At 42.4% G+C, this 288,358-nt stretch overlaps 2 protein-coding genes across 8 annotated transcripts; one reads left to right on the top strand and one right to left on the bottom strand.

Annotated features, from left to right (window-relative positions):
- Positions 1–15,132: 15,132 nt before the first annotated feature.
- PDK4 (pyruvate dehydrogenase kinase 4) lies at positions 15,133–27,570 on the bottom strand. The gene is made up of 11 exons (XM_048511204.1): positions 27,236–27,570; positions 23,915–24,056; positions 22,454–22,525; positions 21,737–21,921; positions 20,858–20,947; positions 20,434–20,511; positions 19,788–19,864; positions 19,263–19,361; positions 18,740–18,850; positions 17,816–17,929; positions 15,133–17,500 (listed from the first exon to the last, which is right to left on the bottom strand). The coding sequence occupies exons 1-11, from the start codon at positions 27,381–27,383 to the stop codon at positions 17,357–17,359; spliced, it is 1,260 nt and encodes a 419-aa protein (XP_048367161.1). The 5' UTR covers positions 27,384–27,570; the 3' UTR covers positions 15,133–17,356.
- Positions 27,571–80,870: 53,300 nt separating this feature from the next.
- Positions 80,871–283,848, top strand: DYNC1I1 (dynein cytoplasmic 1 intermediate chain 1). Of its 7 annotated transcripts, none has more exons than XM_048510898.1 (17): positions 80,871–81,164; positions 98,709–98,828; positions 103,831–103,945; positions 105,072–105,213; positions 114,788–114,847; positions 116,207–116,322; positions 175,168–175,257; positions 191,466–191,628; positions 193,303–193,402; positions 196,462–196,587; positions 224,882–225,028; positions 229,933–230,046; positions 232,228–232,361; positions 234,426–234,570; positions 254,320–254,460; positions 262,372–262,497; positions 283,006–283,848. In XM_048510898.1, exons 2-17 carry the CDS (start codon positions 98,721–98,723, stop codon positions 283,114–283,116), a joined length of 1,938 nt encoding a protein of 645 aa, XP_048366855.1. In that variant the 5' UTR covers positions 80,871–81,164; positions 98,709–98,720; the 3' UTR covers positions 283,117–283,848. The 7 variants fall into 7 exon arrangements, with proteins under 7 accessions (XP_048366855.1, XP_048366858.1, XP_048366859.1 ...); XM_048510902.1 differs by having other exon boundaries at positions 80,873–81,164; positions 105,156–105,213; XM_048510900.1 differs by having other exon boundaries at positions 80,878–81,164; positions 105,123–105,213.
- Positions 283,849–288,358: the final 4,510 nt, after the last annotated feature.

Raw genomic sequence — 288,358 nt, 5'->3', positions numbered from 1 at the left:
ACGCGCGGCAGGGATGGCCGCCGACCCATCACCTGGGAGCTCCTGCAGCGCCTAGCTGAAGTTATCCCTAGGATCTGCACTAGTACTTATGAAGCCCTATTGTTTAAGGCCACGTTTTCGTTAGCATTTTTTGGGGCTTTTCGCAGCAGTGAGCTCGTGTCTGCCTCACGCATTGATCACAAGGGCAAGGCCATCGCCTTCCACGATGTCAGCATCGTCAATGGGTTCATTCGCATCCTATTGCGTTGCTCCAAAACTGATCAGGGAGCCCGGGGTACCCCCATTTTCATGGGGACCATGCCGGCTGGTGGCCCCTGCCCGGTCGCTGACGCAGCCGCTTTTCTTGCCACCCGCCCTCGCCAGCAGGGCCCATTCCTGATTCACAAGGATGGGACCTGTCTTTCCCGTTACCAATGGGCCAGTGTTTTTCGTTTATGCTTAAAGGCTTTGCACCTCCCATACTGGGAATACGGTCTGCATTCCTTCCGCATAGGCGCAGCCACCGCTGCTGCCTCCCTGGGCCTCCCTCCAGGGAGGATTCAATCCTTGGGAAGGTGGCGCTCGGGAGCATACAAGGCTTATGTGCGGCCTCACTTATGTCACTGACTTGCATTGTTTTCAGTTTTTCCTTTAGGCTCTGTGTGCCACGTTTGGGTGATCGGGCACAGCATTGTCTATTGGGCATCGCGTTTTGCAACCTCTTCGGGATGGGGAAGACACCTGGGCCTTCCTTCGGGAGTCATCATTTCGTGGACTGGCATCAGAGGGATGCGTTGGAGTTCGTTACTGCCACTTGTAAAGGACATGGTTCAGCGCAGAGGACACCCACAGGCGCTTGTAATACATCTTGGAGAGAATGACTTGCCGGCAACCAGGAGTGTGGTTTTGCAACAAGCGATGCTGGAGGACCTGGGTACCATCTCGGCCTTATTACCCAACACCACCCTCTTCTGGTCAAAGATGCTCGAGCGGCGGTCATGGCGTGGGGCGGTTGATCCCAAGCAGGTGGATTTAGCCAAATTAAAGATCTGCCGCACGGTGTCCCGTTGGGTATCCTCATCCGGGGGCAGATGCATATGGCACACGGACATTTCTCACAAGCTGGAGGCTTTATACAGGAGGGATGGGGTGCACTTGTCGGACTGGGGCATGGACTTTTGGCTCCACAGCCTGAGGGGCGAATTGTGTGATTGGCTGGGAGAATAGGGCGTTGGCGGGAGCAGGGCTTAGCCTGGCTCTGTGGCGGTTTGCGCATGGGGGAATGATCTTGGTTAAGGTTAGCTGCCTGCTAACTATTTTGGAGCCTCCTAACGAGGTTTGGGATGGAGCAAGCCGTGGACAGTTTGGCCCAGGCATGGGTTGAATTGGCTTGCTCCCCCCCCCCCCACAGTAACAGGGAGAGTCTTCAGGCAGCGGCCCAGCGCCCATCTGATGCTCTCCCCTTCGTTGCTGCCAGGCAACGGTTTTGCCATTCTGTTTCCTCAAACAGGCGGGTTTGAGGAAAGTGGATGTTGGATGACAGCCTGCATGGCCTGCCCAACACTGGATCAATCCCCCATGCTGCGCCTGCGCTCTATTCTGTCAAGCCAATAAAACCTGGCTATGGCCAAATTTTATACCATAAATAAAGTGTATTGTTTTTATTTCACAGCTTTAGTCTTTTATACAGCGGTCTTTCTCTCCCTCCGGTGGCAATAGGTTCTTTCCTGCCCCCAACCCTGCCCTCCCCAGGCTGTACTCTGAACTCTCCAGGAATTTTTCAACCAGGAGTTGGCAACCATATTACTGGCTCTCTCATGGGTCATTTCAGTTTTAGTGATTGTAGTTAATTCTGGCACAAATGGATTTTAAATATAGTTTTACTGAGAATTATATTTTTTACTGTATGATCTTCTATGAGGCACTTTGAATACCTGTTGGGTATTTTTTTTGGAATAAACTAGCATATAATAAAGATGGTGTGTCTAAAATGGCAGAAAGACAAGTTGGGATATCCTATGGGATTCATTAAAATGATTCCTCTCCATGGGGCTTGTGAAGCAGCCAACCGCTTAAAGGAGTGCCTTTGAGTAAGTGAAAAGTGCTCTTGGTCTCACCACTGGATCATCACAGCCAGTCTTCAAACAGGAAGACTGAGAAGAAAAGTTTTTTAGAGCATAGCTTTCAGCTCCCGACACATCCCTTCCACTGATTTTGAAAATGGCTAGAATTATTAAATAGAGCCGATGTTATAAGAGCATAATTATATACATAGGAAACATCGTTTTTAATAAATTTAAAAATTCTGCCATTTTGAAGTAAACCGTGTAGCTACACAAACAGGACCATTCCTAGTTATACTGTTCCTCTTGATTTTTCAAAAATAATTTTAATATTTGACATGTTCCAGTTTGCAACAATATGGCCTAAAGGGGGCGGCATACAACCACATCTGAGTTCTCATCCCTCATCTCTGAGATTTGTTCTGCTTCGCTATTTTGAACTGTTACAGCTGTTTTATCCACATCACATAAAAATACATCATTAGCCAGTTTCGTGTAATTATAAAATACACATTTCTGCACTTTCAGAAATGTATGGGTCCACTGGCCATACAAAATAGCAGAAACTATTTGAATAGGACCATTTCCCAATAGAGATATGGTTAGCTTCAGGCCCAGGGCCAAGCGTAGGTCACACCTGGTCCAGTTTTCTTACCATTCTGTCCTCTTAATTTACTATACCCTTTTCCACCAAAAGATCTAAGTGAATTGTAACTTTATTTGCCATATGCTGGACCATCTTTGTTTTAGAATGCTCCGTTTTAGTCCTAGTTCTGTTAGGTAGGCACTAGGACCCAAGCAGAGCATTCTAGAACAAGGCAGATGAAGTGACAATTCTACTTAGATCTTTCAGTGGTAAAGAGTATAGTCATGAAAATTCATCACAAAAGGGAATGTTGAAGCAACATAGATTTAGACTGGTGGTAGCATCATCTCATAAAATAATAGTACTTCGTCTTGATGTATTGACAAGTATTCTGAGTGTTCCCACGTATAATCTCTTGTAATCCCTATAACAATCTAGGAAAGTAAGTATCGTTGTGCCCATTTTACAGATGGGGAATTGAGGCAAACATGTTTGCTTAAGGCTACCTGCTAATGTTATGACTGAAGCAAGATTTCCTGATTCATAGCTCAGCATCTTAGCCACTAGTTAATGCTAGTTCTCAGTTTGATCATCACTTATGTGTCGCCAACAGAAATAACAGAATGCATGCAATGTTTGCAAACAGTATACACTGGAGAAAACATAGTATCTTAGATTCTTTCAGGTTCCTCTGATAAAAAATGCAAGACAGCTAAGATCTCTATTAGCCTTTTTTCCAGGTAAACCCAGAATAATGAGCTGCATTTCCATAGGGAAAACATATTAGCTATGCTTAAGGGCAGTCTAGAGTTGGCATTCTGACAAATGCAAGAATTAGTTCTGGGTACAGAGGTCACTGTGTGATTTAATGTGTGATTTAATGTGTGATTTAATGTGTACAGAGGTCAATGTGTGATGTAATCATTGATCTGCCTGATTAACAAAGATGGAAGAAGATTTGCTAATGAGTAAGCAGGTATTCCCATCCAGACAGATTGTTGTTAGCTTCACTAAGGTTGCAATATTTACTCAATAGTAAGGGCTAATGAATTCAGTGATATTTAAACACGAGCAGAATTTTGGTAGGGGCCATGGTCCTATGACAGACCTCATGATTTACATTCAGGAGAACTTGAGTATAATCCCTGACATCTCCACTTAAAGGATTTTTCTCTTCCTGAAGAGCCTTTAAGAGTAGACAGGACTGAGCTAGATGAATCCACAGTTTAACTTAGTATAAGGTAGCTTCATATGATCAGGCTGCAAGATCAAGCAAGCTAGCTTCATTCTTTGTTACGGCTATCCAAGATCACGCAAGAGACCCAGGTTTTAAAATATATTTAATGTATATAATATATTCTTCTTGGTGAAAATGAAAGGCTCAGTTGATCCTTTCAAAGAACCTACTAAATTTTCTACTACCTTGTAATTACTGAAAGCATACAATCTCCCCCTCAAAAAGGTTTGCTACTTTTTCTTTTTTTCACAGTCAAGTTAACACAAACTGACTGCCAGGTAACTGTAACCATCCCCGAGGGAGCAGCTGCAACATCACCCAAATATTGCCTTTCCTAGGCACAGAGAACACACTGTAGACATGCTGTGGAAGAGTCACAAAAAGAGCGCCACATCCCAAAAGCACGTCACTGTGTAAAAAACAGGATCATGTTCTACATATGAGACAAATGGCAGATAAATATACATCTGTTTTCTTCTCTGAGGGGCCTACGGAAGAAATCCTTCTGACTGTCACCATCTAACAAGGGCAGCAGGTGCAACATGCTTCACACTTGAAGCGTCAGAGCCCAGAATAGTTACAATTACATGCTTAAAGATGTCCGTCGCTTAAATGACAAACTGAGTCACAGAAATGTAGTTCTACTCATGGTCCAACCCCCCTTTCTCCCCATGACAACCATCAGCCTATACAAAGCACTCTCCCTCCCCGGCTTTTATCGTTACCCTTTACATATTCTCCTTCCCTGATACTTATTTTGTACGTTATTATATCTGGCCCTTCCTTCAAGAAGCTCAAGGTGACATACAGAATACTGTATGTTTTATTTTTACAACCTTCCTGTTAGGTCGATTTAGGGTTGTGCCCCATTTTTGTCTGGTATTTTTTGAGTTTGAGTTTCAAAGACCCAGAAATTTTGGAAAAAAGCCGTGCCTCCCCCCCCCCCTCACTTCCCCACACCGGTGTGGGGTTTCCCCTGACTTTTTTCAGAATTTTTGAAAAATTTTGGATTTATTAAACCTGAACCCTAAAAATTTCAAACCTTCAAAGTCCACACGGGTTTGTGTTGAGCTCTGCCCCACCTGTGGCTTTCAAGGTGCGCATGCAGTTTGGAGGAGGCAGGGCAGACCCTAATGCTGGGTTCAAGGTCCCCTGTTCAGTTGAGATTTAGATGCAGGGTTGCTAACTCTGACCTGGGAATTTTCTTGAGATTTGGAGGGGTGGATTGTGGGGAGGGTAAGATTTGGGTATAATGCCATACAATCTGACCTTCAAAGCAGGCATTTTCTACAGGTGAACTGATTTCTGTAGTCTGGATGCCATTTGTAATTCCATGAGTTCGCCATGACTCACTTGGAGGATTCTCTTCAGACTGGAGTGTACATTAGGGGCAGTGGTGGGATTCAGCCTATTCACACCTATTTGGTAGAACCGGTAGCTAATTTTTTTGTCTAGTTCAGAGAATGGTTGCAATCCCACCACTGAGTCCTTTTGGAACCGGTTGTTAAATTATTTGAATCCTACCACTGATTAGGGGGATGCATTTGGCAAAGCCAAACAAAAAAAACCAACACTGAACAATTCCTTGCCATTATTTTGAGGTCGTTCCAAATGGCAGCAATATAAAGGAGCCTAAAAGAACAGTCATACACTGTAATTCTAAATATATCAAGCTCCTTCATGTACAAGTGTTTAAACTTCTATTTTCTATTAAAAGTGCTTTCTCTGGGAAGTCACAGGGTGGTTTGTTAAGCTTTTCTTAAACTTGAGAGTCTTTCCTTTACACAGTGGTTCTTTTCTTGAGAGAGTTAGGAGCATTAACACATTTCTGCAATTTCGCTGTTAAACTGGCCTGGGAGCATTTGTTTCACAAGAATTATATGTTAAATTCTCAGAATCACTTTGTGAACTTCAGAGCTATTTTCCTCATATAAGTGGTTATGGATCCTGGCCTGATCCAAAAACCCAAAATGTGTTCCTTTTGGCTCCTGAGAAGAAATCCTTCACCAGACAGCTTATAGCGCATACAGCTGTTTCCAAGTTCTGTCTGTTAACTCATCCCAATCAACTGTCCATTCTTAACTGTCCGAATTCTAACTGCTGCTCTCCCTGTCAAACATGGAGACTAGGACAACTCTTTAAAATGAAATTGTCTATCACAAAGTAATTTTTTCCCTTCGACCATCAGTGAAAATGCAGAAATGTCCAGATCAATATCAGACATCTGGCAATCTTATGAATTCACTGTTCTGAGATTCCCTGATCCCCACGGACAGCATTTTGAAAAGTAGCGCTGTGCAGCAGAAAGGGAAGGCAAGGTAGTCTTATTCAATTGATGGAAATACTTTACACTACTGTAGTAGAAATTTACCTCAGGATCCACATTACTGTTTTTACTACCCCTACTGTGAGTATACTCCATCAGCAACCAAAAGGGATACTGCAACCAAGAAACTGGAAGGAGATTGAGACTAGGAAAGACAGCCAAGAAGAAGTTATAAAAGTCAATGCAATTCATACTATAGTACTGTATCTCCATTACTATGCATGGGTGTCAAAGTTGGATAATGAAGAAAGCTGAAAGGAAGAAAGGTGATTAATTTGAAATGTAGTGTTGGAGGAGAGTTTTACATATACCATAGACTGCCAAAAAGACATATTAGTGGGTTCCAGATCAAATCAGGCCAAAACTCTCACTAGAAACTAAAATGACCAAACTGAAGACAATATTGCTAGAAAAAATTGAAGGCAGCAGGAAAAGAACAAGACCCAACATGAGATGGATTGACTCAATCAAGGAACTCACGGTCCTCAATTTCAGGACCTGAGCCAGGCTGTAAACCAAGGGTGAACTGCCCCAAAAAGGTGCCCAGGGCAAGCACAACAGCTGGCCCACCCCCAGGCTCCACTTGAGCAGGTCACATGGGGCACTCTGGGTGGGCTATCCCTCTCCTTCGCAACTGCCCAGGCACACAGGTCAGTGTTTATCTGGGACTGTCCCACCCTGAACTCCATAGAGTTCTGGAGCAGAGTAGGCCCACTGGATGAGTTTTAAGCCTGCAGTTTAAAGGTCAGCTCAGCCATGCTGCGCTCATCATCAAACTGAGCAGATGGGTTGACCGGCTTCAGCATTATGCTGTTGGCCCTGCCCCCTCTGGCTCCACCTCCCAGCTCCACTAATTGTTTTCAGTGCTCTGGTATGCCTAGGCTAGAAATAGCTGGATGCAACCTCCTTTCATGCATACCGATATATATTGCAAAAAGGAATGTGTCTCTATATAACACTCTTCAGAAAGCACTCGTATTGAAGCACACCCTTAATCCTACCCAAATGTAACATTTAATATCTATCTGCATGATTATTCTGCAAAAAAACCACACATGACATTGTTCTCTTTAAAAAGATGCTTCTTACTCCTTATGTAACAACAATTTGAATGCATTAATATTAACATACAAAGGAAGAGAATAGAAGACACTGGAGGCAAAATCTGGATCGAAAGTGCCAGGGCTTTGACTTTCTAGGAGTTCCTCCACACACTGGCAGAGGGGTGGGGCATCCAACTCAGTGACTAATCCTTTTGCCACTGCCTCACATAAACATGTTTTTAAACTTTTGGTGCAATCAGTAGGGAACATGTTGTTCTCTTTGTCTCGAGCCTGATATAGTTGTGAGAACAGAGGAACAATGCCAAGAAAAGCCAGAGCTTATTCAGTTGAGTGTGCAGTGAAGCAGTGTATGTTTACCGAGACTTACTAACTGTCCTACACACGCCCCTTCCCCCCATCCCTCCCGAGTAAGACACAGGAACCTCTCGGCTAAAACCAGAACAAGACCCAAACAGAGCGGCAGCTACTGGCAGAGAGACAAATACTCTTTCCTCCTGAAGGTTATTCTTTTGTTAGCATTTTGGTAACCTCTAGTTACATCATCACATTGTGTGTGTGTGCGGGGGGGGGGGGGGGCGGGGGGGGGTTTCCACTCATGAATCAGACCTGCTGTTGCCCTTTATTTAAACCACTCAAGCCATTTCCAAGTGTATACAGCTAACTGGCGCCAATGGGAGGGCAGGCTTAACTCTCGTTTATTTTAGATTTGCAGCCTCAAAAACAGTTGGAATAATCTTCTGGTTTTATTGAAACCGGCTCCCATCTTGTCAAACATTAATCCTTCCTTTTCTTAAAAAGTCCTCGCTGTGCGGCATAAACAGAAGCTGCCCACCTCTCGTCTATTGTTTTGAGGCCCCCTCCTCCTCCTGTTGACACAAGATTCCTACAGCTACCACACTTCATTGGGAATTAGTGATGAGACACAGAAAAGGAAAAGCTTAAGGAGGACAAACGTCTTGCAGATGTGTCCTTCCCGTAGCCCTATCTTTAATGAAGCTAGCCCTTCTCTTTTGTGCCAGGTTCAAACTACATTGGTTTAAACAAGGACATTGTCCTGTTTGGCTAGGTTGGACTTTTAGGTTATTGGAATTAAGCTGGAATTAGTGTTGCCAACTCCAAATGGGGAAGCTCCTGCAGATTTGGAGGTAGAGCCTGGATAGAATGGAGTTTAGACAGGGGAGGGACCGCAGCAGGTTATAATGTACATCCTCCGAAGCAAGAATTTTCTCCAGGGGGATTGATCTCCATAACCTGAAGAGTAATTCCAGGAGATTTCCTAGCTTAACATGGAAATGGCAACCCTATCTGGAAGGTGTGGAATTTTAATGGCATTTTAATGTGATTAATACTGTTTAGTAGGCTTTTTTGAACTTTCAAACTTTTCCCACCCCCAAGCCTTCGAGATGGAGAAACAGGGTTTCCAACTCTGGAGACTGGCAAATGAGTACAGCCTATAATGGCAGAATTTGGGTGGAAGAAAGCACTGCAGGGATTTGATACCATAGAGTCCCCCCTCTGAAGCTGCCATCTGGAGAGCAATTGTAATTCCAGGAGAACTCCAGCCCCTCCTGGATTTGGGCAATCCTCGTTCCCTCTAAACTAGTGGGACATATTGGAGTGAATTCACACTGAGGAGAAAACCTGGTCATTGATAATTGTGTCTCAAGAGAATCCACGATAAACAATTATTATCATAAGCATCTGAAAATTACAATTGGTACAGGGTGGCCAGGGTGATGACTGGAGTGAGTCAGAGGGACCATATTATTCCACTCTTGTTTTATCTACACTGGATTCCAATTTACTCCTTGCCTCAATCCTAGGTGCTGATATTGACATCAATTAAGGACTGCCTTCTCCTATATGAACCTATCAGTACACTCTAGTCATCTTTGGAGGCCCTGCTTTGGTTGCCTCTGCCATCTGAGGCTAGACAGGTGGCAGCTCAAGAAATGACTTTCTGGGTCATGGTACCAAAACTTTGGAACTCCCTCCCCAGGGAGATTTGTCTGCCTCCCTCTATCAATGCCCTGCCAGAGGGTGAAGTTTTTTTATTTTGTTTTGCATGCTTCAAATCATGGCTATTGGCCCTCTTCCCTGGTTCTGATTAATGCATAGTGGAAGAGTATCTCACAGATGCCATGGCAGACAAAATGTTGGCCACAACTTGTGTCACTGCAGGGCTAAGATTGGCTAACAGAAACGAAACTGCCTGTGGTTCAACAGCAGATAAAAGATAACACCAGGTTAAAGATAAATATGGGGTCATTACTGATGTTCATTAGGCAGACTTTGTTTACAGGGTGGCTTGTCATTTCTTTCCCCAGCCACCCACACTTTACCTCTAGCAAGCTGGGTATTCATTTTACCAACCTTGGAATAATGGAAAGCTGAGTGAACCTTGAGCTGGCTACCTGGAACTGACTTCCGTCGGGGTCGAACTCAGATAACGAGCAGAGCTTTGACTGCAGTAGTGCAGCTTGCCACTCTGTAGCACAGGTGGTATTTATTCAAAATAGAATAAATCCAGAAGTTCTTGTAGTAAAGGGGCACATGTTCTACATCACAGTATCCAGTTCATGTTTTAAAATAGCTATCCATCTTGTACTTCCTGGCAAGTAGAGCAAATGGTTATCATTCCGTGGAAAATGCATCTGTGCTCTCTGACATCTTAGTACATTTTATGGTTCTTTTCCCTGAGGACGCAAGTGGCTGTCAGGATTCCTGAGATCCCTGGTTAGTTTCAAAACCTTACATCTTCAGATTCACTACATGGTTTATCAGAACATGCTCTTGTCTAAGATTCAGTCACTTAAACCAGCACCCTGATGCCCTGAAATTGGGACATAGCCTAGTGAGCTAGTTAGTGCGATGCATGCTCAGGCCTCAGACAGTATGAATCTTTTTTATTGGCTAGGTCATGTACAAATAAAAGGAGCTTGACCTAGCTGTACGTAACTGAGGTGCACCTTCTTTCTGCTGTTCTTCAGAAATCAACTGCTCCTTGAGAAATTAAGCTAGAGACAGTACCTTTCAGATCTGAATAGATGCCATCAAATTGAGCTTGTCCTTCTCAACGCCATTGTTCCTGCCCTATAATTCCTCCCTCATTAGAAGGTACTTGACAGACCTAAATCACTGCTTGCTCAGAACTCAGTTGTTAGGTCTAGATGTTAAACACTGTCTGAAATAAAAACGTCTTCACCTGATGACAGAAGGGTACCAAGGAAGGAGCAAAGTGGACTTACATAGGAAGAGTGTTCCAAAGGCCGATCACCACCACTGAAAATATTTTCTCCAAATGTTCTGATGGGATGGAGCGATAGCCCTCCCCAGATTATTTTAGTCAACAGAGAGGTTTATATGGGAGTAGGCAGTCCTTCAGGTAACTTGCCTCAGGGCTGTGAAGAGCTTTGTTGGTAATAACCAGCATTTTGAGTTGGACTTGGAATTGTACTGGTAGCCAGTGTAGTTGTTATAGTAAAGGGGACACATGGTCCCTGTACCTTGCTTCAGTCAGCAATCTACCTGCTGTGTTATGTAACAGCTGAAGCTTCCAAACACTTTTCAGAGGCAGCCCCATGTAGACTGCTTTACAACAATCCACACAAGATGAGACTAAGGTGTGTTACAGTAGGTAAACCTGATAATTCCAGGAACGGGTATAGTTGGCATACTAGCCAAAGACAGGCAACTGTCCACTGGGACCTGACACTCCAGGCTTAGCAATGGATTCAGGAACTCTCCCAAACTATGGACCTGAGCCTTTGAGGGGTGACCCCGTTCACCATTCTCTGGTTTGTCCTATGGCCGACCAGTAACACCTCTATCTTGTATGGACTAAACTCTGTTTGTTGGCTCTCATCCAGTCCGTTGATGATTCCTGGCACTGGATTCCACAACTTCCTGAGCTTACAATGAAAATGAAAGGTAGAGCTGGGTGTCATCTGCATATAGGTGACACCACACCCTATGCCTCTGGATAAGCTCTCCCAGCAATCTCATATAGATGTTAAATAGCATGGGGAATGGAATGGCACCTGGAGGGACGCAACACATTAATGGCCAAGGTGTCGAACAGCATCCCCCAGTACAACCCTCCAAAAATGGGCTGCCAGAAAGGACTAGATCTGCTGCAATACAGTGCCCCCAAGATCTAATTTAGCTAGGCAGCTCAGAAACATACCATGGTCAATGGTATCAAAACCTGCTGAGACTTTGAGCAGAACCAACAGCGATATTCTCTCGCTGTGAGGCAACCGGCAAAGGTCATCCACTAGGGCACCCAAGGCTGTTTCTGTCCCTCCCATATCTGGACCTGAAACAAGACTGAAATGAATTGAGACCATCTGCATGATCCCAAAATCCCTGGAATTGAGTTGCCACCATACTGTCAAGTAACTTGCCTAAATATGAAATATTGGTGACTGTCAAAATTTTTCATTCTTCTGCAAACCAGTGGCCCTTTTCAGGTTTGTAGAAAGATCTTGCTTGTTCACAGCTCCAGTTTCCAGTATTTAAAGATTTGGCTGACTTTGCTAATAGAATATAATGTGATAATGGCATATGATGATGCAGCAGAATTATGCTGTAACCCTGCTTCCAGCCGTTGTGTGGTAGAATGCCCCAAATTCATTTTCTGAGTCTCATAAGACTAGCATGGGATCACTTTTTTTGCAGCTCTAGTCTTGTTTCTGGCTGTGTTTTTGTGTTACACTCCCTTATTGACTGAACTAAGAAAAAGTTTTGCGTTTCAGCAATATTTGTATAGCACACCCCGGTGTTATATCAGTAGTTACTAGGGCAGTAACTGATAAGATAAAAAATATATAGGTTTGCATCGATCTGCAGATTAACAAAGAACCATATGAACTGCTTTATTGCAGGAGGATGTTTTGAAGACACTGACTTCCATGCAGAATTAAGGGATCTATGTCAGGAGTATTTAGGCTTCAATGGCTGTTGGGAAAGTTTGCAGGCGTTGATCTATTTTACCCTGAGAAAGGGATCAACCGAAGGACCAACAGTGAACTCTAATAAATTAAATTCACCAGTCTCTCAGGCTCTGGTACCACAACAGCCCATCCTTTCTTTTCCCCCTCACAGTTAGGAAGGATTGGATCCCTGCTGCACATATAGAGTTGCTATCTTAGAGATTTCCAGATTCTTTTTGACAGTCAGATTCTTTTTGACAGTGTCATGAATGGGGATTGTGCTCGGGTTAAATTGGCGCCTGTCCCCCCGGTGGTGCCCCCCGAGCCTTGCAAGGTCTCCTGGGAAGTGTGGTTCCCACCAGGCTACTTTTTCAGCCAGCTGCTTTTTGCAACCGGCTGAACTCAGGTAAGTGGGGGAGGGGTGTGTGGGGCGCGCAGGGGCATGTGGGGGGAATGGGCATGGGGGGAACTGCAGGGGAGCCCCAAGGTCCAGCCACTTCTGGGAAGGAGGAGGGACATGGCTGAGGCAGCTACGTCACTGTGGCAGCTACGCCACTGCTTTTTGACACCAATAAGGCTGTCCTGCTAGCCCATCTGCTATGCCTGTCAGATAACATGCTCTATCTAAGTAATCCTCACCTTTCTTTACATTCCCGGGCCATGCCATAATGCTGTATGTGAAGAAGTAAGAAAACCAGCAAAGTAAGATGTCACAACATTCTTGGTTTCTAGAGACTCAGTCCCTTAAAAACCTTTGCCTGTTCTCTAGATCAACATACAGCAGCTTGGCTGGCACAAATATCTTTCCCACCACTATTGTAAGAATACAGTATGAGCAAATTTTTATCCTGCCTTTTCTCCATGGAGCTTGGTGGGGAGGCATTTACAAGCATCCCCTCCTTCACTGTAGCCTCATAAGGTACATTAGCTGAGGGTGACTGTCCAAGGTTGTCCAGAAAGCTTCATGGCATTTGAACCTGGATCTCTCTGGTCACAGGCCAATACTCTGGAATTTAGATGGAATCCCAAGCTACAATCAGTAACATTGTTTCTTTGGGACAAAAGGAACCCTACAAAGGCAAATCATGAACCATGACACCACAGAAAAAGATACCTTTATCAGCTAAAGAGAAAAAAACATATATTAACACTAGCACAGTACCATTAGTGCTGTTTCTCATCCTGGTTGTTTCTAAACTCACCTGTTTGCTGGAGAAGTTTGATAATTTAAGAAACCACAATATATGTTCAAAAAGAGATTTGCTGTCTGGTTTTGGTCAAGTCACATATTTCTTCAGCCTCCTCTAAACTAGACACAGCAGCAAAGTAATGATTATCTCACAAGAAGTTGGCAAGAACACTTAAATACCTGCTCCATGGGTTCATCATCTTTACATAAGCAAGTATTTTACCCTCAGTCCCTATTTTAATCTGTGAAATATAAACAGTGACCTACCAGAAGTAGTTACCCTGTACATGTTGTACCTCAGAAAACATCTGCAAGTGGAACCCTTCCAGGATTAGCAAAAAATATGGAGAAGGACGACCATGCAAGTGACTCTCAGTGCTAATTATTATCATGACTTGGCTTTTGGAAAGTTCCCTTGCAGAAGCTGAGAATTACAGCAATAGCAATAAAACGTCTACCAACAGGAATGTTCCCATCTAATCTCACTGGCTCATCTGACATTTTCCCTTTATTAGAAAGATAACATACAGTAATATTTTTCAAAAAAGCAGGATTTCTTAAAACGATGGCAAAAGCACAACTGCAGGACAAAGGCAAAATTCTCCATTGCACAAAAAGGCAGCTGTGACTCCAATGGAATATGTCTAAGAAATTATTTTCAAGGCTTGCGTACACCCCACCCCACCTTTATTACTTTAAATATCTATTATTTTGGCATGTTTTGCTGATAAATACTGGAAGAACTGTCAAAGAAAAAGGAATGCAGTGTGGTGCATACAGTGGTGGGATTCAAATAATTTAACAACTGGTTGTTTACAAGCACCATTTTAACGACTGGTTTTGCTGAAGTGGTGCGAACCTGCTGAATCCCACCACTGGGTGCATGCTGCTTGATGTTTTAAAACTTTTTAGGCCAGAGTACAATAACTCCATCTGTGTTTGTCAAGATCCACCTTTTTCAAATACTTGGTGAATATTTATTTTGTTTATTCCCAAATTCTCTGCCTGTCGAACAGCATGCATCACCTACAAAAAGCTCAAACTACAGCAAGACAATTAAGCTTCTAATGCCCATCTTTCTCTTGTACCAAACCACAGAAAAGGGCAGGGCAAAACACTATTTGAGGTCCAGGGCAGAGCAAGATACTATTTAATGTTAAGTAAATATTAGAGTGCTTTCAGTACATCTTCTTAGAATGTCAGCAACAGTTAGTAATAATGGTTTGACCAAAAATTGAACAGGGGGGACACGAGGATAAACAACTATTTATATTTATCCTAGAGCAGCATTTTGTATTAATTATGTGACCTATTTTTTAAAAGTATTTCCAAAGCCAAATTATGAGAAACATTCTTTCAGAAAGCAATGCTCTACTCTATCAAACTCCTTTTCAGTATCTAAAAATATGAGTGCTGATTCTAACTTACCGTATATTTCTTAACTATGTCTAATACATTTGAAATTTTATGTATATTAGTTGTTATGTAGCGTTGTAGAATAAAGCCTATTTGTGCAGAAGGGGCCTCAGTTTCCCTTTGCTGAGGTAGTTTAGTTGGTGGTTTATAACCACTTGTTCTCATGGTGTGTGTACTTGCATTTGATTTTGATGTTTTTATGAATTTGCATGAAATTTGTATGAATTTGTATAAAGGAGCTAGCAATTTTTAAAAAATGGGGGACAGGTTATGCAGATACATAAAAATAAACAGATCCACACTGCAAGATCTGAAAGCTATAAATGAATCAAGCAGCATTATTTTAAAATGTTTAATTGAAAAACCATACAATACATTTCAAGTATATCTGAACTTAAAGGCACACAGTGGCTGAAACAAGGCAATCATCTGAAGTTCATTTGTGGTTGTATTACACTCTACATATACAACTTTGGCATTGTGCACACAGTGCAAAAGCAGACCAAAAGCTGATTTGCTCAGAAAATATTCATAACATGCAGTGTTTGAGTCCCAGCCTTATAATTCAGCAAGTATGCTTCCAATATCCCCTTTATGTGTTAATGTTAACAGTTTGCAACAAACATATGTGAAGACAATGGCAATTTTGTTGTGTCTTAGAAACAGTGCAGAGATTGACAACACAGACTACTTTAACATGATTAAAATAGCTTTTTACAGATTTTGTGTGCTATACAAGATCAAAGTGCATGCAATTTATCAGTTACCGGACCATGTTCTGGTAACATTGAATGGAAAAAAGAGTCTGATTTTACAAAGTTGATTTGAATGACAAATACCTTAAATTTAATACCTCATGCAGTGCATTATGTCCTCAATATTACCTCTGCTGTACAGGTGGTAACTCAAGAATGTATTGGCAATTAGCACAATAGCTATAAATTCATTTACACAAAATAGCCATTTTACAAAACAAAATCTTAGCAGAATGTCCATATCTGAACTAAGTTTGCAATGGGAACAAACATACAATACTCCAATAACGTTCGCTAAGCTTATGCTGTACCAACAGCACTCAATGGCCTCACATAGCTGGGATTACCTATTCAACTGAACCTGATATTCACAGAAAGAGTGAACATCAGCCATAGAGTTGCTACAACTTGGCACAAACACTAAATCTTTATATATTTACTTGTATATGAAGCAATCTTTTCAAAGTACGCTAGGATTAGTTGTTTAGCATATTAGTGCCTTTTTACAAAAACAATGGATGACCTATATTGTCACAAACTGGGCCCTTGGCAAACTCCTTTATGGAGGTGCTAATTATTTGGAATGGATCTCCCCAATAACTGTTTTTCAACAAGGAAGCATTGTTTCTGCCGTGCGCTACACAGAAATAGTATACCAACACTTCCCATTTTTCATTTACATATTTTCGTTCTAAGGCAGGTACAACATCCTCCAAGACTGGTTATCATCACATACTTATGATACAAATTACTCCCAAGTTACATTTTTACATAGCTTTGCATTCAAAACTTGAAGCTCCTAAACATACAAAAATATTCCATATCTACTGAAGCGAAGACTTCACAATTTGATTGTGGTATGTATACTTGATACTACTACCATTATCAGAAGTAACCTGCCTCCCAACATATACTTGCTTTTCTTTTTACTTCATATGTTTCTTTTGGGGAAGCCAAAATATCAAATTGAATGGCCTGCATTTTAAGTTTATTTTGATTTTTTAAAAGCTTCTTATATTGCTGTGTGCTTTAAATCAAAAAATGGGTGCCAAGCTTGTTTTCACAAAACATCCAACCAAGTTCCTTGATTCTATTTTACAAGGCTTTTCTACAACAAAAGCTTATCACTCAGAATGAAAAGTAGCTATACACATGAGTATAGTTACTCTGCAAGTTAAAAATTCAAGTAATGTTTACCATATGGCTTATGGAAGAAAAAAATGGCACTATGTTATTGTCTCCATTTTGCATTAAAAAAATCTACTGAAGCTTACACAGTATGCTGTCACAGACCTTCCGACTTCAACAGAATGTCAAGTATATACACTCAAGTATGGATATGTGTACAACCCCCACCCCCACCCGGCAGAGATTTGGTAGCACCTACTAAAACCAAGGGAAAAAGTTAATTCTCTGTGCTGGAGTTCAACCTCATTATATAGTTTTTGAATGTATCAAGTCCTAATTCAAGTTGTTATACTTTGGAGTGTTGGAAGTGTTACATTGGTTTCAATATATTCATCTCCAAATAGCTATGGAACTGTGCCCACCCCTTCCTATGCCCTTTCCTTTTCTAGACACACCAGTCATCATTAGGCATACAGTACTACAAATCTAGTACATGCACAGTCTACAGGACACATGTTAACATGTCCAGCTCTGCGTGGGGGATTTCTTGTCTCTGGCTTAAATCCTGCTGTAGGACACAAGTGGTCCAAACGTTTGTTTGGTTTGTCTTGGACTGCAACGCTGGCTTGACCTCCTTTCATGTTCTTCGCCTGAAGCATGTCCCAGGCACTCGCTACTCTCACGCAGCTGCGCTCTGTTTTGACAAGTTTCTCGGCTCTTTACTTGGAACACACCAGTCATCTGCTTCTACAGCTATTTGGTAATGTTTACAAGCAGACTTGTTGAAGACAGGGAGTTTCTCTACAGACTCAGTGGAAAGGGCCTAGAAAGGAACAGAAAATTAACAGTTAGATATTGTCTAACGCAATAATAATTTAACAAACCTTCATTTCAGTCCAGTTGTTAGCAATTACCTGAACTGAAAAGGTTTGAAAACACAAGTCAGCCTTGATAAGGCATGACACCATTTTTTATTTGAAAGGCACATTGGCGAAGAGGGAATTTGTTTTCTCATATGTTGTTCGACAATAATTTGCAAATGGTCAAAACTGCAAGGCTAACGTTGCCATTGAACCAACTGAACTCAAATGACAAAAAAAAAAAAGAATTGGGTGGAGCAGAACATGTAACAATTTACCTTTAGGTAGATCAGAGCATCCGTTCCGTAGCCCGAGATGGAACACAGATTGAGGTCTCCTTGGAAGTATTTAGCATACAACCGAGAAATTGGCAGGCCATAACCAAAGCCAGCCTAGAACGAAAATGAGAGCTCCCATTAACTGGAACAATAGCGTGCTTCATTCTGGGCTGTGTTAAATACAGTCAGAAACCTTACTGTTTTAGTGTCCAAAGGGCAAGGGTAGAGAGAATTATTTACACATAATTTCAACACTGTTTTATTACAGTTGCCATATACCATCCCTGCACTTGCTCCTTCACCTGCTCTAATTAGACCTTTCCAGAATGATCTGTAATATACTATAGATCTGTAATATACTATACACCTTTCCAGAATGATCTGTAATATACTATCTGTAATATACTAAGTTTCAGGCTGCTCCTACATGTTTATTTCTTCTCATTGCCACTGCTCAACAGGAAGTACGGATAAAGTGCAAGAAGAGGGTGACACTTTTGCCTGCTATTTGCTAGTTCACTGCTAGGTCTAGTTCTCAAAGTAAGAAACACCTGTCTAGTGATGGCAGTGACTAAACACTTCGTGTTCCTCTGTACACAACTAGGTTAGCCTTCTCCCCAGTTCTAGAGGCGTAGCCATGCTATTCTGCTATTTTAGTATGAGTCCCTGAAAACACAACCTGCAGCCTGAAGAGAAACAGCCTAAACACAGGCTTACAGTGCACAGAAACAACTAAACGTTAGTCTCTTTAGGCTATCAAACGATGTATAGAGACAGGCACAATCAAGCCTACCAATTTAGCTTGAAATCACAATTTTAAAAAATGTGAAACAATCTTTCATTTAATAGGTAGAAGAGAGACTATTGGTTAAGGCGGGTCACCTCAGTGCCTTACACAGAAAGACGAAGAACTTCATATCTTACCAGAGGAGTGGAATTGTTGCTGTCCATAACAGGCTTTGGAGCTGTAGAATATGTGTAGCTGAAGAGTCTTTCTATTTTTCTCATAGGAACGCCACCACCTCTATCAGATATCTATTTAAGAAGACAATCAGCCATTAATTGCAACTAGAACTATAAATCTGACATATTAGTGACACTACTAACAAATGTATTCGTTTCCAAAAGCAAAAGTACAACATTTGCTGGTTAAAGAAGGCACATATTGGAGTGCAAACAGCTGTAATCTCTGAAAGGCGCTGGTATATTTCTTAAGTGGCTGCAATCTATAACACAGTTATTCCAGCAATCCAGTTTAAGTTAACTGCTCTCTAATAGTAATAGTTCTAGAGGCGTAGCCATGCTATTCTGTTATGGCCACAATACACAGGAATCTAAAAGACCAAGAGATTGCCTGTTTATTAATAGTTAAACTATTAAAACTGTTAAATCATGTTTCCGGTCTGCTCCAGTAGCGGCATTAAAAGTCTGTTAATGAAAGAATTACCTTGATTGAGAGGTCTTCTTTTCCAAGGACAACAGTCACTTCAATTGGATCAAGAGAAGGTTTCTTTTCTTGATGTTCCACTGTGGCTCTCATTGCGTTCTATGAGAAACAACGAACCAGAAGACTTTCAGTAACTAATACTATTTAGAAGTTTAGATTTTAAAAATTAAATTTTAAAAAAGACGGAAAGGGCCCTCAGTGACACTCTTCAAGGCAGAAGTTCTTAGCAATTTAGCATCATCTCTGGGAAACCTCACTCTATTCTTTTAATTTCCATATGTCACACTTCACTGCGCAGTCATCCTATTAGCCTGGAGCTTTATTGAACAGAATACACATTGGAGAGTGGCTACAGCCTGTGAGCTTCCACTTTAGTTTCCTCTCAATCTTATTTTGCCATTTCCAGAACTACATTTTAAATGGTTGGAAAAAAGTCACTAGAGCCCCGCTCAATTCATTTCTAATTAAGTGCATGCCTAAAACAAGGGTACTGAAGATGAATTCGTCACACCCACACATACAAACCTTGAAGAGTTCAAACAGCATGTGGAAGAGGTGGGAAGGTACGTATACTATCTGAACAGGCTGCCCAGCTGCTTTTCCTGCAGAAAGAATAAAAGCAATCGATTAGCTCTCTGGTTTTATTATCCAAGTGCAAATGGTTTTCATCATTAGTGAACCCATAGCAGTTTTTAGAGAGCTACAGCTGTAAGACAACCAGCATGGTGTAGTGGCGAAGAAGAAGAGTTTTCCTGTAAGGAGACTCAAGGTGGCTTACAAGCACCTTTCCCTTCCTCTCCCCACAACAGACACCTTGTGAGGTAGGTGGGACTGAGAGAGTCTCGAAGAACTGTAACTGGCCCAAGGTCACCCAACAGGAATGTAGGAGTGCGGAAACACATCTGGTTCACCAGAGAAGAATCTGCCGCTCAGGTGAAGGAGCAGGGACTCAAACCCGGTTCTCCAGACTAGAATCCACCTGCTCTTAACCACTACACCACGCTGGCTCTCAGCAGACTCTGATCTAAAGAACTGGGTTTGATTCCTTGGGTCAGTGATGTATACCGTAATTCACCTTGCAGACGTGAGGGCTATAACAATAAAGAGAGGGAAGATTTGCATAGCTATAGCAATATAGTTGGGATGAGGAAAAAAAAAGGGAAAATCTCACCATTCACTTGAGTAAGCTTCAGGTCTGGAGAAGCAAAATAATATTGGTCGCAAAGCATTTGGGCGCTCTGGAAAGCATCTGTAATTCAATTCAAAGAGGGGAAGTTTCAAATAAACTCTCATTTGGAATTGAATATTATCCAGACATTAGATACCACGGGTTGGAAGTAATCTAGTATTTAAATGTGAGAACAAAAAACTCTTGCTTTCAGCTCTTACACCTTAGGACACACGCTAGCTCAAAGGTGCACAATTTCTTTTAATAACTGCAGCAGAACTACTCTTTTGCAAAAAAACACTAGGGAGACATGTAGCTAAACTAAAACCATGACATTGCCTTTAGCAACTAAGAACTGTTCACTCTGTCTGCAGGTTAACCTGCATGAAAGTAAAAAATGAAGGTTCAACCTGAACTTAGTACATACCGTGCACCAGATCCACAACATCACAGCAAGGGTCGATGCATCCAATATGTTTTGGGTTGCCCAAACTGTTACAGTCATCAAAAATAAGCGCTGTGGAAAAGAAAGACATTTCAAACTAAACAAAGTAATCTACTAGGCCTATCCAACATATACTTTTCAGCTTTAACATCTTGTATCAATTTCTTCCAAGACACTTAGGGTAGGCATACATTTGATTTTCTTTCTCACAACAATCCTATGTTGTAGGTTAGGCTGATGTCGTGTTCAAGCCAGAGCTAGAATTTCATCTGAGGACTCCTTATGATAGGGATGGCAAACCTATGGTGCTCCAGATGTTCATGGACTACAATTCCCATCAGCCCCTGCCAGCATGGCCAATTGAAACTGTAGTCCATGAACATCTGGAGCACCATAGATAGGCCACTCCTGCCTTATGGTGTCTACTACAGCCTACCAACGCCACATGAGGCTGCCTTATATCAAATTAGACCACTAGTCCATCAGGACCAGTGTTGTCTGCTCAAAAGGCTCTCCAGAGACTTAGCCAGAGGTCTTTCACAACACCTATTATCCGATCCTTTAAGCTAGAATGTTGGGGGCTGAACTAGAAACCTTCTGAATGCCAAATGCGAAGGAAATACTCCACCATTACTCCGCTGAAAAACATAAAACATCATGGTTTGATTTTTTCCCCCTTGCCTCTGCATTTACTGAGCAAATATTTCCTGCACTACACAGCCAAGTTTTAAAAAAATGTTTTTGCAGAGCAAAAATCCCACAAACCATCACTTTAGAGCTGTTCAATAAATAATGTTTTTATCACATGACACTTTATTTATTCGTTCTCTCTTTCATATAAAACATGGAATCTCAACTTACTGTGCTGGTTTATTAACATCCGGATAGATATGCGGTTCATATAAAGCCTATCCAAGAAGTACTGAATGTTTTGATTGGTGAATGGGTCCATTTTAGAAGAGTCTCTGTATTCCAGAACACCTTGTGCCATTTTAGGGACAACATCATGGTGCCGGTTCCGGACTTTGACAATGGCCTCTATGAAACTTAAAAGACAAGAGCACAGATAGCTTCAGATGTGCCCGCATAAAGAAGCCAAGAAAGCAAAAATGGCAAGAGTGGCTGACAATGACACAGAAACAACTATTTAACTTTACACTGAAGCAATAACAGGCTACACAAGAAAACGCTACACAGTCACATTAGTCCTAATTAGTAAACTAGGATCCCTCCTGTTTTTCTTTTTCCAAGAAACTTCAAAAGAACTACTGTAAAACTAAGGGACAGAGATTGCTTACTTTTCCTCACTATTCATTCTGCCAAGGCAAATGAAGCATCCTAATGTTGTCTTGACAGTTCATAATTTGCTGCTGACTTGTTTTATTTCAATGTGTCACATTTTACAATATCAGGTGCCAGTTACAATTATACTATTGTAAACTATCTCTCATTACTACATAAAACAACAATCTCTATGTCCAGAATCAAATAACGGTGAAGTTTTAGAGTGATTTAACAGTTTGCAATTAGCTTGAACAGAGCAAAATACTGAGAATACACGGAGACAGAACAACTTACTCGGTTAGAACTTTGTGGTCATCTGGTTTTTTCTCACGGAACTCAACTAGCTCCATCAGACTTTGGACATACCTATTAAGAGTTCAAGCAAAACAGGTTATCAGCATAGAGCAAGAGAGGTTTCTTGTACAGATAAGATTCCAAAATTAGGCTCAATCTTTTCACTCAATACCATCTCAAACAGCAGATAACTGACCAAACAGGCTACTGTGGCATGTTGTGTTAGGAAAACATTTCAAATTCCTAGCTGGAAACACAGAAGTACACCTGGGATTTTGAGGACCAACACTGAGTGCAGGCTACATTTACTTTTGTAATCGGTGTACTGACCAAACTACATGTAGGATGCATGTAGTATCATTTGGGGTGGTAGCATTCCATATGTCAAAGCGATAGAACAATTGCTCTTCATCTGTGCACAGAGGGGATTGCAGTCTGGGTTTTTTAAAAATCTAGATGCTCCTAAAGGCATCGTCTAATACAGCGATTCCCAACCAGGGTTCCGTGGTACCCTGGGGTTTCGTGAACATGTCCCAGGGGTACCACAGCAACATTACTGGCCCCCCTCACTTTTGTGGTGTCTCCCACCAGTCCCAGCAAGGACATGGAGCTGGCCCAGGGGGGAGGGCCTGTCGCAAGGTCAGCAGCCACTTCCTGCCCGCCCCCCCGTGCTTCCCTTCACCCTGGGAGGGGAAGGTGGGGGGTGGCAAGCAGGGGCACTGGGACGGGAAGGGGGATGGCAGGGGTACCGTGAGATATGAAGAGTGAGGTCAAGGGTACCGTGACGTTGAAAAGGTTGGGAAACACTGGTCTAATACAATCTCTTCCCACAGTCTGATTGACATGAGTCATTGTTCAAGGTCACAATAAAGTTTACATTCCTTGACGTTTAAAATACAATAGATCAGTGGTAGCGAACCTTTTCGAGACCAAGTGCCAAAATTGCAACCCAAAACCCACTTATTTATCACAAAGTGCCAACATGGCAATTTAACCTGAATACTGAGGTCTTAGTTTAGAAAAACGGTTGGCACCGAGGCGTGCGTTACTCGGGAGTAAGGTTGGTGGTAGTCAGTGGCTTTGCTTTGAAGCAACTGTGCAACTCTTCCAATGGGTGACAACAACTCTAGGAGGGTTTACTCAGAAGCAAGCCCCACTGCCAACAACTGAGCTCACTCCCAGATCACGCTTTAGTTCTTCCCATGAAAATCAGTGGGGTTTAACAGTGCTTAATAGGGCTACCTACACTGCTTCCCCAAAACTAGGTTTTAGGTTTAATGCTAATAATTGAACCCAGCGGTCCAGGCCAGCCTAGATGTGTGGGGCGGGCACTCTGCGCGTGCCCACAGGGAGGGCTCTGAGTGCCACCTCTGGCACCCGTGCCATAGGTTCGCCACCACTGCAATAGGTGGTGTTCTCCTTCTAAGAAACAAACTGTGTTGCAGAAGTTTTGCAACTTACCAGCTTTTTACCAACTGCACTGAAGGAGTGCTCAGCAGTGGACTAGGGAGGAGGTCAATTTCTTTCAGAATATTCGCTAGCCGCACAGGAAGCTCATGCCGCAAAAAGGAAAAAGAGGTTCTTTCACATGCATTAGTTGACCCTAAAAACAAAAAAAAGTACACTCCTTTAAGATGTTTTCAACAGAGGTATGTTAGCATTAGGTTTAATAAGACTTAATATATCACCATTCTATAAAAGTAGTTCAGATATTAAAGACAAGTAATTATTCAAAAGGAAAACAATCCTGTAGCAATCAATGCAAAATAATCACAGAAGTTCTCAAACCTGCCTGTCACATTTTAAGCTTGCACATAATTGCTGCGTACTTCTGCATCACAGATGAGATCTTATAGAAAAGTGCAGGTTTATCACAGAACGAGCACTAAAAACACACGAAAATTGTAGTTAAAGGGACTTTTTAGTGGAAATTCAGAATAACCTCAAGTAAAGTGCACTCTATGCCCTATCTAAGATTGTTTTAGCAGATGGTCCAAACTACAATACACATTCCCTTCATTTCAGAATTTAAAAATGAATCAAAATTGCTTTTGTAGCTTAAAATAACCTGGCTTCTTTACATTTTAAAATGACAGGCCTGGTTAGAAAACAGATACTTGTGAACAAGAAACAGCTGTTCCCAAGGGCTAGCATTGCATAGATTTAATACCACTAACAAAATATAGTAGCAACTTAAAACAACATAAAGCCACTGCACTTTCAGGTTTTCTGATAGCATCCTGTTATTCTAATAGCAACAAATCAATCATATGTTAAATGCTGAATGTCTGAAACTTTTATGACACAAAAAGAATATTTAGAATTATAGAGTTGGAAGGGGTCATAAAGGCCATCTAGACAAACACCCTGCTCAATGGAGGATCAACCAAAACCTTTCCTGACAAGCATCCGACCCCTGCTTGAAGACTGCCAGAAAGGAGGAGTTCACTCTAGGAAGCCAATTACACTGCTTAACTACTCTTACTGTAAATTGTTTTTTCCTAACACCTAGCTGGTACCTTTGTGCCCTTAAGTGAAACCAATTATTGTAAGTCCTATGCTCCCAGAATTGCATAGAGTCCTCCAGGTACAGCCTGACCAATGTGATCTGTACAATGGGACTATGACACCTTGTGATTTGGATGTTATGTCTCTGTTGATACATCCCAAGACCACACTAGTCTTTTTTGCTGCTGCATCACACTGGTTGCTCATGTTTAGCTTACAGTCCTCCTGTATCCCAAGATTTCTACCAACGGGAAAAGTAGTCAATTGGCAGTAAGCCTATATTAACAAAACATCAACAGTGATGCTTTACAGGCTATATTATGGCTATGATATAGTGCTGGCAATAATGAAATACTCTCAAATATTACTGATATGAATGAAATGTCACAAACTAAGTAATGCTGAAAATGAATAGGAAAGTTGCCGTAGCCGAGAAACAGATGGTCTTATTTTTATCTTACATTTGATAAACGCTTGGGGTCTGAAATATTTTACAGCTTTTCCTATCAACTGTAATATGAGAATACAGTAGGCAACCACAGCCAATGGGATGAGAGTGACTCTGATGATTCTGAGAAAGATCCTGTCACTAAAGAATTTCTTTTTTAAGTTACATTCATTCTTCGGAGAGCTTTTTAAAAAAATAAAAAGTTGACTCAATTTTAGTAACAAAGACAGAGAAGAGCTCCAGACATTTGCTTAACTACACTGTTTCCAGATGCTTTCACATTTAACTACACAGCAATTTAACAACAGCTACACTGCATGGGGGAAAGAGTGCTAGGAAAAGAATCCAGAACTAATGTTCTCCTTTTATTTCAGTTGACAAATCAAATGCAAAATAAACCAGGAGTATCCATGAACTAGGACTGTGTTCTCCAGGTTTTCCACATTCTGTCTGGTTAAAAAAACCAGGTTGCATAACAAAGTTATATTGGATGAGCTCCAATTGTGAAAAAAAAATCCCTGTGCTCAGCAGGTTAAAGGTGCCATTGATGGCTTGTTTCCATGTACCAGGCAATTTTACATGTCTGAAATCTGTTACAAAAAGACAATGAACTGTCTCTACCCTGAAAACTATTACCAGTAAGTCTATTTTGAAGCTGAATACACTTGGAACGGAGAAAGGCCACATATAAAACTGCATGTGTTCATGCAACAGGTGTGAACTTTTTTGCTTTTTAAACCCTTGTAAATCACACCATACTCCTGCATTACAAAGCACCTGATCATTGCTTTTACTGACAGCCTCTCTATCAGCTAGAAAGAGATGAAGCTGAAAACCACATGGGAAGTTTGGAAAACTTTTTAGCTACATTATCAGAGTACATCAAGGTTGGATGTGAATAATAAATGGGTCAGAGCAAAAAAAAGGGAATAATCACCTACTCTCCCATGGTACTTTGGTCCAGTTCCAGCCGAGATTCCCCTATCACCAACTACCATTGTGAGGATAGTGGGAAGAAGGGAAGTAGGCAGGCTGGATTTCAGCAAGACATCCTTATTTTTCAGCTATCTTTGTTTAGTAAGTGGCATCAGGACCCAGTTTTCAAGTGAAAAGCTGCACAAATATTTACTCAAGGGACTTTCTCTGCCCCTGGCTCAAGACTATCCTACTTTAATTATTACTCTCCCAAGCTACAAACATTTATACTGGAGGACAACCTGGTTAAGTGCTACAAGACTCCCAATTTATTTCTCCAAGCTAATGTTCTTTCTCCACAATCACCTCCTGAGGAAGTGCACAATTTTGAGAACTACAGAGGTTTGGATCAAGAACTTTTCTCTCACCCAAGTTCCACAGAGCTCATTCCCTCCCACCGACTCTAAAGCAGCTTCAGAAGGTTTCCAGCCCTCCCAACACACACGCCCCATGGATCTTGCATCATCTGCGAAGGGGAACCTCTGATCTAATACATGCAGCATATTAAGGAGACAATGGAACAAACTGCACCATTTCACTCTGCAACGAAAGAAGTGGCATTCATTGCTAGAAGTTTCCCATGTAAATACACAACTTGCAAAGCACCGAGTAGGAAAACCTCATTATGTTTTTCATTCGTCGGGGAGAAGGATCTTTTTTTTTTTTTGCATTTTCACTACTTGATCTGCCCCATCCACAGTTTAAATCGATACATCCCATTATACCATCTCAAATCCGCCACGGGTCCACAGAAAGCGTCAACCACTCCGAGAGCACAGCCAAAAAGAGAGAGGCTGCCATTAATGCATGATTTAAACATTACAGATTAAAAGCGAGCTCTTGGCCCTCACCGAAATCCAGGAACTGCTTCATGGAAAGCGGCGACGGAGAGTAGCGAGCAAAATATTCCACCTCACGAGTAACCCGACCTCCGCCGCCACCTGTTGTCGCAGCAGCCAAAGGAGCCGCGCTGCGCAAGGCGACCCGTGCAGCTTTCATGGCTGCGCAGATGTTCAGGATCACGAAAAGTTAGACTAAAAGTTCGCACAAGTTTCTCCGGCCGTCTGACGAAAAGCGCGGCACGTGCGGCCCCTATTTACCAGCCCCAGACCACCTTCGGGGCGGGGTCACGGACAAAACCACGCCCCCTGGCGATAACCTTCGGCGAGAGAGGGAAACCCGCCTCGGACTTCGCACCCTCCCTCCCTCCCCCACTCGAGGAATCGCCCACTACCCTCATTAAGGGGGTTGTGTTCCTCAGGTTGAAAAAAGGGGCGTGTCGGAAGCTGGGAAGGGGGCGTGCCTGCCAGTTTCACACCGAGCCCCTCCCTCCCAACTCAGTGCCCTTGTTTACATGTTGTGGGATGTAGGGCAAAATGTCACCAGTTTCCGTCCCGACCCGACCCCCCCCCCGCAGGGCATTTACCCCGCCCGATGCGTGACAGGCACGGGGCAATAGCGAGGGAACAAACATTGCGAGTTCCTCATTGGCTGTTCAGCTTTGAATAGCTCTGCCGGCGCGCCCAATCAGAAGGCTGTATCCACCCGGGATTCGTGGGCTTCGGTTGGGCGCAAGGAGGGTAAACAACTGGGCGGCGGAGGGGGCTGTGTCGGTTTTTCCAAGAATTGGGAGAACACGAGGGGGCGGGGACAGTGGGGGAGGGGCGAGGGCGCCACGCCGGACCTTTCGGGAGTCCGGGCTTAGGCGGGGTGGGTGGGATCGCTCTAGGAAAGCAGCAACGGCTTCCAAGCAAACGGAATATCTTCGGAAATAGCCCGCAAACGTCCTAAGCCTAGTTAAACACACAACCACCCCATTGCGTACACAAATAAATTCAACTGAAGGTCAAGGAGTCACTCCCGCTTTCTGGTTATTTTTATTTTATTTATTTTTTATTTATTAAACTTTTATACCGCCCCATCCTCTAGGGGCTCTGGGCGGTGTACAGCATAAAACATGGTAAAACATGCACTTAACGTGGCCAAGGGTCTATGGTTGTGATGTTTGACCTGGTGTTGAAAAGGGGAGAGCAAATGTTTTCTGGGCTTGATGGAGGAGTCCTGGGGCTTGCATTGTTTAGTCTCGGGTACAGGATGTGGTGGGGGAAGACCAGTTGAATTTCATGCTGAAAAAAACACCGATGCCTTAGTGCAAAGAGGGAGCTGGGAAAAAGTTTTTTTCCTTGAAGAATATAAAAGCTAGCAGTTAATCAGCCGTTTCTCCGGCGCCAAACGAAACGCACGCATCTTCTGTAAAACAAAAGCATGTAAATGTAATATGCGAACACAAGAGGTGAAGTAAGAACTGAGGTTTCTGTAAGGTGTTTTTATCCAAAAGAATAGGACTGTCAGCCAGTTAAAGAGATCTTGCTTGATTTAGTATAATAGTTATTAAACCTGCATCGATTTACATATGAATAAAAGAATACTTTGAAGAGAAGTCAGCTGCATCACAGCAGGCATCTTAAGCATCCCCCTGAAGTGTGAGAGCAACACTTTTTTTGGATTATGCTGCTTCCTGCTTTTTTGTCATTTACTTAAAAAAATAACAGTTTTAAAAAATGGGGAAACGGTTTGCTCAGTCAAGAGGGTTTAGTTGGTTAATCCAGCCAATGAATTAAAAGTTACTGCTATACTTTGGGTATTTGAAGATTTGCCCCTTTTCTCACAGGTAGTAGGGCAACAATTGAAATGACAGTTCAGATTGCAGATCTGATTTGGAAAGCACTTTACAGGCTTTACTCCATAACAGTGTTCTGAGGTAGATCATGTGCTATCATTTGTATTTAGTCATAAGAGGCCAGGAGGTACCTTGATGTTTATGGGGACCTTTACCCCAGTAAGTGTGCATATATGATGTTAGATTTATTCTCATTTAACAGGGACCAGAGTGAATTATTTTACTCAAGGTCATATAATGAGTCCACAGTGGAGATCTATGTCTCACATGTTCCAGACCTGTAAGCTCAATTATTAGGGTAGCTGTTTTGTTCACATTAGGAGAAGTGAGTTTGATAAAAGGTTAAAGTTCCCCCTTTGCTTTTTGGTGTCAGATGGGTAGTACTGTCAAGATGGGTAGTTTGTAGCTAAGTGATTCTTGCATTTTATGTTAACACGTTTCAGCAAACAGAATCTAACAAAATATGAGAAGCCCCATTGATTTCTATATTGGAAGCATAGAGAAATTAAAAGCAATCTGCCTTATTAGGGCAAGAGACCCAGATAAAGGGAAGGAAATTGCTAACATGAGCTGGAGGTCTGTAAAGTTCGGTTGCATTTGGGAACAAGGGGTGGAAGAAATCTAGCCTTTCCCCAACTCTAGACAATGGTCCCTTCTGCACATGCAGAATAATGCATTTTCAATTCACTTTCACAATTGTTTGCAAGTGGATTTTACTATTCCGCACAGTAAAATCCAGTTGCAAAGTGCATTGAAAGTGTATTGAAAGTGTATTATTATTCTGCATGTGTGGAAGGGGCCAATTGTTCCCTCATTAAAAAACCTCAGAAGCAATTGGCTCAGTATTATCGCAGACCAAATGAAAGATTCAATCACATAAATAAAGCAATTATTTCTCGGGGTAAAGTTATTAAATGAAAGATTGTTTTAATTGACTCTGAAGAAGCAACACTTTGAACTGATAGTTCTAATGCATTATTTTAAGCCTACCTTTGTTCTTGCATTGGTACCTTCTTTTTTGTGGGACCAGACTATGCTAGCTGTCTTACGTCATCTTCTGGAGGGGTGGGTGGGTGGGAGAATGGTACCCTATGGTGGCCTGGTGAAAGCGTGTGACCCTTTCTAAATCCCATTACCAAGTCCCAAGGCCACTCCTATTGTGACCCCTACTTCTCTAATTCCACAGGAGATACCAAATCACTCCAAGGTCTCTTTAATACCTACTGGTAGCTTTGGACAGATCCTTGGGACTTAGGTTGGACATAGTGGACTAGGGTAGAATGTGGAGGAAGTAAAAGAATGTGGAGGAAGTGGAGAAACCAGATCTGGACCTTGGTGGGCTAAAGCCTTCAAGGAGCTCCAGTGCAGTTAACTGGAAGTATCGTTTGTATGGATTGTGAAACAAATGAAGGGGAGAAGATTTGCTGTCCCCTCCCCCCCAACCCCGAGCCACCATACTCTTTGAGGGTGAGGACATAGAAAGAACCATGTAGATTAGACCCAGGGCCCCTCTGGTCCAGCATTCTGTTCCAACAATGGCCAGCCAGATCATTCTAGGAAATGCACAAACAGGACAACTGAGAAATTTCAGTTTGCTATCATAAGTAACAGGCATAGAAAGACCTATTGTATATGAATTTCTCCCGTTCGCTTTCAAAGCTGTCTAAGTGAGGGTCTGTCACATGTTATGGCAGTTAATTCCTGGAGTAAAATATGAATGAACAAGTTCTTTGCCTTAGTACCCTCCTACATGCTGTGATTTTAAATTTGAGGGAAAGTATTTCCCAAAAGTACAGAGCTCTGGTTTGGATCAGGGCCCCAGATTGGGAAAAAGAAGGCTGCAGTCTTCCCACTGCACTCATTTCCCAACCAGAAACAACTCCAGTGGTGCCATTTGCGCCACTGGGAGCTACAAATATACTGATGAGCTATATGCCCTGGATTGGTTCTGTCCTGCTCCCAAACTGATTACAACCTCTAGTCCCTAAAAAGTTGTACTTGGAACTGAGTGATGGGGAGGGGGAACTATAATTTGCATTGCCTACTTTGTTCCTGGACATGGCTCCCAGAATGGGTTCTTCCCTCACCTGCAACTATTTAAGAAGATATATTCTGCATTCATAATCACCAACATGGGTTGGAATTTAAAATAGGTAATTAGAGCAAAATCAAATGACCTAGCAGTAGAGAAGCGGGATTAGTGCACAAATTAATTCGCTTCCTGAGGGAAGTCTGCACCCAGTATAACTGCTGGATAAAAAACTAATCAATTCAACAAAGAGTTCTCCTGTGAATTTCTATTGAATTCGTAAGTAAGAAAAGCAGACACTGCCATACTGAGCATGCTTACTTGAGAGTTCAGTTCCCCTGGACCCCCTGGAGGAGTTTCTAAGTAAACATGCTTGCTAAATCTGCATATTTACTTAGATAGATAAGCGAGATTTTGCTTAATGGCATTTTCTCTTGAGGTCTTCACTTTATCTGTAACAATCCTCATCTTGCTGGGTCTTATTTCTTTTGCTCTGCTTTCCCACTCTCTCCTGACATTTTCTAAATTTACTCTGTTCCTTTTGGACCCTGAAGACGACTTGGAAGATCTGTCATCCTGGCAGCAAAACTGTAACAAAATGCATCTCTCAAACAAGAGACTTAACCTTGGCACATATTGTAACATTAAAAACAAATTAATATCAACCTCTTTTGTGAGACAGTACCATTGATGGCGAGCACTGTTTGGATTAACATGGCTAAATGCTATTTAATTTGCCTGCTATTCTGTAAATGGTTATACACAATGGCAGCAGGGAGGAAGTCGTTTACACACAAATGTCCTAACTTGCAATGGTCAGCTAAAACTTGGAAGAATTCAGGAAGAAAGGATTATCCAGATCTATCCTGCAAAATCTGCTGAGGTTTTAAATGTTTTTCACAGCCAGTTGGCCCTGCTCAAAATATTCCAAGAGGATTTTCGCATTTTATTTTATTTTCAGATCTTGAAAAACAAACCTTGCTCAGACAAAAAAACGCTGTCTTTATATATCCTTTACAATCTTAGCGAGAGATGTAGGCATGTTGCCCAAGTTTCCCTACTATGCAGAAATAATGATGAATTAGAAAAATCTATGTCAGCTTGCTGCTGATCTGGCGCACTTATGATTGGAGTAAAGTATAGTAGGGGAAAGTTCACTGCTCTGGGAACAAAGACTTTCTTTTGGTCTGTGGCAGCCTGGAGAGATTTTACAGTGTCTCTGCATCTGAGGTTTAGTAGGGGAAAGGTCACAGCTGGCTGCAAAGGCGTTACACAACGTCCCCTTCATATTTAGCAGAAGTCGGAGTGTGCAGTACTCGGATGGTTTCCCCTTTGCATTAATTCCTTGGCAGGCTAGATGGAAAAAAGTGGTTCACAAATAATAATATCTTGGTAACGCAGCGTGTTGCAAACAAGAGAGGCCCTTTGCATTTTTCCAACTTGTAAAACAGTTGTTTATATCTCCTGTTTGAAATACAATTAAAATACATCTGTTTTAAAAAATACACCAGTCTTCATCACAAAGACCCAAAGGGAGGGGAAAAAAAGTTCTCATGCTCATGTAAATCCAAATTAACTTGTGTTAAGTACAGGTAGACCATGCTTGTGTTTACATGGCAGAAGGAGCTTCTGATCCGTATTTGAAAGCATACCTCCAAGAAACAGTAGGATTGCCAACTGTGGTCTTGGAATTTCCTGGAGATTTTTGGTTGGAGCTTGAGGAGGGCAGGATTTAAGGGCAGGAGGCCGAGGCGTATCTCCAAGGGGATGGGGGTATGTGCAGTGCACTGGGTTCACACCCCTGTGGGGGCGTGGCATGGTGGGGGCATTCTGGGGCAAGATGGAGGCAGAGGCACTGGGCATTTTTCCCCCTTGCTACGCCTCTGGCAGGAGGGACTTCGGTGGGTTATAATGCCATGCAATTCACTCTCCGAAGTGGCCATTTTCTCCAGGGTAATTGATCTCAGTAATCTGGAGATGAGTTGTAATTCTGGGAGATCTCAAGGCCTCCCCTGAGAGTTGGCAACCCTCAGCCTAACTCGGGGGTCGGGAACCCGCGGCTCACAAGCCGCAAACGGCTCTCGCGAGCTTGTGGTGCGGCTCCCGGCCCCTTCCTGGGGAGTGTGGGGAATCCCCCCCCTTTGCAAAGAGGGGGAGAAAAAAGAGGCGGCCGGCGGGTGTCCATCCGCCGTTTGGGAGAAAGGGAGGGGGTGGCCTGGGCGCCGGTCTCCCTGCCCTGTCCCCGGCTGCTGTGGGAGACGTTTGGCCCGCATGAGGGGCAGCGGCGGCTTCTGCAGCCTCTTTCCCGCCAGGGCAGAGCTGGGGAATTCTCAGCTCTGCCATGGAGGGAAGGAGGTCTGCAGAAGCCGCAGCCGCCGCCCGTCGAGCAGGCCAAACGCCCCCAGAGCAGCCGGGGGCAGGGCAGGTGCAAGGCAGCCTTCATGGCTGCGATCATTCGCGCGGGGGTGTGTGTCCTGGGAGGGAGGGGGTGGCCTGGGCGCCGGTCTCTTTGCCCTGTCCCCGGCTGCTGTGGGAGGCGTTTGGCCCGCACGAGGGGCAGCGGCGGCTTCTGCAGCCTCTTTCCCGTCAGGGCAGAGCTGGGGAACTCTCAGCTCTGCCATGGAGGGAAGGAGGTCTGCAGAAGCCGCCGCCGCCGCCGCCACCGCCCGTCGAGCAGGCCAAACTCCCCCAGAGCAGCCGGGGACAGGGCAGGTGCAAGGCAGCCTTCTTGGCTGGGATCCGTGTGTGTGTGTGTGGGGGGGGGGTGTCCGTCCGCCGTTTGGGAGGGGACGGGGTGGTGTATTTTTTGTTAATTTTTAGTTATTTTCTTTTAAAAGTTAAAAATGTTAATAATGTGTTCTTTACATAAATAAAAATATTTTTCTCTGTAGCACTTCATGGATTTCATAAACAACACACTATAATTGTTTTATACAAAGCGTAAAGGTAAAAAACCAAAATACACAGTGTTATCTTCATTTTAAATGTCAAAAAGTATTTGCGGCTCTATGTGTTTTCTTTTCCGTGGAAAATGGGTCCAAACGGCTCTTTGAGCATAAAAGGTTGCAGACCCCTGGCCTAACTCATAGCAGTGATATTAAAAACAGTTGGCTTTCATATGGTTCAAAAGGTACATGTCAATGTATCCCAAACATGCTTTGGAAGACGGGGGAAGATGTTCTAGTTGTTGTTTACGTGTCTTTTTTTGTGTAATCATTTTAATTAATAATCCAAGGACATTCCTATATTTGTGTTTGAGTCCAATGCACTATTTATTAATTCCAAGAACCCAGTTCTAGCCTGTAACCCATTTCTATATATGACCACCAACAATTCTCTGCCTATCCATCTGATAGATGTGGGAATTCATGAGCTGTGATTGGGGGTTGATTTGGACATGAAGAACTTTTTACTATCTGATGTGTTTTATTTGGTGGTACTGTTTCCTGTGATGGAACAGACCATGCAATGTTAGCGCACAAGGCTCTGAGAATGTTCTTGATTTCCATAAGTGGCAAGTGATTGAGGCAGGATTTAACCTTTTTTTTTTAAGCATGGAAAGTTTAGTTCTCTGTTCCAGTTAGGCACAAGGATGGAAGAGAAAGTTTACTCTAGTACAAATCCATAGCATCTGTACAACCCCCTTATATCTTTTCTTTTTTAACTGTGTAGTCCTGGAAGGGGGGTTGTTTCACTGTGGCTGGTGATGGGGCAGCCATGGAGCAATAGTGCCACCTTCAGAGAGACTTGCTGAGCCATGGTGACACCATCCCTTTCCCCACAAAAGGGGCCTGTGCAGCTCAATAGGCTGGACCAATGATTTTGATGGCCCCCCAACTTTCATATTTTTTAAAGTAAGTCTCTATACCCTTTTGTTTCAGAGACGTGCTCCTTACATCTCTGTAGTGAAAATGGTTAGAGATCTACGTAAAAAAAGAGAGGAGAATTCAGAGAACCTGATACACAGGTTGTTATAACAATAATCATTGGCAGGGGTAGGCATACCAATTCATTTGCTAGAGTATGTGGTTTCCCAGCCCTTGCCAGCCCTTGCTGCTACTTTAATGTGTGGAGATGGCATCAGACTTGAGTAACTCTACATAGGATTGCATTATAATAAATACAGCCAGAGCAGAGGCATAGCTACAAGGGGAAGGGGGTTGCCCGTCCCTGTGGGGGCGTTCCGGGGTGGGGGTGTTCCGGGGCAGGGGCGGAGGATGCACCAGTGCACCGGGCGCTTTTCCCACTTGCTACACCTCTGAGCCAGAGGAACTAATTTAGAGAGCTGATCATCATGGTGGTGCTAAGATGTACAGATCTATCTTCTTTTGAGTGATGGAGTTTTCTTTAAATCCCTCAATGCTCAAAACATGAAAGCTCTCCATATTGCTGAAACAGGACCCATTTTCTGAGCCTTTCAGAATGGGGGTTTGAAGTAGAAATGGGGGGATTGGCGGAAATTGCCAATTTAGTCTGGATTCAACCTTAGTATGTGGGTTTTCTTACCACTTCTAAAAATGAAGTCCTAATGAAATGTTCAGGCCAAATACAATATAGAAAATAGCATCCTAGCATTATATATAGATAGATAAGGGAATACAGAATTCAAGATGGGATGTGTGTGTGTAATTAGCTAACACAGTCCTCAGGTGTGCTTGACCATTTCTAAATAAGTATAATATATTGGTAGGAAAAGAAAGAGAGCAACCAAATAATTTTAGTCCTTTGCCACTTTTCAAATGATGTGCCAGGCACCTAACGACCTTAAAGTACAGGAGATTCACTGGGAACATACAAAATTATATAGAAAAAGCATCAATTCACTCTTGCTGAGTAGTAGTTTGGTTGAGTTTAGTGACCTGTGAAGTGGTATGTTAAAATAATGAACTTCAAGGAAACCTGTGAAGAGTGTGATTATCCAAACCTGCTGAAGCGACCTTATCTGTTGACTATATTGTAAGGAAGATAAGACCCATAATTCCCCCCTTTCCCTTTCCCTGTGTAAATGGACTTAAATTGAGGGAAAAAATGGATTTGTTAGGGCTGCTGGACAAAATAAAGGTTCCACTTGCGTATTAGTGTTCCTCAAGACTGTTATTTGTATACAGTGTCTTCACAGCTAAGCACTTTTACTGACAGGGAAACACAACTTCATGACCTTAGCCAAACATGTGTCATTGCTGTTTCCGTTGATTTCATGAATCTCTCCCTTGTAATAAAACTTTGTCTGCAAATTTTAAAGTTATTCTACAGAAATGCTGAGTGCAGTCTGCCTCACAAGTACTGGTGCTGAGAAGTCTTGCATGGAAACTGCAGGCCCTCGTGTAAAAACCTGTTCCTTAATCCTATGTGTTTGCAAGCCTGTGATTGCTCAGTGTTAATTATATCGTCCCTATTGTCTTATATATATTAGGTAAAGGTAGTCCCCTGTGCAAGCACCAGGTCATGGGGTGATGATACATCACAAAGTGATGTATCAGGGAGGCAGATTATGCTACAAGGTGGTTTGCCATTGCCTTCCCCAGTTGTCTACACTTTGTCTTCAGTAAAATGGGTATTCATTTAACCAACCTCGAAAGGATGGAAGGCTGAGTCAAATATGAGCTGGCTGCCTGAAACTGACTTCTGTTGGGATCTTCATAGTCTGGGAATGAGCTGTCATATCAGGGGATCCTCAGGTCCAAGCTAGAGGCAGGCATCCTTAGGGGAGCCTTAAGAGAGAGGGTATTCCAAAGGGGAGGTGCCACCACAGAAAATTCCCTAGCCCTAGTCATCACCTGCACCACTTCTGAAGGCAGGGGCTCAGGCAGCATGTCTTGGGGGCAGATCTAAACTGATGGGAGGAAAAGGTTCTTCAGGTGCCCTTTCCCCAATCCATTTAGGGTCTTATAGGTAAGAACTAGCAATTTGAATTGTGTCTGAAAACAGAAGAGGTAACTATGATAGGGAAAGGAAGAGAGGCAAACCTAGTAATTTGCAGGGGCTCTTGGCTTGGTGCAGTATAACACTAGAGGCAGAGAAACACTGCACACCCCTCACATATCAATGCAGACAGGGTTTCCAGTGGCAGTGTCAGGGAGGAGACAGAAATGGGATCACCAAATGTGCTTTTTCTTTATACCCTGTTTCCCTGAAAATAAGACCTACCCCAAAAATAACCCCTAGCATGATTTTTCAGGATTTTTGGAGGATGCTTGAAATATAAGTCCAACTCCAAAAATAAGCCCTAGTTACAGATTCCTCGGCACAGCTGATCTGGTCACATGGGGTGTGTGTGTGTGCAAAATCATGGAAAAAAATAAGACATCCCCTGAAAATAAGCCCTAACACATCTTTTGGAGCAAAAATTAATATAAGATCCTGTATTATTTTTGGGGAAACATGGGGGTATTTAATGCCATTTGCTTATTTATAATGTTTACCCTGTTGGTAATTCAAAGAAGGTACCTGTTTCTTCCGTATCTTCAAAACAATATTGTGAGGTGAGGAAGGTTACATTGAGGGACAGCGTGAATGTCCCAAGGACAATCAGAGGGATTCATAAATGAGATGGCAATGTGGGTCTGGAAGCCCATTCACATGTTAAAAGTCTACATGGCCATCTGGGAGTTCTTTATTCCTAACTCCCAATTCATATTTTGGCTTCTGCGTACAGGAAAAGGGTGCTTAAGCTCCATCACACGCATCATTTTCCCAGACTGAAATATCCTAAGTGGTTGTTTACAGCACTGAGAAAACTTACATGTAAGCCTTTAATACATGTACATTTCCTCAGTTGGGCAAACAGTGACTACCAGAGACCATTTACAGTTGCACGGATGACATGCAGGGAATAGGAGGCACAATCATCCTTTCTCTGCATGACACAGTCCTGATTCAAATCAGCCCCCCCCCCCCCCTGTGTACCTGGGAACAGAGTTCTCATCCCAGTGGAACATGTAAATAGCCCCACTATAGTGGCTGCGATATTATATTGGCTTATAAGGAAAAAGAAACTGAGAACTTTTTCATGTGACATTATCATGGTGATCTCCATGACATCTGGACAAGTGAGGAGGTTTCTCCTTCAATGATGTTCCAGATTGCAGCTTATTTGCAATATTCCATAGAATTCAGTGAGAGCCACTATTGTGAGAGTGGAAGGTGTGACAGGCCTTTTCTACCCACTGAAGGGAACCACACAGCCTTTTGGGGAAACAAGATTTGCTTTAAACTGTAAACCTTAAATGTTTTTAGGGTACAAAGTGTCATGGCTTTGGGTTTGCTGCTGTGAGGCAGGTTTTGGGGCAAGGAAATCAACACAGAGATCACTGAGAAGGTGTAAAGGTCAAAGAAGATGTCTTTATTTACAGACTGGTTGTAAAGAATAGATCAACAGCACAGATCTCCAAATGGTCAAAGGAGAAACCTAAGGCACATAAGTTTAAACTATTTATGGCTTCAGAGTGTGGTTTGAATTCTCTTTAATTCTTTCACAGAGACTTTCACAGAGTAGCCATTAGTTTGGAAACCCCCCCCCCTCTCTCTGTCACTCACTCACTCACTCACTCACTCACTCACTCACTCACTCACTCACTCACTCACTCACTCACTCACTCACTCACACAGAGTACCATCCATATCAGCCTGTCCTTTCCCAAGAATCAAACTAAATGGTACAATGTGAAATGGTAGAAGAAGAAGAAGAAGAGTTTGGATTTATATCCCCCCTTTCTCTCCTGCAGGAGACTCAAAGGGGCTTACAATCTCCTTGCCCTTCCCCCCTCACAACAAACACCCTGTGAGGTAGGTGGGGCTGAGAGAGCTCCAAGAAGCTGTGACTAGCCCAAGGTCACCCAGCTGGCGTGTGTGGGAGTGTACAGGCTAATCTGAATTCCCCAGATAAGCCTCCACAGCTCAGGCGGCAGAGCTGGGAATCAAACCTGGTTCCTCCAGATTAGATACATGAGCTCTTAACCTCCTACGCCACTGCTGCTCCTACAGTGTGAAACAGGCTTTTCTCTGTGAGACACCTCTGAAGATGCCAGCCACAGATGTAGGTGAAACTTTAGGAACAAGATCTACCAGACCACGGCCCACAGCTCGGAAAACCCACCACAAACAGTTGAATCTAGTTGTGAAAGCCTTCAACAATAAATGGTACAATGTCTGCTCATCTGTTCCTGGTAAATTAGTAGAATCTATCATTAAAGATGAAATTATAAAACACGTAGAAAAGCAAGACCTGCTGGGAGATCTCCAGTCCATTTGGAGGTTGGCAAACTTCAGCAGGCCACCCAGGTTTTGTCCTTACCACTATAATATCTCCTGGTGTCATGCACAGTATTGTTTAGTGTCTGCATGAGTGCATGGGAACTGTCCACTTATACTGGAGGCATACGTGGTAACACCAGGGGGTTGGGGGTTACATACACTACTGAAGATCAATCTTATCTTTGATAGATCCACTTCTTCATCCACATAATCCTGAGCTGTTCCTTTCATCTCACTGAAGTGTGATGAAATCCTTGATTACAAATAGAGACTTTTTAATGCTTCTGTTAGTTACCTTTAAAAGGGAGGATAGAGCAACATCATATATAATAGTTGAATGACCAGCAAAAAGTCAAAGATGTAGCTTTTCCTAAATGTTTGTCTGTCAGAGGGCTGTTGAAGTGGGTAGAACTTCTACCTTCAGTGAGTAGAAAAGGCCTGTCACACCTTCCACTCTCACAATAATCTGCCAAATCACAAAAAGAGATTCTGTCATAGAATCTAGCAATTCTACATTGATATAATTTGCAATTACTGTACGCTCCATTTACTTTCAGTTTGGGATATGTTGTACATCTGGTGGATAGCGTTGCCAATAACCCAGAGGAAAAATATATCTTGCCCTTTTAACGGAGTCTTTGATATGTCTACAGTGACACCATAGCTTTATGTGTGGAAATGGGCAATTGAAAGTTTTCATGGCAGAGAGGTAAATAACATCCAATTAAGTTTCTCTTTAAAGGGGAAGGACTTTTCCCCACATTGTTGGCAGCTGTACTGGTGGATGAAATCTCTGTTGGATCCAACCAGTTTTTCTGCTGGTGAAAAAAGAAGGCAGTATCCTTTTTGACCACTCACTCAAAAAGGCAATAGTTAGAATAATGAGATCTGCATGTAGAAAAGCCATATGGGAGAGGGGCTTTAATATTGACAGGAATTGGGTGAGATTGCCTGAAAAACCTCGCTAGAATCAATTTTTGTTTCTACTTTTCCAGCGTTGTTTTTCTATTTTGCTTTTCGCTTCCTCCCTCTTCGTTTGGTGTGATTTCTACCATCAACATACTGACTGGGGCAAATGTTTATCTTTTTACCTTCTCAAGTGTCTGTGTACATTGCTGGCACAGTATAAATTCATCACTCTCAACCTCAATGGGGCCTGGTGCTCTTCCCAGAATTTTAACAGATCTCTAGGTCGGAATGCCAGTTTCCCGGTAGGATCTGAGGAACCACTAGAATTACATCTCATCTACAGACTACAGAAACCAGTTCTGCTGAAGAAAATGGAGGGTGTAGTATTGGATGACTGTTCTCCACTGAGGTCCCTGTCTTCCACTCCGAAATCTGCAGAAATTTGTCAATGGGGAGCTGGCAACCCTACCCTCACCCCTACCCCTCTGGAATCGGGGAGGAGCTAACATTTTTAGTAAGTGTGGTAAAACCTGCTGATGAATGTGTTTGCAGTTGGGAAAGAGACCTGTTTAGCAAGAGTAACAGTAGCGTATCTTAAAAAGTGACTACTCAGGTTTCTGGCTTCTGATCTCTAGACAAACAACCTGAGAATGCTGAGGCTTGGAGGAAAGTGCTGCTGTGTTATTCAGCCTGACCAAAGGTTGCAAATTTAATAGCGTAGGCCGTAAAAAATAATTTCCGGGATTTTTCTGTCTCCAGTTAAGTTAAAGCAGCTGTGTAATTTTGCTCTTGGGAAGTACTGTTGAGGTCACTTTGTCTTTCCATCTCTGCTGACGCTACCGGTCTGGATGCTAAATGGGTTCTGTAGTGATGCACTGCTGACCCAGCAGCAACTGGGTAGAAGCCCACGCCAATGGACCTAATGGCCTGCTATCGCGACCGCATTCCCCCCACCTCATCCCCCCCTAAGGAGTCACTGGTCAGCGAACTGTCTGGCTCAGTCAATCGGGCGCATAGGGACAATGGTCTTGCCCCCCAGGTAGATTAGGCCTAGACGCCACGCTTCCTCCGCATCGTAGGTTGTGGTGAGATCATGTATCACATGATGATCCCAGGTCCCGTCTCCGCCTATCTCCTACCACCCCTTTACACGCCTACAATGAAACTCCTAATAAAGGTGCGACCAGCATAGGCAGAGTTGTCAGGGATCATAAAACCCGCTGCCTGTTGCTGACGCCTCGGCCAGATGAAACCCTCCGCTCTCAGCCTATTCCTTATAGCTAATGAATTCTATGGGTTGGACTACAAGTTGGTGTCAAAACCCGGAATCCTCAACCTCCACCCTGCTCACCGTCAGCTTGGGAAGGGCTGCTACACGTAAGTCCGCTGGATCGCGCATCCAGGGACCACTGCTTCGTATCGCCTGGTCCCTCTGATCGGGCGATCCAGAGACATCGCCATTCCAGGGACACTTCTCTCGTCCGACGGAACACCGGTGAGTATGTAGAGCTTGCAAAGCAGGCTTATGACAAGCACGCTGGACGAACTGAAAGCGCAACGGTAAATGCTGCAGGGTCCCCGTGAAGAGAAGGAGCTGCGCAAATTATTGAGGAGATTGAAGCTCAGTGTCCATGGTGTTCCAGAGGGGGGGGGACATTGAATCTTTAAGGACTGGGAAAACATCGGGCGACTTCTTCGCGATAGAGCCTCGCTACCGATGTCGCCATACTGACGGAGATTACTGTTTTGTCGCCATCAGCTCCAGACCCATGGTTCTAAGCTGTAATGGCCTCCTTCGACCTTTCAATCTTCACTCTAACCCCGAATTTCTATCCACCAAATTGGATCGCCTTGTCCTCCTTCTGCCCCCCCCGGGCCCTTCACCTAATTCAAATCCTCTCCAAGGCTCAGGCCGCTTCCTCCCCTTGCTCCTCGCTTTCATTCTCAAGCCACGACCACAGCCATCGCATCGGCGCTGGTTCCCAAACTCGTAGAACGTATTAGCCACGATCTGCAGAAGAAAGAAACCCTGGACGGAAGACGATGCCGAAGATTCTTGCATTGTGCCCCGCCCACTGCAGATACTGAGGGGAGGTGGCGCTATTCGCTGGTTGTCGAAAATCGCCTTTAAGCTATATTCCTCACCGAGTTCGCAGCGTGCGGACGTAGGGAGTCACCAGCCCCCATGTGGAGAGGTGCAATGCTAGAGGCGGTCAGCGAGGAATCACCTAATGGTTCCGGACGACTGAAGACCACCTCCGGTGATGCTCCTGGAGCCCTGCACAATTTGTAGATCTGGGAGAGCGAAGTTCCTACTGCAATGCTTTAGGCGTCACCGGCGCACAGCCGCTTCAGTTTTAATGGCCGAATATGCCTTCAGTAACCCCAACAATCAGGATCGCTCCGCCGCGGCCACCCCACGGTCGCCTTCTCTGAATGCTCTTGCTACATGCTTTTGAAAGTCCCCAATGCCGGACAGCCAACCCAAAGTTTTTCTAGTGAAGCACTGCAGAAGCCCAGAGCCCTATGCTGAGTTTGTGAACAGGCTCCAGGGAGGCCCCTCAAGAGGCAGGTTGGACAACTAGGGAGGCTCCAGGGCTAACTCTTGCCGCCTTTGGCTAAGGAGAACGCCTGGCTGAGGCCGCAGTTATCACAGGCCTAGGGAAGGAACTCCCGAAGCTGGCCGACATGCTCAAAAGCTTGCCAGGATATCGGGTCTTTCGCCTACTGCCAGCTCCTCTAGTCGCCGCCTTCCGCTGCCATGAGGCAGCCCCGACGAAGTGTTTCACCTGCCAGGGACATTCCCGAGGAATTGTAGGCTGTCTCATGGGGGCCTACAACTCCTGACGGAGGAGGGTCTCCCAGAGGGCTAAGACCGGAAAGCCCTAGGGCCGGGCGCTTCCTAATGCCCTGGGGAGGGGGTTCGCTACTGGCATCTCCCAGCCCGGAACCAAGAGATCCTGCACTCCCAACCCTTCCCCGAGCTCCCCATGAGATCTTCACCCAGCTCAGTATAGTGATCCTATCCCCACGGAGACCATTAGGCTGGTCTTGCTAAAAAAAGCTTCCGGCTGAACAGGTAGTTGTTCATCATCCTAGGGGTCATCGACCCCATGCACCAGGGGAGCCATCCACATCCAAGTATGGACAAAACATCCTGCAGAACTGCTAAGTTCACCGGAACACCTCCTGCCTCCTATGCCTCAATTTGAGTCTAAACGAAGTTCAAATAATCTAAATCTCGCTCTCCCCCCTATACCGCCTATACCTCTGCCTGCTAGCCCCTTCTACTTCCAAAGTCACCATGCTCCGCCTAGTGCTCCCAGAATGGCACGTGATTTCAAAATCTCTGTAGAGTCCACAGTCACTGAATTGCAGCAGAAAGGAATGCTGACGGAAGAGGACTGCCGTTTTGAGCCTCCCTCAGAATGCCCCATAGCCAACTTACAGGGACAATGAGGTGCTGGAAAGGGGAAGATGCTCAGACAAATGGCCTTAAGTTGCAAAGTCCTCAGAAGAAGAAGCCCTCCCCTTGGCCCTCCAGCTGGGTTCAAACCAGGATCTCATAGCCTCTGAGTCTGTGTGTAAAGCCCTTGGCCTGGGAAGTCTCTAGTGGCAGCAAAATCGCTTGGCACCTCAGAGAGAGCAAAATCTCAAATCAGAGTTGTAACCTCCCTCAAGTATTTTATATATGTGCCTGTATGCCCATGTATGTTCTGTATGTCTCTGTCTCCTTTCAAGAGACCCTGCCTTCCCTGTACTTTTTCCATTGTTTCTAAGTTAAGGCTCTTGTGTTTCCAATTAAAGTTTTCTCCTTCTGATTATGTGCCATCGTCTTGAAAGGTTTCACCATTACAGTGATCCTAGCCTTTAAACGGGACACATGCCTCGTATGTTCTCTTAGGATACCGGATGGGACTCCGTCGTCAGCCTATCTTAGTTTAAACCTTCAAACTTTCTTCAAACCTCCTTGAGAACTTTTCCTTCATTCATCTGAGCCTACACTGCTACATTGGCGCATAAAGTTTACATATGGAAGCCAAAATCATTTTCATGTTCTACATTCTCTGCTGAGGGCTCCTGGCTAGTCACAGTGCTGGGTGGGGTCTCTAGCCACATCTATCTTACACAGCTCCCTGTGAAGGTAGGGAAGCGAAATTAAACCAAATGTCCTCACGGGAGGGGGAAGTTGTGAGCTGACTTCCAAACCTTCCCCGCCTCCTCTGCACACCTCCTCTTTCTAATAAATAATTTTAACCCCACCCTCAGATCTAGATCTCGATAAAGGTTTTTTGTAAACCCTTCAATTTGCTCCTGTGATCAAACCCTCGAAGCCCAGGAACTGTTTTCTTTGCATCTCTCTATATCTTCCCATAGACTTCTATATTACCATATGACTATAATTGTGAATTGTTCAAGTTGCTTTGTAAAACCCACACCTTAGACGGTAGATTGGGATTGTTTTGCTACAAACAAACATCCCACCTGATATGACCTCTCCCTCCTGCTCCTCCTCGGCAATTCTCTCTGCCTTGCATTCCCCTTAACGCCTTTGGATGTTGCAAGTGATCATATCGGAATGGGGCCAACTGCTTCAACGTAAAGTTTCAAATAAAACAACTAAAAAAAGGGGAGTAGTCTCCCTCTATTGACCCAATCAAGGTCTCATCCAGCAGACCATATCCAAAGTAATTTCCTTTCTCTATTCTCTATCAAAATGGTTCACTTCCACCTAGGGTCTGGCTTTCCATTGTCATCTATAAGAACGACTAACCTAGCCAGCACGCAAAACCCCTGGGGAAAAGCGTCATTGTTTTTTCTCTCTATACAGGAGTCCAGCCTGCCATGCCAGGCTGCCAGCCCCATCCCTCGAGAGATGGGAGCTGGCCTCCTGGAGGATCCACCCTCGGCCACTTGTTGAGAGAGCCCCATCACCCAGCCTCTGCTTTCAAGATGGGAGGGACCTCTCTGGAACCAGTACACCCATTCTTCCACGGAGATCGCAACCCAGGCTGCCATTCGCCAGCTATGGTTCGGGCAATACGCCAGGTGTCATGTTCTCATCTACAGTCAGCCTATCTCTCCTCTCTGCCTGGTTGAAACTGGGAATTGCAGCCAGGAACATTCCTGATAGATTTCTCAACCCTTGGTTCCGTTTTCAGCCGCTTGACAATTGTTGAACACTCTCACACAACCTTGCTCGTGAGGAACAAATGGAACTGCAAATGCTAAAGACTATCAGTAGCTCTCCCACGCCTTTGAGAAATCCATGGACTCTAAAGTCATCGTTTGTAGCTTTAGGTCAAACGCAAGAGCTACATTGGACAATTATAAACTAATGGTTGCCTTCCTTCCGCCTATATCATCCAGCCTATGTATCGCTTAGCCATGTTTTGTTGTTTCAAACCACGCCCTAGTTTTTGAAGTTATGTTATTTACATGCTGCATTTCCGCCTCTGTCTGTTCAAGCTGGACTTCATACCTCTTGTGTTCTGCACTCCTAGTGGGAGTCTGGATGCCGGCCATTGCCTCCGCTTCTGCCTTCCATCCTCCTGCTCTAAACGTATCGCTGTCAGCTTCCATGTGGAGCCTGTCCCCTCACAGAACTTCCCCCCCTGTGGGAGCCTCCTGGACTTGTTTCCTGTAACACCAAGACCATTACCGGCTGGCCTGTGCCCATGGGTCTATCACTCACCTCCATTGCTCTGACTTGGCCTCCAGCAGCAGGAACTTCACTAAGCGACCCCTAGACACCGTGTCAGCTATTGATTACTGTATTGTTATCACATCACCAAGGTTGTGAGGAATGTACATAATAATACATGTGTTGTTTTAATCTTCTGATAATTCCCAATTGATTCATACTAGAAAGTAATTTGAGCTGCAAGAAGTTGTAATCTAATCTGAAGTATGATGTTTTGCCCCATTGGTGGGTCAGCCCCTCTGAGCTGGCTGCCGAGGATGGTTGAGTACATTAAAATAGCCTCTGGTAATTGGTTTAATTGTGTGCCTCAAGCATCGGATCTTGTTTCAGCCCAATGTGTGGCTCAATATTGCCTGTAACGGTGCAAGAAGCCCCCCTAATTTCCCACCTCAGCCAAGTTCTAATGTTACCAAGCAGTTTGGTCGCTTGACCTCAGATGGCGGAGGGAGTACAAGGCCCCTTTTAAATCGCCTCTCTGAGATTTCGGGTCCCCTTTTCTAAAATGTAAAAAAAAAAAGTGAGGAGATGTAGGTGATGTAACTGCTGACCCAGCAGCACTGGTAGAACGTTGGGACGCCAATGGACTCCACGTGGCCTTGTTGGTCGTGACCGCACTCCCCACTCCTCTCATCCTCTAAGGAGTCAATGGGTCATGAACTGTCTGAGCCTAGTCACCGGGCTAGGGACAATGGTCTTGCCTCTAGGTGAGGATTAGGTCTTTACGCCTCCTCCGTGACGTAGCTAGGTGAGATCATGTATCACATGATGATCGGTGTCTCCTGCCCCCCCGGGCCATCTCCCTACCCACCTCCTTACACGCCCCACAATGAAACCCCAATAAAAGGTGCGAGACCAGCACAGGGCAGAGTTGTTGTGATCATAAAACCCGCTGCCTCCTGTTGCTGACGCCTCCTCGGCCAGATGAAACCTCCGCCTCAGCCTATTCCTTAGCTGAACACCCCAAGTGGGCTGGACTACAGGTTCACTTATGTCACAATTATTACTATGGCTTTGGACAAATCTATTACTATGGATACCAGGGCTTCCTTTATATTTGAAAGATAAAAAGTGTGCTCTGACCAAATATGGGTAAGAATTGTCCCTGAGTTGGAGTGGCTACCAGAAAGCATATTTTCATTGATAATTTTACTGAACTATTTCTGATCTGCTTTTTACTCCCTTTTGAAATTTTTTAAAATAACTCATTTGTTTGCGGAAATTCATTTTGCAGCCAAATCAACCTCAGTTAAATATTAGTGATGGGAAAGGTTAATGCAACAGCAATCAGGCTGTGTAAATGGGGAAGCCACGTTGCTTCCTGTGCTAATAATGGTAAAGAAAAAAAAAAGCTGAACGCATATCTAATGTTGTTTAACCCTTCTAGAGCAGTGTCTCTTCTACTGAATTCCATGTGCATAATTCAGCTGTGAGGTAGTGCAGATTTTGCCTGGTTTTTCTTCAGTTTGCATTTATTGCTAAAAAAAATGTTATGGCTATCTATATTCTTTTGCAATGAGACAATAAGAACATAAGAACATAAGAACTAGCCTGCTGGATCAGACCAGAGTCCATCTAGTCCAGCATTCTGCTACTCGCAGTGGCCCACCAGGTGCCTTTGGGAGCTCACATGCAGGAGGTGAAATTGCTAATCAGTAGTGAAAATGCTCATCAGTAGTGAAATTCCAGGGTGTTCCCATGCAAGGGGGGGGGGGGGCTGGCCATTTTACATGGATACTGCCTGTATGACACCAAACCAATATTTATTCGATTATCCCGGTAGTTTTTTAAAAAATAAATACTGCTTTATTGAACATAGGGGTATTTTATTAATTATTTGTATTTACAACATTTCTGTGCTGCCTTTTCACCCCAAATAGGATCCCCAATCTGTTTCAGATTGTGCCTGCTGTTGCCACAATATATGTATTTAATTGCTTCATTTATAGGCTGCCTTCCTTGCTGACAATTAAGGTGGGTTACAGCTAAAAACAGGCTTACATATTGGAGAACAATGCAGCGACTTGCAAATGTACCTATATCAGCCTTCAAGCAAATTAATCTTACAGCGGAGATCCTCCTCCTCTTAATTTGGGCTGTTAACACAATCAGTTCCTTCATATGCTATTATATTTTTGACCTTTCACCTACACAGAGAAGACAGACTTGGATGCAGCTATCTCTCAGGCTGCTTGTCCTCAGTCAAGCAGGATGAATCTTTGCAGAGTAAACAGATAAATGGCGCCATTAGAGGAAAACCTAATGAATCCAAATGGCAGGCGATGGCAAGGATGAGCTCAAACAGACTAAAATAGGACTCCTTGGAGTGCCCTGTCAGCAACAACACCCCTCCCCCCACCCCACTCACGTCCAATTGGTCTTACCAAGTGAGTGCTCTTGGGAAACATGACTGGCCTTCCTGAAAAGGAGAACAAAGGAAAAACAACAATATCGACAAAACCCTGAAATGTAGGCCTGGAGATCACAAAAAGTACCAGCCACAAGTACATTCCTGGGAGTAAGAACCACTAAATAGACCTATGGTAAGTTGGATTCTAAGTAGAGTTGTTTCCCCAGTCTCCTTTATGGCTTTCACACATGTTGGATAATGCACTTTCAGTGTGCTTTAGCGATCATATGTGATTGGATTTTCCTGCTTCGTGATCCCTAAAGTGTAGGGAAAGAAGCCTGAGTGTAACGAACTAAGCTGGTTGCCAAAAATAGTGGCAGCCAGCTCTCACAGGGCTGGAAACTTCCTGGAAAAAAAGATGAAGGGCTAAAATCCATCTGAGAGCTATATTTAAGCCAGAGAACCCCAGGCACTGAGGAACTTCCTATGATCCCAGTATCAGGAGCTTTTAGGAGAAATGCCATAATTTGAAAGGGTGTAACTCTGCTCAGGATGGTGCTTTGAATTTAGTGCTTGCTTATGGACAGCATTTCTGACTGGAAGCCTTCACTCACTTGCAACAGCTGCCCACCCAGCAGAGGCATGGGTCAAGAAACTAGAGACGTCTGATCAATTGCAACTCAGTAAATCCTATCAGCCTTGTTCTTAGCAGTGTTGCACTGTTCTAAGCCCACTGATTTCAATGGAGTTAAAAGGATACAACTCTGCTTGGGATGGTACTCTTCAGTTCACATAATTTAGTGACAGAAAATCTTCCCTCTGTTGCAGTATGTCAGCATAACACATACCAAAGTGTTGATTAGATGTGGTAAAGTGCTACCAAAATTCATTCTGGACCCATGATGGATCTCTACTCACCTGTTGCTAAAATTAAAAACACTCTTACCTAAGGATCTGGCCAATATATTCCAATCCTTTTCAGATGCATGAGCATGCATATCTAGGGGAGGACAGGATTGCAGCACCAAGCTCTGGCCCCCGGCATAAGGCTTCTCAATGGCTGGAACCTAATTGTGGATGCAGCCAGAGAGATATATTTGTGCAGTCTCATTAGATACTGTAACAAACGTGCAGAGATTGTGGTAGAGCGTTTTGCTGCAACCTCACTCTCTTCTGTGTGAACCATGATTCTCCTAAATCAGAATGCCTGAAACGAATTTCTGCATCTCAAAAAATGATGTCACATTCAGGCACTTGTCTAGTTTGATGAATGTAGTAGTAATCATTTAAATATTACAGCACCCTCACAAAATCATGGCTAATCACATTACTTCATGTGTAATTTGTTTGTTAAGAATATAAGAGCCCTGCTAGCATAATGTTCCTTATAGTGGCTGGACAGTTGTTTCAGGGTATTCCATCAGCAGAACATCTGTACCCACAACTGGAATGCTGAAGCTTTAATCATTATGGGTAATAGACCTTGTTAGACTACCCCTCCATAAATTTGTCTATTAAAGGCATATTGTGGCAACAAATTACACAAGTTAGTGATTAACTGTGTGAAAAACACTTTTGTTTGTCATAAATCTCTTATTTTTTTTTATTTTTTAAACTTTTATACCGCCCCATCCCCGGAGGGCTCTGGGCGGTGTACAACAGAAATAAAACAATATAGGCAATTAAAACATTTAAAAGCAGCGATAACCATAACAACGTTCCTAATAAATATATAATAAATTACAGTAAATAAATAGCGTTCAGTGATCTACTGTTGTAGTTCCCTTCCCTTCCCCAAAGGGGGGAGAAAGGCGTCCGACATTCTAATCTAAAAATTCCCTCCCCTCTCTAAAAAGAGGGGGATGGCGAAGTCCAGATGACAATTCGTCTAGATACGTCGGTGTCGATGGGGCACTATCAACGGGTCGGCTCCTCCAAAGGCGTCTGCCGAACAACCTCGTCTTACAGGCCCTATGGAATCCCACCTAGGTCCCGCAGGGTCTCGACAGCTGGAGGAAGAGTAATTCCATCTGAGGCCGGGGCCTGAGCCGTAAAGGCTCTGGCCCATGTGGAGGCTAGCCGTGATTACCGAGGGGCCAGGGGACCACCAGGCAAATTGGCCTCAACCGATCGGAGAGGCCGTGGCAGGGGACGTATGGGGTGACAAAGCGATCTCGGCAAAGATACGATGGTCCCAGGGCCGCTGTGAGGGCCTTAAAGGTCAATACCAGCATCTTGAAGATGATCCGGAATTCCACCGGGAGCCTGTGCAGCTGGCACAGTATAGGTTGAATATGCTGCCAGGGTGGCACTACCTGCAAGCAGACGCTACCGCTGCATGCTGGACCAGTTTTAGTCTCCTCGGATCAAACGCAAGTGGGAAGGCCCGCGTAGAGTGAGTTACAATAGTTCAATCTGGAGAATAACGCTGCATGGATCACCGTATTAGGTCCGCTTGGGAGAGGAAGCGGCGCCAGCTGCCGGGTCTGACGAAGGTGGGAAAAGCAGTCTGGTTGTAAGGGGCCACCTGGGTCTCCATTGACAGAGACGAATCCAGGTGGGCCCCCAGGCTGGCGGACATTGTGAGGCCACGCCAAAGTGGCCCCCGCCCACACCGGGCGGCTGGAAAGACCCCCCCCCCCCACGTTGCCGAGCCAGAGGATCTCCGCCTTCGACGGATTCAGTTTTAACCTGCTCTCCATGCGAATCCAACCAGCTGCAATCGCTTCCAAACAGTGCTGTAGAGCCACAGGGGCGGTGAAGCGGCTACCCTCCATCAACAGAACGAAGCTGGCGTGTCATCTGCATACTCTGGATAGACAGTGACCAGCCCGAAAACTCCTCGCACTAGCTGGAGCAAGGGGTCGATGACAGATATTAAATAGCAGCGGGGATAATAGCTCTGGGTACAATCTACATTGAAGCGGGTAATCTCCAGGAGGCTTGGATCCCCTGACCTCACTTGCTTTAATTCGGCCCCTCGGAGAAACGAAGGGTAATCCATTGAAGCGACAGTGCCTCGCGACCCGGCGGCAGCCAGAAGCGGTAGTCAAAAGGTCGGTTGGTCCATCACATCAAACGCCAAGTGTGAGATCTAACAACACCAGTAGCCGAACCGCCTTGGTCAAGCTGAATATCGGAGTGCAATTCTGTGGACGGGCGACGGTGAACAAGTCTCCGCCCCATGCTCCAGCAACGGAAGCCGGACTCGAAGGGGTCCAAAGTCAAGGCTGCCATCTGTGAAACCCTTTGAAGCTGCTCCAACACCACTCATTTCAACCACCTTCCCCAGAAAACGAAAAGATTCGGAAACAAGCAGTAATTGGGCTGATCACCTCGGATCTAACGATGGTCTTTTTAAGAGTAGCTGACTAATTGCCTCCTTCAACCCATCCTGGAAGGTTCTCTGTTCAAGGGAACCGCTGATTATACTCAACAGGATGGTTTAGAGCTCCTCGGCCTCGCAGGTTTTACAAGCCAGGACGGGCAATCGGATCCAGAGGGACAGGTAGTAGGTCTAACAGGCAGCTAAGGCTCTGTCGAAGCCAGCGGCTCTAGAGAGCAGAAAAAAACTGGGCCTACCAAGGGCCCGAAGACCGGCAAGGGAGTTCCAGTTCACTACCAGGGTAGCTAATGTAATGGAAGGTCATATGGAGCTGACGCAATCTTATCTGCAAAAAAAAGCTCCTATAAATGCTCTCTACAGCTAATAATCAATTGAGAATTTGAGGACCCTCTCCGGATAAGGAGAGCTTTCTCACCGACCGAATTATGCGGAACAATTGTAGTTAGCTTAGAGCTTGCTGATGCGTAGGGAGGAAGAGAAGAAAGCCTCTTCACCCCTTCGCCGCCACCTCGTAGGCTTCTCATAAGCCGCCCTATAGGGTGTCTTCGCACAGCTTCACAATGAAGTTTTTCCTCCACACTCGCTTCTAGACGCCTGTGCTTCACGCTTCATGCCACGCAACCTCCTCTGTATACCATCGGAGCTGCCGCATCGCTGGGACGTAGAGGGCGCTTGGGGAGCAACACAGCATCGCATGGCATCGAGATTGGAATCTCCAGTCCTCCACCTTGCTCATCGTGAAAGCGTGCCGGGCGGGTTCAGGGTCCCGCAGATATTCACAGGAAACCAAGTGGATCCATAAGTCTCCGCTGGGCGGGTGATGATAACCGGGTCTCACGCCTAGATCGGGGTTGACGCTGCAAGTCCACCCGGACCTTCAGGGCATAGCGGTACGGACGCATGGCACTCTTTTCAGTAGAGGATAATGCACCAGATTTTATCCCCAAATCCCGAAGACCGGGTCCAGTTGCAGTGCTCCACTAGCCCTTCAAGGGTGGGGCCAGAATTTATTAGGGAGATGCCCAGCGTCACATGGATGACACTACTCTTAGGTCCAAGAAGTCGTTGTATTACGATGAGGCGGTATTCTACATGGTATGGAAGTCCCCCAAAACAATAAGCTTGGGAACCGCAACTTCAGTCCGGGACACCACCTCCAGCGCAGCTGTGGCAGGAGTCAAGCTCTCCCGGCAAGGCGCTAGGGCTTAATCCGGTACACTCAGGGGAGAACGGCCAACCCTCTCTCCAGGGCCAACCACTCCAGGCCTAATAATACATTCTGGCGCCGGTGGACTCTGGATCGGGACTGCCCTCTAAAGGGAATAGGGATTCCTAACGGATGAACAGTGCTAAGCACCGCCAAATCCCCGGCCCTGTGTTCAAGGACAGGACAAGACATCGCCAAACTCATGCTGACACTTTAAGGCGACGGGTCTCCACCTCTCACAAGCACCCAGGTCTCGGTGATACATGCCAGGTCCACCTGTTGGGCTCCGAGAAAGTCTTACCTATCAATTGTAATGAGTAATCCCCTTCCCAGTCCTCTAGTCCAAGGGATAAGGTTAAAAAGGTTTGTTTCCATTAATTAAACACATTTCTTTGGTCTATTAGGTTTGTGTGTAGTTGTAAATTACACTCAGTGGACTTGCTGAGAATTTTAAGGGTCAGTCAGTCACAGTTAATAATCTTGAATTACAGCCTTGTCCTGAAGATATTGGGATAGGAAAATTTAAAAGATGTTTAGTTGTTATCCTAGTCATATTCTCTCTGTTGTTAAATGGCAATTAAAACACACAAAAACACACGCGCGCACACACACACACACACACACACAAATTAAGAAAATCATTTAGATGGTTCTCAATCTGTGGGTCGCGACCCCTTTGGGGGTCGAACGACCCTTTCTCAGGGGTCGCCTAAGACTCTCTGCATCAGTGTTCTCCATCTATAAAATGGATAAATGTTAGGGTTGGGGGTCACCACAACATGAGGAACTGTATTAAAGAGTTGCAGCATTAGGAAGGTTGAGAATCACTGATTTAGATGGAATAACACTGAATCTGCACTTCACTGGTGATTTGGCCAGGGTGATTTGCTTTTCTAATGAAATAATTTTATGAAACACACATATTGTGGCTTTGCGTCTCAATTGTTTTGTTGGAACAGATTCCTAGTAGAAATTTGTAGAAATTTTGCTTGTCTGTTTCCTGTGAAAAATGAAGATAGCTTTGGAGAGCCCGTGGTGAAGTGGGATTGGATGAGGGGTTTTATTTTTCTCAAACAAGAGAGCCTCTAGTGGTCCCATCTGCACCTACTATTTTTATGTCTTCAGCTAGCAAAACGCCCAGGCAGCTAGCAGTAATATGACAATGGTTTCTGTTTCAAAAAGCAGTGGTTCAAAGTGAAACCTCATTAAGGAAGGAAATATGAAAAGGAAGTGAAGCCTAAATTACTGTTGGGTTCATGTACAGAACAACAGATTAGGGGAAATATTGAGTTTAGACAATGAGACATTGAAATTCAACGTCTCTTCGTATGATCATTTCAGTCTATGGCAGATGTAATTCTCAGCCAGCTCATATGGACTTCTGGTTGAGCCAATACGTTAATTCAGCATTCCTGTCTTTTAGTGCCACTGCAGACATCTGACTTCTTAAACCCATGTTAGTGAACAGCTGGAAGTCAGCTGACTGAAAACCTGACTGTCATAGGCTTCAGCAGTTGTATAAATGTGAGGTTCTCAGCTGTGACCCTTTCTGATTAGCCCTGACCAGAGCAAGAGCTCTTTCAATCACATGCACCTTGCTGAATTGTTATATAGATCATAAAGCACTGTGTATACCAAAAAAAGTGCTGCAAATATAACACACACAATTTTTCTTCCATTTCTCTCCATTCTGTATTTTCCCTCAGACATCTAGTCTGTCATCTGCCTCTTTTCTTTACAGTTCTCCCATTCTATTTTCCATTAAATTGCAAAGTATTGATTTCAGGTAAGGTTACAAACAAGCCAACCACCAGTTTTCATGATTTCTGCTTCTGCCCTCTTTTGTCATTGCAATTATATATTATGAGGAATGAATTCTGATCTAGGAAGACTATTGAAACTGTTCTACAGTGGCTCCTGGGCCATGCATGTTGAACGAGGGGACAGCGGAGGTGGGGAATCAGCCCCGGCAACAGAGCTACAGTGAAGTACCAGAACAGTTTCCTGGGAGTAAGTCTTGTTGAATGAAATTGGTTCGACTTCTGAGTAGACCTGAGTTAGGATTGCTCCCTGAGTCTGCCTTGAACCAAAAGGGAAGGCAGGGCATAAAAGTAAATAATAAAGTCAGGTAGATCAAATCATTATAATCAAGCTCTCCTTGCCATTTTCAGGTGGAATTTAAGAAAACTAAGTGGAGAATCTGCAATTTAACTAATGCAAAAGACCACTTATGAGTGATGAGAGTGATACTGCTGTTGAGCCCAGAGGAGTTATGTATGTGAAGAACCGGAAGGTCAAAGAGGTGGGTTTTGGAATATGTAACACTTTTAGGGGAAACCCTAGAAATTTGGATTTATTTGGGCATAAAATTATCTGTATGCCGAAACACAGTTTTGCTGATTTTGTTCTTCAACCAGAGTGATACCTGTTCCAAACTTTATAAGCACTTTAAGCACTTTATAAGCACTTTATAAGCACTTGTCAGGTGGCAAATGCTCATCCCCCCAGCTCTGTTTGTTCCAAGTGGGACAGTGCATTCACTTAACAGATGCTAGCTAGTTATCAGTTCATTGCATTTAAGGAGGAATCTGGGATAACTTTTTAAAGGAGGTGGTTTTGGCCTGTTGTTCTTTAGAAACCTTTTTTTTTTAAAAAAAGAGTTAGGGACTGACATGAGCCCTGGAGTTTCAGAGCTGAGAAAGCTGCCAAATGGGTGTGACATTTCCATCAGTAAAAAACACACAAATAAACAAAAGATCACCCACTTTTAATGATCTGGATTATCCTTCTTCTTACCATCTACCCCTCCTAACCACCGATAGCCCAGATACCCTGTTTGAATATGGTAGTATAGGCTGTTCAATTAAACATATGTTGCTGTTTTCCATATTCATATCATATCTAGTAACTTTATACTTTCCTTCTGCCCAGCTCTATACCATATAAGGGTATTCATGTGAAAGGTCCCAGTCAGTGAGGATGCCATAGATACTTGCCAGAACAGGACACTGAGTTGACGTAAGAAATGTCCCTTCTGTTGCTTTCAAATTACACCAGCTGCTGTCTTTACAAATCAAGGTAGCATCCTAGTGTGGCATAAATGACCTTGTATATGATTTGAAAGAAACAATGTTTGTAATAGAGTTCTCAACGGTATTTTTTAAAAAATTGGGTCTTGCTTCTAAGTAAGTAGGCTGAAAATTGGCATATCAAAGGATAAAAGTGCAATCCTACACAGAGTTACATCTTCTAAATCTCTTGAAGTCAGTTGGCAGAGTTTTGCCAACTGACTTCAAAAAAATCTGTGAGTTTCTACTGCATGCATTTCATATATCTCTTATGGGCAGCCCTTGTGTTAGTATTGAATCACTTCTAAACAGCATCACTTTCAATGGTGTTTACACCAGGGAGTCCAGATTCTCCTTTTAAATCCATCTTAAAGGGAGAATCTGCGGTCCCCAGTTAAAACAACATTGAAAGTGATGCTATTTGGGGGTGCATTCCAGCACCACAGCGGCTGCCCATTGGGAGTGTGTGTGTGCAAAACTCAGATTTTGCACCGGTCTCCATTTTCTCTAGCTATGCCTCTGGGAAGGAGCTAGGATTGCCAATTCCAAGTTAATTCCTGGAGAGGGTGGAGTTTGAAGAGGGGAACAACCTCAGAGACTCCATCTTCCAAAACAGCCATTCCCTGCATGAGAACTAGGACTGACAACCTCCAGGTTGGGCTGGAGATCATTCAGATTTACAACTGCTGTCCAGATGACAGAGATCAATTACCCTGGAGAAAATGGCTGCTTTGGATATTGTTTCCCTCCTCAAAACTCACTATCCCAAAACTCCAGTCCACCCCCAAATCTCTAGAAATTTTCAAAGATTAGCATTTGGTCTCATACCAGGAGTTTACATGTTTCCTAGAGGACTTACCACAATCTGTAGATTGCTTCTTGCATGAAATATTGAGAGAATATGTCAGTTTATCACATATCTGTAGGCCCTCATAAAGGTTCTCAGGACTTCAGAAATGATTTTTAGGTCATTGATAGGTCATTGATAGGTGCAAGCATTACTTCTGTGTTCCTGTCCATGGCAGTCTGGCCTCCTCCACCATGAGGTCATGACAGTGTTTCTCTCTTCTGGCATGATCTTTTCATGGCATTGTTCACCTACTGCCATCATCTACTTATAGTATTGAGAGTCACTCTGCTCCTCATGTTTGCACTGGCACAACATCTGATAAGCGACATCTGTCAGCAGAGCAACACACCCCTTTCTGTTCCGAGCACTGGCTAAACATCTAGCAAGTGAGAACTTCATCACTGGCCATTCTTGCTGTGCATCACAATGTTCACCTGAGCAGAGTGCATTCATTTTTAATTCCCCTTACAAAACACACATACACAACACCCTGGAGCCAGCCTGCCCAATGCAAGCCAGCACTGCATTGGCTGTGAAGTGATGCACAGAATGTGCCAAACTGATCCCTCTTTTGATGGCCACCACAGCTGTTCTGTGACCAGCACCATACGGCACCATATGCCACAGTACCAGGATACTACTTAAGTCCATCCATGTTCTATCTCATGAAAACCAGCATGATTCTCCCAAACCAGCCCACAGTCTGCTGACTGTGCAGACAGCACATTCAAAAGGTCAATATGCACAGCTGAACCAAAGACCCTTTTAAACTACTGAATTCGGAGTGTCACACATTTTATAGCACAGCAGGCAAACAGCAACACGTATGTACTAACTTGCAGTTCTGGACTGGGGGGTTGTAGATTGCAACTGATGTCCTTGGGGCAACTCTGCTCGAGCTGCATATGCAGCAGTGTCACCTGAACTGAAGAAAACATGCTGACTTGGAAAAATCAGCCTTGGAATAATTATGGTGCCCTACAGTGTTTCCCTTATCACACCATCATTAGTTCATTTATGGAAAATTTTTTCAACATTTAACAGAAAAAGAAGGTCAGAGGGATTTTAAGGGATGGAGAGGGCAGAGGGCAGGTTAGAGACCAGGTTAAACAGACACAGCTTTGCGAATCTGATAACTTGCTACACAAAAAAGCTTCCACCCAGCACCGTTTTTATAAAGGGTGAAAGAAATATCCATAAATCATAGTAGAGGATTCACGAGAGGAGGGGGGCGTGGATTCATTAAAACTACAAAAAATTGTCTTGAATGCTGACCCCCACCACTCCTTGTAGCATTCCATCACTAGTTTTGTAATTTTTGTTGGGGAATTGCTTCCCTGTTTGAGTAATAAGCAGAGTGAGAGGCAAGACCAGGAGACTTTTGCTGTGATTAACAAAAAGATGAAACTTTACTTAACTAAAATTAGGGTGGGTATACATGGAGTTTAAAACAATAAATCCTCACTATTCTAGCACAAACTTAGTTACAGAACTTAGGAGCATGCGAGCCCCCACGCGGCCTAGGCATTCACCTCTTAAGGTGAATCCATCTTACAGGTGCAAAAGAAAAACCTCATGTGTGGGTGTGCTGTGAGACAAAGAAACATAGTTAACTTTATAACCTCTGACCTACGTGCTCTGCCTCACATAAGCAATGTTGGATTAACTGCCCAATGACTAATCAATGAACTGGTTGCAAGACACTGACCTGACTAGCTAATTAATATGCACACAGTTAACCCCTTATTGTCAGGATTGTGACAGATACTTGCAAAACCTAACAATTTTTAAACCAAGAAAATAGCACAGAGAGGAAGGTGGTGAAAATGCAAGGAAAAAAGTGTGATTTGAGGAAGAATTGTTAAAACACTGTGGAAAAATAAAAGTTGCAGTCTCTACAGCCATCAGTTTACTGTCAAAAACTCTTTATTCTTGAGGGAGGTTCCCTTCAACACTCCCTCATAGTCATATTTGCCAGAAAATGATGTTGGGGGAGCACCAAGGGACAAAAGTGAGCACACAGGGGCTGCCTCCCTAGACAATCCACATCTACCATGCATAAGAACATAAGAACATAAGAACTAGCCTGCTCGATCAGACCAGAGTCCATCTAGTCCAGCACTCTGCTACTCGCAGTGGCCCACCAGGTGCCTTTGGGAGCTCACATGCAGGATGTGAAAGCAATGGCCTGCTGCTGCTGCTGCTGCCCCTGAACACCTGGTCTGCTAAGGCATTTGCAATCTGAGATCAAGGAGGATCAAGATTGGTAGCCATAGATCGACTTCTTCATAAATCTATCCAAGCCCCTTTTAAAGCTATCCAGGTTAGTGGCCATCACCACCTCCTGTGGCAGCATATTCCAAACACCAATCACACATTGACACCAATCACGCCAATCACCCTAATCACATGCTACGTGTTACATATGATCCTGGTCTCCACCAAAACATAATCTTTAGTGGTGCTGTTGTGTCCTGTCAGAACAGTGTCTGTAAGTGGGAGACAAGCAGAAAACGGATGCCCCTGAAAGCCCACTATATGGAACAAATGGGTTAGAAAATATAGATGTGTGGCACTACAACTCCATCTATCGGAGTAGAATAACACAAGTCTGCTGGGTTGACTGTCTGCAGATAATGAGTGAAGAGTTCCTCCAATCCAGCATCAGCCTCCATTCTTGGCCTTGGGTCTACTTGGCCTACTACTTGGAGAATCAGGCTTCTGACTATGTGCTTGGGCCTAATGCTGGCATCCCCTTTCAAGATTCAGTGGTGCTTTATATAGAACAGGCAGTTAGCCAGCAATTTGTCTGATCTGTTGTTATGTGTAGCCACCTTCTTGTATTCTTGGCACAAAGCTTTTGTTTTTGTGCATGGAGCACTCATGTCCCCTCACTGCCATCTGCTCAGAAATCCGCTAAAAATGTCTACATTTCAATGCGAAGTGCCAAGGCTTCCTGCCCCTTCTCTCCACATGGAGAGCAGATCCAGTTTCTTTCTGTCTTGCTGAGTGATTCCACGACTGCTATTTGCTTCATTGCTGCCATAGTGGTAAAAGCAAGCACTGAAGTAAAACAGAGAATCATAATAGAAAAATGGTGCTTGTCAGTGGTTTGTAAAGCTTGTAAAACATCCCTTCCCAGTTTTCAGAAATACCACAGTCAGCTGGTGTTGATTCTATTGGCTAGCTAGGTGAACTGCCAAAATCCAGAACTGGCCAAATGGTGGCCACAGGGCAATTATCTGTTGGCCAGTTGGCACTCTTGGGAAAGTGTTATCATTATCTTCTAATGGAGGAGAGAGGAAAACCACTCCAAAGGCTCCTGAATGTGCATTTACTTGCATGGTTATAAAGAACTGGAAGTACAAACAGATGGTCCTGTTGCCATTTACATTAAGCCATTAGTGAATTCTGTAATAAAAACATTCAGTGCAGCCGCATTACCGATATTCAAATACTAGCCCAACATTACTACAGTAATAGTGTCAGAATTATTAGGTTAAAAGCTGGAACAATCTAAGTTTACTATACTGTGTGATTCTGTTTTTCTTAGCACTCTCTTTCTAGTTCCACTAAGAATTTGGTTTTTAAAAGGTGGAAGGGGTAGGTGACACTGGAATTCATTTAGGGGAAGTATTGTGGAATAAAACTGACCTACAACATTACAAAATATTATAATGCTGATAAGGGAAATGCTGATAAGGGATGCTGATAAGGAAAAAAGATAGAGGACACGTTCCCATTAGCATTCTATCCCTACATTTATTTTCTAAAAATGAAAGATAGAAGGTAGGAAGGGGCAGAAGGTATCAGAAGAGGGAGAAGGGTGACAATGGAGGGAAAGTATAGAAACATGGTCCCATTAGTGTTCAAGTACTAGGCTCATGCCCTAAAAATTAGAAAGGAAGTTGTGCAAGGTGGAGGGGGTCTGCAAGGGGGAATATTGGAAAGTAGGCATCAAAAAGGTGGAAGTGGGTGTGGGTGTTGAGGGGTGACAAAGGATGGGGGGAACCAAAGGGAGCCTTACCCATGGGGAGTGAAGTCAACTCAAAATCAGCTTTAAAAAACATCTCCATTAAATCAAACTGACCCCTAAAGGGGGGCCTCTTCCGCACAGGTCATGTAAAGCAAATTGCAGTCGGAGTGAAGTAACCAGCTTTCCCATTTATGCTTTCGCATGCCTCTGTACAGGCAGTGATTGGAGCCCATGGAATCAATGCGGGTTGCTGTTGCACCTTCACACAGAGGTGCGTCTTTTAAAAAATGTATGTCCCACCAATGTGTAGCTATGCAGTCATGCACAAATGAACCCCCACAGCCATGCTGTCTCACATACGACCCTTTGCACCTGTGTGGTTACGCAGATGTCATCTGAGAAATAATTTTTTTTAAAGGAACATGCAGTCAAATAAAGCGCGCCCCCTGCCCGGCTGTTTGCTCACAAGCAGCTGCAACCCCGGGCTTTTGCAGACTCCATTAGACATTCCAAGACATCGCTAGGCCAATAATGCACTTTCAAGCTGCTTTCACAACTGTTTTTGCCATTCCGCACAGCTTCAAAGAGTCCTGAAAGCAGCTTCTGAGTGCAAAAAAATACTATGTGCGTAAAGTGAACGCCACAGATAGCGCAGATTCTTGGAATACGCAACCAGTTTGAGGGGGCGGGTTCATTAGTGATTCAATGGTTAGGGGAGGGGGATCCGTATGAAGTTTCCCCCCAAAACGGGTTTTATACCATTCTTAACCCACATTTATTGGCCTGTGCAGAAGGGACTGGGGAGAAATGTGTAGAAAAGAGGAAAAAAATATGCAACTGAAGGCATTGACAGAATGCATCGACAGAAACCACATGAATGGCAAATAGCTAGGGAGCCTAACCAGTGGATTTACCAAACCAGTGGATTTACCAAACACTGCAACTGTTCTTGCTATTCTCTGAAAGCATCTTTTTTTCATCAGTAGTCCTGAATGTGAACACCAAAGTGCCTTTTTTGGTACCTCAGATGTCTGCCTTTTAAAGTCCAGGTTTCTACCACAGCTTTTACCTTTCCTAGTTCATTTTACTCTTTCTTGACAGCGGGCTTGTCTTCCCCCCCCCCATCATTTACTCATGCGCTCTCTGATTCACATATAGAAAGGGATCAGATGGGAAAAGATCTATATTTGTTTAGTATGGATTTAATCCCATCCTCCCTGCAAGAAGCTCAGGATAGTCACAACCTTATCTTTCCTCCTCAGTTTTATTTTTGTAACAACCGTAGGAGCAGTGGTGGGATTCAAATAATTTAACAACTGATTGTTTTCAAGCACCATTGTAACAACTGGTTCTGCCGAAGTGGTGCGAACCTGCTGATTCCCACCACTGCCTGGGAGGTAGGCTAGACCCAGAGATGCTGACTGGCCAAAAGTCACAAGTAAGCTTCCATGCCAGGATTATTTAATTCCCATAAATTAGAAAAGGATCTGCCTTACAACTTCAGCCTTTAATTTGTTGATATACTGTAATAAATTGTTATGGCGCCATCTGGTGGCAGAAAATCCCAGGGTAGTTTGCTTGTACGTTTGCTTCTACTGATTTGTATTTACTGAGTCCATTTTAAAGAATCTCAAGGTAGCATACACGGTTCTTCATTTCTCCATTCTTCCCTCATGATAACCCTGTGAGGCAAAGCAGGCTAAGAGAGAAAATGGTCACTCAAGGTCACTCAATGTTTCAGAGATTTAGCCTTGTGTTTCAATCGAAAGATAGTTTGATGCTCTAATACCATCATGCTGTTGTTGAGTGTTAAGGTTAATAAAGGACAAATCCGTATAAGGACTCCATGACATTTCATGCTGGAGTGAGTTGGTATAGGGCAGTGGTTTAAAAAGTGGGCTGATGGTGAGAAAGTTTAGATTTAAAATCTCGCTTTTGCTAAGAACTGTGGCCATTTATGCTTGCGCTATTTACTTCACAGCTGTTTGCTTCGCAGTGGGTTTTTCTTGTGGTTGTTTGTTTACACAGAGATTCTGCTGCTACAAATTGTCCCTGGCCAAGCTTTCTGCCATCCCAACACCCACTTCCTTGTCCTTTCCATGCAACCTCCATCTGGGGAGATTGCCTGCTACTTTTTTGGGGTGTGTGTGTGCATTCTTTGGTCTAGTGTTCATTCTCTAGAGCAGTGGTGGCGAACCTATGGCACGGGTGCCAGAGGTGGCACTCAGAGCCCTCTCTGTGGACACGCGCAAACAGAGTGCCCCCCCTCCCACATCTAGGCTGGCCTGGGCTGCTGGGCTCGGTTATTAGCATTAAACTTAAGACCTAGTTTTGGGGAAGCAGTGTAGGCAACCCTGTTAAGCACTGTTAAACCCTACTGATTTTCATGCGAAGAACTAAAGCTCTATTCTTTACCTGGGAGTAAGCTCGGTTGCTGGCAATGGGGCTTGATTCTGAGTAAACCCTCCTGGGGTCGTGAGTCACCCGTTGGAAGAGTTACATGGTTGCTTCAAAGCAAAGCCACCAACTACCACCAAGTTTACTCCTAACGTGCGCCTCGGAGCCTCGGAGCCAACCGTTTTTTCTAAACTAAAACCTCAGTATTCAGGTTAAATTGCCGTGTTGGCACTTTACAATAAATAAGTGAGTTTTGGGTTGCAGTTGGGCACTCGGCCTCGAAAAGGTTTGCCATCACTGCTCTAGAGCATGTAAGTTTTATGTCAATTTCATGTGTGATTTTTAAAAAGCTTGCTCAATCTGTCTGAAGTGGGGGCTGGAATAATGGGATAAACTGTTGTGTGAGTGGGGGGGAGGCAGAGCAAAGTAAGACAGCCTGAAGAAAGTAAAATGCATGTTGGTTCCCTTCACTTTCCTGCAAAGGGAAAGAAAAAGTTGCATTTCACAAGCTTTCAGAAACCGTGGGGATTCTTGGGTCTGAGTGTGCAGTGAATTCCCAAGGAAGAAGAAATGTGTGCACAACCAAGAATCCAGTCCAAAGAGAATGTATGCTCAACATAAAGAATGCTTTCATTTTCTCAACTGCAGTCTACTATAGTGGAGGTAATAATACTGCCCTGATAATATTGTTGTGATGGTGCGGAGGTGTTTTAAATATTTGAAATACACCACATAAATATTACTAGCCTCGCTATTTTGTACATGGATTTTTTCATTCATACTTCCTAGAATCAAAGGTTCAGGGTCTTTTTTTAATATAAAGGTTGAGATGGTGTCATAACCTCTCTGTAATTATGCATCCAATACATTTTCTGGGGTGTGTGGGGTGGAAGTGAAAAACAGCAGGGGAAATCTTGAAATAGATGGAATTATGAAATAGCCACATTAGAACATAAGAACATACATTGTAGAGGACACAGATTTACCATGGAACCAATGAACAGGAGTATTGAAAAAGAAGAAGAGTTTGGATTTATACCCCACCTTTCTCTCCAGGAAGGAGACTCAAGGTGTCTTACAAGCTCCTTTCCCTTCTTCTCCTCACAACAGATACTTTGTGAGGTAGGTGGGGCTGAGAGAGTTCTGAAGAACTGTGACTAGCCCAAGGTCCCCCAGCAGGAATGTAGGAGTGTGGAAACACATCTGGTTCACCAGATAAGCCTCTGTCACTCAGGTGGAGGAGTTGGGAATCAAACCTGGTTCTCCAGATTATAATTCACCTGCTCTCTACCACTACACAGCGCTGGATCTAAGGCAAATATGTCCCTTCATCAAAAACATTTTATGGACTAGAGCCCACATTGTCACACACTTCTGATGCTGTGGGATCTTGTTCACAAAACCTAGAATAACTGTTTGTCAGTTCTTAGGATGCCAGAAGATTCCTGTTTGTTTAATTTCTTTTGCATGGAATCAGTGTTCACTTCTTCTCTAGCAACCTACATTCCACCAAGCCTAAATGTCTCATGAATCACCTTAACTAGGGTCCAAACTACATGTTATATTTTACATGGGTTGGCACAGGAACTTGCATATTGCAGCTGGGGGCATTATTTGCCTAATCCAGGGACTACCCATTTCTTGAATGCACAGCCTGCTTGTGGGGCAAATAACCCCTGTGCTCCCCCCTAACATTTCAACCCCAGAAAATGCTATAGAGGAGAAGGAAATAGCCTCTCCTCCCCTACACTATATTCCTGATTTGAAATGGGCCCCTGAAGTGCTTTTGCACAGAGTTTCAATTGGGGACTTACAGCTGCAGTATGGCTGCCATTTCCATTGGAAACTCATGTAAAATGTAGTGTGTAGTTTGGCCTTAATTTTCTCACTGAGCGATACTCTCTAGTTTTCTTGGTTTATTGACTTGCGTGCTCTGAAATTGGCGTTCTGCTGCCACGAATTCCAAATTAGAGGAAATTTCTGGAGGGCTGGGAGGCCTGTAGAGGCGTACCCAGGGTTTGAGGAGGTGTAGGACTCCCCCAGCAAGCAGCCCTTTAATCCAGAGGGACAGAACTCTGTCACTTGGAGACCAGTTATAATTCTGGGGCACAAGCAGGCCTCACTTAGATAGCAGCCCTATCTGGGACTCTTATGAAACTGGCCATATAATTCCTTCACACACCATTAGAACTGGAATGCTGAACTACAACAGCCAGATGAACTAAATCTCTTTGGAAAATGCATGTTGATTGGATGAGAATTAGCAAATGGTATGCCCTGCTGCAGGGGAATAAAACATCCTGTGAAGAATCTTCCTTACTTGCAAGTAAGCCCCCAACTTTTCGAGGTTATTTATTTGCCACATAGACAAGGCTGATAAATTTGTTGTGCAACTACTAATAATCATCAATTGTGTTGCTACCTTTTGCCTGACGCCGGTACGCAATTTTCCCCATATGTTAGCAACTTGACAGGAAGCTCCAAAGGGACTCCTGAGGCCTAGATTACACCCACAGAGTCTGCAGGTAGCTGACAGGCAATTATGTATAATAAGGTGTTATGAAAAACACAGCCCAGCACGTGTACCAGCGGAGGAAGAGACAGCCTCCTGCTGGGCTTGCATAGAGATCAGAATGAAAACTAGGGGCCAGGACTGAAAAGAACACTGAGTTTGGCGTATAAAACATGAAGCACCAAGGAAACAGATATAAAGCTGCTGCAGTCATTTGTAAAAAAAGAAAGACATCCAGGTTCAAACTCACTCGGAAGATGGGGAAGCTTCCAAGAGAATCAGCTTGGTTTGCAGAATATCCCAGGTTCAACCCACATCACCTCCAGCCAGAAAGGATCAGATAGTAGGTGGTGTGAAAGACCTCCTATGGAGACTTTGGAGAGCTGCTGCCAGTTTTAGCAGACAACATGAAAGACTCTGGCCCCTTCTGCACATGCAGAATGATATACTTTCAATCCACTTTCACAATTGTTTGCAAGCGGATTTTGCTACAAAGTGCATTGAAAGTGGATTGAAAGTGCATTATTCTGCACGTGCGGAAGTGGCCTTGGGTGGACCAGTGGTCTGATTCAATATAAAGCAGCTTTATGTATTAACGGATGATGTATTCAAGATGTATTATTGATTACCCCTAATTCCAGGGATATTAGGGGAGGGCTAGCAGGAATAGTGATGATTCTGCAGGGCCTTATGACTCTTTCAGCAGGTAGTCCTATCATGGATATGTCCAGGAAAACAGGAGAACAGTTGCCGGTCTTGTCTAAAAAATCATGGAGGATGTTCCTGTAGGCCGAAAGAATGGCTGTCATGTTTTGGGGTTAAATATGCCGAATAGGGAGTCCAGAGACCCTGAACAGAACAGTCTTGCAGAAGAGTAAGAACAAAGGAGTAACATAATGATATGACCTTTAGTAGATGAAAAATAAAAAATTAAGTCTGGGCCCATGTCAAGAAGTGTCTGACAGTGGCAAGAACACCAAGTTAAATAAAGAAATGAAGATATTCAAATATGGGCTTTATTGGTTGTACTCCAAAAGATAGTCATATCCATGAAAAGCTTGTAATCACTATTTTTGATGTTCTTTGTCGTGATAAAAAAGCAGCAAGAATAACTATATTTCAAGTGAATAACTATATTTTAAGAAGTTATTTGCCCATAGATAAATTTTTCGATCCTGGAAGTTGTAAAATAATTAGTTAGCCAAAAATGTGAGCCTCATCAGGTGGAGCACCTAGCTATTTGTTGGAAGATGGTTTTGAAAACTTTAAATATGGGGAAATGAATTGATCTGAAGCATATATCCTATTTACATGTATGCATGTACCCTATTTGAGAAAGCAATACTGAATGGGCTCAAGTAATTTCTCTCCTTTAGTCATCTATGTTGTTGTTAGGTTCAGTTCAAGGTACTGGCTGCCCCTTACAAAGCCTTACATGGCCTTGGACTCTCATACCTGTTAGGTCTCTCCTCCTCCTGATTCGCCATGACAGCTTTGCTCAGCTGTTCAGGGCCTTCTGCAGGTGCCACCCAGACAATGAGCAAGATCAACCACTGCCCATTCATGCACATGGTGTAGAGTGGCCCCCACCTTGCAGAATGGGGTGCCTCAGGAGGTCAGAAAGGCTCCATGCTTCTGTCATTCTGCAAACTATATAAAACAGAATTGCTCAGGAGGCCATTTCTGTAAAGGTAAAGGAGCTATACTATAACAGAATGGTTCAGGAAGGCATAGTATAAAAGGAAAAGGGGTATGGACCATATCATGACAGAATGTATGTGCACAGAATGTATCCATTTACTTAATCTGCTATCACCACAATATTTTCTGCTGATGTAATACCATTTTCTGCATTCTGCATCATGTCTAATATTCTATGCTTGATTCAGATGTCTATAATCCTAGTCCTAGCACTTTGCGTATTAGATCTCTCATCCTATTGATTGCATTGACTAAAGGAGATGCTGCAACAACACCGCTTGCCTCCCTTCTTCCTTTATTTGTTCATGAAGCGTGCTATTATTTTGTACATTGTGCACCCATTGAAAAAAGTACCCATGTCCTTTTGCACAAATTCTCACCCAGAGCCAGAAGTTAGCACGCAGAACTTTTGTGCACATATGTCTACAAAGAATCTGGCTGGGGGCAGGGCTCATTTACTGAATAGTGGCCATGTGTCTTTGAAGGGAAATGGCACTCAGCTTGTGATAAGCAATAAAGTCGAGCATTGAAAGTTCAGCAAATGTGTACACTCAACCATATAATTATGAACTTTAGTACCATCAATAATGATCACCTCAGTGTACAGTAGTGACATCTCAAAGTCATCATGGGATGAATGAAAACAACAACTGCTAGAAGCTGAAAGGAGTCTTGAGAACAATTCCCCCATGTGATCCAGAACATTTTCTACTTATTAACCAGGCAGCACTAGTATACTGTAACTATGCAGAAGTACTCACATTTACAACAGATGCATGAGACATCAGTGCTGGAGAACTTTGCCATTGACCATGTGTTTGCAGAAGCAGAGGTGATTCAGTTGGCAGCTAAAAGAATGAGTTTGGGGAGCACAATAGAAGAGGAAAGTAAATAAGCCCTTTTCAGTCATTATAATTTTGGTGATCCAGTTGTGATCCAGTTGTGAGGCATGGGAAATCGTGCTCTGTAGAATCCCCCAGAGGTGCATAGTTGGCATTTTCTGTGAATTTTTGTTGTTTATCATTTTCAGTACATGTGATCGGAAACCGAAAGTTTTGAAGGTATGTGTTTGTGCAAACAAAATATGCATGCTATCCTATTCAGACAAAATGGCAATGGTGGATTTTGAAGCACTGGAGTATCAAAATCATGGTGACTTCACAGGACTATAGAAGAAGTATTTAGAATTGCTGCAGTCAAGGGAAAAAAAATCAAGTGATGGCCATATATAGCAATTGGTTGTGATCACTTCCAAGTCCCTTACCTATAATTCCAAGCCAATATGATGATCTAAGAGCTGTATTATTGCTGTTATATTTTACAGCGCCATCTGGTGACTCCTCCTAATCACAACAGAATTGGGAAATAATTTTTTCCCCCATGCTTAGAATCCATATGCTGTTCCTTCCAAATTGCTACATTTAAGTGTTTTCCATTTTTCAGCGTGACACAATGACTTGATTGGTTAGCTTCCAATGCATTTTCAGAATTTTCCTTTCAGGTATGACTATGCCCAAGGGAGGGAATGTTGTAGTGCCCCAAATGTCACAGCTAGAAAAAAACATACAGAAAAGAGCATCCAAGATTATTAAGGAATTGGAGAAACTTTTTCGGTGAAGAAGTGCTAAAGAGTCTGGGGATTTTTAGGATTCGAGTCTAGTGGCACCTTAAAGACCAACATGATCTCCAGGATACAAGCTTTTGAGTCAAAGCTCCCATTGTTAGATAGGGTTTATCCAATGGTGTTGACAGGAGATCAGGGGCGTAGCTAGGAAAATGGAGCCCAGGGCAGACTCCGAGTTTTCTGCCCCCCATGGGCCCCCCTCTGCCCCCCGCCGGCCCCCGCCCCACTTACTTTTGTCCACGGCAGAGCCTGATGGAGTGGGACTGGGCAGGGGTGTGCGCAGTGGCCTCCATTGGCCCTGGCCCTTTAAGAAGCCCCTCTAGAGGCGACAGCTGCACAGTCTTCCTTATTACCCAGTACTGCACCTTTTTAGTTAGTTTTAGTCTAAGGTGCCAGTGGAATTGGAAGGCTGTAATATATCTTACGTCTAAGGTGTATGAAGTATAGAGTGTTAAGTTAAGGCGTTACAGAAAGTAGAGCCAAGATAGAGGACACTGAAGGAACCAAGAGAAAGCACAGACAAAGTGGACTTTCTTGGAAGAAGTCAAGAAAAAATCAAAGCCTCAAGCTTCAAGTTGTTCCAGTCAAGCAAGTACTTTGTTTTAGTCAGACCATAGGGTCTTAATTCTTCTGTGAAATAAAACCTCTTTTTTTTAACTGCTACACTTTGCTTGTGAGTCTCCCACTCTGTTCTGGCTGAGTACAGGGCACCTAAGATATTTTACTTGGGGAACAGAACAGGCTTGCTCTATTTTAACTTCCGAGATTAGCAAATGCTTAATTGACACTGAACAGGGTTAGCATTTCTGCAGAGTTAGCAGCTAATTGCTTTTCTGGGGTTGGTCATCTAGATTGTCTGGTAATTTATTGTGGTAAATCTGCTCTCCTATCAACTTCAGTGGGCTTGGTGGTCATTGAAGATGAAAGCCTGTTGCATTGGCTCCCAGTCTGTGGTTAGAGTTGCCAGTGGCTGGTGACTGGTGTAAGACAGAGGGTCAGGGACATGGGTTAACAGCTACCCTACAGTCCAGTTGGTTTGTTCCCAATTATCCCCCCATGCTTTCATCCAACTTTGTAGGCTGTCTTCACCTACTGAGGTTCTTTACCTGATCTTGGTAGCTCTTAGCTCTGGCCAGATCTTCTTGTTGTAGTGCTAATGATAGTTGTGAGGAAACCCAACCATGGCCAGCTGCAGCCTCTTGGCCCAGAATCATGCTTTCTCCATCCTGGGGAGTCTTGTTCCTCTACCCAGTCCAGTTCCTAGCAAGTCCCAGCCAGGCAGTGGCTCATTGCCAATGGGGGTCATTTGATCGTATGTGTGGGGGGTGCTGGGCACCAGCTGGGTCCTTGTGGGACCCAGCCAGTGCCCGGTGGCTTCCTTCATGCTGCTTAGGCTGGTGCCATGGCCACATGCCGGCTCCTGCACTCCCTGGCTTCTGTACTGACAGTCTGGCTGGGAGGTGGCGAGTGGCTCAGGTGGGCACCTGATGCTGGCTCCTGCACTTCCTGACCTCCATGCTGACAGGGATGGCAGGAGCCAGCCTGAAGCCATGGCGCCCACCCGAACCACCCAACTGAGCCTCCTCCCACCAGGCCCGGCCCCACTGGCTAAGGTAAGTAGGACGTGGGGGGGCATGGGGCTCCCGGAACAGGTGTTTGCCCCAAGTGCCATTTCCTTCCGGTATGCCTCTGCAGTCAGGTATCCTCCCACAACCTCCTTCAACTTTGCCCTTTTATATTCCTTCTCCTAAACCCACTCAGTTCCTGCTGCCATGTGACTACTCCTAAGTAGGTCTTTTCTCCCAAGAAGACATTTGCCTTCAGACAGGTTTTTTCTTCTTCAGAAATCACCCCTGGTTTTCCTTCCTCCTATTTGTTCATGCCATGACCTCACTGGCCTTCTGCTGGCCTGCTCAGGGCATTGCCCGTGTTCCACCTCTTCTCCCCTGAGAACTGAGGTGCGCTGGAATGTAGCACAGAATTAAAAAAAAACACATGCTTTGCACAGACTATTGTTTTCTTTTAGGAATGTGCTGTTAAAATAAAAGCTGCACAGTTTCTAATCAGGCTTACTAGGTGTTTTATGACCCAAATCAGCTGTAAACTAACTTAATGTGGGACTACTTCAGGGTCAACTTTACGTCTAAGCATTCACTAAATGGAAAATGTTTCAGAATGGTTATTAGGTGTTGAATGAATGTGCTGTGTTATGTTTAAAACATTAATCTGTACTGTGGGAATTGCTCCCACCTTTTTGACAAGTTTGCCATTTGGATTATGAACAAATAAAACATTAAAATTGGCCCTCTGAGCAGACTGTTGTTGACCATATAAAAGTTCTCTTCGGGCATAATCTACCAAGCACTGTTTTGACTCAAGGGTCATTAAGTTCATCAGGGTTTGCATCGCAGTGGACTTTCTGGACTGCCTGTTTGACACAGGGTCAACCTCTAGGGCTGAGCCCACAACTTATTTCCAACATTTGGTTCAGACCTGGTTCATTTAAATTAGGGATAAAAAAGAAAATTAATTGGAAAGGTAACCAAAGTTTCCCTCAGGCACTTGAAACCATAGCTCCACTTTTCAAATACTTTTATTTATTTATTTCTATGTACAGGCTGCCCTTTGCCTTGCAGGCTCGTGGCAGCTTCCAACATGAAATAACAATAAAATCCATAACAATAAACAATACAAACCAAAACAATCTGTAGCAAACTCATTCAAGACAGCGTTAAAACATTATCAAAGGCCATTTAAGCACTTGCGTTCTGCCACATGGCCAGCTTACCTTTCTTTGCCCTAGACGATTGTGTTTGCCGTTTTTGAAGCCACTGCATGATAGAGCAGGGAAGCTGTGCGGTTTCCAAATGCTGGCAAAATGTGACCTTTCCTGTTGCTTTGCTTTTCCCTATGAAGTAAGACAGCTAAACAGGAAGCATAATTCTTTAACTGGGTTCTGTTGCTGCTACCTTCCTTCTGCAGCTCAGCCAACAGCAGTTTTTCGCACTCTTCTGGCCACCATTACCAAACAGTTAGAAAGGCTTGGTATTTTATGTGTGTGTGTTTAACACTGCAGGTCTAATGCTGGAGCAAGGCACTGGTGTACTAAGCTATTGGACCTGGGGGGGGGGGGGGGGAGGGGGGGGGAAGGGGGAAAGGGGGGAGTTTGTAGGAAAACCACAAGGTCTGCAGGATTTAAACTTTTGCCCCTGTTGGACTTGCAGGAATATTTTAGAAATGAAGAAAATGACCCTTTTGAAATGGAAATAGTGTAGAGAAAAGAACTCTGCACTATGTTATATTTATTGTGTTTATATGTACATAATGGAACACTGCCATCCTCTCCTAGCATCTGTGTGATTTAGTTTGGTGCTACTGAGTGGATCTCTTTGGTTTCAATTTCTAGTTCTCCCTTAGCTAATGCTGAAGGTTGTAAGCATTCTTTTCTTGCAAATAAAAGCTGTTGTTTTGGAGCCACTTGTCTCTGCTGAATGGACCTGTCTGAGTGAGCACTCCAGCCCAATCTCTTGTGTAAACAGAAAATCATGGGAAAACCCCACTACGAAAGCAAACAGCCTCAAGCCAAGCAGTAAGTGCACAAAAGCCCAATGTTAAAACAGATATATGGCCCTGTGCTCATCATTCATCTGGTGTAAAGAGGAAAAGGAATAAACAAAACAGAATAAAAGAACGGGAAGAGGGAGGCCTGATACATAGAATACTGTTGCTGCCTCAACCATAAGCCTGGTGGAACAACTCCATTTTCAGGTCCTTTGAAATTGGGTCAAGTCCTGTAGGGGCTGGGTCTCATCCAGTGGTGGGATCCAAAAATTTTAGTAACAGGTTCCCATGGTGGTGGGATTCAAACAGTGGCGTAGCGCCAATGGGGCGGGGCATGGCAGGGGCGTGGCCGGGCATTCCGGGGGCAGGGCATTAATAATTTCTCTGTTACTGTAAAAACTCTTATTGTAAAAAAAAAAAAGGTCCTAATTTCCAGCTGGTATCTTTCTGTCCATAATTTAAACTCATTATAGCAAGTCCTATCGTCTACTGCCAACAGAAACAACTACTTCTCCTCTAATTGACTGCCTGTCGAATACTTAATACTTTCAAATACTTAATTTTGTTTCTAGAAATCAAAAGAAGGATACTTTCCTTAAACAAGGAACTTTACCATATTTCTAAAACATGTTTTTAAAACAGCCCAACAGGGAGAATTATCCCATTTTCTACCTTCGCTAACCAGCCACATAGGAAACAACAGGACTTTATTTATTTATTTATTTATTTATTTATTATTTATTTATTTATTTATTTATTTATTTATTTATTTTTCGAACTTATATACCGCCCAACCCCCGAAGGGCTCTGGGCGGTGAACAACATAAAATTCAAATACAAATAAACATAAAATCAATGTAAATTAATCACTAAATAACATATTTAAAGTGCAGCAAATTAATACATAATACAGCAATGCCCGCAAAATTTTTGGACCTAATGGAATTTTTAATGGAAAAGCAGACCCAATTAGTAACCCCCTCTCAGCACACACAAATAATTAGTAACCCACTCTCGGGAACTGGTGAGAACCTGCTGGATCCCACCTCTGGTCTCATCTGACAAAGCGTCCCACCAGACTGGAGCTAGGGCTGAAAAAGCCCTTGCCTTCGTTGAAGACAGCCAGACTGCTTTTGGGCCAGGGATCCCCAATAAATTATTAGCTGAGCACAACACTCTTTGGGGAATATCATGGTTTGAATTGGGAGGGAAAGTGACATGGCATATCCCCATTTCATCAGATCTTGGAAGCTGAACTGGAGCAGTACTTAGAAGGGAGATCACCAAGGAAGACTCTGCAAAGGAAGGCAATGGCAAACCACCTTTGCTTCTCACTTGCCTTGATAATCCCTTGCTGGGGTTCCCATAAGCCAGTTATGACTTGACAGCACTTCACACACACATACTTTAAACATGTTTGCAAGGAAAAAGGCATCCCAGTTGGAGCAAATACATACTACTGAAAGGACACAATGAGGAATTACCAAACGTTTTACAGTGCACACACCTGGGAGTTTTGATAAGCTGTATACCAAGGTAGTGTATTTGATTTCAGTTCTTGTTTGTAGGGTGGATTGAGAGAGAGAGAGAGAGAGAGAGAGAGAGAGAGAGAGAGAGAGAGAGAGAGAGAGAGAGAGAGAGTTGCTGTCATTTGGCTGTCAGTGGCCATTAAGAGTAACTGGTAAATTAGTTGTTCAGAAATAATTTCCCCATGTAATTCTTATGAAAAATTTATTTGCAAGTGGACAGGAAAAAAATACCAACTCTATTTGTTATGAACAACACCATTCCTTGAAACTACTAATAATTTAGCGTTACAGCTCTTGAAGCTAAAAGAAATAATTTAACGGAGAGTACACAGAACACAATTACTCACAACTGAGCCAGTAATTCAAAGCACCGACTAAAATATTAATCCCCCCAGTCAAGAGAATTATGTTATCTTCACTGTTTCTTCTACGATGATTAAGCTGTCACATTTCCTTGCTATGCTCTTTCATCTCTGCCTCACAAGCGCTATGCTAATAAGGGCAGAAATTCAGGAGCGGTACTGCATATGTAGTGTGCTGGCAGTAGAAAGGATGCCTTAAGCCATGAATATGTTATGCCCAATGCATATATGTACCAAATGCAAGTTCAGAGGTTAGGGATTACTTCTAATGTATCTTTATTAGGAAATCATATATTTGGAAATTGACATCCTCCACTTGAAGAGCCTCATCCCAGCAAACAATACTCATCAGTGTTGAAGGGAAAGCCCTTGTCTTCCAAGTAGACAATGAGAGGAAGACATATGGATTGGTTTCTTGCGCTGCTCTTTTGCCATGTGGGTAGGGTTGGGCTAGATAGTCCTTCCTCTCATCACCATCAGCAACAAGCAAGGATAGATGGCTATTTCTTGCCATCATGTCTTGCTTGTGAGCTTGACAGGAGCATGAGAAACAACCACTGATGTATTAAGGGTGGAGCAAGCCGGGGTATGCTTCAAGGACTCCATGTCCGGGAGTGCCCTGGCCACCTATTTGCAAGGCAGGAAACAGCTGTGTCTCCTCCTCAGGGGCATAATGCCCATTGGGCAAGGTGGGCAGCTGCCCAGGGCATCACCTTGTGGGGGGCATCAAAATGCAGGGTTCGTTTTTGGGCATTTTTAGTGGTTTTCCATTTTTGGCCTGCAGGGGGCGCAGTTTTTAGGCTAGTGGCACCAAATTTTCAGTGTATCATCAGGATACTGTCCTTATGCTACCCCCCAAATTTGGTGAACTTTGGTTCAAGGAGTCCAGAGTTATGGACTCCCAAAGGGGGTGCAAAGAAATTTGGTCGTGGTGGAGTGGCCACCCATGGGGGGGGGGGCATCCAACTCAGGTTTTGCCCAGGGCTACAGTTTGCCCAGGGCTGCCTCGTTACGCCCCTGCGTCCTCCTCCAGGCTACACCCCACTGCCACTTTGAGAGCTGGTCAATCCACGATTAAGAAGAACTGGTAGACCTGGCTGCCAGAAGCCAGGTCAACGCATTGTTTTCAACTGTAGCTGGACTAACTTTGGTTGAAAGCAATGGGTAGACCTGGCCACTGGAGAGCTGGTTACCAAGATTTGGTGGATTGGGGGTGGGGGAGCAATTTCAATCTTGCCCTGGGTGCCATTTCCTGTAGATACGCCTGAGAACAATCATATCATCCTTTGAGAAGAGGCTAGAATTTGGTGATAGTCACAAGTATTGCATTCAGAAGGCCCTATGCTCAATCTACGGTGCTCCCAGGCAAATGGATATTGTCACACCAATCTTTAAGAAAGGATCTAGGGGGGACCCGGGAAATTACAGGCCAGTCAGTTTGACATCTGTTCCTGGTAAACTAGTAGAATCTATCATTAAAGATAAAATTATAAAACATGTAGAAAAGCAAGACCTGCTGAGAAAGAGTCAGCATGGCTTTTGCAGAGGCAAATCCTGCCTTACAAACTTACTAGAGTTCTTTGAGGGTGTAAACAGGCATGTGGACAGGGGGGTGAACCCGATTGGACATTGGTTCACTACTTGGATTTCCAAAAGGCTTTTGACAAAGTTCCTCACAAGAGACTGTTGAGAAAACTCAGCAATGAAGGAATAAGAGGGGAAGTCCTCCTATGGATTAAAAACTGGTTGAGGAACAGGAAACAAAGAGTGGGTGTAAAATGGGAAGTTCTCACAAATGGAGAGATGTCGGGAGTGGTGTCCCCTAAGAGCTGATCCATTTCCGGGACCAGTGCTGAGTTTCAACCTATTCATCAAATGATGACCTGGAAGTAGGGTAAAGGTAGCGTGGTAGCCAAAGTTTTACCCATATGAATGATACCACCAAATTCATGTAGGGTGTGGTGAGAAACCAATAAAGTGATTCTTGGCGAAAGAGCTCCAAAGCTGACCTTGATAAATTAGGGTGAGTATAGGGCTCAGAAATGGCAAATGCAGTTCCAATGTAGCAAACATGTAAAGTGATGCACATAGGGGGGCAAAAAATCCAAACTTCACATTAACACAGCTTACACAGGGGTCAGTGCTATCAGTCTGAGCCAGACCAGGGGAAAAGGGATTTAGGCGTCTTAGTTGATAGTTCCATGGGAATGTCCAACTCAATGCATGCGCAGCTGTAAAAAAGGCAAACTCTATGCTGGGAGGGATCATTAGAAAGAGGAATTGATAATAAAACTGCAAAGATTGTCATGCCCTTATATAAAGCAGTGGTAGCGACGACTTGGAGTACTGTGTCCAGTTCTGGTTGCCGCATTCTCAAAAAAGCGATATTATTGAGGAGATAGAAAAAAGTGCAAGAGAAGGAGCAACTTAAGGATGATTGAGGGACTGGAGCACCTTCCCTATGAGGAGAGGCTGCAGCGTTTGGGACTCTTTAGTTTGGAGAGGAGGCGTCTGAGGGGGGATATGATTGAAGTCTACAAAATTATGCATGGGGTAGAAAATGTTGACAGAGAGAAATTTTTCTCTCTTTCTCACAATACTAGAACCAGGGGGCATTCATTGAGAAATGCTGGGGAAGCAATTAGGACTTAAATAAAAGGAAAGCGGCTTCTTCACTTAACGTGTGATTGGTGTTTGGAATATGCTGCCACAGGAGGTGGTGAAGGCCATTCACCTGGATAGCTTTAAAAGGGGCTTGGACAGATTTATGGAGGAGAAGTCGATTTATGGCTACCAATCTTGATCCTCTTTGATCTGAGATTGCAAATGCCTTAACAGACCAGGTGATCGGGAGCAACAGCCGCAGAAGGCCATTGCGTTCACATCCTACATGTGAGCTCCTAAAGGCACCTGGTGGGCCACTGCGAGTAGCAGAGAGCTGGACTAGATGGACTTTGGTCTGATCCAGCTGGCTTGTTCTTATGTTCTTATGTTCTTATGATATCAAGTTACAGGTCCGCAAAGCACAGCTTCAAGTACCAACTCTGCAGAGCTTCCGATATCTGATGAGATCAGGCTAGCTATACCAGGGGTAGGGAACCTGTGGCTCTCCAGATGTTCAGGAACTACAATTCCCATCAGCCTCTGTCAGCATGGCCAATTGGCCATGCTGGTAGGGGCTGATGGGAATTGTAGTTCCTGAACATCTGGAGAGCCGCAGGTTCCCTACCCCTGGGCTATACCATGCCACTGTCCCTCTCTTGCATGCCATATATTACCTTAAATAAATACATGCATTAGTTTTCTTTTTTTGAATTAGTTTCAGAAACTACTTACTTTAGAACTACAAAACTACAAAACTGCTTACTTTAGAATTAGTCCCCATTAGAACTACACAAATCTGATTTAGAACTGCACAGTATTTAGTATAGAACTGCATGATAGCAGCACTGGGAGCCCCTTCAGCAAGGTCTTAGAGTGCAGCATGTTTCTTCAGCTATGTTTGAACATCCTCAAATTGGAGGAGGGGGAACTGCATAAAAATCCTCAGCAGTTATTATAACCATTCCAAAACATTTTAAAAATTGGTATTCTAAATCTGCTCTCTGTACATTCATGCTAGTCTTGATTACTGGGCTACATGGTACCTTGATAGGTAGTGTTACTAACAGTGGAATGACTTAGAAGCAGGAGAGACCATATTGTTGTTGGGATAAGTGCTCCTGGTAGTTGGAGATTATCCCTATTCGTAGTTAGCCAGAGCCCGCACGCGGAAGTGGCTAGAATCACAGAGAAGCCTTTTACCCCTGCGTGAAGGTGCGGTGCATGCGCGTGATGGATCCTTCCACATGCAAGCTTTACACAAAAGTAAGTCGGAGTCAGTTGTAGTTTCTAATGTAATAAAAAGAGTATTTATTAGTGAACTTCATTCTGGATAGAAAGGTAGGTAGATAGAGTCACTATGCTATCCTAATCTAGCTGGATGGAGATGGATGCATGGAGCATCCATCCTCTCTCTAGGCATGGTAGGAATAAGAAAGGAGAAGGGGTCGAGGAAGAAGCCGGAAGGAAGGAAGTCCCTGAGAGTATCAGTCTAACATCAAAGGGAAAGAACCAGCATGATAAAGGTGTCAAATCCATAGGTCCCTATCTAGCCACTAGCTCTCTAGTAAAACCCCCTCTGTAGGTTGAGGCAGGAAACAGCGTAACAGTGTAAAGTCCTTCAATTGTGACATCTGAGACAATGGCTAATGAAGCTGATGAGCTCCATTTCATTTCATTTCCCTGCGTTCCATGCCATGGCAGATGGAGTTTTGTTCTGCAGCAGTTCTCATCATTGAATGTCCCTTGCTCTTCCTTGCCTTATCCCAGAGTAAAAGGCTTGGTGGTTCTGATCTGGAGGAAAGGCGGGATATATGTTGTAACTAACTAAACAAAATAACTGTCAACATCTAAATCAGGGGTCCCCAAACTTTTTAAACAGGGGGCCAGTTCACTGTCCCTCAGACTGTTGGAGAGCCGGACTAAAAAAAACTATGAACAAATTCCAATGCACAAATGATTGTAAAATGTTTGATTTCACCTTTCAGCCTTTCTGTCATGGTCTATTTTTAGAACAGTGACCAAAGTATGTCAAGTACAGGGTGGGCTCCAAATATTGTTGGGGAGGCTGTGGAATACCTTCCCCTGTAAAAAAAAAAAGCAGAACTTTCCCAATGAAGCATTCCATCTAATCCAGGATCAGGTATCTTCCTGGGTTCTTTCCTCCCTAGCAGCCAGCGAGCGATTCGCTACCTGGCTGATGCCAATGGGAGTGAGGCGGAACAGAAAGCCTGAGAGCAACACATGGAGTAGCTGGAGAGGGAAGGAAGCGGAGAGCAGAGCATTGCCACATGTAAGGTTTCCAACTCTGGGTCAGAAAATGTGGCATGGAGGATTTGGGGGGTGCCATCATCAGCAACTGCAATCAACGCTGTTGGGGCCAGTTCCTCCTCTCCTCGAGCCCCCCTACTGCACATGAATGGAGCTCTGGCTGGGCGGGGATAAAATGCTCTCTCATAAAGGGGGCTACATTTGGCCCCCGGGCCGTGAGGTTTGGGGACTCCCCTGGATCCTAAAATGAATTAAAGTGACAGCCTCTATACGCCTCTGAAACATCATAATGCCTTCCCCACCCAACTCACATTGGGGTTGGGTGGCAGTATTTGGCTTGCAATTTATTTATGAATTAAAGCATTTAATACTCCATTTTTCTCCCCAAGTCAAAGCATTTTACATCATTCTCCCCTTGTCTATCTTATACTCACAACTGACCTCTGAGGTAGATTAGGCTGAGAAAGCACAGCTATCCTAAGGTTACCCCGAGAGCTTCCATGGCAGAGTGGAGATTCAAACCTGGGTCTTCCAGTTGCTAGGCTGAAAATTGAACCTCTGCTCCACACTGGATTTCCAGTGCTGACACAAGGTGGCAGTTGAAAGCGATCACAAGTAGGTGCTGAGACCTGCTATGCAAAACGCATGGGATGAGGCCATCAATCTGTGAGATTGCTCTTGACCAGTGATATGGAATGACACATAAACATACCCTTCCTCCCTCTTTCTTCCTGGAAAATAGATGGCCATTAAAAAAAATGTATTTAGACAATCCTTCTCACGTACAGTGTGATGCACATCCACCAAGGAATTCAACTGTAATGACAGAATCATAACAGTAACAAGACTTGACCTCGTAACTCATTTCCATGAAACTGCAAATATGAACTTTGAAAACTCTAAAGGAGAGATGTCAAGCAAGCACAAAAAACTGACTATCTGAAATATGCGACGCGAGGGAACAGAAATTATGAACCCTCCATTTGCAGTGGTCATGTATCTTTCAATGTCAGTTGCTGGAGGACAATCACAGCAGGAAGTTTTCGTCTTTGTGCACCTAGAACAGGTGTCAAACTCGTGGCCCTCCAGATGTTATGGGCTACAGTTCCCATCATCCCCTGCCAGCATCATGCTGGCGGGGGATGATGGGAACTGTAGTCCATAGCTTCTGGAGGGCTGCGAGTTTGACACCTATTAATGCTATGCCTTTTGAGGCATCTGTTTGGCACTAGAAGACTAGATGTGGTTGCAGACACCTGCCCTGGGGGGCGGGGGGAGGCCTCTTTGGAGGATAGAATCGATGACATTCCACCTTGCTGAAGCCCCTCCCCAAAGCTCAACTTTCCCAGGCTTCATCCCCAAATCTCCAGAAATTTCCCAGCCCAAAGTTAGCCAGCCTGGATGATGCTCTCCCTTAATCGGTGGCCCCAATCCGGACCAGGATCCTCAGCAGAGCATCCTATCTTGGGCAGGCTCTGTAAACCCCTCCAATCTCCTTCAGCCCCCGCCCCCCCCCCCCCCCCCCCCCCCCCCCCCCCGACTGTGTAGTCCTGCGCCTGGCCGTGGGTTCGATCCCTCTGCAGGGGGATCGGGAGGGCACGAAGCGTTGCCAGGGCCAGGGCCGAGGCGGGAGGGAAGCAGCGGCCGCTGCTGGGAGGAGCCTGGCCAGCGTGAGCCAGCAGATTTCTCGCCGCCGCCGCCGCCTCGCCGGCAACCCTCGCGCCGCATCCCCAGCCACGAGCGCCGGAGCATCCTATCCCGAGCCGCGGAGGATCCGGCCGGCCTCTGCGCTTCTCCCGGGCCAGGGCTGAGAGCGCACGGAGCAGGGAGACGGCGAGGCTTCAGCCGCCAAGGTAACGGTGCCCGCTGGGTGTGCCCAGGGCTCTCGGTGGGGGGTGCCAGCCTCTCGCCCTCCTGCCCCTCCCCGGTGACTTCCAGCTTGTGCAATAGGGAAAGATGCTCAAGCCAGATCGCTGCTCTGGGCTTGGGCTGGCTCGATGCGGCTCCAGCAGCTTCCTTAACGTGGCTCAGCAGTTTTGCATTGGGGGCTTTGCTCGCAGAGGATCTGGTCCCTGCTGGGAAGGGCTGGCATGGGAGAAAATGAGGGGAGAGGGGAAATCGGAGGCGTGTGTGTGGATTTGAAACCGGCTATTAGTTTTGGGTGGGAGTAGGAGGCAGTTTTTATTTCCAGAACGGCATCGAAAGACTTCTTGGTTGCTAACCCCCACCCACCCCGAGCCGTTCAAGATAGGGGTATGTGGGTCATCCCTCCATTGGTCTCATTCTGATCTGTCCTGATGGTGGTACAAGATCCAAGAGGAAATTTGGCCAGGGCTCTCATTGGTGCTTTCCCACATCCATCAAATGCTTCCATATTAGCACATCACCAAGATAGATACCTGCTGAGTTGGGTAAAGCAAAAGACTGCAATTTTGGGAATGACTTGCCTTCTCTCAGTGCTGAAGAGGTTAAATCAAGCCAGGAAATTAAAGGGGCAGAGAACCTCTCTCTCCCCTTGAGGATGACTTGACCCTACCGATTAAGCAGCATAAATACAGCAATATCTTCCATAATTTGACTTATATGTTCAACTCAGTGTTGTAAGGCTATTTTTCTTTTGTACCACACGTAAAAATATATTTCGCAATGGTGTTCTTCCGTTTTTAGAAATCCAGAGGGTTATCTGGTCAAATAATATGTGTATTAATACTGGGAATGCTTTCAAAGGCACTTTTATATGGCTCTTGATTTTAACCATATGTTTTATTTGGATTTAAGTTTGTAAATCAATCCTAAACAAAGTGCATTGAAGTCAATGGACTTAGAAGGGTGTTTAAGGTTGAGCAGTTAATCACCCAGGAATACATTTTTAACATTATGGGGACATTTGTCTTTTATTTATGCTCGTGTGCCACTTTGATTTTAAATTTCATGCTATGATATTCTATAATATGGAAGGATTCTTTAATACTTCATTGGCAAAGATAATTTAATGACGTGTATCTTGTTCCATCTCTGTAGATGGAATCTCTCCTGCTGTCTTATCAGATATGAGCATGTGAAACAGCCTTACATCAAGCTTACATGTAGCTTTGCGTTATCAGCTTTGACTGGCTGAAGTTCTCCAGGATCCCAGGCAGAGGCGTAGCTGGGCCAAACTGCGCCCGGTGCACAGTCTATATTTTCCAGCCGCCCCCCATGGCCCCCCCCCGCAGCACCCCCCGCAGCGCCCCCCTCCCCCCCCTTACCTTAGTTCCTTTCCTTTTCCTAGAATTTTTTCAGGCTGAAAAAAAGGCCTATTCACAGTTCAGGCTTAAAAACGGCCTGATGGGAACTATACTTCCCAGGAGACCTTGTGAGCCCCAAGGCCTCCTGGGAACTGTAGTTCCTCAGGCCGTTTTTAGCCTGTACTGAGTTTTATCTGAAGAAAATAACATTTATCTATAGTGGTTGTAACACAGTGGTTGTAACACAGCATAGTGGTTGTAACACAGCAAGGCTTCTGCCTTATCACACAGATGCAGACCTTTGGAAATTATACAGTGAGATGTAATTCTTTAGATGAAAATTGTGGTCACACAAATGCATGAAGTTGCTTTATGCTGAAACAGACCATTGGTCCATCAAAATCATTATTGTCTATCAAGGCTGACAATATTCTCCCAGGTCTCAGGCAAGATCTTAAACATCATCCACTGCCTGATGCTTTTAACTGGAGATGCTAGAGATTGAACCGGGGGCCTTCTATATGACAGGCACTAAGTCGCGCAGTCATTTTGATGTTCCCCCTGTTACAACTAATGCAATAGCTGCTTAGGTGTCTGCAGGCAGATAACATTCAAGAGATAGATTGTTGTAGCTGATCAGATCAAGTCCTGAATTATGTTCTCAACAGCCAGCCACAATCAGGTCATGATTGTTATGGTCCTCCCTTGTTATTTTACAGTGCTAGGAGTCTTGAAGCCAGGGCCCAGCACCTTAATCCCTACCTCACCACAACCACAACCCAAAGGGAGCCCCAGCACCATTCCACAAGTGGCCATCCGAGAACTGCAGCTTAGGCCAGTCCAGCTGAGGTAGGTGATTAAGACAGCTGAGCAGTGTCAGGCTAGAGCAGGGGTGTCAAACTCACAGCCCTCCAGATGTTCATGAACTACAATTCCCATCAGTCCCTCCCAACATGGGCATTGGCTATACTGGCAAGGGCTGATGGTAATTATAGTTCATGAACATCTGGAGGACTGCGAGTGACACCTGTGGGCTAGAGCTATTTAAGTTCTGCCTCTGACTTGACTTCTCAATTCCAATAATTTGTTCAAAGTTAGATCAAACTATGTTCAGCCTGCTTCTGGAGTTTGTTCATCTGCTTGTCTCTGTCTGGAGAGTGGTTATGAGAAGACAACAGAGTAAAATAATGTTTAAGGATTTTGGAAAAGGCATGATATAAATCTGTGCAGTTATTAACTATGGCTATTTTATTGGCATCAGAGAAGTAGCAGGCTAGCCTAGCAACTATTTCAAAGTATGTCATCTTGTCCCTCTCAAAAGAGCTTGTTTAATATAGAAGGAAATAAAATTCCTACGTATGTCTAATGATCTAGTTTAGTAGCTTACCTATGTATAGCAGTGACTATATAGATGCTTTAGTCAAGTTCAGAAATGGCATATTGGTGCTTTCCTTTCTTGTTACATCTAAGGGTTCAAAAAGGTGCTTGCTTTGAAAGGCAGCATTCTTTGGGTATAAATCAATCTTTCAAGGACTACAGTAATCATTTTTTCAAAGACATTAAGACTTGTAACCATCCTATGGTGTCCCTATGGTCAAGTTCTGTTTAGAAAAGATGAGTTCTCAAAAGACATTTTGTACAACCATGTTTTCTCTTGACAGGGGATAAATATCTGTGTGAATCGACCCTAAGAGTGGCTACATTATGTTTGACTTAAGCCCTCTTCCCAGAAACTAAGTATTCTTAAACTGCATAATGTGCATAAAAAGGAAAGTGACTAGCAACATGCACAATTAGTAAACATAAATCCCAAGTGTGTCATTAAAACTATGGGCAAACTAGTCAGGGGGTTTGTTACTTAGAAGATTCATATTTCACAAAATAGCTGCAGAAGGAGCAAATGCTGAAGCATGTTGTTACTTGCCCCCTAGGAAACCAGTTTTACTTGGCATGTGGTGGGATTTATTACCTTCCATTTAAATCTTTGATTTCCACTATTTGATTCACTAAAGGAACTGATATTTGGTGAACCTGAATCTAATGGAAAAGGCTATCTTTTCCATATCACTGAGAAGACTGCAACCACAGTCACTGCACTTTCTGTGCATCTGGAGTACAATTTATGATCCAGTTCCCCTAAATACTACTGACCTTTGAGCAATATCCATTCATTTCAGTGGGCCTTGCACAGAAAAACTTTCCAGTGTGCCCCTTGTGGATTATTTGGGCCCCTGGGTTACATTCTCTCTCTCTCTCTTTTTGTTGCCATTGCTCATTTTCCAATATCTCTTCCTACATTTCAAGTTTGTTACATGTTTGCATCTTGAAAATAGGACACATGTTCTTCATTGTTGTGAGGCATATGACCAACATGCACACATTTATCAGGGTGCTGGGGGGAAGAATTAGGACTAATAAAAGGAAACACTTCTTCACGCAACTTGTGATTGGTGTTTGGAATATGTTGCCACAGGAGGTGGTGATGGCCACTAACCTGGATAGCTTAAAAGGGGCTTGGACAGATTTATGAAGGAGAAATCGATTTATGGCTACCAATCTTGATCCTCTTTGATCTGAGATTGCAAATGCCTTAACAGACCAGGTGCTCGGGAGCAACAGCCGCAGAAGGCCATTGCTTTCACATCCTGCATGTGAGCTCCCAAAGGCACCTGGTGGGCCACTGCGAGTAGCAGAGAGCTGGACTAGATGGACTCTGGTTGATCCAGCTGGCTTGTTCTTATGTTCTTATGTTCTTAGGGTTAAATTAAATGCTGTTTGCCTGGACCTCATTTACAAAATGATTGGTCTGTTTGACCAGTATAGTTTGTATCATGGGCAACTTTGGTGGTCTAAACTTTGCCAGTAGTTTTCCACCTTCAGTAAATACATTCCACACTGATTTGCAAGCTGAGGAACCCAAATCATATCACAGAGTATTATGGAGGATTCTCTGGTCTGTTCTACATATGAAGCACAATAAGGTGGCAGAATCCTGAGGAAATGGACTGCACCACTTCAGATTTCAGGGGTGGTACCAATTTTGAATATTCTCTAACATGAACTAGCCCAGGTACATTAAATAGTAGAACATTAGAAAGCCAGCGCCATCTTCGTTTTCTTCATGCAGGAACATTTTATGCCAAGAAATGTTCTCCACCTGCAGTCTGAAGTGGTACAGTCTGTTCCCTGCATTATTTCCTGCACAATCTGTTACATGTTTGGGCCTTAGTCCATATGTGTATAACTGATTAACCAATCAAACCTGCATTCATTTTGCATATGAATAAATCAGCAGTTTGAAGGAAAAGACAGTATTCTTAGATTTTTAAGATGACTCATACATATGTCTCAACTGGCAACATCTTAGAAGAGGAGGAATGTTTTTTTTTAAAGGGCAACTGCAACCAATGGATTTGTAGGTACTTAGATCAACAATTTAAAAAACAAATGGACACCTGAAAGGTCGTGGGGTAAATCTTATTTTATCTCTCCCACTATTTGCTCTTCCTTTTCTTTGAAAGCGTCTCCCCCTTGCCTGCTTCTTTTTCACCTTCCCATTTGCCAACCGATCTATTTTTATTTCTTACTCCTTTTCAGTTCTCCATCCCTTCAAACTCCTACCACCCTCCAATCAGGAAAACTATGGCCCTTGTATGGGGCTCAGCCAGACCAGACACCGCTAACTGCCTGCCCTGCACAAGGCCAGGGTGGGAGTCGTCATCTGCCTTTCCTCACCTTGAACAGGGCTCAGCCAAGCACTGTCTGCCAGACCTTGTGCAAGTATCAATTGGGCTGGGATGGGCTGAGCAACCTACCTTGCCTCATGGCCTCTGTTAGAGGGTTGGCTGGCCCAGATTGGGTGGGTGGCAGCCCACCAGGACTCATCCATGTGCTCTTAATGGTCAGTCTTGGCCCTGCCTGTGAGGTAAATTAGGCTGAGAATGGCACAAGGTCAGCCAATAAGTTAACACAGCAGAATGGAAATTTGAGTTCCTAGCCTGAAACCCTAACCAATACTCCACGTTGGCATTTGTAGCTGACAGCCTGGCCTACGTAACTCATGCAAGCTGGGTGATAGCAAGTTGCCCAGTGGTTGATGATGGGCCTAGCCCTGATGAGTCCTCTTTCGAAAATGAAAATATCCCTGGCAAATACCTTCTTCTTCCCCTCCCTTTTACTTGCAGAAACCAAACCTGCTGTGGTTGCCTTGCAACTGAGAAAATCTGTTTCTTAAAGCTACAGGCACTCACCATTTCCTATCATCTTTCCCCTCTCTATTCCCCCCTCTTCTCTGACAACCCCTTTCTTCCCCTGCACCCAGAGGTGTAGCTAGGGAAAATGAAGCCCAGTGCAAAATCTGAGTTTTGCACGCCCCCCCCCCCCCATGTTCGTTTGTGTTTTTTGTGTTTTTTAGTGTCTTTTCAGTTGTTGGCCTGCAGGGGGCACACTTTTTAGGCTAGCAGCACCAAAAATTAAGGGTATCTTTAGGATACTCTCCTGATGATACCACCCAGGTATGGTGAAGTTTGGTTCAGGGGGTCCAAAGTTATGGACCCTCAAAGGTGTATCCCCATCTCCTATTAGCTCCCATTGGAAACAATGGGGGATGGGGCACCCTCTTTGGGAGTCCATAACTTTGGACCCCCTGAACCAACCCTCAGATAACTTGAGTGGTATCATCCGGAGAGTCTCCCGAAAATCCCTGAAATATTGCGCCCCCTGTAGGCAAAAAACTGAAAAAAACACTAAAAATATTAAAAAACACAAGCCTGAATTTTTGTGCCCTCCCAGGCATGCGCCTGGTGCAAAGTGCACCCCCTGGCCCCCTTGTAGCTTTGCCTATGCCCTCACCCTATCTGACAATCTACCCCCTCATTCTTTTGACCCCCCCAGCCCTTCTCTGTCAATCTCCTCCTCCCCTTCTCTGTCAACCTACTCCTCTCTATCTCTCTCCTCTTCTCTGACAATCTTCGCTTTTTCTTCCCTTCCCCTTCTTATCAATAATCTCCTATCTCTCTTTCTCCCCCTCTCTTACCTTGATCTCCTATTGATGATGGGAGCCTGCAAGACTAATGGAGGGGGAAATCTCATCTCCCCCTACCCATCCCAACTACTCCCCTAGCTGGATGTGACACCAGGCCTTAGCAACTGCCTCAGTGATTGGCTGTGGCAACTGCAGAATCCTGAAGCCATTCTGTGCCAGAAGAAGGTCTTCTATTGCTTCAGGCCCAGCTTCAGGCCTGGCTGTGGTGTCAGTGTCTGGGAGCTGCTCTGTTCCCAGAACAGCTCCTGCATGCCACCTCTGCCAGCTCTGAAGAAGATAGGTAAATGAGCTGTCTGTGCATACACAGAGAATGCTCTCCTCCTCCTCCTCCTCCTCCTCCTCCTCTCCTCCTCCTCCTCCTCCTTCTTTTGGGAATTTATTCCCACAATGTATTTTTTTTTATTTCAGATCTTTCTTCAATGGGGGGGGGGGTTCCCCAGGTTTGCAGGAAAATTTGTTTAGTGTCACTGTGGGGCTGAAAGTATTTGCCATTACTTATATTGACATGAGGAGCTTCTGTGAAACTCAAGGTTTTCATGAAACACAGTTTGAAAACCTCTACTAGGTGAATGGATAATGGGATATAAACAAACAAATTTTGCAATACACTAGAAGGCTTTTTTACTTGGCAACAATTTTCTGTTATGAACTGCATGCTGAGATCTTATCATTTTGTCAGTTTTACAACATCACAGATATGAGAAGGATTATGGAGAGAGTGAGAGACATTGTTACCTGAGATTATTGTTGGAACAACATTTGAAATCCTTCAGATTGTAAGATTGTTCCTGTTAATGATAATACAACAATGAGCTCAATATGAGCACAGTTGAGTCTCATAACCAACCAGATATTTTGCCTGAAACTGTAACTCAGATCTGCTTTGTAAAAATATACATGCATAATTCATAATCAATGTTCATATTAAGCCCTGCAGTGTAATTGGAACAGAACTGTCAGTTTGCTTGTGTTACTCTTTTACCATCTTCCTTATCTAGTTCAGTGGAATCCTGCTTCAAATCTCTGACCTAGACAGTTCAGTTCCTCATTTTGTTAGTCTGCAACTGTAGGAATGGACCATCTTCAGAATTTGGGCCCTTTTTCAAGATTAGTTATATTAATATCCTGCATGTACATTTGTGAAGTTTCTTACAGTAAGATGGCACTACTGTAACATGAAACATGTAGCACTTAAGGATGTGGAATTTTTGTATTTGTGTTCATTAATTGCTAATACTGAGATGGTTGAATGCAGCGTGGAATGTTTAGTGTTTACAGTTTGAGATTCACTACATAGTTATAGTGATTGTAATGCCTGCATATTAAAATACTGTGAAAATACATACATCCAAAGAATACAGGATGATTGTTGCAGTAGCATTAAAACAGAGAAGACTCTCTTGATCAATTTAAATAGCTTTGATGAAAACACTACAGTTTGAAGGTCAGTATTAGAAATGACTGGGACAGTATTTAAGCTGGGTTTGGCTACTGTCAAATGTCATGATAAGTCTATGTGTATCTTATATGTAATTCTGAACCTGGTCCCAGAATGTGGATCAAAACAGCCATACAATGGGGCCAGTGATTGACGCGGGAGATATTTCTGCAGATCTAAGAGAAACTTCAGGTTTTCAGAAAAATCCCCAAATTTTTTTAAACAGGAGGGTTAACTCCCCCCCCCTCCACAAATGGAGAATGAGGTCCAAGATCCCACACAATTTCATGAAAGCATGTGTGACATTGTGCATAGCAACTGAACAGACTTAGCCTGGGGCAAAGCAAGTATACCAGCAACTTTTGGAGTGGATGTGTTAGAAGGAAGAGAGAGAGGTTATGGGGGTGGAAAGAGAAAATAGTAACTGGTGGGGAGGAGAGGGAGAAATGTTGGGACCTGGGAGATGGGAAAGGAGAGAAACAGGATGGAAACATAAAAAGTGAGGACTGAGGGAGGGACAGATAGTAGCAATGGCATTTGGCAATCAAGAGGTGAAACAGGGGCATAACAAATAAAATTTCTCTCATGCCTCTCCCCACACTAGTAAATTTTGTATATTTGAAAGAGAGAAAGCTGCATAATCTGAGATATGGTATGCCCATAGGCAAAAAACCTGACAGTTTGCTATATTTTCTATTTATTAAATGTCTGTAACTGGTTTTGGGGCTGTGAGAAGTTTGTTTCAATTCTTGTAATGCACATATCTATAATACTAAAGCACAGACATAAATTTCACTGAAATCAGTTTGATAAATATTTATGTCATCTGTTTAGAGTTAGAATGTATAACACTCTTTCTGTCATCTGTACTTCCTCAACCATTATAACTAATATTCTTTAGACCTTAACTAACAGAAATATTCCCAGAATAAAGTAAGAAGAAGATGGGTCTTCTTAACTGTCGCCTCAATAAGGGGTCCCATTAACAAAATATAGAAAGTCAACATGTGAAGGGAACATTTTACATATTTTTTTCCTTTTCTTTGAGCAGACTGCCAGTCCTGCCGAGACTAACTTTTTAGAGATGCTAATACAAGTATACTCTTTTTCACTGAAAGATCTGAGCAGAATTGTAACTTCACTGCCATATGCTGGACCATCTTTGTTTTAGAATGCTCTGCTTGGGGCTTAGTGCCTATCTAACAGAACTAGGGAGGCACTAGGAATGAAGCATTCTAAAACGAATCATTCCAGAACAAAGATGGTCTAGAATTTGGTGGGGGCGTGGCCGGGGCGTTCTGGGGCGGGTGCTGCTGCAGCAGAAGCACAGAGAGCGCGTGTGCCCCGGGCACAGCTCCCCCTCAATCTGCCCCTGCTGGGTGAAATAGGGCCTGCGGGTTGAACAGGCCTGTTCTGCCACACAGCACATGGAATCTTCCATTTTAAGAAAGCAAAAAGTCTGCATTTTACATTTGGCCACCTCTGCAGCTATTAATGAAGTTACCAGGTCAAGTGTTATTTGGAACAAAATAGGAAACATTGGTTTCCTAAACTGAAACATCTGCATCTTCTGCAGATAGTCTTATTTTAAAAATGTGTTGTTTTGTAAATTTGTGAAATATAACCGTCTAGAACTGTGCTATAAAACACACAGAATAATAGCAGAGTTCACAAAATAATAGAGCTGCTGAATTTCTGATAACATTAACAAAACAACACTGGCGGATTATTTTAAACAGCCTGACCTATTTTTTTTTTGTACATTTAATACATTTGTATGAGCTGCAGTTTTCAGAATAGCATGTTACAGGATTTTGTTACCCGTTTATTCTCTAGTGCAATTAGCTGATGTTGTTTCAGAAGCAGAAATTTGTATGCAACAAGTAAAATTAAAAGACAGTTCCTCTCGTGCATCTCAATAATATCCCTCTTTCAGTGATATTTCAGTGATATTTTCCCATTTTCATTAATGACAGATGTCTTTATTTGTTTCTTAAATACACAAAAGTTTGCCTCTTTTCTGAACACGTCAGGACCCAGTTGCTAGAGGATGAAAGTTTCTGGGAATGTATGGATTTATAACGAAGGAAATCCAATTCATTGTAAATAAATCATATTGCAGAGGTCCACATACTCTTTTTAATTTGGAAATATACTTTTAGTGGACCAATAAAAATGATGACTCTTAGCTCAATCCTAAACACGTGTTCAGTGGGACTTCTTTTCTGGTAGACAGGCTTATAAGTTACATATTTTAAGTAATGTTTACCTTGGGATTGTTTTTATCAGTGCTCAGAGTGTTCAGAGAAATAAAAATCTGGCTGAGTTGCCAGGACTCACACCTTGTGCACAAGAAATAGAGCAGCTGTTCTCACATATTACAACTTGAGGAATCCCATGTAGATTTTAATGCCTTTTTGATTCTATTCCCTTGCTCACATCTGCCATGCTCTGGACAACTCCTAAGACACAGTCCATGAAGGCTTCTAGTAGGGTGAGATTCTGATCAGCTGTACTTTAAAAGGAAGTTTAAGGAAAATGTCTTTATCATCTGTTCACGTTCTATAAGGTCAGGTCGCTTCTTAGAGTGCAACTCAAAAGACCATAATATAAGATCTAAACAATATCATTCTTGATTGGATGGCATCTTAAACAGCAAGAAACTTTCTTATTGGTTATTGACATCTAGCCAGATGTTGGCTGAGGTTGCCAACTCTATCTTTTGAAATTCCTGGAGATTTGGGAGAAGTTTCTGAGGAAGGCAGGGAGCTGAGTTATGTGGCATCAATCTTTCAGTCTTTAAAATTAACAGGACAAAAATAATTTCAAAAATTTTGCCAAAGAAGGAAGAGAAAGGTATTAGAAAGACATCAGAATGTGGTAGCAATATCAAATCTAGCTAAATATTTGGAAATAAATTTGACTTGGCAAAATGATACACTGTTTAAAGATAATTATAGATCAATGTGGGTGAAGATACAAGAGCATCTGTAGAGATGGTCTAAGTTAAAACAGCATTTTGCACCTGGTGCCGAGCGAACAGCACTGGGACTAAGGCACTGCTTTTAGGCACCTCTGTTTTGTTTGTAAACTTACCTTCTCTTTCCTGCTTCCGCAGCTCTGCAGTGATGAGGGGACATGCCTCCTGCCCTACAACCCCTGAGGCATATCCCCTTGTCCCTGCAGAGCTCCTCAGGGGAAGGAAAGTTTACAAACAAAATGGAGGCACCCCCGTGGGAAGGTGCCTCTGCGAGCTGTGTTGGTTCTGGGGCCGCCTGCATGGAAGTGTGCAAATGGTCCCAGGGCTCCACCGGTATAATTTATACCGGTGGGCTGCCGCTTCACAGACCCGTGCAGAATGGTCCTTTGACTTGATGACACTTTCCACCACAACTCCTGCACAACTCCAGCATAGACAAAACCCAGATCTGCTGTATTATGTACTTACAAAGCCTTGAAATGTTAAAGTTTTCTTTCATTGCTAGGGGAAAACTTTGTCATATGTTATAAGCTCCTGATCATCTTATAGATATTTTTATATTGACATACACTGCTGCTAAACTAATTTATTTTCCTAATTTGCTAGTTCTTTGCAATTCTGCACATTCCTTCTCACTCCATCCATGATCTCTAACATATTACATGACTGCAACTGTAACATATTACATGACTGCAAATCTTCATATGCCTCACTTTGAGTTCTGAGTTCCTAAATAAATGTTTCTTTTTTAGAGGTAGCTAGAGCTGAGTTAAGGACAGAAGAGATGCTTCTGATAGCTATTGTATAGGCTGGCATCTTCTGAGAGATCTCTTTCTCTGAAGATGCCAGCCACAGATGCATGGGTGCTGTGTGTGGTTTCCGGGCTGTATGGCCGTGTTCTAGCAGCATTCTCTCCTGACGTTTCGCCTGCATCTGTGGCTGGCATCTTCAGAGGAGATCTTCTTTCCTCTGAAGATGCCAGCCACAAACACAGGTCTAAATCAGGAAACCACTACTAGAATTAACTCATATTACAAGGGATCTCATCCGGCAGTAAAGAAAGCCTTCGACAATATGTTTCTTTTAATAATTTTAAATGCCCTTCGATTGTTTAGATTCCACCGAAACCATAATGCCCTGCTAGAATCTTGAACTGTATGATGCTTAGTATAATGAAGAAGATGGCCATGGTTCTATTTCTGCCACCCGCTTCATTGTTTATAGATTCTCAGAACGTCTACCGGTACCTTTAGATAGCAGAAGGGATGTGGTAGTACCAGGGTGAGACCCTAGTGTGTAATCTGGTTAATCTTGTCACCATAGAGCAGTTCTGAGAGTGGCCTAAAAACCTAACACAACCCTTAATAAAATGAGTATGAATTAGAGCTTACTGTGGTACATCAGAGTATGCATTAGAGCTTACTGTGGTACATAAAACTAGCTTAAAGGATTTAATTTTTTAAAAAACTGAATGGGGACAGTGACCTAAAACCATAATTCAAATATGGAATCATTTGTTTTTGTTCTTGGCTGATGTCCGTGAACATTGAGTTTCACCCTGTCATTGTCTTTTGAGCTGTAGTAATAGGAAAATTGTGCTGATTAGACAGAATGGTATTGTGTCTGGGACAAAACCAGTGATGTCATTTTGCATTTGTGCTGTGGGAAAACTGTTCCACTCTTTCCCATCCACTTCCTATATATAGAGGAAAGCAGATCATGTTACTAATGAGAAAACAGTGCAGCGCCTAGTTCATTCCACATCATAAGTCTATTTAAATGCTTTGAAACCACTGATGACGTTCCACTTCCAGACTCTTATGTTGACAATTTTATGTGACCATTTAAAATTACAACCTATTTAAGTTACATTATTCAAAGGGCAGCTTATCTGAAATGGGAACTATGGCAATGGTCTAGGAAAAGTTTGAAATAGCAGAAAGCTTGCTGTCCTCTGGCATATAGGTATAACGATCCATTCAGTGTTTTCTCCATACTATGCAGTGTTGTAAAAATTCTCTTTAATATCAAATCTCGTGGTCAACAGTCTATGCGTAGGAACATCTTCACCCAAATGCAAGGTTGGGCTTTATCATAGGGGACGCAAAACAGCATGCATTTGCAAGTTAAAAAAGAATTGAACTCTAATGACCAGTGGGGGACTGAGTCTGTTATTGGAGGCAGAGGATGCTGAGGATATTTCGTTGTCAATTACAATAGATATAAATAAACTGAAATAAATGAAACATTAAAATAAATTTTTTAAAAATTGTTTAAAGAAAGAAGTCTATAGTTCATTTCATCGTATTTGGTGAACATGTAGAAAAGCTTAAAATTTTGAAAAAAAATTCATGCAGAAATTCAGAAAATTAAAAAAATTAAATTTGGAACGGATGCCAAGACTGTTACTAACTAGGCTTATTGCCAAAAAAATATTCCAAAAATCTTAGAAGAACTGTTACAGTATCTGATATAAGCAGATGCAATAAAATGGAAGGCAGAAGAATATCCATGCTCAGAGAACTGGGAAAATAAACTACCATAGTCAAATGATGCAAGAATGGCAAAATGAATGGATTTTGTGAATAAGCAACCAATCAGAAAGTTTTAAGATAAACGGCAAATGTATTATTCATATTATTTTTTTAAAATGGTGAAATGTAAAGGATATTGTTGAAATGATATATATAAATTATAAATAGCATTATTAATAGCTATGGAACATCCATATTAAGAGATTGGAGACCTCTCAGTAATACTTGCTAAAGGGCAAACATTCAGAGAGTGGTTATTGTCTTCTGACTTTCCAAAAAAACTTCTGGGTGGTTGCTGGTAGGAACAGGATGCTGGAATAGATGTACCCTTGGTCTGATTAAGCAGACAAATAATAATCTTTCCTAAAGAGCAACACACAAGAATTGTAGGAAGGGAAGAACAAGTAAAGCTGTCTTATCTATAGGCACTTTACGCTGAAACCTGTGAGGCCCTGGCAGATAACAGGATACCTGCTGTTGCTGTATCCTCACAATGGAAAAACAAGTCTTTCAGCATTCTCTACTTAAGTGTTAAAATTCCCTCACGTGTGCATTTTCCTAGCCAAATCTGCAAACTGTGCTTGGATAGTTTAAAAGAAGCGTTTTCTCAGTGTGGAGGAACTCAGTGGAAATGTCTCTTTGGTTGGCACATATATGGCCTATCTGTCAATGCAGGCTTTATCTCACATTTACCTTGCTTTTGCACCCATTAGATAATAGCTCCTGGCAGCATGTCGGTAGCATTGGCACTGATTGATTCAAAGTTCTGTTGTGTATTTGAGCAGTGAGGCAGAAAACAAAACTAAAACAAGACTAGAAATGTCTCTGCTCCTGAGCTTTTACTATGTCTCTGCAAAAAAATATTTTTTTGCTCAACTGTATTTTATATAAATCACAATGATTGCGTACAGAAGTCTTCATGCTGATATGGCTATAGTTGCTATAGTTCCTCCCTGTCTTGTACCAAGTTTCACACTTCGATTTTGACCACTGTAAACTTTTAAGATGGCTATCCCTTCCACATCACGACTTTCCCCATAGCAATTTTGATATATTGCGTGTTGACATAAGAAATTAAATGGGAATTTTTGGGGAGTTCTGCAGAAGCTGCAGACAACACACAAAGGCCAACAGATGACACAAAAAAGTTTAGAAACTCAGAAATGCATAAAATATGTGTACAGTGTTATACAATATCAATATATTTTATAGATAGATAGATACAGGTGACCTTTAATGGCATAAATTACAAAGATTAAAATAAAATTAAAAATTAAAAGATAAAGAATAAAGCAAAACTAAGATCATTTGTTTATGGCCATGCATAAAAACCTGGCCGTTTGCTATAGAGCATTTCTGGATTTGTTGTTCAACAGATAAACAGTCTTCTGCTGATCTGTCCAGCACTCTAAGCCCATTAATAAGATTGAGAGAAACTTTGTTCTGGCCCTGTTATGAAGGGGGCAGTAATACAGAACACAATGCACAGATTCTGCATTTTTCAACATGCAAAATATATTTTATCAATTAATACCATAAATATACACAATTTCTTTGTTAAAGTTAAAAGAAAAGAGAAAGAAAAAAATCAGACTTATTCTCTGGCACCAAGGGAGAGCCAACATTTTTTTCCATGGATTTCTAGATCGTGGGGGGTGCTGCATCCCTAACTCCAGTGATGTGGAAGAGATAACTGTATTTGTTATTACTAACATATCCAAAAGCCACTTTCCCCTGCATAATAAGTCCAGGTTAGGAACCCTGCTGCCACTTAGTGTGTGGTGATTTCTAAAAAGCCTCCTTGAGGGGTTGTCTGACAGTGGGGGGGAAAGGTAGGAATGGAGATGACTGTTCACTCTTCTTGCAAGGAGGAGAGAGAGAAGAGAGATAGATAGATTGAAATGGAGCCTTTAGAGAAGAGTCTAAGGGAGAGAGACTGTGTGTTATCATTTCTCCGGTAGAAATAGAGTTGTTTCAGAGCAAAGGAAACCTGTGGAGAAGTTGAGAAGCTAACTGTTGGAAGATTGACTAGTAAGGTTCTGGTTTTTGGAATATGGCAGTGTTTTGTGAATAAAGAAGACAAAAGAAGATCCTGCATGGGGCAGCAGACTCTAGCTCTAGCTGTCTACAGGACAGCAGGGGGAAGTACTTTCCTTCTAAACCGGCTTCTCCTTGTCTATCTGCAGAATGGCTCTTAGGCATTTTTAATAGAACAGTCTAGACCTCTCTCTTAGCTAATAAGGCTTACTATTCTCTTTCCTATCTGGATCATTGGTCATAAATTAAACTGTCTTTACCTTTAAATTGTTCAGAAACCTGACTGCTGCACAGGCCCTTACAGATACAGATGAAATGAAGAAAGAATAAAGACAGACAGCAAGTATCCAAAATACAACGTTCTTAGGAGAACAGAGGCCCCTTCTGCACATGCAGGATAATGCACTTTCAATCCACTTTCAATGCACTTTGCAGCTGGATTTTACTGTGTGGAATAGCAAAATCCACTTGCAAACAATTGTGAAAGTGGATTCAAAGTGCATTATTCTGCATGTGCAGAAGGGGCCAGATCTTTCCAAGGGTGAGGGTGAATGAGTTATTGGCCAGAAGGAAAGGAGAAACTCAGGTTTCTTCAGGAGGATATAGTTACCTCAGTAACTCTACAGGAGGTATGCTGTGGCATGATGCTGTAGCTGAAGGATTGTGGAAGAGATTCAACCATCAGGAGAAAACCTGGATTTTGGGCTAAAAGTGATCAGCAAAGATAATTAACGCTGTTGGGCAAGATTTCTGAAGATTTCTGGCAACTTTGGAAAGATCTCCAGGGGATTCCTGGAGACTCCTGGAGATTCCAGGAGAACTGGACAAAGCATCTCGTGTTATCTCTTTGTTATATTTATTGCTGTAAGTGAGGTATTAATTGTATGAAAGCTTGTGGGTATGACTGTGGTGTGTGAATGTATGATATTTTCATATTTCCATATTTTGATGTAATATTTTTCACATTTTCACATCATTAGATGTTAGCACTTTGGTATATTGAGGCTTGCTAAGCAGGAAGTTGGGATACGCCAGTAGATAGGAAGCCCCTTACCCAAAGTGCTGCAATTTTACCACCTCATTCCACCACATGTGTAGACCACACCTTTTTTTGTTCTCTCTTGCTGACTATGGAATTACTCAGTATATTTGCATATTCCCAACAATGTTTCAGTCAAAGTTTCCAATTTTGATGCTTTTAAATAGAAGGGGTCTGTCTGTCTGTCTGTCTGTCTGTCTCTCTCTCTCTCTCTCTCTATCTATCTATCTATCTATCTTTCTCTCTCTCTCTCTCTCTCTCTCTCTCTCTATCTATCTATCTTATCCAATCTAATCCAATCTAATCCAATCTATCTATGACATTGTAACCTGGTCCTTTTGACTGACAAGGAGTTAAGTTAAAAGGGTTATTTACACTAATATGTTTACTTATTCAGTTTATTAATGATGATCACCCTTTCCAGTAAGCTTCTGAATCACAACAAACTTATAAAAACAGCTAAAACAATAATTTAAAATAATCAGTGGCAGCAAAAACAAACACAGAATTGTAAAGGACCCTCCTGAAAATCTGAAGTATAACTCAGCAGCAAAGAATACATAAATCTAAGATAAAGTCAAAATCCACCTAAAATCTGCAAAGTGGGGCCAACAAAATAAAACTTGAAATATAATGTGTAAATCTATAAAAGAGGTGGTAAAATAACCAGAGATGAGGAAAATATCTCTAGTAAAAACCCAGGCAAGTAAAATTGCCTTGAACTTGTGTCTGCAGTGGTCCAATTAACTTTCATGTGTATTTCATTCAAGTGGGGCTGGGAGAGCATTAGTGATAGAGAGATGATAACCAGGCTCAGAATCTAGGGGCTCAGGTCTGCAATCAGTGCAAAATCACATTTTATTTGGCAGGAACTTAGCAAAACACTGAGATCTCTGTCGTTCAATGATCATCACAATACCATTTTAAAAATCAGGAACTGAGCAGTTTGATTTCCAGATGTAACTGGATAAATTAGTTTTGTACAGTGCCAGAGTCTTTTTGCTGGACATCTACTAATCAGTATCATTTGAAAGGAAGGGGAATTATCTTTTTATTAGTTTCAGTCATTTTAATGTACTCTTTTTTTATTTCTAACAGAAAACCATTATCATGTCGGACAAGAGTGATTTAAAAGCAGAGCTTGAGCGTAAAAAGCAACGGTTGGCTCAAATACGAGAGGAGAAGAAACGGAAGGAAGAAGAAAGGAAAAAGAAAGAAGTAAGTGTGAGTTCCTTCCCCATGAGGCCTCAGGTAGTATAGACAGTTCTTCTCCCATTTTGCCCTTAGAACAACCCTGTGAATCTAGTTAGGATGAGAGACAAAGAGGCTAGCCCACAATAACTCAGGCCGTTTCCAAGCCCGCGACGTGGCAGATTGTGGCGATGCCTGAGGGATCTGGGGCAAAATGCCGTCCCCGAGGCCGCCATTCGCGACAGAGCTTAGCTGCATTGCAAGCCGTGCAGCTCTCGCGCTGCCCGACGCTGGCTGAAGACGGTGTTTCTCTGAGAGATGCACCTCGGGAAGCGCACTTCTTCCTGGGAACGCCGTTTCTTGAAGCCGCTGCCGCGGCGTTTAACGGGCAGCGACTTCCCCAGGGCTTCCACCCCACTCCCTCCCTGCACATAGACGGTCCCCGGTGCCTCCAGTACAAGGGGCTGAGGCCTGGGGACATGTCTCTGCCCCGCACGCTGGAGCAGGCGCGCAGTAGTAGGTTAGGGCATGTCCTCAGGCCTTGGCGACGTGCCAGAGGCCCGGGGACATGCCGGGTCGGCTGGGCGACGGCGCTCTGTGGCGCCGTCGTCCCGGCTCTTTCTGGGACCGTCCATGTGGACGGTCCCAGCGTTGTCGGGTCGGCGCAAAATGTGCCGACCCAGCCGCTTCCGCCTCTGTGCGGAAACGGCCTTCGAGAGTTTCACTGGCTGAGTACAGATTTGAACCTGGTTCTCCACAGTCTTAGCCTGGCACTCTAACCATCATACCATGCTGGTAAAGACTTAAGAAGAGCTCTTCGATCAAAGAGTTATCTAGTACAGCTTGCTATATGTAACGAGATGCCCTTAAAAGTCCTGCAAGCTGGGCGTGGAAGTCAAAGCCTTCTTCTCTTGTTATCCCCTAGCAAACAGTATTCAAACACACATTTTCTCTGTATGGAAGTTCTGTTACCCTACATGGCAAACAACCAGTGATGCACCTATTCTCCATTCACCTTTCTAATTCACTTTTAAAGCTAAGTTAGTTGCTAACATTACATTCTGTGATTGTGAGGTCCAAATGGTCATTGAGCATTCTGTGAAGAAGGATTTTCTTTTGTCTGTTCTGACTCTACTGCCTGTTGTTTTTGTTAGTGTCCTGGTAGCATTTTGAGAGACAAAGACATTGTTCTCTGTCTACTTTTTCCACATCCTGTCTAATTTTATGAACTTCAACCATGCTATCGTTACTTTTTTTCTAAACTAAAAAGTACAAAACATTTTACCTTTTTGCTTTTGTAGAAAGGGCATCTATTCCCCTAATGAAGTTAGTTGTCTTTTTTTCCTGATCCTTTTCTAGATCCATAGCATCTTTTTTAGAGATGGGATAGCCAATGTACAAAGTAACCCAAGGTCTATACAAGGGTAGAAGAATGTACCCTTCCCACTATGATGCTATTAGTACAGGAGTTCCCAACCTTTTTGAGCCACAGACAACTTTGGACTTTCACAATTGTTTGCAAGTGGATTTTGCTATTCCGCCCAGTAAAATCCAGCTGCAAAGTGCATTGAAAGTGGATTGAAAGTGCATTATTCTGCATCTGTGGAAGTGGCCTAACACTATCACCGCAGACTGTGAGACTGTGGCCTTTTCCACACAAGTCCCCTAAAATGTTTCTAAAACATTTTCAATCCCCCCTTTTACAACAAATGTACATCTGCACTTTTTGAGTTCTGTATGGAACTGATCCTTCGGTGCTTCTCAGCCTCGTGCTGCGCTCTATACAGCTCATATACTGGATGCTTAGAAATTGGTCCCCAAAATAAAAGAACAAACAGAAATGCTGCAAATAAGCAGGTGAGGTGGCGCTGAGGAGGAAGTTCAGGGAAGCAGAGAAGCGTGGGAAATGTTGTAAATAGATCACCCAACAACTGAAGGCGTTTGCAAAACCTTGCAGCCAGAGAATTGTTTTAAAAGGGGATTCATTTAAAACACTTTGAGGCTGGAAATACAACATTTGGGGATAAAAACAATGGAAAATTCCATGGAGGAAACAGTTTATTTCTTGCCCCAAAATGTTTTAAAAGGTTTGTGCAGAAAGGGCCTTAGAATGCACAGTACAACTGTGAGACTATGCAACTTTAAATATGTACCCATAGGAAAAAATAGCATGCCATTAAAAAAAGAAGAAAAGATTTTCAGTTTCACTTCTGTAATAGGACCGGTATGAGTGAAAAATAAATAGGATTTGTTAAAAGAATGTTGCTGGTTGCAATCCTATGCATGTTTATCTGAGATAAACCTTTGTTGCTCTTTCTCGGACTTCCTTTGCACAGAGCGTGAGCTGCCCAACTGTTTTAAAATACATGGATAAAAATAGCTTATATCTGGGTCTTTTAAGCCCAGATTAAAAACAGAAATGAGCTTGATATACATTGTTATTAATCTAAAGACCATGAAATGCATATATGGCTATATGTTGATTTGAAGTGGCACTGGTTATAGGTAGTAACAAAGCTATGTGTGTATTTTTTTTAGTTCTGTTACAACCTGAGCTTTCTATCCCCCCTCCCTCCCTGCAGCCTCCCCCTTTATGACTGGCTAGCTTGGTTGCTAAGGTAGCAGATTTGCACCTATTGTTCTTTGGCAAAGTAAACGATAATTGCTGTTGCATTTTAGCCTACTGGCTTTGGAACATCTTCTTTTAAGGTTTGACTGACACATTAGTTTATTTGTCCTTGACAATATGCATGAGGTTTTTCATTAAGGGATTTGTACTTCTTTTTATTCAGTCACTTAAGGAAATAGAGATGAGAATTGACAGGGAACGGATATTCATTTTCATGCAAAGTCAAGGAAGCATTAAGTGATTATGTTTCTTTTCTTTCAGATGTCAACATTTGCTGCAGTTTAAAGCACCTGTTATCCCTTTTCTAATAACTGGTTTGCTTTTAACTGACACTTTAATATCATACGTGTATTTCATACAGTTATTGGGAAATATGATTTGATACAAGGAATCAACATTGCAAATTATGTTGTGTTTTTCCTCCACTTTTTTTTCATTTTGCACTTTAATTTTTCTATTTTATTTCATTTATACCTTGTTTTTTTCCTGCAAAGGAGATTGAAAGCAGCTTACATCATTCTCCTCTTTTTCATTTTGTCCCCATAACAACCTTGTGGAAGATTGTGCCGAGTGTGTGTGACTGGCCCAAGGTCACCCAAACTTCCATGGCAGAATGTGAATATGATGGGCATATCTTCCAGCTCCTATTCTGGTACTTTAACTCCATCACCTATGGTCTAAAAAGAGGGAGAGAAACTCACACTGAATTGTTGGAAGACAAAAGGGTCTGTTTTTATTTTACATGGCAGACATGTTTGCTGCTTACATATTACATGTTTCCCATAGAGCCCAACAAAGTGAGAAGATGTGTATCTTTAACACACAGTATCAGGCATTAGGCACAGCAGATATACCTACTGGAGGGGGACGGAACAGGGACGGTATGCAGTTGGAAGTACATCTTGAGTGCTTGTGATTCTTGATTTTATTCTGTTCCTGTCTTGGCTTCATACTTGTCGAAAAAAGAGAACTGGTTTGTTTGGCAAAAACAGAAACAGAAATTTATAAGCTGAACAGGGTAAGTGGGCTCAAAAATTAACCAATCTACTAATGAAAATTATGTATCAATAGCAGTTACCTTAAGTGGGTATGAGCATCTCATAAATAAATATATGCTCTTGTTGAGGCTGAAATACGTAAGCAGTAATTTGTGCTTTTAAACCACTTCTGCTAAATCTGTCAGAAACAGTCATTCTGGGGGCATGGGGTGTTCATTCTTTGCTCCAACATGTATAAATATACTCTGTGGGATGAAAGGAAGAGAACACCTAGACCAGAATTTTATTTACAGTGATTTATAAGTTTTGGAGAACTTAGAAGTAGGTACTACCGGAAAAATTATCTCCAAGTTATCCCCAACATCTGACAATCTGATACAAAGTGCCTCTAAACAAGAAGCGCAAGAGGCCACAAGCTTTGAAGAGCTATGATGGTGAACCAGATTTGTTTCCCCACTTCTATACATGAAGCCTGCTGTGTGACCTTGGAATAGTCATAGTTTTCTCAGACTCTCTCAGCACTACCAACCTCACAAAATGTCTGTTGCGGGGAGAGGACAGGAAGGAGTTTGTAAACCACTTTGAGACTCTTTATGATTGAGAGAAGTGGGATATAAATCCAAACTCTTCTCTTCTTCTGCTGTCCTAATAGTAATTGACAAATTGATAGTCTTTAAAGAGTTGCCTCTTTCTGTGTGTGTGTGTGGGGTGTGTGTGTGTGTGTGTGTGGGGGGGGTGTCAGATGCCTGGGACTCCAGTCTCCCTTATTTTGATAGTTATCATCTCTCAGGCAATTGAGCATGAGCTGTCCCATTCTTTGTCTCTCCGTCCCTTTTTTAACCCTTTGAACTACTCATTTAGCTCCTTGAAGTCAATGAGGGTCCTTGGTTCTTGGTTCTTTTGTTAATTTACAACACACACACCCCTTTTTCATATCTCTCAAACTACCTTGTCTGGGGTTGGGAAGGTTTTGATGACAATTTGGAATTTCTGTCTACCCAAATCTTCAGGAATCAATAAACTTTTAGGGGCTTGAGCAGGTCAGTTTCTTAGTCCTCCACCATTTCCCCTTTGACTCTCAACTGTTAATGTTTTGTGTCTCCTGGAACATACACAATCCCCAGGAGATTAACATACACAATCCCCAGGAGTCACAAACATCTGCAGAGCTGTGGAATCTTGTGAGTATGTAACCCTATCTTTCTCTTTGGGTTGCCTCATTTTGTTACATTCACAATCAGCAGAGGAGTTGACCACTTTATTGTTAGATATTGACATCCTCAGTGGTCATCTCAGAATATACATGAACTGGCTATCAAAAGATAATGGTGTGTGATGGAAAACTAATTCTGTAACTTAGCCTTGGTACTTTTTCTCAAGCAGTTCTTGGTTGTTATTTCAGACAGATTTTCAGCAAAAGAAAGAACCAACTCAGGAAGATTCAGATCTGGACCGCAAGAGAAGAGAGACAGAAGCTTTACTGCAGAGTATTGGTATTTCACCTGAACCACCTCTAGGTACTACTCAGATAAACTCACTCAAGACATTAAGTTCCACTCATTCTTCTGACTATAGCATGCATAGCTATCCTTGTTTTGGTGATGTACTTTACATTTCACCCATATAATTAGTTCCTATTTATCTTTGCTAATTTCAGCTGTGTCAGTCATTTTTATATCTTTCATTTTAAAATTGCTTTTCCATGGCCAAATCAGTATTATCTTTCACTGCTTTTATTCCATCCATTTTGGAATAGATTTGATTTCACTTCATTAATTCTAACATTTTCATATTCGTAATAGTTTCATTTTGAAAAGAGGTTCCTTTATTAAACTTTAAATTAAGTTGTTACTAAAATGACAAGAAACAAACATTTAGTCATCTGTTTGTAGATATGCTTTACTCGCCTTCTATTTTTCACTGAATCTGGACAGAGGAGGTTAGTGGTCATTATATCACAGAGTGCTAATAGTCCTCCCTATGATTGGCTCTGTGTTCTAAGAAAAAGTAAGTTATACAGACAAGGAATCCATTGTAGCGGAAGAGAAGTTGCTAAGACATTTAGATTGGAATGAAAAACTAGAACTATGAATTTACATAATATTAATTATCACAAATAGCCACTTGTGATTAAAATAGCAGGCCATGTAGCAAAATACCAGCATTGTGAAGATTAGCCACCTAATGTGCCCAATAAATTATCCCTGTTCAAATAATTATGCAAGGTATACCTTTCCGTTCTTGTTTAATCTTTGATCCAATTTTATCCTACAAAAATAAGTATTTCAATAAATGTTCAATATGTTTGCATTTTTAAAGAAAAGCTTTGAGGAGGTACATCTTTTAAGTATGTATTTACAATTTGTACAGCTTGAAATGGTTGAATGAAAAACAGAACAAAATAATTCTTGACTTCCATGTTTTTGTCATATTAAGTAGTAATACTACATCAGTTCATTTTCAGATCAATCTAAGCATTCATTTCAACCTTGATTTCCAAAAAAATTAAAATTCACATGATTTTCCTTTCTTTTCCTTTTTCTTTCTTCCTTTTGCTTTCACCATTTCAAACTCTCCCAATAACTCAATCACTTTATAATTTGGATCCTTGTTTATGATTTGTCTGACACTGCTCTTCATCAGTGCAGTCGTTGCATGTTTTAACATGGGATACCTGTTATTTTCATTATTTAGTCCCAACCCCTATGTCTCCCTCTCCGAAATCAGTGAGCACCCCCAGCGAAGCTGGAAGTCAGGACTCTGGGGACTTGGGACCAGTAGGAAGGTAAGATGAACAACTTATTCAATATGCCGTTCGTGTGAATCCCTCTCCCACTGTTTCCCATCCCATCCCGTTGTTAAATTGGTTAAACTGGTTAGTGTGTGTAAAGCTGACAGAATCTTGCCTAAAGCAACCTGGCAACCTGGCACCAAGCTCTGAGAGACATGGAAATGTGAGGGGGAGGGAGGGGAACCAGCAAACACCAGCTACTGTTATTCCTAGTTAATCCCAAACGTTGTCAGGACTTTTTGGGACCCATTTTTCGGTATCCTGAAAAATCCCAGATATCTTTGCTGGACCCAATTATATCTGCAAATATTCCAGATATTCATACAATTTGTAGCATGTGTTTCTGAAGAAGAGAGAGACAAGAAGGCAAACGTAGTAGAGTAGGAGAGTGTAGTAGGAATGAACAACACTGAAATAAGCTGACTGGCAACTTTCGCTGAATTTCCAATCTTGATTAAAATTATTATTCTGAATGCAATTTATTAGTGTTTCAGCTGCCATGTTGTTGGGTGCTTTAGCTTTCTATTTCTATGAATTTCCCCTGAATTTTCAGAAGTGCTTCATGACTGCATTTGCTTGTCTGACAGGAACTTGTGTTATTTTTTTCCTTATAATTTGATTCTACACATGTTTATATCTGATCCATTGAGCTTATGCATCCAGTATATGTCTAAGTATAAAAGGGACTAAGTAAATGCATGTTGAATTGAAGTTTAAGGCCTCAGTTACATTTGCATGCACCTGCACACACAAACATAGATGTACACATATGTACACATTTTTGAGTATACATGTTACTGAACATCTTGACTTAGTTCTGAATAAATATTCCTAGGACTGTGTTGTAAGTTTGTATACTTTTGACCTAGAAAGGGGAGATGGATGGTTTTGGATGGTTTCCAGCTACCAAGTAAGTATCAATGTCTTTTTTTCCATTTGATCCTTATTGAACATTTTCACATTTTTATTCCTCAAGGATGGATAGAGTTCAGTCTTTGAGATCATTGCTTAATTTTATTATTATCAAGTTCCTCATGCTGCTGCTTGAAAGAGTGGCTGAGATTTACCTTGGCTGCCGTTGCTGCCCAGGGGTGGGGCAGGAAGAGGGGCAGGCTCAGCGCCGGCATCCAGCCCAATGTAGGGCGAGTGATGTGCCTGAAGGAGGCAGGACTGCAGCCTTATATGGGCAGGGCAGGCCATCCCACACCTCTTAAAACCAACAACAAAAACAAACAAAACCCCCAAGCCATTAAAACATGCTATCAAATATAAGTAATATCAAAACTATCCTTAAAGCAGACTATTCAAAAGCTGATAAAATCAAACCCAGTGTTAAAAAGTGTGTTAGCCTGGAGCCTAAAAGAAAGTAAAGTGGATGCCAGGTAATCCTGAGGGGAAAGACTTTCCAAAGGCAAGATTCCACCTCAGAAAATGCCCTGTATCTAATTGCCCCCTTCTGCTCACTTCTGAAGGTGAAGGCATAGAAAACAGGGCTTGAGAGGCAGATTTTGATTGGTAGACTGGATAATATAGGAAGAGATGGTCCTTCAGGTATCCAGCTTGCTGATGACAGTAATTTCTTGCAAAATCCACTCTTGCATGTCAGTATCATTATCATTTTACTTGTATGTATTGCTTTTTACCTCTCTATCGCTGATGTGCTGTTATTCCTGCAGGGATTTTCTTTGGTTTTTATATGGGGAAAGCCTTCATGATTCATACCTGCCTGAAGTTCAGAATTCTGCCATCCCAATCTATTACCTTTCCCCCCCCCACTATGTGTAGTTTGCTTTCTTAATTTTGGAACATCTGACAGATTCTAATTTTGGCAAGCTTATCAAGAGAAGTGTACATTAGACATTGTAACGCTGAAACTGTCACAAAACTAAAAAAAATCTCACTCACTGAACTGATATAACTGCTTTGTGTTTTCTTTTGCAAACTGGGATGCAGTTGCAGAAGGAGCAGCAGTGGCCTAGTGGTTAAGAACAGGTGTACTCTAATCTGGAGGAACTGGGTTTGATTCCCCGCTCTGCCACTTGAGCTGTGGAGGCTTATCTGGGGATTTCAGATTAGCCTGCGCACTCCCACACATGCCAGCTGGGTGACCTTGGGCTAGACACAGCTCTATGGAGCTCTCTCAGCGCCACCTACCTCACATAGTGTTTGTTGTGAGGGGGGAAGGGAAAGGAGTTTGTAAGCCCCTTGTAAGTCTCCTACAGGAGAGAAATGGGGGATATAAATCCAAACTCCTCCTCCTCTTCCTCCTCCTCCTCCTTCTCTTCTTCTTCTTCTTCTTCTTCTTCTTCTTCTTCTTCTTCTTCTTCTACTACTACTACTACTACTACTACTACTACTACTACTACTACTACTACTACTACTACTACTACTACTACTACTTCTTCCAAAACCTATCAGTTCATCATCTCAGGAAAGCATTCCAATAGTTGAACCTCCTTTGGTGACAAGGGACAATAGACCAATTTGAGCAATCCTGCTGTTAGATTGACACTTATTAATGTCAAGCTTGCTATTTCAAGTGGCTCTCAATGGCTAATTAGATTGTCACTGAATAATGTATATTCAGTATGAGTATATTTCAAGACTATAAATAGAAAGGACGTCCAAATATTTAGCACTTCAGTTATGCCACAGGCTATTTGTTTATTACAAATATACGAAGACCTTAATTATTAACGTTACTGTATACATCAGAAGTCTGAACACAAATTAATTTTGCATTGACCTGGTCTTCTGACCCTTGTTTCTTAACAAGGTTATGGTTCATCCTGCTGTCATGCCAGAGCTAAAATTAACTACTCTAGAACATTATGAATTATGGATCTGGTCCAGACATTAGGCAGAAACAGGGAAATTTTAAAATTTTAAAAATGAACTCATGAAGTATTGTCTACTTTGGCTGGTGGCAGTGATTCTCAAGCAGACAAGGAATTTTTTATATCATTTTAGATGGAAATATTAAGCTTGAGCCTGGGGCATTCTGCATATGGAGACAGTGGCCGTTTCCGTACGGCCAAATAACAGTGCCCTAGGGATGAAAAAACGCCGTCCCTAGGGCACTATTTGCACAGGCTGTCCTGGCCACCCCAGAGGTTTTTGCAAAGCGGCGGGAAGCAAGTCGAGGCTGCTTGCACGATAGTGTGTGAATGGCCTCCGAGCCTACACCGGCACAGTTCATGCCGGTGGAGCTGCATTTCCGCCGCCCTGCGGAAACAGCCAGTGACTAAGGAAGTGGTTCTACTTTTCAGTTCTTCCCCAGCTGTAACATGGCAAGTGGAACAAATGGGTAGTTCAAGATATGACAGGGAGTGTGAGATTCACTAGCATCATTTCCCATATTGTCATGTAAGGTTTGTAGACAGACTGCTGTAACTTTGTTCAGATACTAATGTAATTCTTTGAAATATGCCTGTGGAAGTTCATATAAGCAGTTTACAAAGAAAAATAGACAAATTAATTAAAGGAGCACATAACAATCATTTTGAGGTCCACATAAAAGCAACAGTAAAAATATCCAATTAATTCCCAAGTGGTTTGCAGATTTTAAAAAAGGCTTGTAAAACAAATACCAGAGACCCGATGATTCAGTTCACCATCAATGAGCTTGAAGGTATAGAAGCAGATGTTATCAAGAGCCTTGATGCCTGTGTGTGGAAGCCTCAAAGGCTGAACTGAAAACTAAAATCTATAACAAAACAATTATATTTATCATGCCAAAACATTTGTTAAAACACAAGGCCTGAAATACAGGCTACATCTTAAAACATCAGTATGAACTGTTACACAAATCTCTAACACAGTTAATGGTACAATCATAGAAGTGAGCAGCAAGGAACTGTTCGTGTTTTGGTCTATTCAGTCTTCTTCAGTGGTCATACGTACACACAAGATTATTCAAGATAATAAATGTGGAAGTACACCTTACAGATATTTTTATCTGAAAATGAAGAACCCTAAGAAGAGGGTAGAAAAAAGAGAAAACCTAATTCATATAACCATATAACTGGAGTTTTTTTGGACAAATAATTAAATATGATATCCTATAAACTTTATGTTCTGTGTGGCCTGATGTTGCCTATTAACACAAACCGTGGGCCTTTCAACACTGAAACTGGCTCGCACTGAATCTAGATAATGAAAATATATACGTGAGCTGAGTTATAGTTTAAAGTTAAGATACCAAAGACCCTCTCCACAATAAAAATATTTCAATTGTGTTTTTGAGGTATAGTCTTGTACTTATAACAAACATTTTGGTGTGCACCATATAATAACTATAATTATTACATATTTTGAAATTTTTAGCTCAACCCCTTTTGGTATTTGATTGTAACTCCAGGTGCTTTCAAAATTAAAATTCTGATGATGCCGACAAAGGAGGAAGGGAAGAAGTGCAAATCACACTTTCCACTTTTGCCGTTTTCGTGTTAACAGACTTGTGTGAGGCATGCCGTTATGTTGAGAGAAAATGCTAAAAAGGGCAATAATATACAAAGGAATTTAGTGGATCGGAAGGGAAGGCAATATGGTATAGATTGATCTTTTCAGATCTAAGAAGCTAAGCCGGGAAGTTTGGAAGAGAGACCACCAAGGAAGGTTATGCAAGGGCAAATGACCTTTGTTTCTTGCTGGGGTCGTCATAAATTAGCTGTGACTTAATGGCATTTTTCACATGCACATTCAGCTGACTGACTGAATGACTTGTGAAAAATCTGGATTTCCATTTGACATTGCCCAGGCAATTGAGACTGGGTTTGTTCAGGAAGTGATGCCAAAGTTCTTCCTTGTGTCTAGAACTGATAACATCATAACAATGAAAAGCATGTATCTGAAACTGTGCAGAGTCCTGTTTACACACCCCTGCCTAATAACAATCTTCTTCCACATGCCCAAGATTAAAGTTTGCTGGTCCAAAGAAGTGACTTTCCAGACAAGCCATTCTCAATTTTGGTATTAGGAGAAGAAGAAGAGTTTGGATTTATACCCTGCCTATCTCTCCTGTAAGGAGACTCAAGGCAGCTTACAAATTCCTTTCCCTTTCTCTCCCCACAACAGACATCTTGTGACATAGGTGGGGCCAAGAGAGTTCTGAGACAACTGCGACTAGGCAGGGTCATCCAGCAGGCTTCGTACGCAGGAGTGGGAAAACAAATCTAGTTCACCAGATGAGAATCTACTGCTCATGTGGAGGAGTGGGGAATCAAACCCAGCTCTCTAGATTAGAGTCCACTGCTCTGAACCACTAAATCATGCTCTTAAGCTCTACCCAGAGACTGCTCATCTTTAGGATTAGTAAAAATACCAGTAGCCCATCCTTCCAGTATCTTTGTTGAAAGAAGCATTAATTATTCCCAAAGTACACACAAAGAACTGAAGCCAGGAAATCACAGACCATCAAGTGTGTCACTGGCTATCGTTGACTGCAGGCGTTATTAGCTGTTGTCCACTCTGATCCCTGCAGGTGGACTCTTTCCTGAACTGTTAACACCTTCTTTGCAGCTAATCCCCCCCCCCACCAGATGTCAACACTGTCCCGCACGTGTCCTAACCAAGGGCAAACCCTTGTGAAGGCTCCAAACGGAGACCTTTTCATCCAGTAGCCACTGTTGTTTTCATCTGCTGAGAATTCAGTTCCCCCGCTCTTTCTTTAATCACGCCGTAATGGAATTCTCCCTAATGGAATATTGCTTGTCACTTGGGAAGCTTGTCAGGTTTTGAAAGAGGGTGGTGCATAGGGGTAATGATTGCCTTGAGTGAGCTACATGTATTTTTTTCCCCTCCTAAGTATCCCGGGTGTGCAGGTGTAAGTGGCCCCAAGACACTCATAACATTAGAAGCTGGCGTAGACTCAGCAAATCACACTCTTCATTAATGACCTTGGCAGCATTACAGAGGTGATTTTCACTTTGTTCAGTTTTATATGCAACTTCTGTAACACATTAGGCACAGCAAGTGTTTCCCCCCCCCCCCCCCCCCCCCAAGCACTGAGCATTCAGATCTTTATTTTTTTCCTATTTCAGTATTCAGATTGTGTGCCAGTGTGTTGATAGGCAGAAAGAAGTGTGTAGGGAGACGATTATACTTTCTAATAATTCTTTATTTTTCTTCTGTGTATGATGCAAAATCGTCTCAGAAATCCTGAACAAAAATTTTGTTGCATGGTTTTTCTTTCATTTGGAAGGCATCCCTTTCAAAACAGAATCTGCACGCATTTTTGCCCTGATCAGCACAGCTTTTCCACGCTTTCTCTTTAAGAATTGCTGCCCTTCAGTTGTTTTTGAAAATGCCTGGCTGCGGTTCCTTTCCAAGCTTTTTTTTCTGTTTTAATGGACTTGATATCGATTATTTCATCTTGATGTGTCAGCGTGTGGCATATGCCCTTTCCCCCACCCTCCCCTTCGTAAATGTGAGTTGCAGGGGGTGAATCTATCCATGAGATAAATGATAGGACTGCAATGCATTGTTGAAGGCTGGGATCAACTGGATGTTCAGTTCCATGAGACAAGAAGCCAGAGGAATTTCCAAGAGCAAAGTCAGGTCCAGGAAACCAGAAGAGTTGCAAAAAGCCAGCAGTTCTATCCAAGATTAGGTTTCTATGAGTGGGGTGTCAGCAGGTTCAGTGTTTGTTGAATTTGTTGCAGCCATGTCCAGGGACAGCTCTCAGGAGTCTTTATAACCACACTCTGGGACATCACATATGCAGGCTACTTCTCAGGAGCTGTCCTGCAAACTCTGGTCTTCACAATCACCATGCGGCTGGTGTGCACTTAGCTGCTGGGCCTGTAGCTCTGACCTCAGCCTTCTCCTTCGCGTTTTCAAGGGAGCTATGGCCACGTGACTGATCCATCCTCGCTGGTTCAGAGTCAGAAGCAGAGGTGCCTCTGAGCTGACTGTTCCGGAGTGCTTGCACCTGACCTCTCTGCTAGTCATCTTCTGTCAGCTTTGGGCTAGCTACACAGGGTCCCTCCTCTTCTGAGGAGTCCTCGCTGTCATTGATGCCAGGCTGGACTGTGACACTTTTCATTTCATAATGTGGCCAAAGAACAGTAGCTTCAATTCAGTCAGGCTTGATTTGATCTAGAACCCACTTATTTGGCTTTTTGGCGGTCCATGGTGTTTATAAAACTCTCCCCCAACACCTCATTTCAAATGAATCAACTTTATTCCTGTCAGTTTTCTTCACTGTCCAACTTTCATACCCGTACATAGTTAAATGGAATACTGTGACATGAAATGACCAAAATCTGGATGCATCTAGAACAGGGGTAGGGAACCTGCGGCTCTCCAGATGTTCAGGAACTACAATTCCCATCAGCCCCTACCAGCATGGCCAATTGGCCATGCTGACAGAGGCTGATGGGAATTGTAGTTCCTGAACATCTGGAGAGCCGCAGGTTCCCTACCCCTGATCTAGAAGCTAGGTGTCATTTGCATATTCATGACATCCATCCCCAAAGCTGTGACTCTCATTCAGCGGTCTCATGGATGAGGGAATGGGTGAGAGAACAGAACTCCTGTGGAACTCCACGTGATAAATTCCACTTAATTATTCTCCCCTGCTGGTGGAGACTCTTTATGTCTGGTCAGACAGAAGAGAGTGAAACCACTTAAGGGCTACTTCCTTAATACCAACCCCATATTCAGTTTGTATTCTAGCCCCCTAATAATTTCACTTGCTCTTTTTTGCATCCTATAAAACCCCGAACAAACTACAATGTATATATAAAGTGATACGTATAAGGGGGAAAATTTTTTCCTAACTTCACATATATACTGATGGAACCTGAGCTGATACGTGAAGTTAGGAATTTTTTTTGTCCTTATACGTATCACTTTATATATACATTAAAGCCATGTTAAGGTACATTCCCCTAGTTTAGAGAGATTATTTTGGAGCCCTTCACAGTCTGTTTTTGTTTTAACCACTTGTTGATGCAATCGTTGGCTCACTTCATGTTTAATGTGGCAATTGTGATTCTTTCACTGGAGAATACACCATTATTCCCATAGTAAGGCCCTGCAGTTTAGTGCCTAAGGACCAAATTGCACAAAACAAGGGAGTCAGGAATGGTTTCTGTATGGGGCTGTGTGTGTCAGCCCCTAGGAAATTCACCACATAAAGCAGAATCATATGAATTCATCCTTAGATCTGAATTATTAGACAGTTATCTAACTTGCTTAACCAATTAGCTGGCCATGGAGCTATTTGTGTACTGTAAGTGGCATGCTTGCTTTTGTTATATAAATTGTATCTCTTGTGTCATAAGCAGAAAAAGTCAATGGTAGCTTTGGAAACCTTAGACACATTGGCTGTGATACTGAAAGTCCATTTATTAACCGTTATTACTTAAAATACCTGTTTGCTTCTCCCGGCCTTTTCTGCACACTGCACTTACCCCATTTTGAAGGTGTTTTCCATCCCATCATTGTACACAATGTTTGTCTGCACTGCTCTCCTCAGAAGTTATTTCCTGGCTGGCATAATTTTTGTTTTTTGCTTTTTCTGCACATGTGCTCTAGCGATGCTACATAGTCTCACTGATTCAATGATCCAATAAAATGGCAAAAAAAGAGGAGTCTGCAAGAAATGTACAAATTAGGTGTGGAAGCAGTGAGGTGAGGGATGGGGGAAAAAATGGTGGACCAAGCACTGACTGTGGATTTTGGTGGGATATAAGGCCCCTTCCGCACACGCAGAATAATGCGTTTTCAAACCACTTTCACAACTGTTTGCAAGTGGATTTTGCTATTTCGCACAGCTTCAAAGAGCATTGAAAGCAGTTTGAAAGTGCATTATTCTGCATGTGCAGAAGTAGCCTTAAAGATTGTTTCAGTATGATCGCACTGTGACGGAAGCTAGCTTGAAAACATTTTAGGGAAAACATTGTGGCACAAGTGTTTTCAAAAACAATGAAGCAAAAGCTTGTTAGAAATATTTCCAGAACAAAAAGGGGTGTGTGAGTGTGAGTGTGGAACTCCATGGAAAAATTGAGACACGTGCGGTCTGGAAATGTTGTCAGCAGCTTATGTGGATGTTCCAGTTCACCCTCAGAACCCCACTGTGTGCAAGTGTGTTAACTTTGAATGCAGGTGCATTTTTTACACATTACTCCCTATTGTGAATAAAATCAGCTTGGACTAGATTAAAATTATTGACAGTAAATGTCCCATTTACAACCTGAAATCTATATACCCATTATATTCCCATTAAACGTCCCATTTACAACCTGAAATCTATATACCCACCTGAGATTTATTGTTCTAGGTTTGTCATTTTTAATTGAGCAAAACTGAACACAAGAAGCCTCTTCTTTTTGCTTTGGGGATGTAATATTCTATGGTTTGACACTGATTTAATTACTTGTTCTTTTTTTTTTTACCATGAATACCTGTGGTTCCCTGCTGTATTTTAGAGCAGTGCTCTCACTGTTCGGTGCTTGTACTACATATGGCATGTGAGTTAGGAAGTGATTCTTTCCCCCATCACTTAAGTTAATTGTGTGCTTTTTCCCCCCCTCTTGTGCTGTGCGGCTGATAACTACGTTAGGACCCTGCAGTGGGACACAGACCCTTCAGTGCTCCAGCTCCAGTCTGACTCTGAACTTGGGTATTTGTCCACTCTTCTCTCTCTCTTTTAAAAAAAATATTATTACTTTATTTGCAAGAATTATGTTGAAATTGCTTCTTGAATGGGCTTTTTTGTTTCATCCTGTGTATTTACCAAAACACTGAATCATCAGCATCCTAGTCTGGTTTACCTGAAGCTCACAAAATTTGGGAAAGGCCATTTTTTTCTGAGAAGAGAGACGTAAAATCTCCTGAAAAGAATTCCTTTACTTTCCATTCAAATGAGTGGGAATGGTGCCATTGGTACTATTGACTTTTGGGGGAGAAGAGAACACATAGGTTCTTTGAAAGAGAAGGCTACTAATTTCATTGTAGATGAAATGTGGTTAGAGCAGCGTGTATGTGGAGAGCATACTTTGCATACAAAGCCGACTTTGTCTGGGAAGGACGAAATATTAAATCTAATAAATGATTCAAAATAAATGTCTAGAAACTAATAAAATGGAAGAAATGTTCATCACTTCGTTCTGTGTTCATTGTGGGAAATAATCCATTTTGTTCCTTCCTGAACCCAATATTTTAATTTTTGAATTCATATGTCACTTTTCTCCCTAATGGAGGACTTCTCATGTCATTCTCCCCATCTCTGCTTTATCTGTGCAACAACAATCCTGCAAGGTAGTTTAGGCTGAGCAATTCTGGCAGGCACAAGGTCACTCAGTAAGCTTCCAGACCAGAGCAGGGATTCAAATCCATTTGGCCTATATCTTAGGCCCCTTCCGCGCATTCAGAATAGTGCTCTTTCAATCCACTTTTCACAATGGTTTGCAAGTGAATTTTGCTATTTCGCACACCTGCAATGTGCACTGTGCGGAAGAGGCCTTAGTCTGACACTTTAACCACTAGGCCTTGCCAACATCAGTCCTTTAAATAATGTGCAATTGCAACTGTAAACATCAAGTACAGGGCTGTACAACTCTCTATTTGACAGGCTAGTGCACTGTGTGCTTTATACAAAGTTCATTTCAGTTAGTTTTGCTGTACATGTGTGCACACACACACATATACTAGCTTCTCCCTAAAGCATCTAAATTTAATTCCTGGGAAAGGGTCTGGTAAAGATTCTGGTGATGATAATAAATTGGGCATGGTACCTTACAAGCGAGAGTTCGTGACTCAAATGTGCTTCAGAATATGTGTGGCTCTAATTCAGGTTCACAATTTAACAGTAGCTGCAAGCAGTTCAGAAACTGATTCTGTTTTCCTGTGCCCCATCTCACCCCTCATGTAAGTGGTCAACTGCTCTGGAGGAGAAAATGCCATCTTAGCAGGCAACATGTTGTTTGTTGTCGGTCCCCAACTAATATTTTGTTTTGTTTTGTTTGTTTGTTTGTTCAAGCCGCCGCCTGCACAAGCTGGGTGTGTCAAAGATTACCCAGGTAGACTTCCTGCCTCGGGAAGTGGTGTCGTATGCAAAGGAGACTCAAACGCCTTTGTCTACTCATCGGTCTGAAGGTATGAATGCTCATTATAGAGTGTCTTTAATTATTTTTTCAATATAATGACTTTGATAAATGTTAATATTACTAAGACATTCACAGGTCACCATTGGCTTGATTATTTGAATGACTGCTTGTCTGGGACCTGTGTGAAGTCTTTCCCTGCCCACTGTTCTCATGAGTTTCTCTTTCTGCCTCAATTCCCTTGCCCTTCCTTTCTCTCTTCTCAAGTTCCACGCATCCTATTCAAATAGCATCTTTGTTCAGCCATCTCCTTGCCTCTGTTCCACTTCCTGCCTTTCTGTCCTTCTCCTAAGCAAACCGATCTGTTCTTTCTCGCCTTGGTTCTATACAGCCTGCTGATGAGGCCATTTTTGTGATGCCTTTTGTATTGGAATACAGAGAGTCAGCATGGTGTAGCAGTTAAGGTTTTGGACTAGGCACTGGGAAACCCAGGTTCAAATCCCCGCTTGTGCTGTGGAAGCTTTCTGGATGACTTTGGGTCTGTCACACACTCTCAACCCTAACCCTGGCTAGTATTTGAATGGGAAATCTCCAAAAGATTCCAGGGTTGTGATATGGAGGCAGGCAACGACAATCCACCTCTGAATGTCTCTTGCCTTGAAAACCCTATGGAGTAACCATTAGTCGGCTGAAACTAATCCCCTTCGGGGATGAGGCGGCCTATAAATCCAATCAATCAATCAATCAATCAATCAAAAATAAAAAAGGATATCTATGTACAAAATGTGGAATTAACATATCGGATATTGGGTCCTCTCAGCTTCCTTCGGAGAGTTGCCCTAAGGGTTAATGGGAAAGAGTCCCCGTTCCTAGAGAGGCACAGTCCGAGACAGCTATCCTAAGCCACTTCCGGCTTTCCTGTCCCAGTTGCCTGGTTGGCTGATGATGGTGATGTAGCACTTCATGGATTTCATAACACACTATAATTGTTTATACAAAGTGAAAAGGTTAAAAAAACAATATATATAGTGTTATTTTCATTTAAATGTCAAAAAGTATTTGTGGCTCCAAGTGTTTTTTTTCATGGAAAACAGGTCCAAATGGCTCTTTGGGTGTTAAAGGTTGCAGACCCCTGGTCTAGGCATAATGATCTCACATCCTTGTTTTTCTCTTATAGGTTTAAGCAGGGCAGTTTCCTCTTAGATGATGTTTATAATAGTTGTGTCACATCACAGATCATCATACAGTGCACTTGATCCCATGACAAAACTGATCATACGGCTGAGCTGCACTCATAATCATAGAACTGCAGGGTGCTGCATTCATTTTTGCTATCAGACATTAAGTGTGAAACATTCAGAGAAAGAAAACACATATAAATTGTAAATTGCTTTAGACAATAAAGTTTATATGCCAAGGCTATGTACTTGACCCTTTGGGATGTATTCTAAGCTCAGATAGAAATGCATTTGATTCTTCCTTCTATACATCAAAACTAACCTCCAGATTAACCTGGTTCTGTGATTGTCACTTTTTTCTTTCTCTGTTCTCTCCCTTTAAAGGCATCTGCAAGAGCCAGGCCCTTTCTGCATGTGCACTTTCAATGCACTTCGCAGCTGGACTTTACTGCAGAATCCACTTGCAAAAAATTGTGAAAGTGGATTGAATGTGCATTATTCTGCATGTGCAAAAGGGACCTCGGAGCTTTCTAATTGAGCTTTCTCATTGAGATCAAGCTTGCAGGCAACTTGTCATTTTCAGCCGGTTGGATCCAGCTAGCTTTTTCACACAGCTTTGCCCAATTCTGCTCATGGTGTTTAACCATGCAGGTCCCATGATGCTTGCACAGCCTGTTTGGTGGGAGAAGTTGATTGGATTCTACCCCATGGAACAGTTTCCATCACTTCCTTCTGCCTCTGTCCATGATAGAGGGTTGGAAGCTCTCTTTCTAAACAAGTAGGTGTCTTCTCCATCACCCACGATCAGTAAATACAACCATCTTATCTTACTTCTGTGAATCAATTTAACTTCTGAGGTAAATCTGTTGAGATGAAGCAACAATATTAGTTTTACTTGTTGCACTATTGGGGGTATTCTTGTGTGTTTGCCTTCTGTCTATTCATTAGAGATGTCGAGGAACTGGAGGAGGTGTTGTGCCTGGTACAGGGATGCCGTCAAAAAGTCCTTCTATCCTGTGATGAAATGATCCTTTCTTCTGTGCTCGCTTTTTTGAGTGGTACCATCATGTTGTGAGGCTCTGCATACTTCCTAGTAGCTGGTAGGAACATTGGCAGTGATTGAATTTCTACGAATTTCCATTTGTGACAAGATTAGTATTGATTTTCAAGAGCTGAAGCCTGCTTATAAGGAACACCATATGTTCCTTAGACTAGTTTCTTTGATTCCAGTGTGGAGACACAGACTGCAGTTAGGAAGAAATGATATCTCTCAAACAATCATTAGATTATCAGAACTGCTTTTTCCTTTTGCGTACCTATTACCTTTTAATTAAGTCTACACACACGGTGTTCCCTGGCTCACATTCAATCTGTTTGTGGATTAGGGACTTCTTGTCTGGACGTTCCCAGAGGGTTAGACTGGGAAATCGGGTTTCCTCAGTTCTTACTCTAAATATGGGAACGCCACAGGGCTGTGTGTTGAGTCCTTTATTGTTCTCCCTTTATACATATGATTGTACTCCTGTCTATCATAGTAACACCATTATCAAATTCGCCGATGACACAACGGTGGTGGGGCTCATCTCTGGAGGGGATGAGTCTGCCTATCGGAGTGAGGTGGACCGACTGCTCTCATGGTGCAGGGAAAATAACCTGGTTCTTAATACTATCAAGACAAAGGAGCTTATAGTGGACTATAGAAGGAATAGTTCAGAAATTCAGCCCTTGACTATAAATGGAGATCAAGTAGAGCGGGTGGCTAGTTTTAAATTTCTGGGCGTTATGATTAAAGAGGACTTAACCTGGGGCATACAGACTGCCGCGGTGGTTAAGAAGGCCCAGCAAAGACTGTACTACCTGAGACTTTTAAGGAAGCAACAACTGGATGGAAAACTCCTGGTGTCCTTTTACCGCTGTGCTATAGAGAGTGTCTTAACCTACTGCATCTGTGTATGGTTCTCCAGTTGCACAGTGGCAGATAGGAAGGCGCTCCAAAGGGTGATCACTACTGCACAAAGGATTATCGGCTGCCCCCTCTCCTCCTTGGAAGAACTCTATAATTTCCGAAGCCTAAAAAAAGCCCAAAATATTCTGAGGGACCCGTCTCATCTAGCACACTCTCTTTTTGAACTGCTACCATCTGGTAGGCGATACAGGACTATCAAATCTAGGACAAAGAGGCTTAGAGACAGCTTCTACACTAGAGCTGTGGCTATGCTAAACTCCGCGGCTTCGTGTTGATGTGTTTGGGGCTGTGTAGGGATGGGTGGAGGAAGGGGAAAGTGAGGATGGGGTATGAGTAAGAAATTGTATGAGTATGATGTATTGTATGAAATTGTATGAGTATGATGTATGAGTCTGAAATTGTGTGCATCGAGGAATGCGGCTGTAAATTTCGTTGTGCGTGCACAATGACAATAAAAAAATGCTTAAAATGCTTAAATGCTTAAATTTTGTGGCGGGGGAAAGTACTGACAAGACACAGTGGGTTAATGGGGGTCCTGTAGGGTTTTCAAGGCAAGAGATGTTCTCAGAAGTGGTTTGTCCTTGGTTGCCTCTTCATAGGCTCAGAGAATTCTGCGAGGACTGTGACTGTCCCAGAATCACCCAGCAGGCTTCTTGTGAAGGAATGGGGAATCAAGCCCAGTTCTCCAAATCAATGTCCACTGTTCTTAACCACTATATCACAGTGGTGGTCACTTTATTATCCTCCAAATTCAAGTTGGTTAGCCTGAAAACTGTTTTACAAGACATTTTAAGCTGTGAAATGTTTTATATTGTTTTTATTCTCATGTTTTATAGTGTTTTATTTTGTAAGATGCCTTGAGGAGGTTTTCCGGAGAGGCAGCATAGATGTTTTCTAAATGAATAACAGTAGCTATTATACTTGATTGACTATATTATTACTTTACATATTCCTGGAACAGTCATGGTATAGAATATCTTCTAGGGCCAAACCTGGTTTTGTCAGAGGAGAAGGGTTGGGAAAATGTTGTGCAGTGGTAGTCCAGGAAAAGACAGAAAAATGGGAAGGATTTGGCTGTTGGTTGATTGATAGAGGTTAGCAGTCGATTTTACAAAGAAGAAAGAAGAGAAATATGGAATCATTGAAGCAGAATCATCTATGTTTGTAACTCAGATGATATAAATACTGACTACTTAACTTTTATTTATGCTGCATGATTTCAGATTATTCTAAAACACCGTTTCTTCTTCAAAAGATGAAATTAAATTGCAGTGCGTCTATCAGTAACTGCAGTTTTTTCAATTTGTGGAAAAGCTGTTATTTGAAGCCATGCTAAACCCAAGCTGGGACCAGTGAGCATGAGACTGATTGGAAATTAAAACTGTGGAGTGCTTTGGAACCGAAATCTATAAATAGTGCAGATATTATGACTTTCAAAGGGAATTTTATCATGTGTTTCAGACATTTACAAAGAGTGCCCTCTAGTGGTTTAATTAGAAACCAATACTGTGGATAAAACTAAGATGAAAGTTATTATACATGCTACAACCAAGGGGCTCAAGTTTAAACAGTTTTGCCCCAGTTGTGCAGAAAGGGGAGAGGGAAGGAGTCTGATTTTAATAGAAAGTGGGGGGAGCAGATGGGGAATTAAAGATTGCCCTCCCCCAACTGAGTCCCTGCAGTTTATCTTCTTGAATGCTTTTCTGTTCTCATCAGACTCCCCCCCCCTTCTGTGACATCTGTTTTGGGTCTGAGGTTGCACTCTGGTGCACACCAACTTCGAAGTCTCATTGAAGTCAGAATAAACATGCAGAGGGTCACAATTCACAGCTGCATCTCATGCCCACCAATTCTTCTAGAAATAAATACTTTTAATGTCCACATTAACTGTAATTTTCCTCGTTTCTTTATAGTGGCAGGATTGGGAGGAATTGATTGAATCTTTTTTATATTCATTTATTTAAAATGCCCTTTCTCTCTCGCTCTCTCTTTCAAAAGAAAAACAAGCTTTGATAAGAATAAACAATTCTTAAATTATTCTTGAAAAAAAGGGGTTAGATCTCATGATGAGCCTGACTTTAAATGGAATTCCAACTTCAGAATTGGTCTCTCTCTCTTATTAATTATTCTGTGTACAGAACCCTGTCTCATTTCCAATCATTATACTATCTCAATGTAATTATAGCTTTATATAGGAGTACTTTGAACAGTCATAATGACCCCTTCCCTATTTTCTAAACAAGGTTGTATATCCATTTCAGCCCAGTGATGACCATTGCTTCCAGAAAGAAGTGAATATTTTAAACACGTATGATTCATGTGATACCCTCCCCATTAAATAGCTATTTGTTATACTGATGTTATTAAGTGTGCAGTACAAAACACTTATTGGGCGGATGCTTCACAATGGTGGTCATTGCATTGAAAGCAATAGGCCTTCTGCTTCTTATCCTGTTCTGTAATTGAACATTTGAAGCAGTCTAATAACAATTTATTTTTCAAAAAATAGGGTCCAGGTGCTGCATGCTGTTTTACCTCTGTTAGTGTGCTGTGAGTTACATACCTAGTGAATGCCTAAAGATTTTATCTGGCAAGCGAGAGAAAGTAGGGCTAAATTTAATGGTGAGATTTCTTTCCTTGGCGGCACCCAGAGAATAATTCTGTGAATGACTGGAGATTCAACTGAAGTGGGCAGAATCTGCTACGTGGTCCACCAGAGCCCTTCCAGGAGCTTCCACCCACTGTCTCCCTATCAGTGAGCCTAGAATGGCTGTCAACTACAGAATGGTGATATCTTTCTCCACCAGAGAGCTCTGTCATTATGTCCTAGGGAGCAGATTCAGCCTTCCCACTGGGTGGCTATCAAACAGGTCTTTAAATCTGGCATGCCAGTTCAAAGCATTAAATCGAATGAGCCGCCAGGACACCTGGTGACAATTGGTGCAGACTGAGAGCAAATGGCCTTGACCTCAGGGTCTCCTAACTAGCTGTGAGTCATCTCCCTGCGCCTTTGCCCTGCTATCCATATCCTGACATCTGAAATCAGTATTGAGCTGTGAGCCTGGTGGCACCTGTATGCAAATTGGAGTCCAGCTGGGATTTTCTTTCTTTGCAGAGAAAGAGCACCACACAATTTAACCCATGAGCAGCTCTCAAATCAAGCTGTTTTTTCCTCACGCGGTGTAGAAAGAACACACACAGGTATTTTGTTTACATGCCGTAAATGTGTACTGATGGAATAGCTGCAGATACAAGCACTCACATTCGTGAGAGAACAAAAAGACAAATTAAATGAAACACATCCACAGTCATTTTGCCAAATGTTTAGTATCAAATGGCAACGAATCTTTTAGGATTTGGAAACAATGAGGTCACAAAATGGCCTTGGCTGGCATCAGAAGGGTTTATTAATGCACCAGCAGATAGATATTAGCAAAAGAGAACAAATGATGACAAACAGCCCCAATCTTGAACCCACCAATGAGCATGCTCTTTAATGTGGGTGAGGTGCTTTCTGACTTTCATACCACAGGAGTTTTACACCTATGGTCTTGATCAGCCATTACTAACCTTGCCAGGAACACATTTCATAGGACCCTCTCACAATGTCAGCTGATGACCTTTGCCTTTGTTCCTGTTCTTATTAAAGGCATAAACTCCCAAATTTAAAGGAAGAGAACTCCCCCCACCCAATAGTTGGCCCTAAAGGTGAGTTAGGCACAGAAGAGAATTGTGGCACACCAACTAACTTCTTGAAATGCTTTTCTGCATTTCTACTACAGTGATATAGAGAAGTAAGTTGCTTCTTTTCTGTTGTGCAATTGGAACTTCTCTGCTTTGGTAAATGCAAGTATCTTTAATATTTTCTGCCCACATTTAAATAATTATTAATAATTTAAATAATTTAAATAATTTAATGTGACCCTCTACAGCAGCTACAACTGAGGAGCAAAGAGCTTTTTCATAGGAGGAATATCGTGCTGCAGGTTATACATGTACACTATTGGTAATTTTTAAAAAGGTTTGAAAAGTTGCAACTTTTATAATAGTGGCGGGCAAGATGAGGCTGTCATGGCATGCAACTTTTAAAACTTTTTTTTGCTGTCACACCTAACTTCTTGCAACCACAATGGAGTTTCCATTGCCAGAGATTTTCAGAGCTGGTTTACTATTGCCTGCTTCCACATTACCACCTTTGGGTGTGCTTAAAACAGCAGGTTATGATGCAGCAGGACAGTATTGCTGTTCAAAACTAATGATACCTGCTTGTCTTGGTCCAAAGGACTAAGACACAAATTCTGTGAATCCCAGGGGGCTGTTGAACCGTTTCTTGAACAGCAAACCACCATGCTGCATTGAAAAGTGAATTTGAACGGAGGCCGTATGACATTTGGGGAGGGAGGCAGAACAGGTTTTTCAAAACAAAGTCAGCAATTGCTTGGGGAATTTGTGCAGGCTTATAGCACATGATCTGTGCAGAGCTAAAGGGCCAAATCACATGGAATGCTGGGGATATGTGATTGGATTCCAAGATGTAAAATTTCGCTACAAAAAACTGTTGTGTGAGGTATCCAATATGGTTGATGGCTACAGCATTTGAGAATAGCGAATTCAACTCCTCTCCTGTGTTCCTCACTCTGAAATGTCTTTCTCAGGTGCTTTAAGCACCAGGCAATGCAGACTGTTCCCCCCAAGCTGATATGGTGCTTGCATGGAGGAAAGAGCAGAATTTTCTCTTCTCTAGTACTACTGCCCCAAAGCATTTTGCCTTTACTTGTGGTTGCTTATCTGGGGAACGTATTATGAGTTTTTTTCAGCTTTTTAGTACTCCCAAACCCACTGAAATTGAAACTTAGGCTGATTCCGCATGGGCCAAAAACAGCGGTGTGAAAACGGTGTGAAAATGGTATAAACCCTTTTACGTTTTAAACCATTTTATACCATTTTCACACCATTTTCACACCGCTGTTTTTGGCCCATGTGGAATCAGCCCTAGCTTTGCAATATTCATGTTGACTAACAGCCAAATGCAGCTGAGTAACCATGTCTGTTGGCCTACCTGCCGCTTTATAAACTTCCCCTTTACCAGGGACAGCAAAAATAGAGGTTTTGAAGCACCACTATGACAAGGCTGCTGAGATGCCTTTAATTACAACTCCTGAGTTACAATTTGTGTGGACTGCGGAAAAGTACTTTTGAGGATCACATAAAAATAACTGCTTTATTAATTCTTAGCACTTAATTGGTTTTCTGTGCCAATCCATTGTATGTAGAGTTTAGGTGTTTTTAGGTAGAAATATTGCTGGTAGAACAGGCTACACACATTGCAGAAGTGGTAGGCATGTTAGTACCTCTTTTTAATACACAATATTTACCAGTGATGAAGGGAGGGGGAACTGTGCCAGGGGCATAAACTGCCTGCACGCCCCCCCCCCGCCCCACCTCCAAGCCACCCCGAAATGCCCCCGAACCGCCCCCACACTGCTCACGTGATTGCAATGGCGACGCCTGGGACGAGATGCCCCAGATGTCCCCATCGCATCTACGCCTCTGATCTTTACCTCTCCTTTGGGATGGGCCTCTTTGATTGAGAGAGAAAAATGCATCGCTCTAGTTCAATTCATAGACTTCATGTTGTCAACAAGGCAGGTGAATACATACATGTTGGAGACCTGAAAAGTCTTATGTTCTGCCGCTCCCTGCCACTGCAGCTCAAATTGGGCTTGCAGGAAATAACCTTAGCCATTCACAGGAACTTCATTATTTCTCTTCATTGGTTTACTAACAGAAGCGGTCACCTGCCAAGGGTCAAAGTAGAAATTTTGCACACAACAGGCTTTTGAAGAACTCAAGGGAACAGCAGATATTCTATTTTCTATTAAAATGTTGCCCATTCAATGTAACAAGACTTTTTAAAAAACAGAACTTGACAATATTTCAAAAGAACTATCATTGCAAATAGTTTATTACACACCGGTTTTATGCCTAATAAAGATTTTGGATTTGGATTTGAAATAGTTTATTAATATGGGATTCATACAAATATCCCAAATATTTAAAAACACTTCAAGTTTTAGTAATGGCCCTTACAATCTTAGGTAAAATTGAGCATACATAAAATGCACAAATTGACAGGAAATAGCAATTAAAAAACAAGCCAGATACAAGTGTATTAAGAAAAGGAATACAATCGCCTTCCTCCTACGCAAACAAAAACAACAAAAATATCAATCAAGTTATAGCAAATCAGATCTCCGGTATGATTCCAGCTCAGATTTTCATTTATAGCCACAGCACACAACATCAGATATGACACGGTCAAACAAATCTTTATTTGAGTTATTCCAGAAGTATTCTCCTGATTTGTCCATACCATTTCTGCAATAATGGGCAAAAATCACTGTGTGGCATTTCCAGTCCTCCATGGTTCTTCTGTGGACAAGTTCTATAGTAAAGTCAGTCACATGGCTACAGTGATGACCCTATGTCTGTGGTGGCGAACTTTTGGCACTCCAGATGTTATGGACTACAATTGGCCATGCTGGCAGGGGCTGAAGGGAATTGTAGTCCATAACATCTGGAGTGCCAAAGGTTCGCCACCACTGCCCTATGTATACTTTCTTGGTAGTAAATCCAAGGAAATTATGTGGAATTTATTTCTGTATAAGCGTGGGTAAGATCAGCCTGTAAACTTCTTTAAAAAGCAAAGCTGCTTTAAATTGTAGGGCTCTATAAATGATAAATAATGATTACTGTATGTCTCAAAACCCAGTTATTTTTCTTTCAGACTAAATCACAGAGTTACAGTCAATTATACATTCTGTAGTTTTTATAATTTTTTTTTTAAAAACTTGTAAACGTTTTCCTTAAGATGTCTTACCTGAAACATTTATAACGAATGTTTTCCTTATCAGTATTGGTGGTTTGAAACTTCTGGATTCTTGATTGTCCAAAAAGAAATGGACACCCCCTAATCTACATGATAGCTTGAAGAGTCCATCCTTACAGAATGGTGCTCAAAATGGAAGATTGACAGTTCTTTGCTGCAAAATGCAGACTGCCATCACCATTGTTCCCTTATTTCTCAATGTTAAATGAAATGGATATCTGATCGATACTGTCAGTTGTTAAAAAAAAAAGCCCTCTTCATTAGCAGCTCTTTTTGTCAATTGACAGGATAACAGATTCTTCTGAGGTACTGGCCACATCTTGTAATAATTTTATGAGTTTTTCACAGTAAACATGATACTGTTAGACATTCCTGAATTTTTCTCCTCCCCGCAGTGTTTGCAATGTAACCAAAGGCATTTGTATTGTTATTAGTTTTGACAAACTGGATTGTGCCTTGGCCATTGTTAAGCAGTTCTGTCTGCCCCACCCCCCACAACCCACTGAGAGACAAAGAATTTTTAATGAATTTAATTAAAACTTTATGTGGTTCCTGGAATAAGCCTCCAGCTGCTTTGCCATTCTTTTTGGATGAAGGAAAGTTTCTTTAGTGCATAATGATGTGTTTTATATGAGATATGTTTCAGCCTCCTTCCTAGTAGCCCAAGGTCCTTTTCCATGTATGTTGCAGTGGTGAGGTATTTTATAAACAGTCTCCTAAACATCACAGTTAACTACTGAGTCACACTTTGAGCCAGTATGTTAACTATACTGTCAACAGAAGTTCATTTTGGATTAAACAGGGCAGAGGTTTGGCAGCCATCTTGATGGCTTCCATGGTCGAGACATCCTGTTGATAGAATGGGACTACTGATTGTGACATTGAAGGTGGAGTGAGCACCAGAGTTGGAAGCAGGTTCTATATGTAACCCCTTGAGTCCCCAAAGGTTCAAAGTACAGGGCAATTCAAAATATAAATCCAATGTATTAAAATATAACAGAAATAATTTGTGAAAACATCCCCCAAAATATCACCACTGGCTCACTAACCATTGTCTTATGATCGAGTCCTCTTCACAGTCTTTTGCAGAAGGTATCAACAGCGCTGTGTGCTTTTCTTGGGATCAAGACTGGCACAGAGTCCCAGAAAATTCTTTTTGCCACAGCAGGAACTCTATCTCGAAAGACACTGGATTAGTCTTCAAGCTTGTGACTGCCTTAGGAGCAGTTCCCCTTTTCTCCTGGCAAGACAAGATGGGCAGGTCTGTACTAGGGTGCTTCAGTGCAGTTCTTCAAGGAGTTCAGCTATGGCAAGTTCTGTTGCTTCTTCTTTCCAGTTACTGCTACCCTGGAAGAAGGGCTGCTCAACTTTTCTTAGGAACTGCAGTTTTCAAGGAAGAAAGTTCAGCTCTTCCAGCTAGCAAGTTTGCTCTTTCTGTGCAGTCCTTTCCAGATCCAAAGCTTGTAAAGCAGGCTCTGCTCTTCAGAAAAGACTATGGTCAATGCTCTTCGATCAATCCCCTCTTGTTCTTTTAGGCTCATTCCGCACATGCAGAATAATACACTTTCAAATTGCTTTCAGTGCTCTTTGAAGCTGTGCGGAATGGCAAAATCCACTTGCAAACAGTTGTGAAAGTGGTTTGAAAACGCATTATTTTGCATGTGCGGAGGGGGCCTCTGTTAGCCTAGTCCTGCTTTATGCCACCTTTTAATGTTATGGTGCTCATTTCAAAAGCATACCCCATGAGCCTTTGCCAAGTATGCAAATTAATGAAAGCCCATGCACACATTAGCTATCTGCTCTGGCTCTGGCCTAAGGTCTAACAAAATATAATTGATCTACTAATCAGACCTAGGCCTACAGACTACATATATGTGTTCTGTAAATCTTTAGAAGCACACCAAAAGCATGGTAGCGTTATGTGCTATGAAAAGGATAATCACAATATGGGTGGCTAGTTTGAACTAGGCAAGAGGTTTACTTTTCACATGGGCATGTTTGGTCGTGGGTTGGCTAGACATCAAGCTATATAGGATATTGCTTTGAAATAATCATGATGAAGACTGCTTTCATTGCCATGACACAAAAGAAATCATCTGGATGGTAAAACATTTTCTTTCCAGATAATGGGAAAAAACTTGTTAATTAATAATACACATATACCCATGCATCTGTTAGAAATCTTATCACTTGTTATGGGGTTCTTAGAAGCTTGGTACTTCCTGGTTTTCAAGAAGGTACAGGTGGAGTACAGATGAACCAAAGGCACTACAGATTCTATAGTATAGAAGGCTGAAATTTATTAAATGCCTGGGCTGTACATTTGTGGAAATTACTTATCTCCATTCCTTCTGAGCAAATGTACATAGGGTGAAGATCAGAGACACTGGGAATAGTATTAAGGTATGCCATGCTTTAAACAATTGAGGAGAAAAACCAAAAGCACAACACATTTATTACAAACCCTTCCCCCTTAATATATTGTACAAAGTGGCTAAAACTAACAAAACTGAAAAGAAAGTAAGTCTAATTTGCACCAGGTTTTATTAGTCAATGAAACACCCATAGCAAAAGCAGTGAAAGTTGAAGACTGGGGTTTGGCTAAAAGAAGGTGTGAATTCTCATCTGGATTACAGTGAAAACATGCTCAGTCACATTCCTCATGTAAAGGAACTATATTATGGAACTGTATTAATAAGACTGATGGGCAGAATAGCAGTAGCTGGCATGATTTTGGATTACAAGCTATATTTCCTGTTTTACCACACTCTTGAGTCCCTTCTTCACACTTTGGCTCTTGCTTCCAGCAGTTTGTCTGAAGTCAAAAACTCAGTTAACATTCACAGTCACTGACACAATTGATGGTTGTTTCATAGAATTTGGCTGCTTGTGGAATAATTCCCTATTCCACACTACAATTTGAAATCACAGTACCTTAAAAACAAAAGAGAAACTGACTGTTGCTGGCTTTCTGGGTTTGAGGTGGTGGCCTGGTAGTTTTTGCTCCTAATGTTCTGTTTAGCAAAAACTACCAAACTTTGGCCACACAACCTGGAAAAGCCACAATAGTCAGTTGATTCTGGCCATGAAAGCCTTTGACAATACATAAAACAGAAACTGTTGTATTAACAGTACTGTTAATACAACAGTTTCTGTTTTATGTATTGTTGAAGGTTTTCATGGCCAGAATCAACTGGCTAATGCAATCCTAGACAGAGTTACAACCTTCTGACAACATTAACTTCAATAAACTTAGAAGGGTGTGACTCTGCTTAGGGAGGCAAGGTTGGCAATCTATGACAATCTGTCGTGATTTGATTTGTACATACTATTTCTGATCATTTACACTTTTTTGTTGTATAGGACATACATCTTTTGTGTAACAATGCTGAAAAAGCTGTGTACGTTTTAAATAAATAAATAAAATGCTGCACAATCCAGCTAAGGACAAGCACTTGGAAGTATCTCATTAACTTTCAGCAGCGGGAGTTGTGTCTATGCTTACTCGGTGGAAATCCAAAGTGTTTAACGTCAGCTGGTTCTTGCTTACTTTTTAACAGGTCTCCTTGCTTTCAAAAATGTTGAATCATCAGCTGCTTTGTGGCTCAGTAGACAATTTATATTCCTGAGAACAACTTTTTGTGAGTTTTGGATCACCATTCTGGATCTGTGTTGTTTATGTTACTTGGTTATGTTGTTCAGTAAGAAGCAGTTGAATAATCCTAAAGCAGTAGCAGAAAATAAGCAAATCTCCTTGATCTACTCCCACAGCTTATAGCAGAAACTTTCAAAGGGCTTAATGAGGTTGGGGGGAGGGATCGACTGCAAGAAATATGAACCAGATTTTGTTAATACCAGTGTTTGACTTCAGGAAACGTAGCACGGGTTCCAGTGTGAACATTTATATAGTGAGCTGTTTATTACAGATAGCGTAGCTTTCTCATTTACCCAAGTTTATGAGAAAAGTCAGTTTGTGACTGTTGTATATTTTAAAAAAATGACCACACAACTGCAAGTGAAAAAGGAAGCCATTTCTTAAATGAGCTGACTTTTATGTACAATAGCATTTGGTGTTGTCATTGGTGTGTTATGTTATAAAGAAATCAGCAGTTTGATCCTGTCACAATGGTAATTCATTTTCTCCCATGCTATCCTGTACAAATCTGTTGCTTACAATTAGGGAATTAGTGTCAGCCTAACAAGTTTTGGTGAAGAGCTTTGAACACCAAAATTCATGCCCCCCCCCCCAAAATCTGGCAGATGGGATGGCTCCCTTTCGCAGCAGCTGCTAGCCATGTGATTTAAAACTTCCTGTCACTATAATTGATGTGTTTTTATTCTTTCTACTTCCTGAAGCCTGATCAGAATTAAAATTGCCGTTGGAATTTCCTGTTAAAGCAACTCATTTATTCGCTGCGCAGCACACTGACAGTATGTTGATTGGACATTGCCTTCAGCTATTCTTGGGCAGGGAGATTGCTTCAAATTATACTCCTCGACTTCCATGCACACCACATCTGCAAATATATACAGATTGTCCATCATGCAGTAACCCCCCCCCCCCCCCCCCAATGAAAACGCCACATGTAAAATCTTAATGATTTGAATATCAAACCTGGCCACCTGTTAAGAGCCCTGGCTTTTGTGTTTATTTAGAAAACCCCACGGAGCCTTCCAGTGATTGTTTCTGCATTACATTCTAGTCCCCCGTCAGGACAGTTTCTGTTTTGTTTGTGCATAGTGGAGGGACCATACACCCTGTGTTTTGCTTTTTATAAAGTTGGCCTGCTGTGTTTCACTTGTGAATGTGAAGTTATCATGCACCAGCCATGTAACCTTCCCAAATCAACTTCTGTGTCCACAGTGGGTTTTCCCCCCTGTCCAATGGGAAACTATGGGGAAAAAGTTGCCTTTATTCATGAAATGTTTATGGCACGGGATGTGTCTAGTCTTGAGACAAATCAGAAACAATTAAATCAATACAATAATCGGTGATTTTTGAAAAGGAATGATTTAGGAAAATGGGGTCATTTTTGAAAGCTGCATTTTTATATTAGATCCTAGTTATAATTAACTGAAATCTACAGCCAACTTCATCTTATTGGGGGGGGGGGATGTATAATGAAATATACCTAGTTATTATAAAGTGCTCTGGGATCTGGGACTGGAAGATGATTAAAAGCTCACTGAATTTTATAACGTAAACGTTTAATCAAACCATTCTGTAATAACGAGTCCCCAAGGCAGGCAAATGTTATTTCTTTTCCTTTCTACTATTCACCCCTCATTAGCAATCTGCTTGTACCCCAATCTTAAATGCTTATGCTGGAATGCCTGCCTATTATACTAGAATATTCGGCAATGCCTGTAGAGCATTATATTTTTTGATCTGCTTAGGTTCAAAATCAACATGCCTTGAGAGATGGAGGACTGAATTTGAGAATGACTTTTCCTTTATTGGAGAGGAACCATGCAGAGCGGTTAGTTTGGAAAACCAGCACTTGATGGTGGTGGTGGAGGAGGGAAGTGCCATCAAGTCTCAGCTGAGTTATGGCAACCCTGTAGGGCAGGGGTAGGGAACCTGCGGCTCTCCAGATGTTCAGGAACTACAATTCCCATCAGCCTCTGTCAGCATGGCCAATTGGCCATGCTGGTAGGGGCTGATGGGAATTGTAGTTCCTGAACATCTGGAGAGCCGCAGGTTCCCTACCCCTGCTGTAGGGTTTTCAGAACAAGAGATGTTCAGGGATAGTTGACTATTGCCTGCTTCTGCATGGCGACCCTGGACTTCCTTGGTGGTCTCCCATGCAAATACTAATCAAGGCTGACCCTGCGTAGTTTCTGTGATTGGGCAAAGTTGGGCTTTGCCTGACCTATCCAAGTCAGGGCAGTAGGGGATGGACAGTTCAATCCTTTCTCCTCTCCAAGCTTCTGTTGTCTCTACTATGGAACACTATAAAGATATTTGACCAAGTATTTATCTGAGTACAAGAAGAGTTGAGATTGGATTGTAAGTGCTCTGTTCCTTATTAAGAACTTGACATTCAGTGCAATTGTTCTGCTGGTGATATATCAAAGAAGACCTACACGTCACTTAAAATGATATCTTTGGACAGTATGGTGTAGTGGTTAAGAGCAGGTGAACTTTTAGCTGGTGAACCAGATTTGCTTCCACACTCCTACATTCCTACTAGGTGACCTTGGGCTAGTCACAGTTAATTCAAAACTATCTCAGCCCACCCACCCCACAAGGTGTCTGTTATGGGGAGATGAAGGGAAGGAGTTTGTAAGCTGTCTTGAGTCTCCTTACAGTACAGAAACCTGTACAGAAACCTGTACAGTACAGAAACCTGTACAGAAACCCAAACTCTAAAATGGCATTCATTCACTAGTTTGATTTGAATGAAAACAGTCTGGTTTAAGTGCAAGAAGGGGGCAGATTCCATATGGGGGCTTTCTTCCATGGTGGTCATATTGTCAAAATGACTGGGTTTCCATTGATACTTGCATAAAAGATTCTACACAGCACAAGGTAATATGTTCCCCACTTTTGTTCATCATCATGGTTTCTCTTACACACAAGATGTAGATTTTATTACTTTCATGCTGCCATGATGATTCTCCTTCCATATTTTTAATTTGTTGGTGCACACTTAGTGTTTCTCAAGAATAATGCAGTACTACACCCATTTTTACTCCCCCTTCGTTTGCATAGTGCTGCTCTTAAACAATGCCATATTTGAAACCTTTAGTACTACTGATAACTGGATGGTTCTGGGTGACCCATTGTGGTCATCTACATTGAAAAAACTCATTGGTACCTTAATGCTTGGGGAAAGGTGAGAGAGCACTTCAGGGACTTTTCAAATGCTAATTGAGAGAGCTGAGAAAAATACTTGCCACTTGTATTATCATAATGCTCTGATCTCTTCTAAAAAAAATCTCACTTTTGTTGGTGTCTGCAAAGATACTAAAGGCAATTCACTAAGGCTGTTTCTGCACAGCCAAGGAAGAGAGCCTGCATCGGCATTAATCATGCCGATGCAAGCTCTGGGGCCATTTGCACAAACGGCCCCATGGGATGCGCAGCTGTTGGAGCAAGCTCCGCACAGCTGCGTATTCCCCTCCCCTCCCCAACCCCAAATGCCTCCTTACCTTCTGCTGGCAGCCACGTCACTCTATCGTCAGTCTGAGGAGGGAAGGGGACCCCCCCCCCGGTCTCCGGTGCTTCAGCCGTCGCTGTGGCCGTGGGGGTGTGTCCCCTTCCCTCCTCGAAAGTAACGATCAGAATGTCATGGCTCTCATCATAACCTAACTAGGTGTTAATGGAGGGGAGGGGAAAACGCCGGCTTCCACCCACTCCTGTTCGCATGGCAGCGGATGGAAGCTGGCGTTTGCAGGAAAACTTGCTCCCCAAGCGAGTTTTGAATACACCGTTTTGGCGGGCATAGAGCACTGCTGCATCGATTTGGCAGCGGCACCTGTGCGAAGGGTCCCTGCCAAAACGGTGTTTTACCGGGCTGAAGCCGTTGCTTTCAGCCCGTGCAGAAACTGCCTATGAAAATGCAGAGGAAGGGGGCATTAAAAAAATGAAATGGAAGGTATAATATATCCTTTGCAGATTTGTGAAAAAAGATGCAAAGATTAAGGTTTTTTTTCAGGTTAAAAAACCCAGTATTTAGCAGAAAAAAATGGACTATGTTGTGTGGAACAACAAAAATGTCATGTGGAGGCACAGATCTAGAGTTGCTGAATTGGAGCAAAACTTTCATGTGGAATCAGCCCATGCCTTTAAGAGATTCATAAAGTAACTAACTTTAAGTTCCAATTGAGAGAAACACAGATTTAATATAGCTAGATCTGAGTCCAGTGGCACCTTGGAAACGAAGAAAAATTTTGAGATATGAACTTTTGAGAGTCAAAGCTCCCTTTGTTAGAATTAATGGGAATTATTTCATATGAATTATTTTAAAGGTTGGCATATTTAAAATCTTGTGAATAGATCAACCAGTTTGTCTCAAGATCATCTGTATTTTTAGTTTATTTTTTAATAGTGATTGGTATGTTTTTAGTTTTGTTGCCTATTTTTTGTTGTTGTTGCAACCTGCCTCTGGTACATTGGGAGAGGCCTGGGACAGAAATGTTTAAAATAAATAAATCCTCTACTAAAGGATTACTTTCTAAAATCAGAGGTGCTGGGCTCACATTTGCTTAATTTCCTACTCTATTATGCCAGAGGGGCACAATCAGTGGTGGGATTAAGCAGGTTCGCACCACTTCGGCAGAACCGGTTGTTAAAATGGTGCTTGTAAACAACTAGTTGTTAAATTATTTGACTCCCACCACCGGAACCAGTTGTTAAATTATTTGAATCACACCACTGGGCACAGGCATGCATTCTGTTTGTCCTTAGAGTTATTCTGTTGCTCTGAAACCAAGATGTGAATGCTCAACTCAAATTTCAGTGTCACTTTGCAAGAAAGTTTCAAAGAGAAGTAAACTTCAGCATCCTTTGGTGCATTTGAAGCTCACAGTCATGTAAAACATCACCCAGTTTGGCACGCTGCAACACCAACATTGGGAATTGCTTTTGAATCACTACAACTGGAATTTAGCATCCCTATTCACTCAAAACCCATGGAATAGGTTCTTATTCACCTGTATTGTTTTGTTTAGATACAGATAAGAACTTCAAACAGACCTTCCTATACATGTCGGGGTTAACTGCATGATCTCCAACCTACTACATAAAAGCTACAGAAATGTACCAAGCAATTGTTTATGGACAGCACCCTACACTTGCACTTAGCTGAACCAGTGTTGGAAAACATTTTGATGTGAAGAAAAGTAATAACTTCTACACAGTTTTTCACACAAGCAGTTCTTCTGAGAACTTCAGTGCAAACTTTGGAAGAGGAGAAGCCATTCAAGGAACCATTAATTATGAGAACTAAAAAAACCCTCCATGACCAGAGGCAGCTTGTCCCCTGGGAGGGGCAACTGTGTGTGTGATTTTGCCACCAAGTTACAGCTGACTTAGGAAAGTTTTCAAACGAAGAGATTCAGACATGGTTTGCCATTGCCTGCCTCTGCATGGGCTGAGAGAGTTCTGAAAGAACACAGACTTGCTCAAAGTCACCCAGGTTTAATGTGGAGGAGTGGGGCATTTAACCTGGTTCTCCAGATTAGTCAGTCGCTCCAGAGCATAGCAAGGGGGGAAACCATCCGGTGCACTGGTGCGTCCTCCGCCCCAGAACACCCTTGTCCCACCCCGGAATGTCATGCCCCCGCCACACCCCCAGGGACGCATGCCCGGTGTGTTGCGCACCCCCCTGTCCCCTTGGAGCTCCGCCTCTGAGTCACTCTTAACCACTATATCATGTTGGCTCTTGTCCAGCTGATGGACTTCTTGGAAACATTTGGCTGGCTGTTTGGGGGACAGGTGCTGCAAGAAGGTGGAACTTTGGTTAGATCTCCCTGGTTTCTAGTTATAATCTAATGACAGTAGGGGCCAAAGGAGGTTGTTTGATGGTGGCAGCAGCAGCAGCAGCATTGATATACTTTGATGAAACAGGCCTGAAGTGGTTGCTATGCACAAAAATACAACCAATATGAAGCTAAAATATGTCCGTCCTGGGATCTACTCATTTCCCCGAAATAGCCGATTTCTATTTATATACGAATGTCTGTATGTTTATATATATTTAAATGCTCCATTTGCTACACTGGTTTTAGCTTCTTGTTAGCATCACTTCTTGTTAGCGTGATGTTCCACAGCATCAGGGCAGCTGGAAAAGCAAAACACGTGTTCAAGAATTTATGCAGTGCCTTTACTTTCTTTCATTAAGAGAACCAACAATAATGGGCACATATTATAAGTTAACAGGTTTAAACAGTATGCTATTGCTGCATCTGATGGACATATTTTTTACATTCATGTTTCAACAGTGAAATGATGGCTGTTTTTCTTTAAAGAAGCATGACTTTTAAAAAAACATCAAATGTAGTGTTTAGATCGTTGCCTTCATACCACATTACCTGAACAACATGATACATATAAAATCTGTATTTTATTGAAATTAAATGTGGTACCATTAAATTATCCTACCCTCATTAATTCAGTATTGGACATGCTATTCTGCCAGATATGAAGCTCAGCCTATTTCTTATCCAACTGCGGATAAAGAACATTATTTCGTTAAAAATCATCTTATACTAACTAATAGTCCATTATTCTAGACATGGTTGAATCAAACTCCGCAAAAGAAGACCTGCATTACGAATAGAGACAGATGCACCAGCTTCTTCAAGGACATGTTGGTTTTATGCCGGGAGACAAACTCTGCTTCACACCCGGTTAGCTTACCTGCTAGCTGTGACTTCAGTGCAGATTTCTGTTGTCCTCTCATCGTGCTCTTGACTGCCTTTTGGTTTTTGTGAGCTTTTTATTTCAGGTGCCAGGCACAGGTATCCATTTCAATGTTGATGGTCGTGAGTGCCAGCCAACTGGGTTTTGGCCCTACCAAGCTAGATGGGAAAGGAGGGAGGGGAGGTTGCTTCAGGGCTGTAATGAGCATGAGGAGGACCACCCCTCTGCACAACAGCTTGTATTGGAAGAAGGAAGAAATGGTCAAGGGTGGGGAGAGTGGGACGAAGAAGAGTTCGATTTAGACCCCGGTTTTCTTTACCACATGTCCCCAACTTGGGGTATGTAGAGCATTGTGGGATATGCACAAAAAGTTCTTTAATGGTAGAAAAAGGCATGCACCTGTGCCCACGTCCCCCCTGCTGCTGCCGGTGGGGAAAATGTCTGTGGTTGCTTTAAAATTGAGTTTAGCTTACTTCTGGGCAAGCGGTGGCTGGGAGGAGACTGAAGAAGGGGACATGACCAGGGAAAGAGGGCCCTCCTGGGCCTGTCCCCAAGCTGTCTCTTGCCCCTCTATCTCTCTTTCCCCCTTTCTCTATCTTTCCCCCTTTCTCTCTTTTTTCCCTTTCTCTCTCCATGTTTCTCTTTCCCCCTTTCTCACCATTGTTTTCTCTCCTTCTCTCTCCTCCTTCTTCCTTTCTCCCCCTTCTTTTCTCTCTCTTTCCTCCTTTCTCTTTTCCCCTGTATTTCTCTCTTCCTTCCCTGTATTTCTCTCTTTCGTTAAATTGCTTTAAATTAGAGGAGGAGGGAGAAAGTTCCTTCACCAAGGGTGTATCTTAAGTTTTTCCGCAAAATGGCAGGCCATGTGTTGCTGCTATATCTGAGCCAGAACATTTTCTTCTCTTGAGAAACACATCCAGTGACTCACTTACTATGATCATAATCCAGAATTTGCCTTGCTGCCATTTAACACAGAGGTAAATGCTACTTAGTAGCAATCACAGCAGTTTGTACTCACCACAAATGGTTCATTTCCCATTTTTCTTTTGCTACAAAGACCATAACCAGTGAAAATGACACAATCAAAAGTGGAATCGATTGGCTGAGTTTAATTTTGCTGGGTTGTGTAACACATTGCTTCTGCACAAATAAAAAAAATCAATTGTAAGTTCTAGAAATGTTTTCTTGATTTTTCTCTTTCATCCATGAATTTTTCAGCAAAATAAAAATGTAGCTGGTGAGCATTCTATCTTTTAATATAACTTTCAGGATTAGATCATTCTCTTGTGTATTTGCAACTCTGTGCCTTGCGTCTCTATGAAGACAGATTCATTTAGGAGTAGTAGTAGAAATAGTATGCATTCAGAGTGAATCAGAGCTCAATAATCGTGGTAACTATCCTGAAGTTTCCTTCAGAATTACATCTCAATAGATGAAGAGGACCAGAAACATTACCTAGGAAGTTCATGGCTGAGATGAGATTTGAACTGGGGGCTTCCTTTTTATATTTTTATCCACAGAGAATATATCTAGTTAAATACTTAATATTTTAGGTGCAGTACTGAATTTGCATTCAACTTCCAAATACCTCCTTCTGAAGTGAGCGAGGCCATGGGGCGGGTACTCCTTTTTGACTACAACTTATTCATCATCCGTTCTGTAGCTCAAGTTGTTATTGTACAAAATGCTTAATTATGTTTAAGCATGATAAGGTTACCAGTTTTTTTCAGGACTCTCAGAACTATCAAGTGAAGAAGCCGAGATTGGAACAGGGTCTTACATCCAGACTCCATACGCAAGTAATCACCTCCTTAGCATGAATTTCTGTTAAGGCAAGCAGTAGTTCATACCAAGGTAATGTAGTGTTCAGAATGTTTGGCTAGGATCTGGCAGTAGGGCTGACAGACCTTCTGCTTAGGTGGAAGACTTTCTGCTGGCAGCCCTAGCAGTCCATCACTGCTTGCAGCAAGAGTGGGAGAATGTTTTTTAAAAATCCATTGTCCTAGTTGTCCACCACTGCTTGGAGCAATCATTGGAGGAATTTTTTTTAACATCCAGAACCATATCTCTGCACTTTTGCATTACTTCTGGATAGCTGTAGGGATCACAAGAAACTCTATGGTATTTCCATAGAGTTTGTTGTGATTCCTAGAGCTGCTCTACGTCACTTCTAAGATTTCCCCACAAGTGATGTAGCAACTTAGCTGTCGTCATGCCTTTCCATGTCCCCACCCCCAATCTTCCTGCCAGTTGGCAGGCTGCCCTGTCGTAATTCTCTCTGGGAGACCCAGGTCTGAATCCTCATTCTGCTATCAGAGCCTGTTGGGTGATCTTGGGCAGTCACAGACTGTCAGCCTAATCGACTTTACAGCATTGTTATGAGGATAAAATGGAGGGGTGGAGAACAATGTAAGTCACTTTGGGTTCCCATTGGGGAAAAAGCTGGGATGTAATTGAAGTAAATACATAAGATGAACTGCATCAACTAGAAGAAAGTAATGCATCTCAAGGCTACAAGAGGGATGGTGCACAAGCATGTTCTCATTACATTTTTCTCAAGTATTTGTTCATTTTAAAAGCAGTGTCGTAAGTCAGTATATGCATTTCACTGCATTGCCTCCATTCATTTGAGGTTCATTGAGCCTTTAGTCAGAGGCGACTGTCAGTTCTTGGAGGTTGCATCTGTTTATCTCTTCTCTTGGAACAAAAAGTGAAGCAGCCACCAGAGTGTGCTGCTGACTGAAAATAAATGAGATGCTGTTGCTTCATTGGACTCCTGTTGTATAAAAAGGAATTCTCTTGATAATACTTCAAAGCAGGGGAAAGATACAATGGTTTGTATGAATCTAGACTGCTTAGTTGCCTTTTCTCGAGACCCTTTTCTGCATCAAGACATAAAGCAAATAATTTAAGTAATTTGTAATCTGAACAGAAGCTGAGACTTGATTTGTTAAGTTTGCACAAGGTCATTTTGTGTTCACTTGGTGCTTATTTCTGCAAGTTCTATTCAAGCTGTTCCTCCCCAAAAGGTATTTACCTGAATCTGACCTTCCCAGTTAACCTATGATATAATCTCAATACCTGGGGAAGTTTGGCATCATCAGCAGAGGGAGCTGAGCATTTCCTGAACACCTCATCATTTTATCCTCTACTTATACTGAAATTGCTGCACTTTTCCCTATAGAAAAATATATGAGATAAAAAATATTGTATGCTCTTTCTTTCTTTCTTTCTTTCTTTCTTTCTTTCTTTCTTTCTTTCTTTCTTTCTTTCTTTCTTTCTTTCTTTCTTTCTTTCTTTCTTTCTTTCTTTCTTTCTTTCTTTCTTTCTTTCTTTCTTTCTTTCTTTCTTTCTTTCTTTCTTTCTTTCTTTCTTTCTTTCTTTCTTTCTTTCTTTCCTTCCTTCTCTCTCTCTCTCTCTCTCTCTCACCCACATTTAAGAAGTGCATTTGTATGTATGTTGCATTTAATGATATGGCTCAAATCAAGGACCAAGGATACTTAATTTGGTTTATACCTGGTGGGTGGCCCTTTGATTGCTGGGTAACTAGACTGTGTATTTGAGGACCTGCCGAATATATTTCTTCCACTGGTGATTGATGTCATTTCTTCCTATTTGGTGCACCAGCCTGGATTTGGATTTCATGAATATATGAGTCATGCTTCTCAATGGAAAATTCTGAGTGCTCCCTAGGAATGAAAACAGGCTGATTCATACATGTGGAGATCGGCCATCAATGTTATAAACTTGGCCATTTCAAAGTCCTGTGAATTATGAAGAACTTCTGCATGTGTCCATGCCAGAAGAAAGAAGCAGCTTTACACAATTCCCTGCTTAACTGTCTTTTGAGGTTTCAAATTCAGGTTTGAAAAGGGAAGCCAGGTTTATACTTTAAAGCATAACTTTTTTAAAAAACCACCTGGATTTGAACATGTATGTTGTATTTTCAAGATTTTCCCCCACTGCTGTTTTCTTGTTATTAGAAAATCTGTAAGTTACAAATATAATTACACAAGAAAGGAAGTGGAGTTCAATAATTCTTTTGGCCTCTAGGACCATCCTTGGTGAGAGAGGTACCTATTTGAAGACCACTTTTCCCAGTTCCTGAATATAGAATACTAACAGCCCAGTCCAGATCCCAAGGTGACAGGTGATACCACTGCTGTGTAGCCTCCAGAAGGCTTCCAGGTAATGTGGGGGGGCAGCTGGAAGAAAGAAAATCCTCAGCCACCTGGAAGCCCTCCATAGGGCTAAACTGAGTTATGCCACCTGAAAGGGTGGTGTAACTCTGAAGCTCTGGCCATGGCATCTCTGGCCCTAAAGCTCAGGGGGAAGCCAATGAAAATTGACTCCAACCCTGGAAATACTCTGCCCCCGCCCCCCGCCCCGAGCCAGTGCCCAATTGGATGCCAGCACTCCTCTGTGGCAGCAGCCAGTTCCTAGTTTTGCTGCCAGACCTTTGCCCTCTCTGCTGGTGGGGTGCCCCTTGTCCTGGCGGAGGGGACAAAAACATTGGCACATCCTGGCACCACATCCATAGTCCAGCCGCCTGCTCCCCCATCTGAACTGGGCTTTTAGAATCAATTTGATCCGAGCAAATAGATATTTCATGACATCGTGAAATACTTCTCTGACTATATTATAGTATGCACATATAGCAAAATGAGGTGTTGGGATTTTGAGGTGGTAGAATGGAGTGTAACATTTTATTATCTGGATAACAAAAGCTTCAAATGCTGTCTTGTATACAAAATGCTGTCTTGTAAGTGGAAAACTACTTGAACTGCTGACTTGATGAGCTATGTTTTTTACTCATGGGACTATTTTTTTCAAGGAAAGCACATCAAATTTATATATTCAATATGTGTGTGTAAATTATATATTCAGCCTATGGACTCCAGTAGGCGTCCATTCTACAACATCTGAACTTCACCTCATAATTCTATTGCATGTGTGCGCATACCTTATCATTTATTAGCTTTCAACCCAAACCACACTCACTAAATTGCTGCCTAAACCAACCAAGTTCGAAAGCCTTGTGTTGATGTGGTAAGAGTGCATTGAGCTGTGTGATGAAACAAGGACGTGACTGACCCAGAAACACATTCTCTGTTTGCATCCATTTAACACACATTCTGTCAATCACAAAAAGTGACATGTACTTGGTGTTTTTAAAAATATTTTCCTTTCCTAGGTGTTTGACACAGAATTTTACTTGCTTCTAATGTTGTAGTGTTGGTTGGAAAAATGGCATGGGTGAGGGCAGTGGTTGGAACAAGTAGAATCCCTCAGTGCAACAAGCAGAAGCCAAAGGAGAAAGATTGTTACAAAGACAGCCAGCAAACTGAGGGGGAGTTAGTTAAAAATGTGAGAGTCATTTTGGAGCATTCCAAGGAAGCCTGAGTGACATGTTCTCCTTCCTATCTCCCCTACTTATCTGAAAGGGAGAACTGTACTTTCCTTTCTGGACATGTTCTTCTGATATGGCAACTACTACTGATGCCATGATTTCAAAAGAATGGCCTCATAATATGAATTTTCCCTGCTCATGACTTCTTCAATGATGAGTTGATCCCCCTTTCTCTGAAATTAGGAGTCTGCTCACAATTAAAAACAAGATACATTTCAATTTTATGAACATGTATGGTCAGCAGCTAAACTAAGCAGTGTGGGTTGGTTGCAGCTGTTGATATGTGCTCAGTCCTCTTTGTTTGGACTGGAAGACGTTGTCCTGATAAATGAAATTGACATTGCACTTTGTACTTATCATATTCGTTATGTGTGTAGCCTGGATGTAGTTTGTGTATATTGGTTTATCCAGTTCATACTATACCGTATTTATTTGGTGTCCTCCTGGAGGCCACAAAGATGTTTTCACATCTAGTCTGTCCTTGAGATATTTCAATTGTCCTTTTTTTAAAAAGAAGCCTTATGTGGTTGATTTTTAGCTTCCTATACAATTACAGCTAATTTCCCTGTACCTGTAATTTCTCATGGGTTTGGTACTGTGAATGGAATGCACAGGTGCAGAGAAATTCTGATGGTTTAAAAATGGGTTTTGCCACTACAATGGAGAAAGAACCACATTTGTACTATCAATGCAAGCCCATAGTCTAACATCTGATAAAAAGGAATATAATTAAATAATTAAAGTGTAGTGAAAAAAATTAATCACTTTCAGGCAGAGACGTAGCTACAAGGGGGCGGGGGCGCGATGCACCGGGCGCGCACCCCTGTGGGTGTTTGGCGAGGACGGGATGGGGCGTTCTGAGGCGGGGCAGGGGCAGAGGATGCACCAGGGCACTGGGCGCTTTCCCCCCTTGCTACACCTCTGCTTTCAGGGAAATGAAGTAATGACTCATCACAACCTAGAGGTGCCATTTAGTTAGTTTTAAATTTGTACTGGCTTTGTAGGAGTGCAAAGAGCATCTTCTGATAAAGGTTGGAGGCTGGCACAGAGCTGCAATAAAACAAAAGCCAATGGTATCTCTAATACCTGAATTAGAGGGAAGAAAATAACAGCTTGCAATGCAGTCCTTTCCCAGCTGATCTGCTATTAAAATGGTTCTTGAAATGTTGTTAATACATTGTTTATTTTTAGGTTGTTTATTGTGTAAGATGGTTATGTTTTGTGTATAAGCTACCCAGAGCAGTCTGGGGAAGACAGGATAAAGGGATTATCAGTGAAATAAATGGGAATATAAGAGATGCAATGATATACCCTTATTTATCTCTTCTCATCTATTTATGGGATTTCTGAGCATTCCAAAAAGACATCTATTATATCAGAGTTTGTGTACAATTTCAAAAACAGAACCATTATTTTTATAATGTAATAAAAATCCTGTGTAGTTTTGCAGTTTGCCGCGACTGTCCGAGCTCTTTCCTTGACAACTGTTCATCTTTGGTGTTATGATCTCTTCATCTTGTTCAATCTAGATTTCTATCCCTGTCCTCCTTACTAGAAGCACAGGCTGGCTTTCATTGGTTCTGTCCTCTATATGTTATCCCTAAAGCATCTTGTGATATAGGTCAGGCTGAGAGTGACTACATTGGGATCCACTTGAGTATCATGGCTGAATGGTGATTTAAACCCAAGTCTCCTCAGTCCCAATCCAATAGTAATCCTCTACCACACTTGCTTTCACAGTTTCTACTATGTCAATGGCCCTTTCCGCACGGGCCATAAACAGCGCCCTGGGGAGTCGGGACAGCAAAAACGCTGTCCCCAGGGAGTTGTTCGCATAGGAGGTGGGGAACCTCGCTGGGGAAGCAAGGTTTCCCAAAAACCTCGCTGGGGAAGCAAGGGCATATCATTGCATCTCTTATATTCGCCACCCTCGCGCCTCCCCAGCGGCGAATATAAGAGATGCAATGATATGCCCTTGCTCAACGAAACGGTTCCCCAGCGAGGCCCTGAAACAGCAGCTTCCAGCCACTGCCATCACGAGGCAAGCTTGGCGAGCTGGGAAGGAAGGCGCCATTCTTCCTCCTCTTTCCCAAACGCCTCACCGTGTCCTCTGGCCTCCGGCGCATCGCACAGGCCAGGGGACACGCCCTCCACTGCCCTGCGACTTCTGAGCTGTTGCTCAGAAGCTGTTGAGGCGTTTGGGGGATGGCGCAGCCTCGATCGCCGGATGCCTGCGCCGTCCTCCCCTGCCATCGCAACTGGGACCATTAGATGCGAATGTTGCCCCAGGGAAGTTGAATTACCGGCATTATGTCGCCGGCGACCCAACCCCCCCCCCGCCTCATTAACGTCAACACGTCAATGGAAGCTTGGCCAATCGTGAGGGTCTGGTTTTGTGTGTGGAAAAGGGATCTAGACCAGTGGTTCTCAACTTTCCTAATGCCGTGACCTTTAATACAGTTTTTCATGTTGTGGTGACCCCCAACCCTAACATTTATCCATTTTACAGATGGAGAACACTGATGCAGAGAGTCTTAGGCAACCCCTGTGAAAGGGTCGTTCGACCCCCAAAGGGGTCATGACCCACAGATTGAGAACCACTGATCTAGGCATTGCTGATGGGATTATACTTTTACGGAGTCCAAGATTGTATCCAAAAGTACAAATTTAGAAAGCCCAGTGAAAATAGGAATACAGAGGTGTGCAAAATTCTGACTAGATGCTTTTTGTATTTCTAACATGATCAGGTTTGCAGCAGATGTTGCTGTTTGTTTGGTGGGTTCATGTGAAAAACACAGTATGGCACTTATGTTATGGGGTGATGCTACTTTCATGCAGTGAGTAAATTGAAACTTCATCTCAAGATTCTTTAATCTGTGCTTTTAATATTTTCTAAGAACTGCTTTAAATCACGATCACTGTACTTGGGAGCTGGGAACAATAGGATTGATTTGGTAAATCAGTCCCCATACACAAGGATTAAAATCCTTATTCTTTAGTTTATTCACATAAAACTTTTCCCAGTGAAATAAAAAGCATCTATTTTCTAGCTGCATTCAGTATCTCTGTATCAGCCATAAGAGGGCAACATTACACTCAAAAAAAACCCCCATACCCAGTTAAACAAATGAAGCTTGGAGAAACTAGAAAATATTCTACATTTTATACAAAATAAAATCCATGTTCAAGAAGAAAACTATAGTATTTGGGTACTCCGCCTACATACTTCTTCTACTGCTATTACTATAATGATGACTACTATTACTACTACTATATTCTTCAAACAGGAAGGCATAAACTTGGGGCAAATGTGTTTGGTGCTTGCAGATTAAGGAGTTCTGTGTGGAAGGGTAACTGATCCCTTTTTCAAAAAAAGAGTGCTAAATCTTGACCATTATTGTTATTAACTGGTGTCATATTCTGATAATAGTTTTACATCATGACAAGAAATAAAACTAATTAATGTAAAGGTCAAGTATTAAAATGAAACAACCAAGAGACCAGCAATGACTTGTGAGGGTATCTCATTTTCCCCTCCCCCACTGTTTTTCCTTCCCTTCCTCAAAAGCTCTCACAGCCATTTCCTCTTTCCTGCTTCATTCTCTCTGCTTCCCATCCATCTTTATCTGGTCCCCCTCCCATCTTCAGCATTCCCTCTTTCCTGCCCCCAGCATCCTTTCCCAGAGAACTCTGAATATTGCTGGTTGCTAGGCAAACTCCAGTTTCATGGTGGTGGTTGAGCCAAGCCCAGTCATGCAGTGGGGACCCACAAAGACGTTGAGGGGCACTTCACTTTCTCCTGTATCCCCTGCCCACACTATTTTTTCTTTCTCTCCTCTTTGCAGACCCACCTTTCTGTATTTTTCTTCCCACCCACCAGCCAACCTACTTTTTATCTGCTGCTCATCTTTAACCCTATTTGCGTGTTTACTTCATTTATATCCTGCCTTTCTCCACACTGGGGACTCAAAGTGCCTTACACTATCTTCTTGCGTGCATTTTATCCTTGCAACAACCTGGGAGGCAGATTAGGTTAAAAGTATGTGACAGGTCTAAAGTCATTCAGTGAGTTTCCATAACAGTGGAGATTTGAACCTGGTCTCCTAGATCCAACTCTGAAACTCCAGCCACCACACAATACTGGCTTTTGTGGGGTGGCTGCTATGGAGCAACAGCAAGCAACCAGTCCTGAGTTAATCATGCAGATCATGTGATATCAAATCATCTGGTAATTGCTGCTCAATGAGTCCTCCCTCAAAGGTCAGAATAGCCTTGGAAATGTCTCAGTATTTTACTCACAGAAATCAAGATTTAAAGGCTGGCAATGCTGTTGTGGTTGCCTAGCAACTCTCACAATGGCTCCTAAGAGGTCATTTGTTTCTTAAAGCTACAGGCCTTGCTTTTCTTATTTTGTGCGGGTTTTAACTCCTCACCATCTTTTTTTGCAATTCTTTGGCTTTTCCAGATTTGTAGCAAGATCTGCTTTGTCTGTTCATGACTGCAATATCTGGATTTAAGTATCCCCAGATTGGGCCATGTTGATTACAATGAGTGATAAACTTTTGGTCCTAAAGTTATGTCACAATATCTCCAAACAGTATCTGCCTTGAGATTTTGATGATATTCAAATTCATTTACATAAATTAACTGATCATGGGATTAAGAGACGGGTCATAACTCAAATAACTTTTTAAACACTTCATAGCCTGAGCAGATATGTATTTATATAATTTGGTTCCATGTTGAAATCTATGTGGCTCATAAATGCATAAGACAGATCTAGTTGGAGTGTCGTGACACATCAGCCTAGCATCTTGCCAGTGTGTTACATTTTCAACATGTGTTTGAAGAGATTTTTAAGGGATTGTGCCAGCAACCATGAATACTAGTTGTCACTAAATGATGACACAGTTTTACTGTTTATATATCAATGGTATCATCTTTACAGGCGACTGTCTGCTGCCATACACAGCAGTTTTTTTCCCTTCCTTCAGGAAGGTGGCTAAGGTGGGGGCCTGTTGTGGGTAGCTGAAATTTCATGTTTATGTTTCAGAACACTCACTGAAATTCTTGCTATTTGGTCTCCAGCTGAGCAGAGTACATATTTAGAAATTACAGCATTGCTATTGGTTGTCTCCTGCCTTGGAAAGTGCTGAGAGCTGGAAGTGAATTAACACCGAGCTGAAGTTCAATATCCAGAGTTATGCTGGGCCTGTTTTTGAAAGATGCGTCTGAATTCAGGCTGGTGTTACAAAATGTTTTTGATGTAAAATAACTGGAAAATGAAGTGCTTAACCCGTAAGCAGCTTGTCTTCGTTTTTGGACACACACAGAGTGTTCAAAATACATATGACAATGGACGAGCCGGCTGCCCCAAGCACAAAGAACGTGGTTTGTGAGGATATTATTTGTAGAGAAAAAATATTCATGGATGGGGAATGCAGAACCTTCTCCTAAATTCTCACAGCCCCCCTCCCCAATGAACTTTTTTTTCCAGCTCGCTTAGTTTTGATATTTTTGATTCAATCATGGGTCTGTGTAGCCTGGCATGTCTCTTCTAAAGTAGTGGCTAACTAAAGTATCTGGCAGAAGTTTTTCCAAACATGCTTTCTGAGGTCCTTTTCACTAGAGATGCCAGCAATTAAGTTTGGGCTACAAAGAGCAAATGTTCTCTGTTTGAATTTTGTGTTCATTTATATGTTTTGTCTGTAAATTCAGATTTCTGCTTTTTGGTGTTAGTTTTGTAGTTTTTTTTTGGTATTGTGTGTGTTACATGTGTAGAATATTTATACACACATTTAGAGGTATTACATACGGATAACTCTAAGGCTGCTGACTGGCTACTTCTGAAACTGCAGGGTGGCTGCTGATTGGTCATCTGCATCTTTTTGAAATGTCAGTGCCTTTGTTTTCCTTGAGTTGGCTGAAGGCAGAATTAGTAGAATGGCTACTCAGGCTTTAACGTATAGGATTGTGCGAATGGGAAACTGAGCAGGAAGATGAGTGTGAAAAACCAGGATTGTTTTTAGGAGAAGAAGGAAATTAGTTAGGAGGTCTGTGAAGGAAGAAGAAAAAAAGTACATTATTCACAATTCTGCTGGTTCAAGCCGGTTGTATTTCAGTGGGGTTTGCTCTGGTGAGGCAGCCTGAAAACAAAGTTTTTGCTTTGGGTTAAGCTGACTACAATACCCCTCATTCTCAGGTGTCCCTTTCTGAAAAAGATATCCATATTAGCAAAGACTCACCTGCTCACCAGTTGTTGAGCGGTTAAGATATGAGCAGGTGGGACTTTGCACAGCTCATTGAAGAAAGGGATAGATTTTTTTTGTTAAAAAATCAAGACAAATGTGGGATGTTCCTCACAGTGAGGGGCATTTAAGAGGGTTGAGTATTATTACCTCAATGGTTTAATGAAAACCACTTATGCTGCTCTTTAATGCTTCAGGGAAGCGCCACTCCCTTTAGAGTCTTAATCCAGTTGGTGAAATATTGTATGCAATACGGAAATGATTTCTAGGATTACAAAGGGATATAATGCCCATTAGAAAAATGGAAATTGGGTGCTGCGTTGTTGACTAGCAAAGAGCTTGTAGCCACCATTGGGCAAAGGCAGTCCTGTTATAAAGGAAAGGTGAGAAACAACAAATTATGATAACAAAACACACCAAGTACAAGTCAAAACAAAATTCCAGAAATTCCCTGGAACAGGAAAACAAGTCAGACATAATTGTTAGTTACAGCAGCAAGAGAGCCATTCCCAATGGCCGATGTGGATTTCCTTGGAGTTGAGATGAAAGCCATTGTTTGTGGAGCCCGACTCAGAGCTGATTTAGATTATTTTCCTTCCTTTGTTTTATAGTTCTGCCAACAATTGATGGGCCAGATATCAAAGATTAACTATACACTTGTCAGTGACTGGGGGGAACAATTTTTTTTGTTGAAATTGCATTCCTAATCGTGCTACTGTGTGTGCAAAGTAAGGGATGGGTGATTTTCTTTCCTTTTAAATAGTCCTCTATTAGTTCCAAGACACGGGACACCTGACAACCTTTTAAACTGTGCTTAAGCATAAATAAAGGATTTTGGATCAGGCTTACCATCAATCTTTCATCTAGCATTATTATGCTGTAATTTAATCTACCACAAGTGGTAGATGAGAGAGCTTTGATTTCTAAATGATTCTTGTTCACAAATCTTTTCTGCATTCCTGTCCTGATGATCAATCAGGCACCCTTAGACAGTACCGAGTAGAATATTCAGTATAGGGGAGGGAGAGCCTTGGATCTTGGCAGTCAAGCTAGCAAACTATAGACAGGGCCACAGTTCTGTGTAGAGCAGATGTTTTGCATGTGAAAATCTCAGATTCAGTTCCTGGTTCCTTCAGTTAAAAGCTTTGGGTGGCAGGTGTTGGGAAAGGCTAGCTGTCTGATATATGACAGCTGCTTAGAGAAGGCAATGCTGAACAAGATGGACCAAGGGCCAACTGCGCAAGATAGCTTCTTGTGTTTATATATACATAAAGGGACAGAGCATCAATGTCCTGAAGATGAACTGGAACTAACGAGACAAGAGGGCCAATGTTTCCAGAAATATAAATCCACTGAAATCAGTAGAGACAGGGCCACTGGCTCTGCGTAGGACAAGATGGAACCATTCAGCATTCCCAATGGCCAATCTGGATTGCCTTGGACTCATTAGCTGCGAGAAGAAGAGAAATCCATGGATTTATATTTCTAGAGACATCAGTCCACGTGTTTGGCTCCATGAACCATTAGTTCCTGTTCCCCTTTGTGTTTTTCAAAACAGAAATGTTCCATCCCTTTCTGCAAATAAACATGTGAAGAATTCTTAATCCATTATTTACCCTTCCTCAACTTGAAAGTTGGTGGAAAGGAAGTCACCTGGGATGACAGAACCTTTTAAGCCTGTTAACATCCTACCCAAATGTTGGATAGAAATATGCAATGCACTCCGAGTCCTGAGCACACTAATTTCAGTGGACTTCGTATCTCTCCCAAGAATGGCACTGCCCACCTCCCATTTTAAGAGTATCATTAGTTATCAAAATATGAGGAAGGAAGAGTAGCTTATTTATTTCCTGCTCTATCACTCTCTGTTTTGACTTCTTACTGGACTTCTCCTTGTGGAAGCTGTAAAATGTACCAAAAAACCTGGCAATCAGTAATTCCTTTCACAGACCTTTTGCTATATCTAAGTACAACACTCTGGATGGCCCAGGTCAAGAAGACACCACCTGTGGAAAATCTTTTGGTCCTACCATGGTACAGTTTTCTTTTTCTCTGTCAGTGTTGTCTTCAGTGAACCGTATTCTTCCCCTTTCCAATATCTTTGTTTCTGACCCAGGCCATAGCCCCAGAAAGTCTGGGGAGAGGCCAGGGCTCAGTTCTACAACCTATCTGTTATTTGAAGAAGGTCCCAGTTAAAGGAGCTTAGGTGGCAAAGTTTGAGAAAATACCTTTCTCTGCTGCAGAACCTGGAAAATTTTTGTCAGTCAGAGGAGATAATGCTAAGCAGGATGTACTAATGATCTGACATGGTGCAAGGTAACATCTCCTACCTATTAATTAACTATGCTAAACTAGAAATCAAATGTAAAAATTAATATGTTGCAATATTAGGTTGGCAACTTTGAGGAAGCTTTTGGCAGCCTTGTTTTGAAATTAAGTAATTTATCGCAGTTGAAAATGTGAAATAAATCTGTGGTCAGAAGGGGTCTTACCTCATAGACAACAGGGAAAAATGCCACAGGCCCCTGCTGGGGGAGGGGCTCCTGCTTCCCATTCCCTGCCTTCCGCTGGCAGCAGCTGGGTCAGCAGCAACCATTTTTCCTGGCTGCCCCATCTGGGACTTAGGAAACTGTCTTGGTGGTAGCAGCCGCTCATGGCCAACTCACCCGGTGCAAGGACATCCCCTTACTTGGGCCCCAAAGGCAGGGGCAGCCCTGGCAGGGGGTGGATATGATTTTGGGGGCCTCCAAGACTCTCCAAGACTCTCTCAGTCTGTACTAGCACTGGTTCCTTATCTGAGCATAAGGATTTCTTTGAATCCCAGTCCATCTGTCTTTTGTCATTTCTTACAGCTGTGGACAGAAAGATACCCTTGCAACAACAACTATGTCCATTTCCTGCTATTGAAATTTGATAACCGAAGCTTTACCTTCATAGCTCGTAGCCACTGCTAGACTGATCCTCCAAGCATATTCTGAATTGTCAAATAATTATTTACTTAATTGGTTCACAACATCTTGGCGCAGTGAATTCTCTCCAGTTTGCAGATATGGCACCAAAAATAGCTTCCTTTGTGAGCATTTCCTTCCTGGGATCTCCCTTCATGATTTCTGACCTTGACAGGTCCAACAGAATCCAATAATAATAATAATAATAATAATAATAATAATAATAATAATAATAATAATAATAATATTTTTACATCATCTCTTTTCTCTAATGCTCCCCCCCCCCAAGCTTGGTAGAATGTCTAAAGAGCTCCCCTTTATCAATCAGTATCTAAGAACCTAGTTCTCTTGCATAATTCAGCACGGCCTCAGGTCTCTTGAGGAGGGATGGCTTCCAAATTGTTTCCAGAGGGCAATTCAGCCTTCCAGATCTGCCTTTCTCTGTTCTTTCACCCAAAGTCACTAACAAGTGTGCTGATTAGCATCCTCACCCAGTGAACGTGTTGTCCCCAAGTCCAATGTGTCTGGAAAGGCCACAGGCAAGTTACAGTGAAAACAAGATCACAAATTTAATTAACAGCCCCCTTTTCTTCATTTGTTGTATGATAGAAAGAAAAATATACATGAAGAATTTCAGGATTAATTCAGAAAGAACTTGTGTATCCCCAACCTCAATGCTCCTACCCCATCCATTGCATGGCAACAGGAGTAAAAATCTGTTTTCAGTTTAGCTATCAATTTAGCAGCAAATTGAATTAAATGCCAAAATGTTTGAAAACAGAGTTGTATTTCATTCCAGCTGCATCACTGATTTGAGCAGAGAAAAATGTCTTAAATACTCGGCATTATTATGATTAAACACCCCAATGTTCTCCCTTGCTGTTATTTACTCAGAGAATCTTTTCATAGAGCTAAAAAAGGGATGTGGGTAAGTGAAAGTAGATGCTCGGCTGTGTTTTGACAGAGAATAGATAATAGGGATAAAGGCAAGTGTGCATTTGGCACTGGGTGAGAGTGGTAGACATCTATTTATGGTTATCTTGCCTGCCTCAACTGCAAGCAACCTTTCTGAAATCTTGTTTTGGATACTTCATACTCACAGGGAAGGAACCATTCTTATGGTATTCTGATTCTTATCATGGACTACTGATTGGTAGTTAAGCAGTATCAACTATCATGTGCTTTAAATAAATAAATTTAAAAAATCTGTGCCTGTACCTTAAAAAACTGAGCTATATTTTCAGTATGGAACAGATAAATAAATACGGCAGGAATATAAGCTCTGTTCCGACTGTTGGTAAAATGAAAGTGCATAGAAGAGGCAGTGGGATCATGATGGCACACTCTGCCCCAATTTGTTTGTTGACACATAGAGGAATGGTAAATCACCTCTGAATCTGAAAACCCTATGGGGTTGCCATAAGTTGGCTGCGACTTTACAACACATTTACAGCACTTTGTACAACCAGAGAGAAAAGCTATTCATATACAAATGTGCATGTGTAGATTCTCTCTGTATGATCAGGATCTCAGCAAAATGTAGAATGAGGGAGGAAAGAGACCAACCCGTTGCCAGGGTAAAAAAAAAAGAAGAGTTGCACCTGGAATATAAAGCTAGCAATGTACAGTGTAAGTTGTATGGCTGTAGAGATGGTGCTAAAAATTGGGCCTCTTAGTGGCCAGTTCACCTCCAAATTAGGACCTCTCAGAGTAAGGCCTTTGCTTGTAATCTTTGTTAAGTGCTGTCAAGTCGCTCCCAAATTATGATGGTCCTATGAATTACAAGTCTCCAAAATTTCCCATCATTTACAGCCTTGTTCAGGCCTTCCTTGAGGTAATCCATTTCACGTTGGGGCTTTCTTTTCTCCTGCTGCCTTCAGTTTTTCATAGCTGATAGTGTCTTTTCCAGTCAGTCTTGTCTTACAATGTGGCCAAAGTAGGCTAGCCTTGCTTTGGTCTTTTAGCTTCTAGGGAGAGTTCAGGCTTAAAATATAAGGTGATGGATAAATTCTTGTGTACTCTGTATAACTCAGGCCAGTCAGTGATCCAACAACTATTTGGTACCAATTGAAAGACCTAAAGAGACTCCAAATGAAGCTCTGTGTAGACAGAGTTACCATAATCTGACCTTGCTTATGCATTAGGTGTGAATGCTTTTTTAAAAAGCGTGCTTGACCTGTTTAACTGATAATATTATGCCTGCTGTTATAAATAGCTGAAACAACGCTCTAAAATGAGTTGCTTCTTTGGAATTTATTTTTATTTGTTTAAACATTTTTATGCCACCTTTCTACCCGATCAAGGGCCCCAAAATAGAGCACGTAAAAACATTAAAACATTTCAACAATAAAGAACATTAAAAATTATAAAATAATTCAATAAAAGCACATAAGCAAACAACATGAGAAGCAGGGAGGAGGGCCATTAATTGTCACTAGGGTATATCAAACTAAAAAAAAAATCGTCACTTGCTGATGGTAGACACTGATAGACGGAGACCGATGAATCTCCTGGGGAGGATGTTCCAGAGTTTTGGTGATGTGACTGAGAAAGCCCTTTCTCAGATTGCCACTTGTATAGCCTCAGATGGCAGGGACAACTGAAGCAGGGCCTCCAAAAATGGCCCAAGTAAACTCATGGGTTCATATGGGAGAAGCTGGTACATAGGGTATGTTGGTGCCAGGCTGTATAAGATTTAAAAGGTAAGTACCAGCACCTTGAATTGAGCCAGGAAGCAAATTGGAAGCCACTGAAGATAGAACGAGACTGGAGTGATATGACAGTCTTCAATAGCAGCCCCATGTAAACTGCACAGCAATAGTCCACTCTAAGTATAGCCAGGGTATCTACCAGGGTGGCAAGAACTTTTCTGCCCAAGAAAGGCTGTAGCTGGCTCACCAGCTAATGCTGGTGAAAGAGCCCTGGCTACCACTGTCACTTGTTTATTCAACAGCGCCCCCAAGCTACTATCCTTCTCCTTTAGGGGCAGGGCAACCCCATCCAAAACAGGGACTCATTTCTTCAGTTAGGCTTTACTCTCACCAGTAGCATCTCGGTTTTGTTCAGATTAAATTTCAGTCAGGATTAAATTTAGTCTTGAATGTATTTACAATTTATATCTAAATCTTCTGAGAATGTTGCCTGTTGTTTCCCTTTCTGCTGGAATCTTATTTGTTTACTTCTTTACTTCCCAAAGTGGATTTCATTTTTCTCCTGTCCTACAATTTATCCTCACAACAACTTTATGAGAAGTGTGCAATTGGCCTAAGGTCACCCAGGAAGCTTCCATGGAAACTCCAAATCTGAGTTGCCCTGATCCTACCTAGGCCATGGATCACCAACCTTTTTGGGGTTGTGGGCAGCTCAGTATTCTGACCCAACTTGGGGGGCACAGCCAAAAAATGGCTGCTACAACATGGAAGGTGGATGAGGTGGAGTCAGCCACAAAATGGCTTACCTTCAGTCACAGTAAATATCCTTGAGCTGTGGTCAGTGGTAGGATTCAAATAATTTAACAACCGGTTCCGAAAAGACTCAGTGGTGGGATTACACCATTTCTCTGAACTAGACAAAAAATTAGCTACCAGTTCTACAAAATAGGTGCGAATAGGCTGAATCCCACCACTGGCTGTGGTTTCAGATGCTTCCAAAGCAATGATTTTTAAAACATTTGCACAGCCAATTAAATCTTCATAGGCTAATGCTGGGCATAAGCCCTACTTGGTCCTGCTCATTTTCCAAAAACTGTTGGTTGGTTCCAGGAGAGGCATCAGCAGTTACCATGGTGCTCATTACCCAGTTCTAATCTGATACTCTTAACACTACAGACTCTTAAGTGCTATCATTGTGCTTAGAGTATTCTGCTAAGTTAGGGTTTGGCTTGGGTTGCTACATTGTGTCTGAGATGCTTCCTGGACTCCGATGCTTCCTGGACTCAGAAATTTTTCGCAACTGGACCCTTGGTGCCATGGCTGGTAGGAATAGGCTTCTAGTAGTTCATTCCTTAAATCTCAGAAATTGAATAGTATAGAAGCCTGAGATTCTTTTTAAAAATGTGTATCATTTCTAACCCAAGCCGCAATTTATATATGTGGCTAGGATTAAAAGGCCTTTCTGATAGCACAATGGACGCCTCTCACTTTGACTGGGCTCCTAATGTCTCCAGGGCATAGAGGTCAGGTTGAAAAATCTTTCCGTGACATGATGACATTACTAGGCCTTTTCTAGTGGGAGGAGCGCCCTCCTACACAGCCCATTTTCCTCTGTGTTGTGGCCCTTGCAAGGCAAAGAGCTGGACTTCTAAATGGTTTTTTGTATAAGCTCTTTCATGGTTCTTATTTTGGAGCCTCCTTTTAGACTCTGAGCCAAAAGGCCAGGAACCGCTTGGCACTCGGGCTGCTTTTTCTGTCTGTGTTTCTATGTGGTTCTCCACAGATTCGTCAGACACACTGCTTTCCCTCTTTCGCTCCCTCTCCCTTTCTTACTCTCGTTCTTTGGCTCGGAATATTCTCGACATTCATTGTTTGCACGTGTTAAAATGACAACTTAATAAACGGGAGGATCTTTTCTGTTTACATTTTAGTACCTTTCCGAAATATTCTAACTTGGCACGCCATCTCTATCCAACGCTTAAGAATAATGTTTTTTTAAAAAAAGGTTTCTTCCTGGGTTTACACATATACTTTGAAAAATTATTCTGCTGATGGAATCAGCAAGCTTTCATGACTTTCAGGTTTGGCCAAGCTGTTAATGCATTTATTGCTCTTGGCATCAGGTAACTGAAGTGGTTAGTTGCTTGGATTTTTTCCTCTCGCACTCTCTCTCTCTCTCTCTTTTTAAAAAAATCACTGTTTTCCTCCCCTTTGCAATTCCTTTCCCTTGCTAATAGCACAGAGTGGCAGCTGCTGATTAGAGAAGCCTCGAAAAAGGGCACTAAGAACCTGGCAGTCGCGTCATCACATCAAAATGAAGACAGGCACACACTCAAGATCCTTTCTGTGGGTGGCGGGTTGCTTGTTACCCGCACCGAGCTTTCAAGATAAAATTCACCTTTCTCTTCTTGCTCCCCGACCTTGAGATTCTAGCTACAAAGCTTGGGAAATAATTGGCCGCCTTAACTTTGCTGTTTGGATTTATTTTTTTTTGGTTCAAATACAGCTTGTTTTATAAGAATCGATATGATGCCATCCTGTCGTTTTATAAGAAGTGTATGTTATGCGGCTTCTGCAGGAGCTGTCTTTCACTTTGGGCCAAATTCAACAAGATGCTGGATGTCGTGGAGTTTCCAAGTGTCTTTTGCCCCTTTTAATTAGCCAGCGTGCAGGGCCCCCAGAGTACTCCGGGATTACAACATGGGGAAGAGAACACTGGTGAGGATTCCGCACAGGGAAAATATAATGGGTGTAGGACATTATATAAACTATTTGGGGGGGGGGGGACTTTTGGTCCTGTTCCCAAAATGAGTTTGACCTTCTTGATTCCCTGCAACCTGGGATTTTCGAAAATTGCTAAACCAGCAATCCTTTTGCGCAATACTAGGTTGGAGGCAAACACAACAGGCAGGACACACTTTATTCCCTCCCATCGACCCATTCGCTTTAAGTTCCGTACTGTCCACTTTCAGGAAGAATCCACCCACCTGCCATTCTGTGCAGGTTGGGAGCAGATTCTCTGAGCGCCCAACAGTGTGTGAAGTTCCCCAAGCATGTTTTGTTCCCTTGGCAGCCAGTATGACTGATATACAGCAACTGTTCATTATTGCTCAGCCATCATAGGGAAGATCTCTTTTCCTCCCCCCCCCCCTTAAGAACATAAGAACATAAGAACTAGCCTGCTGGATCAGACCAGAGTCCATCTAGTCCAGCATTCTGCTACTCGCAGTGGCCCACCAGGTGCCTTTGGGAGCTCACATGCTGGATGTGAAAGCAATGGCCTTCTGCTGCTGCTGCTCCTGAGCACCTGGTCTGCTAAGGCATTTGCAATCCGAGATCAAGGAGGATCAAGATTGGTAGCCATAGATTGACTTCTCCTCCATAAATCTGTCCAAGCCCTTTTTAAAGCTATCCAGGTTAGTGGCCATCACCACCTCCTGTGGCAGCATATTCCAAACACCAATCACACGTTGTGTGAAGAAGTGTTTCCTTTTATTAGTTCTAATTCTTGCCCCCAGCATTTTCAATGAATGCCCCCTGGTTCTAGTATTGTGAGAAAGAGAGAAAAATGTCTCTCTGTCAACATTTTCTACCCCATGCATAATTTTATAGACTTCAATCATATCCCCCCTCAGACGTCTCCTCTCCAAACTAAAGAGTCCCAAACGCTGCAGCCTCTCCTCATAAGGAAGGTGCTCCAATCCTTCAATCATCCTTGTTGCCCTTCTCTGCACTTTTTCTATCTCTTCGATATCCTTTTTGAGATGTGGCTGACCAGAACTGAACACAGTACTCCAAGTGCGACCGCACCACTGCTTTATATAAGGGCATGACAATCCTTGCAGTTTTATTATCAACTCCTTTCCTAATTATCCCCAGCATAGAGTTTGCCTTTTTCACAGCTGCCATGCATTGAGTTGACATTCCCATGGAACTATCAACTAAGATGCCCAAATCCCTTTCCTGGTCTGTGACTGATAGCACTGATATGTGAATTTTGGATTTTTTGCCCCTATGTGCATCACTTTACATTTTGCTACATTGAACTGCATTTGCCATTTCTTAGCCCACTCACCTAATTTATCAAGGTCCGCTTGGAGCTCTTCGCAATCCTTTGTGGTTCTTACCACCCTACATAATTTGGTATCATCTGCAAACTTGGCCACCACGCTACCCACCCCTACTTCCAGGTCATTTATGAATAAGTTAAAGAGCACTGGTCCCAATACGGATCCCTGGGGGACACCACTCCCGACATCTCTCCATTGTGAGAACTTCCTATTTATACCCACCCTTTGTTTCCTGTTCCTCAACCAGTTTTTAATCCATAGGAGGACTTCCCCTCTTATTCCTTCATTGCTGAGTTTTCTCAACAGTCTCTGATGAGGAATTTGTGTATTGCACATGGGCAGCTTTGCAGATCAGATTGTTGGACAATTAGTATGGCTATGGGGGTTTAGTTCTGTATGCCTGCGCATCTACACATGTCTGTTGCAGGAAATTTTGAAGAGTAGTAGTAGTAGTAGTAGTAGTAGTAGTAGTAGTAGTAGTAGTAGTAGTAGTAGTAGTAGTAGTAGTTTGGATTTATATCCCCTCTTTCTCTCCTGTAGGAGACTCAAAGGGGCTGACAATCTCCTTGCCCTTCCCCCCTCACAACAAACACCCTGTGAGGAGGGTGGGGCTGAGAGGGCTCCGAAAAGCTGTAACTAGCCCAAGGTCACCCAGCTGGCATGTGTGGGAATGCACAGGCTAATCTGGATTCCCCAGATAAGCCTCCACAGCTCAAGTGGCAGAGCAGGGAATCAAACCCGGTTCCTCTAGATTAGAAAGAGAGAGAAGTGCCTCCCTGCGAAGGAGCAAAAGCAACCCATATTGTTTCCATGAGCTCCAACCTCTGCCTGAGCATACATATGAATGGGAAAAAGGAAAATGGGTTCCTTTACAATGGCTGCAACCTGTTATATATACACTGTACAGAATCCACCTGTGATGCAACAGGGCCTGCAGTGGATTGCTCCACGAGGCCATATTAAGTCAGGAAAATGACATAAGGAAAAGTTCAACCCTCCCCCCTCCCACACCGTGATTCCATTCTCAACCAGGGGCTCATAATTTGGCTATTTATTATTTTTCCAGACATTACACAGTAGCATAACATAAAGAAGGGTGGGGCAGGGAGTGGGGAGATAAGAGACCTTAAAATACAGATAGCCTGCCCTGAGACCTCAAAATACAGATAGCAGACACCAAGGTGTGGGTTAACTAGGTTAACGTTACTAATACTTGTGAACTGTGCCTGAAAATCAATTAATGCAGGATCCTTAAGAGGTTGCAGGTTTGGTAACCTGCTTTGGCCAACCTCCATACCAACCTTCTCCTTGCCTGTATCAAACTCCACAAATAGAGAAACTGATCATCAACCCACTCAGCCCCCACAGTGCAGTGTGAGAAATTGAGTGGAGATGTGCAGTACTGAACAGTTTACTTTTCTATGCATTCCAGTACAGCCTAAGAGGGATGGTTTGGTGTCTCCTGATCCTTAGATATCTCAAGTTACTTACCAGCCTAAACAACAAGCATCGACCTGCATTAATTTGGCCAATCTCAGCAGGGGCCTAACCAGTCTTCAATGAATCCTGTTTAGACTACTGTCACTTGCCAGGTCAATTTGATAGAAATCTTTTTTAAAAATTCAGTTTTGCCTCACGGTGACCAGCTAATCTCACACTGTTGTTCAGGGAAGGATGGATGGCAAATAGGGTTGCCAGCTCCAAACTGGGAAATATTGGAGATTTTGGGGTGAATCCTAAAAAGGAATGGGGAGGGGAGGGACTTCAATTGATTATGTAATGCCATGAAGCCCAGCTTCCAAGGTGAACTGTCACCCGGAGATCAGTTGTAATCCCAGAAAGTCTCCAGCCATCGTCTGGAGGTTGGCAGCCCTAGCAGCAAACTGTGCTTACAATAGTTCATATAAAGCAAAAAGATGTTTTTATCTCTAACTTTTCATTCCAGTACATAATAAAATTTGCTAGTGTACAAAACCAATCTGTATATTGCAAATTGTTTCTTTGCATCCTTTGGTAGTAGGTGATGCAAATTTGCCTGAATTAGTCTTTTAATGAAGAGGTTCTATTTTGTTTTGGTATGCCACTATAACCATTGTAGCAACTGTAAGAAAGTTGTGACTAATTCAATATATGTTGTAGCTTAAGTGTTTGCCCGAGAAGGAGCACTGGAAGAGTGAAGAAGCTGTGAATAATTTAAAATGTGTGTGTGTTTAATGCAAGCCTATGAATTAATGACCTAGTTTATTACAAGCCTATGGTACTAATGATTTCCAAAATGTCCTAATCCAAATAGAATTGTGTTAGGATCTGGTGGTATAGTAGGATCTACTCCACTTCTAGACAGAACACGTGCATATTGTCAAGATACTGTTGAGACCCTCAAGCATATTATGTTTTCTTGCCCTAGGTACGTGTTGCCTAGACTCTCCCTACGTGTCCCGCCTCTAGGGAATAAAAAAGTTGTTCGGAGCATACAAAGACTATTCACCTGCTGAATAATAGTTCCATGGGAATGTCAACTCAATGCATGGCAGCTGTGAAAAAGGCAAACTCTATGCTGGGGATCATTAGGAAAGGAATTGAGAATAAAACTGCAAAGATTGTCATGCCCTTATATAAAGCAGTGGTGCGACCGCACTTGGAGTACTGTGTTCAGTTCTGGTCGCCGCATCTCAAAAAGGATATTGAGGAGATAGAAAAAGTGCAGAGAAGGGCAACAAGGATGATTGAGGGACTGGAGCACCTTCCCTATGAGGAGAGGCTGCAGCATTTGGGACTCTTTAGTTTGGAGAGGAGACGTCTGAGGGGGGATATGATTGAAGTCTATAAAATTATGCATGGGGTAGAAAATGTTGACAGAGAGAAATTTTTCTCTCTTTCTCACAATACTAGAACCAGGGGGCATTCATTGAAAATGCTGGGGGCAAGAATTAGAACTAATAAAAGGAAACACTTCTTCACACAACGTGTGATTGGTGTTTGGAATATGCTGCCCAGGAGGTGGTGATGGCCACTAACCTGGATAGCTTTAAAAGGGGCTTGGACGGATTTATGGAGGAGAAGTCGATTTATGGCTACCAATCTTGATCCTCCTTGATCTGAGATTGCAAATGCCTTAACAGACCAGGTGATTGGGAGCAACAGCAGCAGAAGGCCATTGCTTTCACATCCTACATGTGAGCTCCCAAAGGCACCTGGTGGGCCACTGCGAGTAGCAGAGTGCTGGACTAGATGGACTTTGGTCTGATCCAGCTGGCTTGTTCTTATGTTCTTATGTTCTTAATAGTGGCGGTGGGATAATTGAAAAAATCGCTGAATTTTTATGAGAAGTGCTCATGTCAAAGACTTAATGGAAGCTTGATCACCTTTTCCTTACCAACCTTATGTGCTTTGTTTAGTTTTATGTCTTGTTTTAACACCCGCTATGTCCTGCATTTTGTTTTATTTTTACTGATATGCCTAATAAAGGCATATGAGGGTGTTGAAGCTGAAGTAGTAGGATCTAACACTGAATCTTTTTGTTTATCAAAATAGGGATTTAGTAATTTGAGATCCCATTCACTGATGAAATATTGTTGCCTAGATGTTGATTCATTGCCTCATTGAAAATGAGGGCTTGGATTCTGTTGAAAAATTCTGCTGGCGGAATGATCCCGATAAGTAAAGTGTGGTCTTCCCCACCTTCTTTCACACAGTAGCTCTCTATGGCCCCTTCCGCACACGCAAAATAATGCTTTTTCAAACCACTTTCACAACTGTTTGCAAGTGGATTTTGCCATTCCGCACAGCTTCAAAGAGCATTGAAAGCAGTTTGAAAGTGCATTATTCTGCATGTGCGGAATGAGCCAATGTTACCTAAAATGCTGCTCAGGGAGAGTCAGAATGCTGCAGCAGGATGGGAGAATTCCACTTGTGGACACGTAAGGCGAGTTCAATGTTTTCTAGGCCTATGGAAGTAGAAAGGACCTTGGACATTATATATATTTTGAAATCCAAAATAGTGTCTAGTACCAAATTCTTTCTAACTGGGCCAAAATAAGAGTAGGTTTAAAAGGTTTGCTCCCACCCTCAAATGGGAAATCTGTGTTTGGATTTCGGCCACATGGTTATACTTAGCTTCTTATTTTAAAATAGTTTTCCAAAATAGATTCAGACATTACACTGTTAAAAACAATTTTCGCTCTAGGAATTGAGTGTCATACTGGGTTTGTAGTAATAACTGATAGGTATCTTCAGTACAGGCTAAGACTACAAAGGTCTGTCAATCACTGGGCTTAACCTTAAACACAGATGATTTGAATTCAAGTTAGCAGCATGAGGGAAGCCAAGAAAAAGGAAGGGTGCTGTTTGCAGAAAAGATGATAGGGTTACCTCTGCTGCTAGCCTTTCCTGCTACTATGCTGAGCTAGTAAATCAAGGTGAGGTTTATGAAAAATCCTAAAAAGGGCATGTGGGGTGGGTTCATAACTCGTCGTTCCTGCTGGGATTTTCCTATTATAAATCTGCTGTCAGAAACAAGTGTTTTACTCGTGGTTTAATTTTATGCAGGCCCAAACACCTTGGCTCAACACATTATGCCACAGACTGTCTTGACTGTCTTAATACCACAGAGTCCTCATTAGTTGTGACTCATGAAAAAGGAAAAAATACACACATGCTCTTTTGTCACTGCCCATTGCTTCATGAGCAGTCTGATGAAAACTGAATGGAGGCATAAATTGCATGGTGGCTTGTATATAGGAACAGACATTTGAATAGTGTCATTTGCGTGAATTAGGCATCTTGGAGCAAAATATAGTTAATCTTCTCTGTAATATTGGCAGTGCAACATTTTACTATTGCTACAGCTGCTGATTTAAAAAAAAAACTGCAGAAGAAACGGTAAATTGCAATACCTGTTCCTGGGTAGGAACCGCTGTATTACAGGTACTGACGCTTAGTTTTACCTTCTTTTAAGTAAATATAGGAAAAACTGGGAGGAAGCTGGGTCATAGGGGTTCCCCTGCTAATCACAGAGTTCTCTAAGTGATGACTGCTTAAATGTGGGGGGAAAGAAACTTATGGTCTGGCCTGAAAGTCTCTATCTGTATTTCTATTGATCAGGTCAAGTAGTATGCAGCTAAATCAGGATAGAATATGTATAATGTATCAGTTCTGATATTGTAGTATTTTGCTTTTTAGGTCAATAGTTGTTTTAAGTCAATGGTGATTTTATACTGGTGATCTTGTTTTGTGTACTGGTTGTTGACTTTTAAAATAAATTCATTCATTCAACTGCAGAAGAAAATCTATGGGGAGGGTTTTTGCCTTACTTCTCCACTATGCTATCAAGCTACTACTATGCTGTCGGCACAGATGGATATGCTTCAGATAACATCTGCACATCATCTTCCCATATGCTCAGGACCTTGATCTTCATCTAGAGGTGTCAGGATCCACAGCTGGGACATGCCTGATTTAAAGTGGTTTTCCCAAAGATTATTGCTACATTTTTTGTTGTAGCTTAAGTTTTGGACAGACGAGTAGCATTGGGAGACTTTTATACGTACGTATAGTGGGAAAAAAGTTTAAAATGGCTTGCCAAATTAATTGGGGTAGATGGTTTAGTCAGTTTTCAGCTGACTCATCTAATTGACTACATGACTAAAGTTTGCAGTTCTAGTTTGCAGAGAGAAGACTGAGAGTAAGGTTCAGTGATTCACAATATTCTGTCCTCTTTGGTGCAGTGAAAGAAAATAAAATATGCAAAAACAGTTAACATATGCGGTAGATGCATTGTGCCTAGTCCTAGTTTCAATCACAACCCAAAGCGAGATATTGTTATATTTGGTGAATACATTTATACTTGACTCTGCCTTCCATAGACTGTGTGCATGTAGCAAGATTAAAACATGTTCAATGGGTTAGGTTTGAAAGTGACCATCCACATGCAGAAATGTCTACTCTTCATGGATGGACTACTTTAGAATTTGGGCTAGAACTCTGTGTACCGGTAAATCCAAAGCTATTCTTCTGCTTGTAACAGTTTTGAATGGCTTTATCGTATGGTACTATATGAAATGTTGTACAAACTCTTGCTTTAGTTTTGCCAGCTCTAGAAGCTATTTTCCTTCTTGTTTAGTAAAACTAGCTTTTTTTCTTATAAGGATATTTTAAAATGACATTCCCCATCAGCTGCCAAAATAGCATAGAACATTCTACCCTATAAAGATTCTACCACTTTGCTCTGCTGCATGTGTATTGATGTACTATTAGAGACCCAGGTTCAAATCTCTAGAAGGAAAAACAATCTTGTAAGACATTTTGGTGGAGAGTTGAGGAATGGTATGTATAACCCAGTCTTCTCAGATCTCAGAGGCAGAGGAGGGCCAGTACTTGGATAGGAGACCACCAAGAAAGACTTTGCAGAAGAAGGCAAAAGCAATGGCCAACTACCCCTACTTCTTGCTTGCCTTGAAATTCCCTTAGTGGGTTGCCATAAGTAGGTTCTGACTTGACAGCACGTACATGAGCTGCTTTGGATTCTCACAGTGGAGAAAAAAATGGAATATGAAAATCAAAATAAATAAATATAGGCAACTTCTCCTTCAGAGTGAGTTATGAAGGAGGAGGAGGAGTTTGGATTTATACCCCACCTTTCTCTCTTTTAAGGAGACTCAAGATGGCTTATAGATTCCTTTCCCTTCTTCTTCCCACAACAGACACCCTGTGAGGTGGGTGGGGCTGAGAGAGTTCTGAAGAACTGTGTCTAGTCCAAGGTCACCCAGCGGGAATTTTATGTGTAGAAAAGTTTTCCTTTTTTCATCACCAGAGTATGTTCAGGGACTTTCCTCCAAGGAAGAGGCAGGTTTTGCTTTGCAGAAATGTTTCAGAAATGTATGTTTGTATGTATACTTCCACCAGGCCAGCAATTTGTTTAATGATCCATTTTGTAATGAAAAACAGATCTTGCAGTGAGCCAATTCTTTTCAATCTTGGTGCCAAAAAGAGTTCCAGATTCATAGGTGGTCTTCTTTGCTGAGTAAGAATTGAGTTCCCTGCTTTCCAGGTCTCAGACTGAACCCTATTAACAAAAACAAGATAAAACTAAACATTCTAAATGTATAGAAAATCAAGGTTACTTTGAACCTTTGTTTTGTTTGCCAGCCTGAGCCAAGCTGTTCATGGTCTTGCTGTCCCAAAGAGATCTCTCTCTGATGTGCAGCTATCTCATCTGACCATTTTACCACCTCAGACTAGGATGTGGGAAACCCAGTTTCAAATCCCTACTCTGCCATGAAAACTTGCTGAATGACCTTGAACTAGTCAAACAATCTCAGTCACAATCTTGGTAAGTATTTGAATTGTGACATGAAGGAAGGCAACGGCAAAACAACCTCTGCACTTCTCTTGCCTTGAAAGCTCTATGGCACGGGTCTGTAAACTGTGGCTCTCCAGATGTTCATGGACTACAGTTCCCATCAGCCCCTGCCAGCATGGCCAAGTGGCAGGGCTGATGGGAATTGTAGTCTATGAACAGCTGGAGAGCTACAGTTTGCAGACCCCTGCTCTATGGGGTCGCCACGAGTCAGCAGTGATTTGATGGCAAAAAATACAGGTAGGTCTCAAAGTCAGTGCCAGTTCCCGACTTCAAATTTCAAATGATTATTTTTTAGCTCTGCTTAGACTAGATTTGTGATGTGATTCCAGTGCCAGGACTTGGAAAATGTCAAACGATCATTACCAGGATGTTTTTGAACATGTGTAGAGTGCCCTTCCCTCATCACTCAGGTCCGCAAGCAGCCCACATGCATTTGATTTAGAGGATGAAAGATGCCAGAGTGGGGTCATGACTCCCAGACAAGCTTGCTTCTGGCACTTCTTGTTGAAGAGATCAAGCACTGGACAGGCCTTAAGCTTATATAACTGCTTTTGTAGGCCATGAATGTGTATTTGCTTGCTAACATTCTGTGCTGGAGCCTGGAAGCATTTCTTTTGGAACTTGACTCATGCAAAAGGAATGAGGATCTCAAAGTCACGCAACAGAGCAGTAACCAGAGTGCGAGAGAAGATTTTGTGGTTTTTCTCTGATGATTTATCCATGAATATAAAATGTCTCTATAGCTCAAGGAAATGTGGGCACTGTTTGAGACTTGTGTATAAAGGAGCAGGCTTTGAGGGGAAAAGAAACTCAATGAATACACTGTCTTTTGAGTGATCTCAGTAAGATGCTTTCCTGTCAGTAAATATGCTGTTATCCCAAGGCTGGGTTCCTTCAGACAATGGCAATTATTTAGAAGGCTATTTGTGCCAGGTCCGATCTTTTTGGAAAGGAAACTGCCATGTGGAGTAGTTTAAAATGGCTTCCACCTGGTGACTTCGTTATGTTCACCAGCCTGTAGCAACTGAAGAATGTTATGTAGACCAATAAGAGAAGCCACTTTTAACTGGTTAGTGCTTTCTTAGGCAAAATAATTTTTCTCTGTGCCTATAAGACCTTTCTGGAAGCCAATTGTAACTTTCATTTTCAATAGAAGTTTTCCTGTGCCTCAAAAGCAGCTTTTATAAACAGTGCAGCTGCCTTTTCTGCCTTTCTCTGCTTCTTTGCCCTGATATCTCCTTAGCCGTAGAGATGGAAAGCAGTGTACCTGAGATTAATTGATATCTGATGTTGTCTTTATCCTTTGGCCCTTTACTCTGTCTTTGGACAACTCAGTTCTATCCTGGGCACAGAAGTGCCACCCCTTGGCCCTACTAACTTCCCTCAGGATAGACTGGGGATGGTGCAAGGGGATGGAATCATATCAGAGAGAGAGCCAGAAAACCCCTAATGTGATTGTAACACTGGCTTTTTCTGCACACAGCTTTTAAAATGTTTCCAGGCAGGAAATGGTCGTTTTCTCCATAGAGTTCCACAATGTTTTCCCCTCTTTGGTTTCAGAAACATTTTATTTCTAGCCTGAAATGTGTTTTTTTTCTGAAACCTCTTTTATAATTATTCTTTTGTTTGAAGTGTTTTCAAGCTGTCTTCTCTCACTGTGCTATCATTTTTAAAGCATTCGATTTTCCCTGTTGCCGTTTTCCACACCTCTGTGCTCTACTTCAGCTTACCCCTCAGCATTATTTTTTTCCCTTCCCTGAGCTGATCTTTTGCCCTCACCTATTAATTTTCTGTCATTTTTACTGTTCTCTCACTCCTCTCTCCCCCTCACATTTTCACTTATTTGTGGGTAACTTTAGAGTAAACCCATATTACTGCAGAGACTCGAAGACTGTATGAAGCATCATTTGTACAAATAACCCCCCAAAAGGGGGAAAAACCCTCACAGCAGCCATGAAATGTTTGGAGGGGGCTAGTGTGAACAAGCATCCATGTCAACAAATGTTGTGAGGGCATATATTGGGAATTATGTAGGCGTGGAACATTTTGTTTTATGACAAGGGGATAGACTAGTTGGTACAACAGATTCTTCCCAACTCTTGTTCTATGAAAACAAATGAGGTTTGGATTGCTTAAGAACCACAATGACCAGCTCCTGTTATTGGTATCTGCTGCGGTTGACTTGTTATGTGCAGTCCACAATAGTACTGATGTGGGTTGAATGAACGTTTCATTGTCCCAAACCACGAACGTCATCATAAAATAACTGTGACCCGTTACATTATTGTTTAAATTTCTTTTGCTATTGCATATTGTAGGGCATTTTCTACACTTCTGTCTTCTAGTAAAATGCATCTATTTTCCAACCATATTTTTGTGTTGGGTTGCACTCTGAAAACTGCACGGCAGTGCTTCATCCGGAAAGCTCAACATGGATCTGTCATTATTGATTTGCATGACAAGGTTTTCATGCGTTGTTGATAATCACCTCACAATAGCTTGATTGTTTACAGTTTCTGTCATGTGTTTGTTTTCTTTGTCAAGACTTTTTCAAAATTTATAGACAGTAGCTTTCATTGGCTGAAGAGTCTTCCTTTGATGACCTTATGTTCAGAAATAGTTTGCTGCTCCTCATCACTTACTAGTAGATCTTAATTTGAAGAGCTGGATCTGGAACACAATATCACGTCAATGCTCTTATTGCGGTTGTCTACCAATAGACTTTTACCCATCCATCTTACCCCTTGCTTTTTTTCCAGTCAGCTGTCAGATAGCTTATTATATTGTGCAATTTTTTTTTTGGAAACTCATATGACTTGCTGGTGGATTCCAATTTGCTATTTACCATATGACTTCTATAGCATTTTTTATACGTCAAATCATGCTTGTTTTTAATGGAAATAAAAATTCTTGCATGAATGTCTTTGGTAGGTTACTTTGAAGTTTTTCTGCTAAGGGGGTTACATTACTTTTAGCAGAAGAATGGGGCATGTTTGGTTCGGACTGGTGATGAACAGCAAAAAACATCTCGCCACAACCAAGGAAAATGTAGTTAGGCTCAAAACGTCCCTCTGTTTCTAGGATAAGACGGATACTTTCTTTATAAACTTAGGCACTTCTATGTTAATTGGAAGGAATATAATTATATCAAGAATTACTAAATCTAATAGTTAAACCAGTACGACAGCTTGCAACAGGAACTGCTTATGAAGTTAACTTTGCCAGCTCCAGGATGTTATGTGATGCCAGAAGAAAAACCATAAACAAAACACTCGAAGGCATTTCCTTGCCATTTGGCTGTCATACTCCCTCATTTGTCACAAAATGGAAAAAGAAGACCTGCCTTCTTAGGGCAGTGGCTAAATGCTATGAAAACAAAACTGACGGAAAACACAAAATCAACGCTTGGTGGTGAAGCTGAAAACCAAGAGATGGATATTGAAAATACTATACCAGAAGGCCTAAGAATTCACAAACTAAGAATAGCTCATAGGATAACTTTAGAGAAGCTTACAGAGGGTAATGTTAAGCAAAATTAGCTTCTGTGGGTCATAACAAGACGATGAACAGTTTGTTACTGGATCGGCTTCATGTTCTGCATGAAGAGCTTCCTAATATTGGCTCAAGGAAACAAATTCAGAGAGGGGGGGTAATTAAAATTGTATAAGGAAGTAAACCTTATTTTGCGTAGATATTGTTCACCTTGCAAATTTGTATACTTAAGCACCTAAGCTTTTTCGTTTTGGGATTATTGCAGTATTTCTGAAGGGTAATTGTGAAGTGCATCAATTGTTAGCTCTTTTGCAGACCACCTGTTTTTATTGTTTGACCACCAGTTGATTAGTCAAAACAACTGGTTGTCCAAATCCATCTACATCTCTAAAATGGCTTGACCAGTTACATAATGAAGCTAGCCTGGGTTGCCGGCTTTGCTCCATGTGCTAAATACTGCAAATATCCACTCATCCCACATTTTCAGCAAGATGAGTTGGTTCTGGGAACAGAAAAGTGTGCAGTCGGAGTATAACAACAACCAATTAAAAAATGAATACCATAAGAACACCAGGCACAGGGTGATGCTCCACACTTCAACAATCCCATGTATTTTAGGCCTTTTCCTCATTTGGCTTACAGCACTCCTTAATGTGTATGATTAACATTGGAAATGCAAGCGTGTATGTGTGTTGCAAGCTAAGAATCAAATGAAGTTGTATGTTGTTTCAATTTTAGAGGTTGCTGAGACAAACTAAGCATAGGGTGACCACCAATCACATGTCCTGCCTGGTTATTACCAGGATTGTTGCAGCCAGACTCCATGGGAGGCCTTCAGCTCTCACAGAATTACAACTGAAAACGGAGAACAGTTCCCCTGGAGAAAATGATTACTTTGGAGGGTGGAAATAATGACCTTACACCCTGCTGAGGTCCCTCCCCTCACCAAACACTTCGTTTCCCAAGCTGTACCCCCAAATCTGAAGAAATTTCCCAACCCAGAGTTACATAGTAATATGCAGTTTCCATGTCCAGTTTTTTCTTGGTCGTCCTAGCTACTTCACTGTCATTAGTATTTATTTGCATCCATCATTAGTTCTCGTCATGTTAAGGCCTCTCTATTTCTTACTTGTCCTTGTTCTTGGGGCACATGATCAGGTAGCCAGGTCCATTTGTATCCATCTCTATATACTGCCTTAATTCATAGTAAGACACTGAGCTTGATATACAGACTAAGTTGGCATTGATTTAAAGATGTGTTCTTAGTGAGCCAGTTGCAATTACCCAGAATTAAAACACAGTGCTGTCAGTCTGATTCAGCATGCCTCTTGATACATAAAACTGTGCCAGGGAGTTACAATTTCATAACTAGCCTCCGAGGTGCAAATCCTTGGAGGTGTAAATCTTGCACTCCAGGTAGCAACGCAAGTCATAGCCATTGACTTGTTAGTGCATATATCAGCAGTGAGGGGGGTCTGCTTTACATAAATCTATTTAGCCACTTAGCAAACCAGCGGAATAGTATGAACACTTGCTGCAGAAAAACTGAAACCACATGTCCCAGTAAAAAATACTTCTAAAAGGCAGGGCACAATTGCTGTAGCTGCTGGAATGAACACCTCCAGAAACAGAAACTAGGCTGTTTTTAAGGGATATGTGAAATGTATATTATTCTGGTGATGAAGGCTGTTCCCTCATGGATTGAAGATATTCTTATTTTCCTTTAGAAGTACAACTATAGCGCTCAAAAGAGACTATCTTACTGCTGAAATGATAACGTCTCTCAGATATTTGGAGATACAGTTGGAGTTATGCTATGATAAGAGGGTTGATAGATTGCACATCAATTGTCTTGGGTACCCCAGGATTTTGGTTTTGTTTCCTGTAGCAATTATGAGATTGCGTCTTCCCCAGATTTCCACAAGCCCAAGGAACAGTTTGGGGAGAGTGGGAAGAGGACTCCTGTTTACAGGGGAACTGGCAAAAATTACCCTCTTGTGCCTGTGGGAATCTAGACAGAATTGAAGCAATAAAAAATGTGAATGATGGACGGTGCTTTTAAACATCTCTCTCTGTGTGTGCCTGGGCATCCTGATTGTTCAACAGGTTCTTTACATTTATGTATGCCATTCATATCTGTCGTCCACATTTCAGGCATTTGCCTGAAAGTACTCTGATGTACTACCTGCCAATCGATTGCTGTGTGAAATAGATGTTAGAATGTAAAACTTGGGGGTTCTTTCAAACAGACCAGATTAGATGTCCTGTTGCTTGGTCTAGCCCTGGCTAGGATTGTGTGAATTCCTAGAAATATGTGTAGAACTGTATATTGCCAATTACTGGGTGGGGTTATATGTATAATCCGCCTTCATATAATGAATCGTACTAAAACTGGTTGAATTAAATATTTCAGAAGATTGGTGGTATAAAGATTTAAGAAGTATAAAAAAGGAAGTGGGTTTGTGTTTTTATAGATGGAACCTTTTATGGATGGAACCTATCTTTCCCTTTGAAATTCATGTCAGGCTGGTCATTCACAAGGGTATCAAACAGTAGCATTGTTTTAGTGGAATCATTGTTCTGACCACCAAAGACCTTCTTTATTTCTACAGCCAGTGTCAAGGTCAAGTTATAAACGGAGAACTATTTCCAACAACTATTAGTCATTTCTGAGAGTGAATCCCCACAGGACAGGCGTACATGTGAGAGATGGCAGCAAAACTAGGCATTGTTGATCTTTAAAAATTAGAATAATGCACAATGTTGCTGTCATGGAAAACAAAACAAAAACAACTCAGCATATTGCTGGAAAATTAATGAATTCTGTGTAAAGGAAGAACGATGACTTTGGAATCCCACAACCCAACTTTTGTGTACAAAATATATTTCATAATATACACAGCTTTTACTGTTTGGGATCCTGAGGCTTCATGAATGTTCTCTAGAGCATTTTTATTGCCCCTCCCCCATCTACTTGCCATGAAGGGGAATCCATACAGATTGCCTGTCTGTTTTCTCCATTGGAGCAAACAGCTATTCAAAGCAGGGGGAAAGCGGCTTTTGAGGTCAGAAAGACAGCAGTTGAAAAAGGGTTTTATCACCACAACATGGATCCAGTATAAATCACCCCAACATGGCTATTTGCCAGTTTAAAAAAATATTCTGGAGATAAATTACTGGATTTCGCAGGCTGTTGTCTTCTTCTTTCCATCCTTCTTGCCTCATTTAAGTGGGTGGGAGAAGGAGTGGGCAGCAACTTCCTGCTGCCCCACCAGTGGGTAAGGAGGGTGGGCACTGCCATGCTTCTCTGCCAGGCCTAATCCTACTGACAGGAGATGAGGAGGGAGAGCACCACAGCATGCTGCTGGGTCTTGCCCCGTCACTGGGGAATGGACCAAGACAGCAGCTTTCCACTGTGTCCAGTGAGGAGGTGAGGAGGACAGGTGTTATCTTCCCATCCCCCTGGAGGGTGGTGAGGAGGAGGTAGGGACCAGGTGAAAAAAGCTGGGTGCACCCTCTACCTGTCCATGGCACAGCAGGGGGTGAGGGAAGCAAGGAGGTCTTTTTTTGCTGTTAAGTCATATCTGATTCATGGTGAGCCCTTGTAGGGTTTTCAAGGCAAGTCATGTTCAGATGTGGCTTGCCATTGCCTGCCTCTGCATCACACCTGTATTATGTGGAGGTCTTCATCCAAGTACTTCCCAGTGTTGACCCTGCTTGGCTTCTGGAATCTGACAATGTCAGGCTAGTCTGGGTGCCCGAATTCTTTGGGCCGGCCCTGCTCTATATCAGAACCTGAGTCTTCAGATGTGTTTAAACGTCACTTTGGAATGATTAGGTAAATGTTTGACTCTGGTCTAGAAATCTGTGAGTCTTTGTAGTGAATGAGTTTGGAAACATTCTTAGGTGATATGGATGTTGGTGTTAGGATTTAAGGTTTAACTTCTGTTAATAGAATTCAACAGCTGATGGTGGCATAGTATGCTATAAAACATATGGCTGACATCAAAAAAACATCAACTCTATGAGTTCCCAACTGCTTCTTCCTAACAACAACTTACCTCACATCTTGCAGTTACTTGAGCTTTTCACCATCCCTATGTCACTGCATTGAGTGACTCTGGTGAGGTAAGGAAACGGTCATCATAATGACTCCAGGACATGAGGTAAGTTGAATGATAGATTACAAGAGGAGAGTGGCATAGCATAGCACCAAACCTTTATTGGCATATAAGACGATACAGGTAAAATACAAAACTCCTCCCCCCCCCCAAAAAAAAACCAAAAAAGGGGAGTGGAAGAACTTGACTGAGTTGATGTTTTCAACACCCCAGTGCTAGCTCTGAATAATGAATGAATCAGAATTCAGAAAGGCCCTGAAGTATGTAAATGTATGAAGTTGGTTTGTACTAGTTCAGACCACTGGATCTTCTGGAGTCTGCAGCAGATGCTTTTCATATTGCTGCTCGCTGAGATGTAAAGGTTTGAAACTAGGACCTTCTGCTCTGCTCCTTCCCTTCTCAGCAATGTTCAGTGCCTATAGGTGCTTCGATTTGGTTGGTTTCATTTCTGGGACTTTCATCATCATAAAAATGTGCGTTGACCTGGATGTTCCAGTTCTTTATAGCTTGAGGCAAACCAAGCAAAACACAAATAACAGGAAAGAATGAATATGTGAGTCGAATGGGCGAAGGAAAAAGCAGAAAAGAGATTTGCATAGGTCAGCAAAGGGCAGTGAAACATCTGTTGGTGGTAGCTGACATGTGTCAATTTTCAGTGCTCATTAAATTCATATTAATGCTGAACTATTCTTAAACTTAAAATGCATCTCATGACTGGAGGATTCTCAAGTCAACCAGTGATGGCTTTTCAGAACTGGGCCCTACTTGTTTGTGTGCCAGTGGCATCTGACCTGAGGTCAGGATTCTATTTAACCCCTCCTTGTAGGTCAACAGACAAATTAATCTGGTGAGAATTGAATTGGAAATGAGGTGTTTGAATAACAGGTGTCCGTTAGTAGTGTAGCTGCCAGGCTGAAACATGTATGTGGGTTTTTTCCCCCTTTGCTGGTTCAAAGGTGCCTCTGGGGACCGAAAGTCAGACTTGGACATTGGAGATGGAAAGTTGCTGCAGGGGATAGAAAAGAACAGGTTACTCATTTTAGAATATCTTGAAAACATAGAATTTGAAAACTTGCTGCTATTCTACCTCTAGTTAAGTTTGTGCACGAAATATTGCCTGTACTTGAGTAGAGAAAAAATTACAAACACAACCTTTATAATGTAGATGAATGAGTTCATGTTATTTACTCAAAAGTAAATTCTTCTGAGTTCAATGGTGTTTACTCCATAGCAGCCATACACAGGATTCCAGATCATAGATCATTCTATTTTTAAAGCAAGCCTCCATGTCACATTTCACCAACTGCTTTTCTAACTTAACTGAGCTTCAGAATTATTTGCCATGGGGCTGTTTGGTGAACACAAGCTGAAAATCCTTATTGGAAAGACGTAGCTTTCAGGATATCACAAGGGATTATGAAGCTCAGGGTCGGAAGCTGAAGGACCTTGATGCAAAGGTTGTTATCTTGTCTCACTAGCTATGCTTTTCAGACCACCTCCTCCTTAAGCTGCTCTCTCCTATGATTGTCCATATGGTACTAGTTAGGTCATAGGCCTTTTCAGTGGTGGGTCGCAGCCTCTGGAATGGATTACTAGGGTGGGTGGAGAGGATGCCTTCACTGGTCACCTGAATGGTCACATTGGTCACATTCAAGAAGACATGTAAAATAGTTTATTTCAGAAGGCATTTGGAGATAGAAAACTGTTTTTGCAAAATTGGATGTTCAGTAACCAAATCAGTTTTTCTCTAGTTAATTAAATAATTTCACTTGTAGTCTTGCCTTTTGTAACTTATTAGCTGGGTTGAGTCAAAGGAGATAAAATAAGATATAAATTGTTTAAAGGCAAGAAGGCAGGTAGGCAAACCCATTTTATGGAAGGGAATATAACAGTATATATGTATATACACGCATACACACCTGGCTTGAGAGTGGTGGATAATCCTAAATTAACAAAGACTTCATTTGAATACAAATAGCTGTTTATGATACATATAAATACACAGCAGAATCTCAGTACTATCCAATCAATAAACACTGTAGGAGTCATGTAGAATCATATAACTATTTATATTATGTAATAACATATTCTATAGCTGAATTTAATCTAGTGTACTGTTTGTGGCTAAGTAGTATCAGTGAAAATCTAATCATACCTTGAAAGAAAAATGTTACTTTTTCCTTTATTCTTTCTTGTAGAGGATGAGGAAGATGAAGAATTGGTTGAACCAAAAGTACGGAATGATTCTGAGACAGAAACTCAGGAAAAGAAGCAGGATGTCAAAGAAGGTATGTAAATATAGTCAAGTTCAAGGCTTGGCTTCAGAAATTATTATCATGCAGCGTGTGCTACCTAGTTCTGCTAAAAAAATTAATCCCCCTTTTCCCAATTTCCCCTTGCAAGCAAACAATTCAATCCTTCCCTCCCTCCCTGCTGGCATGCCTCTCCTTCCTTCCTTCCTTCCTTCCTTCCTTCCTTCCTTCCTTCCTTCCTTCCTTCCTTCCTTCCTTCCTTCCTTCCTTCCTTCCTTCCTTCCTTCCTTCCTTCCTTCCTTCCTTCCTTCCTTCCTTCCTTCCTTCCTTCCTTCCTTCCTTCCTTCCTTGTGGAGTCTGTTTCTAATTAACTCCATTTTGATCAAGGAGAAATTCAAGAAGAGAAGGAGCAGGAAAAGAAGTTCTGAAAAATTTCACAATTTAACTCTGCAGATTCTCAGAACTGGGGCATAGCTACCCAAAACAGCACCCAAGACCAGCACAATGGCTGGCCCACCCCCGGATGCCACTTGAGCAGGTAATGGGGGGCATGTTTGGTGGGCTGCCCCTCTCCCTTATAACTGCACCTTGCCCCCGAACTCCATGAAGAGGCGTGTAGTGAAACCAAAAATTTATCTGAGCTTACCCTATCCTAAACTCCATGGGGTGGGTGGGTCTGTTTGATGTTGGGCCTGCAGTTTAAAGCGCAATCCAGCCATGCTACACCCAGCATCAAACTGAGCAGTCAAGCTGACTAGCTGTAGCTTTATACTGTTGGTTCCTTGTAGTTCAGGGCAGAGTGCAGTTGTGAGGAAGGGAGTGGCCGTCAATGTGTCCCCCACATGACCTGCCCAGGTGGTGCCTGGGGTTCCAGCCCAATCATGCCCCTCCCTAGTTATGCCACTGGCTCAGAGGTGGCCAGTGTTCTCCCAAATTGTCCTGTCTTCCTATTAGATCACCATCCTGTGGTGCATAACATAAAATAACTGCATGTTACAAAAGGATGTATTAGGGCTGCCAGGACACAACCAGCAACTGCTGGTAAGGAATTGAGGGATTGGGCCAGCATTGTGGTAGTGTGTCCGTGTTACTTTTAGTAAAAATCAGAAGGGATGTCTTTAGATGCTCCAGCATTTACAAAAATTTTATGAGTTTTAACTATAGAGGTTTTAAAAAATACAAGAGAGTTACCAGAAGTGGCCTCTATGCACCAGTGTGATGCTGGAGTGCACTTCTCTCCTCTGAGGTGCTGGCATGCAATGAACTGGGACATCTGGCATCCTTCCGCCAACTGCAGCCCACACTATCCCTGAGGGTCTTCCTGGCTTAGTGGCTTTTCAGAAGCAGCTGACTGAAGCTGTAAAGTTCTTTTCTAATTGGAAATCTGATTGTGGTTCACTGAGTCATGCCCTTTGTCTTAAGCCAGACACACATTCTAAATGTTTTATTTGTAAGCAAGACCCAGTGAATTCCCTGCAATATATGCCTAGGATCTGAACTGAAGAATCATTTGAGTTGTATAATGCAATACTATGCATATTTCACTAAGGAGACTTACTCACAAACAAGTGCTTGGAATTGCAGCCAGAAAATGTAAAATACTTAAGAGCATGAATGTGTTTATGATTGATATCAACTTGCAATTTTGACTTTAGTTTAAAATAGTTTTGTAAATCAGTTGAGTGAAATAGTTATATATCTGAATTGACCAATTAACGAAGAACACAGGAATTAATTTTGTCAATTTTACTGAGCCATTTGAAAACATTTGGACCAGGATATTTATACAGATCACAAAAATTCTTGCCATTCCTCCATAGTGATACTCATTGTTGTCCCACAGTATTGAGTATCAAGTAGATTCAGTTGACTGAAGCAAAAAAATCTTTTGAGATCAGATTCTGGCTTTTGGCCCTACTAATTAGCGATAATAGTGGAAATCCATCCAAAACCACAGTTACCACCTTCTGCCTACCTGCCTGTTCTGTTATCGGTAGGCTAACCAAGTAGGCTTAAAAAATTCACATTGCTGAATTTTGCATTAGTTATCCAGTTTGGGTTAAGATTTATGTCCTGTTTCCTGCTATCACCACATAAAAGAAATCCTAATTCTGATATCTCTGGAAAACGACATTGTGGATAATGTGTGAATACTTTCAAAAGCCAAATTAAATAGGCTGCTAAAGGATATATATTTATTTTAGTTTTTCACATACTTGCCAGTGAGCCTTTTGTATACTTTTGTTGTTTTAGTTGAAGGTGAGCCATAACTAACATCATCTATTTTTTGTTATAGTTTAGTCTAGTAGATCAGTGTGTTGCCACTGGCTTCTCTTCTTGCTCTGTCAAGCCAAGTCTTGGGAGAATGGTAGCTGCTATAGTAGCAGGCTTCCTTGAAATGCTGAACTTCAGAAGGAAATGCCAAAGCTGACATGACAAAATTTTGTGAGGGTGTCCATATCTTAGAAGAGCGATGGGGAAAAAAAGGAACACAGAAAAAGTATTGTGCGTCTGGTGGTGGTAGACAAAGCTATCATGTCACTGCTAGCTTATGGCAGCCCTATAGAGTTTTCAAGGCAAGAGATATTTGGAGGGGGTTTGTCATTGCCTGCCTCTGTGTGGGCTGAGGCAATTTTAAGAGAACTGTGATTGGCCTAAGGTCATCCAACAAGCTTCATGTGGAAGAGTGGGGAATCAAACCTGGCTCTCCAGGGTAGAATCTTCCAGTCATTCTGGCTCAGTCATGTGTATGTGGGGAGACAAACCGCATTAATTGCTTCACTTCCACAGAGCTGGTTTGCATGAATGAATGAGATGTGATTTGAGAAGTTCCAAATCATACTTTTGCCATAAATTCACTAGGTGGCAGGTCACGCTCCTCCACAGCCCAGCTTTCAAATCTGCAATAAAGGGACAATTAGGGTTAGCCTGACTAAGGCCCAAATGATTTATATGTGGAGGGTTACAGTTCTCTGATTCCAACAGCCAGGAGTAGGGGACATGTTTGGGACTCCAGTGTGGATTGAGAAGCATCTGCTGGCTTCCCCTTACTTTTCAAAAGGTAATACATGTGGTGTTATTTACTCTATTGGAGGCTGTGCATGTAGGCCACCGGTTCAATAGAGATCCTGCAATGGGGCAAATCGTAACATGTAGTTTGGGTCTTTAAAGGCTGCTGCAGTATTGTACTATAGTAACATGAAACCACTCTGAATATACTACATATTTTAATTTTTTCTAATGAAATAAGCACAGATGAATTGGAACCAGAGCTGCAGCTGAGGCCCTGTTATCGACTCCAGTGTTTTGTCATGAATCATATGAACCAATGAATACCAGGAAGACAATGTCTGAAAGGCCATGTCACATTGGCTTTCACACTTCTGTATAGTAGTCTCATAGTGTCCTTTGCTACAAAACACCACTAGATGTAATGGGTTTAAGTTTTAAGAGTGTAAGTTTTGGTTGAACATTAGGAATAAGTCCTAAATTGTGACACCAGTTCTATGTTGCAGGTGCTTCACCCTCATCATTGAGTAACCCTAGCCATTTATATTTGGTATGTTCAGAAAGACTCCCAAGTTAGTACTAGTACAATCCTACGTAGGGTTATTCCTAATTCCAGTGAGTCCTTTTGATATATATATATATATATATATATATATATATATATATATATATATATATATATATATATATATATATATATATATATATATATATATATATAGATAGATATATAGATAGATAGATAGATAGATAGATAGATAGATAGATAGATAGATAGATAGATAGATATAGATAGATATAGATAGATAGATAGATAGATAGATAGATAGATAGAGAGAGAGAGAGAGAGAGAGAGAGAGAGAGAGAGAGAGAGAGAGAGAGAGAGAGAGTAACTGAAACAGACCAAGAACCAAACAAAAATACACAAAAGTCAGTAAAAGTCACATTACAAGGGGAGAAGGAAGGCTCCCAATTTCATCTGCACCAAACATAAACACAATTAAAATGTATTACTTGTTCTCTAATTACAAATGTAAAATTAGTTCTTAATTATTCTAATAACATTCCCACTTTTCTCTATCATGTCTATTTTCTTATTCTTCTATTCCACAAATCATCCATTCATTTTTTCTGTCTTATGCAAAAAGTCTTCACCTTCAGGTGAAGAATTTATTCTAGTCTGTATTAAAAAGAACAATGGGGTGATATTATATATCAAATCACATTTAGATCCTAAACTGGTATTGACAGATGAGCATGGTAGAGATATGGAGGTGGATGTTGCCTTACGTGGGGTTAAAACTATGGTGTTGGGAATCTATCTCCAAATGAGGACAAAAGGATGTTTTATAAACATCTTATTGATAAGCTTATAGACCAGGGGTAGGGAACCTGCGGCTCTCCAGATGTTCAGGAACTACAATTCCCATCAGCCCCTACCAGCATGGCCAATTGTAGTTCCTGAACATCTGGAGAGCCGCAGGTTCCCTACCCCTGTTATAGACTTTTCTGATGAAAGTTCATGCCTACTGGGAGATTGAAATGGAGTAATTTCACCTCAAGTGGACAGGTTTTCTGAAAATAATATTAAAAACACACAAAGTGAATTGCCAAAAACTCTTTTTTTATTTGGTGGACAGCTTGGGTCTGGTTGATATATGGAGACAGAAAAATGGAAACCCAAGAGAGTATGTTTGTTTGTTTGTTTGTTTGTTTGTTTGTTTGTTTATTTATTTATTTATTTATTTATTTATTTATTTATTTATTTATTAATTATGAGATTTATAAGCCGCCTCACCCCCGAAGGGAAGACACAGATCTTTTTCAGGAACAGATATGATCTGGGTTTCTAGGGACTTGGTATTTAATAGTGCATTCCTGGTGGGGGGGGGAAGTTGAACTGCTCAGGAGGCAGTGTGACCTTCTTTGGAGGTAGCACAACCATGCCATGGCTGTGCCATCCCCAGCCATGGTGCAGCTGCCTCCCAGTATTGCACTGTAAGATCTCCAAAGTAGAACTCTTACAAAAGACTTTTTTGGACCATAATCCTGTCAATCAGGTTTGTAAGAGAAAACCCGATACTTTTTAGATGGAGACTGAATGAAACTTCACTTCAAAAGGTCACAGTTGTTCAGGTGTGTAAGAGAAAATTAAAAGATGTTTTTGAACTCCATTTAAATAGGAGAAGAGACTTGAAAATGTTCTTGGGATGCAAGTAAAGCTTTTATGAGAGGCCATCTGATAGATAATATAATTATAAACGTAAGAAAAAAAGACAAGAAATAATGCAGAGCATTTTAGAGGTGATTAGAAAAAAGAGGTGGAAAAACATGCAACAGATGAAATTTTATCAACAACAGTTATCTATAGGAACAGTAAGGAAAAGAGAAACACAACTGAAATATGCAAGGCAAAAAAGTTGAATATCCAAACTGAGAAAATGGTTGCCGTACAAATTGAGAAAAGAGAGATAACGGAAAGCGATAGTGAAATTGCAAGAAGGGGAACATATCTCAACAGGCAATATGTTGATTCAAAAATGTTTTATAACTTAGTTCCAGTGAGTTCAAGGAGTTGTAAGTGAGTGTGACTCGGTGTGTAGCACAAATCCTTGAAATAAGGCTCTTCTTTCCCTGCTTTTATTTTTCTTGCATCATCCCGTTTGATTTCCGTATACAATCTTTTCTGAGTTTGTAACCATCCCATGTGCTTCATGGAAGTGATTAAATACATGTTAGAAGCAAAACAGGAATTTAGAGTAACATTTCTGTTTGGTGCCGGGGTCCTCAATGCTTATTCAGAATTAAGGGCTTTCTTTGCAAATTAGTATGTAATGGGTTAAACGCATGTTTATCTTGGCATAAAGTTCTCTGGCTTCCTTATTTTTTTCTTTGTGCAAAGCAAAACAGTATTTTCAAACTTTTAAAGAATCTCTAATAGATATTATAGTGGCGCCATTCACACTTCTGTAAAGCAGTTAAAGCTTGTGTCAGCACTTCCATTATGAATCTTGTTTTTCAAAGATTTTATAACCCAGCCATAAAAAGTTGCTCTGGGCTAAAATTGGCTGTAGCTTAGGGAGCTGAACCTTCATTTTGACTCAAAGAACCTTGGATTGTTTGAGCCCCACAAGTATAACATTGTTAAAATGAATAAAAGTGCTGTATATATATGTAACTTCAAGAAAACAGTTATGAAGATGAAATGAAATGCTATTTAAGACTTCTTTGTATCTTGCAAGACCTCTGTTCTAGTGTCCCAATGCTCATGATTGAGAACTTCTTCTGCACTGTGAAGAGGAGACGAATCTACAAATTAGATTCAATTTTTGGAAAGTGAGCAGGACAACTAAGACTTCAGGGAGTGTTTGTTTTTTAAAAAAATATATAGTCTTGGCATTTCTTCATGTGCTCCAGATACCCTTTTGTCATAATGAGGCATTTGTTCAGATACAACAGCAATAATAGCAGTTTTCATATTCTAAGAATGTAAGAAGAGAGACTCCTTCTCAGACAAGAGCCCTTCTGAGTCAGTGGGGGTTGTCCTGTCTGGGCAACAGTAAGCTGATTCGTCTTGTTGCTCAGACCAAAGAAGCAGGCTCAACCGGAAGCACTTGTAAGGGTTATACTCATTACTGAGGTGCAAGGAGTTTGGGTGGATCATGAAGGCTGCACACGCTGCAGTTTCCTACAAGGATGGCACACAACTTCCAGCCAGAATTGGAGGAGGAGGATCTTCAAGGATAATTTTTTTCTAATTCCTCCTCCCAATGATATAATACAAAGAGCCTTTCAAAGCACGTAATCTTCAGAATCTTTGCTTTTTTTGATGCCAGCTACTACACACACGCGTGCACGCACACACACACGCGCGCACATGCACAATGCATGAATTACAGGGGCTTCCTCCTCCGTTTTAATATTTAAATTTTAATAAAAGATGCAAATATTACATAGATTTATGTTGCTCTCAAGCTTATAAATACAGTATGACAGTGCTCTCTAAACAACAAAAAGATTGGCACTTGCTTATAAAAATGCAGAGCTGTTCTAAAATCCAATATTTAATTTTTGATGCATGCCATCTATAAATGGTTATCAGCATTTATAAAAGGTAAGTTTTAATCTCTTAAAAGTACAAGTTCTGTCAATTTAGAAAATTTAAATATCTTCCAGACAGCCACAGTTTAGTTATAACACTTTGCCAAGTCAGTAGCTACAAGCATTTTAGCTGCCATTAAGAGATGTAGAATCTTGGCTATTGTCTTATGGGCAGCCCAATCCAGAGCCCCACTATGTTGGTGGTGTAAATCTGCACCAATGAAAGGGGCATTCCCAGGCTGAAAGTCATTTGAAAGCCAACTAAAATTGGCTGGCTCCGGCTCTTGGAACACCTCCATATCGCCCCCTTCCACAAAGTAGGATGTTTTGAGGATGTTTTGATATAGGATATTTTGATGGAGGCCCGTGATTGCAGGGCCAAACTTCCAGGTTAGGCTGCAACAATGGTTGGCTGCTGAAGTAAGTCACTCTGCACTAATGTCCATGCCCATTTGGGCAGTGAAAGTGCTCAACCTTTCCAATACTACCAATGAGGCTTCAAACCTCCACTCCCTTTGGATTGCACAGTTAATAAATTGACTTCTACTGGGCATTCAAAATGAATAATGCAAAATTAAAAATACATAAGCTCTTCAAAAGCCCACCACGCTCCATCATGACAGTTATAGAAGTTATAGAAGAGATCTGGATATTCCAGAAGCCAGCTAAAGCCACACTTCCCTTCAAATCCTTAGAAAATGCTCTTCTGATCTTTTTGGCATCCCTTGAAATGCATTGCCTTAGGAGATTGTTTAGGTTTGCCTGGTGGTTGTACTGAACTGAGCCTGACTAGGATAGTTATTGTCCAGAGATGCTCTCAGTCCCAGACATAATAGTGATAATGACTTTGAGTCTGACAGACTTAACCTTTGCTGGAAGCAGAGATTAGGTCTAATCTATCTTCCAGGGACAAGGGGGAATGGAGACAGGAGCTGGCACTGCCCTGTGTGTGCAATGTTTGGGAACATGCAACTCTGGCCTTGACATGCCACACCCAGATTAGACAGGTCAAAGCTGTGGGGTGCAATGTGGTGGGCACTCTTTGGTCAAGAGGCAAAGCTGGACTCAGTGGTAGAGAGGAGCAGAAGCCTGGGCAGGGAGGGGGACTCCAATCTGAAAAGCGGTGATTGCAGGGAGTCCAACAACAGCTGATGGCCATAGCAGAGTACTGCCAGTTGATGACATCATCAGCTGGCAATAAAGGGCAGAGAGAGCAAGGTGTGTCTCCAGGGGCGTAACGAGGCAGCCCTGGGCAAACTGTAGCCCTGGGCAAAATCTGAGTTGGATGCCCCCCCATGGGTGGCCACTCCACCACGACCAATTTTTTTTGCACCAGAACATTGGTGCCAACAGGAGGTGCATTTTTAAACATATCAGCACCAAAATTTCAGCATATCATCAGGTGACTGTCCTTATGCTACTCCCCAAGTTTGGTGAGGTTTGGTTCAAGGAGTCCAAAGTTATGAACTCCCAAAGGGGGTGCCCCATCCCTCATTGTTTCCAATGGGAGCTAATAGGAGACGGCGGCTACAGTTTTGAGGGTCCATAACTTTGGCCCCTCTGAACCAAACTGCACCAAACCTGGGGGGTATCATTAGGGCAGTCTCCTGATGAGACCACGAAAGCTTTGAGACTGTGCCTTCAGAAATGTGCCCCCCTCAGCCTGCAACCCCCATTGACAGCAATACAGAAAACTCAATGCAGAACAAAGATTCTTGGGCAAATTTCTGGGATGTTCCTGAAGGGGGCGCATTTTTGGATGTATCGGCACCAAAATTTCAGGGTATCATCTGGAAACTGTCCTGATGCCCCCCCATGTTTGGTGCAGTTTAGGGGGGTTTAGGGGGTCCAAAGTTATGGACCCTCAAAGGGGGTACCCCATCCCACATTCTTTGCTAAGGAGAAGGGAGATACCCTTTGAGGGTCCATAACTTTGGACTCCCTGAACCAAACTGCACCAAACCTTGGGGGTGCCATTGTGACAGTCTCCAGATGATACCCTGAAATTTTGGTGATGATACGTCCAAGAATGCCCTCCCTGAAAGAACATCCCGAAATTTGCCCAAGAATCTGCATTGAGTTTTCTGCATTGCTGTCAATTTTATTTATTTATTTATACTTTGAGCTTCTATACCGCCCCGTCCCCGAAGGGCTCAATGGGGGTTGCAGGCTGGGGGGGCACATTTCTGAAGGCACAGTCTCAAAACTTTCAAGGTCTCATCAGGAGACTGCCCTAATGATATCCCCCAGGTTTGGTGCAGTTTGGTTCAGGGGGGCCAAAGTTATGGACCCTCAAAACTGTAGCCCTCATCTCCTATTAGCTCCCATTGGAAACAATGGGGGATGGGGCACCCCCTTTGGGTGTCCATAACTTTGGACTCCCTGAACCAAACCTCACCAAACTTGGGGGTAGCATAAGGACTGTCTCCTGATGATACCCTGAAATTTTTTTCTTGGTGTCAGCTAGCTCTAAAAAACTGCTCTGCAGGTCCAAAAATGGAAAACCACTAAAAATACCCAAAAACGAACCCAGCATTTTGATGCCCCCCCCTCATTACAAGGTGATGCCCTGGGCAGCTGCCCACCTTGCCCAATGGGCATTACGCCAGTGTGTGTCTCTCCCGGGCAGGGCAAAGTGTACCTCTCCTGGGCAGAGAACTTAGGGGAACAGGATAGAACAAGGGTACAGCCTAGGACAATGGTGTGGGTCAGACCCAGAATCAAAGGGAAGGGGTAGCATGGAAGAGTTGAGAAATAGATTGCTGACTTTGGGGACTGGCTGGGGCTGACAACAGGGAGGAGACAAGATTGGGATAGAGATATAAAGGGAGGCCCCATGGGCCAGGTGAGGAAGAGAGTAAAGCCAAATACAGGATATGGCTGAGGGCTCAGGGAGCTTGGAAACACAATGAGGGTGACAGACCCAAGCTCCTTCCACCCTTTCTGAGCCTGGCTGAGGTTAGGGAGGAGACTGTTGTGGTGGAAAAGGGCAGGGAGCCCACATTATTATGGTTGTAGGGTAGAAAGTATAAACTTTCTTTTGGGGGATTAAAAAATTCCATACTTATATTAACTGAAACTTTTTATTTATTTAGAGAACTCCTTTGGCAATAAACCATACTGGGTTTTTAACGTTATATCTATCCATCTTAGAATCTTTTAGGCCATTAAAATCATTGTCAAGTGTAATCTCTCCATCAACGAATTTATATAATATACGTCACAAGTCTTCAGAAATTGCAGAAATGTTAACTGTCAATTTCCCTTTTAGCATTATAAACCTCCCATACAAATCATTTTAGCTTATAAAAACGAATCTTTGCATTAAAACAAATAGCCCCTTTTTTGTTTTTATGCTAGCAGCTTATGTGTAAATGTCTCCTAGTTTTAATGAAGTTAAACACCAAACAATAAAAGGGTTTTTTAAAAGTGTTTATTCATAATAACTGGCAAACAGATTGATTTGTTCACTATTTATTTATATGACTGACTGCCGAGTGGTTTGCAGTGACAACAGATGTGTGGGAGAGGAGGAAAATTAGAACTCTCATCTGGTTCTATAGACTATACATGCATAAAACATTGCCAACTGTACTGTATAATATTGTACTGTCTGAACATATGAACAGTAACTGAACAAACAGGTTCAAACTATTCAGGAATAGCTGAATTATTGATGAAAAATAGGCTGCCTGTTTGTGACTGGTGAGAAAAATGTGAGCTGAACTGGTGAGTGTTCAAACATCCTACCAGCTATCGCTCCAAGGAACTTACCATTCTAAGCATATTACTGCAGTGAATGTTCTGAATGAGTGTTGATCATTGTTACTTGGGAGATAATCTACTTGTACTTGTTGGAAGTATGAGGAACCCTTCCTCTAGATAGGAGGACTGAACTGGGAACATAGGCCCTTTCTGCACAGGCCATAAACGGCGCCCTGGGCATGGCAAAAATGCCGTCCCCAGGGAGCTGTTCGCACAGGCGGCGCTGCCAAAACGCAGCAGCACCGACCTGGCTCCCCTCCTCCACCCGCATGGTGGTGTCAGGCCGCTTCCAAAAACCTCCCTCCTGGAGGGAGGTTTTTGGAAAAACAGCGCATTCCCGGCGGCAGGGGCAGGGCGCCCAAATGGCCCGTGCGGAAAGGGCCATAGTTTGAGATCTGTGTAGCCACCACAATGTCTAAGTACGGTATGTCTCTGAATTCACAAGACAAAAATTCTAACATTGTTCTTGAATTGTACACTGTTCATAAGGACGAGAACCTTGTTTCTATTACTATTACTATTTCTAGTTACTATTTGTGTTTACCTAAGTCCAGATCCAGGTAGAAGGAACCATTTGCACCCAGGAGAAGAGCATCACCAATTTCTGACATCACCACTACTTTGGCTACAGTCAGCCCACTGTGTTGCATGCTATTCTGGAGGAAAAGGCCCTGATCCTGATGCTTATTCACCCAATTTCTGTGAGTGAGAGCATACGGATCAGGGCCTCAGAAGCGGATGTGAAGTGGTGGATCAACTGATATGAGAGAGTACCTGGTGCTCCAAATACCCTGATCCCAAGCACTTCAGGGGGTTATAGGCAAATAATCAGTATTTGTTCAAAATGTCTACTGTCTCACCTAACTCAGCTGAAAAGAAGCTATCATCAGTATAGTAAGAGCATGTCGCGCCAACTATTCCACAAAATAGCCCACAAACGGAGATCTTCATAAGCCATTTAAATTCCATTTAGCATAATACAATATTTTTCTTTTTATAGCAACATATTAAACAAGCCTTTGGCTTTCTTTCTCAGATTTTGGTGTACTGTCGAAAACACTTATGTTTTCATGTTTATATGTAACAGATAGTTCGTTGTGGTTTCTGGCTGCTTGTCGTATGGAGGAATGGCTCCCATGAAATAAAGGGCTATTTTGCCAAAGACTTAAATGGAATTTGGATTTTAACCTATCATACGTTATGCTTCTGTTTTATCCTGTGTGTATTTTTATAAATGTGTAACAAATGCAACAGACTGTGATACCGCACTGTCCCATAGGTATCCTGCCATACACACAATCCCAACTACAAACTGTAGTTCCCTCTGAAGTTAAAATAAATCCTGTGGTCACTTCAGCTGTCTTTGCAAGGCATCTCAGCTAGCTGAACAGTGCCATCCTAAGCAGCGTTTGATCCTTCTAAGTCCATTGAAGCTAGTAAGCTTTGACGGGTGAAACTCTATTTAGGATACCAAAATATGAGCCCAGTAGTGCCTTAAAGATCCTCAAGATTTTCAGCTTGTTTTTAAGATATCATAGTTTCATCTGACGAAGAGACTTTGACTCTCAAAAGTATGAGAGTCAAAGTCTCTACATCAGGTGAACCTGCTATCTGGGTAATCTTGTTGGTCTTTCAGATACTGATGGTGGTGTGCAGCACCATCACGTTGCAGCCAACCTATGGTGACCCCGTAGGGTTTTCATGGCAAGAGATGTTCAGAGGTGGTTTGCTGTTGCTTCCCTCTGCATAGCAACGCTGGATTTCCCATCCAAATACTAACAAGTGCTGACCCTGCTTACCTTCAAAGATCTGATGAGACTGGGCTACCCTGGTCAAGGCCTTTAAGGTAAATACTGCACTTAAATCTTGCTCTTCTGCTGAAGGCCAGCATGGACACTCACTTGAAACTATTTGCTTAGGGTGGCACTGTAATTTGCTGATTAACAGATCGAGTTGCTGTCTTCACAAAGTCAGTTCACAGGAAAGTTTAAGCATGAGCTAGTCCAGTGGTGGAGAACCTTTGGCACTCCAGATGTTATGGACTACAATTCCCAACATCCCCTGTCATCCCCAATTGGCCATGCTGGCAGGGGCTGATGGGAATTGTAGTCCACAACATCTGGAGTGACAAAGGTTCGCCACCACAGAGCTAGTCAATGCTAAATATAGTTAAACCTTGTGGACTTAAATAAGAGAGTTAAGCAATGCAATCAGTGAGTTTTAAATGTGGCTATCTCTGATTGGATCCACTCTTTTTTTTTTTCTTGCCAGCCCATCCACATAATTCCTAAACTACATGATCACAATTATTGGGGAACATTCATGATAATTACGGTAACAATAATAAATGAGGACCAAGCATTCAGATACTTTTGAGACATTCTGAGAACAGCATATAATCAGTGGTCCTGTGATTCAGTGGTCCTGAATCAGGTGAATCTGGAAATTCACAGATAGCATTGAATGTTTGTTATCAAAATGAACATGGCCAGAGTATGTGTCCTTGTGCCAAATACTTTCTTTACCTTAGCCAAAATTTGAAAATGAGAGCCAGTTCATTGACTGGGGTTTTTAACATGTCTTAGAATAGTCTTTTGTTCTCCAAATTTTGGACTGATCATTTAATACAAGTGCTGAAAAGAAAGTCTTTGTTTTATGGCTCTACACCAAGAACCATTTGTATCACAAGACCTTATAGACTCCCAGCTTGGAAGCTGGCCATCCACAGTATCCCTTCTGTCACCAGAATTGTTTTTTTTTAAATACCCACCCATTCAGGAAACTTGGCACACACAGGTACCCTCTTTTAGTCCTAGCATGTACAGTACTTCCTTCTGGGAGCCTTGGGATCTTGAATCATGTATTGAACAGCAGTAGAGAAACGCTAGTGCAGAGTCCCTGGGCTGCTGTGCTGAAGTAATAATCATGTAACTAAGCCTAATGATAGGAGTTTTGCTGATTTTTACTCCAACCTGTGATCTTTCTCCAGAAGACTATCACTTAGCATTTTCTCTCCCACAGCACAAGTCTTGGTTGTGGAAGGTATCAGTTCAGAATCCAATAGTAGCTAAGCCCTTTGATCTTTGAAACGTTGCAATGATTCTTTTTGTAATCAGCATCATGGAAGATAAAAATTGGGGACTGAGGTCTTATCCTGGTGACTGAGGTACAAATCCTATCATAGGAAAAGGGTCTTTATGCTGCCTTCATATCAAATCTATACCTTGAGCTGCATTTTCAAAAGTTTTTGGATTGCAGTGGCTGCTTAGCTGAAAACTGGTACACCTTAATAGTTTTCAAAATATAATAAATGGATCACCATAAAAAATAATGTTTTCAAAAGCATGAGTGTTTTTTACTTAGTAAATAAAGCTGTACTGCAAAAAAAAATTGGTTTAATTTTATTGGCTCATAAACAACATATCAGATAAAGTATTTAGAGATGATACCAGAGAGGAAAGTAAGATATTAAGAATGTGATATCATGCATAAAAATATAATTATATCAATTCTGAATGCCGCCATAAAGGATACGGTCCACAGGTTCACAAAGTGGAGTTAGGACAAATGGGGCAATTTCTGTACTACTCGTATCGAAGTCCAAGATCTATTTAAAAAATCTGAAATCTAGACAAGCAAAAACATTGTGGGATTAATAAATAATAGTAATACCAACTGTAGAAATGCCTTCTGAACTGTTAGTGGCCATTTTGGAGACTGCTACACATCAACAACATTGCTGAGCCCTGGTTTCTGTGAAGCAAAGCTCTGGTTGAGGGTGCTTGTGGAGGCTAAACCAACCTTGCAAAAGTCATTTGCCCCTCTCCTGTCAAGTCCCCTGAAGGAGGAAGACTTGCTGGGGTCAGAACCTGTGGTGACCGGTGGAGACACACTACCCACTCCACTGGGCCTGGCCACCTGCACTGCAGCATGGGTTCTGGCCTGGCTCCCAACAGCATGCAACTGGCCCTGGCCCTGTGACCAGTGCTGCACAACTTTGCCAGACTTTGGCTGGAGATACCCTCAAGGGGATCTGGACGGGGAGAAATAACAGCTGGCAGACAGACACTTGAGTGCTACTGCTGGCCTTCAGTGTTCTGAACAATGTTCTGAACATTGACAGGCAGCTGGAACACCAGGCAGTCTCAAGCATGTCAGTCCCAGGCCCCTTCCGCACACGCAAAATAATGCATTTTCAAACCACTTTCACAACTGTTTGCAAGTGGATTTTGCTATTCCGCACAGCTTCAAAAAGCACTGAAAGCAGTTTGAAAGTGCATTATTCTGCATGTGCGGAATGAGCCCCAGTGAGCAGCAATATTGGCTGGGTGGGACAGCTAATGTGGCGACCTGAAAAGTACCTGCCCTTGCTCCAGGCTGGCTGCAATAACAGCAAGGCCAGCCCTAGAGGAAAGCCAAACCCTCCCTTCACCCTGGACAGGTGAGGGAGAGAGTGGAGATTGGAGGCTGACCTCATAAGCAGGGTTGCCCACCTTCAGACAGAGATCAGTTCAACTGGAGAAAATGGCCACTTTGGAAAGTGGACACTGTGGCATTATACTCCATTGAAGTCCCTCCCCAAATCCTGCCCTCCTCAGACTCTATCCCCCCCCCCCAAATCTCCAAGTATGTCATAATTTGGAGTGGACAGACCATAAGGGCCAAGAACAGGGGGCTTGGAAAAACCAGCTACTAATCCCAGAGCCAGGAGGGAGCACTGAGCAGAGTAGAAGATGGCTTGAATGTGCTTAATCTTTCCCCTTCTCTTGGCTGACACCTATTCAGGCCCCCAAGAACGTAAAAACCCTGGCCATTGTGCCGTCCGCTGGCAATCCTGGTGTGATCATGGACCCTTACACCCTTGGCATGGGCAGCATTCCTATGTCTTAATATGTTATTTAAAATTAATTAGTACATGGAACCGAAGCGCAACTTCTAATGATAAAAACATTTTTTTGTCTTTGTAAATGTATCGGATAACATTCTCAGTGTTCAAAGCGCACTTAAAACTTTATCTCTGTTAAATACACTTTTATTCTCTTCCAAGTTCAATTTAGCAATAAAGGATCAGTCAGAAATGTTTTCTGAAATCTGAACACAAGGTTTATTTTATTCTGGGCTCTCAAATATTTTCTTCTTCAGAATTATAAATATATACATTATAGAATATCTTCTGAATAGAGGGCACATTCTTGAAATATACATTAGAATATTTTAAAATTATTCTTTAGAAGGAAGCAAACTATTCAGTCCTCTTAATGCTGCTTTGACTTCCATAAGAAAATGTACTGTTTCCTGGAGGCTTTAATTCATCTGGAAATATTTAAATACATGTCTGCTTCTTAATATTGCCAATGTGCTTTTATAAGCTCCTCCTAGAGAACTGACAGAGGAAGAAAAGCAACAGATTCTCCACTCAGAAGAATTCCTTATGTTTTTTGACCGAACCATACGAGTGATTGAGAGAGCTCTAGCTGAAGATTCAGACATTTTCTTCGACTACAGTGGTCGAGATGTTGAAGAGAAAGATGGGTTTGTTGTCTTCTTTCCCCTTTTACTTTTGTAATAAACCCCACCAACGAGTACGTGTAGACAAGAGTATCATACTCCCTTTGCATACATTTTAAAGACTGATAAATGCCCCATCTGACTGACAGGTCTTCTGCAGTAGGGCTCTGAACTGGATTTCCTTTTTAAAAAAATAAACACAAGGCTCTTGACCCGCTGATGTTACTGTACTCTATTTAACTTTCCCTGAAATAGAGGCATTGTTTCAAATATGGTAGCAAGTCCTGACTAGTTTCTGGTCAGCATAATTGCATTCTCTTGGAGGGACCTGCACTACCTCATGCTGCCCCCAATTTATAGTCTTCCCTGGCCACTTTTGCATGGTTTTTTTTATAATGCAAGACACCTACATTGTGAAGCCACTTCACTTGAGCTTCTGTTTGTTTGAATCCCACCCAAAATCACTGTGAGAAACAGACAAATAGAGAAGAAATTGTGTTGTTTTCAGTGTCTACTGTCCCATAGGCCCAGTTTAGCCTGATTTTATCAGATGCCAGAAGCCAAGCAAGGCTAGTTAATACTTGGATGGAGGACCACCAAGGAAGTCTAGGATTGCAACGCAGAAGTAGGCAATGGCAAACCACCTCTGTTAGTTTCTTGCTTTGAAAACCTTACTGGTTTGCCATAAATCAGCTGTGACTTGTTGGCACTTTACACACACATTCCCACACTGTCTCATGAATCCTTCTGTAGCCTAAGATCAATTATACTGAGTGTCTCATATCTGTAAATTTGCACTGTAAACAGGGTGAATCTGAATTCAGGAGCCATATTTACCAAATGGGCAAATACTGATATAGAGACTATGCCACTTCAGACTGAAGGTGGAACATTACTTTTGAATGGTCATGTATGCAAAGTGCTGTCAAGTTGCAGCTGACTTAGTGACCCTGACAAGGGGTTTTCAAGGCAAGCGAGAAGCAGAGGTGGTTTGGCAGCACCTTCCTCTATAAAGCCGTTTTTGGTAGTCTACTTTCCAAATACTGACCCTGCTTAGCTTCCAAGATCTGATGAGATAAGGTTATACTATGCCACCTTCCTTCCCACATAAAAAACTTACTGTAAGAAAAAAAAATTGTACCAGGGAGAAGGGTTCTAAACCAACCTTCTCCCTGTCATGCCAATTTTCTTCTTGTAAAGAACTCCTACCGTGTTTTCCTGAAAATAAGACAGTGTATTAAAGTAATTTTTGCTCCCAAAGATGCACTATGTCTTATTTTCAGGGGATGTCTTATTTTTCTGTATTCTGTTTGTCGGGCATGCTTCCAAACAAAAACTTTGCTATGTCTTACTTTCGGGGGATGCCTTATATTTCACACTTCAGCAAAACCTCTACTATGTCTTATTTTCAGGGGATGTCTTATATTCAGGGAAACAGGGTAGTAGACAAGAATGTTTAGATACATCATTCACTGCCTGCAAATCCATTCATACATCTTACAAATTGGTCACCTTACTCTGATACAGGTGTGGGCTAGCTTTCCAATGCACCAAGGTAATAACTAGACAAGGATGCAGCAGGGAAAAGAAATGATCAGAAATATTCATAACAATTTTCATTGCAAAAGATTGCTAGTTTAAGATACCAAGTATATGTTTTGACTGCAAATAAATTATAATATGTTCAAATTCATTTAGAGACGTCCAAGGTGGGGCCAACTTGTCCTTTAACCGCCAGTTCTATGATGAACATTGGTCTAAACATCGGGTTGTCACTTGTATGGATTGGTCTCTTCAGGTAAGTTAGGAATACAAACTTTGTGTGTTCTATGTATTGTCAAATGTGTGTTCTGGTCATCACATAACAAATCTCTATAGTTATTTCCAGCATGCTTGGTCTTGTGCAGGACTAGTTCTTCATATTTAGGCACCCTAAGCAAGGTATAACCTGGGCCAATTTCCCTGCTTGTGAGGTCCAAGGCAACCATGGTTGCCAGTAACCTGCTGTGCTGCTGATGGCTGGCAGTGAGGTGAGTCTGTCCAGTGAATCCATACAATGTGTCTCTTGAAGCAGTCACTTGGGTCGTTTGGCCAAAGAACCAGCCATGATCTTGTTTCTTGGGCAACATTTCCCCATCCCTCCCTAACACTATGTGGAAAACTGCTTCTGAACTGAGAGAAGTTTGTGATACACCATGGAAATAATCTATTCACACAAAAAACCCCATTAAAAATCTGAATGGACCTGAATACCTTAAGACTCTATAGTTGGTGAAATCTGAATACCCTAAGACTTGATAGTTGGTGACATCGTGAATGATGTATTATGGCTCAGTTCCCATGTAACCATAACCTAATTAAACCTGCCTAGGCTCTAATTGTACAAATTGCTTGAGGAAAACAATGCAGACTTTGAAGTGCTACGTTCATGGCGAAGAACCTGAGCTGGTTTTATATGGAAGTTTTCATCCATGTGCTTTAATCGAATCCATTTTGTAACAGGTATGCACTGGCATGTGGGTGGTCAATAGGTCTATATAGATTTCCACTGAAATGAGAAACAAGCCTGAGGAAACACTTATCTTAGGTTATTCACTTGTTCCAGGGGCTGGAAATTACATGGAATTCTTATCTGATAGCTTTTTAACAAGCACCATTTACTGTATTCCCAGGACAGCAAGATAAAGCCACGTTGGAAGGCAACTGCCAAAATGTAATCGTTCACCCCCTTAGGCTTGCAAACATATTCTGTCTCCATTGCTTTGTTCTGGGGTGGCCCTGTCTCACATCCTCTTTTTCTGAATTCTTATCTGCCTTGGATGTACACCTTAACAACCCCCAGTGTCACTCTGCATTATCGTGAAGGGAATTCTTTTAACTGTGGCCTCTTCGGATTATTTTTGTAAGGGTTTTTTTTTTTTTGTACGTATACTGCACACTGAAGACAATAGTTTTGCAGAGCAAACAGACGTAACAGAAGAAGTTGAGGCTTGTGATACATTGCCTTTCATGGTGTGTTCATTGTCTGTTTCCCACAGTGTAAGAAACATAGTACAATTAAATAAATCTTGTAATTTTTTAGTTTGCATCAGAATGTAAGTGATGGAGAACAATGGGTGGTATCATGCTAGTCAAGTAGGTGCCATTAGGAAGAAAAGAACCTTAGGTTGGAACAAATCTGACATACACCAGAAACTTGTTATCTCAGGGACAATCCTTTCTTATTTTTTTAAATTATGCTCCACCTATCAATGGTTTAAAATGGTTTACATTAAATCAAGATAGTCAAAACCAGAGGCAGTCTGGGAAATTAAAATGGTGCTAGGGCCAGCCACGCCGAGCCATTGTGGTGAATACAGGTTTTAGGCACTGGCTCATCCACCTACTTCACAGGGTGTTTGTTGTGAGGGGGGAAGGGAAAGGAGTTTGTAAGCTCCTTTGTAAAGGGGGATATAAATCCAATTCTTCTCCTTCTCCTTCTCCTTCTCCTTCTCCTTCTCCTTCTCCTTCTCCCCCTCCTCCTCCTCTTCTCTCTTCTTCTTCTTCTTCTTCTTCTTCTTCTTCTTCTTCTTCTTCTTCTTCTTCTTCTTCTTCTTCTTCTTCTTCTTCTTCTTCTTCTTCTTCTTCTTCTTCTTCTTCTTCTTCTTCTTCTTCTTCTTCTTCTTCTTCTTCTTCTTCTTCTGTGTAACATAGTGGCTCCTGGCAATATTTTTTTTGAATCTGTAGCTAGAACAACTGAATATTTTGGTGGTAGTGGTGATGTTTCATATTCATATGAGCAAGACCTTTAGGTATCTGAGTGAAAATTAGGCACATCAACTTCTAGTATAACAAGGGTCCTGTACCTTCATCATTCACATGAAAAGCAGAAAATAAACAGTTGTTCCTGTTAAGCTGGTGGAAAGACAGCAAACACTTCATGTATTAAATACTCATTTGTATTTAATCCAGCTGGTAAAAGCATGAAATGCATTTTATTTCTGGTGAATCAATTTTATCATTGCAACAGCCCTGTAATTTATACTTTGAAATTAACAGTGGCCCAAAGTTACACAGCAAGCTTCATGGGGGCTGGGTGCTACATATGGCTCTGCGCAGCCCTAGTGTGATACTCTAACCACTCACTACCCAACATAGATTTATAACAACTCTATGAGAAGAAAATTAGCAACCTCGGTATAAAATGAAATCGACAGTTTAAGATTCCTGTAATATTTTATATATTTATAAAGCACTGTTCATTACTACATACACTTAAAGGGACAAATTTTATTTTTGAATCTGTACAACAAACCCCCAACTATTTTTTTAAAAAATGAAAAGTAACCTTAGAAAACAGTGGCCTTGAATGTTGGGGGGCTGTGTGTGTGTCCTTGTCTTCCCGGCCATTTCTGTCCACAGGCTGCCCTTCTCTAGGTTTCTATTCTCAGTGTCAGGTTCAATTTTAGGAATATTTAAGGAAGACATACATGAATAAAAATGTTATTTTTGATACTTGGGGTTAATTTTGTTTGAGGTTTTTTTTTAACTCTTTGCTTTTTGTAATGTTGTGTAGTGCCTTGAAGGCAGCATTATGCCCTGGAGCAAAATATAATCCTATAAATAATCATTCTCGGAAGTGATATTACTGCTCCTACTTTTCAAACATGACACTTTTTGCAATCATTATTCTGTTTTTCCCCCCTGAAAATTACCTTATGCTCAAAACTGTGTTGGGGAAAAATGCCTTTAGGGGTGGGCACACTGGAACTGGATACCCTCTTGTCATCCTTTTTGAAATTATTTAGCTCTCTCAGCACTGAACCGTGTGTCTTCCCCTGCATGTTCTAATTTTATTCCCTGTTCTTTGATTTTCAGTATCCTGAGCTGATGGTTGCTTCCTATAATAACAATGAAGACGCCCCACATGAACCAGATGGGGTCGCTTTGGTTTGGAACATGAAATTTAAGAAAACAACCCCTGAATATGTCTTTCATTGTCAGGTAAGACAATATGTCAGATAAGCCAAAGAGTTCTGTGCATTGCAATTGCCCACCATTTGGACGAGGTCGGAGTTAAAAATAGACCCTTTTGGAAGGCCTACTAGGAAGCCTGTTAATGTTTTTAGAATGCATGCAATCTTCTAAAACAGCAACATAGCCCAGTTGGAGACTGTGTGTCATTTTCTGTCTATTTTAAACAATCCTCAAGAGAGTTCGTTTATAAAAACCTCACACTTATGAAGTAAGTGTGGTGTACCACTTCCTTCTCCAGCTGGCAACATGTGCTTTCCCACCCACGTAAATTTCCTTGCGTCCTTTGCTCCAAAGCCTGAGCACTGTTTAATATCTTTGCACAGTTATGTTGTAGCTTTATACCACATCAGCACAATTTGTGGCTGTGGCATCTGTGCTGATTGCATGGCAGAAGTCATACCCGTCGCAATACTCCCCAATTAACGTGTGATCAGCGCTTGTACTGAAGAGGTCTTGTCAGATTCACTCACTGCTCTGACATGGACAACTGCAGTAAGAAATCATAAGACACGTCTGCAAAATAAGGGCAGTGACCTGAAGTAGCTCTTTCTTTTAGAAGACATATCTGCACCAACAAAAAAGTGGCGCAGCCCACATCTATTTCCGCACCTGTGCCCCTCCTTGCAACTTGACTACAAATTTTGTGATGGAGGGATAGGCACAAATTTCTATGTAGAAACATCATCTTCTTCAAATGTTGTGGGATTCTTAGATTAGGGATAGATCCAATGGCAAGTCAGTAGCCCAATCCTTGACTATATAGGCCAGAACCCTTTCCTGCAGTGGATCTGCTCAGGTGGAATTCTATCCTACCTACTAAGTTTTTCTTTTTTACTAACTTAGGCATTATATTAAGTTTATGGGTATACCTTAGTTTTATTTTAGCAGTATCCAAATGTTTGAATGTTAAAATATTTAATATTTAATATTATTAAATTAATTAATAATTGTTTTTAGTTAAATAGTGTTTTGGTTGTGGAAAGGAAACACATATGGATAAGCACAGCAGTCCATGCAGGCTGCCTATTTGCCACTGGAAGGAGCTACATCTGATTAACATACCTAGCTGCAGCTTGACACATTGCTATGAGGTACAATTTGATAACAAGCTGATCCTGTGCTGGTTTTGATGCATATGTTCTGTAAATGCAGCATGAGGTATTTCTGAGGCAAGGAGAAACATAAAAAGAGACCAGTGGGGTAGACCAAAGGTCCACCTAGGTGGAGTCTGCATGGGACAAAAACCCTGGAATGGTAAACAGTGTTCCAGGGGTGCTGTTTGCATGGTTGCCACCTCTGCATTGAGGCAGCACTGTGCTTCCCTCTGCATTGAGGCAGCGCCATGCTCCCCCCAACTGGGGTGGAAACGCTGTTTTCCTTTTGGGAAATAGCATTTCCCAGCCAGCGCCATGCAAATGGCACCAGGTTGGAGGTGCCGCTTTTTGGTGCCTACATTTCCCCCCACACTTACCTTCTCTCCTTGCGGAGCTCCGCAGGGACAGGGAGGCACACCCATGCTGCCTTTCAACCACCAGGGTTCAGAGGCAGCATGGGGATGCCTCCCTGTCCCTGCAGAGCTCCTCAGGGAGAGAGGGTAAGTGTGGGGAAAAATAAATGGAGGCGCATCTGCAAGCCATGTCCGCTCTAGGGCCGCTTGCACCTCAGCATGTGAATGGCCTTGGGTCTCCACTGGCATCATATATACTGGTGGGAAGCTGCTGTAGGGACCCATGTGGGATCCACCCTAGTCCAGCATCCTGTTTTCCACAATGACTTCTGAGATACCCTGGGAAATATTGTCATAAGTCATGAAGACAATAAACCTTTTCTCATTATCACATTCTAGCAACTGGCTTCAGAGTTTCAGAAGTTGGAGGTTCTATGAAGACCTCATGACTGATAGACGCTAATAGACCTATCCTGCATGTGCTTGTTATCTGCCTTTTACTAAAATAAAAAGTTTATTATTTGTCTTTGTTATTGTGGCAATTTATTATGAACTAGCGGGCCCGGTCACGCTTTCCTGTGGCTTACCGTGGGGGTGGTGGTTTAGAAATGGAAGGGAGGAGGAAGGGGAGAGGTGTACTGGCTTTTCCCTGCGGCCTCGATTGCAGCGCTCCCCTGTCCTCTTCCTGTTTCCGGCTGCAGGTGGTTGTGCGTGGCGTGAATGCGCCCACTGCGGTGAAGGTGGGCAAGCCACGCCCCCCATTATGGTGGCCCCTCATTGGGCCACCACAGGTTGGGGAAAACATGCAATTTCCTGGCCTCCGGTGTGTCCCGGGAGCCCGACGAAGGTGCGAAAACATGTCTGGCACGGGAAGGGATGTTGTGGGAAATTTTTGAAGGATTCGGTCCAGGCGTTTCGGCATTAGGGCATGAGTAACAAACTCACGGTTCCCTTTTTATATATATAAATACTGAGACTGAAATAAGAATTCTATGGATAAGAAATCACTGCTATATGTGCTAGCTTTCATATCTGCCACAAGACTGTGCATTTTCATAACGGCTTCTGATGAACACTGTAAAATTATGAGATGTTTCGAACCTTGAACAACTAGAATCTGAGGATGAGCTGGATTTAAGAATATGTTTAAGGTCTCATGACAGCAGAAAATACTGTACTGCCATTTTAAAATATCCCCATGGATATTTTACATGATGTTCCCTTTTGGATTTCTAGCCGGAGACATGCTGGTACTATGTCGGTCTAAGGACTGGGAGATGGGGGAGATGTCAGATGAGTTTTCTTGGATGGATTTCTCCTAACATATATGATCAAAAGGCTTGATACTTTAGCTGGAATACTTTCTCTTGGTCTTCCAAATAAAAGCTGAGTTCACTGATTTAGATGGAAAAATATATTCAGAAAAAAATAAAACTCAAACATTTCATCTTACCTCAGAGCCTGGAAGGCGGGCATACTATATTCAAGATTATCATGATGTCATTCTTGGGTTACTTAGTGGAAACCCACTGTGTTATTATTTAGTCTCATTTTCTATATATCTTAAAATCTGCAAAGAAAATGGTCCCTAACCTGCATACCAGGCTCCCAATGTTCATAGTATTCGTTATTAAGTGTTAGTATTCGTTATTAAGCCTTTTCTAAAAGCAATAGTAATAAGATAAATGTAAACATTTTCATTAAATCTGCTGTGTACAAACACAAACAGAAGCCCAGCTTTAGAGCTGTAGCAGACATGTTCTATGTTTGCAGTTCCCAGTGATTTTTTTCAGGTTTAATTTTCAGTTGTGCAAATATTTCATTAAGGCTCTTTCCGCACATGCAGAATAATGCACTTTCAAGCTGCTTTCAATGCTCTTTGAAGCTGTGCGGAATGGCAAAATCCACTTGCAAACAGTTGTGAAAGTGGTTTGAAAACGCATTATTTTGCGGGTGCGGAAGGGGCCTAAGATTGGGATCCCTGTGTTCAGGAAAGAGAATTTTGAACCTCCCACCCTCATGTTTTTCATCTTCAGAGGCCCCAGAGTATTCTTATATTGTCAAGTATTCCTTGTCAATGATCTAATAGTTATTTTTTATTTAGGGTTTCCAGCCCCCCCTCCCCCCAAAGATGGTTGGCGGACCAGTCCTTGCCTCTTGTTTCCCACCACTCAGAGCAGCTGCAAGAAGAAAAACATTGCCATTGGGCTGTTGTTCTGGCAATTCCTAGGGGAGTGTGATGTAACTTCTGCGTTTTGCAGGAAGTGATGTCATAGAATTACCAACAGCCCCCTCCCCTCCGGCCTCTCACTGGAGGTAACCCTATCTTCCTTTAATGCTGTCTTCCTTCTCCTAATACCCTGTTGCTTCAAATTACTGGCATGTAAATTATAGGCAGACTTCTTAGCTTGGAAGCAGTAGGCATCAGGAAAACGTCATTTGCTGGTGTTTTGAACTAGCCATTGAAAATGTTACTGTATCAACATAATAGCAGATTTTTGTGTTTGACCTCTCTTGCAATTGCTTCTCCATTGCTTGCAAGTTGCTAACTGAGCTACCAGATCATTTTTGACCATACTACACACTACATATATTGTGGAGCTGCAGAGCTTTGGTTCAGTTCCATTCATTCATAGATCACTGCAAAATGTATCTAAGAAAGTGCAGATGGTGCTAAAGACTGCCTCCCCTGTCACCACTAGATAAACTTATTTTTGAGTTGTGCTTCTGGAAATTTGACTACCTACTGTACATTAAGATATACCGACTTGATTGTATAGAATTTAATGAGTTTACTGTAATGATTCAAAAGATTAAATCAGTGGTTCCCAAACTTATTTGGCCTACCGCCCTCTTTCCAGAAAAAATATTACTTAGCGCCCCCTGGAAATTAATTTTATAAAAATTTTAATAGCAATTAAACAGAAAGACATATGTATTAATGTTTCTACCTGTGGCCATCACCGCTCCCCTGGATCGCTGCAGCACCCACCAGGGGGCAGTGGCGCCCACTTTGGGAATCACTGGATTAAATAAACATATATTTTTAAAAGTTGACAAATCAGATGCCGCTAATAGAAGGTTCTCCTGGCCACCATGCCAACCTGCTTTTCAGACTGCAAGGCAGGGTTCATGCAAAGGGTTTGCAGTTGCTTTGTAGGCAATCACCTGCTGATTGGTTCAACTGCCAGCTGATACTCAGCTGGTTGGCAGGTGGAAGCAGGCCAGAGGATGGGAAGGGGAGCGATCGGCACTCACTGCATGATGACTTCACTTCCAGTTTATGCGGAAATGATGGCATTGCACCAGGGGGCTGCTCTAGTACTCTCACCAAAAACTCTGTGGAAGCCATAATTTTTTCAAGAGTGTTAGAGATTCTCCCCAGTGCAGTGGCAGCACTTCCACATAAATAGGAAGTGAGATCATTGCATAGGTGATATCAACTGCTTCCCCGGAACCCACCTCCCTAAACTTCCTGCCTCCCTAAACCTCCTGCCAATTGTCAGGAAGCACCCCAAGCTGTTCAAAAAAAGAGGCAACATTACTCCATCTAGGACATTACTCCATCTATTCCAGTATTACTGATTGAGCTTCAGTATTCATGCAGGCTCCAGTATTACTGATTTAGCTTCAGAATGTGGTTGGCCAGGCTGATCTCTTGAGTTGTGAATTCTGTGAAGTAGCTGCCAGGACAGAGAAGAGCTAGTCTGGATGATTTCTCATTATATTTCAGATTATGAGGGCTCCATGTGTAGGTTATCCTTGGTGAATTTTAAGGATGAAGGGAATGATTGTGAGAAGTCAGCATTAATTGAACCAAGTAGCTATAGGAAAATGAGTATGATGCTTTGAGAGTAGGCAATCCAGGGTTTCTGTATTGTATATCAGGGCCTTTTCACACTTACCTTAATCCCCCCTATGCCGCGCGCCCGGGCGCGACAGCAGCAGCGTCGAGGCGGCTTCGCTGTCGCCGCCCCTGTCATGGGGAGTGCAGGGGGACCCCGCGCTACTTGAGGAGAGTAGCGCGGGGCTTAAGGTAAGTGGGGAAAGGCCCATCATTAAAAGGTCCATTTAACATTGTCTCCGGATTCTGAATTATTTTTATCATCATATTATCTATTGCTTGCAAATATTTGGTGCATATGTAACTGGATTTTTCATTCAATTACATCACAACCAATCTAGACCATTCCAAGCTCTTAACCTAAGGAAGCAGAGTAGACCTATAGAAGCATATGTATCTGCTTTATCCTGAGCCAGACAATTGGTCTATCTTGCTCAGTAGCATCCATTATGATTGGCAGAAGCTTTCCAGGATGTTCAGTAAATGACTTTCATAGCTTTTCAGCATCAAACCTGTATTTCACATGCAATGTATGCGTTATACTACTGAGCTATGGCCTCTCCTCTTTCTGAAACATGACAAAACAAGTGAGTTTTTTTTAAACAAGAGAATGATCGAAACTTCAGAATAAGTGGCATTTGGTTTTTGTAATTCTGTGAAATCTGGAAATCTCCATTCTATGAACTGCAGTTTCACACCTGTGCTTGACAGATTATATTATATGCAAAATGTTGTTTTGAGCTGCAGTTATTTTTATCCTTCCTTCCTAAAGCAACACCATCTAGTCATCCTTACATGGTAGGGTCCATGCCATTGCTAAACTGTCAATTTCTGTGTGGGATATGGCCTTCAGTTTTCTATTTTAATTTCAGTAAAAGCTGCTCATGTTTGGAAAATATTGTGGCTAGGTTCTAGAGATCAGCCACTTAACCACACCATAGAATGTTTCATTCCCCTTTGCCTACCCCCAAGTTTTCTGTAGTGGCTTCCATACACTGTCATTAAATTATGTATTTGACCACCCTTCATTGCTTATTCTGGTGTGGTCTTTCCCTTTTCAACTGGGTGGATGGAATCAGAAATGCCTATCGTAGAATTAAGCATGCTGAAGTTAACTGAAAATCTGTATTTAGTGGCTGGCATTGGCTAGAAGTACTTTCCCCCTTGGTTTTCATTTCTCCTTTGCTGTTTTCTTTTCCTAAGTGAAAATACATTGCCTCTGGTATATACAGTGCTCCAGTAGCCTGGTTTCCAAGGCTGCCAGGATTCCAGAGTCTTTGGAGCACCTCTGGTACACAATTGCATTTGCAACTCATTGAGTTTGGCCAAAACAGGAGATGTGTGGCAAATATAGGTTCCTTTGGATCTTATTTTTAACTCCTACCCCCTTGGCATTTCTTTCAAAACTTAACTGCTTATTCAGTCTCATTTGCTATCAGCTTTGTATAAACACAGAATGAATAGCTGGAAGCTCATGTACTAAGATCTGTCAAATTATACCTGACTTTTTGCTTGCATGTTTAAAGAAAGGCTGTTTGGCCAGTTGATGGTTGTTTACAGCAGCAACATTATCTGTATTAGACCCCACCCCATATCCTATTGAAGAAGACAGTGCTGAATATATATAGTTACTTCTGTTCAGGGGCATATCTAGCTAAAACTGTGCCTGAAGCACACGTGTGGGCCCAGACTTCTCCACTGAGGTAGAAAGAAGGGAGCCAGCAGCTGGACTGGGAGAGTGAGGCAAGTGTGAGTGTGGGTGTGGGTATGTGGGTGGTAGTTGCTAGGCTGGGTGGGAGCGCACCATGCTGCCACCACTGCCCCCCACAATGCTCTTTCTCCTGGAGCGGGAGGGCTGGGCTTCTGCCAAGCTAAGTTGGAGGGCACCTTGCTGCCCTGCTGGGCCATGCTTGCTCTTGGGGGGAAGTGAAGGGGGACCAGCCAAATGCACCCCCAATTTACACTTGAAAGTGGTGCCTGGGTTGTAAACCCCCTCTGTCCCCCCTAGATACACCATTGCTTCTGTTGGCCAGTGACAAAGGGCATGTAATTAAATGATGTGTTCTTTTCTTCCATATGGATATGATATATACGAACACCTCCTCCTTTTCAAATGTATCATTCATTGTAGCATAATATTTTGTGCTATTTCAAAGGGGACATCTGAGCAGTCTTGCAGGAGATGTGAAGACACGATCATTTGCTTTTGGTTTGCTTTTTTAAAATCCCACACACATACATCATCCTACTCATTCCAACTGTGTTTTTCCATTACAACTTCAATCTATGTTCAACAAATGGGTAGTCTCTTCTTTCTCTTTTCTAATGCACCATTGCGCATGCTTAAAACTGTATCTTCACATCCACCCACCCATAAAATAGTGACTAATAATGCAAACAAGCCTAGTTTGAATCATGGTAGTGAACTTCATGCAGGCTACAGTGAGCAATCCTTAAGCCTCCCAAACCAAAATTCAGCCTTTATCTACCAATAAATCAATGGCTGTTACCAAAAAGAACAATTTTAACTGTATTTAGCATAGGACTGTTGATTCCCTGGAGAACTGAAACTTCATATTCAGCTATTAGCTGAGGCATTAAGAAATGCTTTCCTTGGCTGGAAAAGTTTATGCACTTGTTGCTTTAAACTGAGGGGGCAGGGAAGTGGAAATTCAGCAGTGTTGTTTTATGGGTTATAAAATCATGGCTTGTAATATATCTTTCCTTATAGCATGTAAAGCGTTTTTTAAAAAATCCATACAGCTGACCTGCTTTAAATTGTACTTCCTGTTTCTTGCACAAGCAGAGCACTATTTGGGGGAAAGGGAATGCTGGGAAAATTGAGGATCCTTGAGTGGATTTCATATAGTCCTTCTGCTGAATCCAACACATGGTCCTTCCATCTAAGCAAAAAAAAAAAATCACAATTCCAGTTCCTTTTGGGAGTCAAACTGCAGTTTGTCCGATTGAGATATCATAGCAAACTGACATTAGTGGGAACCAGGAAGTGTGAGAAAGAATCAAAATATGGGAGAGCAACAGGAAAGATGTCCTGTTTATTATGGACCACAGTCTTTCTATAATTGAGTGTTTGGGCAACAGAATAGCAACTAAGAGTCAGTGTCAGAAGAAAACTGATTTACGTGGGGACAAAATTATAGCTTTCTTGTGCATAGACTTCTAGAGAAACAGAAACCATTGGATCATTGCATGACGGCAATAGAAGAATGTAAATCTGATGTTAACAACAGTTAGGAATGGGATCCAAAAGTATAATTCCTTCTGCTATGCCAGTCTAGAATACTGTGCAGTTCTGCTTGCACCCACCTTGAAAAATGTGTCTTGAAATAGAAGCAATAAATTGATGAAGAGGATTCCTCATCTGACATATGAAGATGTGGTTCAGTGGTTGGATCTTAAGGTGACTTCTACAGTGCTGTAAACCATGGTGACTAACATGGAGAGGGTACTCTGAGAAAATTACTCACTCTTTCGAAACATTACAACTTGTGCATCTCTAATAAAGTACATAACCGCTGTCCCAATGTCTTTGCATATGAGGGAACTCCATCTTGGAGGATCTTTTTCTGGTCATGACAAACTAGCTTCTTGCTATCTGACACTGACTCCTGTGTCTCCGATAAAATGGCAGTTTTTGCCCTGGCAGCTAGGAAGATCTGAGCTAAAGAGCTTTTAAAAGAAGTCACTGATCTAACATGCTGATTTGATGTCTTAGACTTCTAATGTATACTGCTTTAATCTGTAACTAATATTTCATTGCTCAGTACATGTATTGTCAAGGCCTATGTTCATATGCAATAAACTTGTTAACTAACTAATAAAATTAATTGGATGCAGGCACTGTGCCAACAAAAATAATGGTTCTTTTCATATCACACAATTAATTTCAACATGTTAATTGCCACAGACTTTGAAGAAAATAACTTTATTGAAGATAAATGTTTCAGTGGCTGTTGATTTCTGTATCCTGGAAGCAGAATGTTCAGATGTATTAGCTCTGTGATTACCGGTATGAGATGCTGGTGGGATTTACTGTCTTACCCTGTGTATGAGCTATCCTTAGGCATCTGGCTAGCCACTGTTGAGTTCTGGGCTAACATTTTCTGGTTAGATGTAGGCTATAAGTCACAATGGGTAGCTGAGTGAGTCTGTCTAACAGTAGAAAAGAGCAAGAGCAGAGGCATAGCTCCAAGGGGATGGGAGGGTGTGCGATGCACTGGGCATTCACCCCTGTGAGGGTGTGGCGAGGGTGTTCCGGGGGTGTGGTGGGGGTGGGACAGGGTGGGATGGGATGGGGTCGGACGACACACCAGGCACATTTCCCCCTTGCTACGCCTCTGAGCAAGAGTCCAGTATCACCTTAAAGACTAACAACACTTCTGCCAGGTTATGACCTTCCAGGAGTCATAGCTCACTTTTTCAGAACTGAGCTATGATTCACAAAAGCTTGCACCCGGCCAGAAATTTTTTTAGTTTTTAAGGTGATACTGAACTCTTGCACTTTTCTACTGTTTAGGGTATAAGTATGCATGGTCTTTGCATTCTAGGCAACGAACACAGTAAAACATCACTTGATTAAAGGCAGAACTTTGCCTCTGTGAAGGCAGGCATGACATACTTTTCAATCTTTTGCTTGTTCCTTAAAAAGATCCTGGTCGCAAGCTGTATTTCATGGAGGGGAATTAGAAGGATGTTGACGATCTGCCAAAACCCCAAGCAGTGACAAAATCATCAGAGCGTCTCTGGAAAGGATGTATTTGCAAAAAACCAGTCTTTCACAAATGGCTTAGATTATGGATACCCCAAAACACATGACAGCATTTGTTTGGCTTAAGAAGCTGGAGCAGGCTCCATTAATAGAAAACATAAATATCTCTTCATACAGTGTAGGATGATTAATACAGTCCAGTCCTGTTCAGCAAGGTGAGCGCTGTGCTTTATGGGTTGCTTGCTGGTTCAAATACATTTTAGCAGGACGTCACCCCAAATTAAACCATTCTCTTAATTTATCAATCAATTTAATAAGAAAGAGAAAATTAAACCAAATCCAGACAAAGCAGAACTTTAGTGCACTTGAGAGTTGTGGATTGAATCTCATGAAATGCCAGCCCAAAGCACTGAAAGTCGTAATTACCCCATTCCCCTTCCTCTAGCAACCCCATCTGATGTTGGGGAAGTTGATGGGATTTGTTCAGGTAGTGTAGACTAATAGGTCAGGGGGCTTCAATTGGGGGGAGGGGAAAATTCGCCTTTTCTAGTTCTTCAATCATCAGATCTCCCATCAAATAATACAGAAATAGATTCACAGTCCTTTTGTACATAAGATTTAAAATAAAAACAGAAGTAAACAAAATTCAGATAAAAAAACCTCTCTGAAATAAAACAGCCCTACACAAGAACGTTGGCGTGGTGTTCCGTGCTCCACTGTGGAGGGCTAATGCAACGGCCTGCTGGTGGATCTGCACCTCTGCTGGGGCAAGTGCCCCAAGGAGTGCAAATCTGCCAGCGCAGCCCTGCTCCATTCCCAAGGACAGATTTCCCGGCGCCCCCCCCCCCCCGGATGTGGCTGATAGTTTCACTGAGTACAGTAGAGGATACAACTCAAATTAAAGAACTAGCTGTACACTGTTTCTGTGTAATTGCTTCATTGGTGTTCAAAAAGAACTTATTGGAATCAACCTCCAAATGAACTTTCACCTTGGCCGATAACTGTTGCTTGCCATTAGGAAAAGTCCTTTAGACTGCAGCATATATATTTAGGCTGCAGCATGATATATAGCTGCCTGCACTCTCATTCTTTTGACATTAATATTAGCTTGCTGATTGGAAAACACTCCTTGAACGTAGCACTACTGACAACCAGAGCCATAGTGAGGGGGAACTGCGCCCAGGGTTGTGTGTGCCCCGTGCCCCTACCACACCCCCGCCCACCCTTGGAATGCCTCTGCACTGCCCCTCCCCATCCCCGCACCGCTGCGCACCCGGTGCAAGACACCCACGCTCACCCCCTGGGCATTACACCACTGCTGACAACCACCTTAAATGAAAACACTGAGCTTAGGAGAACAATGCTCTCATATAGCATGTGGCCGGAATGTGCATTATTTCTTCCTTCATTTATTTTTCGAACTTATACCCCACCCTATATTGCAGTCTCAGGGTGACTTACAAAATTAAAAACAACAGTGTTACAATGGGATCAGAACTGCATTCCAGGCACATGCTACATGATAGGGTTGTTTTCCTAAGTCAGCGTTTTTCATTTTCAATTCACCAATTAGCAAGCTAATATCACTGCCCAAAGAGCAGAAGCGCATGCAGCTATATATCTTGCTGCAGTCTAAAGGAGTTTTCCTAATAGCAAACAAGATTTATCTGCCAAGGTCAAAGTTCTTTTGTAGATTAATTACAATGAGGTTTTTTTTGAACACTGATGAAGCAATTAGAGCAAAATGGCATAGAGTTAGCTGTACTGTTTGTGTTGTATTGATTTCCTGCTGTTTTCATTATAGTTATGGGATCGTCTACTGACTAGTGGTCTTATACTAACAGAAAGTAATTGATTCATGCTTTCCTATATAATATTATATATTGAGTTCTATATGTAACCTATATGTACCAACCTAGGGTGGTGTTTCTTTTAAAATTGCACATTAATCAGAACTTTTGTGCCTTTTGCTTAATGGCACTGCACAGTTTTTTGACAGTTTTCTGATTGTATTTTCTAACTGTGTTGCCCTTTATTTTTTACCTTACTTACAACAGCTGATATCGACACTAATCTATCATTTGGCTGGTTATCCTTTTCCAGGGAGAATTGTTCTAGAGGTTGTGCAACAACACTTTTCAGATATTTTGGTAAATGACCTTGAAATAAATATGTATTTATGTCCTTGGTCAGTTGCATTTTCATTTTTTCTGCTGGTTTAAGGATAAAGACACAGGTGGTGGCTTTCAAAACCTGAATGTTGTCCATATCAGTCAGGGTGATCAGTCTAAAATAATCCATTCAAGCATCACAGGAAGTATGCTTCTGGCATCCTCAGTTCAGGTTGTACTCACAAACTGGCATCTAAGTCAGAGTGGATTGGAGAGATTTTAATCAGGAATGGATCTTGTAAAAGTATTAAAGTGAATTACCATCAACTCCTCATCCAGCAGACCCTCTCTAGATGTCAGTAAGCCCTGAAGAATTTTGAAAAGCATCACAAGATGAGAATCCATTGACAAGATGTCAATTCTGAAGAAAGTTTTCTTTGCCACTTTCACCTTAAATGTAGAAGAACTGCAGCAGTATTCATCTTTCCAATGGCACCACTGTAATGTCAGATCATGTGAACATCCTTGTTTCAGAATGGAATGGCAAGGAAAGGAAACTTTTGAGTGAATTATTCTATGAAGTCAGAAGCTTTCAATGAGAATGCAGAGGAAAAGACTTCCACAGGTACCTGCCTGTAGGTATACATGAAGCACATCTTTTCCCATTTTGTTTTGTTTTCATGTGTTGATTTTTGTTACATCCATTTTTTGTAACAAATTTTATTTTATTTATTTTATTTTATTTTTTACACCAGTTTATTCTGTTAATATTCAAAAATTACATTCAAAATGTCATAAATTTTACAGGAAAAGTTTGTGTAAATGGTACAAAATCAGTAAATGGTACAATGATAAAGCCCTGTAAATTCAATGTATTGTCAAAGGCTTTCACAGCCGGATTCAACTAGTTCTGGTGGGTTTTCTGGGCTGTGTGGCCGTGGTCTGATGGAACTTGTTCCTAACGTTTTGCCTGCATCTGTGGCTGGCATCTTGAGAGGTGCATCACAGAGGGAAGTCTGTTACACACTGTGTCCAGTGAAGATGCCAGCCACAGATGCAGGCGAAACGTTAGGAACAAGATCCACCAGACCACAGCCACACAGCCCGGAAAACCCACCAGAACCCTGCAAATTCAATTCACATAAGGGAGAAACAAAATCGAAATGAGGCATGACAATCCAAACAGGAGGAGGTGAGAAATTCAAAATTAGCCCTCCTGCTAAGGTCATATGCGAAGGGGGTACAACTGAGGTTACTCTCACAGTTGGAATTGGGGTCACTGGTTAGGGCATGAAGCTTCTGGGCAGGTTAGGTCTAATGTATAGTGTTTTGTTAGAAATTAGGCATAGGTTGTAGTGCTTTACTGAGGCTACTTCCAGTTACACCTATGGATATCTATAGGGAGCCTCGCTGTGTGATAACAAACAGCGATCTCAGTATGGATTTTTCCATAAAAGAGTTGGAAACATCATGCGGTTCCATACACATACTGTATATGACAAACGCAATTTGACATAACTTTTGCTCAATTCATCCTTTTGCCCAAGTTCTCTGTACATTTTCCTTTTAACAGAGAGTGCATTTGGCCTCATTTCCAGTCAATGGTTTTACCTTATGTATGCTTCCTCTGTGGGAGTCTTCTGAGAACAATGAAGCATCACACTGTGTTATCTGGCACAGGATTGAGAACAGTTACTCCTTTCAAATGCTGCCGCTTACCCAAAAGCCAAGGGATCCATCACTAAAAGCTTGGCTCCAACTGTCCTCTCCTCTGGGTCTAAAATCAACAGCTTCCCACCCACTGACCCCACAGCAGGAGAACTGGCAACCAACTTCCTGAAAAAGACTCTTTGTATAAGAACAACATTAATTTAATGATGATTAATACCCCATACATTCTGTAAAGTCAAGCTAAAAGCATTCAATCACTAGCTAAGGTATTGAAATTTCCTCTGGAAGATTGTTCACAGAGGGGCAGTGACCCTTTAAGAAATTAACAAAGGGGGTAGCATATGGATTCTCCACATGAAAACTGAAAATGGGAATGTATTAGCGCTGTGCTGTATAAAGACACAGCATTTACCTTAAATCTACCTATTTCAATAATACCATTTAATCATTAATCGTTTTTATTTCTAAAGCACCTCCTGTCAATGAACAGGTTATGAGTTGTGCCTTTCATAATAAAATACATAAGCAGAACTGTATAGTGTAAAACAGTATAATTTAAAAAATTCTGACCAGTTCTAATGATCTAACTTTACAAAGCAGTGGCCTGGCATGCCATGGTGAAAAGGCACTGCAATTCTACTAAATTTGGCAGCTATGCTTGGAATTTTGTAAAATTGCAGTAAGACCAATCCAGAGATATTGGTGCATTGCATTGCATAATTATTATTGCACATACTTTATAGTATGGGAGACTTGCATTTTCAGGACTGCTAACTCCAATCACTTGTAAAAGGCAAGGGGAGAGCCTCAGTCTCTATGCCCTACTTGTTTGGCTCTCCAAGCCAACTGGTTGGCTGCTGTTAGAAACAGTGTGCTACACTAGATGGACCATTAGTCTGATTCAGCAGGCTATTCTTATGTTCTAACAGGATGTCTTGGCTCTGTGCCTCCTACCCCAAACTGGTGTAAGAACTGGAGATTTTCATTCTTCTGTTGAGCTTTATACATGAAATTAGCTTTCTAGAGCCTATTCTGCCCCAGCATCATTTTTCGTATGGACTTACTAATAGCCAACTCTGCAAAGTTTGAATCCAAATGAATGAAATAATTTGATCACCCAGATCCATAGGAAGCATATACAGTGGAATATACAGCCAAGTGTGCACTGTATAGCCAGTCATGCATCCAAATATATATTCCTTTGAAACTAATGCAATAAGGATAGTATTAAATAGATCATGTACATGGTTATCATTGATCTTAGATATTTTTCAAGATTTCCACCTCCCATTCAGTTTGAAAGTTTCTATGGGGAAGAGAAGAAGAAGAGTTGGATTTATATTCTCCCTTTCTCTTCTGTAAGGAGGCTCAAACGGGCTTACAAACCCCTTTCCCTTCCCCACTCACAACAAACATCCTGTGAGGTAGGTGGGGCTGAGAGAGCTCCAAAGAACTGTGACTAGCCCAAGGTCACCCAGCTGGCATGTGTTGGAGTGCACAAGCTAATCTAGTTCACCAGATAAGCCTCTACACCTCAAGCGGCAGAGCGGGGAATCAAAGATTAGAATGTACCTTCTCTTAACCACTACACCACGCTGGTTCTCAGAGGGGAATTGAACTCAGGGGAACACATATCTAATGGGTGGGTTCTCTTCTAATCCCACCTCCCGCAATTTCTTGCATATCTCATCAGGATTCTCATGCAATACTTGAAAATGCCTCTTGGTCTATCTTCCCCACTCTTCATGTTATGTCATCTGTTGTGTCTGTATATGGAACTGGATGTAGACTAGAGGGAACATTAGTGAATATACAATTTAAAAATAAAAAGCTCTACATATGTAAATGTATGTACCTATATATTCAAATTGTAGTTATGAAATTATGTGGACATTTCTGCAAAGTTTTAAACTCAGAACAACAGAGGGAGGAATTGGCAAGCAAATGTGTAATATGGGAAGTCAAAACGTTGTTTTCCTTGAAATGGGGAAAAACTTATTGGAATAATCAAAATATTTTCATTGTCCATAAAATAATATTTATTAAGTCTGGAATAAGATCTATCCTGAATTCATTTTTGTCAGTTCGTATTACAAATTTGTTTAGTATTTTTGTGGTTAAGCCTTCTCCTTTGCGCTGCCATTTCTTATTGTTCATGGACATACAACAAATGACTGAAGATTTTATCGTGCAGAATGTGGTTAATATTTGTTTTTCTGTTTGCAATGTGACGTTGGATGGCTGAGAAAAGAAAGACTTAAATTAAGACATCCTTCAGCAACAGATTTGTAACAATGCCCTTCTGATGGCTGCCTCCATATTTTGTTGGGTTTCTCCTGTTTGAGGTCCACTCCCATTGAGCTTTCGATCTTGCAACAATGACTTTTCCTGCACAGAACATTTAAAACCTTTTGCAAACATTTTAAAAAGAACTGTTTGGGGTTTTTTTTGTCCGCATAGCACAGAAAAATAAACAATTTCTGGCAAAAACAATTCTTTTCATTTTTTAAAAAAAGTCTGTGAATTATTCTCAAAGCTACAGAGACTCAAAATCTGTGCATATTTCTGATTCTTATATCATATTTCCATAGCTTCAAAGATACCTTAAAAATGTTTTTAAAAAGGAGCAATAACACGTTTGCATAATTGGCAGGCAATACTGAGTTTATTAGGGCACATCAAAAATGGCAGGCAGCCACTATGCTAGATACAAGAAAACATTAGTAGGACATTTCAACAAATGGCAGATAGCACGGAGAAGCAGCAGAAAATGATGGGGGCAAGCGGCAGAGAAATGAGTGTGAAAGCTTCAAAATAGGGCAGGAGAAATAAAATTTCCTGCTGTCTGCCCAGTAAGCAGATGTTTTCAAAACATTTTGGCAAAAAAAGATTACTAGTTTAGCGGGTATAATTTGAGAAGGAAATTAAAATGTTTTCAAGACTTTTTTGGGGGAAAGCACCTCCCCAAAATGTTTTTATTTCCATCTAGAAGACATTTATTTGTGTTGTGTGGAATGGGAAACTGACAGAGTGCTGTTCTACCTGGACAAGTTGTATGACAGTACAGGGGTTCAGCAGAGGCAAGATCTTGAGAAACTCTTCTGGAGTGCAGCTGGCTTCCGCATTTGGGACAACTCATTCCGCAGCTCATTGTACGTATTAGTATGTGGAATGAGGCACCGAGGATATAGCAAAGCACAAGCGATTCTTCTCTTTCTCGTCCGAATTCATTGGACTTAAACTTCCATTGCTCTTTAAAAATTGGTGTTTTTTCCTTTTTAGAAAATTAACAAAAATGAAGTAAAACATCTGATGGTCTGTTTTGGCCCCAGCAAATTGGAGTGATTGAAACCCTACTGGCCATTTTTTGTTTACACTTTCCTTAATTTTTGGAACCACCTTGCTGGTAGAAGCCATTGTCCCAAGTTTGCAGTGAGCCCTGTGTGCATCCAAGTGCATTGTGTATTATGACTGAGGATGCTGCTTTTTGCATTGTGACAATGATGTGGAATAGCCAGTGTATGCATGTATCTTTCAGAGGAATGCATGGATGTCTGGAGCTCATGGAGGTCTGGAGCTCCCCCTCTTATCAACCTGTGCACAGGTATGATTTTACCTCTGCGTACTGCTATTAGTATCTGCATAGGGCTTTACAGCTGCCCCATGCCTAGTGGTGGCATATGCTTTGTGGTGTTTAGGGATCTTCTGATGTGGACCTACTTATCTGTACTCATCTCCCAAATGATAAACATAGCTCCATGCCATGTTCAATTAATTTTAGATTATTTCTAATTATCCACTGACTCGACTTGTAAATGATACATTAGTGGAAGGGATAGCTTTGGGCAAATATAATAGTCTGTCAGTCTTCCCTCCAAGCTATAATTAAACCCAAAAGATAAGAAGAGATTACTGTAATTATTTTGACAGTAAACTGATAGAAGTGTGCTCAAGTGACACAGACTGAAGAGCACGAAATGTCAATTGCCTAGAAACAATTAGGGTAAAGCAAGAAATGTAAACATGTGCTTATCTATCCTTAGATTTAGCTACTTGCTAAAATTGCCCAGATCATTGGTGAGGTCTTAAGGTTCAACCAAACTTTGCTCAGCAGAGGACTTAGATTATATCCATGGGTGTAAGTCATTTGTAAACTCATTAGTCTTGTAATTTGGAGTCCCTCAATGCTCATTTTGGTCTTCAGAAAAAACTAGAGAGCTGCAAGCAATAGCTTTCAAGGAGTGTATTGTATTCAGGAGCCAGAATGTAGAAACTGCTGGTTGCGCAATTAAAAAAAAAGCAAAATAGATAACATTACTATTTTTCTTAGATCAACTTTGATAGACAGCTGCCTTAGGCATATTCGAGAGAGTATGAGATATGTGTCTTCTGAATAAATACACTATCTGGCTGTTGTGGGTTTTCTGGGCTGTGTGGCCATGGCCTGGTGGTTTTAGCTCCTAACATTTCACTGTGTCTGTGACTGGGATCTTCAAAGGTCTTTCACAATTGGATGTGTTTCTCTTTATGGCACTCCACAGGGGTCCAAACCCCAGGCCACTGTGTATATGGAAGCAAAGCTGGGGTGGAAGCTGACTAAGGTTGGTTCCATTCCCAGCCATGTCTCTGGAATGCCCCGCTATTCCGCACAGGGCACTGACACAGCACTCAGTGGTCGAATCCCCACTACCGTCTTAGCCAGGTTTCAGAACACAAACTAACCAGGTTTGAAGGACGACCTCCCCGGTCGAATCCCCACTACTGTCTTAGCCAGGTTTCAGAACACAAACAACCTCAAACCTGGTTAGTTTGTGTTCTGAAACCTGGCTAAGACGGTAGTGGGGATTCGACCAGTGCTATGTCCGAATGTCTTGGTAGGCTGTGGCAACTGCCTGCTAGCAAATTTGTCCTGTCACCAGGTTAAGCATAGACGCCCACCCCCGCTTAGATTGGGCCATAAGAGTCCTGTGTAGTTAAAAAAAGAATGTATACTATGATAATACAATGCTGTGTAAGTAGAGAACTGGTCTGTTTTGCACAGCATTGTCTCCTCTTGATGGTAATAGATCTCTAGGGTCTTGAACAAAGAGGGACTTTCCCAGTCTGCTTGAGGCCCTTTGAACGTAGTTGCCAGGGAATGAAACTATTACTTTATGCTTAGAAAAGGGCCATTCTTATTGCTGCTCTTATTTTCCATTTGATCAAACAAAATATATCCTCTACTGCTATTTTTTTATTATTTTAAAAGTTTATTCATTTTAAAAAGGTGAGAGAAGATTGATTACATTCATCTCCATTAGTATATAATATAATTGTTCATTCCCATCTTGATAAATCTGCTATTTTTCTAGGATCTAAAGGACATTAATTATCTGTGTCTGTTCTGTATATCATTTCCCCAACAGAAACAACAAAGGCATACAACCAGTGGTTGGATTTAGCAGGTTTGCACCACTTTGGCAGAACTGGTTGTTAAAATGGTGCTTGTAAACAACCAGTTGCTAAATTATTTGAACCCCACCACCGGAACCAGTTGTTAAATTATTTGAATTCCACCACTGCATACAACCTTATTCTCTCTTCCTCCATTTTAGATTCAGCTGAGCGAGCATGACTGGCCCATTATCACTCAGTGAACCTCCATGGCAGAAAGGAGATTCAAACCTGGCGTACTCAGATCTTAGCCCAACGCTCTAATCACTAAACCATTCTGCCGACACGTTACCAGTATCTTCTCTCCTATGTCCTTCATCACTTGCGTACTTTTTTGGCTGCTTCTAGTACCCTGATCTCAGATGCCACATGTGTTTATTAAAATGCACATGTTATGTCTTAAAGAAAAATGCTGGCAGGGGTACCAATAGCTATTGACAGGACCGAGTGACAGGCCTAGGATTATAGTATTCTACTGGAAAATGTACAGTTTCATCTGCAGGAGGTACCGTATATACTTGCGTATAAGTCAACCCGCATATAAGTTGAGGCACCCAATTTTACCTTAAAAAACTGGGAAATTTTATTGACTTGCGTATAAGTCGAGGGTGGAAAAGACCCATCAGGAGGCAGGGTCCTGAGCCGGCAAAGCTGGAGGAAAGGAATGCCCCAGAAGCCTTTGGGAGGCTTTTTAAGGAGGGCGAGGCGGGCGCGTGTGGGTCTGGGGAGAGGGAAACTGGCTGAAGGCAGGAGAAGAGAAGCAGAGAATGCCTCGCCCCCCTCACTAACGCACGCTTTCTTTCTTGCAGGCTCTAAGTCTAAGTCTTAGTTGCTCCAGCATTGCCCTTTTAAGAAAACCATAGAGACAGGCTTCCCCAAGCTGCAGCTTCCCTGAAGCCAAGCTTTAGACTTAGAGCCTGCAAAAAAGAAAGTCTGCGTTAGAGAGGGGGACAAGGCTTTGAGACTTGTGAGTAAGTGCTGCGGCTCCGTGGGGGGGGGGACCCGCATGTAAGTCGAGGGGGGCATTTTTCAGTCTAAAAAAGAGCTGAAAAACTCATATGCGAGTATATATGGTACCCTGGTTTCTCCTCATAAGAATTCTGTTTCTCTATCCGTCCAACCAGATAGCATTATAATATTCACAAGAGTCAGCATTCTTATGCAATGCAATTTTAACATTCTTATGCAATGCAGTTTTGACAAAAGCTCCTTATCTTTGGTTGCAGGAAAGCAGATTCTAGCATGATATATGATGTTTCTTTACATTCTATAAGAAATGAAGAGTAAAAAAATTAAAACCGTAAAGCTGCATTCCAGGAACTTTAAGCTATGTTATGGACACTTTGTGAATTATTACAGACAATTCGTTATGATTTATCACACTGAGTTCCTTGACTTGGAGGAAGCCCAAACACATCTGAGTTAACACAGGGATTGAGTTACCACTTACTTAAAAGGAGGGTGGTCCTGCCAGGGCAGAATGGAGTTCATTAACAGGCTCAAAGAACTTCCTTTGTAGCTACCTGTGTTGTACTTAACCCTTTAACATCAGATGCTGAGTTCAATCAAATCTTTTTTGACAAAAATGAAGAGTGAGAATTGGAGCATTATGACTCTCTTTTTAATTACCCAAATTATGTTTATTTGCATCAGGAAACAGGCTGTAAATTCATAGATGTAAAAAGCTGGACTTGGTGTAAATTAATTATTGGAAAGTAAGGTATTTTCCATTGCTTTGGGAACTTTTCCTGTGTTTTCTGAAAAAGAAAGTTTCTTGTTTGAAACATTTGGTCTACCTGCTAGCCCATGAAGCAAGATATAGGAATGACAGAAGGAGGGAAGGTGAAGCTATTATCCATGCCCCATGCTGTGCTTTCATTTGATTATGTGGTTTTAAAGAGTGTTAGAGGTCCTCAACAGATGTGTACAGCTACCCTTTGGTATGGAATTTCTCCCTGAGATTCAAAACAAAATTATATCTGTACCATTTCAGTTGAGTGTTAGGAGAAACTTCCTATGGAACCAATTACTGAGCGGGAAGATGGGCCCCTACCTTCACTGAAGGTTTCCAAGTTGAGGCTGGACAGCTATCTGTCGGGAACACCTGACTTTGGATTTCTTGCACTAAAAAGGGGACTGGATTTGATGGCCAATATGGCCACAGAACCAACTCTATGGTTCTGTGAGTTATGTGTTTGGAGCATGTAGATACTTTCTGTTTGGTGTATTACAGTTGTCATTCAAACTCAGTAACATCACTATTGCAAACTTTCTGTTTGGTGTATTACAGTTGTCATTCAAACTCAGTAACATCACTATTGCAGAAATTATTCTCTGGTGTGTGGGATCTGTTGGTAGGTTTGCTGACCATGTGGTGGAAAAATCACAAAGCTCTGACTCAAATGCTGTAGCACAGAAACGAATACAACTACTTATTTACTTACTTACTTACATACTTCATTTATGCTGCACATTTCTCTCCAATGTAGACCTTATGTCACTTATTGTGACACTTTAAGTGCAATTTAAGTGCAATTTAAAGGCCTTGCCTCTATTTTATCTCCACAACAACCCTGAGAGATAGGTTCGACTGAGAGTATGTGTGATGGTTCCAAAGTCATCCAGAAAGCTTCCATGGGAAAGTGAGGATGTGAGCGTGGGTCTCCTGGATCCTAGTCCAACACTCCAGGAACAAAACTACATGAAACTTTTTAGTGAATCAGGTCTGGGTTCCTCATTTTCCTCACTGCAGTGGCTCAATTCAGTTTAAAAATGTGGCATTGGGGGGGAGCCTCCCCACCTTCTCCCCTGTGCCATTTTCCCAAGCTGAAACAGACCCAGTGTGGATTTATTTACATAAATTTGGAGTTCCACTTGCATGGAATAGTCCATGTGCAGCTCCAAAGTTTTCTCCCTTGAAATGGCACCAGGTTAAAAAAAATATAGTCCCCTGTGCAAGCTTATGGGGTGATGTCACATCACATTGTTGACTAGGCAGACTTTGTTTATAAGGTGGTTTGCCATTGCTTTCTGCAGTTGTCACAGTTTACACTCAGCAATCCGGGTACTCATTTTACTGATTTTGGAAGGATGAAAGTCTGACTCAACCTTGAGCTAGCTGCCTGAAACTGACTTCAGTTGTGGCTGAATTCAGGTAAAGTTCTGCAGTATAGCAGCATACTGATCTGTGCCACAGGGCTCGACAATGGCACCTGGGGCGGGCGGAGTGTGTGTCTTTGCCTGCAGACACCCCTGGAGGAAAAACAGTACAGGGGGAAGGCAGAATCCCCTCCCCTCCATGTCTTGTAGTCCTCACTACAACCAGACCCTCCATGGTCCAATTTAAGGGAGTTCATGGCTCCAAATGGTAGTATATCCCCAGGGAGAGTTTGGGATGACCATCACACCAAGCTCGGCCTCCAATTCCTTGCGATCACTTTTATCTATGCAGTTTAGGTATTTAATTCCTGTAAAATATGTCCAGTTCCCACATGCAACTCTCCTCTTGGTGACAAACCAATCCAGTGACTCCTGACAAACAGTGATTCCCCCAGTCTCAACACTCCTCCCCCACTTACACTGTGTGAATACTACAAAACTACTTTTGTGGGTTATTATCAGGAGGACTGAAAAAATGTACACGAAACATTTTTAATACCTTCTTTATTGCTAAATAGCTTACATTTTAAAACAAACAGCAGGCAAATAACTGTAACTTTGATACATTTTCTTTAGGGATGCTTCATGGATGCAAACAGAAGCAATGGTTCCTTTTGCGCTTGGTTTGTGCTCTGCTCACTTGCAGATGTAGAACTCCATTTTTAGGTGCCTTTAAGTGAAGAACGTAACTGCTTTTTAGAAAAGGCAGCCACTGGGATCCAACTGTTCACAGAGCAGAGTGACGGTGGCTGTGAACAGGAGCAGCTGCTGCATACCTGCATTATAAACTTGCCCTGAAGTCTCTGGGTTTCCTGACACACCACTTGCCTCCTTTTAAGAACTTAGTACTTTTTCAATAAAAATAAATTCAATTTGTGGCTCTATTTCAAGTCAGTTGGTTTGATGATATAAGTACAGCGGTACCAGTTTTGGATTTAGAGTCGTGTGGCTGAGTCTCTTTTCATGTGGTTGCCTGAGACATTCTTAGAAACCCCAAACATTTTTGAAGATCCTCAACTGGAGACATTCGCAATTCTTCCCTCCCTTTTTACCATTAATCCTTCATGTTTTAACAAGCACTGAAGTTAAGGCAGCCTACACTCTTTCCTGTCAAGTTGTCCTCCTTCCCAGTATTATTTCTCTTGAATAAAGCAATCTGCTCCCTCAAGTCCATACTTTTGTAAATCAAAGGAATAAATGTCAACACATGCCATATGGAAGTATAAACTTCCTTTTTTTAATTAAATAAGATTTTGACATTTGGTTTGAAGTGTTTGGTTTTTTTTTTAAAAAAAAACTCTATACAAAGTCTATCAACTGTTTTTATTTTTAGCAAGATTTGGATTTTTTTCTGTTACCAGAAATAATTTCAGCCCCCTCAGATTTTCCCAATATCTTTGCACAGCTCTTGTAACATAAATCTACATAGCCAAGCTATGTCCACATAAAGAAAAAAAATTATTTGGAGCAGGCATCCTTTACTGTAAAAATAGAATATAGAATTCTGTTCTTCAGCAATTTGAAACTATCTTTGGGAACCTTTCGAATTTTCTTACAGTAGAGTCCCATGTATGTTTATTCTTATGTAAGTAAAATCCTCCTGTGTTATCCAACTGTCATCTTTAGTTTCATTTTAAAGTATCTTGAATACATTCTTTAAGGTGAACAAACATGAGAAATACCATTTTTTTGCCATGCTGTGTCAGATCGAAGAGCTGCACAATACATTTTTCTCTCTTTCTTTCTGATAGACAGAATAACGTTTGACAGAGGGAGAATCATTTCTGTATACACTAATTTTATAAACCTCTCTCATGCCTCTCTGTCATGAATAAGCTGAAGCAGAACAATAGATTTCACCCCATTGGTTTTCTCCACTATCACAGAATAAAGTTCAGTTCCATTTAATGTCCAAGTATAAAATCTCTTGAGTCATTATTTTATGAAGTACACCAGTTGATTTTAGAATCTTCACCCAGGGTAACAGTCATACATGAGATACAGTTTCTCCTCAGTTTATAAGTGCTTGGTGCCCAGTTTGCATTATGACTGTGTTACACATTCCCATTCACACCATTTCCCCAACTTGTGACAATACCAGGGGTAGACTGTTCGGCTTGTTGGTGAAAACCATATAAACATTTGAGGGTTTGCCCAACAAGCCAAATAATGTCCCTTTCGGGACTTTTTTAGGTCAGGAAAATGGTCCATACCACATGGATTCATCATCTGCATTAGACATCCCACATGGGCAATTGTGTAGAACCTGCAATTCCCATATGATTATTATACAGAACACAAGGCGGGGACACTAGATCCACCATTTATGCTCTGAACTGCATGAATTAATTTCTTCTTCTTCATCATCCCTCTCTTCCTCCACCCTCTAGAAACTTAGTTCTGAAAACTGACTTTTTGGAGACCTGCTCTATTAGACAAGTTTCCAGTAAGTTCAATTAATATTTCAACTGGCTCACAAAAGGACCTAGGTCACTCATTTTTTTTTCACAAAATGGCAGGCACCTTCACAAATTTTATGCCACCCATGTCTACTATGCTTCTTCTAGCCTGAATTATGAACAATACGGAACTGAGTTTCTTTATATTTAGATGTTTGCTGGCTTAATAGCTAGAGGTATTTTTGGACTCATCCGATTTCCAATAGCCACAAATGAAATATTATGTTGTGGCCCACAAAATGCCTCAGAGAGTGACATTTTGAAGGAGAGATTTCATCGAATGCAAATCTAAATCTCATATTAGAGTAATTTTTATCTAGCACCCTTCTCCAGAAGGGTTCGAGCCACAACTGGCAGAAAGCCACCCCAATACACAAGCACCAGCATACACAGCCAATTTTCACTCACCATGTGTTTGTCAGATGTGGGTATTGAGGTCAGCGCTCCAACCAAGATAATGCAAATGACTATCTGTTGTGAGCAAGTCCATCTGTGGTTAAGGGGATGTGCCATCACTAATCCAAATCTGGCCTGCATTGATTTTCTAAAATAAAAAACAGCTTTACGAGTCACAAAATCAAAGTGTTCAGGTCTGTAAATACTGTTCACAGTGATGTATGAGAACACAGTCTTCCTCACCCAGAGAAAGAGCTGCACCAAAAACTAATCTAGACCAATATTCTGTTTCTAACAGTGGCCAAGTGTATGCCTCAGGGAATCTTGAATATTTAGTTATTTACTACTTACCTTATATATACCCTGCCTTTCTATCCCAATGGGGACTCAAAGCAGCTTTCATTGTTCTCCTCCCATTTTATCCTCACAGGGTTGTTTTGTAGCTTAGGCTGAGAGGGTATGATTGTCCCAAGGTCACTCAGCAAACTTCCATGGCAGAATGGGGATTTCAACCTGAGTCTCCCAGATCCTGAGTCTCCCAGATCCTAGCACTTTAACCACTATACCACACTGGCTCACCATAACCATTCACATGCCTTCAAACCAAGCAAGCAACAAAATAATTATTGTATTTCCTTGGTGTTACAAGGATGCACAAGAAAGTATATTGGCTTTTCAGCAGTATATAACTCAGTCAGAATATAGTGGCCCGTTCTCAGAGCTACCATTGCTGCTTATGGTAGGTGGGTGGCTTAAATGGATGCCCTTCAAGGCCTTCATTCATCACATTTACATCACTTCCTTCCTTCAAGGAGTATGCAGAGGTGTGCATGATTCTCCGTTCCTCGGAACACTTTCTTTTTGTACCAGACATATGAGCATATATTAAGCTGAGAGAATGACAGGCCCGGAATTACCCAGTAAACTTCATATCAGAATATGAGATTCAGTTGTCCAATTTGACATTGTGACCCTTATACTGTATTGGCTTTTCTTGACCTTGTTTGCAGATATTGTCTTCAGTTGGAACCATCCAACCATTCTGCTCAATCTTGCTCAGTTCCTTTTCTTTCTACAGCACCATCACACATGGCTGTTGTCCATGCAGGTCCCAAGATCTCCAGCAAGATCTCCAGTCCTATTGGTGGCTATAGGACACCCCCAACCAGTGAAAAGCTGGTTGGACTGACTTCGGCCCCTTCCGCACATGCAGAATAATGTGTTTTCAAACCACTTTCACAACTGTTTGCAAGTGGATTTTGCTATTCCGCACAGCTTCAAAGAGCACTGAAAGCAGTTTGAAAGTGCATTATTCTGCATGTGCGGAATGAGCCGTCATTGCCTTAGTGAGTGAAGCATATCTTCCAATGTAATGCAGCCCATTTTTGACACATTTGTAGGTAGTGTACTACTTATCCCTCTGATAGTCTCCTCAAGACCAAGCATGCTGAAGGGTTGCCTATCTGCTTCGAAGCTCTTCCCTCATCAGTGGAACTTGAAAACTATAGAGATGGAGCCGTACATCAGTACAGCTAACAGCTGGAGCTGGCATCCAACACTGCAGATAACTCTGTTCAAAATCCTAACCTTATTGCCATTTCATTCAAGGATTGTCATTAGTTCTAAATCCTGTGGTAGTCTGATTAAAGCAGCTCCTTTAAGCTATGATATGAAAAGATAATACAGCCAATCTGGGCTTGAGGGTAGTTGCAAGATGTAGAAATGGAATGACAGCTGTACAGTAGCTGATTTTAAGTGCTCTTTGCTTCTGTACCACTGTCACAATGAGTATGCCTATACATACTCTTTTGACAAAGGGTCTCCTTTTCAAATGATGAAAACTGCATTTTTTGATGTAGCACTTGACCATTGAATAATGATAATACTTCTTACTTGCTAAGGTGTTGAAGTAATAGCATCCAAAGAACACATGAAACTTTTGTGCAATGAGAAAAAAAAGGGAGCAAGCATGTCAGGAGGGCCTGCATAGTCTTCTAAAATTATTTCAGAAGCTGTTAGTAGATGCATCAGAAAAAAAATTGTCAGCAACATAATCTTAAACAGCATTCCAACCTTCTTAGCTCATTGACTTCAGTGGCCTTCAGGGAGTGCAACTCCCTGAAGAACTGCATGGTTCTTTTGGGATAATGTACACATGCATCTATTTAATCAAGTGGTAGTTTTCATGTGTGAAATAAACCTGTACTTGTAGCAGAATGGGGAGGAGAATCCAGAGATTGCAGTGTGTACTTGTCACTTTGTACTGAAGGGGAGGATGTCACTGCTGAGAAATCCCCCCTTGTAAAAACAATTCTCTCAAATGCAAAATTAGCACAACATAGAGGAAGGCTGGAGTCCAGTTGCTCTCTAGCTTTCCATTTGTGGGAATGTTTTAAACCAGGAAACCATTCGAGAAATGTGATTCTCCCCCACTTGAGATCTGGAGTGGACAACTCCACTCTGTTGTCACAGAGATCTACCACTTCATTCCTACTCTTTTTGGCTACATATGTAGATCAGACCTAAGCTATTACTGTGCCAAAATCACAGACACCTCTTCCTGATCACCTTTATCCCATTTCCAGTCCTTTTCAGTGGAGTCAACCCTAGGCTGGCCAGCTGTCTGGCTATGGGGTGGGGGTGGGGGGCGGACTGCTTGCCTGCTGGCCACTGCTGCCTTGCCCAGTGGGAGAAGAATAAATACGAAAATTGGTGCAATGGTGTTATGTCACTTCCAGGTGTTCCCTGAAATAACTGGAACCCTCATGGTTTCCCCCTACTGATTGCAACTCCCCATGTCTGTCATTCCCCCATCCCACCCTACCCTCCTGGCTCCCACCAGTTGCCAGCTTCTGGCTGGCAACCTTAGTCAATCCATATTTTAAGCCAAACTGAGTATTCAAGTAAAACTGTGGTACAAACAAGCTCTGACTTGGTAAACAGGCAGCCAATGATGTTGACTTAGGAATGGCAATAAAACCTTCTGTTGTTGTCTGCTTTGTTTTATTTCAGTCTTCTGTGATGTCTGTCTGTTTCGCTCGCTTTCATCCAAACTTGGTTGTTGGAGGCACCTATTCTGGTCAAATTGTGCTGTGGGATAATCGCAGCCACAGGAGGACGCCAGTTCAGCGCACACCCCTTTCTGCTGCTGCTCATACGGTAAAGATTTTATTTGGTCACTGCCCTTTTAAAAGAAAAGGTAAAAAACTTAGTACAATAGAAGTCATGTGGTATAGTTGGTTATACACAGAAAAAGAGCATGCAGGGTTGTATCCAGAGGTGGGATCCAGCAGGTTCTCACAGGTTCCCGAGAGTAGGTTACTAATTATTTGTGTGTGCCGAGAGGGGGTTACTAATTGGTGATTTTGCAACGTGATTTTTGCCTTAGTTACGCCCCTCCTCTCAGCAGTAGCGTGCAGAGCTTGAAGCAGTCTAGCAGGAGGTGCACCGGCGTGTGTGGCAGCCTGCGCCTGCGTGCATTTGTTTCCCGCCCAAGGAGCGGCGCAGCGGCTGCATCCTTGCCACAGCCCTGCCCCCGGAATGACCGGCCATGCCCCCTCATGCCCCACCCAGCCCCATTGGCGCTACACCACAGTTTGAATCCCACCACCATGGGAACCTGTTACTAAAATTTTTGGATCCCACCACTGGTTGTATCCAAGCATCTTTTTACATTGTTCCTGATATAATGACATACAAATGACTCCTTCTCATCTTACTGTTTTAGAGAAGGCTTGAAGGAGAGGGCTAAGTCCTTGTGGCCAATTCAGATAGCCACTTTTCAGTGTTGGTGTCAACACGGGTTTACTCCTTTAGTAAATGTGTGCCTGCTGATGTAGTCTTGTGAATGGTGGAGTACACTCCTGACAGTGACTCTTGTCAATTCTTCCAAACACATGCTAAATCCAAGCGATGTGAAAATGTGTTCATCCTGCCTTGCGAATGCTGCTAGACATTAACCAGTAACTATTCACTTTAAAATGTCGCTTTGAAGCTTATGCGAAAATAGGAATCCACCCCTTTCTCAGCCCCAGCTACAAAATCTACTGCCAACCACCAGCTACCAAAATTTCCTGAGCTTATCCTCCATATTGGTGCCAGGATTCACAAGGAAAGGGAGTCCCACCACACATTACTCACTAATTTCCTTTCACACCCACCACACATCTGCCTTTGGGATAACAGGAAATTTTAATTAAGGGGGAAAAAACCTCTAGCATGATGATTTCATTTCCAACATAAATAAAAGCAAGATGGCATTTTCTCCTGGGAAAGGAAAGGGCCCAGTGAGATTCTCTGCAAAGTACAGTTGGCAGGGGTTTTTCTTCTTCTTCTTTTCCTCCCCTGCCTCCCACTCTGCATTTGAAACATCTTTTTCAGTTCTGGAGTGAGGCTGATTGCTTGCGAAATTGACAGCTGACAGCTCTGATTAAATCCAGGCACTGTGCAGGAAAGTGCCGCAAGAAGAACAGAAGAACGGTGACTTGCCCCCATGCAACAGAATGGTGCTCCACCTATTTGAAGTTGGTTTGTTTTAGTTCTTGGGGTTCCTAGCTTTAGTGTCATTCTAGGGTCTACTTGGAATCCTGCTCAGTGGGGCTTTTCACCCTCCTCTGTGACTGGCATCTTCAGAGACATGTCGTGGTAAGATGTGTTTCTCTCTGTGGCACAGTGTGGAGTGATTGACTGGTGACTAAACAAAGATGTAATAGCATTACATCTATGGCATCAGAATCTGCTCACCCACTTGGTACAGTCAGACCATCTGCTTTCATGTGCGCTTACCGCCCTTGCAGCCAATGATGAGATTATAGATGAAACTCCCAAGTGGAATTTTTGAAATGACAGTATAAGTTGTAATTGACATATAAGACATCTCTACCCCGGCTGGGCTTACCTTTATTCAGTAAGGACTGAAGTCTCCTCTTAGTAGGCGAGTTGTGGAGCCAAAGGAATAAATCATTCTGCTTTAGGACTTACTCAAGGAGCATTTACTGCCAAGATCTCAGATATAATTTATTACATTGATAAATACTCATAAATTTAAGATCGCACTGGTTTCCAACATACCTAGCTACACTGTGGGTTGTGAATCAGGGAGTGAATAATAAAATTATTGCATTTTTCAATAGGGAGCAGAAGGAAAGTGGTTTGAAATGCATTGCTCAAGTTACTGAGTTTAAACAAAGCAATGCAAAACATGCTGTAACCAAACACTTTTTTTAAAAAAAGAATGACTTTGTTGTATCCACATTATTCATCCCCTAAAATCACACCTCAGTTTGCTTATCTGTTTCCTTATCGTTATAAATATATAGACATCAGCATATATCATCATAATTTCCTTTATTAGGCATGGGTAAAACAACGATCAGACTAATAACAACAAATAAAAAGGTTATTAGGTGATCAACAGGAGTGTGCAGTTGTTGATAAGGCTGTTGTCAAAAACTTTGCTACGTCTGCAGTTCTTTTAGTGTACCAGTCATTCAAAAGCAGATGTACCTGTCTTGGTCAGAAGAGGCAAGACATGAATTAATATGAGGTTCAATGTAGAGACTCCTGAGTTCTGTGTAACAAGAACAATACAGGAGTATATGAGCAGTGGTTTCTACTTGGTTGGGCGAACATTGACAAGTTCTTGCTTGTAACGGGGCCTGAAGGAATCTGCCATGGAGTACTGCAGAGGGGCGAACATTTAGATGAGCTTGGATAAAGAAGCATCTCAGTAATGGGGATGAGAGATTTTTGAAGTAGACCGGAAGGGATCCATCAGGTGGAAGAAGATCATATCTCAATGATAAGCAAGGCCTGTTGGTTGCAGATAGCAGTTTTTGTCTTTCCAAATCAAGTACTCTTTGTTTTAAGATGTGAAAGGTACTGATCTCATCCGAGTTGGAAAAAATTCCACAGAGAAATCTAAGGTTGTGATATAATTTGTAATTTGTTGATTCCATTTGGAGCGGTATGAATCAGCGAGTATGTGCCATGTTAACCTGTCTGACCTTGCATTGTGATGGAGATGCACGCAAAATTTCAAGGCTGATATCCAAACTCTCGCAATCATAAGATTTATACCCATTTCTAGGCATAGTCTGACATATGCAACACAGTTGGGTAGTCCAAGAAGGTTGCGAAAAAACTTGGACTGAAATCTTTCTAGGTCTTTAATTGGTCTGCCTACCCATATTGGGGGCCCATATAGAATCTTTGGGATTAATTTGGATTTGAAGATATTAACTGCAGAAGGTATGTATTGACATCAGCATGTATTACTTTCTGATAGGATGTGGACAATGGCTTTGATCCTAACTAAAAGGTATAGAATAGAATAGAATCTTTATTGGCCAAGTGTGATTGGACACACAAGGAATTTGTCTCCGGTGCATATGCTCTCAGTGTACATAAAAGAAAATACACTGAGAGCATATGCACCGGAGACAAATTCCTTGTGTGTCCAATCACACTTGGCCAATAAAGATTCTATTCGGCCAACAAGAAAGGGGGATAATTTTCACAGATTTCTCCTCCCAGTTTTCCCCCATTTGCTGTTTCCAACAGTCCACTGATTCCCAAGGGAAAGGTTTTGAGAAGATAGGAAGCAGCAGAAAGTGGAAATAGGGAAAGTTTGCTTCCATAAGTCTTCCTCCGCTTGGTTAGAAATTCAACTGAAGCTATAGTTCTTTATAGAGATAACACTGATGACAAAGTATACCAGCTGTGCATATAAAGCTATCAAACAGTCTTCAAGGAGATACTTTTTGGACTAAAGTTCAATCTGCTCTAACTCCTTAATGTTAAAGACATGTACTTGGAAGCAGATGTGTACGTCTGCACATTTTGATGTCCGACTACCTGGTACTTTTGTCAAAAAAGTATGCAGGGGTTGCTGAAGATTTCTCATTAACACAAAAATCAGCAGTTTGACGTATGAAATTGAAAGGAAGTCAGGCATGCTTGAGTCCCAGCAATATCTGCTGCTTAAAACCCTATTTAGCCAGTTCCCCTAATATCACATGTAGGTAAAAATAGACTCTCCTGGCCAATTTGAAAAGGAATCAAACACACACACACCCCACCAAAAAAATCCAGAAGTGACCAGTTGATCTCACATTTTGTTAAAGAATGGTAAGAAGTTTAAACCCAAAAATATGGCTCCTTCCGCACATGCAGAATAATGCACTTTCAAACTGCTTTCAGTGCTCTTTGAAGCTGTGTGGAATAGCAAAATCCACTTGCAAACAGTTGTGAAAGTGTTTTGAAAACGCATTATTCTGCGTGTGCAGAAGGGGCCTATGTTACAATAGGCTTTAAATTCCCGTTCTTCACCCTTCCCTACTGGCTCCTTTGCCCACATCAGTTGTTATTCTCCCCATCCCACCATTTGCTACCTTCCTTGTTTCAAGAAGGATAAAAACCTCCCCTTTCAATTCAACCTTAAGGCAAAATTGCTGACATTGACTGCTAATGCATCAGAAATCTAGCATAACTCAATAGATGCACATGGTTACTTCAGATTAACTTCATTGAAAAGGCAAGCATGAATTTGGCCCAAGATTAAGGAAACTTGATGGATGTGTTGGTATTTTTTTCCACTGGAATGTTTTTGAAAATATATTGCTCAGAGGCCAAATTGTGCGAGTTCCGGTATGAGCTTTTTAAAAAAGTGACAACTATTTTCTTCAGTAAAGTCTGCATATTTTGCCACATTCAAGGATTTGTCTCTTTCTGTTGGTGTTTTCGTGGATCAAAAACCATCAACGGCATGATAACATATCCCTGTGGGTCAAATTTCATCCACTTAATGCAACACTTTCACAGCCACAATCATCTTGGTTAGTTTGCAATAGTGTAAAATGAACCTTTGCAAAACATTTTTGAATGTCATACTGCACATGCGAGCATTTGGCAATACAAAGGCATTCCATTTCTGTCTGGCAAAAGGAGGAGTTCTGGGTGTTGTGTGACAACCAAATCTCTCCTTCACATAACATTAGTGCCATTTGGAAATTAACCTTTTTTGAAAATCCCATCTGATTTGTGGTATTTTGTGTATTTTCCAGCACCCTGTATACTGCGTCAATGTCGTTGGAACGCAGAATGCTCACAACCTCATTACCGTTTCGACAGATGGCAAAATGTGTTCCTGGAGCCTGGATATGCTCTCAACGCCACAGGTGGTTTTGTTTTTACCTATACAAGAAGAAAGGGTTGGGGTTAAAGCTGATTCCTACTTAATGGAACATCGTCTCTGAAAGCCAAAACCTCACATCCTATACGGACTAAACACCCTGTGGATGTACTTGAAAGACTGCAGCTTGCTTCCAGCAGTTGGCTTCTCTGAGAGCCAAAACCCATTTCCTCTGCCACAAATCATGTAATTATTGTAATGCGTTAATACACAGGTCAGTTTCAAGTGAAAATGAAATAATCCAGTTTTAAGCACAGGTAATCATGGAAATTGCCTGTGGTATAAATCACACTTACTCTCCGGCTTTGCTTAACGAATATAGACTAGATGGTAGGACAGCAGTACAAGCTGTCCTCGAAAGTGTAGCTTCTGATCAACGTCCAGTGACTAGACTAAGCTAAACAAACCGACCTTATTGACAAAATATTTTATACCCAACATTGCTTTTTCTTCCTGCATTCATTCTTAGTAGGATTCGCACTTGCTTCAAAAATAAAAAGTTGTTTAGATTGACTAAAGTGTGATCTTAAACAGGAAGGGCAGCCTCATCCAAAGTCCTTGACTGCGAGACTCGACACTGCTGCAGCACAGCCCCACCACCTCCAAGAGGGCTCTGCAGTGGTGCAGGTAGTAAAAAATGCAGCTCTCCCCTCCGACAGAAAGCCCTCCTTAGGGCTTATACATCTTAGGGCTGGGGCACTGCGCTCCCAGCCCTAAACCCCAGAAGGGAGGCAACTAATGTCAGCTCTGCCTCCGGGGATGCCCCATCTCCCAATGCTGGTGTCTGAGTGAGACACCAGTGTAGCCCCACTGTGGCCCAAACCTCTAGGTTTTGCCTTAATGGAGCTGAGGGGCAGGTGGTCACCAGCACGTCTGCCTTCTTGGCTGGGTAAGTGCTCTGGGAACGGCAAACACACTGGTGCAAGACCGCTCCAGTCCCACAAGCCGGGTGGGATGGGGCTGTTAGACCTCTCTGAGCTCATGGTGATGAATGTGGTTAGAAACATGTAACAGTTTTTATCATTATGCTGTAAATGCAACACTTTCACAGCCATTTTGCAATAGTGTAAATGGTTTGACTCTCTGTAAGACATCTTCATGCTGTTCAGATATGGTGTTCATGTGGTACAACAGCAACCATCTTAGAAGAGACATTCTCTCCTGCATATATGAAAGGAGGAGGAGAAGACATTGCCACCTATAGATTTGCAAGTACTACTTGATTAAATGTTGTGACTGCTATAGTTACTAGTTAAAATAAACTATATGCCAACTGTGAGAATAAAAAGGATAAACATTTGTCCAAATACTTCTGAAGTTAAGGGCAGATTCATTTTGATTTGTTGACTTCACATATTTTTTAGACTGCCATTCTACTCAAAGGTTCTCAAGACAGTTCACAGCATGTTAACACACACACACACACACACACACACACACACACACACACACACACACCAACCCAGAATAACATCAAACAACTTTTAAAAGCACATAGAAATAAACCCCTTTGAGTGTTGTCCCCAAATCAATGTGGTTTCTCCTTCTACTAAGAGGGTTCAGGCTCTAAAAAATGAGAGGGGCTCTCCGCTTTCATGTTATCCATATGACTGTGAAAAGGGCCCACTCACTCTTTGTCTTCAAAGATGAAGACCTCTTGGAGGACCCTTATGGACTCTGTTTGGAAAAAAAGGTGAAATAAGGGTTTCAAGGTCAAAACCAGGCCCTGAAACATAGTTTGGAAACAAACTGGAAGCCAATGCAGATAAGATACTACTGGATTTATTCCAAATTAAATGTTGAATTTAATCCAAGAAGAGAAAAATGACTTAAATAAATGATGTGTATCCTGCCCCATCCCCCCCCCCAAGTGCTGGTAGTCTTGCCTTCAGCACCCTTAAAGAAAGGCAGATTGACAAAACAACCCAGGAACCAGAAGTAAGTGGGGGTGATGCCCCTTCCCCGGTTCCCCCCTGCCCCCTGCCCAGACCTGCCTAACAACAGCATGGCAGGACAATAGTAAGCGTATAGCCACTTGCTTCTGATCATCATCAGTTCTCCAGAGCAGTCACCTACCAGGAACTGTTTGTGGCAAGTTCGAGATCCAGCTTGCCCCTGTCATATGTTCTGAATACAATAAATTGAAAAACTTGATATGTTTTGCTAGGAGAGTATGGAGCTGATGTTCAACAAATCAAAGCCTGTAGCAGTTACTGGAATGGCTTTCCCAACTGGAGATGTCAATAACTTTGTGGTTGGGAGTGAAGAGGGTACAGTCTACACAGCGTGTCGTCACGGAAGGTGATTTCTTTCTGTAAACTCATTGTGTCCCTGGCATCTATTGCGTAGCTTGCTATGTGCTCTAATTTGACAGATTGCGTTTAACCATGTTGGCCCATAGAAGAAAAAATCCGCAGAACTTGAAAGCTTCTCACAACTTTGTGACATTTTAGTTAATATAACCTTGTGGTTGACTCTAACTGTCAAAGCACTGTAGAAAGCTAAAAGGCCTTTCTTTGAATTCACTCACTTCAGTATTCTAGGAGATGTGGGAAAAAAAGTTATTGTTAGGATGCTATGCATATTGTGGAAGTAAGAATAAATTAAACCCATGGGAACTACTTCCAAATAATTACTTATCCCTCACATTTCTATCCTGCTCTTTCTTTAAGGCACTCAGGAGTGACATACATCCTCAATTTCATTCTCACAACAACCATGTGAGATAGGTTAGGTTGAGAGACAGCGATTAGCCAAAGGTCATCTAACAAGCTTATGGCTAAGCAGGTATTTGCAACAGGGTATCTCCAGTTCATGACAAATGCCTTAATCACTGTATTATGTTACCCTGGTTTTCACATTTAGGAAAGCCATGGTCCTTTAAACATTCATAAGCATTCAGGAATGGAGAAGGCCAAGAGTTTATTGTTGCTAGTTCAGTCATTTCGCTATTGTCCTAAGAGAAAGCTCCCATGAGCCACTTTAATTCTTCAGGAATGGAGAAGGCTGCTGAATGAGACAGAACTGGAATTTGTGCTTGACTACTGAAAATGGCTTTCCATTGTTGAGTTCGTTCTCTCCTGTTATGTTCAGGATCATTCAACCAGCGTCTGCATATTGTATGTTTCCATTCTGTGTTCCTTCCTACTCCATATAGATGGTGAAGGAGACACATACACATGTGACCATTTCATGTGAAGTATACGTGTGGTGAAAAATTAGAAGGAAAGAGAAGATGGCCACAGGACTGCCATTATAAGTGGTAGCTGTATGCTAAATGTAGTATCTTGGTCTGAACCACTAAAAGTAAAGAGCTGAAAATGAAAAGATTTCTTTCTTTCTCTCTTTCTTTTTCCTGCACTGTGCAAGTACAGCCATCGGACGTCATTCAAAAGATCAGTTCCTCATGTTTGTTGAAACGATTATGTTTTAACCATTTCAGTGCAGTTGCTTCTTGTGAAACCACCCTTAAATTCTTAACTTGCCTGTTGTGAATTAATGTTATGACTTCAACATGTTTCCATTTTACATAGCCTAATATATTATCTTCATTATGTGCAATGATTCAGATACCTCAGTTTTTTATCATTATACTGCCAGTATTGATTACCTTTGCTGTTTGAAAAGATTCAGATATCTCTGTTATTGCTACCTCTGTTAAGAAAGTAGATATCATACAGAGACACTGAATGACAAAGCAGGAGAAGGCAACAGTAGGAGACAGTTTCCCCCTCCCACACACACATTGTCTCCTGAAGCTTATAGGAATATAGCAGGGTTTTTTTTAAAGTCTAACTGTCACACACACACACAAAGTAGTCCCAAATTGGCAGAGAGCAAGTCCTGTGCAGACGTGAACCCTCAGCAGTAGTACTGAGGGAAACTAGTAGCTTGCCTCACCTCAGCCTCAAAGGGTGATGTACATCCTCCTAGTCCAATATTCCCTCCCACCCCAACAGATTTCCCTATCAAGCATTAAGAGAGGACCAGCTGTAGTAGCAGCTATTCCAGGGGTCTGCAACCTGCGGCTCTCCAAATGTTCATGAACTACAATTCCCATCAGACCCTGCCAGCATAGTCAATTGACCATGCTGACAGGGGCTGATGGGAATTGTAGTTCATGAACATCTGGAGAGCCGCAGGTTGCAGACCCCTGAGCTATTCCAAAGCCAGACTCGGGAGTCCCACAAGACTTGACCTGCAGAATGCCTGCAGATGCAAAAGACCTGTCTTGTCAATAATGATCAGAAGCCTCATGGATACAAACCTGGGGGATCCTAAGGGAACCATGATAGTGGCACCTTAGATCAAGGTTGTCTTCTGATGTTGGCTGCTTCCTGAATATGTGTATCTGCCTTTCTGCAGTAAAGCGGGCATTGGTGAAATCTTTGAGGGCCACCAAGGTCCTGTCACAGGAATCAACTGCCACATGGCTGTCGGTCCAGTTGACTTTTCCCATCTCTTTGTCACATCATCATTTGACTGGACTGTCAAGTTATGGACTACAAAGGTAAGTTGAAAGCAGGAAATATAATATTGATTAATGAAGTTAGCCACACTGTTGCTTTCCACTATGAATGAAAATAGAGATCCTTAGATTTCCACTAGCTGACAGGAATTCATCTTATGCAAAAATTACAGTGTCATGCTGAGCAAAGGTACATCCTTATAAGTAGGGTTCCCAGCTCCTGGTTGAAAAATACCTGAAAATTTTGGGGATGGAGGAGGGCAGGGTTTGGAAAAGGGAGGGACTTCAGTGGGGTATAATACCATGGAGTCTACCTTCCAAAGTAGCCACTATGTCCAGGTGAACTGATCACCATTTGGATATCAGTTGTAATTTTAAAGGATCTCCAGCTACCACCTGGAAGTTAGCAACCCTACTTCTCAGTCCACTTAAGTTCACTTTCAAACACAATGAGACTATATAATTTGTTTCAACCAGGCTTGTAGTTAGGGTGGGTGTGTTGCCTCAGGTAGCCAACCAGGTGGTGACTGGAGAGCTCCTGAGATTACAAGTGATCTTCAGGTGACGAGATCAGTTCACCTGGAGAAAATGGCTGTTTCGGAAGGTGGACTGTAGGGCATTATACCCCATTGAAGTCCTTCCCTTCCCTTCCCCTCCCCAAATCCCACCCTTCCCAACTCCATTCTCAAAATCTCCAGGTATTTTCCAGTCCAGGCAACCATAGCAATGCTCAAATAGGATTTTTTAAAAGCTTTTCATGATGTGGCAATTTCATTTAACGAAAGATAACTTATTTCTGAGAATAGTACCATGTGCCATTGGAAAGCTGAAAAAACTATTGGGATATATTCTTTCATGAACCAGAGCCCACTTCCTCAGATGCTTGAAGTGTTTCATTCAGAGGCCATAGAGGAATAGGCCCTAGAAAGTGAGGGAAAGGCTGGTTATAACAGACAGAGGCCAAAAGGCTCTGAAATCCAAGAGATGTGTTTGTTAACATTAGCATGTAAAGAACAGGTGAACGCATGATCCAATCAAAAGGGTCAGTATTTCTACTTACTAAAACTTCTTGAATAAGATGGCCTTATAACACTTATGACACAATAAGTTAGTATTTGAGGTACCACAAGACTCTCATGGACTTTTACTGGAGCTACAATGTTTCATTCTCACCCAGCTCAGTAATTGCGGAAGTCCCAGGTCAGAAATCCAAGTAATTCTGTCAGAGAAAGGAGTCATGTCATGAGCAGGGCTCTTCCCGAAAGACTTGGGAGTTCCAATGTTACCATGAGAAGCAGAAACAAACCATGTTGTAGGGGTTGCCACACTGTTGAAGGTTACCACAGAAGGAATCCTTGGAAAATGCCGTCTCATGGAGAAGCTATATGGCTCAAGGTTTCTCGAAGAGAAGCTATAATCCTTAGGAATGCAAAGAGATGCTCCAGCTGCATGTAATTTAAAAAGCGGAACCCTGCTGGAAAGCATCTATCGGTACTAATCCATCTGCATTTTTTGAAAGGCAGGTGATCTAAAGGGAGGGCTTTTTCACTTTGAGGATGTTGGCTCATTCTAACTGAAGCATGTACACTTTCTGCCCCTGAGTCATAAGATCACAGCACTTCATAAAAGCAGAACTGGATGCATAAGGAGTCAAGAGATATCCTAGCAGGATGAATCTGCTGAGCCATATGTTTATTTGGGCATTAGTGCTTTGAACATGTAAATTGTTTTCTAAAGACCACCTGTTCGTTCATAAACACTGAGAATTATTAACAAATGTTATTGCACGGCAGTGCCAGTGTCGCTTGCCATGTGATCATGTGCAGGGAGAATTATACAATACCACATGAAGAAAAAGCAGGTTTGAGTTTTATAAAAATATCCTGTGATTCCGCCATAAATAATCTTCACTGCGTCTTCAAAAGGAAAGTGCTTGCTTCTAGGGGCAGACTTTACAAGACTGAACAGGATTTTAGCTACACCTTCTATTGTTATTTTTTCACCCATTAAAGCTACAACTGATACTGGAGGGTTCCTTCCTCATGAACTGTTTTTCTTACTATGCCTCTGTAAATATGTATGACCCAGTAGAGTGAAGGTATATGAGCAGTGGTGGGATCCAAAAATTTTAATAACAGGTTCCGATGGTGGTGGGATTCAAACAGTGGCACCGCCGCACACACGCACCTCCAGTCCCTATTGGGCAAGGAGGTTGCTTTAGTAACCCCTTCTCGGCACTCAGAAAAAATTAGTGACCACTTCTACAGAAGTGGTGAGAACTGGTTGGATCCCACCTCTGTATATGAAGATATCCATTTTAGAACTGTCCTGAGAACCTATGCATGGGGGTTTTCCATAAAGTAGGCCACATTAGTTGAAGTATTTTTTTAAAAAAACATTCAAGTTTCTGATAGTCTCAATTTGTCAATACAGTTCAGGGACACATAATTTTACACCGTGGCTCCCATGGCATATATTTTTAATAGCTGTTGGGCATTTGACTGTTGGTCAAGAGAAGATTTGCATTGCAATCTAAAGTGGAATCAAACTCTTCTGAATTCACTGATGTCAAAAATCCAATAAACAAAACAACAGACTACATCTTGACCTAGTTTTTGAGCTTCCTGAGTGGCTTCTCCAGTGACCCAGGCTGTGAACCATGGGACAAAAGCCCTATGCCCCTGGCCATGTACAAGATTTATAAAAGACCTGAAAGAGGAATTAGAGAAAAAAAACAGGATATATTTTTCTCTAATGGTAGCCAAAGTAGATTATCACATCATTCTCTCCTCATCTACTCTATCATTACAACAACAACCTTGTGAAGTAGGCTAGGGTGAAAGATTGCAACAGGGCCCAGGATTACAGGGTGAACTGTGGTGGCAGAGCAGGGATTCAAACCCAGCCATCCCAGAACTTAGTTTGACTTAAAACAAGAAGATATGCTGTGACCTACACAATGGCAATGCTGGAAGGTTTGGGGGTGGGGAGGCCTTGGGGAAGGTAGAGTTTGGGGAAGATGGAATGTCACTTTCCTGTGATGCTGTAGACTGCCTTCTCTAGTGTCGGTGGCCTTTACAATGGAGACTAGTGGGATTTCCTAGAGTGTCACTATGTGGAGGCATTTTTTCTCCTGTTTCTCATTTCATCAGTAGTGGGGTATTGGAGTTGAGCTGGAAGTTCCCTGTCTCAGGTGGATATATGGAAGAGTAAACTATGCTGTTAGATAAGTCATTTATTGACTAACCTAGAAGGGTTGAGGGGATAGTTGTATGAGCAAGAATGAAAGTGTGGGACTTGTGCATATAGTGCAAAAGCAGAACTTGATTCTTCATTAGAACTCTTATTTTATGAGGTATTCTTGAATTTGATACAAATTGTACAGGTTTTTTCACAGTCTTTTTCACTCAGAGTATGCTGGGGAGGGAAAATGATGTCATAGAACAAATCTTTTACATATCAGTTGGTGCATAGAACCCCCAAAGCACCATGCAAGTCCTTGCTAATGAAACATCCAGAACAAAAATAGACTGTATCAGTAAGGAAGCAAAGCAGAAGTAGCATCAAGATTTTTTTTTTAAATTCCAGCTTTGGTTTGAAAACCACAAGGCCTGATCTCAGTGAGACTACTGGAATGAGCGTGGGTGGCATGTTCTGGTTTATAAGTTATACACAATTTAGAAAACAAACTTTTTTTCTACCATGCAGATTGTACATTACAGTAGAAATAAGAGATGAATAAGGCTTTGTTGCATACTTCAAACGAATCCCTTGAATTCACCCCTAAAATAGAATATAACCCATACCCCATCCACTCCTAAACAGAGATGTGCAACATTCCTTTCCCATCCCCTTACAGATTTAGAGTGGAGAATAAGGGCATTTATAGATGTTCCTGCTGTGTGCTGTTCATTGCTTCTCTCTCTTGTACTCTAGTCTTGTGAACCCTCACCCAGTCTGTGCTAGTACACTGTCTTGCAAGAATTAGCATGTGTCGTAGCCAGCATTGCTGGCTTCCTGCAGGGATGCCTCAAAGGGAAAGGCAGGGTTTTTCTCTGGGACATTTGCCAGAGGTGAGATGATTTCTGCAGATCCCAATGAGAACTAGTTACTTATTTAGAATTCCCATAATCAGATTTTAAAATAGCCACACTTCCTTGGTTAACTTTGTCAAATAAAAATCACTTCCAGAATCAAAAATAAGTTTTTTTCCCTTTTAGTAAAAAATGACTAACATATCTGCAAGAACACAAGAACCTCATGTGATTAGATCAGTGTCCATGTAGTCCAGCATCCTGTTTTACACAATAGCCAACCATTTACTTGGGAGAGCCAGTAAATGGGGCAGAGATGCCAAGACCTTGCCCTGGTGTTGCATCCTTCAGACTTTCTCTGTTTCTAGTTGTGGAAGCTCCATTTACTTTACCATGTCTATAGCCATTGAGAGACCTATCCCTAAAAAAAAATCTGTTTAATTCCCCTTTAAAGCCATCTTGGCTAGTGGTCATCATTACAACCACAGAGAGTGAATTCTGCAATGTAATTAGTTGCCGAGTAAAGAAATATTTCATTTTTTCTATCCTAAATCTATTGCCTATCATCTTCATTGGATGCCCCTGAGTTCTAGTATTATAGATGGAGGGGAAAAGGTGTTCTGTATGTAGAGATAAAATCTCTACATCTGCACCCTGCATAATTGTATTAACTTCTGTTGTTTGTTCCTCTCTCCCACACCCCATTGGTCATCTCCTAAACTGAAAAGTCTCAGATTGCCCCTGCCAGTGTTCAGACTCAATTCCAGATCCTTTATGAACAAGGGGTGTCTTGTAACTATTTCAAGCCTTCCTTCTTTTGTATAATTTTCCCTCTCCTCCATGGCAGTCAGAGTTGCATTATCGTCCCATCTTGCGTTAATCCCAATGTCTTCTTTGAATTAGTCCCAGCAAAGAGAATAAATTCACTTCTGGAAAACATTGCTACTGCCTATATTATCCCATATAACTGTATAAAACGGAGAGTGACTTGATTATTACAATAAGGCTGTAGATCCTTCAGAAAGTCGCCTGCTGGGTTAACATGGGGATCTTTCTGTCTGTTCAGTTTTTTGGGTTTTGTCCAGAAGCAAAGCAATGAATGAATTTTCTTCCAAGCTCATTTTGTTGTCAAAAAGCCAAACTGACTCAGAGGAATGGGTGGAGCTGCTTGTTCAGACAGGATTTTTTACTTTTTGCCCTTTACCTCTGGAGCCAGAGGTCTGGCTCCCATCCAGCTGAATGAGGAGAAGATTATGGTCTTTCTCTAGGTAATTTGAAGGAGCAAAACCAAAGTCAAGTCAGGTGATCTCAAGTCTGTGCTGAGTTTTCCCATAATGTTTCCCTTGTTTTTGCTTATCTGTTTCACTGTAACCACAAAGGGGGAAAATGGACATCGGGAGGCATTTTGGTATATGTGTCAATTGCATAATTTTATATATATATATATATAATGTAATAGTACTAATCCAAAATGAGATGGAGTTAGGAATGTATTCACATTTTTGCAAAAAGTATCCTGCCTTTCTGGTGATTTTTTTTTTCAATTTGATATTTCTTTAAAAAATACTTCAAGTTGTACACAAGGAGGCTGGTGTCAAGAGGTGGAGTGGGAAGGGAATGTATCTTTGGCCCTTTCCGCATGGGCGGATTATGGCGCCCTAGGGACGGCAAAAACGCCGTCCCCAGGGAGCTATTCACACAGGGGGCGCAGCTGCTTCGCAGCCGCGCCGCCCTCGTGCCGCCCAACTGGCACGAAGCCGCCGTTTTCCGACCTCGCTTGGGAAGCGAAGTTTTCAGAAAATGGCGGCTTGGAGTCGCTGCCGTGCGAACGGCAGCGGCTTCAAGGCGCCCTCCCCCCTTCCACCCTTCACTTACCTTGTCTCTGGCCGTCCGGTGCGTCGCCGAGGCCTGGGGACACGCCCCCCTGCCCCGCGACGCTGGAGCCGGACGGCCGTGAGACATGCCGGACAGCCAGAGACACGCCAGGTTGGCTGGGCGACGGCGCTCTGCGGCGCCATCATCCCAGCTGTTTCTGGGACCGTTCGTGCAAACGGTCCCAGGGGGGTTGGGTCAGCGTGGAATACGCCGACCCAACCCCCATCGTCGCTGTGTGGAAACGGCCTTTGTTGGTCAAGAAACATGAATTATGTTATTCTGCCCTGATTCAATTATGACCAATAGGGATATCCTGCCTTTTGTGTTTTGATTTGGAAATTCCAGTTTCTGACCTAGGCTGTCACCACCTGGGACAAAACTGTAGTTGTCTTTTCCCCCCTGACTGTCCCAACAAAATTATCACTAGATGGTTTCATTGTTAGAATGATTATCACTAAATCTGTCATCTGTTTTTGCTTCCTTTGCACTAAAATGTTGTACAAGTGATATAAATGGTATAAAATACCATAAAAGAAACATACAGTTTGGGAATATCAGGGGGAAAATGAGCAGTATAGAAAGGCTCACACTCCCAACGTATGGAAACAAAAAGAAATTGAAAACTTAAAGACAAAATATTTATATGTTCTGAAGAGAAACTAGAGCAGGCTTATTAAGGGGGAAAGAAACATGCAAACTGGAAAATGACAGTAGGAAATGTCAGACTAAAAGTTAGGTATGACATAGTCACTTGGATCGAACAGGGAATTGCTGATGGGGTACATTTCCTTATTTTAATACAGCCAACTCAGGATTTTATCAAAAGTTTTGTAATGTTTACTGAATACTGTATCCTTTGGAGTCAGATTCCACTATGAGAATTCATAGCCCTTTAAAAGAATAAATTTCATGGAAAAAGTTGTAAATGTGTGCACTAAGTAAATCTTTTAACTTTAGTAATTAGAAATAAACAGCTCAACATCATTCCTTTTTTTGATCATATGCCTTGTAAAATATTAATTATTTGGATTTTCCTGTGTAAGGGTAAGCAGTAGCAAACAGTTGTTTTATTGAAAGAAGGACTTGATTTTATTGCTGTCAAGTCACAGCTGACTTTTGGTGACTCCATAAGGTTTTCAAGGCAACAGATGCTGGAGTTGGTTTGGAAGAAGTATCAGTGTGCTTTCATAAATAAATAGATTTTTTTTAAAAAATGGAAGGAAATGGAGAATGTGGAAGTAAAGCAGTGTGGCAGGAGGACAACGTCTGCATTCAACTGAACATCAGATGTTGATGCCATCCATGGCATTAGTGTCCCTTGAATGGTCATCCCCAACCACTTGTTGCAACTCTACACACACAGGCTATGTGTTACAACTCTACACAACTGTGTGTTACAACTCTACACAACTCTACACACATCTGGCTGCCAAGTATTACCACTGAGTGTTGGCACTGATTAAACTGCCAGTGCAATGGGGCAAGGGAGAAACTCTCAGCCATATACTATGGTAAGGGTGGCCAACCTATGGTGCTCCAGATATTTATGGACTACAATTCCCATCAGTCCCTGCTAGAATGGCCAATTGGCCATGCTGGCAGGGGCTGATAGGGATTGTAGTCCATGAACATCTGGAGCACCATAGGTTGGCCACCCCTATACTAGGGCCATACACCTGTGTGTCCCTCCCCCCTGTGTGTGTGTCCTTCCCACCCTGCAGTGGCAGATCAGGCTCACTGTGTGTGTGAATCAGCAGACAAATGTGTGAAAAATTGAAAGACAGGTTTTTTTGGGGGTGGGGACAATTATATGCCTTCCCAAAAAAGCAAGTTTCAGACAAGCTGGTAGGTAACGTAAGAATTGCATATGTCAGTGGTTTTGATCATCTGGAGAGACCAAGTTTCCTGCTGAATATACATTTGTTGAAATTCCCTTTTCAGGCAAAAGTAGCTGGGTATCAAGCGGAAGGTTTGGCCTTCAGCTGTAATTCTGAAACCCCTTATTCTGGAGAAACCCTTTGAAGTTAATGGGCTCTTCCATAGCTGGTGGCTAAAAGCCTGGGAACAGATTCTAGATGCTTGCACCAGGTCTTCTGCCTGTCAGCATAATGTCTCTGCAATGTCTATAAACTGGCCATGTTGCTGGGTGATATCTGTGATATGGCCTCTCCCCCTGTGCTCTGCCAGAACAACTTTGTTCATCGGAGAATGGCCTTCTGCAGGCATTAACTTGCCAGTAGGCAAAATCGACAGCTACACACATGCCTTGAGCCTGGTAACTGATGAGCTGCCAGTGGAGTGACTGTAGAATGGGAGTAATATGCATGCTCCATCTAGCTCCTGATAATATCTGAACTGCACCATTCTGCGCCAGTTGGAGTTTCCGAATTGATTTTGAGGGGAGACTAATGTACAGTACATAACAGTAGTCTAGTTTCAATGTCACTACAGCATGGATCCAGGTGGCCTGATCAGCCATATCAAGGTAAGGGGCCAATTTTCGAGCTAGGCTGAGTTAGAAGAACACATTTTTTGCTGATTCTCCAGCAATAATGTTGGGTCCATTATAACCCTGAGGTGCTTAACTGTGTTGGCAAGGGACAAATGAATATAATCAAAAATAGCGATCATGGTGTCCTTCAAGACCTCTGCTGTCCCAGTCAGCATTACTTCACTCCGGGATTTAGTTTCAGTGTTTTGCTCTTAGCCATTTAAGCACAGCAGACAGGCAGTAATTTAGGACCTCTATCACATTACTAAAGCTGTATATCATCGGCATATTGATGACAGTCCACCCCATAATTTCAAATGATCAGTTCCCCTGGAAGAAAGGGCAACTTTAGAGGGTAGACGCTATAGTATCTCAACGGACTCGATGGCATCTCTAAGGCAGACTCTGTGGCATCTATGGTCTCTCCCCTCCACAAACTCCATCCTCCCTATGTTATATCCTCAGATTTTCAGGAATATCCAGAGCCAGACTTGGGAGTCCTGCCTTCCACAGAACTAGTTTCTGTCATCTGGAGACAAATTGCAATCCCAGGAGAACTCCAGGCCCTATATGGAGGTTGGTAAGCTCAAGGCCAGAGTGTTCTTGTCCTTGGAGTCCCCAGACAGCTGGCTGTTAGAACAGGAAGGGGGAGAGGAAGCCATCCAGAACCTGCTACTATTTGAATCAGGAAGGTCACCTAACAATCACCCTGCCCTAATCGGCATATTCCTAAATTGTTTTGGAGTGGAGGAACACAGACACAGAAACCAGCACAGAAATTTGTTATACCAAAGGAGAATATAGTGGCTGGTCAGAGTTTCCAAGTTAATTCCTAAAAGCTTATTATCAGGGATTAATCTGAGGACTTCCTTCCTTCCTTCCTTCCTTCCTTCCTTCCTTCCTTCCTTCCTTCCCAGAATCATTTAGTGCCAGAGGTTAGCATTGCTACACATGAAATAATGCAAAAGGAGACAATATTCTGAACCAGTGCAGTGTACCGTTTCCTGCTTGTTGAATCGAGGCAGTTCTCAGTGGCTCCCCGGCAAGCTTCAGCCAGGACAGCTCTTCTTTTTAGTACTTAACCAGTTATCAAGCAGATGAGCTGAGCAACCAGACTTAATGCATTATAAGCTCTGCAGCTCCAGCCTGTTGTGAGTCACTTCTGAGCAAAATGCTTAAAACGTTAAGGAGATTAACTAAATCACCAGTTTACCTGTCAGCATCAAACTCCCCTCCCCAAATACCCCAAAACATGTCTTCAAATCACTGCTGCCTGACAGACTGACGCTTCCTAAAGTCAGGTGATGTCTGGCTTGAAGAATTCGCCGTCTCTTCTCATTATTAGGCATTTCTCAAGTGATACTTAAACCATTTCTTCATTACGTCTGTATACCCATCCTTAAGGAACATATACTAACGCATGGAGTCCCCCCTCCCCTCATTTCTCCTTCAAAACAACCTGGTATTTTAATCTAGGAGACAGTGCCAGACTCAACTTCAAGGAGATTGAAAGACAGATAGGATTTTGAACCCAGGTTTTCTTAGTCCTATATTCACCACATCATATTGGCATTTTTATGCTTGGTACGTGTGTTTGTAATTTGCATGTAAACACATCATTGGATTAGAATATCCATTTGTTTGAACAAGGGTTGGCCTTTTGCTTTTGGAACAGCAGCTGTTTAACGGGGTGGGGGGTGGGGTGGGCATGTCTTATACCTGTACCAGGTTCCAATTTATGATTGGTCACAGCAGGATCACCACTGCATTTTCTTTTACTGCTGTGCTTATTACAGTTTTTTTACCAGAAAGACAGGATGTAATAAAGGCACAGAAGTAGGTGTTGTTTTGTTATGTGTTTATAAGTGCCCTTCCTTCCAGGAGCTCAATGTCTTTCTGCTTTGATTAATCCTCACAAGTATCAAATGAGGTAAATAAGGCTATGAAATAGTGAGTAGCCCAAAGTCATCACTGAACTTCATAACTAACCAGGGGTTTGAACCCAACTCTCTCTAGTCCTCATCTAACAACTACACAGTGTTTTCACTGTGTTGTAGATGATAGTTTCCAGCTGATCCTAAATGCTAAGTGCTGATGCTATGTTTCATTAACAACATTCACACTTGAGATATTTTAGACCTGGCTAGAAGTATTTTCAGTATCAATTGTGACAGTGTCCTTAGATTTTAAGATGGACTCAAATTGAATGTCTAGATTTGACTAGATTTTTTTCTTGATTCTTTCTGTTTTACTTGGCCATGATCTACTAACTTTAAAGGAAACCACAAAATGCTAATCATTATGTTATCTCCAGACTGAGTCTGTTCTTGAAACCCCTTCCCTCTTACCCTCCTTCATTCCCCCCTTATAATAGTCTCCACATGTTTATGCAAAAATGAAGTACATTTTAAAAATCTTTGGCATACAAATCAATTAAGCAAACCAGCTTTTCATAGCTTCTTTGCAGGAAGAGCAATTTATAGATATTCTTGCTTTGCTACTGTGACCAATCACAGTTTCAAGCCCACCAAGGAGAAGAGTGACACGAAACACAAAGTAGCACTAAGCATTAAATGGAAATGAATTTTGATGGTTATGGGTGGGGAGGGGAGTCATTCTTTCATTTAGGAAAAATCTCGATAGGAAGACTTCTCAGCTTTCTATCTTCTACAGTTGTGCTTTTATATTTGTTCATTAACAAGCACAAAAAGATATTCGGCAAAGAAAATCTTACCACTTTGCCTAGGCCAACACCTGGTTTTGCCAGGATGACTTGTCAAGCTTCCTCTCTCAAAGGGGTCTTCTGGTGAGTAGACCAACTACCATAACCTCCTTTATGATGAAGTATAGACCAAACACCTCAATCCATTGGTTTTTAATCCATGAGTTGTGGGTCCTCTAGAATTTTACAGAGCTTCACCTGCTGGGTTGCAAGCCCTTAGAGAGCTGCCATTTGGCGGGGGCAGTGTTTTGAAAGGCCCAGCTGCTAATCTTGCCTCTCTTTGCATGCACCATGAGAGTAGGGCAGAGGCGTAGCAAGGGGGGGAAAGCACCCGGTGCACTGGTGCCTCCTCTGCCCCTGCCCCACCCCGGGACGCCCCGCCCTCGCCCTGCTCCCACAGGGGCATGCCCCTGGTGCATCATGCCCCCTCCCCCTTGGAGCTATGCCTCTGGAGTAGGGTGATGTGAGAGCACTTAGTAGTACTGAAGTGTCTTCGCAGGTTTTGACCCGTAGCTTGTTCCTCACTGTGGCATAGTTCTTGGTGCTCAGCTTCTGTTCCCTGTTCCTAGCTTTCTTGATCTTCTGACCTTGTGAGATTATAACTCTGTCCCTTCCTAAATCTCACACTGCAAAATGGGGTTCTGCATATATTAGCTGCATCTATGCAGCTAATCATGATTTCTAAGCAGGAAGTATCTGATACTGGCTGGTGCTCAACATACAAGAGTTCAGCTCAGGACACAAGTCTCCCACAGTGCAGTCTGAAGCATAGTCACACCACTCTTGGACTGAAAAGAGCATAGCTCTGCTCAAGATTGCAACCACTAGTCTTCCACAGCTTGTTAAGCAGAATAGCTGAGTACTAGTGAGTTTAAAGTTATATAGACACAGCAATAAAAGCCAGTTCTCCCAATAATCATAAAGGAGGGGAAAGCATTTTCCCTCTTGTTCATTTATTCCACTCATAAATGCATGGAAGTACCATGCTTTGAATCAATTCGATTCAGTATGCTTATTTGGAAGCATAAGTCATCACAAAACAATGTTCTTCCTGTGTATATGCAAAAGGCTTCGAGGAGATGATCAAACATACACATTCCTGGAATGAGCTATTTACAGCTTCTACATTTATGGATTCAGGATTGACAGCACCTAAAAAAAATATGCATCAAGCTTTTTATAGTGCTCCTAAATTAGATGAACACTTCTACAAGAAACGGCAACAGGTTGTAATTTCGTTAAGATTTTCCCAGCTGCCACAACCTGTTCTCTTATATAGGTATACATTTCTCCAAATAAATGAAGACATTTTGAATTTTAGTAGGTCAGTCAAATGTAGCAAGAACTAGCAGTGTGTGATTTATGTTATAGATCTACAGTGTTTTACATAACTTTTATGAAGTTCATCTACCTTTCTATCTCTCTGTGTGCGTTAAATGCCTTCAACTCACTCTTGACTCATAGCAAACCTATGAATCAAGCCTCCCAAACATCCTATTGTTAACAACCTTGCTCAGGTCTTGCAGACTGAAGGCCGGCACTTCCTTTATAGAGTCAATCCGTCTCAAGTTGGATTTTCTTCTTTTCCTGTTGACTCCAACTCTTCCTAACATTCTTGTCTTCTCCAGTGAGTCTTGCCTTCTTATGTGACCAAAGTACAACAGCCTCAGATTCGTCATTTTAGCTTCTAGGGAAAGGTCAGGTTAGATGTGATCTAGAACCCAACGATTTGTCTTTGTATCTGCCATCCAAATATACTGGTGAAATCATTCGGAACTCTGACTGGCTGGAAGGCAAAGGAAGGCTTTTACAGGAAGGAAACACTTCTTCATGCAACGTGTGATTGGTGTTTGGAATATGCTGCCACAGGAGGTGGTGATGGCCACTAACCTGGATAGCTTTAAAAAGGGCTTGGACAGATTTATGGAGGAGAAGTCGATCTATGGCTACCAATCTTGATCCTCCTTGATCTGAGGTTGCAAATGCCTTAGCAGACCAGGTGCTCAGGAGCAGCAGCAGCAGAAGGCCATTGCTTTCACATCCTGCATGTGAGCTCCCAAAGGCACCTGGTGGGCCACTGTGAGTAGCAGGGTGCTGGACTAGATCAGTGGTGGCAAACCTATGGCACAGGTGCCAGAGGTGGCACTCGGAGCCCTCTCTTTGGGCACGTGCGCAGAGAGTTCATCATGTGGGGGGGAAATCGCTCCCCTCCCCACACACACTTCTAGGCTGGCCTGGGCTGCTGGACTTGATGTGCATGCACCTCAGCGAGCAGAGAGGACTCGGCTGCCGGGCCTGGTGCCTGTGCTCCAGGTGGCTGCTGCCCGGGGGGGGGGGATGCAGAGGGGGCAGAGATGCTAGAGAGGAGCAGAGTGGCACACGTGGGGCTTGCTGGAGGCTACAGCAGGTTGGCCCCTGCTCGAGGGGGTTATTCAGGTTAAATTGCCGTGTTGGCACTTTGCGATAAATAAGTGGATTCTGGGTTGCAGTTTGGGCACTTGGTCTCGAAAAGGTTTGCCATCACTGGACTAGATGGACTCTGATCTGATCCAGCAGGCTCTTTCTTATGTTCTTATGAAGGGTGTTCTTGAACTAGCTTGTATTGGCTTGTCCCTCGCTATGGTATAACTCCTGGTAGGGTCATAACTCTAACACTTTCTCTTCCTGTTGTGAGACTTGAGGTCATTGTTTGTGATGTTATATGGCTTCCTGTCATGTGCATGCAGCTTAGTCGTCCCTGTTGTGCCACTTGGGAGTTAAATGTAGGACCTGCTCTAGAAACCTTAAAGGCTGCTCTAAATAAAAATGAATTCTGTGTGTGAAGGTGAGCTGCAGTCCACTACGTTAAATGTTCTTTTGATGTTGGATGGTAGAAGCACTTTTATGACTTAATAAAAGCTAAGATTGGCTGAACTGAAGATGAGAATCAGTTTTCCATACCTTTCCTCTAGGTCTGTATGGTACCTTATACATCAGACAGGTGTAAATAATACACAGGTGCTTTCTTCCAGATAAAAATAATACAGTCCCATTCAAAATAAAGTGCTTTTGAAAAGGGACATCTGTGCCACATTGGGTTAATAGTAATCATTCCAGTTCTGGGAATTAAAGTAGGAGGGAACAGCTATCACTTACAGTAAGTAGTCTTCACCAAGCTACAATTCTCTAGAGTCTTTGGGAATATTCAGATCTTTAAACAATATAAAATTGAAATATGTTTATGGTATAGATATAACTTGAAGTGCCATGAGTAACTGCAAGTTGTGTATCCATAGTACAGATTTAAACTAGGCTGTAATTGGTTTAATGGTCATGGATTCCTTTAATGCATTCGAGGAGTTTAATTTTTTTTGAAGATGAAGGCCATTGCTCATTCGAAATGTAATGGCTCTTTTCTGAAATTCTTGGTTGGGAACAATTTTGAAGTGCTTAAATAACTAGTTAAAATTGTAACAATGCCTCAGCAAGCATAAATGTTTGTTTTTCATAGGATATATTGACAGGTTCATAGTGAGATTGTGAGCAGAGAAGAAAAGAGAAAAAGACGGGGCTGCTGGGAGACGAAACTGCGATCAGATGGCTTTATGTTATGGAAATACAGTTCAGAGACATACCTTCATGTATATCCCAGTGTCATTATGAACTAAGCAAAGCTGATAGATTTTGCTGTAGCTTTTAAGCAGTTAAATACTAGTTAAAACCTGCGAACATGTCCACATGCCTTCCTCTAAGTAGCAAGCTTCTTACCGTGTGGCGCCTCCTGGATTAAGGAAGATCTTTCTATGCAGGTACAAAGGGGGAACCACTGGAAATCTAGTTGTAAAACAAAAACCGTAGGTGAGCTTCTTTTCCTATCGGGGATATGCAAGTAATTATTTGTGACAGAAGGGAGGCAGCCCACAAAAATATGGGTTTGTCAGGAAGCCTGTGGAAAAAGTGTCCGCATGGCTCATGCATCACAACTCCGAAAGGCTTCTGCTAAATAAGACTGGCTTTGTCGTTTTTATGGGTATGACCTGTTGAACCCGGTGATCACACTTGGCTTCAATATGAAGGCATTGAGTACATGGCCTTTCAGTTTGTTCTGTCAGGGAGAGCAGGCATCAGTGCTCTGGCTCCGCCCCCTACCTTCGCACAATTACCAGCTTCTCAGCCCTGTGCCTTTGCCTGGTGGAAGTGTGCACATGTATACTTGTATCCCACCATCAGAATTGCTGCTTTTGGGATATTCCTGATCACAAAGTTTATGTGTAATGCACAGAGGCAGGGGGCAAGGCCAGCATGCTGGTATCTACAATCCCTTCTCCCTCAGTGCTGACTGAATGCACGGAGCTCTGGTATGCTCATGGCTGCCAAAAGACCCTGGACATTTCTTGTCAAAGGCTTTCATGGCCAGAATCAACTGACTGTTGTAGGTTTTCTGGGCTGCGTGGCTGTGGTCTGGTAGTTTTTGCTCCTAATGTTTCACCTTCATCTGTGACTGGCATCTTCAGAGGCATTTCATGGTAAGATGGGTTTTACGTAAGGTGCCTTGGAGAGAAACTCATCTTACTGTGACATGCCTCTGAAGATGCTAGTCATAGATGCGGGTGAAACTTTAGAAGCAAAAACTATCAGACCACAGCCACACAGCCTGGAAGCTCATAGCAGCCATCTCAGAAAAGATTTTCTCTGGCCCTCCCCACATGACCCAGGCCCAACCCAAAGCAATGGAGGGCCAATCAGGTCAGTGGAGCAAACTATGGGCAGGGGCAGAGTGAGGGGGTATTGTGCCTGGGGCACACTGCGCCCTGCCACACCTCCACCACCCCTGACACGGAACGCCCCCAGAACAACCCCCAGGGGCGCGCGCCGAGTGCGTTGCCCCCACCCCCTTGGCTCTATGCCACTGGCTATGGACATTAGTTAGCTCATCTGCTGCCTCAACCCCCAAACTGGAATCAGGGCAGGAGAAAGTTAAGTTGTGATTTGACATTAATTGTCACTGATGATTTAGAAGGGAAAACCTGAAAAAGTAATCCTGCACCTCAAGAGAATGGGAATGTAGTTGACTGTATCGAGAAAGGACATTTGCTGTCCTGGGCATGCAACAAAACTAAGCCAGTTGACTGTATCATCAGCCAGCGTGGAGATTTTTTTATCATTTCATCAGTCAGGAAAGCAAGAGAGCGGAGAAATTCTCGTTCCATGTACGGACATAACAGGTCATTGGATCTGTCCCCCCCCCCCCCCCCAAAAAAATTGGTTCTGTGGCCCACAAGATAAGCACATCATCCTCAATAATTATTATAGGAATACACAAAGTAATGAATACCAGTGAAACACAAATTACTATATAGAAATTTAGCCACATGTTTAAACCAAAAATCCCTTTATGCTTTTGAATGCTCAAACTCGCGACCCTCCAGATGTTATGGACTACAGTTCCCATCACCCCCTGACAGCATTATGCTGGCTGGGGATGATGGGAAATGTAGTCCATAACATCTGGAGGGCCGCGAGTTTGACACATCAACTCTATATGATCTCTAGCATGTCCTTCTTAAAATATGATTAAACCTGATAGAGTTAATACTAATAGCTAAAAGGACGTGTATCGGGTATAAGCTATAGCATGCATGCACACACATGCATGCGTGTAAAAACCCCATTGTTTAGATTTCTGTCACATGCTATGAGAATATTTAATTTCTTTTTATCTCTGGAGTATTCATTATCATTTAAATTTCATTTTACATTAATTGATCAGGGATTAGCAAAGCCATTATTCAGGGATCAGACTAAAGACGAGCCTGATGCAATGAATAATTCATAGCGCCCAATTATACCTTACAATCCTGTCGCACTTTTAAAACTTGCCTCTAACTTCCAGTTTGTTGTGAAATGATGCATCTGTGCTTCAAAGTCAAGCCCTAGACCTGTGCTCTCCTAGCAGCTGTGCTCTCTGAACCTTGTCACCATACACTGCAATGCATTGCTTTGGTGGTGGAACAGGGAGGCCAGAGAGAGGGAGGGAGGGAGAGAGAGAGAGAGAGAGAGAGAGAGAGAGAGAGAGAGAGAGTTTTCAGAATATCTAGAAGGTGTATCGCCTTATTCTGAAGAAAACAGACTGGGAAAAGAAACCCTGCTGAGGGCAAAGGAAATTGGTGAAAGTAACTTGATCAGCCACAGACTGTGGGCTAGGAACCAAAGGAGTGCCCTTCAAGAGTTAAATTGTCAAGTGTGTAAAGATGTACATATTCCGGAGCATGGGGCAGGGCTTGATCAGTTGTTTAGTCCTTATACATACATACATTAGGAAATAAATGCGGGGGAGGGGTTTGACTTCCTGTGGTGTGCTTCAAGAAGAAAATATCCTAAACCCATTCCTCTTACATGTCCCTTAATATAAATGTCTCAACTATAGTTTTAAAAAGCCCCTTTGTTATCGAATACAGATAAAATAAGAGGCCCTTTCCGCATGGGCCAAAAACGACGGCCTGGGGGCGGTAAAACCGACCTGACTGCCCTCCCCCTCCCCCAGAGGCGGCTGTCTAATGCTTTCGCTAAACAACAACCCTTTAAAGGGTTGTTGTTGGGGGGAAAGCGTCTTCCCGGTAAGCCGGGCGCAGTGCGAACCAGCGCCCGCTACGGGAACACGCTGGTCTCTCTAAGCCTTCTGTCCCACTCACCTTGTCCCGTCGCTTTCGTCGCCTGCTGGCAGAGTCGAAAGTTTCGCTTCCACGCTGTCCTCCCACCCCTTGGAGGTCGGAGGGCAGCGTGAAGGCGGGGCTTCGACCACCAGCAGGCACGAATGACGGGGACAGGGTGAGTGGACGGGTAGGGGGAAGAGGCGGCTCCATGAGGAGTCACTTGCTGTTTGCCGGCCTCGTGCTGAGGCGCGGCCCGCATGCGTAGCATGCATTAATAGCCTTCGCCTCCACGCCGGGCGAAGATTCTGCGCCCGGCGTGGAGGCTGGTACAGGGAGGCCATGCGGAAACGGCCTAAGACTCTGGCTAATTCCGCATGGGCCAAAAACAGCAGTGTGAAAATGGTGTAAAAGGATTTAAAACGGTGTAAAAGGGTTTATACTGTTTTCACACCGCTGTTTTTGGCCCATGCGGAATCAGCCTGTGTGAACCTACCTTGTTCAGCAGAAGAGTAACCTGCTTTTCAAATTCTGACTTTCAGAAGCCGGCAGGTGTGACAGGGTCTTCTTGGTCACTGCCCCAGGCAACACAGCTCTGCTGGTCTTTTAAAAGATCTGCCTGTTCTTGTGGTCCTGTGCTAGTCTTTGTGGTCTGTCCCGTCATGTCTTGCCATCCCCACCCTCTTGAAAGTTGTAATGTTCTAATTCACAGACAAGATGGAGCCAACACCCAAACTCATTCCTTCTGAGGTTAGGCTGCTTATCCCAGTGACCCATTTTGAAATATCAACACCATCCCTCTGGTGTTGGATTTTCGGAAGCCGGTTGTTGGTTCATAGAAACTGGTAGCTGAAATCTGATTCACTAGCAAGGCTTGTGAGGTTCAACATGTCTTTGGCCCTTTCCCCATCTTGTACCTGTAAGCCCCGCTACCTACTCCTCCGCCAAGTAGCACGTGGGTCCCACCTGCACTCCCTCTTAACGCCAGGGAGTGAAAGCAGCAACAGCGCGAGCCGCTCGCGACACTGCCGCTCTTGCACCCGCTCAGCGCGCGGCATCCCTGGCGCTGGCAAAAACGGTGCCTTTGGATGACCCCGCGCTCGTGGGGACGCCTGGACGCGCGCCAGGGATGCCGCGAAGTGGGGAAAGGCCCAAAGTTTCCTGGAAATGCTTCGAATTTCCCATCTCTTATTAAAATCCAGAACAGGAATGTAAACAGAAATGAAAATGTGTGTGTGTGTGTGTGTGTGTGTTTTAAGTGGCTGGGGCAGCTTTTTACATAGGCATTTCCTTGCATGCAGACACGGGGATGATTTCTTTATACGGTTTAGGCTGTGCTACCTTTAGTCCTCCCCCCCCCCCGCCCCTTCCCTATAATATACATATATATTATCCAGCTCTTTCCTGCTCCTGTGGCCCCTTCCACACATGCAGAATAATGCACTTTCAATTCACAGCTGGATTTTACTGTGTGGACTAGCGAAATCCGCTTGCAAACAATTGTGAAAGTGGATTGCATTATGCTGCATGTGCGGAAGGGGCCTCTGTGTGTGTGTGTGTATGTATGTATGTGTGTGTCTATTTTTCCTTGCTGCCTGCCCGCTGCGGCCTCGCAAACGCCGCTAGGTGACAGTCTTTCGCTTCCTTTCCTCCGCCGGGGAATCTCCCGATCCTTATCAGGGCAGGCTGCAAACTTCAATCCAGTTGCGGGCAAAGCCTGCAAAAACTCCGCTCCGCTCCCCCTCCCCCAGGCACTAATGGGCTGCAGCTCCCTTTACCTGCGTGGGATTTGTTGGGCAATCCTTCCCCCCTTGTTCCTCCCCAACACATATTGTTGACCCCCCCTTGGACAGTAGCTGCCCCCCCCCCCCCAGAGCCCCCCAGCAGCAGCAGCCCCACCTTCTCCATCCCGGGACCTTTCATCTGGGGGAAGTTTTATGACACTTGGTTGAATGTGCAAAGTTTTTAATTAGACTCGCCAGACAGCCCGAGGCAGCGGCAGCGCCACGAAGTCTTCATGCTTCTCTCTGCTTCTCGCAGCACAACAAGCCGCTCTACTCCTTTGAAGACAATGCCGACTATGTCTACGACGTCATGTGGTCCCCGGTGCATCCCGCACTCTTCGCCTGCGTGGACGGCATGGGCCGCCTGGATCTCTGGAACCTGAATAATGACACCGAGGTGAGGCGGGGGGGGGGGGGGATCGGGGCCAGGGGGCCGGGTTGGTTGGTGTGTGTGTGTGTTGTTGTTCTTGTTTTTGGTATTGTTTTTAACCCTGTTTTGCCAAGCGACCGAAAGGAGGGCGCAGGCTGCGTCAAATCCAAGCATCCCTCCTGCGAGCCATCCTCTCCCCCGCCCCCCCCCCCTCGTGGCTTGTTAATTCCAGTGGAAATTGACTTTTCCCTTGTACGTCTCAAAGATCCCTGCACCGGCCCCGCCCCAATTCCTCTCCGCCTTGTATGTTTCAAGGGACAAAGAGCCCAGTTTTCCTCCGCTGCAGGACCGTTCATTGGAGTCCACGTACAGTTTAAGCACTATTTCAACCTTCCACTCACTCTGCCAGGCTCCAAGGATCTTTTCCCAGGCTGGTTTGAAACTCTGATAAACTTACTGCAAGGAAAATTTGCGGGGGCAGCAAACACATGAGATTGTTGCTTGCACGTGGATCTAGTGCCATTTTTCATTTTTTTTAAAAAAATATTATCTTCATTAGTTATTAGCTCTTTCACACACTGCATCTAGGCCTCACACAAAACATAGAGGGAATAAAATCCCTAGAGGAAAGACTGAACCCACCAAACCACCCCCAAACCCTTCCTGGGTCTATTTATTTTCTGCCCTTTATTATAGAGTTACCAATTTAGAGCTGATTTATGTTTTCAGAGATGAGGCAAAGAGTGGAAGTATAGGGAACTTGCACATCTGCATTGTTTTTAATGTGGATCTTGAGCTGTTTCTCTTCCACCCAGGACTAACTGTACAGTTTGTGCCATTGTCATGTGCAAATTGTGCAGTTTGGCCTGAGTGGAAGAGAAGACGCCCGAGATCTTAATGAAAATATGGATGCACAAGTCACCTACACTTCCGCTCTTTGGTGGCCTTCTGAGGCTTTGAATCTGTAATGTGGATATTTCTTATTTCTGATGTCGTTTATATATTTTAACAGAAATCTTCTTTTAAGGACTGGATTTTAAAAAAGGAAAAATATTCTCAAATGGTCCTCTATATCCCAGTAGAGAAAAGCTGAAAGGACTACAGTCCTCCCAGAACATTCAACTGGGAGTAAATCCCACTGAATTCCACGGGGCCCTGCGTGCTTCCAGGAAAAGGATTGTACAGGGGTTTACTGCTAGTGTTGAATGTAGTTTGTTCAAATGAATCTTTTCTAAAGGGGAAAGGTGAAGGCAGGACTTGATCGTTGAGTAGTGGGAATGGAATAGGCTATTGTTAACCTTCAGTTGTATTTTAAAATGTATACAGTCTTCCTTCCTTGTTCTGAGTCCTTCTGAAAATGGTTGCCATTTTTAAACATCGGCATTTCAATGAAGTTTTAAAAACAGCATTTTTAACAGCGCTTTCAATCTGAAGAATCCTTCCTCTGAAATGTGTATAGTTTCTCTCTCCTCATGTTCCCTTGTGAAAGTATCACCCTTGCGTGTAAGTCAGTGCTAGTTACCAACCCATAAAAATGTTTTATTACTCTAATTCATAGCAGAAAAGTTGATTTGTGTAAAGTTTCTTCTTGGTCAGCTGGAGGTGGTTTTTACTCTCCATAGATGACTAGGCCAGTGGCTGTTTACAAATCTTTCTTAGTATCAGGATTGATGTTTTGCCATTTTGTGAGAATGAAGGGAACAGACGACTTCAGATTACTTTTATTTCAAAGAATAAACATTATGTTCAGAATATCACAAGAAATGTTTATATTTAGCCTGCCTTTCCATCAGAGATATATAATGTCATCAGAGATAACTTAGGAATGGTTTGATCATGGTGCTATATTTTAATTTCTCCTATTGAGATTCTTATTACCATTCTCTTGTAAATGAGATTTTTATTTTTAAATTGAAGAGCAGTTTGTGTAATTCATGCATAAATAATCATTTATGTGTTTTTATTCTTAATCAAAGGATGTCTCTCCCCCCCCCCCCACCCCCACAGGCTTTGCAAAGCTTCTTATACCACAGACATCCTGAAAGTTAAGGACAACTGTTTTCATTCTGGTAGCAGTTAGAAATTTGAAAATAAGAGTCATACTCTGCTTAGCGTCATTGAAATTGTAAAGCTAGAAAGCTTTGAGAGAATATACGTTTTGTACATGGAAATCAATATGTAGTGTTGTTGTTGTTCTGTTATAAATTTGTTTCATATCAGTCTGAATTCAGGCAGCTTGCAGCTTTTGCCTTATTCCAATGGTGAAATTTTGATTTTACAGAAATTGTCCCCTTGACCTTTCCCTTCCTCCAAGAGAACCATCTTATGGTTCAGTGTTCTAAATATCAAAAGGGAGATTTGAAAATGATTTGCGTTGCACGTGGTAAAGCTAGTTTGGCGTGTACTGCCCAGCAAACTTAACAGTTCAAACCTCGTAAAAATTAGGAGGTTCTCCAAATGAAAGAGATGAGTCTTCTGAAGCACTGAGTTTAGAATGCAGTGGAAATGAAGCAAAATGATAATTCCTTGAACAGCAGAATAACCCTGTGAGGATATAAGAGTAAAAAAATTCAGAAAGTACAGAAAGGCTGGGCTAAAACTGGAGCTTTGCAGGCAACGCAGAGCTGACTTCATCAGCTGCATGGATTTGTAGACACGTGGACGGGTCCTATGGAGAATGAACCATGTTATCAAAGCAGCAATATTTTCTTCACCTTTTGAGGTAGGGTGGGGTTTAATTCCTTCTTTCATGTAACTATGATATATATTTCAGTTGAAGGAGAATGTGAAGATTTTTTTTAAAAAAACTGCTGTTGGCGTAAATCACCTTAGACAGGTAAGGAGGGACCAGAACAGCAAACTGGATTGTCAGGTGGAGGCGTGAGGTCTTTTGAAGTCTTCAGAGCAGGAAGCTGCAGAGCCAGCTTAATTATAAAGTGTGCAGCTGAACAAGGATGAATAAGGACGGGATCTCGCTGCAGTTTTTCTTTTCTGTTAAGGAAGGAGAGATGGACCCATCCCCACAGGTGTTATCATTTACAGGTATTTAATATCAAGTGCCCAATGTAAACACCAATAGTTTCTTCTCAGATGGAGATTTCAATGAAGGGTACAAATCCTTCCCAGCATTATTGATCTGGATGTTGCATTGTAAATGGTGCATCGCACACATGTTGAACTGGGAGCAGGATTGGACCTGCACCATGGCTTACAGTCCTTTCATTTGAACCATTGACCTGTACTAGGCAAGTAATTTTTTTCCTTGAACATCAGCAGGAAGAAAGGATCCAGTGCAAGTGTTCCAGTGCCAGGAAAAACTAATCAGGGCCTCGGCATGTTAGCCAACAAGAAAACTCTTTGCGGGTCTTCAGAACTGAAAGCAATTGGTTCTTTGATCCTTTGCCTGACTATTTAGAACTATTAGTTTATAATGATTTTCCCCTCCAGAACGATCAAACTGCAGCTCAGCCAAATGTTAAGCATGTCGAAGCCCTGGTGGGTTCAGTAGGAAAGTTAAGCATGGCCTTAAAATTGCTCGCATTGACATCGAAGGGACTAGCGCTTTTGTGGGATTTACAGAGTTTTTAAAAAAGCTTTTCATTCTATAACTGACACATCCGACTGCTTCATTACTGAAAGAAAAGAAAAAGAAAAAAAATGTCTGAAACACTAAGAAACCAATCCGCAGCAAATTAAGTCAAAGTACCTGGGCTGAAATTGACCAGCCATCCTAAACCCACAAATTTGTTCCTAAAATAATACGCAAGGGGTTGCGGTTGAGGCAGCAACTTTCCGAAAGAAGGGTATCGTGAGTTTTGAAAGTCCTGCTGATTTATATCAAACTTGGTTTCATTTAATCCTTTGAGGACCAGGTTGTTTAACAAGTTAAGTCCTGATCCGTAGGCATCACTGCATATTGGGATACCAGCAACAGAAAGAAATGTATCATAACCAGTATAATGTCAGACATTTATATGTATGCTAAGGGAAAGGTGGAACTCCCATTATGGGTTTAAAGAGAAATACCAACATAATTCTAGTCCACAAACCATTTTACAGATCTGTCTCCATGCCACAGTACAGTTTCAGTGGTGGATCTGACGAGAAATAATTACTTGCCCCTGGCATGTGGCTAATGGCCAAAATGAGTATATTACGAAAAATCAGCTACAATGTTATGGATATTCCTCCCAGTTCTAAAATCAACAAGACTTCTTTTGGAGCCGCTGCATTTATGAACTGGAGACTGGGGATTATTTTTCAAGCTATTGTTCTACAGTCAAGTATGCAGAGAATGTTTCTCCAACTTTCAAAATTCTTGATGTGAACTGTTTCTGCACTGACTGTTAGCAGGGCTTATTAAAATTGCATAAACATCATGTTTATGCAATTTCAATAAGCCCCGCTAACGGTCAAACCAAGCCTTATTGATTCCCAGGCAGTATTTGATTGTGGAAATAAAAAATGCAGCTACATAATTTTTGGCACGTTTAGATGTAAAGGTCAATTTTTGGCAGCAAGATAAATCCTGAAAGCTAGCGAGAACAAATTTTGCTAGTGAATATGAGAGCACATATCCAGTGGATCATACCCAGGTTAGTTATAGAGGCTGCAAATGATATTTTCTCTTTTGCACATGGTTAGGAATAGCGTCAACTTGCAGAAATGTTGCCTGCCATCTGTCAAAATGTGCATGAACCTCAGCAATCAATAATAGAACAATATATTCAAAACAGGGACCATTTGAGTCATTACTGATATATGCATGCATGCATGTATTTATGTTTGGTGTGTTTTCCATACCTTTTTTCTTAAAGGTTAATGCAAGCCCTAATATTGATGCATCTTTCATAAGCTGATTTGTACTTTGAAGTACATGTATTGTTATGTGAAGCATTTTCCCCCCCTGGTAGCTGTTTTATCTTGCAAGATAGACAGCAACGCTTAACTCATTCATTAGAATCCTTTCGGAATCTGACTAGCAGCCTACCCAGTGAAAGGTGCCAAATGGTTGTTTTGCTCCCTATAGAGCTTTCTGGCTGCTGAATTCCACAGCCCTTTCACAGGAAAGCCAGTTATGGCATTTCATTTATGCCTAAAAGTGGATACAGTGATCGAAAGGAGGGGAAAACAAGTGCAAGGCCTTCTTTTCACATTTCACTCTTTATCAGATAAATGCATCTGCCCAGACTGGCAGCTCCATTTGGATTGCTTGGGAGCCTATCCATGACATTTAGAGAGTGCTTCTAAGCTTCCTGAACTAATGAACAGGCAAGAACAATTTTGTGTGTAGGTACAATTAATTTTTTTCTAATTTTATTGGACTTTGCAAAGCTTTTCTTTGGTCAATTTTGCAGGTTGTTTTTCAAATACACAACCACACACACACACACACACACACACACACACACACACACACACACACACATGAATGACTGACATATATATAAGTGATATACATTTTCAATCGTGCTTCCCCTCCTCCTTTCCAGTCCATATATATATGGGTAGAATATATGGATTTATATATGGATAGAACCAGTGGTGGGATTCAGCAGGTTCGCACCAGTTCAGCAGAACTGGTTGTTAAAATGGCGCTTGTTAAATTATTTGAATCCCACCACTGGATTGAACCTGTCATATCCTTGCAAGTGATCCAAGAGTTTTTAAAGTGATTCGCTGGCAAAGAAGGGCTGAGAGTATCAGACGAGAGTGGGAGTTATGAATGGTCACTCTTTGTTTTGTTTTTGAGTCAATCCCATCTCCTCTGACTGTTCTCAGTCGGTCAAATGTTTACAACTCCACAACTCTCCTCTCATTCTTCATTCTCTGATCCATACCACATTTATGCTCATTAATTCTTGTTATTCAGCTGACTTGTAACTCATCTTTTGATCCTATGTTAGGCTGTAATTCGAAATGAAGCTGCAGTGGCTTTTGCTTACATGGCTGGATCTAAATTTTTTGTTGGATGGGGGCAAAAATATAAAAAGATGCTCCCCATATATTATATACATTTTTCTTTATGTATGTGTATATAATCAACAACTCATTTAAATTATGTTGATCTCTGTGAACTGTTAATTAATAATTATACTTCTACAGTATTTTGTCTATCTATAATGTTTGAATGTTGCACACATAAAAACCCAACTCAAGGAGGAAGTTTTTCAGCCTAATGTTTTCCCAAACATTTTAAAAAATACAACACACATAGTTTTGACATGGGAAATACCAAACACACCTCATGCTCCTTTGGAGCATGATAAAGTACAGCCCCAAGAAAAGCTACAACTGGTAATTATGCTGCTAGAAGTTAAATTAATAAACTGACGCTACTGTACTTTAGTCATTGGAAAAGACGCACTGGAACAGAAAATAATACTAGGAAAGGTTAAAGACAATGAGAAAAGAGGAAGATCTATCATTGGATGGATTGAGCCAGTGTGGTATAGTGGTTAAGAGCAGGTGGATTCTAATCTGGAGAACCGGATTTGATTCCCCACTCCTCCAACTGAGTGGGAGAGACTTCTCTAATGAACCAGATGTGTTTCTGCACTCCTTCATTCCTGCTGGGTGAACTTGGGCTAGTAACAGTTCTTTTGAACTGTCTTAGCCCCACCTACTTCACAAGGTGTCTGTTGTGGGGAGAGAAAGGGAAAGGAGTTTGTAAGCCACCTTGAGTCTCCTTGGTGGGGCATAAATCCAAACTCTTCCTCCTCCTCCTCCTCCCTCTAGCCATCATCCTCAGTTTGAGGACTTGAGCAAGGCTGTTAACAAGAGGATGTTATGAAGGTTGTTGATTCCTAAGTCAGAAGCAACTTGATGGCACATAATGCACATGAATAGGCCCTCTGTTCTTGTTCCTCTATTTCTCAAGCTGTAAAATCAGGGTCTGTGGAGAAGGTCAAGCCTGTCAGATGAGGTGGCAGGTCTGTTGATGGCCTTTGACGGAGAGGCAAGAGAAGAGATTGTCCTTGTCCCAGGGCTTGCAGTGCCTCATCAGAGCACAAGGCAGGGTGGCAGGAAAGAGGGGCCTATCAGGCATTCAAAACCCTAACAGTCACCAGCCCACAAAACTCTACTTCCCCCTGTCAGTGTTTAGAATGCATCCTAAGCCGCCGCCCCCCCCCTCCCAAAATATCTTGAGAGTCCAAAGCTTGCCACAGCCACTGTCAATGCATGGTCCTTGAAAGATGGGGGGGGGGGGGAGCAGGAAGACAAGGTATTGGAAGGTCCTGCAGATCCTTCCGAGGCTGCAACCCCCCTCTGAGGCCCCAGGGTCTCCCTCTCCCCCACATCCTCTCCCCCCACATCCCCCATAGCCTATTCAAGGGTATGGGGTGCATGCACTACAGATTGAGCCATCTCCGCTGAGCAATTCAGCCCCTCACCACTTCTTAGCAGCCACCTAATTGAGGGAAGAACTGGAGAATGAGCCATCTCTTCTGGGCAATGGAACCTTCCCCTCTTCCTTGCAGCAGCCCAATAAGGAGCGCGGGCGCACATGCTGCAATACAAGCCATCTCCTCCAGGCAATTGAGCCTTCCCTGCCTCCTTCTACCACCCCTTCTCTGCCTTCTGCCTGGGGCACCTGCTGCCCCTCACCACTTCCATGCTCACTGCTCCATGCTCACTGCAAAAAAGAAAAAAAAACATTTGTGTTGCTTCCCACCCATTGACAATGGGAAAGTATGTTGCCTCTCCATGCTATCCCCCATTTGTCACTTTCTCTCTTCTTTGGTACCACCTGTGAGTGAGCAACAATGAATCCCTTTAACCCTTTATCTTCTTACCTGCCTCTCAGCACAGTATTGCAAGCAGTGTTAAAGGGATGCGTCATTGATTGCCGCAAGCATATTTTTATAAGTGTGTGTGTGGGATGGGAGAAGCCCTTGCAAGGTTGTCATTCTCTACATGAGACTCTTTTTTTGATAGGTTCCGACAGCCAGCATCACCGTTGAAGGAGCTTCTGCCCTCAACCGAGTCCGTTGGGCCCAAACTGGGAAAGAAGTCGCGGTTGGAGATTCAGAAGGAAGGATCTGGATCTATGACGTGGGAGAGGTACTTGATCTTTTTAAAAATAAATGTGCTGAGTACTTGTGCTTTCCTTTTCAACAGATACACACTGCGTTGGGTCTAGAAGCATTTGTCCATTAACTGGCACAGTCAGTCAGGCCAGAAGGCATTCCAGCCCTTACAAAATCAGAGGGAGGTTTTTTCCCCTTCAGTTTGAGGTATCCAAATGTAGATGTTAAATTTTAATTCAAGAATCACTTTTGTACAAAAGGATGTTTAATACTGTTGACTGCCATAAATGCGCACACACAAAGGCAGGGAATCCACTTGGATTTATGGGGAATACCTCACTTTCCCCTGTATCATTTTCCCCACACTGTTTCCTCTTTCCTGGCAGCCCCCATATCCTCATCTTTCCCTTCTTTCTCTCCTTCCTGTGCCCCAAGCAACCTATCTTTTGTTTGCTGCCTGCATATATTAATATCTATATGCTTTCTGCCCATTAGTGACCCAAAGCGGCATACATCATGCTCTCTTCTACATTTTTTCCTCACAACTGCTTGAGGCTTCCATGTCAGAGTGGGTATTTGAACCTGGGTTGCCCTGATCGGAGTCTGAAACTCAAACCATTAGACCATACTAATTTTCATAGGGTGGCTGTTTTCATAATTTTCATAGGGTGGCTGAACATAACAAGCACCCAGTACGGGGCGAATCATGCAAAATGTGTGGTATCAAGTTGTCTGGTGGTTACTGGGAGGCCTGATCCCAACGAGTCCTTCCTCAAAGGCTAAAACATCACTGGAGAGGGATCTGCACACTTTCCCTGTCTTTTACTGAGAGAAAACAAGGCTTGAAGTCTGGCAATACTGTTGTGGTTGCCTACCAATGGCCACTACAGCTGCTGAACAATATGGTTGTGAACCTGCAGGGACCTTCTGGAGATCTCCTGGAATTACAGCTGTGGTCCAGACTATAGAGATCCATTCCCCTGGAGAAAATGGCTGCTGTGGAGTGTCAATTCCTGTTAGGTCTCGAACCTTCAGCCAATAAACAAACTCCGGATTCTTGATTGGCAGTGTTTATTGAAAGGCAACGAAGTACCTAGCTTAAGTTCTGCCAGACCTGGCTTTTGTGAACCCCTTTATCCCCAAAGAATTCCCCCTCCCGTTTTCCCAAATAATGTGTGAAAAGCGCTATTTTGGAGCTTCAGTGCCCCAAGGTCAGTGATAGGGAAAGATTCAGCCACCTGGCTTGTCTATCCCCACAGGGCAACAGACACTTCCCGTTTTCTCCTGGGAGTGAACAGCCAGGGTCAGCCTACTTATCTACGAATGTGTGAAGCCATAAAGGTCAAGAGAAATGAAAGGAAAGTTCCATTACATATAACAGGTTACATATATCTTGCAACTCTTACACTGAAATGAAAGTCCATCTCCATCACCCAGATGCCCTCCCTGTCAGTATAATTTGTTCCAAAATCATTAAACTAGGAAGGCCCCTCATTCACCAGGCAGTTCCTGACAATTCCGTGGCATTATATCCTGCTGAGTTCCTTCCCAAACTCCACCCTCCTCATGCTCCATTCACAAAACTCTAGGAGTTTCCCTGCCTGGAGCTGGCAACGCTACCACTCAGTGAGTTCATTATAGAGAAAGATTTTGTGCTAGAGACTTCCTGGTTTTCAGCTTAGTCTCTTGGTCAATAGGCCTCTCAGGCCTCACTGCTCTTGCAGCCTTCCCTACGGACAAAAGACGAACCAGCTTATTCTATGGCTGCCTAAGCAGCAGAAGGCCATTGCTTTCACATCCTGCATGTGAGCTCCCAAAGGCACCTGGTGGGCCACTGCGAGTAGCAGAGTGCTGGACTAGATGGACTCTGGTCTGATCCAGCAGGCTAGTTCTTACGTTCTTATGTTCTTAATTTGGGGGCAGGGTATGGATGTAAGAAAATCTAAAATGGCAGAGAAGGGCCTCCGAAGGCCGTCATGTGAAGAGTAGATGTAATGGAAATTAACTGGCAGGACGTAGTGTGCAGCAAGCCTTCTCCATACTAAAATCTGACTAAATTGAAGTCAGTATGGTGCATGTTTGATGGGATCTGCCTCTTTGCTGCTGAATGCAGCATCAAGCGCGGCGGCTGCGTTACAGTTCTCGGAACAGTCAAGGGTGACTCTCGGAGCAATCAGCTTTTATAGACAGAATTTGTTTTTCGTCATTATCTGTGATAGGATACCGGGATCTCCATCTCGCCGCAGTAGGGAAACATTACGGAGCGCATACAGATTTAGCTTCAACTCACACAAAAGCGATTTTATGGCCCATAGCAAAATTGCTTGAGCATGACTCATTTTTTTGGCTCGCATCTCCTTTTTGCGGGAGTTGCTTTGCTCGCAAATGACTGCAGAAACATCTTGCCGTATCGTTATCATAATTGCTAAACTGTCTAAAGTCATTATGCTCAGATTGCTGCCACGGCGCTGGCAGGACAGTTTTATTTATTTATTTATTATTTGAAGTATTGCGGGCGAGTGTGTGTTTTCTGGGGGGATTTTCTTTTTGTTCTGTTCCTAAGTGATCTGACAGACACTGGAAATACCTGCGCTGACAATAGAATCTGATCTTGCCTAAATTGTCTGAAGTCTAGACAGACTGTAGAAACGTCTTTTAAACATTTCATACTCCAGGAGTTTCTTTTTTTCATACCTTCCAGATTAACCATGGGTTTAATGTTTTTTTTTCTAGAATTAATTCCTTAGTATTTTTTCACACTGGAATCAGAATGGACAATGAGGTCGATCCAAAATTTTATGTATGTGATTTTATGTATGTTGATGCGTGCAGTGGTAGTGGTTTAAGGCCAAATAAAATTGGGCCTTCTGTGATCTATAGTTTGTTTATTTGTACATTTCTTTTATACCCCCTTAACCTCCCCCAAAGGTTCTCTTCTTTTTTACCCTCACAACAACCCTGTGAGGATGGACTCAAAATGTGTGACTGGCGCAAGGTCACCCAGTGAGCTTCCATACTGAGAGGGGATTTGAACTCGGGTCTCCCAGATTCTAGTCCAGCACTCTAATCCCTACGCCACACTGGGTCTCCTATGTGACGTCCTAAGCAGAGTTATACTTTTAAAATTCAGTGAGTTAAAAAACATCTAACTCTGCTTAGTTTCACTGATACAACTACATATAGTTGGAATCTGTAAGTTGTTGCACATGAGGGAGAGAGCGGACTTCACCCAGTTGATTCCTCATGTTGCAGCAGTGGCGTAGTGGTTAAGAGCAGGTGTACTCTAATCAGGAAGAACCGGGTTGGATTCCTCGCTCTGCCACTTGAGCTGTGAAGGCTTATTTGGGGAATTCAGATTAGCCTGTACATTCTAACACACGCCAGCTGGGTGACCTTGGACTAGTCACAGTTCTTCAGAGCTCTCTCAGCCCCACCTACCTCACAGGGTGTTTGTTGTGAGGGGGGAAGGGGAAGGATTTTGTAAGCACCTTTGAGTCTCCTGCAGGAGAGAAAGGGGGAATATAAATCCAAACTCTTCTTCTTCTTCTTCTTACAGGAGAGAAAGGGGGGATATAAATCCAACTCTTCTTCTTCTTGTTCTTCTCCCTGGTACATTTTATTTACCAGGACCTTTCTTCACACTTCAATTTTTGATGGTTGAAGAGACTACAAGGAGGTTTAAAAAGAGAGCTGACTTCACCCAGTTGACTCCTCATATTGCAGCAGTGGCGTAGGAGGTTAAGAGCTCGTGTATCTAATCTGGAGGAACCGGGTTCGATTCCCAGCTCTGCCGCCTGAGCTGTGAAGGCTTATCTGGGGAATTCAGATTAGCCTGTACACTCCCACACACGCCAGCTGGGTGACCTTGGGGTAGTCACAGCTCTTCTGAGCTCTCTCAGCCCCACCCACCTCACAGGGTGTTTGTTGTGAGGGGGGAAGGGCAAGGAGATTGTAAGCCCCTTTGAGTCTCCTGCAGGAGAGAAAGGGGGGGATATAAATCCAAACTCTTCTTCTTCTTCTTCTTACAGGAGAGAAAGGGGGGATATAAATCCAACTCTTCTTCTTCTTGTTCTTCTCCCTGGTACATTTTATTTACCAGGACCTTTCTTCACACTTCAATTTTTGATGGTTGAAGAGACTACAAGGAGGTTTAAAAAGAGGAAAAGGTCTATTTCCACAAGCAGAAAACTCGCAAGAACTAGCTCGTTCTTTTAACATATACTTCTTAGATTAATTCATTTCTGATTGGTTCAGAGGGTAGCCATGCTTCCAAAGATAAAGAATCTCCCTTCGTCAGACACGAGAAATGTAGCTCTGACTATCAAAAGCTCGTACCTTGACAGTCATGTTGGTCTTTAAGATGGTACTGGACATGAATCTGTTATTTCTAATTATAATTGTTTTGCACACTATATGTATGACCACCTATAGATACAAGGCATTCTTTATAGAAACCAGTCCATAACCATTCACACCAGATCTTTATTCTGCTGTCTCTCAAATGTATCCATATCATTCAGTGCCAGATTTATCTATAGGCTTGGCAGACTGAATCCTAGGACCTCAAAATCTAGCGGGCCTCCGGCCAAGGTGTACAATATATTTGGCCTTTCTTACACATGCTGTCATAACACGCTGTAGTCTCGAAACAACCCTTCAATAATTTTCCTTGCTCTCCATTTCAGAATAATATTGTCTTAAACCAATAACTTGACATTAGCATTGATTTCTGGGTTGATTGTGTCCTTCCAGGACTTCACTGAAGGGGATCCCATTTTGTGAACCCCATTTTCTTCTAGTCGGCAGTGTGGGGCATTGGGAGGGGTCTCAGTAGTGGAATAGCCTAGGGTCTCTCTTCATCTAAATCTGGCACTGATATCACCTCCCTTTCATGGAGGGCAGTGATTATCTCCTGTATGAGGAAGTATTTTCAGATTCCACTGACGGAGGCAAAAGACCATGTCCTATGGATCAGGACCAGATCTACTGACTAAATACTACTGTACTTTAATAATTAGAAAAGAAACTCACTGGAAAATAAAATAATATTGAAGACAGCAGAAAAAGAGATAGATTGACTCAATGAAGTAGCTGTGACTTTCAATTTGTGTGACCTGAGAAATGCTGTTAACAAGAGGATGTTTGGGAGGTCATTGATTCATAAGTCAGAAGTGACTTGATGGCACATAGTGCACATGAACAGGCCCTCTGCTCTTGTCCCATTTTTGCCTGCTGTTCTCAAGGGGCAAAATCAGGTTCTTTGGGGAAAGCGAAGCCTATTGGATAAAGGGACAGAAGTACTTACAGTCTGTGGTAAAGCCAAGCATTACACAGCTTCCAATTGGCGGGGGGGGGGGGGGGGTGCAGAAGAGAAATAGCCATCCTCTTCCTCTCCACCCCATTCAACCCCAGGCTTTTGCAGTGCCTCAGTAGAGCACAAGGCAAGGAAGCAGGAAAGAGGGCACATCAGTCATTCCAAACCCCAATAGTCACCAGTTCTCCAAATTCTTCTTCATGCTGCGAGTGTTTGGAACGTGTCCTAAGCCCCTCCCTGTTGATGTCTCAAAGACCCAAAGCCTGCCGTGGCCACTGTCAGTGTATGGTCCTTGTGGGGGGGGGGGGGCAAGGAAGTCAAGGAATTCCATCCTGCAGATGGAATAGTGAAGGGTCCCTTAGTGGGGGGTGGGGAAGGTGAGAGATTAGTGAGGCCGAGGAAGATTACCTGAGAGCTTATGTCTCCCACTGGCAGAACCTGACATCTTTGAACATTTTCTTAGGAACCTTTAGCTCTCCCTCCCCACCTGATTAACAGCCACAGCCTCCGTGTTATCTAGGGCTATGACTCCCATCAGAGGCTCAGGGTCTCCCACTACCTTCTCCACCACTCCTTGCAGCAACCTAATTGGGGAAACGGGGAGCACACACTGCTGAATGAGCCATCTCTTCTGGGAAATTGAGTCTCCCCCGCCTCCTGTCACTGCCTCTTCTCTGCCTGCTGCCTGGGGCACTTGTCTCAGTCCAATGTCTCTTTCTGGGATCAGTGAGGATTGTCACCTGGCCGTGTAGCAGGGTTGGCGAGCAGGACAAATGTCCAATTTAGTCATTTCACAGTTATCTCTGTGTTGTACTGATACAACTAACCAGCATACTTTCAGAGAGTAAACATCATAGCTGCATTGAGAGTTCATGAGTTATAAACCATAGTTCCATTTTACTTAGATTTGGTTAAAATCCTAATGCAGGTGCCAGACAAACCAACTGATTTGTTGGTTGCAAGCAAAACTGAGTTTCTGAAACATAACATGTGCCAGCAATTATTAACTAACCTCAGTTAGAACTAACCTCGGCCAGCATGGTGCAGTGGTTATGAGCAGCAGACTCTAATCTGCAGAACTGGGTTTGATCCCCCACTCCTCCACATGAGTGGCAGACTCTTATCTGATAAACTGGATCTGTTTCTCTGCCCCTACACATGAAGTCTGCTGGATGGCTTTGGGCTAGTTGCAGTTTTTTTCCGAGAGCTGTTTCAGCCTCACCTCCTTTCCAAGATGTCTGTTGTGGGAAGAGGAAGGAAAGGAGTTTGTAAGCTGCTTTGAGACTCTTGTAACGTTTGAATTCAGACCCTTCAGTTTGCTTAATCACAATAGTAAAGAATGAGAGGTCCACTAGAAAACTGGAAAATTAGGGCAGAGCCGGACGATCCAAAGGGAAGGAATTATCCAAGGAAAATCATTTGAAATAATAATAACAGCACTCTTCTCAACCGTGTGATTTCAGCTGGGCAAAGTGGCCAAAGAAATGTAGCTGCTGCAACAACCCCTTGATCTTTCTCTCTCTTTTCTGCTAGGGATGATCCATCAAACATGACTGGGCAGTTTTTCCTGAGGAAAATTTTAAAAGGCTGTGGGACAGAAGTCCTTGTTTAATCCCCTGCTCTTGTTCAGTTTGCCATCATATTCCATTAACACATCTTGCCACAAAACACAGTTATATAGTTGAAAGCAGTTCACAAACTTCCAACTGCCAAATGTTTCTCTCCATAAAGAGGGCACCCCCTTTTTTAAAAAAAACCCTTCTCGGATCCCATGGAGATCAAACTTTTTGAGAGACTGACAGTGGTTATGTGTTAATTCCCAAGGTTTTACTTAAAAAGAAATTGAGGTTAGAGAATGTGAAGAAATTGGGAAGGAGAAAGGGGAGGGGGCAAGGGCTGTAAAATAACTTTTGTTTTAGATTATTTAAGTTTATGGAAATCAGTGGCTAGACAAAAAGGGGGGATCTCCAAATAGGTTTGGCTTGCTTTGTATGTCCCTGCTCATTCCCTGCCCATTTATTTTGGCTGACCAATAGCAAGAGAACTGCATGCATACTGAGGTTTTGACAGAAGCCAAGCAACACAAGGGAACACAGAACGGCTCATGATATAATCCAGAAAGTGGGGAAGAAGCAAACAGCAGTAACTGAAGTTTACAAAATACCTAGTCTTTTATGGCCATTTATGCACTAACGCCTCCCCTTGGGTTTGTTGTATTTCCTTCCGAGGCTTCCCCCCCGGGGGCATCAAGAGGTCAGTTACCCACTCCCCTTTCCCCACTTTTCCCTTGCCTTTTTTTCTGACATCTGGTGCGTGGTGGCAATTACTCTCTGTAGAGGATTCCACTTTTAATGCAGTTGAATTAACACATATGTTAACACATGAAGCTACACCACCTAATTCTGATACAGTGATATCCTGCCTACAAAGGGAAATGGGAAGTGTTATCTGGAGAGACCATTTGTTGCCAAACTGAAAGGATGGCTGGACACCAGTCACTGAGGAAATAAGCAGGGGGACCTCAACCCCCCTCTCGCAACAAGAATTGGTCATCAGTCAGAGGGAGGGGGGGTTGGATATCAAGGTTATGATAGGAAGGAAGGATGGTTTACTTGGGTAACCGTGTTTTGTCACGTTATTCTGGGAGGACAAAACACAAACAGTAGCCCTTCTACTATGTGCTGGACAATCAAAAAACCCTGGCGTTGCCATCGCATGACACATGGTATTCATGATGGCAGACTTCATTGGTTTAAATTTTGAACAGCACTGATCCAGGGACTGCAGTTACTTCCCTGCCTCCAGGTGCCTAGCAATGTCATCAAAGATGGCCTGGGTGAGCAAGTGGGTGCTCTTCATGAGCACCTTGACATGGCCACGATGCTCGGTGAAGTCCAGCATTTGCTCCACCTCCATGGCTTGCCAAAAGGTGCCCTTGCAATTTGGACTGACAAAGGTGAGGGCCAACACAGATTTAAAAACCTTTCAAAGAGCCAGTGTGGTATAGTGGTTAAGAGCAGGTGCATTCTAATCTGGAGGAACCGGGTTTGATTCCCCGCTTTGCTGCGTGCGCTGTGGAGGCTTGTATGGGGAATTCAGATTAGCCTGTGCACTCCCACACACGCCAGCTGGATGATCTTGGGCTAGTCACAGCTCTTTGGAGCTCTCTCAGCCCCACCCACCTCACAGGGTGTTTGTTGAGAGGGGCAAAGGGAAAGGAGTTTGTAAGCCCCTTTGAGTTTCTGTACATAAGAGAAAGGGGGGATATCAATCCAACTCCAACTCCTCCTCCTCCTCCTCCTCCTCCTCCTCCTCCTCCTCCTCCTCCTCCTTCTTCTTCTTCTTCTTCTTCTTCTTCTTCTTCTTCTTCTTCTTCTTCTTCTTCTTCTTCTTCTTCTTCTTCTTCTCTATACAGGGTGATGACCCAGCAGGTCATATTGTCACTTCTGGGTGCATATGAGACTATTGCTGCATTTTTCCCTGGTAAAGATTGCATGGGAATACCATTTTTATGAACCATCATGAGCTGGGCAGGGGGAAACTTTACTTGGTTTGATTTCTGTGGTATTTGACCTTGTTTTTAAAAGGCTTGCCTCAATATGACTATTAAACTAAAACCCTCTTTTGCAGTTCATCCATATATGATGTCCATTTAATGATACCACAAAAGGAAGGTAAATGGTAAAACCCACGATTAGTAAGCTTAAAATAACATTTTCATTTTTTAAAAAATAAAAGTTTTTGTGATAGAGCCTATCCTCTTTTTAAGCTGTTCAATTTCAGCATTGTGTCTGAAAATAACTGAGCACATTTATTTTCACAGTCAGGGGTCTATTTTCTTTCCATTGCCACTGTAGTCTGTCCATTAGCATGAAAGTGAGTTACACATACATAGATGGGAGGACAGACTTATGTATCTGCACATGTACGTTAATGTGAGAGGGCAATTTCTGTATCAGTTACTGATTATGTACAAAATCACAATGAAGTGTTCCGATTATTAAGTAAATCAGATGGATGGGAAATCTATTGAAGGGAACTTTAAATATTTTCTTTAAAATATGTTTAAATTCTGTATCTGTTTTATCAGTAAATCTCCTCAAAGTATTAGTACAAGTGACAAGTGTCGCCATCTTGGAATAGAAAGGCGGTTCATAGGAAACACCAAAACCGGACATTCCTCCTCTCCTCCCTGTACTTTGAGACTTCGTTCCCTGTCTAACAGAACTGGATTTGGATGGCAAGTGCAAACTGTAGATTTCTGGTCCGAATGGCTGATGTTGTCCAGCAGACGACGAGCAGAGCATCTCATGAAACCAACAAGCAGTGACTACATGTATTTGGCTGACTGCTAAAATGCTAAATGTGTGGTGAATTAGTGTCATGTGCTGGACAAAGTGGTGTTTTCTTTGTCCAGGTGGCGATGTTGCTTTAGTGATGGAGAAGTGTATCCTGCCCCCCCCCCCCCCCGACAATCTAAAGAAATATCTGATACACAAAGTTTGGCTTTCCCTTTTTTGAAGAGGAGGGCTCTAAATAAAAGCTAGTGTCCAGTGTGCTTTCTGTATAGTGTTTTCTAGTATTTTTGATATGCTTTTTGCTCTTCTGTCCATTTGACAAATACATCCTCAGATAAGTCGGTAAAAGTTGTAAAGCAGACTGCTTTCCCCAAATGTGTCTTTCATTTGGGGTATAAAATGAAAAAGAGCCAGCTTCTGCAACATTTCAAGCTAGGTTCCCTGGGGTAATTGTTACAGACCACAGGTAACCCAGCATTTTCAAGACAGTTCATGGTCCCCAGCTGTGGGAACCACAGGGATCTGGAAGGCAGTTCTATTACTTATATAGTTCTTCCTCATTCATTGCAGTTCACACACATGAATATGGTTGTAATTTTAACAAAGTCTTTGCAAGATCGCCCAGTATTATACAGCCATATATAACATATCTACGAGTTTCTAGCTCATGTTTTACTATATGTTACAGGAATTGAAATGCAATTAATGCAGATATCAGCACTATTGCCGTTTGGGGACAAATATATAGTCCATTCCCCCCCCCCCCCCCTTTTATTTTCCCATTGCGTACTTTTTTGGCTAACACATGCATGGAGCTTCTGGATGCAATTTAAAAAACCAAACATGCACGTTACAAGATAGCTGACTTTGTTTTTACAGTGGGATTACCTTTGTGCAATGATTGCTTCAGAAATAAAGGATGCTTTGCCTCTGCCTGTAGGCATTTGGAAGAGAAATAGTGTGGTGATGGCTGTGTGCTGGGTAGGGGCGGTTGTGTGTGTGTGTGTGTGTTTTTTTTTTTTTTGAAGTAGCTTAAATAAGAGCTCTTTAATGAAAAAAATGCCCAGGTTTGAAAAATCAGTCAGTTTAATTACTGTGTTTTATGAAGGCCATCACCCATTGCTGATTACTACAGTGATAAAATCTTTAGCTTTGGAAGCCTCTGTAGGGGGTAAGCCAATGTAAGTCGAGCAAAGTCCAGTAATTATCACCCTAAATCCTTGTGTTTTTCATTACAATATTCCTTGCTTTAAGTTACCTTTGAGTTTTTGAGATCTTTAATGTACACATTCTATGCTGGGGGAGGGAGTAAGAGCTGCATTTTAATCTAAACTTCTATATAAAGTGAAATGCAAGGATTTCTGCTGGTTTAAAATATTGTCTCCCAGCCCAGAGATGTATATGGTACATTGTGATATGTAGTTTTAAGGAGCGTGGCACTTCACTTCCTGCCTAGTTCTAAATCTCTCTCTGGTTTCCCTTGTCTAGCTCTTGAACCTACAAGGAAGTGATAAAAATATTACATCTGCAGTCCCTACTTTGCTTGGCAGAGAAATTCCCAGTGGTGGGATTCAAATAATTTAGCAACAGTTTCCGAACTTCCGGTGATGGGACTCAGTGGTGGGATGGCAACTGGTAGTGTGACTCAGTGGTGGGATTAGCTACCGGTTCTACCGAAGTGGTGTGAATAGGCTGAATCCCACCACTGGAAATACCTGAATCCCTCCTCCACACCTTGTAGCACAAGATGATTTTCTGATGCCAGTGCTTCGATAGACCACAAAATTACAGCTCCTGTAGGCAAACATCTCAAAGGAAAAACAGTAAACTGCCTCATGTTGCATTTGAATTAATTGTACAGAATTTCATAATGCTATATGAAAATGCCCCTTGAAAATAACACTGTTTCATAACATTGTGTAGCATCTTAATGAGGCACAATGAAAATGTGCTTTTAAAATAACAAATTGGCCAATAGGAATAATAAAATAAGTACATTGAGTTTTTTATACGCATAGTAAAATCAGTTGGACTAGGAAATTGTTACAACCTGTGCTACAGGGAATTGGGTGAAAAAATGCTCAGTGCCAAATTTGGGTTAAAGCTGCATTATGTTAACGTAATGGCACACTTGTTAGCAAAATTCAGTGAAACAGACATGCTCTATTACTTGTACCGGCATATGTTTTCTGGAGAAATGTCTTCCGAAACAAAAATTAGTTTGTGTAATTAATCATCTTTATGATTCTTCTGTGGTTTGAGCCTGTCACTTCCAATAACAACCTTGGTTGTGAGGGAGGACTTAATTATGATGTTAAATTTTTTTAATGGTTAGTAAAATTCTATGTAGTTATGAATATACAGAGCTGTGGAATGAAGGTCTTGATAAGGAGCCGGTTAGCCTAAAATTGTGGCACGTTACAGACCAAGTTCAGGACGTTAATTTGCTTCATAGAAAAGCGGAAACGACATATTTGAACTATAATTTTATGGTATTTGCAGGCCAGTTGGCTGTGATCCAGCAGACTGTGAGTACACAGGGCTTCCTTTTGGTTGCTATAAAAAAGCAAAAGATTCACCTATTTCCCCATATGAGTGACACATGTCTTTGCCTTTCCACAGCAGACACAAATTCTGTAAATAAAACAAATAATCGTAATAATAGGCCCCTGAGTACCAGTAGCTTGGGATAGAGTTGGAATGGATGTGGCCTTCATATTCTGCTTGTGAGTGCCCAGGTAGACCTGGCTAGTCTCTGTTGGAACTGGCATGGTGGATTAGATGTTTGGTCTGATCCTACAAGGCTGTTCTTATTGAAATGCATAGTTCTGGAGGTCCGTGTTGATTCAGTTTTAGATCTGCGAAGGGTCGGGGTGGGGTTCTCAATTTTTCACTAGTGTAACAGCTAGCCCAATCTGTCAAACCCGCTTGGAACTCTGCAGGGAGGTACTTCACAGCAGAAGTTAATCCAGATGAAAACCCACAAATGAACTTTATGGAAGGGTGACATGCACAGTTCCTACAATACCTGCTGTGCATTGAACAGAGACAGTATTTAGCCCATCTGTGGTATCCCACCCCTTCAGTTAAGCACACCAATATATATACAGAGCTGATTAAAATCATCTGCATGCAGTTTGTTGGCTTCAACCCCTGGTCAGTGGTTTCGGCCATTGTTAACAAGGATGCTAGGTTCTCCGAAGAGTTAAGTGCAGTGGTACTACAGCTATGCGAAAGGAGTGCTTTTGGTTTCTTTGGTGGCCCTTTCCTTCCATCTTACCTCCCACTTTGTTTCCAGCCATGTGTGTGGCACTGGGAGTTGCCTGGAAAAACACAAGAGTTTTTCAGGCTATATATAAAGAAAAATAATGAAGGAGTTTTGATACCACCGCAGGATCAAAGCCAGAATAGGTATACATATATAATAATAGCATATGTTTGCATTTTTTGAAAAATTGCTCATTCGTTCCTCCTTTCATACTTAGTGGCAAAATATCTTTCGGCCTCAGTTAAGCAGGAATGGACCCCTGAAGGAAAATTAAAACCCCACCAATTTGTAATTTGGAAACTTTTCTTCCTATTCCGTATGTTTTGAGAAGAATTGGGACTGATGCTTCAGTCAGGAGTGAAAAAATGGTCTGCACACAATATTTGTTGTTTGACCCACACAAATCACTATTTTTGTTCAGCGGCTTGATAAACGTATCCATGCAGAACCCATTTCATGCAAAACTGTTTACAACAAACTCTTTTCAGTACAGTATTATTTCCTTGGCCAACGTGGGCAACCTTTGGGATGGTAGAAGCTGTGTTTAGAATAAGTTAATAGAGAACGCTCTCCTGAGATAGGATTTTTCTAAAACAATCCTGTTAAATTGGAAGATTACAAGGATGCTGATCAACCACACGTGGTATTTATTTTGCAGCCTCGTCTTAGTGATTAAAACCCGTTTGCCTTGCTGACGCTGTCAGAGGAACCAAACTAAAATTAACCCAAGGTCTTTTTTTTTTGCTGTCTTTAATTAGCTGGCTTTTAAAAATCTTTTTAAACTAGCTCTCTCCAAGCCAGCTTAACTTAGCTTGGAATATAGAAGAGAGGAGAATGCCGGAATCAGGAATTTTAGGAAAGCCACACTCTTTAGCTACAGTGGGGAGATTTCTCTCATGAGGAAGATGGGGAAATAAATGTGAGAGCATTGTTGGTCTTGGGCATTTGGGTATCTGAAGTAGAAAATTAAAACCGCATCTTTCTTGGTTCTTTTTTGCAAAATGCACACAGTGAGAGATGGAGATTGAATGCAGGAAAATGGTACCCCCTCAGGAATCTTATTTCCTGAAGCAATGGTCTCACTATGCTTCACAGTGAGGCCATCCCTGACTCTTGTCAACAATGATAGAAAAATACTAGCCAGAGGTTCTGCAAATGATAATATTGTTTTCCATTGTTAACATTCTAGTTCAGTTTCTTCAGATGAGAACAACTAGGTTTGACATTACAGAACAGGGACCAGAATGCACTCTATCACATGCTGAAGTCATTAACTTATGCTCAGTACATTTTCCCACTGCTACCGAATTCAATGGATACGACAGGAGCTCTATGCCAAAATGCAAGGGACTGAAGTGCAAAAAGATAACTGTACCCCCATTACTCATGTTTTCTGCCAGAGATACCTGATCTTGGAAAGAACACCGGCTTCTGTTTCCAAGATGTTCCCAGAAGAAATCAGAATCACACAAGAGTTAGATTTTCATTTGTAAATATTACTGATTTGCATTATGAAATGTTCTTCAGTGGGAGTTTAACATATTAATATACTTTTGTTTATTAGATTTTTAAAAGTTTCTGGTCACCCTGAGAGTCTTGCAATGGCATACATCATAATAAATATACATTTTTATTATTAATATAATATTAAATATAGTATATTTGGGCATACCTGTGTCATGGAACTTTCACATTCTGCGGGGAAGGAAAAATAGTTCAGATGCTTAAAGACATACAGAAGAAATGTACCGTTTCTGGAAAGGGGCATTCCTCCTATAATTCTGCTGCAATTCCAGTTTATGCTCATGGGAAGGTTATGTGCTACACAATGAAGGCACTCTTAGTTGGTTCCTTTGGGAGACTTGGGCATTGTTACTAATATAGTCACGGCCCTCAGTTTGTAAGACCTAAGCAAAACTGATAATGATTATTACTTTATAGGGTTGCCATAAATCAGAAGTGACTTGATGGCACTTTGCAATCACACACATGCACACATTAATCCAGCAGGTGTCCTGATATATAGTAAGATGATAACTTCTCTTGGAGCAACCAGTCCTAGATGTATCTAGATCACTGGTTTGTATCCTCAGCAAAGTTTAAAGCCTTCCTCTGGCCTAAGGAGCTTTCCTCTGACAAAAGGCTTAGGTCCATTCTGCACAGCACAAATAAGAGCGTTTCCTGCTGCTGCGCGCTACTCTCCCCAAGTAGCGCGGGGTTCCCCAGCACTCCCCATTGCAGGGGCGGTGACAACGCAGCCGCCCCGATGCTGCTGCTGTTGCGCCCCCTCAGCGTGCGACATTCCTGGCACCTTTTGAAACGGTGCCTTTTGATGGGGAAGCCCAGGCGCACGTCAGAAATGATGCGCACTGGGAGTAGCGCGCAGCAACCACTCATCCAGGTAAGTGGGGAAACGACCTAAGACATCCTGATGACCTAAAAAAAGGCATCCCAGGAAGTTCTCAGGATGCCTTACTTCCACCCAAGGCATCTTTATATATATAATGCTTTAAAGTGCACCTTTCCCCCCTAAGCTGCCTTTAAGATGTCTGTGCAGAATTTTACTGCTCAACCATTGTGCTCTCTTACTGCACAGAAAAAACAAGGAGGGCAGGTCTACCCAGTGCTTCTCAATAAGAGGTAAAGCAGCCCTCTGAGCAGCTAGGATTCTCTTATGCATATCTGCATAAGAGCACCTTGAAAATAATAATAAAATAAATAAATAACAAAACTATATATTGCCGGAATTGGCAGAGCAAATGGAGTACAACTGTTCAATTTTGGGGCTGAAAAGGCACCCTGTGCAGCCTGCAGAGCAACATCCTGGGGCAACTTTCAGCAAATGGAGCCAGGGAGAATCCCTTCACCAAAGCACAAAACGTTGGGTGCAAGCGGAGGGCGAAACTGACCAGAGAGTGATATTGTCAGGCGAGAGAAAGCCTTTTTCCCCCTCTGGCACCCTTGCAGTCTGGAGTCAAAGCAGCCACAGCCTCTTTTACTCTTTTTGGGTGTGCAGAGTAAAAAGAAGTCTTTTTAAGACGTCCCACAGATGTCTTTTTTTGTGCTGTGCGGAACAGACTTTAGTGATTCTTTGTAGATTTTGTAGGTAATCTTTTGGAGCCACACTATCATTAACATGGGATCAAGTTCTTGTGCTCACAGAACAAGATTTTCTCTTTTCCTGCCCTATAGCCATTTGAATTCCCCACCCCTGCCAATTCCTGTCCCAGGGGGTTCCCTCTCCCCAGGGAAAAGGATTTCTGGGGACATTTCAGGTTGCCATGGGATTAGGGGGGAGCAGAAAAATCTCATTCTGCGCACTACACCTGTGGAAATACTACCGGGGAGCCAAACAAATATGTAGGGTTACCTAAAAGAATCTATCCCAGATAATTTTTTAACCAAGTCAGTGCCAAATACTATTTGGAGTACACATGATAAAAACAATCTCTGTAAATCAAGCATACTTGCAACTCCAGGTGATATCTAATGAGACATTCTTAACTGACAATTCCATATTATTGTTGAAGAGTTTTCCCCATCCATGATTTCACAATACTTCATTAGTTGACCAGTCTGCTTTGTGTCACTTGCTGCATTAATACAGACCATTTATAGTGTGACAAAGACTTTGCTATCTTAATTTAGAAAGAGCAAGCAGATATAAATGAACGTGTTGTAATGGACACCTGTTTAGAAGGCTTACGTGTTCAGTGCTAAGCACTTATGGCAAAGGGAGTGTAGTCCACTAAAGCAGTGGTTATGGGACAGTGGTAAAGCAAAGAGATCTCAGTAGCCTATAGAGCAACCCGCATTTGCTGGAATGGATTGTGAGGTTGGTGTGATTTGTTAATCTTTGTTAGGGCAATGCTGCCCTTTCTGCTTGCAGACATGTTTAGCTGTGGCTATGGTTGGAGGAGTTCTTGGCTGTACAGCTTTTGGAATGTTGAGCAAATGATGTTTTATTATACTGCTTTTTCATTAGAGGATATTCGAGAAAAAAGGAGGGCCCAGGACTTACTGCAGACCCTTTTGCTGCCTGGGAATGCAGGGGTGGGGCAGCAAGAGGCAGGCTTTGTGCCAGCTGCATGGTTTTCTAATGGGCAGGGCTGTTGTGGCCTGGCTGGCACGAACAGGTGAGTTAGCCTGGGAAGGCAGAGCTGTGGCAGTCTGGCCATTTAAAGCTGGGCGGGGCTGATTCCTCGCCTCTTTGGCTTTGCGCTCCGCTGGTTTCTCCCACCTACCCTCCCTCTATGTTTTGGGGCATTGTTGTTATGGGTTTGCGGTTGCTTGGTTCATCTGTCACAGCTTGGTGGGTTGTGCAAGGAGACTAATCAGTGGTGGGATTCAGATAATTTAACAACGGGTTCTGGTGGTGGGATTCAAATAACTTAACAACTGGTTGTTTTCAAAGCACCATTTTAACAACCGGTTCTGCCGAAGTGGTGCGAACCTGCTGAATTCTACCACTGGGACTAATCCATTTGTGGGGGCCCCCATAAGGGCCTTGGAGTAAGACGAGCCTTGGTACTGCATGCCCAGGCAGGGGCTGCTGATGGCTCACACCCCCATGCAGCAAGGGGAGTTTCATTTAGATGTCAGCACCCACATAGCTCCCACGGTCTTGCTGTTCTGGTTCCCCTGAGCACTCGGGCCTGGGGGAGGGTTATCATTAGGGAACAGCAGGGATGCTGCCCAGTGACTGGATCCACCCTCTATGCTGCATCTCTGCTTCCTTAGCTGGCATAACCAATAAACAGATTGGCCAATTCTTTATTCCACAAAAATGAATTGTCCTGTGTCTTATTGCCCTTCCTCTCCCCTCCTCAGGCAGCATCCTCTGGTCCTGAGGACTTTAAACTTAGATGGAGCAAATTAATAGGTTTAGAAGTCTCCTGCCCTGGAAACAAACCACTGATTTATTGGTGGTTCAATTGTTCCAAAACACACAAAGAGACCTTTTCCCATGGCTTTCCTATTCATTAGCAATGCAGGGAAGGCAGACAAGAATTTTCTCAGAGAATGCTGCTTTGCTGAAATAAATGGGGAAACGTGGTCATGTGAGAGCCTCGTCTATGCACTGGAGCACCCAGTTCAGTGGCAGATTGTGCCAACTTTGATTTAGGATTGGGTGCCTAAGAGTCCAGTCACAATCTTTAGAACATGTCTAAAGAAGCCAGATATGTATATGGCACATTAGCAGCAATGGAGACACCCAATTACGCTGCTTATGTCTTGAAACAGTTGCTTCCCTTCCCACCCCCATCTTTGTATTACTGCACAATGTCTTTGTATTACTGCCTTCTTCCTATGAGCAACCAGAGAAAGAGTACAGAGCTGTAAAAAGGTGCATGGTTAATTTGCATTCATGTTGCTAGTTTCTAGTGTATGAAAATATATACAGAAGAAGCAGTTTAGGGTTTTAGGTGATTGAAACAATCTTATTTTGCATTATCTTTCAAAAATTGCGACGTTGGATTCAGCTGGAATGGACGGTGGGGATTACCCTGCGATATCGCTGGAGCACAGTTGAGGGGGGAAAAATTGTTTCAAGAATACTTTTGTCCTCTCTTGATGGGGGAATAAAAGAATTTTCAATTTTGAGTTATGGGAGGAAAGTTCTCATCAGTTGTACAACATCTATTTGCTCTGTTCCAGAGATGCTTAGCATTTTTATTGTACTTTTGGGGATCTATAGTTTATTTGACAAAAATGAAGCAGAATAAAAAAAAATCTAGCAAAAACTGACATCAGTTGGGTAAAAGTTGCATAACATTTTCTAGTGTTCACTGTTGGGTAATGGGACTCATTCTGAGACTTGCAAACAATCACATTCACAATTACCATGCACCAAAAGAGCCACATGTCTAGTTAACGGCCTGTGTACCGCTTCATTGAATGCACACACAATAACATGAGATCCAGTATGGATATTAAATACAGAACTACAACCTTTCCACTAGAGATTCCATCACCCTCACCAGATGACCATCTCACCCTGTGACTGGTGTAAAGAGTTTGTTCTTGGTGGTTGGCCACAGAGACAGGCTAGAGTATCGCTTACCCTGCTGCTCAGCTGCCTCCCTGCCTGGGCTGGCAGAGGCAGTCTTCGAGGTGGTGGTGGAGGCTCTGAGTACAGTGGTTCTGGAGGATTTCAATGTCCTCATTGAAAATGCCTCTGATCCTCATGGCTGCCATGGCAACTGTGAGGCTGTCTCAATTTGTTTCTGGCTTGACACGCTCAGTTGGACATGCTCTCGACCTGGTTTTTGCGACAGGTGGGTTGAATGTGCTTCATTAGTAGGGGGACTCAAGGTCCATCCCTTGTCATGGACGGATCACTACCTAGTGAAGTTTGGGCTTCAGATGTCACTCCTCTACTGCAAGGGTGGGAAACCAAATAAGATGGTCTGGCCCTGGAAGAGGGTGGAATCCCAAGGATTTCGGAGAGCTCTGGGGGATTTGCCTAGTGAACATGGCTGGCACTGCTGTTGAGACCCTAGTCTTGCTTTGGAATGGTGGGATCAGGAGCATCAACATGATTGCTCACAAGTTCCCTCATTCAGCTGGAGGAGCCCTTTGGGCCCCATGGTACACTGGGGGTCTCAGGGCAATAAATTTGAATGTGATTTTAATTGTTGTTTTAATTGTGATATTTTATTCATGATGTTTTTATTGTGGTTTTTATAATTGCTAATCTTTGCAAACTGCCTAGAGATGCTAATATGAGGCACAGTACAAATATTATAAATAATAAAAATAAACCACCAGGTTATTTTTGAGCTTGCCTTTCCCCACTACTATTGAACCTTATCCAGCCTTTCTGAACCTAGAGTAAGGTGAAAGGCTTCCCTCTCTGCTGTCTTACTCTTTCTGTTTAGCATGAGGAATATTGCCTCATGTGTGAGAATGAGACTGCCAAGACTCCTGCAAGAAAGTGAAATAATTGTGGAGAAAATGGAGTAAAACCAACACCATCCCACTGAAGTCTTTGCCTGGGTGGCTGCTGCGGTGAATGTTCTCTGTATTCTCTTTGGCCAGTTTGCTTGCCTCCTAACATCCAACTTTACTTCCAACCGTGGTGTGAGGGCTGCAGTTTACAATTTACCTCAGAGGCATAGCAAGGGGGGAAAGTGCCCAGTGCACTGGTGTATACCCTGCCCTGGAACACCCCCGCCCCACCCCAGAATGCCCCTGGAACGCCCCCGGAACACCCTCGCCACACCCCCACAGGTGCACACGCCTGGTGCGTCACCCCCGCCCCCTTGGAGCTATGCCTCTGGCTTACCCATTCTCCATGCCCTGTAGCAGTGGTTGTTTCAAAGTGGGAACCCCCTGCCCATCACAAGCCCTCCAGACCAATGGCCTTTCTCACTGCTCTTGGGTGTGTGCCCCCTTAGGGAATAGTAACCAGCAGAGCCGAAGGTGGCTTCTGAGCCATTGAGCATCACTGGAATAGGGAATAAAGAGGTGCTTTGTGCCCCTGCAGTCTGTGTCCAAGGCTAGGTTTAAAACTGATGCTAGTGTAGCTGAAGTCCTGGACTGTGCACTTGGGACTGTGTCTGGGCTCTCTTAAACTGGCCCGCTGTTACTCATCTATTGCAGTGCTTAAGAACACTCTCCACCTCTGTTAGTCACACTGTTGTCATTCAATTCTTGTAGCTCGCCATGCCGCACAACGACGAGTGGTCCCGGTTTGCCCGGACGCTGGTGGAAATCCGGGCCAACAGAGCAGACAGCGAAGAAGAAGGAGCCGTAGAAATAGCTGCCTAGAAGAGACTTAAACTGTAACCTTCTCCCCATTCATCCCAGACTGGCATCTGCCCTGGTTTGAAGACATCGTTGTTCAGTGTCAAGTCAGTATTGTTGTGGCTTCCGATGCCAGTGTTTGTGCCAGAGTTAGAGTGCTGATTCCTCCTTATTAATCACACTGTGCTTAAAGTAGGCTGAAACTATCCAGAGCCTTTTCATGCTTCATATTTCTTTATTTGGGGGGATTTTGTGGGGTGGGGGAGAAACTGGGAAATGCGAAGACAAACCAGGCTGTCGTGGGTTTGGTGCTTTTAACTCCTCGTAGTAGCTGCAGTGATTAGCTAGAAACCCCGACCAAACTTGGGCTCCTCAGCACTTCTGGCAGAGGTGTATTAAATCCATATGAAGCCCGATATGATTGGGTGCAGATGTGGTGCGCTTCACGATGTGGGACTGGGCAAAAGACGTTAGATGTGGTGTTTCACATGGTGACTTACATTTATGAATGGATGTACTATACAGACTTTGCTGCTCCTTATTTATTGCGGTGTGCTGCATGGAACATATTTATTTGAAAGCATTAAAATAAACGATCCTCGAGCATGTGCATAACGAGCAAGCGGCGTTGTCTCCGCATGCCTGTCGGGGTTACGGTGAGTTCCAAATAACAATTACAGGGTGTCACTTGGTACTAAAATGAAATCTGTAAGAGGTTGCTTGAATTAAATGGAAGGTTTTTTGTAAAAAAAAAAATGCCTATTATTTCTGAGTACTTGAACCATATTTCACATCCACCTAGGTCACTGATATTCATTGAGATTGTTACTGTTAACCTGTAACAAGCAGTGCAGTTCGCAAGCCCGGCTTCAGCCATGCCATCAAAGCCCTTCTGTAGGCATCTGGGCTAAGAGTTCCATGTTGCAATTACTCCGTGTATCAGCCAGGCGAGGAGCTTCAAGCTTCAGGCTCATCATACGGTTTGCTAAAAATTTTTTAAGAATGAAGTCTCTTCAAAGTGCCAAAGGCTGGTTTTATTCGATTTATAATCTTTTTAAAACAACACACAACCTAAGCCTTGCACTTGATGGTCAGCAGTTGATGGTCAGCATGGTCACTCCAGGTATGCTACCGTGTCCACTTGGTGACAACAAATTACAGCTGCTGCTTGCTAGTGACAGCGGCATAGCCAGAGGCCGGGGCATTTCCTAAGCTCCCATCCACCCGTTATTGCATACCCCATTTCTTCTTGCCACAGAAGATTTCGATTGAAATTCTAAACTTGCATCTGCATATGAACTTCATGTACACACGCGTGCATGTTGCACTTAGGGCCATGTTAACGGGTTACTTCCATAAGACCTTTCATGGAAACACTAAAGAGAACAGCTTTCTCCCTTGGATAACAGATATAATTCTCAATAATAGATATAACTCGATAACCCAAGATGGCCTGAGCCGTTACGGGCTGTTTGAATCCGTTCATTACTTCTGAATCCTGCTCTGCTTTTGAAGAGTCCAGAGACAAACCCACAACACCCTCTCCCCAAAGATGGGGAAGAGTCACTGCAAAGTAGGACCACAGATACAGGCTGTTGCCTCAGAATAATCATAGCAGACAGCAAATGCTTGTGGCCCACTTTGGCGGGGGGTGGGGAGAGACCCAGCCTACCTTGCAAAATGGCTGCCTGAATTGCTCAGAAACATTTTGTATGAACTTGTGTGCCGACTCTTTTAAAAGATACTATACATGTAACTTGGAAGTCAGAAGGAGCATCGAAAAACCTGGTTGCAGTTAGCCAGATAGACTTTCCCTTGTTTTCTTGGGTGCAACCATTTGGACAGTCCACTGAGGATCTACCTTGGTCTGTTCCAGCAGCCTCTGTCAGTGGAAGGACTTGATGCTTCACAATACCTCCTTTTGAGGGTTGGAACTGAGCAGGATGCATTCTAAAGCAGATGGTACTAGGCATTATGGCTTAGAAGAAGAGTTTGGATTTATACGCCACTTTTTTCTCCTGTTAGGGAGTCTCAGAGCAGCTTACAAACACCTTCCCTTCCTCTCCTCAGAATATGCAGGTAGGTGGGGCTGAGAGAATTTTGAGAGAACTGTGCCTAGCCCAAGGTCATCCAGCAAACTTCATGTGTAGGAGCAGGGAAACAAATCCAGTTCACCAGATAAGGGTCCGCCGTTCATGTGGAGGAGTGGGGAATCAAACCCAGTCCTCTAGATTAGAATCCACCACTTTTGACCACTACACCATACCTGTTTAAGGTGTTTCTGAACATCCCAAGGCTTTCCAGGGCACTTCATAGGCTTCGCTCTTCACACACTACAGCATACAGGTCCAGTGTCCCCACACTGTTTCATCAGTGCAATAGTTATGCATGGAGATGGATACACATGGAGAAAAGTCTTCTGCCTCCCCCTCTCCCCACACACACCACTTTCCTGACACAACATGATCCTGCACTCTCCAGGACCACTCCCGGTCAAGAAAACCTAACGGGGGAAGGGAGAAATGGAAGCAACTCCCCTCCCCATGCCCACAATCATGACCTGAAGCAGACACTCCATGCACTCTGCAATTTGCGAACAGCAGCCTGTTTATTGCTTAAGTTCGTTGGGCTTAACTCTCTGATGAGCTGAACGTAGACATATTTGTCCTGTACCAAAGACTAGTGGCCTTCTTCTTGTGGCCTCCACGTATTCCTTGCAAAGCTGCAATGCAGGCTTTCGCAGCAATGCAGGAATACTTTATCAAGCACGCATTGTAAGCAGTTAAAAACACAATTTGTTCAAGTGCTGTTTCTGGGTTATTTGCTGTGTTTAACCTCCCCAGAGAATTCCATAATGAAAGTGTCTTGAGCTTTACTTATTTCTAAACCATTCCGTAATTTATTATGTATAATCATTAGATTTACAATCTGTTCTCAGCATAAGCAGCACAGTTAAATGTTTCAACCAACAAAACGATGCTTACATTTCCAGAGGAGTGCTTTTATGTGGTGTGTTTTTCCCAAGACTGGCATTAATCAGAATTAAATAACTGAATGCACAGTAACTTATTAGAGCTGGGTTCGTCGAATACACCTCAGGAGGTTCACATGGTCAAGGGTTCCTCAATACCAGAAGGGTTGCAAGTCTGCCCAACTATTTCTGCAATTAACAATGTGTTTGCACAAGTCAAGTAGCATGGGAATCCATTGATCCAGCTGCACATGGATTTTCAAACAATATTTTGTACTCAGACTGTGTATTTCAAAGCTTTGAAACACTTCCTGGGTTAACTCACACCTTTGTAAAATAGGCCACAATTATTTACCAGCCCGTCCCCTTCTGCAATATATAGGACATCACATACTATGACTTGCCATGGGACACCTAGTGAGCTCATGGCAAAAGTACAATTGAACAGAAGACTACGCAGCTGACAGCTGTAGGATGCAACACTGCTTTGGCAATATCACTACAAAGTACAATGGTGCTCTATTCTGTTAGTGGGACAAATCAGTCATTTTAGCCACTGCTATATTGCCAGCAACTGATATTATTCAGTGTTGTGTGGCTCAGAAATGTATGGGGTCCCATAGAGTCACGGGGGCAAAAAACTGGCATGAGAGCAAGACACTGCTCCCCACAAATTGAATGCCTCTCAGATGGCTTCAGGATCCAACTTGTGTCAAGACTGGGCAGGAAGATGGTTGGCCACTGAGCTTTTCCCCTGGTCACCTAAGTGGGTATGTTTCATCTGGATAGGAGCTAGCAATTAGGGGAGAACTCATAAGCTTCCAGGATGGGTTCAGGAACTACAATTCCCATCAGCCCCTATCAGCATGGCCAATTGGCCATGATGACAGAGGCTGATGGGAATTGTAGTTCCTGAACATCTGGAGAGCCGCAGGTTCCCTACCCCTGGGCTAGCTAATCCCCACTGTGTCATCCTAAAGTGATTTAATAAACACCCCAAGCAAACCATTAATTATTCTGTGTGCAACCATCCCAGCAATCAACCGGTGTTTAAGAGCACAGTATATTCTCTTGGGTTCTGATGACTCACCAAGTCTCTCCTCCTTTAATTGGAACCCTGGAAAAGTGATCACTTCTTTGTCTCTAGTGTTCCTGCCAGTTTACCTCATACTGCCTCAGGACCCAATTTTGAGGTATAAATTGGCCATTCATAGTGTGTGTGTTCTGGATCCGTACGTACACCCCCATGTGTTTGTGGGTTTTTCCTTTTGCTCCTGGAAACACCGGTCCTTTTCCTCTTCAGTGCTGCTTTCCTGCAACACCCCTTCAAGACTAGTAACTATTGTCCATCCCTGAAACCCTACGCAGCTTCCTCCCTTTTTTCTTAATCAGTATTGTATGCTTTATCTGCATATGTTCACTGATTGAACTATGTTCATTATTTTGTTAATAAATATCAATTTTAATTATACAACTACCTGCTCATTTAAGAGTTCTCAGACAATCCTGGTATACACAGTTTATAAATCCCAATTATACCCTCTCACTCTCTATCTTCAGCTCATTCTCCCAAACGAAGTGAAGACTGCTTACTCAGGGGAACAGTGAAGCGCAGGGCTGGCATGCAGAATGTTCCAACTTCCATTTTTTGTCCTTCTCAGTGTGAAGGCTTTTAGGTAGCAGGAAAAACTTTTCTCTGAGGGCAGAATAGTGCATGAGAAGGACCAAAGGTCTGACACTGAACAAGGCCACGTGTTTACATATAATAAACCATGAGATCATCGTGGCCACATCAAAACCAACTTATCTTTTAACAACAGGATTCAAATTTTATGGGTGGTCTGTGCATGGGCTAGAGGCAGCACAGCTCTGTCGATCAGTGACTCACACTTCGAATCCTTTCCAAGAATCTGTTACAGATGCTGACAGTGAGCAACGAGTTCTGCCCACTGCTGATCTAGCTACAAGGAAAAACTGGAGGACATACAAAGATGATCTTGAGACTGAATCATGCTGTTTCACTTCTGCTAGCACCCTTACAAAACCCAGAAATATTAATCTTGGAAGATGTGTAATATTGGTACTATAAAAAGGGTACTTTTTTTTTGCTGTCAAGTCACATCTCATTTCTGGCAACCCCTGGTGGGGTATTCAAGATCAGAGATGTTCAAAGGTGGTTTGCCATTGCCTGTCTCAATGTCACAACTCTGGTGTTCCTTGGAGGTCTCCCATTCAAATACTTGTCAAAAGAAGAAGAGTTTGGATTTATATCCTCCCTTTCTCTCCTGTAGGAAA

Source organism: Sphaerodactylus townsendi, linkage group LG11 (assembly GCF_021028975.2).
Source record: "Sphaerodactylus townsendi isolate TG3544 linkage group LG11, MPM_Stown_v2.3, whole genome shotgun sequence".
Lineage (NCBI taxonomy): Eukaryota > Metazoa > Chordata > Lepidosauria > Squamata > Sphaerodactylidae > Sphaerodactylus > Sphaerodactylus townsendi.
The sequence above is the reverse complement of the archived record's forward strand: the minus strand, read 5'-3'. Positions and strand labels throughout refer to the sequence as shown.

Coding starts and splice junctions, on each gene's coding strand:
- PDK4 (XM_048511204.1), bottom strand. CDS start 27,383: ATGAAAGCTGCACGGGTCGCCTTGCGCAGCGCGGCTCCTTTGGCTGCT. Junction 24,057..27,235: donor GAAGCAGTTCCTGGATTTCG/GTGAGGGCCAAG, acceptor TTTTGTTTTTAG/GGTCAACTAATGCATGTGAA. Junction 20,512..20,857: donor TGTTGTGGATCTGGTGCACG/GTATGTACTAAG, acceptor ATTGAATTACAG/ATGCTTTCCAGAGCGCCCAA.
- DYNC1I1 (XM_048510898.1), top strand. CDS start 98,721: ATGTCGGACAAGAGTGATTTAAAAGCAGAGCTTGAGCGTAAAAAGCAA. Junction 103,946..105,071: donor TTCACCTGAACCACCTCTAG/GTACTACTCAGA, acceptor GCTCTTCATCAG/TGCAGTCGTTGCATGTTTTA. Junction 254,461..262,371: donor ACCTGAATAATGACACCGAG/GTGAGGCGGGGG, acceptor TTTTTTTGATAG/GTTCCGACAGCCAGCATCAC.